We start from the raw sequence: 288,358 nt of genomic DNA on the forward strand, positions 1-288,358 counted from the left end.
TACTGAAAGCTGCTGCTTATTTATGCCTCCTAAATTAATTGCTTCATGGATTATTTAAATGCACTTAGGTGTGTCTTTGTTAGTCAACAAATGTATTATTTGTTGCATTAAGTTAGGGTTCAATGCCAGCCCCTTTTATCCCTATTCAGCACAGCAGAGCAAGAAGGCAGGACTTCAATCTTTCTATGATTCTCTGTACTAGTCTTTTTCTGCATAGCTTACCCAAGACTGCATTGCCGATTTCCAGTCGAAACCCTGTGAATTACTACAGTGCAAATCTCTGCTTGATTTTCTAAGTTATACACAGATAATAAGTTTATCGAATCCTAATACAACATTTATGTAATTATTTAACTTTATGAAAAATCCTGAAAATAGAATGGCCTCCAGCTGCAAAATATTTATCTTCCTCAACAGTAGAAGAATTTGAAGGTAGCAGCATATTCTATTTGTAGAGCCAAAGTCTAAAGATCAACTATGCCTCTACATTTGTCAGGCCACCGGCTTTTACTGAAGCTGGGAGAGTTTGGTGACTTTAGAGAGTAAAATGAAAAGCTAGGCTGGTCCTTTCATTTAGTTTGTAATAGAAGCAATTTCTGGAAGTATCCCCATTCAAAAAGTACAGAAGAAAAAGAGATGTCAAACTCAGTTGAACAAAATGAGATGTCTAAAGAAAGATAAATAATAGAAAATTAGTCAACAAAAAAGTTTGACATTTTTGTCAGCTCAATATCAAATGGTAGAATCACCTTTTGGGGGAAGGTAAAAATGGAATGTTATTTGACTGATATGTAAACATTTTGAAACAGCTACCGGTAGTTGTGTTAACCCACGGATGCCAAACTCCTGGATCCAGCCCGTAGGTTACTTAGATCTGGCCCATGGGACTGCCCTGGAAACAGTGAAGGACTGGCCCAGGGTGCCTCTGCCAGCGAAAATGGAGCTCGGGAGGGCCCCCTTGCGAGCTCCATTTTCACTGGCAAGGGTTCCAGAATGCTGTCCCAGCTGAAAACGGAGTTCGGTAGCCCATTTTCACTGGCAGAGCATTCAGGCCACCACAGGTACCCCCCCCCAACATGAGTGAGGTCATGCTGGCCATGCCTACCCCAGCCCTCTGAGGTCAAACACAACCCTGATGCGGCCCTCAATGAAATCGAGTTTGACACCCCCGTGTTAGCCTAATGCATAAAAAAGATATCCTGTGTTTCTTATGTGTGATATATCTATCTAGTGTGTCACCCATCCAATTGCCCTCATCCTACCCTGAATAATTAAGGGATTACAGGGTCATAAAAGAGGAGCCAAATTAATTGCCCCAACTGCATATTACAACTGGATCTAATTTTTTATTTATTTTTCCTCTTAAAATAAAGCAGCAGGGGAGGGAATAATAATACAGATATAGGATAGAAAGGAACTTGCTTATTCCATAATTTCTATATTCTTAATAAGATTTTCAAAAGTGGGGGACATCCAATGCTTTTGTTTCATCATTAATCGATCTTAAGAAGGTATTAGTGTTAGCTAAAATTGGAGATAAATCAAAATGCATGCTTGCTGTTAATCCCACATTTATTAGATATAACCAAATCTATATTCATAATGTCTATATGTTTTTCCTCCCTTTTTAATATGTACAGACAAATCTTTATTAGATTAACTAATAAAAATATTAGCTTCAAGCTTTCCAGTTTCATCCTTCACATTCAAACGGAAATTGCTGGATTCTAATGAAAAATACCAGTCAAAATTAGCCAGATATTAAAATAGAAGCAACTATAGATCCTCCAGATGGTTTAATCCACCAGAGTAGCTTTTCTAATAAAAAGTTGACAAATATATGCTGGCCATTTCCTGACATCAATTGAATTAGAAAAGCTTCAGGAATGTTTTATCGTCATCTGTGTGGCTAATTTTTAAGATAAGAACAATGTATTTTCCCGTTATAATTCTTTGTTTTATTCTGAGGTAATGTAAAGAACTTATGATACTGGGGGGGGGGGGGGTGGCAGCAAATGTGATTATTGAACCAATAGTTTAACAGGTTGGGGGGGGGCAGGAAAGAAGGATGGTGAAAGGCAAGAATATTTCAATATTAACAAGGCAATAATATTGTGCAGTATCTCCTATATAATTATATTTGTAGGTTTTCTGTATTAAATCTGGAAAGCACATGGCATATGTGAAATTGGAAAATCAGCTTAAATGAAAACAAGTATTTTCCCACAGAAGTACGGTAAATTAAGCAGTGATTTATATAATTCAGAATGATGAAAGCAAAAGAAAAAAAAATAGCACACTGGCTTGCCCTCGCTGCTATCTAGTTCCAAGATTTCCATGAATGACTGAAATGTTAAGCAGCAGTTTTTTACACTGCATTCTTTTATTGCCTGAATAAGCATGCCTAGTAATTATTATTATTATAATTATTACTATGACTTTTAGAGCTTCACTCTGGTGCCCAGCAGATTCATGTGGTGGACCCATCTGGAATTTTTAGAAAAATATCAATTCTTGAACAAAATATCAGTCAGGTCCTTTGCCCAGTCACAAGTAATGCATACCAGATACAGACCTGGGGATTGATATAGAGATGAAGGCCAGAGTATCACTATTCATATTCAATTATAGTGCAGTGCTGTAGTTTTTCCACATAGGTATCCAGGAAAGAAGAATTGAAAAGCATGGCCTTCATAGAAATGTAAAGTTAAACCAATAAAGCCACCCAGTATTTCCAGCTGTCATCTGATGAAAAAAAATAGTTTTCAACAGAATGAGATTTAGTAAATCAGAATTTTATGAACTCCCAAAAATAAGACTGGACTTGAAGGATTTGCCCCAAATCTCTACTTCCAAAGAAAGTAGGGAAATAGATGGTTTTATGGTAATTTACAGATAATTAAAGGTAAATAGCTCTGTTGATGTGATAAATGACAGAATACTATTGACATTCTCTTTTGAGCTGTTGTGCGGTCTTATAGTACTACATAACCACACAGTCCAGTTTTCATGATAATCTTCGAAATATCACCCATTCAGCCAATGATTAGAATGAAACTTGCTTACCTTTAAGATGGCAAAATAATTGCTCACTGATCTGCCCCGCTCTATTTTCCTCTCATTAGTTTTACTGCCGCTCTGCATATATGTGCTATAAATATGCACAGGTATGCATCTACACCCATAACATACCCCCACACACACCAGTATCCATCATTCCACCAATGTAAAGAGCCAGTTTGGTGGTGTAGTTAAGGTATCAGTCCAGAAACTGGGAGATCGTGAGTCTACTTTAGGCATGAAACCATCTGAGTGACCTTGGGCCATTCTCTCTTGGCATTAGGAAGGAAGCAATGGCAAACTACTTCCAAAAATATTTGCCAAAAAAAAAACCTGGCCAGGCACTTGTCAGGGATCAACACTGAGTCAAGTTTACCAAAAAAGAAATTCACCATATTTTATGCCATATTCTTCCCTCACAGAAATCCCTCTATGATCCCAAACTGAAGTTACAGTAAATTATAGCAATATAAAAGGGATTCTGCTGAAGCTCTCATCACCTTTTGCTAGGGGACCCTGAGTGCCTGAATTTGGAAACAAATCCATTGAGCAATGAAGGCAATTAAATTTTGTACTGTATGTTAGTAAGAGACTGAAGTGTTTTTGCAAGAAATTAATTTTGCAATTACTAAATGTTGGTTGGGTAGTCCAGAGAAGTGGTAATAGAACTTGATTAACTCAACATTTCCTATACAGTTGGGAAATGTTACTGTCTCTCTTTATAAAATAAAAGAGTTCTCTAATTGCAATAAATCACTGAGTCATGCAAACGCATGGAAGCAAGTTCCTTTTTTCCATCATTCTTTAAAATAGTATGCGAATGAATTTCAATTTTTAAAGAAGAGAGTGCTTTAGCTGCCATAACTTCAGAAAGCATCACAATATCTGGCTTAGTTTTTAATAAATGCCACTTTGCAGCCAAATTGTTATCATACAGATTACATGTAAAGTTCTGCGATAGCTATTTCAGTTTCACTTATTTTTTTATTTTTAATAATGCCTGACTGAGAGAGTCATCTTCAGAAGCTTGTGACTTTTTACAAACTGTTATTTTTAGTGCATAACCAGCTGAAAATACACTTTGGTTATCCATTTTAAAGTTGCTGTCGCTCCTACTAGATCACCAGATGATTAAAAATGAAGAGATGAATAACATCCTAATCTTGAAAAAAAAGTTCATTTCACTCAAACGTCAAAACTCAAAGCACAAGCTTCAACATTCATAACAACATGTGTTTGAGTGGCAATAGTAAAAAGGAACATATAACCCACAATCAAAAGCTGTCCTGTGTTAAGTCTGAAGAGGCAAGGTCAAAAGCTTTAGTGGGGAGGGTTGAGATGTACCCTTCCATGACACACTCTACATTAGCCATTCTCTACACAGTTAACTATGGCTTCACAAATTATGGTTTAGGGCCGTGATGGCGAACCTATGGCACGGGTGCAGAGCCATTTGTGTGGGCACGTGAGCCCCAGCCAAACTTACCTGCACTGCGCATGCGCGCACCTCACAGCTGATTTTCCGCCTGTTTGAGGCCATTTTCGCCCTCCCAGAGGCTCAAGGGAAGCCTCTGCAACCTCAGGAGGCTGAAAAACGGGCCTTCCAGAAGTGCCAAAACGGGCCCATTTTCAGCCTCCAGAGGCTTCCTTTGAGCCTCCGGGAGAGCGAAAACAGCCTCCAGGCTCCAGAGGCCCTCCAGAGACTGAAAACGGGGCACTTCCGGTATTTCCGGAAGGCTTGTTTTTCGGCCTCCCGAGGCTGCAGGGGCTTCCCTCAAGCCTCCGGGAGGGTAAAAATGGCCTCAAACGGGCCGAAAATCAGCTAGGAGGCACTTGCATGCACAGTGCAGGTAAGTGGGCAGGGTGGGGGTGTTGCATGCGCAGGGGGGGCAGGGCGCATTGCATTGTGGGTGCTGGCACCCACGTGCACGCTTTCGGCACACCACAACAAAAAGGTTTGCCGTCACTGGTTTAGGGCATGGTATGTTTGTGAACATAACTAGTACAGAAATACATTTTTGTCCCTAACATTTCTTCCCCAACATTGCCTTTCTCTTTTGGATCAGCTTTTGTTCTCTATACTCTGTTAATTAGACAGCACTGTACACAGCTTCTTGAATCCTTTTATGTTAAACTGACAACGTAGGAGGATGACCAGTTTTGTGGTTGACTCATTCTCCAGATGTTCTGGAGAATGAGTGTTTTTTTTAACCAAAGTAGTGTAAGATCTTAACAAAAGGAAAGTCCCAGAGAAACAACATTAAAGCAAGCTGTGTGTCTACCACCTGGTCAGGAAGGAATAAAAGGAACCATTTATACAAGTACATTTAACTCTGTAGCAAAATACTCTATACAGATGAAACTTAGCTTTACATAATTAATATTTTTCTCATTTATGTCTCTAGACCACATTGTCATTAATAAGTGCAAAACCAGAAGGTAGGTAAAATCAACTAGCCAAGCCCCAAGTACTAGCACAAAAATCAACATCATCTTTGTGAACAACTATGTGCAGGTCCATTGAAAAACACACCTTAATGGGGCTTAGTTCCAGAATTAGGTTTTAGCACTGGAGTTCAAAAATCATGATGCAATTATTACAGGGAAACTCAAAACAGGACAAAGAGATGTAAAACAAACAAATTTATTTTCTGAGTTTTTAAAGAAATATTTATCCTACATAAGAAAATAATTTACTGTTCAAATGAACCATCATTGAGAATATTGCATTGAAAGCAGATGTTTCCAATTGTCTATTTTAGGAAGTGGTATTCAAAAGGTACGGCATTGAGGATGCAAATTTAATAAATTAGAAGTAATAATAGCGGTAAATAATAATAAAATCATTTACTACCATTCACATTTAGCAAATATACAACAACTAACATTCTGTGGACTAAAATCTAGTGTTTTGATGGAAAAATATGTCAGAAAAAAAGGCTCTGAAAGAATTGTTCATTTGTTGGTAAGACTAATTGCTAGTAAAAGAGCAGAATTCCAGGGTTGTACTACCAATCTGGTTTAGAAGGAATGAATGAAAAATAGCTGGGGGAGCTAAAGACCACCAGGGCTAATAGAAGCAAAAGAGTTGGAAGAAATAAAAAACCAGGGGTGGGATTCAAATTTTTTAAAAACCAGTTCTGTGGGCGTGGCTTAGGTGGTGGGTGTGGCTTGGTGGTCATGTGACTGGGTGGGCGTGGCTTGGTGGTCATGTTATTGGCTGGGGGTGGCCAACTCAACATCACTCACATCGAGGCACACATCTCCTCGCCTGGCCTCTCATGACTGTGGGGATGCTGCAACAGTCATAAGTGTGAAAAATGGTCATAAGTCACTTTTTTCAGTGCCATTGTAACTTTGAATGGTCACTCAACACAAGCAAAGTACCAGCAAAGGAGGAAAAAACCCTCCAGAGAAGTTCCTGAGACAGGAAGTCTAGTCCTGCCAAGCATGTAATAAGGGTTAATGGAGAGGCAGTTTCTATAAGCAACACCAGAATGTTTCCTTCCTGCCTTCCTTACAGGATTAGGCCAATAATTTCTTCTAACAACCAGTTCTCAGAAATTGCTTAGAATGTTAACAACAGGTTCTAGCGAAAAAGTGCAAACCTGTAGAATCCCACCCCTGTAAAAAAAAACAAAAGGGTAAAGCAAATCCTAAGGAAGGAAAGGTTATTGAAATTACTGACTTAGGATGCAAGTCAGCAGATATTTACATCTGAGAATGGGTATTGTACACTCTGCAGAATGCAAAGTCAGAGTTCTTAGAAAGAGCAGTTTAGCAACTGTGAGATAAGAAAACAATTTTTGACCTGTGAAGAAATAATCTGCTGTTCTAGACTAAGTGAAGTGAATACAAATTCTCCAGAGTAAGTCTGGTAGAAAGTGCAATAAATTGTTTACCCTTGGGATTTTTTTTTTAAAAACTTCTCATTCTAACTTACAGCCCTGGAATTCCTGCTGGTCTTTTATCGAAGTATTTAACCCGGTCCCTCTCTTCTGAGCTTCCAAACCCAAACAATATTGCATCCAGAACACCAGCTGCAATCCTTCCTGAGTTAAGTCAGATCCCGACACAGTTATCAATACCTTCTTTAGATAATACCATGATTCTGCTAGTGCAATATGCTTACGTGTGTTTTTTCTTGAGTATTCAGAAATTTCAACTAATGTTGCGTGTAGGTATTATCCAGTAAACATAACAACCATACTATGCTGATGCTGAAAATCTGAAAAATTACCAGTTTTCCACCAATAACTGAAAAGGTTGGTCCAAACCTTTTGAAGCCATAAATGGTTACATTCATCATCACTGGAAATGAAAAGAATATTTAAAAGTACCTGTTCTACATAATACTTGATCATTAAAATGAGCTGATACACTGAGAATATTGTAATAAAGGTTTATTTCTAATCTTCAAATACTGACTACGAGTACAGAACATAGTTAAGGGAGCCTTCTGTATTATTCTCAAGCACAAAACATCTTAAGGGGTTGCATTTAGCACTTCTGCAGCCAAGTTCTTTGAATTATTTGAATGATGTTTTCAGAATTTACTTTAGTTGTTTTGTTTTTTATTTGATTTCTTTTTCTGCCTGTTTGCCTTTAGGGAAAGGAAAAGCAGATTAATTAATCAAATTTCCATTCAAAGTGACTGGGAATTGTGATGTTTCTGATCCAAACATGCCGAAGAATATCAAACTGAGGAAAATGGTGATGTAAGAAACGTACCCTATGATTAGAAGTATTGTTTCTCTTTTTGTAGCAAAGCTGGAGGTGACCGGTATTGAGATCTGAAGTAGGAAGAGGCTCTGATCTGTAGTGCATGTCCTTGCTATACTTCTTGTTCGCTCTTATTTTCCTGAAGCTGCATAGTGAGAAGGGAAAGGCTCAACCTCTTTAGGAAGCTACCAACAGTGAGCTTATCCATACTGGATCTGAAGTAACATTCCTATATTATCCAAATGCTGCGCAGAACCTTTTACAAATTTCAAAAGGCTGTTTTCAGTATAGGTCACAAGTAATTATGACCTGGTATCTACATCTACTGACATCACTCCACTGCACTCAGAGTGAGGTTTTCAGGCCAAGAGAATCTAGGCTTTTACCATCATCTTCAACTTCAGACAACCTTCAGACCCAGCTCAAAACATGAAGATGCAGTTTACAGAAAAGAACCACAACAGTTTTATGGTACAGGCCCTTAACAAACAAAGAAAGAACAAGGAATTTTGTGATGTGGCTCTCAGTGTGGACCAGACTGTCTTCCATGCCCACCTCAACGTCTTAGCAGCTATGTCTTCCCATATAAGGAGTTTGATATCCAGCAATGATATGAAAGCAGATGATGAACTCTATATTATCATTGATGCGAAATTCATGAGCCCGGCCTTAATGGAGGAATTGCTTGATTATTTCTATACTGGGAGGATTGTGATTTCAGAGAAAAATGTGGAGGAACTGCTGAAGGGAGCCAAGTACTTCAGTTCCCAAACTTTAAGAAGTCACTGCTCTGATTTCCTCCTCCGGTCCCTCAAAACGGAGAACTGCCTCCAGTACATTCTGGTAGCCACTACATATGACCTGAAGGACATAAGGAATGCTGCCTATGATGGGATACGAGACAATTTTCATTATTGGGTAGGGCCTCAGGGCATATCAGAATTTATGCAATGCCCTTATCACGTCCTCAGCAAATTGCTTAAAGAGGAGAATCTTCACGTGCAAAACGAAGATCAGATCTTTCTCGGTCTCCTTCAGTGGATAAAATATAAAAAGAATGAAAGGGAGAAGCATTTTAAAAAGTGCTTTGGCTATATACGTTTAACAGCAGTTTCTACCAAGACACTACTTGCAGCCTGTCGGGAAGTGTTGCTCTTTGCAGACCACACTGGACCTCTGTCCCGGATAGAAGCTGTGTTGAGTGAACGTAAACATGGAAGTCCTCAAAGTTTGATGCTTCAACAAAGGAAGGGGGCACTAGTGGACTCAGTAGTAATCTTAGGGGGACAAAAAGAACAGGGCAAATTCAACAATGAGGTGTTTGCATATGTAATAGGAGAGAATATCTGGATGAAACTCACAGAAATGCCTTACAGAGCAGCCGCACTCAGTGCAGCCTCACTGGGGAAATTCATTTATGTCTCTGGAGGAACCACTGAGCAGATCTCTGGGCTGAAGACTGCCTGGAAGTATGATATGGATACCAACACATGGATCAAACTTCCAGATCTGCCAGTTGGTCTTGTTTTCCATAGCATGGTGACTTGTGGAGGCGCAGTGTATTCTATAGGAGGTAGCACAGCCCCAAGAAGGTACATTTCCAGTATCTACAAGTACGATGAAGGCAAAGAGAAATGGACTCTTGCTGGGAAGATGAGTATACCTATGGACGCAACTGCACTGATCACCAAGGGAGACAAGACTATTTACATTGTGACAGGGAGATGTCTGGTAAATGGGCGCTTCTCACGAGTAGGTGTGCTGGACTGCTTTGACACCGAGACCCGGAATGTAGTCCAGTATATCACTTTTCCCATTCAGTTCAACCATAAGCCCTTGTTGTCTTTCCCACATGAGAACATTTTGAGTATACAGAGCCACAAAGAGAGCATGGAAATAAATCTGCAGAAGGTTAAAGTTAGCAAAACCTCAAGCCTTGTGCCTCTGCTGCCACATAACTATAGTTTGGATCTGTCACATGCAGTGTGTTCTATTGGGAATAACAAAGTGTTTGTATGTGGTGGACTTATTTGTCCAGGTGAAAAACGTCCAGAGGAGTATTCTATCAATCGGCAAGCATATATGTTAGACCAAAGCACTGGGGAATGGAGGACTTTAGCTGTGCCTCCAGAAGCTCTTGATTGTCCTGCTTGCTGCATGGCGAAGTTGCCATGCAGGGTCCTCCAAAAAACTGTAGTCAATTAATTTGGGAAACCAAAATGAAACAATCTGTAGCAATAAAGAATGGCTGAAATGCAGTTTACAGATACATAGATGGACACTTCCTTTTGTCCCTTTATCATGTACGTAATGTAATTAGGATGAGAATATTGGAGTGGGATATGGCACTTATCCAGGGTTAGAGGCAAAAGATAATCAGCTAGAGATCATATGCAATATTAATATAGAAGTTAACATGTTTCATTCTGTGATTTTTACGTTAAATATTGAAACCTATTTTAAAACAGTGGATAAAAACCTAGATACCAGGCTTCCCACTTGACCCACAGCTGCAGCCTAGCAAGTAAAGCACTGCATGATTCATCTAAAACCCTGACTATGTGAAATTGCATAGCAGTAACCCATGCAAATTTTTATGCCCTAACCTTTGGGAGTAATCTTAAGATTTTGGAATTGTTGCAGTGGCAACTTTAAAGTCCAGAAATATTCTTAACTATTTTATTACAGGTTCAAAGAGGAACAGCAATAATAGTTAACTTCTAAAGGTGTTGTGATTTAGATTTACATATTCTCAAGTGCTAAGACTCCTATGTTCTGTATGGAAATAAAAATGGCCATCGTCTCTTTTCTTAACAAGGTTTTAAAGAAGAATGTAATGTTAGGAGTTCTACTACCCAGTTAGCAGAGCTGTTCACAAAAATAATAAAAATTAACAACAGTGGGAAACTATCCAGATATTGTTGAGGGTACATACAATGAAACTTGAAAAATTAGAATATCGTGAAAAAATTCATTTATTTCTGTAATGCAACTTAAAAGATGAAACTAACATATGAGATAGACTCATTACATGCAAACAAGAGTTCAAGCCGTGATTTGTCATAATTGTGATGATGATGGCTTACAGCTCATGAAAACCCCAAATCCACAATCTCAGAAAATTACCGTGTTTCTCATATAATAAGGCCGGGTCTTATTTCTTTTTGAGCCCCGAAAAAATGGCTAGGCTGTCTTTTGAGGGTGACTTTGACGGTGATCTTCGGGCGGGCGGCGACGGCTTGGATGTTGACCTCAGCGTTGGTGGGGCACTTCGTATCAGGGTCAACGCAGGCAGCACCATGTCCAGGTGTGCAACAAAAGTACTTCCTAATGGCAAGCCCCCCACCATTCCCCCATTTTGCATGTTTTAATACAGGCCTTAATTTGGGGGGAGGGGCTTAATTTCATTTCATGCCTATAAAACATGCTGGGACTTCCTATTGGGGGAGGCCGTATTGTTGGAGAAACAGGGTAGAATATTATATGCAATCAATAAAACAAGGTTTGTACACAGAACAATATCAGACCTCTGAAAAGCAGAAGCATGCATATGTACTCAGAACTTAGTTTGGGCCCCTTTTGCAGCAATTACTGCCTCAATGTGGCGTGGCAAGGAAGCTATCAGCCTGTGGCACTGCTGAGGTGTTATGGAAGACCAGGATGCTTCAATAGCGGCCTTCAGCTCTTCTGCATTGTTCGGTCTCATGTCTTTCATCTTTCTCTTGGCAATGCCCCATAGATTCTCTATGTAGTTCAGGTCAGGTGAGTTTGCTGGCCAATCAAGCACAGTAATCCCACGGTCATTGAACCTGGTTTTGGTGCTTTTGGCAGTATGGGCAGGTGCCAAGTCCTGCTGGAAAATCAAGTCAGCATTCCCATAAAGCTTGTCTGTGGAAGGAAGCATGAAGTGCTCCAAAATCTCCTGGTAGACGGCTGCGTTGACCCTGGACTTAATGAAGCACAGTGGACCAACACCAGCAATGACATGGCTCCCCAAATCAACACAGACTGTAGAAACTTCACACTGGACTTCAAGCATCTTGCAGTGTGTGCCTCTCCATTCTTCCTCCAGACTCTGGGTCCTTGGTTTCCAAAGGAGATGCAAAAGTTGCTCATCAGAAAAGAGGACTTTGGACCACTCAGCAACAGACCAGTTTTGTTTTTCTTTAGCCCAGGTAAGATGCTTCTGACGTTGTTTGTTGATCAGGAGTGGCTTGACAAGAGGAATACGACATTTGAAGCCCATATCCAGGATCCGTGTGTGGTGGCTCTTGATGCACTGACTCCAGCCTCAGTCCACTCCTCGTGAAAGTCCCCAACACTTTTGAATGGCCTTTTCCTGACAATCCTCTCCAGGCTGCAGTCATCCCTGCTGCTTATGCACCTTTTTCTTCCACACTTTCCCCTTCCACATAACTTTCTATTAATGTGCTTTGATACAGCACTTTGGGAACATCCAACTTCTTTTGCAATTACCTTTTGAGGCTTTCCCTCCTTATGGAGGGTGTCAATGATGGTTTTCTGCACAACTGTCAGGTCAGCTGTCTTTCCCATGATTGTGATTCCTACTGAACCAGACTGAGAGACCATTTAAAGGCTCAGGAACCCTTTGCAGGTGTTATGGCTTAATTAGCTGATTAGATTGGGACACTTTGAGCCTAGAATATTGAACCTTTTCACAATATTCTAATTTTCTGAGATTGTGGAGTTGGGATTTTCATGAGCTGTAAGCCATGATCATCACAATTATGACAAATCACGGCTTGAACTATTTTGCTTTGCATGTAATGAGTCTATCTCATATATTAGGTTCACCTTTTAAGTTGCATTACTGAAATAAATGAACTTTTCCACGATATTCTACTTTTTCGAGTTTCACCTGTAGATTCCAGTGTCCCAACCAACATTGCCCCCAGTTAAGAAATCCTCGGAGCTGAATTGAACAGCATTTTAAAAGTTATTCATTTTTCATCCTCGGTTATGCCCTGCTCTCAATTCTATCTTTGTTACAAAATATATACAGTATTTTTAAACAACAGTAAAGCCTGAGGTCAATTTTCTTTATGTAGCAATCTCTTTTCCTTCACACATTGCCTTTGCAACCAAAGAAAGGAAAACAATTGATTCATAGCAATTGTCTTACAAAGAGGATTTGGAGAATAGAGCCATTTTTTTTCAAGAAGAGGCATTTTCAATTAAAGCTGTTGCTACTGTTGCAACAAAATAATTGTTGATAGTAGCATTTACATGGTCCTCAGGTAGTAGCAAAGTAGACAAGTTTGTAAATCTATAGATATATGTAAAGAATATAAATTATCTCTCACCAAATTCCTTGTGTAAAATTATGTAAGACAAATGATCCTTCCTTCCTTCCAAAATCATTCTTTTTTAAAAATGCAGCTTAGTGTGAAAGATCAAAGTAGAGAGAACTGCATTTTAATCTAGGCCAGGGTGAATGCTGTGTGTACACACATAGGTAGATAATCATACTAAGTTCTTTTTCACAATGGTGATGTTTAAATAACACTATTAATTGAACCATGGTTACTCACCTCATTTGGGGAGGGTTGTAATTCATACTGGACCATAAAGCTAAGTTGGTTAACTAGTTTATGGCTTGGTATGTTGAACAGTTCTAGCTTTGTGACTGTCCAAGAAAGCTAGCTATTGACCTCTGTGATCTTTAAAAAATAGCAAACCTCTGTCATTTGACTAATGATTGCTCAATGATTTCTAGATAATAATGTGGAGAACTGAAGCTATCTTTCTTTGAAGAAAGAGGAAATGAAAATTTGTTACAAGAATTTCTGAAGTTATTCTGAGCTGTAGTCCCAAAGGCTATTAATTTTCTAAGATTACACTACAAAAAGGATTGCCATTTTTTACTGTTTCTATGCTTTTAATACCTGGTATGCAATAATATAGAATGTTACTGTTTTATAACAGATAGGGGATATACTATAATGAAAGAAGATGCTAGGAAAGACTAGCCAGTGTGATATTCAGTGTAGGCATCTGCTGGGAGTGGGAGGCTAGAGTGATGGCAATATATATCAGCCTACCCCAGCTTGCCCATTAAATTATCCCCTATTTCCACATTTTGTTTCTGCCAAATCACAGCCAATCTGGAATGGCTGTAAAGAAAATCTGAAACATATGTTTATTTCAGATCCAAAATAAATGTTCTGCTTCACCCATAGTGGATACTACTCTTGCCATCTCCAAATGCATACATGTAGACACGGCCAGCCCATACTTCCTGTTTCTTCTCGGATTCATAATAATATTTAAAAGGAAGGTATAAAAATATTACTGAACAGAACTGTTTTCTCCCATATGTAGTCTGAAACAACCTGTCCTTACAGTACTAACTCCTGGTAACTCCTTGGGCATGTTTATATTTTGAGTGGGAACAATATAGATGCATTTGCTATTGTCTTTTTCTAGGATGTTTTTGACTTTCCAGCCTAGCCCTGGAATTCCCTCATAGTTTCCCGTTCAAAAACTAAATGTATCCAGTCATTTAGCTTCCAAGCTCAGAAAAGGCCAATCACGAACTATCACCTGCTTTGATATCCAACTAAAAAAGCAGGTATGTTTTGCTATACATAATTTTTAAAATTTATTTATTTTATTTTGTCAAGCGATTATTAGATAACAGGTATAAGTATAAACATGGTTATTAAAACATGAAATGGATACGAATAAGAAAAAAAAGAAACAATAGGACAGGGATGGTAGGCACATTGGTGCGCTTATGCACGCCCCCTATTTAAAATTTTTATTTGCACTAAAAGGGAAGATCTTCCTGCTCTATGAAGTCAATAAGTTATAACTTTAAAAACTATACAAGTGATTCCTGCAGTTACAAATGGTTTCAGAACAAATAAAGAGCTTTCAAAAGCAAAACAAGTGTGTTCAATATCTGAATACAAAGGTAACTTTCTAATATTCTGACATTACCAAGTTTTGAACTGTATTTCTGAGAACTAGAAAACAATTACCTCTATATGGACCTTTTCATTAGAATAAGCTTTACAAGGAACACCTCCACAGCTTTTGTAGTATTTGAAGTGCCTAACTTTTTTTGGAAAAAAAGTTACTTCTCATGAAAAACAAATTGGCCAACATCTTCAAAGAAAAACCAGAAAGTCCAGCTGCCTCTTGAAAAAGCACCTTTGCGACAACCATGACCTGGATGACTGAGAATCTCCATAGACATTTAGCGATAAACTGGCCAGAAGAACTGCCATTTATTATAGAACTGTGTGACTAAGTTACACAGAAACAAGTAGTAGGGATCCTCCAGACCCTTAATGGGCCAAGTTACTGCTACAGAGGTATTGTATGTGATTTTTGATATTTCAGTTGTAATTTTATATATTAACTGACTTTACATAAATTTTAAGACATCACCTTTTTGTAATTTTAATTGTAGTCACATCTGATATAAATTTAGATTCCATATAACCCATAGATTATTCCTTTCAGACTTCACAGCTTCTAGCCAGATTGTTTTATAGATGTATATTAAGTTTGTCTCAAATTTTCTTCACTGCCTCTGACGAGCAATTTAGAAGTATTCACAGAGAGCTCCTAGCGACCGGTTGTACTTGTCTGCAGTAAACTGACAGACTGGCCAGAGAGGATAAGAGACCTTCTCCTTGCAGTAGTACTCGTTCTTTCTGTAACGTCTGGCAAAGTGACAGCAAAGCCACAAGTGCTTAGTAATTTTAGTGCCAGTAAGTTATTAGGACGCACTTTCAGAGAAGGGCGCGTAAAAGGAGCGTTTCCTTTTCGAGCAAACTCTGGCGCTCCTCCTTTCGTTGCACCGCCGACCATTCACGTTATAAACCCGGTTTTTGCCTCAATACCTCCGCTTAATATGCCAGCCGGGAAGTCCGCATTAAGAGGAGGGATGGGGGAGGGAGAGAGAAAAAAAAAAACCCGTCCCGACCCCGAGCAGGTCCCTCCTCCTCCTCCCCCCCCCACCTCAGAGCTCACGGACGAAAAGAGTAAAGAGATCACGTGTGCAGAATCCCGCCTTCTGAGCACACTAATTGGCTTCTGCCTTTCTCTCCCCTCGGTTGGTTGGTGGATTTGGGCCATCACTCTAGGAGCTTTCCCGGGAAGGTGGGGGTGGAGGAAGGAAAGGAGAAAAAGGCTGCTGACTGCTGGACTGATTAGCTGGAGGAAGCCGGAAATAGTACTCGCTATCCGTTAAACGGTTGCCTCGGGCGGGTTTGTAGTTTTTTGGGTTTTTTTTTCTTTTTTGGCCGCTCGTCTCTTGGGGACCGTCGCTTCGGTTGACTCCTCCCCGATTCTTTTCGCTCAATGGCCGAGTTCGATCTCTTCGGCGCCTCTCAGCCAGTGGCGGGAAACGGGGCACTGGGGGTTGGCGAAGAAGACCCAGCCGCCGCCTTCCTGGCCCAGCAGGAGAATGAAATCGCGGGCATCGAGAACGACGAGGGCTACAGTATCCTGGAAAACGGCGAGGTGCCCGTCGGGATGCAAGGCCAAGACGCGCTGACCGCAGGTTAGGAGAAGGCCCGCCGAGGACACGGAGCGCGCGGGGAAGGGGTGGGGGGGTGGGAAGAAAGTGACACGTGCTGAGGGGGGGAGAGAGAAAGAGGGAGTCGGTCACGTGACAGCCGGCGCGCGCGTGAACGACCCGGCCTTGGGGGAGAAAAAGGGAGGAGAGAAATGGAAGCTTCTCAGTCGAGCCCCCTCCCGCGACCCTCTCTAGACGTTCTGTAGCAGGGGTCTTCCAACCTTGGCCCCTTTAAGCCTGCCTGGAGGACTTCAACTCCCAGAATTCAATTCCCAGCTTTGCTTTCTGGGGAATTCTGGGAGTTGAAGTCCTCCAGGCTTAAAGGGGCCAAGGTTGGAGACCCCTGTTCTATAGCTCGTGTGTGTGTGTGTGTGTGTGTGTGTGTGTGTAAAACTGCCTAATGGTTAGAGCTGCTTCCCCCCTCTCTCTGGCCGAGTTCCTTAAGGCTGACCCGAAGGAAATCTATGCCACAGCGATTGTATGAAGATCTTTGTTAATACTAGTAGCCCCCTCAAAAAATAGTGTGGAAAAAAAAATACCGCGCGTATTTCAGGCACAATACCTCCCCCCCAAATAAAAAATAAAACCACCACTCAAAACTCAGCCAGTTCATGTAACTTTTGAAGCCACTGCAGCCGTAGGCCTACAGGCTCCTTGTGGCTCTAGGCGCCTTCTCTTTCCTCACGAGAACCTGTATTGGAAAGTTCGATGCCTGAGGCAGGTTGCCTCGCCCCGCCTAATACGTGGCAGAGAGAATTCGGCGTCGAATGGCGAATAAAATGAGCCACGGTAAAGAAAACTGGCCTCAGAACTGAACTCAAACTTCCCTTTTTCATCTTTTAGTCATTTTTCTAGTCTGGCCATCTACGCCTGCGGTTCCTATTTTTCCACACCTCTTTTTCCTTGCCTCATAATTCACTTCGGAATATTGGGGTGCTCGTCCTCCCAATAACTGGTTCCTATCAGTGCCAATATTTGTATTTGTTTCCAGGTAACGTTCATGAGGCTGGCTGTTGCTTATAATTCCTCCTTAAGACCTAACTAATTATGGGCCGGCCTGCCTCCAACATCTCATCTTGTTTGAGTGGTCCATGAAGATTTGTTCTGGATTCCTCCCTCAACACTTCAGGCAAATGGACCTGAAACAGGCCCATCTGTATAGCTGCCTCTTTCCTTGTGGAATTTGCTGTCCCTGAAATCAATATGCTTGCTACAGTATAGTTCTTTTTTTCCATAAAACAACAGAGAGCTGGCCCTTTAAAAAAGCATAAGGCAATTAAGATCAGCAGTGCTGTGCCTAATCCTCATATGTTATATGGTTCCTTTTAAAACTATATAGCTATCTATATAGCTGTTGAATAATTTCTGTATTTTATTGATTTTTTTTAAAAAATAGTTGCATGGAGTCTGAACTGGGCAGAATATAATTGTTTAGTTGAACATAAAGTCCATTTAGGAAAATAACATGGAAGTAGGTCTTCTCAGTTTATATTCTAAGCTGCTTACGTGTCTTTTCACGCTACATACTTAGTAAGAAACTTAAGTATAGCACCTTCTCTCACCATTTCCTTCCTTTGGTGGTTCTTTAAACAACATAATAAATCTGAAATTTCTGTCAAACATTAAAGGGAAACCATCACAAAACCATTAACTTGGATGTTTTATATTAGATTTATTATAGACTATAGGTTTTGGACAAAAAGGAAAGAAATAAAGGGGAAAAAAGAAAAAGTTAAAGTGACTTCTGATCTTTATAGAAGTTACAAGCTTTTACCATTTTTCTCTTTAGATTTATATTATCATTCCCTTCTTCCCATGTTTAATATGTTTTATTCAAAAAATCTTGTTTCATTTTCAGCAAAAGTTTTTAATCTTTTATAAATTTATGTTTTGTCCCTAATCAAGAACAGGTCAATACTTGGGTACATTTCAGCTAAGCACTTCTGATTCTGATTCAAAGAAAAATTGTTTCCTTTTTTCCCTCCCTCTTAAACATGATTCTCATTCACCCTATTTTATATTTGATTAGCACAAAATGAATTATGGAAACGGATCTGTTCTGGATCTTTGTGATTCTAGCTTGAGAGCACAAGACTGCATTTTTGGCTATGGTTTGATCCCCTATTGCAGGGGTCCCCAACCACCGGTCCACGGACCGGTACCGGTCCGTGGAACAAATCCTACTGGGCCGCTGGTTTGCTGGGCGCCGCCATCTTGTTTTGATAAAAAAGTCTACCCGGAAAAGCTCACCGGAAGCACTTTTTCATCAAAACAAGATGGCGGCGCCCAGCTGATGCTGGTACCAGGCCGCGGCATAAAAAAGGTTGGGGACCACTGCCCTATTGTATTTCATTCCTAGACTGTGGAGAGTCATTTGATGGTTGTACAACATTATCTTCTGCCAATGTAGAGAAGTGTTAAGTGTCTTTGGAACTAAAGTATATTCAATGTTAGGAAAATGATGAAATGGCCAAATAAAACATCTGTTTTTAATCTCCACCCCTTTTCTGTTCAATTGTATCTGATTCTTGGAGACTGCCTGGACATGTCCCTGTAGTTTCCTGGGCATGGTTTTTCAGACGTGTGCCATTGCTTCCTTCCTATGGCTAAGAGGAAGTGAATGGCCCAAGCTAATCCAGTTGGCATTATGCCTAAGGCAGGACCAGAACTCATTTTCTCTCAATTTCTAGTCTGGCGCTTTACCCACCTAGTTCCTTTCTATTTCAAAATCTGCATCATAAAACTAAAACTCTTCCTATGAAGTCATTTAGACTTAATATGTGCAGCCTTGATGAAATTCCTTAGTGTAAAATCACTACAGGTGCTCCTCGCCTTATGGCCATAATTGAGCCATATGGTAGCTAAGCCGGTCACCACGTGGCCATACCTGATTTTATAACATTTTTTTGTGCTGGTCATTAAATGAATCCATTTTACCCAATATGCTTTTTCAACCAGAAACATTGGAAACCAGAAAAACTCAAAAATTGCAGTCACATGACCCTGGGATGCTATAGTCAGCCATAAGGATAAACCAGTTGTCAAGTGTCCAAAATGTGATGATGTAACCATGGGGAGGTTGGCTGTCAGAACTTCAAACTGAAATCCTAAGTAGCTGGGGGTGGGGCGGTGAAACTTCAAATGATTAGTAAGTGACCAGCTGTACATTGAGGACTATCTGTAATGTTAATTCTCTTTAAAACAGAGGTGTCAAACTCAAATTTCATTGAGGGCCGCATCATGGTTGTGTTTGACCTTGGGATGGGGTGGGCGTGGCCAGCTCAAGATTTGTGTTGGGCTGGTGGTAGCCTGAGTGCCAGCAAAAACAGACTCCTGTTTTCGGCTGTGACGGCCTCCTGCAACTCTGCCAGCAAAAACGGAGCTTGGGAGGCCTCCTGAGCTCCATTTTTGTTGGCGGAGACACCACGGGCCAGTTCTTCACTGTTTCAAGGGTAGCCCCATGGGCCAGATCTAAGCATCATGCAGGCCAAATCCAGTCCCCAGGCCTTGAGTTGACACCTCTGCTTCAAAAGATGGTTTTCTCACATTTGCAGAGGAAGGTAGAATATCTAGCTAAAAGAGACTTCTGATTGCAGTATGTTAAGTTGTCCCGATGGTTGCTATAAGAAGAATTAGAACAAAAAGTGTTAGTTAATGCCAAATTTGAACTTGCCATCAGAAGGGCTTTGATCTTGCTGTGTAGGTACAGTAAAAAAGGTAGTCGCTGCAGATTTTATTCCTCTAGTTGTTGCTTCGTATAGGGGACAGTGCTTGTCTCCATGTCAAGGCTTTTGAGCCAGCACTATAGGAAGACATTTCCACAGTTATGTGGCCACCTTGATGTCACGGAGCACTGTTACTTTCCCACGGAAGTGGTACCTATTTATCTACTCACATTTGCATACTTTGACTGTTAGATTGGCAGGAACTGGAGCGAAAATGGGAGCTCATTCCATAGTGTGGAGTTCAGGTCTTGAACCTGGGCTGCAGCTTTCCATCTAGCAAGCCTAGCAACTTAATGGCTGAACCATCATGCTATCCTTGTTGTAAGGAATGGGAGAAAAAGCAGAATCATTCAGTACATGTTGTCTTAAAACTCTTTAAGGATGGGTTTTATTTCCTCAACTGCTCTCATATCTGTTTTGCCCAACAGCAGTTTAAATTCACAAGAAAAATAAAGAGGAACAAGCGGACTTATGCAGAAAATAGAAAAAAAATGCAAGCTTGAACACAATTGGGTATTTGAATAAATTATAAATGGCTTGATCTTAATTTGGATTAGTAGAAAAGTATGGTCTACCTATACTTCATAAATTCAGTGTTTATTTGATATAAACTCTTGGTCAAATGGCCTTGCTGCTCATTTGTTTCTAATAAGAATAATGTAAATCAGCTTGAGTTTTTCTTTGCATTTGCTATATGTGACAGAATCCATTACCTATTTGTTAATAAATAGTAATTGTTCTAGAATGCTTGGCCAAAAGCTTTAGAAATAGGTTTAAATAGGTTTAAAAATACAGAGGTTTTTGTTTGTTTGTTTACATACACAAAGTCATTCTTAACATCTATAATATTTTTCCCACGTTCTTTGTTTGGAATGCTATAGGGCAGGGGTCTTCAAACTTGACAGCTTTAAGACTTGTGGTCTTCAGCTTCCAGAATTCCTCCTCCAGTCATGCTAGCTCAGGAATCCTGGGAGTTGAAGTCCACAAGTCTTAAACTTGCCAAGTTTGAAGACCCTTGCAATACAGGGTATTCCTGTATTGTAGTATCCTAGATGTTTCCTTGGTTAAATATTTAAAGCAAATAAAATAATGGATTAAAAATTAATAGAATTAAAAAATTAGAAACCATATAGATGATGGCTTCTGACATTTTTTTAACCATTAACCATGAGTCATGTAATCAGGGATAAGGAGAGCTCAGAATCTAGTTAGAAACATTTTAAGCCACTTTCTAAATAGCCCTCCTATAGGCATGCATTAGTGTGCTTTTTCTGGAATTTTTAACTTGGCTCCTCATTTTCAAACTCCATTTTTCTTTTATTAAATTCTTCCTTCTTACAAACATTGATTTATTCCATTTTATGGCATGCTGTCCTACTTATAGTCAGACTCAAATCCCTGCATACAATTTTTTTCCAACATTCCACTGGTTTGTAAAGAACAGAAGAGCAATGCAACCCAGTTCATACTTTTGAAAACTTGAGTGTCCCAACAGCCAAAACTTATAACTTGTTATTATTACCTGTGTTTTCCCGAAAATAAGACCCTGTCTTATATTTTTTTGCCACCAAAAAAAGGCACCAGGTCTTATTTTCGTGGGATGTCATCTACTGACTAACCTCACTTGTGCACTTTGCTCCTGGCCTCCTTTTCGCTTTCAGAGGCCTTCAGGAATTTCTTCTGCGTCAGGCAAGGCTTTCCCGAAGGTCTCTGTTATCAGCTACAGGGGCCTTCAGGCCTTGCCAGCCTTGCCAGTTGCAGAAGAAATGGGCCGGCAAAGCAGGTGTCGGGGTGTGCGGGGCCTGGCTGCAACTGTCCAAAGGTAGGTAGCTCCACTCCCCTATCCCCACCCTAGCTTAATTTTTACCCGTGCACTCTGGAGTGGGTGGGATCTTAATTAGGGCTTATTTGGGGGGTAGGGCTTATATTGGGCGCACATGTAAAAATCAAGCTAGGGTAGGTCGTATTTACTTTCAGGGTAAGTTGTATTTTTGGGAAAACAGTATTTGCTAGAGTGGCATTCTGTTTTTAAAGATAGTGGCTATATTTAGCAGCATTGATTAGATTTCCATACCTAATAGTTTATTTCACCACTTGGAACTAGATTGGTTTCCCCCTGGGATGTGATCCTCTTTAAGAAATACTTATCCTTTATTTCCCCACTTCCCTCAAGAGGCAAGAATGTGTATTTGGAATAAATGCTATTTTTAGGTATGATGTTTGGAGATAGGTACAGGTCTCTACTTCACCATGTAGATAAATTATAACTCTTTATCAGCTTTGTGCTGATTTCTTTTAATTGCAGATAGTGTTCCCCTTTTACTATTAAATTCATTCTTTGCTTCTGGGAATGTTTAATGGAATAGAATGTTTAATAGAATGCAAATGTTAAGTTTTGTTTACTGTCGGAGCTATTTTTAATGCATACAGTACATAAAGCTGCTTAGTATTATAAGAAACAATCTATGAGCATGGTAGTCACTATAAATCTATGAGCATGGTAGTCACTATAAATTATGAATAAACAGAAACAGAAAATAACCACAGTGAAGTGGTACAAATGTGTGCTCGATAATATGATATTCATTAGCACAATTTTGTTTGCTTCAGTACACTCATATCCCTGAGTCTACTTTGGTGTAGATTTAGAGATTATACATGGAAATAGCAGGCAAGGGGAATCTGAAGGCATGAAACAATGTCTGTTTGCATGTCATGGACCTGTCTGGTCCAAGCTTAATACTAAATGTATGCTGTAGTAAGCATAATTAAGAATAATGTCCGACCTAAATTGGAGTATATTAGGACTACAATCCTAAAAACTATTGACAAGTGAAAACTTTTTGTTTTCTGCAAAAATTAAACAAAGACTCTAAATTGTTCCAGATATAGTTCTGTTGAATTGAATTTATTTCATATAATAATAATCTAAATTATCCTTTCTGATAGTGGAGCTCAACTAAAGCTTGTCTTTAGATAATTGTAATTAAAAGTATTCCGTTAATCAACTGTTGACATTTGAATGTGAAATCTGTTTTCCTACCGTGCAACCTGGAAATGTAAAAATATGATGCAGTTTTGATGTTTTATATCTTTTCTTAATAAAGCAAATACACACACAAACTCTTTCTCTTACATGTTGCTGATTTCAGCATTCTATAGAAAAATCTGGGATGTGAGAACATGGTTTTGAATTGGTTTCAGAGCCTGATGTGCTCTGTTCCTGGTATCCACTATTTTCTGTTCAGGGATAACAGGAAGAAGTGTGTGACCACAGATATCTAATCTTCTGGCAAAGGATGGAATATGTAAGTGCAAACTTCCTGTTTCTAGCAAAATTCTAGTATACTGGATTTCCCCCCCCCCTCATCTCTTTAAATATTTAGCCTTTTGATTTATGTGACTCAAATCTCACAATATTAGTTAATGATTATGGATAAAATTTAAAAAAACAATTAAAATGAATAAAACAAAATCTAATAAAACATAAATTATAAACTGGATTCTTGTGAATTTTAGAAATATAAGGTAGTACAATTTTTAAAACAATGAGAAATTAAGTTGCTGTAATCTGACAGTAGAGAATGAATTTTCTTCATTCTAATTTTCTAATTTTCTTCTTGTCTTGGAAAATTAATTAATAGAATTGTAGAATACATAAAGACATAGAAAATAAAATGTAAAAGGAAATGATCTATGGTTTCCATAGGGCCTATCCTACATGAATTTAGCTAGTCTTCGTATTGGAGTTAATATATTTCCCTTCTCATTTAGTTCTTGGGAACACATTAAAATGCATCATTGCCATAACTCTTCTATATTTCAGTATTTTTATTTGGTCTAACAGTCTAGCTGTGCTGAAACTGATAGACCTGGCCACCTAAGTAAATCCCTTTTGGCGGATAAGACTGTACATCTTGCCCATTTATATTTAGAATTTTCTTAGCAAAGGTCTGAAATAATTCTTAATAGAAATAGGAGGCTTTGGATTTAGAGCTAAGTGTTCACAATTCTTGATTACTTGCGCAGTTACAAATTGATTTGAACTTTTCCACATAGTTTGTATCAAATAAATAGTTATTCTTGTTGCCCTTTTATTTCATTTGAGCTTGATAAATTCGAACTCATTTGGCACCATGAGATTATCTGATTGCTGTATTTATCTGAGAAATAATAGCGTATTTCCTCAATATAACATTAAAATAACAGAGATGTCTTGGATTTACAGAGAATATGATAATATAATATTGTGGGCATTTCTCCACCACCACCCCCAGCCCCCATCACACTGTTTTGGGTATGTGGGTATCTTTTAATTTGAGAATCCTTTTCCTTTGGAATAAATATAGTAATATACAGTGAATGTGGAAGTACCAAGGGATAAATCGCTATGATTTTGTCTAGGCTTGAACATTTGAAATGGCTGCACATTCTGAACTATTGGATTACAAATTGTTATCTCTTCAGTTCCAGCTAGCAAAAACAAACTAGACTCAATGGCTTGTTGCACTGATGATGGACTGTGTTAGGTTTGTTGTCTGGGCTTCATTTTGGCTTTACCCTCATAGCATAGAAAGCAGATTCAATCAGGATGAAGCAGACTGGGATCTGCCTCATTTTTTTCTCTAGAAACTTAGAGATTCTTGATAGGAACTGAATGTGAGATAATCACCCAACAGGATCTAGGAACTGATACTTCAGAACAACTGGCCCAGGCAGACGAATTTAGTATCTGGAATTAAGGTTCCAGAAGAAGCCATTTATACTATGATCTGAACTTCCTATTTCAGCAAGTTGATCTCAGGGGAAGGGAATCTTTTACAACCTTTGAACCTTAGAGCTCTTCTCAAGATAAAACATTTAGAGCAGGGGTGTCCAACCTTAGCAACTTTAAGACTTGTGGACTTCAACTCCCAGAATTCCTCAGCCAGCAAAGCTGGCTGAGGAATTCTGGGAGTTGAAGTCCACAAATCTTAAAGTTGCCAGGTTGGACACCCCTGATTTAGAGTATCAGTCTTCCTCCTGTATGTAAACAAAAATAACCATCAGAAACAACAATTTGTTCTTCTGGCAACTCTGATCACTGTTTATTCTTAGAAGACAGGTCTTTCAGTCAAATTTATATTTAAAACCCTCCTTCCTGGAAATAAATGGAATATTTCTGGGATAGCAGCATCTCTTTTCTGTATCAACCAGTATAGCTTAAAATCATAGTATTGTTGTCACTCAGACTTCTAATACTAAATCATTTATGCTATAAGCCTGTGCCATTGAAATATATACGATGCTAGACATTGTATTACAAACTACTCTGTATTAATTATATAATTCATAGTATAATGTATATTTGCATTGCCTAAACTATTTGAGGTATTAAATGAAAAGAATGTTTTGAGAATTTTTAAGTAGCACTTTCACTCACATAAGAGCCACTGAGGTATCATGGTTAAAGTATTGAACTAGTAGCAAGGAGTCTTGGTTCTCGCTTAGGCTCAGAAGCCAGCTGGGTGATTTTGGTCCTCTCAGCCCTATACTGAAAATAGCTATCAAGCAATGCATACTGGATCAGCATGATAGATAACACTCCATAATCTTCAGTGAAGCAGAATTGATTTTACTGGATTGATTCAAGCAGATTATATATACATTGACAGAATTGCTTTTCAGTGTCTTCTGGAAGGCCAATCTCACCTCAGGGACTAAACTCAGGCCAATGGCATCTGTAGCATGTCTCTCATGCAGATGATGGGATGGCTAGATGCAACTGGGAAGAGGCTGTCCTTCAAATAATCTTTTCATTATCTTTAAATATAACCAGTCTTATTAGTTCCTTGAGTCTCATTGGAAAATGGTAATTCTTGGCATTTCATTTTTAACCAGTGTCTGTGTTTATGATCTCTCCCAAAGTGAATGTAGCCCTTAATTTTTCTAATCTAATAGAATTTATGCTTTACTCTCTGGTTATAATCAACTTTTAATCATTGAAATTATTTTTCAGTGAATTGTTTATTTCTTGTGGAATGAGTACTATAGCATTTCATTTTGAAACTATTATAATAGTAGTGTTAACAGCTTGAAACTGGTATCTTACAAATATATTACAAAGGAAAGAGGTAGACTGAAAAACTACTTCTAGAAAAAAACTCAATAAAGCATTATAAAAAAAGAAAAACTATGGCTTTACCAAGTAAACAATTGAAAGATGAGCTTTCTGTAGTCTTTACTCTTAGTTTATATAGTCTCTCAATTTCCAGTTGAGAGGGTGAAGCTAGTTTAACTATAAATAAAGCCTCATTCTTTAGTTTACTTTCTTACATACTTTTAAATGCTACTTCTTTTAAAGAAATATTCTGTTGTCAAGAAAGTTAATGTAGACCATTTCTTCTTCCTCAGATGCAATTGATGGCGTGACGAATGGCGATATCTACCAGGTAAGTGAAATTCTACTGAACTCTTGACAATGAGTTTTGTCTCCTTTTCCGGCATTTCAATATTAAACCCACATAATGCTGGAGTTGTCAACTGATTTCTAAAATTTAAAAGATTGGCTAGTGAGTATTTTTAGAAAAACAGAAGATATTCTCTCAATTTTCTTTCATCTGCATCTCAGCAACTCACTCCCTGTTTGCTTTGAATCTTGGCATAGGTACAAGAGAAGTTATGTGAATGTAAAAATTCCTAAAAGCTTCCATTACTGTTTCCCTGGGATGCAAGGAATTATGCTAGGACTATGCTAAGGGGGGAAGGGGACAGATTAGGGTGGGGAAATGTTAAAAACCTGACAAGTCACATTGATATCTTTTTATTATTTGTCAGTTTGTAAATATGCACACATTCTGTATTGTGTATTCTGCACCAGCAAGAGCTTCTTGTGTATTTATGAACTTACCTTTCTTTTTGGGCTCTTCAGTATGTTTGTCTCAGAACTGATCATACATTAGTAAGCTGGCTTCACAGTATTCTACCAGAAAAGCTGTGTGCATCTAATACTTTGCTGAGCATGCAAATGTAGCTGAAGGTTTTTTTAATTAATCACAAACACAATCTGCATTAGAAAATAAGCTATTATATCAGCTATTTATTTTTTCTGTTATTGTTAGCATTCAAGAATTGTTGTTTTCACAAGTCCGAATGTTGTAAAACTGGTTCGCTGTAATGTTTGTAGGAAGGATAAATATTGGTCTTGGTGGAAACATCAGAAGCATTTCTGTGATTTTAAATGAAATTGGAACCAATCAAAATTGTGCAGTTAAAGTATAATATAAAAAGGTAATATATATATATTAAAAGTACAAATAATTGTGATAGTATTAAACACTAATAAAGTGCCTGTCATATGGCAAATGTGATTAGAAAACAGATCTGTATACATGTAGTCCTTGATTTACAACCATTCATTTAGCAACTGTTCAAAGTTACATGGGACTGAAAAAAAGTGACAATGACCATATCAGCCCCATGATCATGATTTGAGCGGTTGGCAACCAGCTCACATTTATTATGTTTGCAATATAGCGCAATCACAGGATTGCCATTTGCAATCCTCCCATCTGGCTTCTATTGAGCAAAATCAATAAGAAAACTGGCAGAAAAGTACACAAGTCATATAGTCACATCATGTCCTACTTAACAACTGCACCCCTTAACAATGAATTTTCTGGTCCCTATATTGTTAAGTAAGTTGAAGACTACCTGTAATTGAAAGAACCCTATGGTACGTACATACATATGGTGGTACGTACAGGTAGTCCCTGAGTTACAGCAGTTCACTTAGCAACTGTTAGAAGTTGTGACATAACTCCCCATCCCCAAGTACTTACGACATTGTCTCCAGAAGGGTATGAATGTTACAACACCACAGCAGTCGTTCATCCTTACGAACAACTACAGAGGCACTGCAGCATTTATCGTGCCTATTCCCTCCCCTCATACTGCCACATCGGGTCTCCGCAGGCAGGCCCGTAGAGACTCACTTACCTTTCGAAGCTCTAGCAAGCTGTCTCATCTCCAGCCTTTCTGTTTCTTTGCCTGCTCAAACACTTTTCACCTGGAGACTGGAAGCTTCTGGGGGGCCATTATACCGCGTGACTTCAGGCATCCACCTGCTTTTGCAGAGAATGGGTGCCTAAAGCCAGGCACCCAGAAGCTTCCAGTCTCCAGGGGGAAAGCGTTTGCATGCCAATGGGAGGTTTGAAGCAACACGATTTCACTGGCCTGTCGCCATGTGAATACTTTTCTTTAGCAAAATACTATTATTAGTGTTGCCCTTTTTCTATTTTTCCTAGCAAAAGATGAGGTTTTCTTTCTTTTTCATAATTTAAGCAGGCTTTTTTAAAAAAAGCAGGGTACTTTTTAAAAAAGGGCTGAAACCCAGAAACCCTGCTCTGATCTCCCATTTAATGCTTCATTTGCCACGGAGGTTATATATTACCAAATCTTTCCAAATAACTTGTCCTTGTTGATCCATTTGCCTCTTCTTACATTTTCCTAAGAAAGCTAACCATGCCTTAGAACTTCATTTTTATTCAATTATAAAAATAGCTGCCTCTTTGTCTGGATCAGGAGAGCAACGGACCTACAGACTGCTACGCTGCTATTTCTCAAGCTGATCGTCTGCAGACAGAACCAGAGAGCATTCGCAAATGGAGAGAAGAACAGCGAGAGCGTCTAGAAGAGCTAGGTAAGAATCTAATTTTCAGCATCACATAACTGTTAATGGGAACTTTATTTTCATCTAAGTAAGGGTTGTTGGAGCGGCAATATTGTCAGTTGTCCTTGTATTGCAAACCATAGGCAAGGCATGCTTCATTTGCCATGTCCCTTGAATGCATGTTGACTCCATTTTGACTATGTCTTCCTGTATTAGGTACAGAGAACAGTATTGTTCAGGCCCAGAAGATAGGGCAGATCTGTTGTTAAAGCACAGAAAATATAATCATTCTTGCCAAATAATCTCAAATTCTAGAAATAATTTATTTGTGTGGTTTTTCCCCCCAACATGTTTTTTTTGCTGATTAGTTTGCACAGCATTTATTATCTTATTTAATTTTTGAAAGAACTAGTCATTAATAGTTCAAAAATAGAACCAAATTTGTTTTAAAAAGTCTTAGGAAACTGGCATATGTGACCAACTATTTCATTGTTCTTGTAGATTTTCTTCAGGTCAAACTTCGTTGGTGTGGTAGATCTACTTTCATTTTTCGCTATATTTCAGAAAAAAATTAATATATTCATACTGCTAATTAATCTTGAAATTGATTCCAGCCTTTGTGCTTAACTGCCTATCTTCCACTGATTTTTATCCCCTAAAAACTGATTTTTATCTCCACAGTTTTAGTCGGTAATAGTTCAGAACCTTACCTTTATTTAATCCCAAAGGCTGGATATTTATGTATAAACCACATGTCTTTGTCTATTTTTTTTTAAAGATGCAAACTCTCGAAAGCAAGAAGCAGAATGGAAGGAAAAAGCAATAAAGGAATTGGAGGAGTGGTATGCAAGACAAGATGAGCAGCTACAGAAAACAAAAGCAAATAACAGGTAAATGATACAGTTAAAAATTGGTTACTAGATTTTGGCATCACTTTTTTATTATTATTTTTTGCTGATATGATAGTGGCTCTATGCTAATTATAACTGGCAAACAATAGCCTCAGAAATTTTTAGGAATCCATTACTCTTAGGATAACAATTTTCTCATTCCCAATTCCCCCCCCCCTTTTTTTGTATAGATGGAGTTATATGTAAAATAAGAATTACCATGACTTTGCTAGTACCATTGAACAACTGTTTTCAGTAATAGAGACAATCTCAACTCTTTCCCAAAGACTAAATGACTGTATGTGTGATTGTGTATATTATAGATGTATAATCTGTGCCTGAGAGAGAGAGAAAGAGACTGTTACAGTTATATAATATGTGTGTGTTTGTGTGTATGTATATATACAGACATAACCTGATCAGGTCTCCTCTTGCAGTAGTCTGGTATAAAAACTGAACAAGTTAGGATTTTTCATTGCAATCAATATTTGATATTTCTAAATGAAGCAGTTGAAATATGTTGCTGTATTTTGACAGTTTGCTTTACAGCCAATTCAATAAATAGGGTTGTTTTTCTTTAGCAGTAACTGTTTTTTTCAGTCAGGAAATCACAGTTCCTTCTTAGCTTTTTTCTACCATAGTTTCTGAACCTTGTGATTAAAAATGAATTGCAGAGATGACACATGGAATGTCGTCTTTACTATATAGCCACTTGCTGGTTCAAAGGTTTAGAAATGCTCGCTCTGTAGAGCAGATTTCCCCTTTCTTAGCATAAACCAAAGCACTTTTTAAAAAAGCTTTTCCAAGTTAAGTTGCCTTTGTTAGCTGTTGTTTATAACCTAGTTTACCAAGATATCCCCTAGTTTGAAATGTTATTATGCAAAACAATGCCTGAAGACCTACAGTGGATGTTTGATTGTCTGCAAGGGACTAACTTATTTTAATTGAGCTAAGTTGTTTCTTATCTGTTGTTTTATTTCTTAACACATATTTCTTAAATATTTTTTTCCTTCACTTACAATTTCCAAACATTTCTAGGGTCATTAATCTGCATGTTACTCACTTGAAATTTAATTCTACTTTGCTATGTTTCCTTTTGCTTATTCTTTTCTCTTTGTCTTCTGTCTGCTTGCCTCTTCTGTGGACTACTTGCCATCTAGGGTGGCAGATGAAGCTTTCTACAAACAACCCTTCGCTGACGTGATCGGTTATGTGTATGTTGCCTAACTACTGGTTATATTCTGATCCATCTGTTTTACTTAACATTTTTAATCTCTTGAGAGTTACTATGACCAAAGTACCTCGGAGAGACATACTGTGTTATAGAGCAAAATAGGAAGAAGATATCTGACTTTTGGGGGGAGGGCAGGAATGGACAATTTCTGATATTACACATAGTTAAAATAAACAACAATAATAGTATCCAAGGAATGTCAATTGACTTCTGGACACATAATCACTGAATAGTTTAGGTGCTTTTAATCAAAGAATGGTGGAAATTTCAAATAAAATTGTAAGGAAGAACAATTTTCCGATGTTAAGGGAAGAGATTGCATGGTTTTGTTGTCTCTTCTTGTTGGGTTTTGGATATAGTATTAAAAGTGTTATTACTATGTAGCAAATGCTGGAGACTTCAGGTAACTCAGGGTTTGGTTTGAGTTACATAGTAGAGAGTATGCCTGGAATAATGAATTGTGAAAATATTAAAATTAATAGATAATGCTGGAATTGTTGAAATAATAGCAGTTGAATAGTAAATTGACCTTTTTCAAATCAGTGTTTGTTGGTTTCATTAATTTTGTAATAAGCAAACCTGTCTTAAATTTCATTCTATAGAAAATTAAACTGCTTAGCATGCAGTTTTGTTGAATTTTGTTGAACTAAATATAGGTGATATTTAGTAACTGAAAACACTCAGTTTTCTGAAAGCTGAGTACTTTTCTCCTGTACTGTTTACATATTTGACCGTGATGTTTCCCAAGCATATAAAATAATAAAAGCTGCTTAAGCAGCTCCTTTGTAGCTATACTAATTTTAAAACTATTGCAGTGGTTAACAAGAAATGGAAACAAACAGGGAAAAAAAGGTTAGGTAGTTTGTACAATATAAAATGGGAGGATTCATTCAGTCATAAAATATTGCTACAAGATTTAGTTCTAATAATTGTAGGTAAAATTTAGCTATAGCACTTTCCTAGGTAAAACAACTCTTCTTTCAGAATAAGTGGGATAACTTTTTCTGTTTTTCTATTCATATTCCAGTTCTATACTCTGAAAAGTTTAAATAAAAAGGTGCTTCTTATCTAGTTCTGGATGTTTATAATTCAGAATCAAATGCCTTCTTTCCTCAATGCACATGCTGAAATTGTGATACTTATGTTCGCTGGTGCTAGTCCAGATGGACAAAACGGAATACTATAATAGATGTTTTGATAGAATAATTGTCCTTCTTCCTGCTTAAAAACCCAATAATGGCAAGTTCAGGAGGTGGGGAAGTCGCTGTTCCTCGTCTATACACAGTAAGTTTGTAGTTGAATGGAGTATGCCAGGAACTGAGGAAAAAGTAACAGTGATCAAATTGCTTTGGAGTTGGGGCCCTGTGTTCCTCACCATGATTTATATTTCCTTAATTAATTGCCTAGAATGTTTTCAGATTCGTTGTGTAATCCGGAAGAGTTGCATAGCAGTCCTTGAAAAGGCCGATGGGTATTTCATGCCTGTTTCTGTTCTGATTTAAGCACTGAAACTTTCCCCAGCGCATTAGAAGTTTGGCAGATGACTTAGGAAACCCCTTGATTTGTGAAATGCTGAACTTACAGGTGGTGTCTGCCTTTGATTTTTCCAGTTGAAGTTCAGGCAGAAAGGCTGTTTCCTGTAACTTGGTTGGGGATGAGAGAAGAATGCCTATAGCACAGTTGCCGTAAAAGAAATTTTGGAGGCACCTGTTCCTGAACGTTGATAGTGCTGCAAAGTGCATGTCTGGCCGGCTTTACTTGCCATCTGCATTATGCTCATTTTCATTTTTCTATATCTGACTTAAACTCTCGTTTTTGTTTCTCTTCACCTTTAAAGCACAAACATAAACCATCCTTGCTACAGCCTAGAACAGTTAAGTAAACTCTTCACTGCCCCTTAAGTGTCTTGTCCCATGAAATAGCAGTGTTGTAGTGACCCTTGTCATCAGTGGTGTTTGTAAAATACAACCATACTTGTGATCAGTGCTGAACTTCATAAGTTCATATCATTGCTTCCCCCTCCCCTCAATACTCTGTGGGAGTAGTTTTCTTCCTTTCCCCTTCCCCGTAAGTAGGTCTGCTTTATTGCATTTGCTTATGTTCAGAGCTCACAGTCTGCTTCGATTAGTTCCAGAAAATAATTTTCCTATTTGTGAGCAAGATAGCAGAATGCTAGTATTGAAGGGACAATACTTGTGGTGATGTCATTTAAGCACAAAACGTGCACGAGTGCAGATGAAACAAAGAAGCAGATTTCTCCTTGGCCTTTTCCCTTCAGTCTTCCTTGCTCCAGTCTTTAGGTCCGTAGCATTTTCAAGCATGAGGCTATAACATCTTTTCTTTCATGCTAATTTCTGCTCTCTCCACAGCATTGAAAATAGCATTCCAGTTTCATGTTATAGTTTGTAAAAATTGAAAGTAACTGTTAAGAAGGCATCTGAACACCAATCTTAGCATACCATGCCAACCTAATTACTTCTACTGGTGTCCATAGGATCATTGGCGATGGCCTTATATAGAATCAGATGATGATCCTTCAACTTAATGTCATCAGATCTGACTCCTAATAGCTCTCAGAGGTTTCAGATTGGACTTTTTTTTTTTTTGGCCCTATATGGAAATGCTCGGGATTGCACCTGGAACCGTCTGCATGGATTACACATGCTCTGCTGTTGTATTGTGGATCTTCTAATTTATATTGTATGCAAAACTCAGTGTGAGGGTAATGAGATTGTGTACTGATTGTCAAATTTGCACATTGCACAGACTCAGGTTTTGCATCAGTACAGTTGATTCTCGATAAACCCACTCTCCTCAGCTCGGTACACTAAATAAGGTTGAGATTACCCTTCTCTTGTTAAACCAAGCACACATATACTCCGATATTTGACTTAGCACCTCTCTGTTCAACTGGATCTTGATTATTGCCCTCTCCACAATTTGAAGGTCTAAAAAGAGATGATTGGAAATTTTACCCTACTTTGGATGGTGGTGATGATGATTTTACACACAATTAGGAAGCAACTCATGGGAAAACGGGTGGGAGACCTATTTCATTGAAATGAAACATGGTGTTACATTATTTCTAGGGCAGCTGAAGAAGTCTTTGTGAATGATGTTGAAGACTCATCTCCTGGCACCGAGTGGGAACGTGTGGCTCGGCTCTGTGACTTTAACCCCAAGTCGAGCAAGCAGGCAAAAGATGTGTCCCGCATGCGGTCAGTGCTGATTTCGCTCAAGCAGGCCCCGCTGGTTCGCTGAAAGGGAAAGCACACCCTACACTACAAATGCAATATCTAACTTTACTCAGAGAAGCTGTGTTTGCAGTGATTGGATTAATTATGTTTAAATGTTTTTTGTTGTTTGTTTTTGGACCAAACCTCACAATGTATTTAGAGTTTGATCATTGTTCTGTGATTGCATGTTTCTCCTCTGTGTCCTCCTGGTGTCCAAACTGGGCGAAAACTTCCAAAATTGTAGTCTCTATGCTCCTCTTATGCATTGAGATTTGACTTTCAAATGTACCAATATTAAAGTTCTGTTTAAATTGCACTGTTGTGTGGGAATATTAAAAAGCCGAAGAAACTTTGCTCATTTAGAAGGATTCTGTTGTACTAGCTACAAATAGTTGGGAATATAACGGCTGCAATTTTTATTTTCAAAAACAGATGCATTCAAAATTACTGTTTTCTTTTCCCAGTTATCCCTTGACATTACCTTGCACATTTTCAAACCCAGAATATTTAACTATTTATTCGCAAAATTTAAATGGCCACCTATTTCATGCACCATTCATTCATCAAATTTATATAGCTGCCCATGTCACAAAAAAAAAAAAAAAAAAAACAATTCTGGGCAGCATATAATAAAACAATGACACCTAAAAAACTATTATTTTAAAATTTTAAAAATTACGAAGACTACCAGATGTCAACCACCATGGAGCCATATATGCATATTTGTCACATTTTACCCAAAACACATAGGAAAAGTATCCTTTAGTATCCTTTTCCATAGGAAAAGTATCCTTTTCCTATACCAAAGGAAGCACTATTTTTTTGTTGTTGCTCCATTTTGGCCAAGCAGTTAACGTCATTCACAAAAGATGTAAACTGCTATGTCATAGCTAGAGCTTATTAATAACCTTGCTTTTCAGATTCCTTGAAGATCAACTGAGCCATTTCCAGCTAAATAAACTTTGTAAAATTAATCTTGATCTAAAATTCTATCAGGTGTCTTCTAATTTTGGCTTTAATTTCAGGAATTTTATAGTAGTGGGCTATGATAAAATAATGCAGATGTGATGTTTCTCAAACTAATAGCTGGATAAATAAATAAGATACTTAATGGAAATTTGATACATATTTTTTATTTTTATTTGAATCTTTGATATTTAGCTTGAAGTCACTTAGATCTATCAACATTTAGACAAAGAACAATGTACAGAACTAATCACTGTCTTAATAAAAAGGCAACAGAGAAAACCATATTTTTCATACCAACAAGAAATAGAAAAGTGCTCAATTTCAACATTTGATTTAATTTTTATACATGTAACATAGGCAGATGTAAATTCCTTTCTCAATTAAAAAAGTGATGCAGGAGCGATGCTGAGCTAAATAACAAATATTAAGATCAATATTCAATTAAAGACAGTTTTGCTTTTAAATAATGCTCTTGGCACACTAGAACATTTTATTTTTCACTGGTGCTTATCAAATTGTGATATACAGTTGAGCCAACATTTTTTTTCTAATTTAATAAAGCAGGCAAACAGCCTGTTAAAAATTCAGTACTAACATGAATGAAAACATTACTAATCACATAAAATGAATGCTACTTAACCACATAAATAAACACATCTGCACCATAATTTAGAGATGCAGCAATGCCCTTTGTCAGTGATAAAATTTATCTCTGCTAGATTAGCAATTAAAGATATGGTATCTTTCAGACGAGGCTAGTATGCTGGAGCATTCTGGGAATTAGACAATACAGGATGTTATCTTGGGATGGGTGCTTTAGGAATTTATGTCTTCCCAAAGATGATTGGCAGATCATTGCTCAGAGATCAGCCGCAATAAAAAAAAATTGCAAGTCTCACCAGAGGTAAACTGAAGCCACAGCAGCCCACCTGCACTATATCATTTAATGCTAAACTTGGATGTTCCCTTCATGGTTTAGAAGCCAAGTGAACACAGCACCACATTTCTTTTCCATTCCATCTAACACCAAGCTATTTTATAATCAAAAAGCCACCCCAAAAATGACAGCTTCACTATTTTGGGATAATTTGTTAGTATGCACAAAAATAAAGAACTTGTCTTCTCCAAAAGCACTGAATATTTAAGGAAGTTGAACATTATTTGGAGAAGAAACTGTCTCGATGAAACTCAACAGTTTACTAAGCGGATTAGGCTTCCAAGGAGGCATGGAAAGTCAAATCTGTTCCTATAAATGCCTTCTTCTGCATCCCTTGCCTAAATATCACAAATCTTGATCTAACTGCACATGCAACTTATTCGGGTAAGAAACTGGCATATTCTCCAGAACGGTTTTGACAGGATCCATGCATGGGAAGTACTCAGTTCCATTTGGCTCCAGACCGAATAGAAAAATTGAAGACACACCCCCTCCAGGGCACCGTCTCCAGTTCTATTCAGTCTTGGCGAAGACAGATGTGCTTAATCTTGCTCCTCTGTATTTTATTGATAGAGGGGTGTTTGTAGTATTTTTCTTATTTAAATTTGTTATTTTGGACTAACCACACAACAGTCCTTACGGGACTAATTGCACCATAGCCTTTTTCAATAGCCTGGGTGATTACCGTGATCATAAGCCTCTCTTTTTTGTCAGCCTTTGCAAATGAATATCTGGAATAGGGATTGGGGAGCGTCAGAGAGGCTTCGTTTCGCCGGCTGGGCAGCCTGCCCATATGAGGGAGCGCTAGACAGCCGAGCGCAAAAGGCACCTTTATTTGATTTTAATGCGGAATGGCTGGTTTCGTGCCAAACAGCGGGTGAAGAGACCGCTCTAAAGATCGATATCAGAGGGCCCCCGGAACGAAAGCCTGTAAGACAGCGTGCCCATATAAGGGAGCGCAGTCTAAGTAGAGCTCTTGTGCCTGCAACAACGAGGTTCCAGCAACGGAACTGTCTGAGCAAAGCTGTTGGGTCTGCTGCTACGAGGTTCCAGCAACAGTAAAATTAACATGGCGGCGGTTAATTTTGGCGGGAGCGCCATTTTGTAGAGGCGTCCATTTTCTGCCTAGTTACAAGTGCATTACAACCCGAACTTTACTCAATCTGATTATAGAGGCGTTTTTTTACTTGTCTTCAGTCCTCAGGGGCAAAGCCTCAAAAAAAAGAAAAATTTCTTTTTGTCTCCCTAAACCATTTATTATTAACTTATTAATAGTGACTTTTTAAAAGATTACTACAGACTAATTAATTGTACTTTTACCTTTATTTAATATAGTCACAGTACTAGTACAGGCATTTACAGACGTTATGAAGGAATCTTCCAACGCACTCTATCCACAGCAGATCGCTCCCACCCAGCAGAAAGATAGGGGTAAAAGAATCTGTAAGACCAAAGGATCAGCACAGGAGGCAGCTGACAAACTCAGAGCCAGGGCCAGAGCTAGCAGAAAAAGTAAAGCTGATGAGCTGGCTGAGCGTAGACTACACAATGCGTTGGTAAAGCAAGTAGAAAAAAAATTCAAAAGAACAAGTGAACATACTACAGTTAAGTCCTCCCAAAGGGGATCACACAAATCAGCCAATTTTTTTCCAAGTGGGATCAGACATGGGAACTTCGGCCCAAGCAGTTACAAACATGCAGGATTCTGAAGTGCCAGGGTGTTCTTACTGGAATAATCCTGTATCTATGGCTCATTCGTTGCCTAAACCTGTGCAAACGCAACACGCTGAACCAGGAGGACAATTAATGCCACTGGTGGTTCAGGAGTGGTTTACCCAAATGATCGGTCAGGAAATGATGGGGGACTTTCAGATGAACTATCCTATACAGGCAGAGTCAAGAGTAGGCCCCTCTCACCGTAGAAAACACTCCCACCCCCCTGGACATACTAGAACATGTTCTCCTGCTACATCAGAAGATGAACACTCCGATTATTCAGGTAGGATTGAGGTCGATGAACCAGTGCTAGCGTTAGCTTCTTCAACTACTCTCAATGATTATGATGTCCTGAAAGGAGAAGACAAAAAAGCTGATTCAATGTGATGAAAGACACACCAGGCAGCTGCGTGGGCGGTCAAGACCGCCACAGCGGCATCCGTTTTTACTAGGGCCGCTGTGGTACGGCTAAGACAAATGCAGCAGCAGGCACCAACAGACAATATAAGAGCCCATTTAGATTTCAACAAAATCATAGCTACATCAGAATATACGGCAGACGCAACCTTAAACTCTGTCAAATTTGCTTCTCAGGCCATGTCTTCGGCAGTTGCTGCACGCAGGTCACTCTGGCTCAGATATTGGCAGGCTGATGCCAAGAAGAAATGGAAGCTGGCATCCGCACCATAGGAAAGCTATTTGGGGCATCCCTAGATCCCGTTCTCATCGAATCACGGGATAAATGTAAGATAGTGCCATCAGTCTTAAAGAAAACAGACAACAAATTCTCACCCTATTACACACGATCTTTTTGTGCCCCTTTCTACAGATCAACCTGTCAAAGAGATCAACCAAACTTTGGCCAGAGACAACAATTTTAACAAGCTCAAGGCAACAACTACAAGGCAAGAGCTCAACCACAGACCAAGCGGTCATTCCGTGGTTCATCAAACAGACCGTTTCGAAAATACAAATAGCAGCTTGGATGTTCCTGTTGGTGGCAGATTGCAAGGTTTTGCAGACCAATGGGAGAAAACGACTTTCAGGGTGCAGATGTGATTTGAACAAACCTTAAATGTTAGCAATCTGTTCCAGTCTGAAAGCTGTAGGTGATGTAGGAATGGGATTTTCCAGTCATTCATTTTTCTTCAGATCATTATTGTTTTTATCCCCTTGCCTAACTGAACAAAACTGGCAACAAAAATACAACCTTGTGTTTTCTAATTTCACTCAGAAAAACTGAGATTTAGCACTCCTAAGAGAATTACCGAAAGCTTAAGTTGTGTGTTTTGCAAAATGTTCCTTTGAACTCCGAAGCTTTCTTCAAAGTAGCAGTTGTTTCAGGATGAAAATGGACCCTCTTCATTTAAATTTAACCCACTGCTACATTATTTATATTAATTGCTCAATTCTCTCGGTAGGCTTGCATTGCCTGGAACTCACTCCCATAGTTTAATGTAGCCAAGGTCTGGAAAATTCCCTTGTTTTATAATTCCAGGAAAATAATGGAAATGAAAAGTTTACTGAAAGTTTACTCAATGCTCAGAAGATTGATTGGCTTGGAGCAAATTTTAACAATATAAAATACACTGCATAATAATTTTCAAAATAGGATATATAGGGAAAGGTAAATATTCCTTTGGACTAGAAGAACATGTATGGCATTTGTTGAGGTAATTCCCCATTAGGAGAATGAGCGCATACAGGGAGACGTATTGAGATAAGTGTTGAATAATACACACACAGCACACAGATACACTGTACAGTAAATGTAGGTTTTTACTTCCAGAAAGTTTAAGCAAAGTTCAAAATAGGAAGTCCAAAGTCATTCACAGGTAAAATCAGTTTTCAATCCAGTGATAATCCAATAACAAAATCCAGTGTGAAAAACAGTTCAGTATCAGACTTACATCAAATCCATGAATATCAGTCAATTAGAAAAAATGGAGGAATGGCAATACTCTCCAACAGAAGGAAACAGAGAGACTCACTGAGACACACTCTCTTCTGAGACTAAGACTAAGACTAAGACTAAACAACCCAGGTTTCTGGCTCCATCTTATGGCCGTTTGAGAAACCACACCCAATTACACTTTTAGGATTCTCTCTTTTTTTTTTTAAACAAGCTTTATTGATTATAAAACTAAAATATCAAACAAACACATACACAACACACAGAAGAAGAAAAAGGAAAATGATTAAAAACTAACAATTCTACTATCGACAGTCTATGGTTCCTTGTTTGTTATCAATATTGGTGATATATTTACAAATACATCTTATTGCGAATATATAATTACTACCTCTTTTACATTTTATGTTGTTTACTAATATATTTTCTATTTTTGTTCTATCCAGTCATACCAGCATTCCCAGGTTCTATATTCTGATGTTTCTTTTTCCTTAAGTGCTAAGGTTAACTTATCCATCTCTGCACAGGCTGTTATTTTCTGAATAACAATTTCCTCTGTTGGAATATCTGCTTGTTTCCAACACTGTGCAAAGGTTATTCTGGCTGCAGTAAGAATATGCAGTATTATATATTTGACATTTTTAGGAATTTGTCTATTAAATATCCCCAATAGGAAGAATTCTGGTTTTAATTCAATTTGCTCCGCCGTTATTTCCTCTAACCATTTTTTTATTCTATGCCAGTATCTTTGGGCTTCAGTGCAGGACCGCCACATATGAAAGAATGTTCCCTGTTTCTTTTTACCTTTCCAACAATTCGGATTCATGTTAGAAGACATTTTCGCTATTCTCGAGGGCGAGAGATGCCATCTATAAAACATTTTATAGGCATTTTCTTTATATGCTTCTGATTTTGTAATTGTATTATTCCTTGTCCAAACCTTTTCCCATTCTAATAATGTAATGCTACATCCTATGTTTCTGCTCCAAGCTATCATGTTGCCTTTGACTACTTCCTCTTCTAATTCCATCTCTAGTAAGTAATTATAAAATTTAGTTATATTTTTTTATCTCTTAAAGAGACAGTATTAAAATGTCTATTCTGGTTTATATATTGTCCAACCCAAATAGCTGTTAGGTGACTTATATTCCTAACAGCATTTGACCTATTAGAGCCAGCAAAAAGAACCAAAAGTAGTTGTTGAATTTGGAGGAGCTCAAACTTTCATATAGAAATCTATCCTACTTTGTTGCACACGAATAATTTATCACAGTCTATATTTTCAAAATTAAATTCTTTACAATAATTCATTATTACACATGTTCAGGCAGTGGCTGTTTTCCTTATAGACTGAGGAGTCATAAAATCCTAGCACAAAATCATTTGTTAAATACATCTAATTTCTTTTTCCTTGAGCTATATCCAGTTGTGTGTGTCAGTTAAGGAACAAAATTCACTAGTATCACAGATTTTCTGCTACACATATTCCAAATTTGATTCAGTGGACTGAGATTCCTTTAGGGCCGATTTGAGGATGTGAAGCACAGAATCACAAAAGAACAAGGAGATACCTTCTTTACCCAGAAATCTCAATAACCCAAAGCATTGAAAGGAGGATTATTTTCCAAATCCCAGTTTACCCTCTAATGAAGAAGTTAGAAGAAGCAAAATTTTAAATATGAATTCTAATCAAGTATCTTTAATTGATCTTTAGATCCCAACCTGTTCGAATATAAGGATCAGACCCACTCTTACAATACTACAAATGAAAGCAGTTACTCTGGTAGATATAGATTCCTGAAGCAATTCTGTTATTACTGCTATCCTATCATGCTGTTTTTGTTTTAAAACATGCCTTTAAAATGGGGGGGGGGGACCCACAGTTTACAGCAAGAACCTCCAAATTCAAACATATATGGTTCCCAAGTACTACAACCTTGCACTATTTTCTATGATAACCACATAAAGAACCAAAAGTTGCCTCAAGCACACACAGGTTTGGCATTCGTAGCTTCCAGAATCTCTAATATATTCGCCTTCTATATATCTGGGTTTTGTAAGCACCAATCAAATCCCAGTAAGACCACAGATTTTTTTTAAAAAAGGACTTGGTGAACATGGTGAGGCTAACAAATATACATCAGATTTCTAAAAGCCAGTTTAAATATGGGTTTGATTCAAAAAGCAAATGTTTTCTCAAGCCCCAAGTCAACCAGACCTATCTCTTCAGCCAAATATCTAGAAATCTGGATCAATTAATGAAACCAGTGCGTCTTTTTTGACTCTGAGGGAATCTTGGATAATATTACTCCTGTGGAATGACTGGAAAATGTTAGTGTCCCTCCCAATGCTCACATTAATTCCCTCCCTATGACAAACGACAAGCAAGTAGATTATTTTCACCTATTGTCCTGGAATATTGCTGGCTGGAAAGCCAGAGCCATGGATGGTGACTTGGAGGATTTCTTGATAAACTTTGATCTTATAGCCCTTCAGGAGACCTGGCTGACCACGGATGAAGAACAGATCCATCTACCTGGCTTTGATTCGTGGTCTATTCCTGCAGTTAAATCTAAGACTAAAAGAAGGGCCTCTGGAGTCTTGTCAATTTTAGCCAAAGCAGAGATGGGCTGGCAAGCCCAGAAGCTCGACTTTGGTGATGCTTCTGCTTCTCATTTAATTGTCAAGTTCTTCTATGGTTCTTTCGGATTGATATATCCCTCCTCGCTCCTCCCCTTATCATACACCTAATATCTTGGCAAATTTGGAAGAGACAGTTATAAAATTAAATGTCCAACACCCTAACGTTACTTTAGTTTTGGCGGGAGACTTTAATGCCAGGGTAGGGGCATCTTTACATAACTTTGTTTATTCTGGTGTTATTCCTGAGGATTATGTACAAACTATTCCTCCCTGGCATTCCAGTGATTACAAAATAAATATTGCAGGTACACAATTGGTTTCTATGATTTATAACTGTAATCTCTATATTATAGGAGGTAAGGACTATGGTTTTATATATCCTTTTACTTATCACTCAAGTAACTCCAGTAGCGTTCTAGATTATATATGTGTTTCAAGAGATAAGCTTGAGAGGTTCGCAGATATACAAGTCCATGTGAGGGAAGGTAGTGATCAACAACCAATTTCAATTTTATTTCAAGGCAGTTCAGATACACGGAGAAACTCATCTTGTGGCAAAAGGTTTTTTGCAAACCTGGAAGTGAGACAGGATAGAAAACTCAAATGGGCCAAAGTTGATACTGTGGCATTATCTATTTTTTTGGATTCTGCACAACCTCAGATCTGGAGAAGCTTAATTTCTCATCCATCTTCAGGCTCAGATAATATTATGGTCCATTATGATGATCTATGTCATTCATTGAAGAAATTTCTTACTGTCAAACTTCCGATAAGAAACCGCGAACAAGTTGGAGTTAGCTGGTTTGATTCTGACTGTTCGCACAGTAGAAAATATTTGAGAACTGCAATGCGTAGGGTTCAGCGATGTCCCACCTCAAAAAAACTATAGCAACATGTTGAAAATTAGGCGTGATTATAATCAATTGATAGCATCTAAGAAGGCTTCCTTTAGAACTAAATTATGGTTGGACTTGGAAATTTGGGCAAAAGGGTCAAATTCAGCTTTCTTTTGGAATGCTGTCTCAGGTATATTGAAGGAATGTAAATTATTTTGATATCCCCATTCCTGCTTCAACCTGGGAGAATTTTTATTCTAATCTTCTTTTTAAATCCAATCAGGACTCTATGCATACCCAAAGCAATGATTTATTAACTTTAGAAAATCTCCCTATCTGGCCCCCTGTTTCTGTTTCAGAAATTAAATCCATTATTTGATCATTAATAAGGCACCTGGTGAAGATTTTTTGCCCCCGGAATTATTTAAGACTTATATGGACTGGTGGGCGCCTTTGTTAGCAGGGCTATTCACCTTTATAAACAATACTGGCCGCATACCTGTGGGTTGGGAAGTGGCCATTATTGTTCCCTTACATAAAAAATGAGATAGAGGCAATCCAATTAATTACAGACCAATAAGCCTGATTGGAATTGTTGCTAAAATGTATGCAAAACATTTGTTGAGCAAAATTGAAATCTGGGTTATGGAGAATAATCTTTTGCGGAGGAACAAGCAGGCTTTAGACCAGAGTGATCTACCACAGATAATTGTTTCACATTATATCACTTGGTACAAGGTATTTAAAAATGGGTAAGAAATTATTCACTGCATTTATTGATCTAAGTGCGGCTTTTGATTCGTTAAACAGAAATATCTTGTGGAGGAAACTGGCGGACCCGAACATGGAGCCCAGACTCCTTTTTCTGGTTAAGGCCCTTTACTCAAATACCCATGTGAAAATCTGTACTGGCGTAAATGGAGCCCTGTCTAAGAGCATACCTACCAATATTGTAAGGTCTTTAGTATATCCTGCGTGTTGTATAATCCAGAACCATGCTAGCGGCTCCAAGCAAGGCAGGATCACTCAGGTCTGAGACAACCACATTCACTGTCTGGACAGAAAATAATGCTCGCTGACGAATCACATCTCTGACAACGTTGACATAATGACTTGCCAAGACGCCAGAAAGTATAACCAGGGAAGGACTAATGGTGTGCAGAACATTAACAATTCCAAGGCCCAGGGCTGTTCCTGCTGTGAGGGAAAAAAGGAAACATGCGTCAGGGAGGACATAAGAACGAGAGTTACATAAGAAAGACACTTTACCGATAGAAGACAATATTTGCAGCTCAGGGTTGAACTGTGGGGTCCTTGGTATTCTCTGAGCTTGGTGCTTTTCTTGCAGATGTTTCATTACTAAACTAGGTAACATCGTCAGTGCTAGAGCATCTTTTCATTACCTACTTTGGTAATGAAATGTCTGCAAGAAAACTACCAAGCTCAGAGAGCACCAAGGACCCCACGAGTAACCTCTTATTATATATTAGCCTTTCCATCTGAATTCTTGCCAGATATTGGAACTAAAGCACCCATCTTGCTTTTGCCAATGCTGGCAAGGAATTCTTAGAAATGTAATCCCAACATGCTGGCATATGGCTACATTTTTTTCTCTCACTATCTTCTCTAATTGAACAGAATGTGCACAACTCTTAAATGGTAAGAGAACCATAAATTAGCAACTGCCTCTTTCACCCCTCTTATTCAACTGTCCAAAATAAAGCATATTATCTACATTATGTGACTACATTCTGAGTCACTAACAGCTTAACTAATCATGATAAAAACAATGTATCATGCAATATAATATAGTCCAAAACATTACAGATGTTTTGTATCTTTACAAATTCATTGACAATTTTTTTGAGAACTACCAACAATTAAAAAAGTAAATACAGTATGCTGAGATGAAAGGGAAAAAAATGGAGGAAAAAGTCCCAAGAACCACTGGGGAGTTTCAAAGTAAGTATGATTTCACTGATAAAAATTTGTTTCATGACAGTTAGATATATGCCAGTACAATCTAAATCCCTGTTTTCCATTGTCTGTTAAACCATCAAATATGGACAGTAGAGATAAGACATATATGTGTAAGACATATATGTGTGACTGAATCTTTCAGAGAGGCCTGAAGAAAAAGAAAAGTATAGGTTGGAGTAGTAATGACCACAGTAATCATAATGGTGTGGGGCCGGGTTGGGGTCGTGCAGTTAGTTTTGCCTCCTAAGAAATCCCTCCAATTTTTTGGCAACATTTTCAGATGTGGTCTGCCACAAGTCTCTTCCTAAGATGGTGAGAGGGATTGGCCTGAATTTATCAGCCAGCTTTGTGTTTAAGGCAGGACTAGAATACATGCCTCCCAATTACTATCCCAATGCCAATAATCATTGTATCAGTGGTTCTCAGTAGTATTAATAATGCTCTAACCTTTTTTTTAAAAAAACACTTTCTATTTATTCTTTGGATTAGATTATATAACTGTTCCTTTAAGCGCAAATATAATTTTCTTAAAATTGGATTGAGTCTATTTTCACAGGAGCTATCAAAAAAAGAAATATCAAACATGATTTCTACTACATTCAGGTTACATAAACAGGTTTCAGCAAAATCTCTTTTTAAGTTTTCAAGGATTAGATTGATTCTATGATAGCAAGTGTGCGCCAACAAAATTTAAATGAGGGCTTGTCCTCCAAAGAAACAGGAATTAAGACTGTCCTCCATTCATAAAAAGGCTCCCTTTCCTATTCTACTGATAGACCTCTTCCATTAGCAAGAGAATACTAGCTGAATACTTGCCAGGCAGCTTGGTTTTATGGTGTTGAGATGCTCTAAGTTGTAGAGGCAATGTGGTTATCTTGTTCTACCAAAGAAGCAACATGGGTGTTACCCAGGGGTGGGATTCAAATTCTTAACAACTGGTTCTGTGGGCATGGCCTAATTTGTGGGTGTGACTTGGTGTTCATGTGACTGGGTGGGCATGGCTTGCTGACTGGGCGTGGCTCTGTGTTCATGTGACTGGGTAGGCATGGCTTGTATATAAATATTGTAAATATTTATGTAAATATTGAATTTTTATAAAAAAGAGCAACCTTTACCCAAAATCAGGCAAAGCAGGCAAGCAGAGTGAGTTGCTCACAGAATCACAGATTCACTTAGAGATCTACCATTCTGCAATTTATTACATGAGTCTGCACTGAAAAATAGAAGCTTCAGTCCCAAGGAAAATTCAGCTCTGCTTTTAGATTAGCTAGAAAGCAAGGAATCCAATGATTTCCTGCTTTCTAGCTAATCTAAATCTCCCAGCAGAGCTGATAGTTGGAACAGCTGATGGTCAGAAAATAAAAGGAAAAATAGCAACTTAGGCTAACGCAGGCAAGTTTGATGGCGCACATACCAAGTAAGGAGTGAGTGGGAGGGGCAGGGCCAGGCAGTGGTGTGATTTGCCGGTTCTCTGAACTGGGTAGAATCATAACAACCGGTTCTATAGAATCCCACCCCTGGTGTTACCCCGAAGCCTCAACTGTCATCCCAAACTACTAGAAAAAGTTTTGTTCATCTGTTAAACAATTGCAACTGCTAGAACAAACTTTAGAAACAAGTGAAGCAAAACAGTCAATTTAGTTTCAAATGTAGAAGTGCAAGCAGGGCTACAAAGAGCAACTTTAACAGGGTGATTCTGAACCACTAGCACATTAAATAACCTATCAAAGCTTTGCACAATTGCATTTAAGGTGATTCTCTGCACTTCTAACTATATTTTTTTCACATCTATCCCTCCTTATCTTGCCTGGTCTATTTTTTCCTCTCTCTTTGCATTTCCAAAGGAAAGTTAAAATGATTATCAGGAGAAGGAGAAGGCCTATTTTTGGTATTGTTTTATAACAGAAGCAAACAAGGATGAGGCCACAGTAGCAATATTTACCACTAGCCAACATTCTAATGAAGATTTCAGTCTTAGGTTTGTATGTTTTACCTGTTCTAACAATATTGTCAGCTTTTGTGTTTCCTAGTTTAGCTGCCTGAATAAGGTGTGCAGCAGTTATTATCTCTTCTTTTTTCATAGACATATCTCCAATCAATAATGAATCATCTGTAGGGGGAAAAAAGGGGAAAACGCAGAATTAGTAATTAAGAGGCAAAATAGAGAATGCTGATTATTACATTTTACCAAACATTTTTTTAAAATTACAAGAATCTAATCTACCTATGTCATATTAATTAATTTTAGTGCAGCTTTTTCCATAAATGAAGTTTTATCTCTTTCTTCTGGCATAAAATCCCATTGGCTTCCTACAGATGTAAAATGATTCCACATAAATACAGGTATGTATCAGGAAACAGTGGAATAGACCTAATCTGTTTGGGGTTTTTTTTAAACCAGCAAACTGACCAAGCAATGCTAATGCAGATTTAACCCTTACTTTCCTGATGCTGGATTTTATCTCCATTAAGTCCTTAAAAAGTTCTTAAATTGCCAAGGAAATCCACTTTCTTTTCTCTTTTTTACATTTACAAATGTAACTTTTAATTCATGCAATTGCCTATAAATGCACATATCGTACTCATATCCACATATAATAATACATTTTATTATTTTTATTATAATAGTAAAATGTAATATAAATCAAACTTAAAGAATGAATAGAAAGGAGTAAACGGTGCAAAAACAAGAAAAGTAAGAATATAATAAAGAAAAATATATAATGAATTCACCTTCATTTCAGCAACTATAAACATATTTAGTGACTCTACTCCCTCTGAAGTTAAATTTATTTCTTTATCCCAGTCCCTATCTATTATCTATGAAAAATTCATAAAACATCATCTTTTCAAGCCTGGTATCAGCAGAAAGTACATGAAAGGTAGCTAGAAGTAAGAACATATTTTGTTCTAATTTTGATAAAATAAGCCAACTTTATATTACTTCCTTTTACTTTAATCTTTAGTTCATTCAAATACTGCCATGGGATTTGATTTCTCTTCATTTTTTTTCTTTGTCCCATCACCAAGAGTTCTTCAAGGCTTTAAGAAGCCTCTTAAAATCCTTCTCCAATAAAATCCTAAATCCAAAACACTCTCTTGGTCTGTAGTTTGCATTTCTCTGGTAAATTTTAAAATCTGAGACAATTTCTGTTGTAGATCCGGTAAAAGATTTTTTTTTTAATCTGTCAGTTGTAAATCCACTTTTGATACCATCTCCATCTTGCCAGATAAAGTTTGTTCTACATCTGACATTTCTTCAGTCTGTCCATAGAAGCAGACATCATTACTAACTTTGTTGATACTGTGGCTACTATTATCTAATTCCATCCTTCCAAAGTCTCCTTCAGGATTTTTATTGACAAAATGTTTTGCACCATCTATTGGCCTTTATATCTTTATCTAAAATCTTTAGTCCCCTCTAGTGTCCAGTTTTTGAAATCATGAAATTGTTCATCTATGTATACGTCTTATATAAACCAAGAGATCTATTTCCTGCAAGATATTTGTAGTTTATAATTAAATTTAAAATCCTAGTGTAAGGGTTTTGGTATTCCAATTTATCTGGACTCTTATTCCAATTATAACATTCTAAGAGCAAAATCTTATTTATGATTTTGCTCTTTATTTCAGATTCTTTACATTCTTAAGCTTATGAGGACGTTTCAAAGAAAAAAGAAAAAAATCAGAAAGTCCAGCTGCCTCTTGAAAAAGCACCTTTGGGACAACCATGACTTGGATGACTGAGAATCTCCATAAACTCTTTAAGCTTATGCTTAAATTTTTCTTTTGTTAAGGATTAAAGCAGACTCACTCACCTATGTTTGAAATCAGATTAGTTTGAATTATAGAAGAGCAGCCCAGATTGCAAGGCAACTAATATACAGTATATAAGTGAGTATTCATTAGCATGTGATGGATAAATTGCAATAAAGAAGGCTTTTCAGATCAGAGTTATATACAGGTAGTCCTCAACGTATGACCACAATTGTGCTCAAAATTTATGTTGCTAAGCAAGACATTTGTTCAATAAGTTTTGCTCCATTTTACGAGCTTTCTTGCCATAACTGTTAAGTGAATTGCTGAACTTATTAAGTTAGTAACATGGTTGTTAAGTGAATGTGGCTTTCCCATTGACTTGTCAGAAGATTGCAAAAGGTGAACCCATGACCTCAGGACCCTACAACTATCATAAATATGAGTCAGTTGCCAATTGTCTGAATTTGGTTCATGTGACCATGGGAATGCCACAATGGTCGTACATGTGAAACACAGTCACTTTGTTAACTTCGTGCTAAGTGAATGACTGTAACTCAAGGACTACCTGTATATGTTGATCAAGGTACCTAATGTAGTCAGTGTGGATACTGGCATGCTAGTAGATTTACTTTTCAGCTAAGCTTCTATTAATTAATTTGGCTTTGGGAAATAAAGTTAATACAAGTAGAAGTATGCATTTTGCTACCTAAATTAATAAATGGCAGCTATTAAGTGCCAAATATATTGAATATGATTTTTTTTTAAGTAGCCTACACTTATGCAAACCCTACTAGTAAACATGGGCATAAATAATAGGATGGAACCTTACTTACCATCATGTAATTTCTTAGCTTCTCTCTGCAAGGCTGTTCCAGAAGCATACGCTTCTATGCAGCCATGGTTCCCACACAGGCACTGTGGTCCATCCATTGCTACCACAATGTGCCCAAGCTCAGCAGCACAGAAAGAACTACCGTGAATTAATTCATTTTGATGAATGATTCCACCACCGATACCTGAAAGGAAAAACATCAGGACATTGTCGCTGAACTCTGGAGATCAGAAAATATATAGTACTTCCTTTATCATAGGCAAATATAAAATCAGACTTGACTGCCCAGACTTTATTTGAGTGATTCATTGCTTGATGGTGCTCGGTCCAGCCAATTTATTTTTCAATTTATACCCTTGCTCCCATCTTTTCTTGGTCCATTCCTTTGATATTCTTCAGTTGGTTTCTTTATCCAATGCTCCATTTATCCAGTTTTTCCTTTCCCCCACCTCTTCATACTCTTTAATATTTTGTTTAAAGACAGTAATTGTTCAACTTTACTTTTTAAAATTTTGTCTCCAGTGTTAACATTAATGCCTCCTGCAAAACATTTATATGTAAGAGTTTCTGTTCACCTGTTTCATGGTTTTTGTCTTTGAATGTCGCATTTATGCATGTATTATACTGACAGAGGTGTCAACATTAGCTAGTACTATGGGAGAGATGAAAGATGGATTTGAACAGTGTTGTAAAGTGTTGCTACTGTAAAAACAATGTAACTGGAAAACACCACCCAGTTTTACATTTCAAATGCTTACATTTCCTTAATAATGGATTAATTCTCCTGGAAATATAATTATTATATACATTGTTAACCTTTTAATCTTTGTATGCTATATAATGAGAAAGAGGAACTCCATTTTTTTCTAATTTACACTCTGGAATTGGGAATGTGTCATGAGAAACCATCCTCTGACTGACACAAGGTGCAGCGGAGGGGCTATTCCAAAGCCAAGGATTTAGCAGATCAGGTGGTCAATGACCGTAGTTTGCGTCAGTTTAAATCTAATAAAATAAGAGGAACCATGTGAGTAGTTTCCTATTATTTGCAGTAATCTCAATTCCCTGCCCAAATCTGACATTTCCTGTAGTTTAAGGGAATTTAATCATGTACCCAACATCTGGATAGAGATTACAGCCATTTGCACATGATCTATTACAATAAATGCAACATCTGAATATGAGACAAAATTATTACTTGATTCCAAGTAAGACTGAAAACTGCTTTAGGAACTTTGAGGAAATCGATACCTGTGCCAGTGATAACGGTTATAAAGTCTTCCACTCCTTTCCCATGTCCAAATTTTCTTTCTGCTAAAGCCGCACAATTGCCATCATTATCCACCCAGACTGGCAAATGCAGGGCGTCTGATATTGGTGTCCGCAAGTCAATAGCATTCCACTCCTGAATAAGTTTTGTGGAGTGAAGAACAACACCTTCTTGGGGATCTACTCTTCCACCTGTAGATATGCCTGAGACACACAGCGTATATCAAGTTCTATGAAGAACAGAACTCTATTAATTCTAGCATTTTTAAAAAAGAATCCAAAATAAAGCTTTGTTAAGTGTTGGCTTCCCATTCCGAAACAAAACTGAACAACTTCCTTCCTCAACGAAACAACTAAATCTAGCAGTTCTGTTTTACATTACTTTTAACTGTAAGAAGAATTCTTCAATAAACCCCCAAATAAGTAAAGAACTGTTACCATATGGTAACCCATGCCACAATTTTCTGTTTAAATTTGTATTATCTAATAAGATGCAGAGACACATTGTCTGAATTCCCATATATTGTTGATTGTACCTTAACCATATATAGTAACACACACAAAAAAATTACAAGACAGTATCATAAAAAAAAATGAAACAGGACAAAATCTTCAAAAATGTAGAAATTAACAGGAGCTGTCCTGCTTATTTCAATCTAACTCTTGATCAGTGCCTTTTCTGCCTATTATAATTTTGAGGGGGAAAGTATAATTGAAGACTATATGTACAATTTATAATTGTCTGCAGAAGTACAGCTTATTATGATATATATAAGGCATGGGACTTGAGAATTTTATTTATTTATTTAGTGCCTCTGGGTCAGGTTTTGGCTCCTGGAGACTGCCTGGAGAAGTCCCTGCAGTTTTCCTGGGAAGGTTTTTCAGAAGTATTTTGCCAATGCCTCCTTCCTAGAACTAAGACAGAGTGACTGAAATAAAGTCATCCAGCTGGCTTTATGCCTAAAGCAGGGCTAAAACTCTCACTCTCCCAGTTTCTAGCCTGGTGCCTTAACAACTGTACCAAACTGGCACTCTGAGAACTGTATACCAATTTTAATATATTAATCCATTTTGCAGTCCATCAACACCAAGATACCTGTTTGTAAATTTCAGCACATAGCAAACACTTCCTTTTATTATATTTGAAATGCACAACAACGTCTTGCCTTCATTGCATAAAACAAAAAAATATGATGCTTATTAAACTTACCTACGCCCAGAATTCTGCAATTCAGGTCTACTGCTTCTGAGGCAGCTTCTATACACATCTTAAGGATCAATTCTATTCTATCCTCATAAGTTTTAGGGTTCAGTTGTATGTATTTCTTAACAATTTCACCCTAAGAGAAAAGAAAAGCCCATCAAACTCTTATTTTTTTACTTTCTTCTGTCATAAAGTGCTGTTCCCACAGGTTATAAAATGCGGCACAGAGTGATAGACTATGTGCCATCAAGCCATTGTCAATTCTACTGACCAGTCAGAATAAAAATTGGAGATGAGACATGTATTCAGTACAATAAGCAAAAAAGTGCTGTATACCGGTAGTCCTCAACTTACGATCATCTGTATGGTGACCATTTGAAGTTACAGCGGCACTGGAAAAAGTGACTTATCACTGTTTTTCACACTTACAACCATTATAGCATCTCTATGGTCATATGATCACAATTCAAGCATTTGGCAACTAGCATGTATTTATGATGAAGATTGCAATGACCTGGGGCCCACCATTTGTAATCTTCCCAGTGGTTTCCAACAAGCAAAGTCAATGGAGGAAGTCAGATTCGCTTAAGGCTGTATGATTCACTTAACAACCTCAGTGATTTATTTAATAATTGTGGTAAAATGGGGAGAACTCACTTAACAACTATCTTACTCAATGAAGATTTTGGGGTCAATTGTAGTCGTAAGTTGAGGACTAACTGTATGAAAAGAGAAGTCTTTGTATGTGTGTCTGCACTTTCCGGGCCAGACAAACCACATGCCCAACCTCACTCTCAGCTTATTTGCTGGCCTGCAAAGGAGATGAAAATGGTGGAGTTAATGCCTTTTGCAACAGGAAAAGCACAATGTGTAAGACAATCCTGGTTTAAGATGTCTTTTAAAAATTAATTCAGTTAAATTAATCCTATGAGTTAAAAACAAACCAAGCAAGAGTTTTAAGGGGACAAACATCCTGTTCTTAGGAGGCCTAAACTTTATAGAAGGTGCTATTATAAAAGAGCTCCATTATACAGTGAAAGGAGAAACGGCTCCGCTAAACAATGCCCACCAACTGCAATTTTTACAATGCTTTTTTTTTTACAATGCTTATGCAATCCTAAGGCAGGTTTGTTATGACATGGGAGTCCAAGACCACATTGTGAGTAGCAGTGCAGAACAGAATTCATTTTTAGCAACTTTTTTTAAAAATTCTTTTTACTTTACATAGCTCACCCTGTGTTTCCTGAATCAGGATGTATCTACATATGATAGATCCTCATTTGGTTTTAAATCATTGTTTCACTTAAGCCAATTCATCTAATGTTTAGATTGCACTTTAATATAATGGATTGTTTGAAAATTGGAATTATTTAGTTGCATTTATATTCCACCTGTTATCCAGGACTTCACAACATGGGGTCTAGTCTCAATTTAACTCCACAGCAACAGGGGTAGGTTAGGTTGTAAGATAATGAATGAGCTTTAATCACTTTGCATACAGAACACCAAAGCATGTTTTATATATATATTTAAATGTTTTATTTTATAGAGAATTGATACCGATCAGTATTATTTTCTCTTTTCTTCCTCCATGTTTTCTTCTGATATCAGAGGTTTTTTTTTCCCTTTGAATATCTAATTTATTACCTTCTTAGAAGAAGCTGCCACATTTTAGTAAGACAGCATACAGGGATCATTTAAAATTTTTTATAATTATTATACTATTTAAAATTATAAGTGTGTTATTCTCAGCACGACACCCCCGGTGGATATAAACCATTCTGATTTATAATTACCTTCATGCTGACAATTGCTACTCGGAGATTTGTTCCACCCAGATCCACTGCCAGTGCACTCTGGGTTTCTAAGATATGATCAATATCTTGGGAAATGCTTTCTTTCACAGTAGGGAAGCAGAATTTCTTTTGAAGGGGTTCCTCAAGGTCAATAGATTTAAGGAACTTCAGAATTCTTGGAACAGCATTTCCATCGCCATATATTTTTGAACTGTAATATCAAATGAAAGAAATTATAATATTTCAAAACAGAAGGAAAGTATTCTACAAGCCAAACTTATAAATTCAGACTGTGAGTACACAAAGAGAGATGCCAGGAGGGATCAATTTTGAAAAAGTCATTTAAAAATGGTTCTTCAATATATTTACAACATTAAGCTAGGAATGCTTAGCATGGTGCTGGGATAATTAGTAAGACAGAAATTAATGTTTGCATTTATTTTCATTGGAGAGGAAGAGATGCATCCTCCTCTCCTTCCGCAAGTGCCTGAAGGCTTTTACTATGTTTAATAGAATCGATTTCAAAGTAAATATTCAGAGAATTGCCATCTTACTTTTTAATTTTAATATTAACAGAACCATGGTAGCATTAATAATCTGTGCACTTTTTATGCCAGCTAATCAGCTTGGTTTATATCTGATAATAATAATAATACATTTGTTTTTTTCCTTCTGCTTTGGTAGCCATCCTGCAAATTCTAAATTAAGCATCGATGCACAGATTAATGGCAACATATGTTAACCTGCTCTTATTTTAACTTGCTTATTCTTCCTACGCTAAGGTGTCCTCAAAGAGAAAGAACCCCAGTTCATCTGAAGGAAGTTTCAAGAAGCAAAGGAAATTGGAAAGAAATTTGTAAGCACAGTTGTGATCATGTGACTTTTTCACTTGGGACTATTTCATTTAATGACCAATTGCTGGTACCAATTGCTGGCATTAAGTGAGGACTACTTATAATTGTGAGCCTAAGTAGAAAAAGCTATCTACCGTAGGATGCCAAGTGCATGACATAAACTAGGTCAATAATTCTAAAATCACAGACACTTGATCAATCCTATTGTCAGATAGCAGTCACAAATTCCTGGGACTGTCTATTACCAACAAAAATTAAATCAAAGAAGTTCAGAAAGGTTCTGAACTATAGGACATATATATTGTTATGTAACACAAAGTTCTAACTTTTCTATTATAACCTTTTTAATTTGTTATGCTAATTACTTTACACTAAACTTTATTTTTATTACAAATAAATAATAATTAGTATCTGACTGTACAGAAACTGTAAGCTTGTCAATGCCAGATCATACCCATTCACTAATCAAGAATTAATACACCATAAAGCTACCTTAAGGGTGTTCATGAAAATAAATATACCACCATAAATACAAAGTCAGCAAAAAAGATTGGCAATCTGTAAAATGACTACTGGGGAAAAATTGCCCTTTCATAAAATGCTGCAGTGGCAGATATAACCAGTTACAAAGCCCAGATTTACCAAATACTTTTTGCTTCTTTTCCTGAACAATGTTTGTTATTACCTGGACAGGCAGATTCATTTCCATACAAAACGCAGCCATACATCATTTTTATTCTCTAAGGTAGCTCCTGGAACCCATCTGGGTTATAAGAGTTTTCTCAAACATCAAGAGGGTGCTAGAAACTAGTGTTCTGTAGGATGCCAGCTTAACTATTTTGATGAAAAAAACATCTAGCTGGGCAGGGAGTCCTGGGATTTGGCAAGGGCAGTATCTATGGACACAATCTTCTGTACACCCTTTATCTTTCAAGGTAAAAAACAGGCAAGCATATTTTTTTAATGTATGGTAGTAGTAAATCTGAAGCAAACAGATATACATCAGCGAAATGAATTATGCAAACTATCATTAACTCTGTAGGACAGCATTTTTAAATACAAAGATACTATTTAGTTTATCACACAACTGCTTTCCCAATGCCATGTATTAGCTTATTTGTAATAAGCTGATGCTTTGAAAAATTTGCAACACATAGTGATAGTTTCTCTTGGTACCTTAATTTTTCTTATACTCACCAAGGGTATTGTTTCCCAAACTGGATGTGCAAAGCTTGAAGTATCTTGTCTTGGGAATCAGCATCTCGCACGTGAAGGACATTCTCTCCTTAAAAAAAAAAAAAAAAACAAACCAAATACCCCCAGAATATTAAATATCATATTAGAAGAAACTGAATTTAAAATGAAACATACTTGCTTAATACAAAAGAACTAAATGCTGGACAAAAAAATAGTTTAATAATCCGACTTCTTTACTCTTGCATTGCAGCAAATAGCATAATTAATAATAATGCTATAATCATAATTAACATAATGCTGATGATACTCAGCTGTATGTCTCGGCCCGTGGTGAGTTAAGTGTTGCTGTGTCCTCCCTCTCGCAGTGCCTGGAGGTTGTTAGGGGCTGGATGGGGAGCAACGGTTTGAAACTAAACCCTTGCAAGACCGAGTGGCTCTGGGTCTGGGGTTCGTTGGTTCAGAGAGATTTACCACCTTTAGTCTTTGATGGGGTGGCACTACCCCAAACAGACCCTGTGTATAATCTAGGGGTTTTCCTGGACTCACGACTCCTGTTCGAAGAGCAGGTGGCGGTCGTGGCCAGGAGGGCCTTTGCGCAACTGCGAGTTGTGCACCAGTTATGCCCTTTCCTGGATCAACGGTCCCTACTCACAGTCACTCATGCCCTGGTCACTTCCCATCTTGATTATTGCAACGTGCTGTACATGGGGCTGCCCTTGAAGAGCATCCGGAAGCTCCAGTTGGTGCAAAATGCAGTGGCCTGCATTGTTTTATGAAGACCCCGGTATACACATGTATCACCTCTCCTGCAGGAGCTGCATTGGTTGCCAATTTGCTTCCGGGTGCAATTCAAGGTGCTGGTTGTCACCTTTAAAGTCCTTCATGGCTTGGGTCCAGGTTATCTGAGGAAACATCTCTTGCCAGTGACATCTACCCGACCCATTAGAGCGAGGAGGCAGGGAATGCTGCGGGTCCCACCCCTGAGGGAGATACACCTGGTGGGACCTAGAAGAAGGGCCTTCTCAGTGGTGGCGCTGTCTCTCTGGAACATCATCCCCCCAGAGATTAGAATGGCCCCCTCATTAATACTATTCTGAAAGGCACTGAAGACCTGGTTTTGGCAGCGGGCCTGGAGAACCCAGAGAGGGATGGAACCCATCAGATGGCTAGTGTGATCCGCTGTCGTTGGGGTGGGGGGTTGGGAGTTGGTTTTTGTTTTGTTTGTTTTGTTTTTTGTTTTCCCAAATTTTGTTCTATTGTACTTTACTAATTTATTTGATTCTTTTTGTTAGTTCTTATTGTTTTTATTTTTATTTTTTGTTTTAAATAGGATTTTACATTGTGTAAGCCACCTCGCGTCGCCATGGGCAAATAGGCGGCAATATAAAATCAAATAAATAAATAAAAATAAATAATTAAAACAATTAAATGACCTAAACATCCATTTCTTTTTCTGTATTTTAATTATTGTTAGTTGCCTTGATTTCTTGGTTGAAAAAATAATAAAACAAATTACATCCGGTTTCTGGTTTTCATATATGTTGACAAGATGCATATTTTAAAATATCATTTGCAGAGCTGAATTAATAAAAGGGTGTACTCATGAAAAGCACAGATGGATAAATGGTTGATGGACAAATAATGCATTTCATTATATAATCCACAAATCTTAACAGAAATTAAAATATAAGCCTGTTTATTTGGTCTCTTAACTGCATCGAGCAATTACCCAAAGAAGTGCACTCTGTTAAAGAAATCATACAAATAAGTAGGCTTCCTGTTTCACAGGAAGAGAAAAATAAACCCAGAAAATACATTTCCTCTAATTTTACCTCGCTTTTCTAGGCTTGTCTTCTTGATTAAAATTACAATTTTAATCAGCCCCCTGTTCAAGTCAGAAAATGTTTTGCTTCCATAGAGATACAGTGGTAATGACTGCCCAACCCTGCCCCTCAATTTCCATCAATAAATTGAGCAAGATGTGCTCCCTTCCAAGTTTCAAATTCTCCCTCTCCATTTCCCTTGCAGCTTTAATAGTTTGGGAAGAGGGGAGAATGACAACTGAATTCAGGAACTAAATTCTACTGGAAGTCTTCACTTAGGCCTTGTGTACTATCCAATCAACCATCTTTCTCTAGCCACCTGACAATTGGAGCTTCTATGCTACTTTCTGCTGCTAAGCCCTCCATCATAAAACCAGGAACATCTGCACCAGCATACATTTACTTGACAAACATGGAAATGCCGAGTTCTAAGAGACAGATTTAAGTGCAATGTGGAAATTAGCTTGGACATCAACAACATTTTGGCTCGCAGCTGAGAACTTTGTTTTGTCATATTCAGGAAGAAAGCCTCTTTTCCACACTGCCTAGGAAATGTGAACTACGAATAGTCATGGACTTACAACCATTCACTTAAGAGACCATTCAAGGTTACAGCGACACTGAAAAAAGGGACTTGCAATCAGTCCTCATACTTTGAATCACTGCAGCATCCCCATAGTCACGTGATCAAAATTTTGGAGCTTGTTAGTCGGCATGTATTTATAACGATTGCACTGTCCTGGGGGAATCATACGATCATCATTTGCCACCTTCCCAGTAGCTTCTGAAAAGCAATGTCAAAGGGGGAATCCAGATTTGCTTAACCATGTGATTCTCTTAATAGCTACAGTGATTTGCTTAAGAACTATGGCAAAAAAAAAGATTGTAAAATCAGCCACAATTCACTGAACAACTGTCATGGTTAGCAATGGAGATTCTGGTTTCAACTATGGTCGCACGTTGAGGACTATCTACAGTGTTTCAATTCTACATAAACAGTAACTTTCAGTTTGTCAGATAGTTCTCTCCACCCTTCAGATTTCAGGTTCTAGTTAAGAGCATGACCACAAGAATCTTATCTCTAGCATGAAAAATACATGTTTTTGTTTAGTCTCACTAAAGAATTTGACATGGCTACAGAAAGTTTTCAATTAAAACAAAGAAACCTAATGCTATACCATCATTGCTGTTTTAAATACCTGTTTCTCTCCCTATCTGACGGGTTCCAAGATTGATGACAGGGGTTCCAAATGCCCCAACTTCTCGTACACCACAGCTGCTGTTTCCAATCATGCAACCTGCATGAGCCAATAGCTGGATGAACTGATCAAAGGGAACATTTTTTACCGCACGGAAATTTGGGTGATGCTCAATCCCTTTCTTCCTCATTACCCGAACCATTTCTTTGCTCCCTAGGATAAAAAGACGATAAGACTTTTAATGTATTTTGAATAAGCGTAAGAGAACTGGGAAGGTATACAGAAATTATTACAAGCCACTTTGCTTAATGAAATCAGAAGATAATCTTAGCGCTGATCAATTATTGTAATTCCTTTTCAAGATAATCTTTATGTCAGGGTTCCAAGTAATACACCCATAATAGAACTCCGAGGCAGGTAGATTCCTCAAAGAATTGGTTTATTGGATATATCATATTGGTACACAGGCTGGTGAAAACCCACTCTGAATATTCCTGCGGTTTTACCTAATTAAAAGTAAAAGGTTTTCCCCCTTCCCCAAGCAATCAGTCACATGGTACAATCATGTCTTCCCATTGCCTGGTAACTTCACTCCTCCTCTCTCCTGTGGGAACGTCCTTTGTTCCCAAGACAAAGTATTTTGTTTTGGCTACAAACCCCATCTATCTCTATTGCCCCTCCCTATCCTTCAGCTCAAGTGTGGCAACACTGAAGCTTAGAAAATGGCCCCGCTCAGGCCAGCTTCAGGGCTGACACTTTATGTACCACATTCTGCATATTTGTGTAAGAAATGTCTAACTACTTGGGCAGAAAAAAAAAAAAAAGGCTTCTACTTAATTCATGAGTCTATTTTTAGCTTTCAAAAATGCATTCCAGTTTCTAAAAATCTCCAGTGTTAATATGAAGCAACCCAACAAATACAGAAAAGGAATCTACCATACCGACTTATTCCTGAATTAGTTACGAATAAAATATTCGACATCTGAATAAAAGTTAAAGAGGATGAATGTGACTCTTTCTTTTATGAGCAAAACAAATGTGGGCTTAAAGATGAATTAAACTTTAGATGGGGAACATGACACTTTATTTTACATAAGAGGATAGGAATCTGGGGAAGTTCTCTAAAGGTTCAGAGGACAGAAAAGAAGCTGAATGGTCTTGAATATTCATCAGAGACAGTTCTCGCTTAATCATCACTGGTTCAGCTACATTACGATGGTGCTGAATAAGCGGTACTTATGAACAGTCCTCAAAGCTCCAGCCACTGCAGCATCCCTGTGGCCATGTGATCACGATTTGGAGGCTTGGCCACCAACTCGCAATTATGACGTTGCAACATCTCACAATCACACGATTACCATTTGCAACCTTCACTGCTGGCTTCCACAAGCAAAGTCAATGGGGAAGCTCCCAGGATTTAACAACAGTGCAGGATTTGCTTAATAACATCAACTACAAGTCCCAGAACTGCTGTTGCTAAGCTCCACAATCATGTGACATTGCACTTTACCTTGGTAGGTAAAGTGTTTAGTGGTGGAATTTCCACTCCCAATTACACTTGTTAATCAAGGATACCTGTATTTCTGTCAAAGAAATGAAAGGATAATAATCATAGCACTATCACTTAAATTTTATGCATATATTTACATTTCTAATACAGTACATTAACATATTCATAACAGTCATATCACTCACCTGCATCAATATTTGGGAATAAAATCAAAGTCCTCTTGTTAAAAGAGATGAGGGCATCCAAAGTCAGTTCAAACATCTTTACAGAATGTTTAATGTCTGTGGTCACAGGATGCTGTAAAGCGATTATATACTCTTTTGGCTTCACGCCCTCACCTGTGAAAACAATGTAAATGTACAAACTTAAAAAGCAAAATTGAGTTACAAAAAAAAGCACAGAATTCATTAAAGACCATGGTGACAGTCAGAAAAAAAAGTTGTAATGTCAAATCTGGTCACATGATGCATCAATTTATGACCACAGTCATAATTCCGGGCTCAGTAAGTTGAGGACTACCTGTAACAAGATCCCTTTTTCACATTCTAATGTGAAAAGTATGCTGATAAGATTAATCTAGACTTCTGTTCCATGGTGCAGCTGTGGAATTTACAGATTATAAATTCTACTATATAATCCAAAGACAAACATCTTTGGTACATCAAATTGTAACTACCAACTATAAAGGCAAACCCCAACAGAGGCCAGATAATCCTCTTTTTGCTATGTACCTGGGATTATACAATAAGATTATGGGGCAATATGAATTTGATGGGTTGTACTCTGCTTCATGAAATTGTAGTCTTACATATACATACACAACTCATTTACCTAACCACATCCGAATAATGCTCATATAATCCTTATTTTTGGCGGACAGCAGCTTATCATACGAAGGGCATCCTGCTAGAAGGATGCGATCGTGGTCTTCACACATAGAGATCAAATGCTGTTCTGCACTTCTTGTGCAACACACATGGTAATGAGCCAGCTTGGTAATGGCATGCCTGATGGAGTCATCTATGGTCCCGCTGACTTCTCCACCTTCAATGTGAAGGATTCGAATGTTCATTAAGGCAGCAGAGGTAGCTAGTGCTAAAGCATCAAACCGATCTCCGTGGACTATCATTATGTCAGGTTTCAGGCGATTGAGCACATCGGGCAACTTGACTAAGGCAAGACCAACGGATTCCACCATAGCTGCTTCATCTTCTCCTCTTACTATTGTGTGTAATCTGGTGTGGATGTCAAAGTCATCTTGTTCAATCATACGGTAGGTATTCCTGGAAAGAGGGAAGAGGAAAAGTGCTTAAGACTGCAGTGACATACACTTTAACATCAAAATGATTCAGTATGCTAGTTACTGAAATTAATGGTAGAGTCAAAATATTTCTCTGACAACGATGGGTAATATGAACAATTTCGATCCCAAGAAATATAATAATAATAATAATAATAATAATAATAATAATAATAATAATAATAATAATAATAATAATAATAATAATACAAAAACAACTGGAGCACCACTTGAACACCATTGGCATTGACAAATTTGCCATCAGTCAATTGCAGAAGGCAGCTTTACTTGGAACTGCTTCCATCCTGCAACTATCCGTAACACTGTCAAACATCCAGATTTGCCTATCCCAGGTCCTTAGGAAGGACTTGATAGGTAGACAAAAATGCCAAACCCAGTCTGAACATCTGGCTGAGTGTGTGATGATCAATAAAAATAGTAATAATAGTGACTGTGGCAAAAGTAGTACCAATAGTAATAGGCGCCTTCAGTGCAATTCCAAAACAACTGGGGCACCACTTGAACACTATCAACAATGACAAAATCACCATCATCAATAGCAAAAGACATCTTTGCTCAGAATAGCTTTTATCTGTAACATCATTAAACATCCACATCTGCCTCTCCTAGATCCATGGGAAGGACTCAACCAGTGGATGAAAAATGTCCAATCTAATCTAAACCTCTGGCTGACTGTGGAATATAATAATAAATATCATCATCATAATAAATAAATAAATAAATAAATATCATCATAATAAAATATTATTAATAAAACCATTCTTTAAGGGCTGTACAGGTAAATCCTCAACTTACGGCCACAATTGAGCCCAAAATGTCCATTGCCAAGCAAGACAGTTAAAGTGAGTTTTACTCCCATTTTATGACCTTTCTTTCCACAGTTGTTAAATGAGTCACCTCAGTTGTTAAGTTAGTAACATGGTTATCAAGTGAATCTTGCTTGTCAGAAGGTTGTAAAAGGTGATCACACGACCCCTGGATATCACAACTATCGTAAATACATGCCAGTTACCAAGCACCTCAATTTTGATCACGTGACCATAGGGAAGCTGCAACAGTCATAAGTGTGAAAAACAGTCATAAGGTCACTTTTTTCAGTGCCATTGTAACTTTGAATGGTCTCTACACAAATGGCTATAAGTCCAAAACTATCTGTATCTGCAGTGCCCCTCCAAGATAGGTATAGCAAGTATCTGTAAGTCTGTTCCCAATTATTAAGAAATACTGACTTCAGAAATCATTAAAAAATGCATACATTTCAGCAAATGAAGAAACATCTCTTCAAAGGTATCTGTTGCAAAAATGAAGAACTGGGACAGATTATCACTGGTTTCTGTTGCTATTCTCAGAATCATTACAGCAGGAAATTGTATCATTGTTGAACCTAAAAAGATAGAGACCTAAAGTATGGATTCCTGGTCATTTTCATTTAAAGACCAGTCGCTTAACAAATGGTCAAAGTTAAGACAGATTTTTTAAAAAGTTACTTATGACTCTAAGAGTTACAACTGCTGCATGCTCACTTCACGTCCCACCCTATGATCACATGATTTGGAGTACTTGACAACCAACTCACATTTACAACTGGTTACAATGTACAGTGTACATTGTACTGGTCACATGACTATGATTTGTGACCTTTTTGCCTGTTTCTGACAAAAAATGCCATTCAGGAGGATCGGTTTGCTTAATAACCAGGTGGGTTGCTTAATGACAATTTCCCTAACAACCAATGACTTGCTTTACAAGCATCATAAAAACGGTTCTAAAGGTGGTGACCAAAACGACTTACAATCAAAATTCCCGCCCAGGTGGGGAGGCGGGGCTGGCATCGCGGCGGTACGACACACAATCTTGAAGCTCCAAGATCGCTGTCGATATCTTTGCTGCTGGACAGTCCTTTTGGACCTAAACTGTCCCGTAGAGACGGTGACAGAGAAGAGCACATCCTGTCGATCCAGGGGACACCGCAAAGTCCCTGGTAGATCCAAGAGAAGCTCTTTTTTCCAGCGGCAAAGAGGCGGCCATTGAAGCTGCTGAAGCTGGTGCAGCTCCGGACGGAAGAGAATAGAAGAGAAAGTGTGTTGGTTTGGTGAGATGATTTTCTTAAACTTTATTATTTGAGACAACACCCTAAGAAAGAAATTGTAAAAATTGAAGACAGAAGAGCCTAAGCGGCGATTTTAAACAGGAAGTCAAAATTAGTGGGTTTTTTATTATTCTATTGCTGGATTGTTTATGTATGCTTTTTAACTTTAAAACTGGACTGGGTTTTTTTCTTTTCCTTTTATCTTTTTTGCTTTTATAATATTTTATGTTAGGGATCCTTTTTTTACTTTTCCGTTAAGTTTCTAATTAATTTTTGCTTTTTAAAATACTTTTAAATCTTTTGTTTTGGATAAAGGTGGGGGGGAGTGAAAGTAGAGGAAAATAAGTAACACTGCCACCCAGAGGCTTGGAAACATTGTTTTCTTTCATTTTCTGAAGACTAGATAATGCTGAGAAAGAATTAAGGGTTTTCTTCAAGGACTTTGAGCCTGTTTGATAAGATAGAGGGAAGAGCATGGAAGAATGTTATTACAGGTGCTCTTCTGGATTACTATCAGTGGCTGGAGTCTGGTATTGAAAGAAAGTTTGGAATTGAAAGAAAGATTATAAGACTCTTGGGAAGAGAGTTATAAAATCTGTTTGGAACCTAACAAAAAAGCCTTGGACATTATACAGAAGCAGTGCGTTCTTCTTTTCTTTTCTTCTGATAGAAAGTTGGCTTTCTTGCTTTGTGTTTAGCCTCTACTTACACACACCCCCCCAAGCTACTTATTTTTGGTGGACTTCTGTAATTTTGGCTTTTTGGAAAGTTTCTTTTTTTATTTTTCCTTTTTCTTTTTATTATTATTATTATTTTCTTTTTAAGGGAATAGATTTTTTCCCTCTCTTTTTCCTTTTTTCATCTCCTTTTTTATATTGGATTTATTTGTGGCTCTTTTTCTTTTCTTTTTATATTTGGGAGATTGTTTATGGTATTGTCTGGCCCATTCCACTCCGATTAATTGGATTAAGGTGTAGAAAAACCTGAAGAATTTTCTTTTTTATTTTGTTTTTCCTTTTTTATCTTTACTTGGAATTACATTTGTTCAATATACAAGTGGATTAAGGCGTAGAAGAACCTGAAGATTTTGTATTGTTTGAAATCTTATAATTATTGTGAAATGAGTAGGAAAAGAACAGTGGCTGGCTCTTCAATATCAAGCTCTTCCGCTTCACCATCTGGAGGACAATCAATAAAGACGATGTTGCAACAAGAAAAAGAACAGGAAAAAGTGATGTTGAAGATGATTATGCAAGGAATTCAAAACATACAAGCAAGAACAGAGAATATTGAAAAGAGAACAGAGAATAGAGAAAAGAACAGAGAATATTGAACAAAGAACAAGGAAAACAGATGAAAAGGTTGAGAACATCCACCAAATGATGATGAAATATAAGGACAGATTCCAAAAAATTGAAGAAGATAAACAAAGAGACAAGAAGATTGCAGATATTGACTGTAGACTAAGCGTGGTTGAACAAGATAAAGAGTGGAATGTTGGGATGGGAGATCGACAGATCAGAATTTTATCTCAGATTTCAAAATATAGAGGGGGGGAAAAAGGGAAAACTTGGCAGAAATAATGACAGAAATTTTGGCTGAGGCATTGGAAATAAATAAAGAGAAGATGATGGATGGAATAGACAAGGTGTTTACAAGATATGCAATAAGAAATAAATTGCCAAGAGAAGTCCATATCAGATTTACGAAGAAAGCTACTAAAACGCAAATACTACAGACGGCAAGAGAGAAAACACTGAAACATAAAGACAAGGAGATTGTGGTCCTGAAACAATTACCCAGAAAAGTGAGAGAGATGAGAAAAGAGTATCAATTTTTGACAAAATACTACTTAAAAAGGCGTGAATTATAGATGGCTGATACCAGAAGGCCTCATGTTTACATGGCAAGATCAAAGACACAGAATTGATTGAATTGAGAAAGCAGAATTATTTTATGCAGGATATTTTAGAAGGAAAAAGGAGGAGACAGAAGGAGAAGTGTCATTAATTGAATTTCAGGAGGAATGTCAAGCAGCAACTGAAAAAGAAGAAGGTGCAGTAGGCGGAAATGTAGAAATTAGAGAACAACGAGAACCGAGATCTTACTAGGGCTGCAAAACCTACTTATAAAGTATAAACATGGAAGAGAAAAAATTGATTACAATCAACATAAATGGTCTCAATTCCGCTATTAAAAGAAGGAAAACATTTCATAAAACTAGAGAAATTAAAATATGACATAATCAGCCTACAAGAAGTACATATTAAAAAGCAACATGAACAAATATTGATACAGCCAAAGTTAGGGAAAATATTTACTACATTGACATGATGTAAGAAAAGAGGAGTGGTTTTATACATCAAAGATACAATTCCAGTGGAACTGATTTATACAGATGATGATGGAAGAATTTTGATGGTGGAAATAATGGACAATAATATGAAAATACTTTTGATAGCAATTTATGCTCCAAATGATAATCAAGAATTTTACATATGAAAATAATTGGACTATGTTAATATTTGCATGATGGGAGATTTCAATGGAATAGTAGATGATAAATTGGACTATAAAACACAGAAAACAATAAAGCAAAGTAGAAAAACTCTTCCAAAATCCTTTTTTAAAATGACAGATGAAATAAATTTAAAAGATGCATGGAGAGAAAGAAATGCTAAAACAAGACAATACACTTTTTATTCAAATAGACACTCATCATGGTCCAGAATAGATATGATATGGATGTCAACGGAATTGATTTCTAATGTACAGGAAAATGATATAGAAACAAGTACTTGGGCAGACCACAATCCAATGACAATCAAATGGAAAGGACAAAGAAGATCTAGATGGACTCTAAACAATACTATATTAAAAGAAAAAGACAGAAAGAATTGGCCTTTTTCTTCAAAGAAAACGAAAAAGAGGATACATCAATGCAGAATCTTTGGGACACAATGAAGGCTTATGCCAGAGGCCTGATAATAGACTACACAAGGAAAAGAAATATTATGAAAAGACAAGCCTCTAAAGCATTGGAGGATGATTACGAGAGACTTGAATAAGTTACAGAAACTGCCACAAAAAAAGGAATTAAATTAAAAATGGACACAATTAAACACAAAATGGGGCTAATGGAAAAGGAGGAACTAGCACAAAAAATTAGAGGTGCTAAACAGAACTATTTTGAAGATGCAAATAAACCAAGTAGATGGTTAGCATACAAATTGAGAAAGGAGAGAGAATCAAGAAAAATAATGCAATCAATAGATGATCAAGGGCAAGTTTGCTATGGAAATAAAGAGAAGAAAAAGATTATACAGGATTATTATGGAAAATTGTATGAACAAGAGAATATAGATGACGAGTTAAACAATACCTGCAGGAAGCGAATTTGCCCCAGATACCTAAAGAGACTAAAATGATGTTAGAAAACAATATAATGATGATGGAATTAACTAAAGCACTTAAAAAACAAAACAATGGAAAGGCACCAGGTCCGGATGGACTTCCAGCGGAATTTTACAAGACATTACATGAATCACTGAATCTTCCATTGTTAGAAGTTATGAATGAAGTCATGTTGAAGAAGAGAATACCAAAATCATGGTCAGAAGCATATATTACGCTTGTCCCAAAGGAGGACGCTGACCCACAGCAAATCAAGAACTATAGACCTATTTCCCTGCTAAATTCAGACTATAAAATCTTCACTTCAATATTGGCAGAAAGACTTAAAAGATATTTGAATAACTTTATTCACCCTGATCAAAATGGGTTTCTACCAAAGAGACAAATTAAAGATAACATGACAATAATTCTGGACACTTTGGAATACTATGAGGCACACCCTGAAAAACAAATGGCTTTGATATTTTTAGATGCACAGAAAGCCTTTGATAATGTGAATTGGCGATTTATGTTATTACAGCTGGAGCAAATGGGCTTTGGTAAGAAATTCATTCAAGCCATAGAAGCTATACATCATAAACCAACAGCAAAGGTAATGAAAGATGGGGAATTGACAGATTTTATTGACATAAGGAAAGGGACAAGAAAAGGTTGCCCACTGTCACCTCTGTTGTTTGTGTTAACTTTAGAAGTGTTAAATAGAAATACCAGAGAAGAAAAAGATATGAAAGAAATGAAAGTTAAAAAGGAAGAATTTAAACTGCAAGCATTTGCAGATGATCTGATTTTTATTTTAGAGGATCCATTAGAAACAGCACTTAAATTGATAGAAAAGATAGAGGAATATGGAAAAGTAGCTGGTTTGAAAATAAATAAAGATAAAATGAAGATTTTGACAAAGAATATGTTAGTAAGACAAAAGGAAGAATTGGCGGATGTTTTGAAGATCCAGATCCCAAATAAGATTAAGTATTTGGGGATATACTTGACAGCAAGATGTAGTATACTTAAAGAGAATAACTACCGTATTTATCGGCGTATAACACGCACAGGCGTATAACACGCATCTTCATTTTAAGAGGGAAATTTCACCCCCACTCCCACCCCACGCGCGCTTCAATCCACAGTGTCCCATTCTGCCTGCCTGCCTGCCTGCCTTAGTTTCTGGTTGTTTGGGAGCAGCTTGGCTGAGAATAATAACTATTCGCCTCTTTTACTCAGCGAAGCTGTTCCGATTCAACCATTAACGAAGGCAGGCAGGCAGGCAGAACGGAGCACTGCGGGCGGGCGGGCGGGCGGGCGGACGAGTGGGGAGAAAGGCGACAGGAAAAGCCCCCGCTTCTTTGAAGCAGTTTCTTCCTGTGCTGGTGGAGGAGCGAGAGAGCGACTGAGAGAGCTGACCCAGAGAGAAGGACAGGCTTGGTTGCTTCCTCCCTCCCCTTCTTTCATTTGTGTCCTTGATCCCGATCCCAGCAGCATTCACCAAAGGCTTCTTAACATTATATCGGCGTATAACACGCATACATCATTTGCCCCCTATTTTCAGGGGGAAAGTGCGTGTTATACGCCCGATAATCTGATATCTTAAACTCAAACAACAGATTTTGGCAAAATGGGAAAATCTTTAATAGGGAGAATATCAACAATTAAAATGAATATATTACCTAGAATTTTATATTTGTTCCCGACAATTACAATTAGATTAGGGAAATATTATTTTGAAGATTTAAATAAAATAGTGTTGAAGTATATTTGGCAAGGAAAGAAAATGAGAATAAAATCAAAACTGTTACAAGATGCTAGAAGAATAAGAGGAGGATTTGGCCTGCCTAATTGGGAGTTATATTATCAGGCAACAAATTTTTAGTGGGTTAAGGAATGGATAACATTAAGAAACACTAGATTATTGGCACTAGAAGGACATGATTTGTTGTTGGGATGGCACACCTTCTTATGCTACAAGGGAACTAAAACACAAGGGTATTTCAGAAGACGCTATATATGAGAGGCTTTGTTATTAAATTGGGAGAAGACTAAAAAGCAATACTATTTAAAAATTCCAGTCTGGTTATCAACTATTGAAGCATTTTCATACCCAATAACATAAAAAGGAACAAACAGATATGGTGAAATATTGAATGAAAAGGGTGAACTTAAATCTACGCAAGAACTAGAAGAACAAGGTATAAGGATGAATTGGTTTTCATATGTGCAAATACACTCTAGATATGACAAAGATTTTAAAACAGAAGGTTTCTGTGATAAATTGACTGATTTAGATAAAATTTTGACAGGTACTGATGAAAAAGTGATCAAAAAATTATACAGACATTTATTAGATTAAGCTAGAAGAAGAACAAGTTAAAGAAACAATGATTGCTTGGGGGGAAATTTTGGGCATAGGATTTATTTAGCGAAATGGCAAAAACTGTGGTCTCAAAATTATAAAATGACAATGTCAACAGCATATAAAGAAAATCTGTATAAGATGTTTTACAGGTGGCACTTACCCCTGACGAGAATAGCAAGAATGTTTAAGAATAAATCCGAAAAATGTTGAAAATATCATCAGATACCTGGTTCATATTACCATATGTGGTGGACATGTGCAGAAGCTAAAAGATATTGGACTAAAATCCACAAGTGGTTGGAAAAAATGACAAAGAAACATATAGACTTTAAACCAGATATATTTTTATTGGGGATTTTACCGGAAATATACAGTAGAGAATTGAAATATTTGATTGTAAATGTATTAACAGCGGCTAGGATTATATTTGCTAAAAATTGGAAAAATGAGAAAATACCAATGCAGGAGGAAGTTATTAAGAAAATAATGGAATGTGCTGAAATGAGTAAATTGACATTTGAAATTAGAGAACAAGAAGATAAACAATTTTATAAGATATGGGATTTATTTTATCAATGGTTAGAAAATAAAATATGGTAATGAAATATGTAGAATTTTATAATGTAAGGAGAATAGAATTTACAGAATATAATATAAAGTGTATTATTATTGGATGGATTTAGGATGATAATATGAATCATTATATTATAAACCAATTTAAAATTTTGAATAACTTGCATAACATGAAGGAATAATAGTTTAGTCAAATAAATGATTAACAATGATACTAATGTATACATATAGATTTGATTGATGAGAATCTATACAAACAATTGTAAGCAAGGATTATGGAGAAGATGCACAAAAAATTTGTAACCAACTGACACACTGTATTACGTAATTGGAAGATGGTTTTATGTTTTATGTTTTGTTGTGTATGTTTGTCCAAAAATAAAAAAACTTTTTTTTAAAAAAAAATCCTGGCCCAGTTGTGGCCATTAAGTGAGGACTACCTTTCATCCTGGAACAAAGAAAACAATCTTAAGAAAACCCATCCCCACCATTCCAGTTAAGCATGTTTGAAGAAATAAAGTATGCTTCTTACCCATAGTCATCAATCAGATGAGAGCCCAGAACCACAATATCCAGTTCAAAGAACTGTGCTTCTGCTTTAAGGCCAAACATGATTGGGGCCAATTTTGAATAATCAGCTCTGTTACACGTAGCAACACAAACCCGAAGTTTCCGGTTGTTTCCATTCTTCTCCATTACTTCCTTTTGTTTTTGCTTAGCAAGGGTCTTGAAATAAAGCTCCTGGAATATAATTGTACAGGGATTAGTACACTAGGAACATGTAGAGTATATTGAATACAGTAATGGATTTATAGCATGAAAAATTTAATTTTTCCTTCTATTTAGGCAAGAAATTAACTGGAAGAATTTGGGCCAGAAATAAATTTTATATCCAATGTAAGTCAAAGAATTGTAATGACACAGGAGTAGAGATTCTTCCCTAATAGATAATCAACTGGGACAGGCACCCTTTGGAACGACTGCAATCGAGAAGACTCTACATTCAGGATAATAGATATTCAAAGAAAAAATCATGACATAATGCATTTAGAGGTAAAACTTAGTTAAATGGAATTTCACTTTTGTTCACAACATACTATTTGTTATATAATTACATATGATTTTTCCCATACATAATTCTTGCACCAGTGATGTAGAAATACTTGCTCCATAATTCTCCACCACACTTTTAAAACTATGAGCCACTTGAATATAATTAGACCAACTGAAGCTAAATTATACAAGATATAGACTTAGAATTACTACTTTCAGTAACACTAATGGATGAATCATAACGAGCTGAGCTCAAATTCACTTTAAAACCTGTAGTCATTGAAATGTTAAAGTATGCTGCCTACAATATTTTTAAAGGTTTCCAAGTATTTCAAGTAATTGGTTCTAAGTACAGTAATGAATAGGGATTTTTCAGTAATCTGTCCATTGAAAGCAGAAGGGAAAAAAAGGAACTATTACTCTCTTATAAAACAATATACAATCAGTTGAAAAAGGAAATTTTGGAAAGAAAGTTAAATTACTCTCTAATTGGTTGACAGGATTATGTCATCAAGTCTTTTTCAGTTACTGCTATGAAAAACTACAGTATATTTTGTAAGGTGTTTTCTACTTTTAAAAAATACATGTTGTTAGAAATGTAATTCACCTAACAGTTGGGTTGGAAATATATAAACCAGGATAGACATTTTAATACTGTCTCTTTAAGGGAATGCTAAAATTGTAATTGGGTGTGGTTCCTCAAAAGGCCATAAGATGGAGCCAAAAACCTGGTTTCCCAGAGTGATGCTAGTTGCTAGATGTTCGCTGCTTTTGGTTCCTGCATTTCCCTATTGACTGTTGCTGATCATCGTTCTTCTTGGATTGATGTGAGTCTATTACTGAACTGTTTTTGATACTGGACTTTGTTATTGGATTATCCCTGGGCTGAATACTGACTGCTTTAACCGCGTATGACTTGGACTGCTTGTTGGACTTTGCTTAACCATTTACTGGAAGTAAAAACCTACATTTTACTATACAGTGTATCTGTGTGCTGGTTGTGTGTTATTCCTCACCACTCTCACTACGTCTCCTTGTGTGCGCTCATTCTCCTAACGGGGAATTACCTCAACACTGGTTATGGGCCCAGGCTCAGATAAATGAGAGTTAGTGTGAATACACAGTACCGTATACAGACAGCTGTTTACTGTTTAATTGTGGGTTACTATCCTGATAAAGATGGCACAAGACCCATCAACAAGTCTATCACTGATAAACCGGTTGGATGGAACACACTGTGTTTCCTGGTCTATGAAGTGCAGTCTACTTCTGCGTAGAGAAGGGTTATGGACTGTAGTTCAGGATCCACTGGATGTAAATGCTTGGGATCCAGATGATGAGGACGATGCCAAGAAGTTAACTGACTTTAAACGGAACAACGAACGAGCTCTTTTACACATAAACTGTTTAGAGCATGTCTTCTAAAAGGTGGAGATATGTTAGCTCATTTGAACTTCATGAAAAGATCTTTTCAAGAGCTACATGAAAAGGAACTGATATTTTCAGAGCTGCATCAAGTTTACATCATTCTTTCCTCATTCGACGAAAGTTATGATGATTACATATCTTCACTGGAAGTCCTGCCCAGAGATAAACTGACATTGACTGACATAACTAGAAGGTTGTTAGAAGAGGCGAGAAGACGGCTGGATAGGGACCAACTGAGGAAGAAACAACCACAAGAAGAGGATTTGTGTTCAACTGCCTATCTGTTAGGAAATGTTTTTCTTGTGGGGCTCGGGGACATATAGCTAGATTCTGTAAGAAGGGAAAATGACAGAATATTGGTCATCACCAGAAGACTAAGAAGAATGCTAATTTAGCTATGTCTAGCAATTCAACTGTAAACCATGATTTGTGGGTAGTTGATAGTGGAGCATCGCAGTGCATTACAAGAAATAGAGAGAGGTTTGTAACAATGTCCACGAGTAAGCAACATGTATCATTGGCAAATGGCTGCACAGGAGGAGGAGGAAGAACAGGTGCAGGAGGAGGTAGAAGAACAGGAGCAGGTGGAACAGGAGAGTCCACCAGTAAGCCCTGAGTTGCCTAGACGTTCAACCCGAGTAACACAACCACCTGATAAGATATCAGGCTAGTGTTGTATGCCAAATGAAATGAAAATAACTAGATAACAATTTTGGAAATCCAAAGATAATTTTTCCTATAATTCATACAACCCCTCCACAAGAGTACTTTAATTGTATAGCTAAATTATTGAGGTTTTATTCAAATAAAGAACATAAACATCAGAAATTTAGTATTTTTCAGGCTAATTCAGATCAGTTGTGTTCATAATTTTGTAACAGATTAATGTGACAATAAGCTACAAGAACTGATTATATGTTGTAATTAGAATGGTGTCTTTCCCCAGAACAGTAATTAAAAGTAAAGAAAAATTCCTTTTTAACATTCAAAAGAACAATTTTCTATTAACACTTAAGGCTGTCAAATTTGCTTCAATCATTTATTCCGCTTTAATACAAAGAAACCTTACTTACCTCTGCTTTATTGTGCAAGTAAAGATTAAATATTAGCATTCAGTGGTATCTGCCTCAGATTTAATCCATCTAAGTATCCAATGAGCAATTATTAACTCACAAATTACTGTTCTAGTATTATCTAGTTTTCTAATTAGATATATGCCAAATAATTAAATTAACCCTTTAAATAATAAAGAATGATAAAAAGTTTGGTCAATTTAAATGCTGAACAAGCAATGGAATGCATCCAGTACCTTAGTAGGAAATTAAATGCTATAAAATAGAAAAACAATGAAAATAAAATATTTATACTTTCTGAACCTGTTTTTCACCCTTCATTTCATTTGGGTTTCTTAAGCGTCAGACATAATGTCTCTGCAGAAGGAAAATAAGGAGCACAGGATAAACACATGCATCACTTAATCTACTCCCGAATGCAACCATCACAGATCATGCTTTTTTTCTGATTCAAATTGTTATTGATTTTTGTTAGATAACTTATCTATCATGTTCGGTTGCAATTTTTTTTTCGTTCGAGTTAGTGGAAAACAACTTTAGAAACTATTTAGAAACTGCAATCGGTGCACATTTTTTGGACTACAATATTTTACACCAGCCTTACATCAATTACACTGACTTCCAACTTGTTTAAAGGCTAATTCATAGGGATGAAGTTTACTGGTATTTTAGGGCCACTAATATTTGAAAGAATAACTCTTCCCTGCCTGCATCTGAAGCGAGGTTTTAAAAGTTTAATTATCATAAAAAAATTAAAAGGTCTTGATGGAAACCTTTGTTTTCCATGGCAGCACCTACATGTTTTCCATGCAGTACTATACACCCTAATCAAACCCCAAAATCTAGCTCATGGCTGCTCAACCTTTTGGCTTGCTTTGGCTGCATTGAATGAAGAGAAATGATCTTGGGCCACATATACAGGTAATCCTCAATTTATGACCACAATTGAGCCCAAAATTTATATTGCTAAGTGAGACATTTGTTATGTGAATTTTGCCCCATGTGTTGTGGTTAGCCAGCAACAGGTATGGACAGCTGAGGAGAGCGAGGACTCAGATGAGGGGCCAGGACCATTAGGGAGTGGATTGCTGCCTTCAGCAATTTTGGGTGCTGGCAGCAGAGATGAGGAGGTTCCCAAGGAGCCTGTGCCAAGTGCGCGTGCGCACAGGGTTGCTCACAGGAAAGAGCAGTTGCAGCAGCACGGGAGTAAGGCTGCAAGTTAATGGCCCCTCCTTCAAGAAGATAAAAGCCAGCTGTGAAGCAAACGTTCTTTGTAGGAAGCAAAGACATTTTGAAACTCAGCCTCATGGACACTGCAGTATCTTAAGTTGGTATTTGAAGACTCTTGTGTTGTGAAATATTTCTTATCTGTTATTCTTGGCAGCCTTGCACAGTTTTGGTGAAGCTTGTGTTTATCAAAGATAAGTAGTTTGCAGCAGCCTTTTAACCGGGGATTCGTAAGAATCATTAAAAGGTTTCTGTTCCCTTTGGTTCGTGTTTGTTTTATAGGAAAAGGGGTTGGATCAGAACACCATTTTATGACCTTTCTTGCCACATTTGTTAAGCGAATCACTCCCATTGTTAATTTAGTAACATGGCTGCAAAGTGAATCTGGGTTCCTCATTGACTTTGCTTGTCAAAAGGTCACAAAAGGGGATCACATGACCCCGGGATACTGCAAAGGTCATAAATGAGACAGTTGCCAAGCCCCTGAATTTTGATCACATGACCACAGGGATGGCGCAACGGTCAAAAACAGCCACAAGTCACTTTTTTTCAGTGCCACTGTAACTTTGAACAGTCTTAAATAAACTGTTGTAAGACAAATATATAATATAGTTAACGTATACGTATATAAATCACATGATAATGTTAAAAGTTTACCATCCTGTGAGGGCCACTTTACTAGTTGTCTAGGGTTGAATGTGGCCAATGGGCTGCTGGGTAGACATACTTGCTCTAAATAGTTCACAATAAAAATTCATAAAACAAACCCAGCAACTTCCTCCCAAAACTCAGAATCAGCCTTATACTGTAATACAACCCTTAAAAAAACTACATGAGCAACAGTAGAATCTAACTTAATCCACCATAACACAAAAAGGCATAATAATGTTGTCCAATAGTGACCAGCAGAACAGTATTTTAACACCGTCCTAAATGGGGTGGTGGTGTCAACTTAACTTTAGTGGTATTTGGAAGAAAAAGAGTTCTACTGAGCTGGGGCAGCCACTAAGGACAACTAATTCACTATTTCCCAAACCTTGGAGACAAGAAACTGAAAGCCTCTCCCACTAGTAGGAGTACGATGGGCAGACTTAAATCAAAACCATTAGACCACATTACAACTTACAGCTCTGTGAATCTACTTAGAAACCTACTGGTAACTGATGATCCACACACACTATTTGGATTACATTGCTCTCAGATGCAAGCAGATGGGTGCTGTACTGTGGACCATTTGCCATTTCCAAGTATTTTTCAAAAGCTGTGGTGGAATTCTTTCAGAAAGGCAGGCAGTGAAAACACTGGATGCCTTTGAATTGAAAGCAAAAATAACTGACTTGTTTTATTCCTCTCGTTTTACTCCACTGTACAATTTATGTTATACAGAAAAGCCCCTGGATTGGGGCTAAAAGGAGAAAATGGAAGCAGTATGCTCCGTCCCAATAACTAGGTAAACCGTCCCACTGGAGAACCATTGTACATTTTTAACATTTTTAAATAGACTTTCCAGTCTACTTAGAAGGTTCATGGGGATATCTGTGATTAAATAATTTGCCCAGTATCCTATATGAGCCCTAGACTCCATCCACCACAAATGGGTGGCTTCAGATTTTAAAACACTTCTAAAAAAATACAATAACCTGGTCAATATCTTCATTTTGACAAATTTACCCTTACCAAGAAAATTTAAGCATTTATGAGCTTCAAGTTAATACTTTTAAAAAATTATTATGTATTATGATAGATTTAGTCAGCCATATACTTTTGTTTTGCTTGTATTTAATGTTTTATTTTTATACATTTTTTTAAATTTAAACATTTGCTTTTTAAAACGTTTTTAACTTTGTGTATTTTATATTTTTTGCTTTTAAAATTGTTTATATCCCACCCTTCTGATACTAGTCTAGGACTGTAATAAAAATTTGATTTACTGATCTGTGAGTTGCATGTTCATGAAGGTTAATTATGCAGTTATATATGAATTATCCCTGGAAACAGCCTTTTAAGCTTAGAGCTTAAAAAAGCTAAAATAGACACTGAATGAAGGGCAGTGTTTTCAAATAGGCCTGGAAGAGAAGGAAGGGGGGGGACAGAAAGTATTTCCCACAATCTGCATCATAAGACTTCCAACAGCCTGAATCATCAGCTTTGCAGATCAAAAGCTTCACTTATGTTTAAATACTGAATATATTCTGCTCTTTATGCTTCTTGGATGAGGTGAAATGTCTTCAAAAACAAAAACCAGAAAATCCACTTGCCTCTTGAAAAAGCAGTTTTGGGACAACCATGACCTAGATGATCTCCACAGGTACTCTGGTCTTTATACATATATTTTATTTTATCCTGAGATGATCATAATTTTTTTGGCTATCTTCACCTAATTACCTTACATTACTTTTTCTTGTTGGCATATGATGAAGCACTATTACCACATTATTTGTAGACCCTACAGAATAGTCGTGTGCAGTTATTTGGCTCGATTCCTCCATCTTGAGTCTCCCCAAATTTTAAAACCTTCGCTAAGAGCATCTTGCAGGTAGCACGGCTGAATATGAAATGCCAGCAAACCCCACCACTACTTTGCTCCTAAAGTGGGCTTGGAGACCAATCCACTTTGCTATAAAAAAAAAAGGGCTGACTTCACATCTGTTTTAGGGGAGGACGTTCAATCTATCGCCCAATTAGATAACAGGTAATCAGAGTTGGAAGGGACCTTGTAGGTCATCTAGTCCACCCCCCACCCCCACCCAAGAGGGAGACACTACACCATTTCTGACAAATGGCAGTCCAGTCTCTTCTTAAAGTCCCACAACTTCTGAGGGCAAGCTGTTCCATTGATTGACTGTTCTGTCAGAAAGTTTCTCCTTATTTCCAGGTTAAATCTATCCTTGTTCAGTTTCCATCCATTATTCCTTGTCTGGCCTACAGGCACTTTAGAAAATAACCTGACCCCTTCCTCCCTGTGGCAGCCCCTCAAATATTGGAAGACCGCTATCATGTCTCGCCTGGTTCTTCTCTTCATTAGACTACCCAGGCCCAGTTCCTATTAATTATATAAATTAATCAATTAAATAAGGACTGAAATGAAATGCTCCAGGTTGACAGCATTGCTTCCAATGACATTCGGCATCAGATCGGGCTTTTTTTTTTTTTTTTTTTGCATGGAGGAGGAACACGGAGCGAACGGGGGGAAAAAAAAAGAGAGAGCTTCCAGCCTCCGACAGATGCTTGAAGCGGCCATCCTCGGTGCCTCTTATTTTTCGTCGGACAGCGTGGTGAGGAACAACAAACGGCCCCCGTCGCCTGGGCTGCTGCTCAGCAAGGCTCGGGCGTGAGGGGAAGTATAAAAAAAAAAAAGGCGGGCTCTGCCCTTGTCCCGCAGAGGTCCAGCAAGGCCTCGCCGAATCGCCACGTCTACTCAGGGATGCTTCTCTTCCCCCCACAACCCGCCTTCCCCGGGACTGCGTTAAGCGGCGGCTCATTCCCGCCCCGCTGCGCCAGCGTCACGGTAAGCAAATTAAAGGCGGCCCGCCTCTCTTCCCCCCACCTCCCCCCACACTCCGCTTCTTTTTTACCTTTCTTCAACGTACCCTGCTTCCCTCCCCAAACCTCGGCAAGCGGCCGTTTCCGTCCTCGCGGCCTGTGAAGGAAGAAGCCTCCGCGCCGCAAAGCGCCTCGAAGCGGCGGCAGGAGGGGAGGGGGGGAGAAAAAAAATTGCCTCGGCTTCTGAAGCCTCACGAGGGAGGGAGGCGGCGCTGTGAGGAGAGCCTGGCGATGGGAGTCCGGGTAACCACGCCGGCTGCGAAGCGATCGGCCCCTTTCCTTCCGCTGCCAGTGTCGCCGCCGCTGCCGCCTCTTCTTTCTCTGCTAACAGAAACCGGAGAGGAAAAAGCGGTTGCTTCGCCGGGCGTTTCTCACTCAGTGTTTCCATCCCAAAGTCAGCCGCAGCCATCTGCGGTTGGGAAGGCGACGCATGTGGCGTCCCTAGATTAGCCGCTTCGAGGCTCTAGGTGAGCCCAAGGTTTGGCTTCAGGGAAACAGAGCACGTTCAACCCTTTCTTGCTGTGTGTAGTTTGTCACCATGAATTACAAACAAGCACATAAACAAACAAATAAAATATATGCTTCCTCCAACAATGAAAGGGTTGGGTGAGTTGAAAAATAACGGGGGGGGGGGGCTGCTATTTTTGTTACTTGTGTTTTTACTGTTGATGTTAGCCACCCAGACTTCAAACATCATCATACCTCACAAAAGTAGATACAGAGAAACAGAATGTGGGAAATGTTGACAAGAAATATAAAAGGATTATGCTGCAGAGAAGCGTATGGAAATAGCACTTCTGCTAATGGGAAGTAGCAGAAAAGACACTTGGTAGAATAATGAAGTGACAGGTGCTGTGGTCGACAAAAAATAAAACTAAAATGGAAGAAAAAAAGACATAACGAAAGAGCTGAAGCCAGTGCCTTGAATTGCATCATTTGCAATGAATTTTATATCCCTCTCCAATAAATAAATAAACAAATAAATAAAACATTTCCTCCAACAATGAAAGGGGTGGGTAGGTTGGTAATGAAAGATTTCAATATCTTCATTTTCAAAAAAACTAGTTGTTATAGCTGTTGCAGAGGTGGTATTCAGCAGGTTCTGACCAGTTCTGGAGAACCGGTAGCGGAAATTTTGAGTAGTTCGGAGAACCAGCAAATCCCACCTCTGACTGGAGATTTTACAGTATCCTTCCCCTGCCATGCCCACCAAGCCATGCCCACAGAATCGGTAGTAAAAAAAATGAATCCCACCACTGGTGTTGCCATTAGTTTGGTCTTCTTTATATTTAATCTTAGTACCATTTTTCCACTGCTGCTTAAATGTAATTATTAGAACTTGCAAATGATTTACATTTTCAGCTATCCGAGCAGAATGGGGTTATCCACATAGCACAGGTTACTGGTGATCTGTCCTCCGATTTTAAAATTGTTCTCTCTTTACAATTTAGCTTCCTTCAATATATATTCAGCATGTAGGTTAAATACATATGGAGAGACTATGCAGTTTTATTTTATGTATTTGCCAATCTGGATCAAGTTTGTTCACTATGTTCCTCCAGACTATCCTATATACAAGTTGCCTTCAGCTTACAACAGTTTCAATGACCATTTGAAATTCCAATGGCAATGAAAACTGACTTGTGACCGTTTTTCACAGTTATGTTTGGTGCAGCATTCCTATGGTCATGTGATGAAAATTCAGATGCTTGGCAACTGACTCATTTATGATGGTTGCAGTGTCCCAAGCTCATGTGATCACCTTTTGAGGTTTTTTTGACAAGCAAAGTCAAAAGAGAAAACCAGATTCACTTAACAAATGTGTTACTAATTTAACAACTGCATTGATTCACTTAATAACTGTGACAAGAAAGTTGTAACATGGGGCAAAATCCATGTAACAGATATCTTACTTGGCAACATAAATGTTGGGCTCAGTTGTGATTGTATGTAGAGGACTATCTGTGTAGCTTTTGCATGAGGGGAATGAAATGAATGAAGCAAATTCCACAGCATTATGTAACTATTAGCTATTACACGTCAATCCTTGTATGTTCCAATTTGGTAATGATTGAACTGATTATCTAATTTTATCTTCTAGTAGTAGAATGAAGAGTATTTTCTCAGAAATCTTGGATGGTGACATCCCTACTGTTACAAAATTTCAGCATACTCCTATCTTCATTTTTTTAAATTACTTCCTCAAAACCATTGACATCTTTTAGGACTCTAATTCAAGATTGGAATCTCCTTTCCTTTGCAGGACTTGTCCCCCCCGCATTTCCCCATTTTTGATATTATTATAGAACTGCCCCTTATGATTTTAACATCTCTCAGAAGTTCTTAGTAAGTTCTTTCCTGAGATCATTGTCAGCTTTCCTTCTTGCCAATGTTCACCATTTGTTCTAATATCTAGGTAGCTTTCTTTTGTTTCTTAAACTTTGGCAGTCTATCTCTGCCAAATTACAAAAAAAAGTCAACTAATCAAGCAGTCTTTAAACTTAAAAAAAGATTTTAAAAAACACAAAAGAAGAAGAAAAATCTACTTTATATAGGTAATCCTTGATTTACAAATCGCTTTTTCCAAAACAGATCATATATTTATGAAAGTTATTTTTTAACATCTGGAATAATATTTTTTCAATTTCTCATTCTCTTTTAACATTAATTCTAAATAACCTGTCTATTATTTTTTTTGCTGTAATAACAGACCATTTATACCTTGTTGTGCCAGTATTATAGTAAAATTTATTTCTCTGTACTCCATCTAGCGATATCCATGCATGTAGACATTATTTTGTCCTTCTCAAACCTTGCTGTGCTCCTTTATGGTGGCAGGTTTCCCCTGGGAGAAGGAATGAGCAAAGAATGCACCAAGCATATATATTTCTAGAGATTCACCCAAGGCATTAAGAGAAATCAGGAACTGTTTGAGGCAGCAGCAATATAAGAAGATACTGCAAGCAGCTGATCATTTTAGTAACACTGGCAAAGGAATTACCGTATTTATCGGCGTATAACACGCACTTTTTCCCCCCTGAAAATAGGGGGCAAATGATGTATGCGTGTTATACGCCGATATAATGTTAAGAAGCCTTCGGTGAATGCTGCTGGGATCGGGGATCAAGGACACAAATGAAAGAAGGGGAGGGAGGAAGCAACCGAAGCCTGTCCTTCTCTCTGGGTCAGCTCTCTCAGTCGCTCTCTCGCTCCTCCACCAGCACAGGAAGAAACTGCTTCAAAGAAGCGGGGGGGCTTTTCCTGTCGCCGCAGCTTCCCTGAAGCGCCCGTTTCTCCCCACCCCGTCCGCCCGCCCGCAGTGCTCCGTTCTGCCTGCCTGCCTGCCTTCGTTAATGGTTGAATCGGAACAGCTTCGGCTGAGTAAAAGAGGCGAATAGTTATTATTCTCAGCGAAGCTGCTCCCAAACAACCAGAAACTAAGGCAGGCAGGCAGGCAGGCAGAATGGGACAGTGGATTGAAGCGCGCGTGGGGTGGGAGTGGGGGTGAAATTTCCCTCTTAAAATGAAGATGCGTGTTATACGCCTGTGCGTGTTATACGCCGATAAATACGGTATTTCATACTGCATTTTGGAAGACAATGATAAATTCTCCTTTATTTTACCAAAAGGAAGCCAGTTTGGTGTAGCAGTTAAGGCACCAGGCTAGAAATCCTGCACTGTGATTGTAATCCTGTCTTAAGCCAAAGCCAGTTGGATGACACCTAAGGCAAGGTGACATTCACCTTACTTAAGTCCCACTCTTTCAGGAGGCAGTGGCAAACCACTTCTGAAAAATCGTGCCAAGAAAACCACAGGGAATAATCCAAGGCAGTTGCCAGGACCAAAAAGTGACTTAAAGGCACAGGAGGGGGTTCACACACACACACACACACACACACACACACACACACACACAACCTTTTACCAAGAAACAAAGTGGCAAGATAAAGAAAGGTGTATTTAAAGAGAAAGGAAAGTTTTACTGATGAATTAGCAGTACAGCCTTATTGACATTCCAGATTCTTAAAAGAGAAAATTCCTAGTAAATATTAACTCAAGGTATGTATGCCCAGACAATTTGATTAGGGATGCAATGTACGCTTAGTCAAAAGGTCAGCCAGTGAATTAAAGTACATGTGCCCAAAGAGCAATCTAGATGCTACAGCAAATTGTAAAGTTACATTGACTTATTAGATTCCATTTCATGCTATATTTGGAGCAATTGAATCATTGCTTACAGTGCAAGCGTATTGCTGCGTATATACTGTAATTTTCACTTGCTAATTTCTCTATATAGGCCAGTTTGGTAGAATGGTTAAAAGTACCAGGCTAGAAACTGGGAGACTGTGAGTTCTAGTTCTGTCTTTAGCATAAAGCCAACTGGGCGACCTTGGGCCAGTCCTTCTCTCTCTTTAAGAAGGAGGCAAGAGCAAACCAATTCCAAAAATCTTTCCAAGGAAATTGCAGGTTCTAGTTTTGCCAGTCGCCGGGACTCCAAAATTGACTTGAAGGCACAAAAAGAACCTCGATAAACTTTTTGTCATCATTTTTTGAAGGCAGGTAAAATAATTAACTAAAATACTAGTGATTTCTATTGTCTTGGTACTTAGAGGTACCATATTCTTGTATAGGTTATGAATAGGGACGCTAGGAATTTTTCTACAATATTTGGAGGGCTACAGATTCCTTTACATAATCTAGATGTTAGTTAGAGAGCCTGGGAAAATACTAAAATAATAATAAACGGTGGAATTTATCCTTTTAAAAAAAGTTGACTTCATTATCATAATCTCTGTTAGGCCTCCAATCCCTCTGCTTTACTTACTCATACTTACTGGAGATAAGCAATAGTAGTATATATTACAGTAAATGTCAGCCATCTGAACTTGGTCAGTTAGTAAAGAAAGATTCCTGGCACATGTTTAGCCAGAAATATACCTTACTAGCGCCAAAGCAGTTACAGCATAAGCAAAGCTGGATCTGAAATTGAGAATTCTCACATTCTCAAAATTTCAAATAAGCATCTGAATTCAAAGTCCTTTCGAATTTGGAGACTTATTTCCAAGTAAGCAAATATAAAATTGTCTAAGAATAAAATCCCACCTGAAACTGACACATTGAATATCTATATGTTAGTAAAACTCTCGTGTCTCTAACCCTTAACTAGGTGACAGAATAGCATCATAGGGCAACCATTTTGGAACCAAAGCACCTAAAATGGTCTAGCCAATAGAATGTGTCCAAAATCTAGGATCCATGATACCCATGGGGTTGAAATTTGGCAAATCTGTGGTTGCTTCAGTGCTGCCAAACTGCTACATTGCCAACCAGAATTTCAATACACTAATCTCGCCCTGGTCTTCTGGAGGCCAGATAAACCAGCCTCACTTTTGGCCACTGGAGATCTGGTAGATCCCCTTTCTAGCTCTCTGGAGGCCAGGTAGACCAAGCGTGGGCAATTATTTTTCTTAAGGGGCCATATGAGAAACAAAAAACAGGGACTCTTGTAGAGGGTCTCTGCCACACCACTGACATTGCTATTGCCCCGTTTCTCTACCAATGCCTCACCCCCGCCACTGACACCCCACCCGCCACTGCCAATCCCCCCCTCCCCGCAATTGCTGAGTCTACCAATACTGCAGGATGGATTAAAATTGCCCATCGGCTGGATATGACCCACAGGCCATAAAATGCCCAGGGCTGAGGCAGATTACCCCATCATTGGCTACCAGAGGGCAGTCAGCTAGCGGGAAGTTGGAAGGCACTCCCACTTCCAATGTATTTTTTTTTCGTTGGTCATTCTTGTTCTCTGTTTAGGTAAGGAAATATTTCTGAAATGGGTTGTCTAGGAATCTTTAAAATCAGGCTAAGAAAAACATATTTTGCACAAAAACTAACTTCCAATATATCAAGAGATTTACATGTGATGTTCTGAAGGTTTTGTGCTTTCTATTAAATGCATGCATAGAAAGGAGATCATTGTTAGATGGAGGAAGAACTGTGTGCATGTTTGGAGAGGGAGATTTAATATTCTCCCTTACGTTTTCATGTTTCTACATTTCACGAAGAGGAAAATATGTAAAATGAGATTCATCATACAGAAAGAGGAAAGGCACCTGGCATCCTGAAACTTTTACTGATAATACAATTTCTTAAAATAAATGTAACACATGTATAAATTTGAATAACAGCTCAAATACAGAAAGCATGTCATGGTTTTTTCTATGATACTAAAACCAATTTATGTTTCTCTAGGTACATAGGTGGGTCTTGTACATTGAATAAACCATAATGTCAACTCAGTTATAATATTTCTCAATATTTTTAATCTGGTAAAAAAGGGAACCACAAAGAGAAAGTGAATGTAACTTTAATTAATATATATATATATATATATATATATATATATATATATATATATATATATATATATATATATATATATATATATTATAGTATGAAATGTATATTAAATATGAATATGTGCACAAGATATATGTACCCAGTTAACACACCTTTGAATTGAAAGATGGTCATTTTGTAAAAGAAAAACAAAACAAATTAATAATTAAAAAAAGGGAGCAAATGGGTGATTTCCCCCCCCACTTTTCCCCACACACTTTTTAAAATCAATCATAATGTAATGCCTCATGAGTTATAAAACACTTCTATTCCTAATGTTTTCTGCAGCTCTGGAATTGGTGCCTTATTTAATTCCCTTTTTGTGTATTTATACATTTATGAATTATATCAGTGCAATCTTCTTTGTAAAAGGCAAAAGAAGTCCCTTTGTGTGTTCTTCAATAGTACAAAGCTGTTCTATAATAGTCTCTTGGTATTGCAGTTTTGATGATGCTTCCTCTTATTCATCATATGATTTTACATCAAGAGCAAAAATTTTGCTATCCAAGCCTCATAGTGGTCAATCTTCAAACAGTGAATACTGATTTTGTCTCCACACACATTGCCAGCCCATCTCCCACTTCTGTTCAAAAAGTCACACCCCCCCCCACCCCCCCAAAAAAGCAGGCCAGGATTGATGGTGAAGGCAGCAAGTATTATGGCATTAGTGAATGGCACTTCAGTGAGGAAAGGCTTTCCATCTTTCCTTATTAGCCTGCTGAGATGGCAAGTGAGAAAGGCCTTGGAAGACTGGGCAGAGAGATGCTGCCAAGGTAACATGGCATAGCTAAGAGACGGCATAGCATAGTTACTCAGGCTGTAAAGCAGAGGGGGATTGAGAATTATACTTCGATATTTGCAAGATCGATACTGGCCTTGTGGTAGCAACAGAAAGGAACCACAACCAGATGAGCTATTTCTATGTTATTGTAAAACTACACTGGATATTTTCAGCCTTTGCAGCTACCGTAGGGAGAATGTCTTCTCTTTCCTCAAACACTATCTAGCTGCAGACTCTGCTGTTCTCTTGTTCAGCCATTATCTTAGCCACATCTCTTTGCTCAGGATCCTAAGGTTTTTTTCCCCCACATATAATTACACCTGCCATGTCTGAATATAAAAAATATACACAAAAAATAACACAAGGTTGTTCCTAATAACCTACTTCAGCAGAGGTGGTATTCAGCAGGTTCTGACCAGTTCTGGAGAACCGGTAGCGGAAATTTTGAGTAGTTCGGAGAACCAGCAAATCCCACCTCTGACTGGAGATTTTACAGTATCCTTCCCCTGCCACGCCCACCAAGCCACGCCCACAGAACCGGTAGGAAAAAAAATTGAATCCCACCATTGTACTTCAGCAAATATTCTACAACCTAGACTCTTCTATAATTTGGAGGGAATTATACAGCCATGTCGGCATATAACTATCTTCAACAGCTTTTTATGAGACCCTCTGTTAGGGTTTAATCAGTGCTGTTTATTACTCTCCTCCAAGGACAGGAGAGAGAAAAGTTGGCTTTATGTCTACATACACTTCCTTCTTGGGAAGAAAGTTGTATATGTATCAGAAAATACACATAGTATACTTCCACTGGAATGTTGCTGATATATAGCCAATATAACACCCCTAAGAGTAGATCTGATTTTTAACCAATTAAGAGCACAGAAGCCACCAGTATGCCTGTACCATCCCACTACAGTGTTGCAAATAGTGTTACAAATAATTTAAACAACAACAAATTTGTAGGACACAACATTTTGTTCGTATTGCCACATGTGATATAGTTGTCCTACAACAAGAATTGCCAATTTTCATTATAACTTTGCCTTTAGTTTGTATCTGTGTTAAAATACCCGAGGAAGAATTTGATACCTACAGCTGAAACAAAGACAGCTGTTGTTGAGCTTAATTTGGTCTCATTAGGAGCTCAATGAACTACATTAATTAAAGAAAAAAATTCTCAGTGTGTGCAGAATGCTTTGCATTCACAAGTGAGGAACTAAAGAAAACTTCTATGTATTGGGATTTTGGAAGTTAGTTATATTGCAGAGAAAATAAGATAAACTGGTTTTCCTTTATCTTCTTTCTCAAAAGTCATTCAAATTGTCATATTCTTCAAAATCTTAATCCTTAAAAATCTATGTTTGCAAATCTTTATTTATTGAGCCCAGTTCATACCACAGGCTAAGCCATCATTTATTAAATGAATCACAAATCACAGTGGCTGGTTTCAGATTAAACTCAAAGCAAAGTCAACATATTTTAGCTTCGCATGATATCTGTGCCTCAAAGATGTACATACGATTGTAACACTGACATTTCTACCATTCCACCTCTCACTTTCCTAGCTGGCAAGCATTAACCAAACACTCACACTTTTTATCCAAAGTATTTGCTGTAAATATCATTCACAACTCCCTAAACAATCTAAAGACTAATGGTAAAAGCAAAAACAATACGGATAGTCCTCGATTTACAACAGTTCATTTAGTGACCATTCAAAGTTACAACGGCACTGAAAATAGTGACTTATGACCATTTTTCACACTTATGACTGTTGCAGCATCTCCATGATCACATGATCAAATTTCAGATGCCTGGCAACTGACTCATATTGATGATGGTTGCAGAGTTCCAGGTCATGGGGTCACTTTTTGTAACCTTCTGATAAGCAAAGTCAATGGGGAAGCCAGATTCCCTTAACAACCTTGTTACTAATTGAACAACTGCAGTGACTCACTTAGCAAATGTGGCAAGAAAAGTCATAAAATGGGGCAAAACTCACTTAACAGATTTCTCACTTAGCAACAGAAATTCTGGGCACAATTGTGGCCGTAAGTCAAGGACTACCTGTACAATACTCTGTTGCTTGTAAAAATGCACCTGCTTATCAGAAAAAAAAACATTGGATCATAGTGAAGCCATTAATTGATTCTTAACTAGTATATAGAGTACATTTAGCGTTACTGATTTGCAGGCCATCTTTAGGTGTATATCTAAACATCTAATGCGCTTAATGGCCTGTAAGCAATCCAGCATGACAGCTTCAAGTAGTTAATGGACCTAAAGGATGGAAATTAAAAATTGCCAGTCAAAACAAAAGAAACTGGGGGGTTGAAGAGAGAAGGAACGGTGTTTTAATGCAAAGGTTTGACTGTTTATGATGTACGGTACAAAAGATTAGTCTGATTGCTGCGCTGAAATTTAATTCCAGTGATGACTGTTATTGGTGAAAGACTCTAGTGAAGAAGCAAAGATGGGAAATAATTACATTTTGTGGAACCAGCAGTGTCTGTGTCTCACCCTGCCCTCCTCTGTCTCCAAGGAGAAGCATGCCATCCTATTCAGAAATGAATCCCAGAATTTGGTTTCACTTAGAATTGTGCTGTAGGATTTATAAAGCATAGAAATAATTATTCATTATTTTTCAAGAGAGACATGACCATCCTATGTCTTCTACTTAGCAAATTCTCAAAGTAATCCATTTTTCTCCCTCTTTGTAGGCTTCAGGTCTTGGGCATGAAATTAGTTTTCTTCCTGGCCAGCTTAAATCCCTAAACAAATCAGCAGAGCTTCCTATAATTTATCCACAGGACTGAACTGTAACCGGTGAGCTATTCTCTTGAACACATATTAATATATGCCCACATTGTACAGCTCATTTGTCCTTGACCTCTACATCAGCCATATTATTTTTATTTATTTGTTTGTTTGTTTGTCAAACATGTACAAGATAACAAGTATAAGTATGAGCATAAACAAGAACAAAGGACGTAAACACAGATATAAATGGAGACAGTAAGACAGGGATAGTAGGCATACTGGTGCACTTATGCATGCCCCCTTTAAGGACTTCTTAAGAATGGGGTGAGGTCCACAGTGGACATTCTCATATCAATCCTCACTAGACTGATTGTTCCAACCATGTTCAGTAATTTCTGTTAAACTTCTTCCACACCAAGGAAGTAAAGATGAATGAATAGTTACTTTAACTTAACTAGATTAATCTGACTGCTGATATTCCATTCTCTCTAATCAGAAGTCCAGGGATTGTATGTGGCCCTCCAAAAATGTTTGTTGTTGCTTCCTAGCCATCATGCTACCAAGATTGTGCTGCCAAAATCTAGAAGCAAATTCCTAAGCAAATCCTCTCCTTCAAACATGTTAGGAAAATGTTAAAAACTCCTAGCTAAATACCTAACTAAGTAATTGTATCTCCAGGTTGTTGACTCCTGATGTATTCTGTTCATAGGGAAGCCTGGGTCCCACACAAACATTGTATAGTTATTCAATAGCAATAGCGACAGCACTTAGACTTATATACCGCTTCACAATGCTTTACAGCTCTCTCTAAGCGGTTTACAGAGTCAGCATATTTCCTCCAACAATCTGGGTCCTCCTTTTACTCAGAAGGATGGAAGGCTGAGTTAATCTTGAGCCGGTGAGAATCGAACTTCTGGCAGTCAGCAGAATTAACCTGCAATACTGCCTTCTAACTACTGCGCCATCATGGTTCTATGTCTTAATAACAGTTCATTCTAATTTTTTTTGTTCGTTTTAGTGAATCTTTTCTTCCTCTCCTTGTTTCTCTTCCTTTCTTTGATGATATCCTTTCCTGATTAAGAGAAGGAGGGACAGGATAGAATACCATCTTTTTTACAATGCTGTTTACATCAAAAAACCTAGCTTATTGAAACTATATATGTATAAATAATCATACATTTCTGATATGGTCCTCTGAGTCCAATTAAAGGATACTTCAGAGTAAAGTGAGCCTGGAATTTAATAAATGGTTTCCAGATTGTACTTCAGATATGGAACTGTAAGCAGCACTAATTAATCTCAGGAACACCAAATAGAATAGAATAGAATTCTTTATTGGCCAAGTGTGATTGGGCACACAAGGAATTTGTCTTGGTGCAAATGCTTTCAGTGTACATAAAAGAAAAGATACATTCGTGAAGAGTCAAGAATCATAAGGTATCATAGCCTATCCTGACTCTATGTCAATGCACTGTGGATATCTCTTAATTGATGAACACAGACAACATTATACTAGCTTGCATGGTAGATTCTAAGTTAGAGATCCTGGCTTACATAGATGAGCATAAAGCATGCATGGATAAAAGGGGGCTTTGATTCCATTTGAAGTACAATGATTGAAATGTAAAAAAAACAACCACATAGGTACATACAGTTCTTTTGCTGCAGAAAATCTGCAAGCAGAAAAAGATACATATAAGGCTGATAACTTGGTCTACTTTTTCCATTATCTTGCTAAACATTTGGATGTGAAAATCCAAATTCACCAAAGTCATGATGAATGATGGAAACAATTTGTAGAGGCTCATCTGTTAACAGCATAACATATGGAAGGATTACGATTTGAAATGTATATAGGAATAAATGGCAAAAAGTGTGACTTAATGACTGGAAAAAAATCAATTAAAATGGAAAAACTAAGAGAAAGGAGATGGAAGTAATAACTGAAGAAGATAGTCTGATCTATTGATTTATTTATTAAATATATATGCCACTCATTTCACTATTCAAAAGGGATTCTAGATGGCTAGTAGAAATGATACATAGATGATACAGGAAAATAAAGGTGTAGGTTTAATTATGAATGAAATAACTAAATATATGTTGAAAAATGACTTGATGTCATCTTGGGTATTGTGAATGCATATGAAAGTAGGGATTTATAAGTTGGTCACATGTGTCTGCATGTTGCATTACAAGGTTAACAAGAGGAAAAACAGGAATGAGTTGATTACAATTGCACAGAACGGAGCATAATAATTAGATTCAAGTGAAAATATAATTCTGGGGGTGACATGAATGGATGGCTGGAATGAGAACTGCATAGAAAAAGTGACTGATTACTCAGAGATCTAAGAATGAATTAGAAAAATATTTATTTAGTTTGTATCTCTTTAAAAAATATTTTGAATATATACATCTGTACATTCATGTATGCATATGAAAAAGGAATGAATCAAGTATAATTGATGAGGTTATTTTTGATAAAATATTGAGAGAATCAACAAAAGGTGATTATGATAACTACTACAACAATATGCTTTTGTGATGTGTGTGTGTGTGTGTGTGTATGCTTTTGTGATGTGTGTGTGTGTGTGTATGCTTTCGTGATGTGTGTGTGTGTATGCTTTTGTGATGTGTGTGTGTCCCTTCCCTTCCCTCCCTCCCTTCCCTCCCTTCCTTCCTCACATTAGAGAGCACCGTCAATCTTTCCAGTTCAGCCCTAGACATGAGAGAGATGGACGGGAGAGGAGGCTGGGATCGCCAAGGAAAAATAGCGGAGCTGTAGCGACACCGGAGTAAAAGCACGTGGGGACAAGCGCCTGGCTGGAAGTCGCGGGGATCCGGAGATAAGCAGCACCCTTGAACTTTTATCAGGCAACTGCCAGAGCTTGCCTTCCCTTAGCGTTCAACCCTGCCCGCCTCCCTGCCCTTCACCCCTGCCCCCCCGCCCATCCAAGATGCAAAGGCTGCTGATCAGATCCAGAAAGCAATTTCTCTCTCTCTCTCTCTCTCTCTCTCTTTTTCCCCTGTGGGTGGGTGGGAATCCCGTCAGAGGAGCCGCCTCGCCTAAGGATGGGGACGAGCTTCCTCCTTCCAGCTTTGCATTTCTCCAAAGCAAGACACCGGCTGGCTGAGGAGCGACGCCGCTCCTTCGCTCCCGGGCATCCCATTGCTCCCTTCCCTGGTTTGTGCGGAAGGAAAACTGACCTCTGTGGGTTTTGGGTTTTGCACTCCAGGCAATTCGGAGCTAAAAAGGAGAGCTCCCCCCCTCCCCGTATTCCTTAACTGGATCGGGGTGGGTAGATGGGGTTAAGGACCCGTGGTTCCCCCACCCCCGTAGCGGAGGGACTAGAGACGAGCAAGCCACCCCGCGCAACGACAGCCCATCCGTGGCGACGCCTGCCTGCCTGCCTGCCTGCCTGCCTTCTCCCGGTTGCCTTCGCTAGGCTCTCGTTCAGCCCAACCACCCGCCCGCAGTTTCCGAGACAAAAGGCTCTCCCTCCGGAGATCTGCCTTACGTGGGGACCGCGAGGGCTTTGAGGCGTCCGCCGGTGCTGCTCGTGGCTTTCCATGGCGCGGAGCTGGGCTTTTCCTTCTCCTGCTGGCTGAAGGAACCGGCCAACTCTTGGCTCTCTCTCTCTCTCTTGGCACCTGAATTCCATGCCCCACATTTTAAGCCCGGCCCCCTTGGAAAAATCACCGAGGGGGAAAAAAAAACTCTGAATCATTTGCCGGTCCTTTTGGGCAGCAACAGGATGTCAGCCGAGGCTGTGTATATTTCAGATGGAGACGCAAAGAGCTGGGGGAAAGCGCTTTTTAAGCCTTGACACTGACCGCTGACGTGACGGTTTCCTCCAAGCCAGGTTCTTGGCACTTGAAGTAAGAAAAGACCATTTGCAGACCCCCTGGTGCTTTCGAGAATATAAAGCCCAAATCAGAGGTTGTGACCAGTTCTGGAGAACCGGTAGAGGAAATTTTGAGTAGTTCAGAGAACTGGCAAATACCACCTCTGACTGGCCCTGCCCCCATCTCTTCTCTGCCTCCCGAGTCCCAGCTGATCGGCTGGGTCTTCTTTTGTCGCCCTGCACGGGAGAAAGGAGCTGGAAAGCAGGTTAGTGGGGTGGGGAGGGAATGGGATTTTGCAGTAACTTTCCCCTGCTGCGCCCACCAAACTACGTCTACCAAGCCACTGCCCACAGAACCGTAGTAAAAATTTTTTGAATCCCACCACTGGCCCAAATGCTTCCAGCCTGGGACCAGGTCAATAAAAATATCTGATGCTTACATCAAAAAGACTAGGAGCGGATTTTACATGCACAGATAGTCCTTGGGCTTAACAACCTCCATTGGAGCCCAACATTTCTGCACCATTCACATTTCTTGAGTGAGTTTTTGGTCCCATTTTCTGGTCCCTTTCTGGCCACGGTTATTAAGTGAATCATTGCAGTCCAGTGATGGGATTCAAATTTTTTTACTACCGGTTCTGTGGGCATGGCTTGGTGGGCGTGGCAGGGGAAGGATACTGTAAAATCTCCATTCAGAGGTGATATTTGCTGGTTCTCCGAATTACTCAAAATTTCCACTACCGATTTTCCAGAACTGGTCAGAACCTGCTGAATACCCACCTCTGTTGCAGTTGGTACGTTAGTTAACATAGTTGTTAGGTGAATCTGGCTTCCCTGGTGACTTTGTTTGTCAGAAGGTCGCAAAAGGGGATCCCGTGATCTTGGGACACAGTAAAAGGTCATAAGTCGGAACCAGTGGCCAAGCGTCTGAATTTGGATCACAGGGTCAGAGGGATGCTACAAAGGTTGTAAGTTTGAAAAATGATCCGTAAGTCACTTTTTTTTCCAGTGCCGTTGTAACTTTGAACGGTCAGTAAATGAACCATTGTAAGTCGAGGACTACCTAAACCTGTTCTTAGGAAAGAAGAGGCAGCCTCAAAGCCTGAATGTTAGTACAGCTGGTCCTGAACTTACAATCACAATTGAGCCCAAAATTTCTGCTGCTAAGCGAGTCAGTTGTTAAGTGAATTTTTGCCCCATCTTACAACTTTTCTTGCTATGGTTGCTAAGTGAACCACTGCAGTTGATAAGTTAGGAACCCAATTGTTAAGTGAATGTGGCTTCCCCATTGACTTTGCTTGTCAGAAGGTCACAAAAGGGGATCACATGACTCCCTCAGGACATTGCAACCATCATAAATATGAACTAGTTACGCACAACTCAGTTCTGACCAGATGGCCATGGGGATGCTGCTGTGGTTGTGTGAAAAACTGTCATAAGCCAGTGCCTTTGTAACTTCAAACGATCACTAAAGGAAGAGTTGTAAGTTGAGGACTACCTGTGTTTAGTATTTGAAGCCTGTGATGACCTGGGGTGTGGCACAAAAGCAACCAAGTCACAAAAATAGATAAAGTCCCTTTAATTCCTCCAACTTGGCCTCCAATGTCTAATTATCATCCACTGGAGAAAAACTCTCCCAAGAACAGTTTTTAAAAGAAAGAAATTCCGTCCAAACTCAAAGTACATATAAATTAAAAAGAAAAACCAACACAAACCAAACTGCAGCAATTAATGAGACAGGGCAGGATAAAGGATTGAAGTCGTCAAAAGATAATGAAATACACACACTTGGGAGGATGCCAGTACTCAGACTTGACAAACCAGAATAATTTCACGCTTTGCTTCCAGCAATTTTGCCATGCACAGTTTGCCCTTTTAAACAGTCTTCCCAACTGCAACCCAAGAAGGGGATCGGGGCCCTTTCCTCCCCTGTAAACCATGTTGCTCCCTTATCCATTCCTCCCTATGTGCCCTAGGATGAAGAGGGGGTGGACCTGGGTCTTCCTCTGAATGCCCAGCCAGCCTGTGCCCTTCCCCAGTTTCCTCCACAGCCACCCAAGCTACACTCCCACTCCCTGTCAGCTGTTCCACCTCTCCCTCGGAATCAGATTCCAACTGGGGCATGACAAAGCCCCTTTAGGATTATGGAAAGTACTTCTGAGAATGGACAGATAAAATGATCTTAAGTGTTGAAATAGTCCCAGTAGTGTGTTTTAGGGAAATGCCCTCATTTAAATTCTCTTTTTAAAAAAAACAATTTTTATTAATTTTAAAGACAAACAAACCATCATTAACCATTAATACATGAACCTCTTTCCATTATAAATTTTACAAGTCAAATAAAACATTATTTTATACAATATAATTCTGTTTTAAACCATTTCCATATGAGCATACAAATATCTCTTATCCAATTTCTCTTTATTACTCTTTACTCTTATCCAATTTCACTATTATTATTTTTCTCTATATTTATCCAATTTATAATTATCATCTATTTCTCTCTGACTTGGTTACCATTATTCTCATTCTATATTCCTGCAAGGTTTTATTAATTCTCCCACATACATAAACACACAAAACACAAAAATATAAAAGATCTTTTAGGAAAGTAACTTGGCCCCAGAAACCTCTCTCTACATGGACTTCAATTATATACATGCTCATCTTACATGCCATTACCTATTTTATTTACCATTCTATATCTTCTAAATTAGCTTCTCCACACATTTCACTCTTCTTAATTCTATCTTATTTAATTCATTTTAATTTAAGTCATTATATTTGTATCTTTTGTCCATTCTTTATTATCCATTTGTCTCATTCCCTATAGTAAAAAGTAAAAAGAGTTTCTCCTGAAATCACTAATCAGAGTATGATGCCTTTCTATCATCCCCCTAAATTAACATTTAAAATAACACCTAATACCCAATCTGATTCTGCTTGGTACATTCTATCTACTAATTTTTTAAAAAGAAAGATAATAAATCCAAAATGATTAAATACATTACTAAACATTTCAATATTTTAATCTCTTATTAACTCTTAAACCATTCTAATTTTCTATTTCTAATACAAATGCTACAGTACTATCTTATGTACCTTGCAGAATCTTTTTTTTAAAACAAATTATACATTACCCTTTGTCCCTAAAAAAAATTCCTCTTTTCCCATCTGGTTTCAAAACTTTGTGGCTTTTCTCCACCTTTTCCCTTTCTTTCTTCTCCCACCAGGCCTTTCTACCCCCCCTTCTCCTAGCCTCTGCCTTGTTAGCTTCCCTTCTCTGTTGTGTTCCTTTTTTCTTTTGTTTTCTAGCATTATATTGATTTTGCATCTTATTTTTCTCTTTCTTGGGTGTTTTTTTAAATCTTAAGTCCTTCATTTTCCTTCCTCTCTTTCTCCTCTCTTTCTTAATTAAATTTTGAGATTCATTAAAGATGGCTTCTTCTTCTTCTTCTTCTTCTTCTTCTTCTTCTTCTTCTTCTTCTTCTTCTTCTTCTTCTTCTTCTTCTTCTTCTTCTTCTTCTTCTTCTTCTTCTTCTTCTTCTTCCTCCTCCTCCTCCTCCTCCTCCTCCTCCTCCTCCTCCTCCTCCTCCTCCTCCATCTGTTGTTGTGTTTGTTGATAAATAGCAAGCGCCATTTCTAAAAAGAGAAAAGCTTCCTTTACAGCGTCTTTGCCCTCTCTTTTTGTTTGCTCATATTCTTTTCTCAGTTCCTCAACGGAAAAAGCCATTATAAATCTTTTCTTTTCTTTTTTCCTCTTCTTCTTACAACAACCAAGATGTTTCAAAAGTTAGAACAGTCCCAAAATCCCAAAGTCACCACTCAGTCCAAGCCAAAACAAAGTTCTCACTTTCTCTTCCTGGGGTAATATCAATCAAAAAAAGCGACCAAATCTGTATTTTAAAGCCTTATTACAATAAATTTCAGTCTTCAAATCCTTAAGGCATCTCCTCCAACAAGATCTTAATATATCTATATCTATATCTATATCTATATCTATATCTATATCCATATATATATATATATATATATATATATATATATATATATATATAGTCTATCTATATCATATCTATACTATCTATATCTATATCTATCCATATATATATATATATATATATATACTATATCTATATCTATATCTATATCTATCCTATCTACTATAATATATATATATATATATATATATATATATATATATATATATATATATATATATATATTCCTCCCTTCCACTTATCACAGAAGGCAAGTTTTAACTTTCTATAAAAAGACAAATTTCTCAATATCCATTTGTTGATTCCATAAGGAAGGAGAGTAAACTTTCCTTTCAGCACCTCAAAATTGCCGCTTATATTCTCTTCTGGAAAGTATCATTCAGAAAGCCATAATTTTCAGGATGTTAAATATGTCTTAAAGTCCTGGGTCAGCCAAGAAAAACTTTCACTTTAAAAAACTTTCTCCTCTTCCTCCTGCACATTCTTACCCAGCTGCCGGCTTCTTTGTGGCAGCCATTATGGACCGCCGCTGCACTGTCTTGAGAAAGGGGTTTTGCCGGCCGGGGAGGGGTCTGCAACACCCCAAACCCCTCTCCATATCCCCCTGTCTTCAGCCGCCCCTGCAGGGCAGCCTTAGCCTCCAAACCCGTCTGGATCGGAGGCACCAAAATGGCTAGCGCCGCAGGGATCGTGCGGTATCGCGAATCCCTGCCGCTAGCGAAGCCGACAAACCGGAAGTCCCGCCCTCATTTAAATTCTCAATGCATGTTATTTGGCAGGGAAAGTGTTTAGAATTGCAACATCTATCAATTCAAGTCAGCTTGATTAGATTAAAACACTTCCTTATCAACAGTTCTTAATAATTTTATAATATATTTTGAGAATATATTCCATCATCTGCAACATATACCTTTCTTATAAGAATATGAGGTGAAATGCATCATCTCTGAACAAAGAAAAAAAAAACTATTTGTGTTTGTTTTAATTTTATGACACTTTTAAAGACCAAGTTTGCCAGGTGGCCTGCAATACAGTAATCAGATAAAGTAAAGAGTAAACACGGTGCCTCAGATGCATTATCCTAAATTGGTAAAATAATAGATGGAAGAAGAATAATGAAATTCCCACAGTGGAATAATGGATTGTGAAAATGTCACAAATTTCAGAAACGTCAAAACCAACTTGCATGATTTGGTCAGAGAACAAACAAGACATACTGTCTTTAAAAGCCTTATACACTATACAGGCTTTTTGCTGAAGGAAGAAAAAAATGAATTGATTTATGGATTTGAAGACTAAGAAAGATGAGGACTCAATGAAGGGGTACTTAAGAGGGAGGAGGCAATAAGAATGCAATTATCTGTTAAAAAGAAGCTTGGAAAACATCTATATGCCTCTTTGGTTTTATTTTTCTTTTCTTGCACTTTTTGTCCCCCCCTTCCCTTTTTTCCCTTTGGTTTGTTTACATGAGATTTTTCAATAAATATACTTTTTTTAAAAAATGTTAAAATAATGGAACGATAATCGCAGCAGCATCTCAAGGAACTAAAATGGTAAAATAATAGAACAAGAACGGCAGCAGCATTTCAAGCAGCTAGGAAATTTCAAAGTAGCAAATAACATTTGGAAGAATAGCAAGAACATCTAAAACCTAGCCAGTGAAAATATGTGGAAGTATAAAAATGCGTTCTTCTGCTGGATATGTAACAAAGTTGGTGCGGACAGTGCTTACTGCCGCAAAGTTGGGATGTGTGTTCAACCGTGGTATGCACACTTTAAAGCAGGAGGATACTTGGTTCAGAGCTTCTGAAAATGACTTTCAGGTAACAGGTAAATTCCTATTACCTGAAAGTCATTTTCAAATGTGTGCATATTTAATCCATTAAAGCCACAGTCATTAAGTCTAGTGGTATCTTTAAGTTGCCTTTGCAAGTTCTCTTTTCATGTTCTCTGGGTGTCTTCTGATGGCGCCACCATTCTTTACTAGAATAGAATAGAATTCTTTATTGGCCAAGTGTGATTGGACACACAAGGAATTTGTCTTTGGTGCATAAATTCTCAGTGTACATAAAAGAAAAGATACATTCATCACGAATCATAAGGTACAACACTTAATGATACTCATAGGGTACAATCAGCAGTCAAATCATACTAGGAAACAGTCAATATAAATCGTAAGGATACAAGTGACAAAGGTACAGTCATATAGTCACAAGTGGGAGGGGATGGGTGATAAGGAGTGATAAGATTAATAGTAATAGTGCAGACTTTGTAAATAGGTGAACAGTGTTGAGGGAAATTATTAATTATAGCAACTGTTCTAATCATACCATTTTAGAATGAACCACATCTGCATTTCAACCTAGTAAAGTTTTTATAATAGAGATGAATGAGAACTAATTTGGAGTGGAGGGGAAAGGTCTTAAGCTACCTGGGTGACCTTGAGTCGGTCCCTCTTCTCAACCCTAGGAAGAAGGGAAGGGCAAACCACTTCCAAAAATCTTGCCAATAAAACTGGAAGAATTTGTCTTAAGTAGTTGCCAGGAGTCCAAACAGAAATAAAAATAAACAAAATGGAGAGGAACTTTTCCATAAGAATTTAAGAGCCCTGCCTATTCATTTCAGGATGGCCCTTACATCAGAGCCATCTTGTAAGATGAGGACCTAAGAGAAATATTGACACCTGTGAAGACTAACTTCTGTGAATCAGGGATCACCTGGTCTGATCAGGGATTAAAGAGTCTTATTAATACAGTGGTCTGAGTCTTCCTTCCAGACTAGAGCAGGGGTGTCAAACTCGCAACGGCACGTTGTCGTCACGTGACATATCACAACTTTTCTCTCCTTCGCTAAAATGGGTGGGTGTGGCCAGCACGTGACGCATCTGGCCCTCAGGCTGCAAATTTGACACTCCTGGACTAGAGGACATTATGGTGGCTCAGAGGTGGTCTTCAGCAGATTCTGACCAGTTCTGGAGAACCGGTAGTGGAAACTTTGAGAAGTTTGGAGAGCTGGCAAATCCCACCTCTGACTGGCCTCGCCCCCATCTATTCTCTGCCTCTCAAGTCTCAGCTGTTCGGCTGGGTCTTCTTTGGTTGCCCTGCATAGGAAAACAGAGCTGGAAAGCAGGTTAGCGGAGTGCGGAGAGAATGGGGATTTTACAGTATCCTTCCCCTGGAATGGAGTGGAAATGGAGATTTTGCAGTATTTCCCCCCTGATGTGGGGTGGGAATGGAGATTTTAGGGCATCCTTCCCCTGCCACACCTACCAAGCCACACCACACCCACCAAGCCCCGCTCACAGAACCGGTAGTAAAAAAAATTGAATCCCAAAACTCTGGTGGGAGCACAGAAAATGTATACAGGTGCCAAAGGAATGTTTTCCTCAAAATAACAGCAAGAGAATGCTATTCTGATGCTCAGGGTTTTAAAAAAAAAATCTGCCTTTATTATTTTTAAATAACTCAAGGTGGTGAACATACATAATATTCCTCTTCTTATTTTCCCTTCAATGACATCAACCCTGTAAATGGGTTTGGCTGAGAAAAGTCACAGGCCCAAGGTCACCCAGCCAGCTGTCATGCCTAAGGTATGGGACTAGAACTCACAGTCTCCTGGTTTCTAGGCCAGCACCCTAACCACCACACCAAACCAGCTCTTCCTTAGTATTAAGGGAGTCCCGAAGAAATCCTGAAACTGAGAGAGCTAGTTCTTAGAGGAGAAAGGGTCTTGAAATGGAAAATTCATGCCTTAAACAGCTTCTGAGGGTCACTGAAGTCTTTAATACTTCCTTGTACTTATGCTTAGGTGCAGCACAATCATCAAAAGCAGGTGGTAGAATTGGATCAGTTCCAAGACCAAATTGCTGATTTAAGAGACTGTCCCTCCCTGATATATTATATGCATCAGCTGCACAATTAATATGTCATTAGTTGCCTGCAAACTGCTCTAGGTAGATTCAGGTTGATGATCTTCAGATAATATTTCATGTACAAATTTATTCTTGCCCCTCCTTAACCATAGTGTAATAGTGATAAATAAGGGTTCCTGAAACTGAGATCTCCAGAGCAAATGCTACAAGGGAAAAAAAATGCATACAATACAAACTACCTTCCAACTTTGACTTGGAGTAGTCAGGCCGTTTGTCATTAAGAGATCATAAAGTTCATTTAACTGTTCTAATGAGATGTCTGTTTCAGGCAAATAATTCTTGATAACTCAGAAAGCCAACTCAGAAAGGTCAAACTGCCCAAGGAGCTGCTGACACAGTTCTACAGAGGAATTTTTGAGGCTGTCATCTGCACCTCTATAACTGTCTGGTTTGGTTCTGCAATCCGACAGGACAGACACAGATTTTAATGGATAATTAGGACTGCAGAAAAAACAATTACTACCAACCTGCCTTCCACTGAGGACCTGTATATTGCACGAGTCAAAAAGAGGGCTGTGAAAATATTTACAGACCCCTCACATCCTGGACATAAACTGTTTCAACTCCTTCTCTCAAAACGACGCTATAGAGCACTGCACACCACAACAACTAGACACAAGGACAGTTTTTTCCCAAACGCCATCACTCTGCTAAACAAATAATTCCCTCAAAACTGTCCAACTATTTACAAAGTCTGCACTATTACTATTAATCTTCTCATCACTCCTTATCACCCATTGCCTCCCATTTGTGACTGTATGACTGTAACTTTGTCACTTGTATCCTTACGATTTATATTGACTGTTTCCTAGTATAATTTGATTGCTTATTGTACCCTATGACTATCATTAAGTGTTGTACCTTATGATTCTTGACTCTTGACAAATGTATCTTTTCTTTTATGTATACTGAGCGCATTTGCACCAAGACAAATTTCTTGTGTGTCCAAACACACTTGTCCAATAAAGAATTCTATTCTAAAGAATTCTATTCTATTCTATTGATAGAAATTCATTCATCTGCCATTGCTGCTTAGTTTTATGTTCTAGGACTAACATTTAGGACAGGCAGAAAAGTTGCACAATGTAATGTGAAACATAAGCCATAGAATCTTAGTTTTCTTTATAAACTGCAGTCAAAACAACTAACCCATGTGATGTACAAACATTTCTGGAAAATCCTATTAAATTTTCAGAGACTATGAAAGTTGCTGGATGAGTGGAGAGCATCTCAATGGCTTGCATACATTCTTCACTTCCAATTAGTACAATCACAGGACCCAAAAGCAGACTAACAGATCTACTTATAAAACAGACATTATGCAGATCATACTTAGCATAAACACTGTAATTTGCCTTCAGCTTTTCTTATTGGATATGTGAGGTTTCCTTAGTAATTTTTTTTGGATTTTTTAATAACTCATTAAACTCAATAATGTTGGTAATGAAGCAAATAACAGAAACCACTTATTAGTAAGTATCTTAACCTATCGCATTTATTCATATAGAACCAATTCACATGCAGACCCCGAGTGGCTTAAAACTAACCAAGGGAATGGTCTACATGCATTTGGTAGCATATTCCGTTCAGAGCCCATATTGCTAAACAAGCCTTACCATAAATACTAGCTCACTTTTAGCAAGCATATCAGAATGCAGATTAAAAAGAATCGAGGCATCAATTGTGCTGCAATGGCCACCATCTTGACTTTTTTTGACCTCCCTTGCAGACACACCCAGTTTTCAATTAAAAAAGAAATCCTCAAATTGCACTGCTAATTCAGAGGGAATCCTGATAACTTTCCCTCGCTTACCTAAGAAAAATGCTCTCACTACTTACTGATGCTTGCGAATACTGATTACAAGCAGGTGCACGTTCTCTCAATTCATAAACTCCAACAGCCACAGATTGAGCCAAAATCCAGAAGCAAAATCCCCGTACAAGCAACTTCTCTATTCTAGGGGGAATCTCTCTCCCATTCTCTCTCAAATTGCTTGCGGGGTTAAGGGAGTTAGAATTCAACATAATCAGAGAGCGCTACTGTGTGGAAACCATTGTGCTATTTCTTTGGGGATTGCAAAATGCTTTAGCTGGTACTTGCTCAGAAGCTAGGCTTTTGCACCAAGTGTAGTAGCATACTCCAAGCTAGGATAGGATAGGATAACAGAATTGGTAGGGACCTTGGAGGTCTTCTACACCAACCCCGTGTTTAGGCAGAAAACCTATACCATTTTATACCGTATTATACCTATAACCAGACAAATGGTTGTCCAATCTCTTCTTTAAAACTTCCAGTGTTGGCTCATTCACAATTTCTGGAGGCATGTTGTTCCACTGATGAATTGTTCTAACTATCAGGACATTTCTCCTTAAACTCACAACTGCCTGGAGCAGGTTAAAAATGAGCATGAACTTGAATTTGTGTCTGTACGAAGAGATGTAACCCGGGATCAAGCTGCTTTCAAAAAAGATGTTTTATGTTTTCATGTTTTGTGTTTTGTTTGTTTATGTTTGTTTTTTTAAAAAAATCAATAGAATTTTTGGAAAAAAATAACAACTGCCTGGAGCAGGGAGGAAAGAGTAATTTTTTTAAAAAAAGAGAAAGTTTCACCTCGGTATTTCCTGATTACTCACCCTTCCCCTCCCACTTCCTCCCTAAGAGGTAATCTTGCGATTCCCCAGGCCGGAGAGAAGGAGGAAGCAAGCAAGCAAACAAACTCAGAAGTTTTTGAAAACTTTCTCCTCGTTAATCATTGGGATCTCTTGGCCAGGGAGAAGAGAGGGAAAGCTGGCCGCTTGGGTAACTTGGCATTAGAAGCACGTTTGGAATGGATCGCTTAGCCTAAACTGGGTGCGCCAGTTTTCCTAGAGACATATATTATTTGCGTTGCCTGTCGCTTCTTGGATGTGGTCTGCCTGTTTTAACCCACTGAAGCCTATCAAGTTCTGTACCTGTCAACAGTGGTGTCCCCCAGGGCATTGTTCTAGGACCAACTCTCTTCATACTCTACGTAAATGACCTCTGTGATCATATTAAGAGCAACTGCATTCTCTTCGCTGATGATGTAAAGCTATTCAACACCACAGACAATACTACTACTACCCTTCAAAAAGACCTTGACTATGTATCAGAATGGTCAAACAAATGGTCAAGCAACTTCAAATCTCAACAAATAAATGCTCTGTCCTACATATTGGCAAAAAAAATCAGAAAATAAAATACAAGCTGAATAGTCAAGATCTTGTTGATGATCCAAGCTCTGTAAAGGACCTTGGAGTACTCATCTCTAATGATCTAAGTGCTAGAGCCCACTGTAACTACATAGCCAAAAAGGCATTAAGAGTTGTTAACCTAATCCTACGTAGCTTTTTCTCTGGTAATATCATACTACTAATGAGAGCATACAAAACATTTGTTAGACCTATACTTGAATACAGCTCAACAGTCTGGAACCCGCATTACGTACCTAATATTAACACAGTTGAGAAAGTCCAGAAATATTTCACAAGAAGAGTTCTCCACTCCTCTACTCGTTGCAGAATACCTTATGCCACCAGACTTGAAATTCTAGACCTAGAAAACCTAGAACTACGCTGCTTTCGGTCCAACCTAAGTATAGTATATAAAATTATACATTGCAATGTTCTACCTGTCAATGAATACTTCAGCTTCAACCATAACAATACAAGAGCACACAATAGATACAAACTCAAGGTAAACCGCACCAAACTTGATTGCAGGAAATACGACTTCAGCAACAGAGTGATCTATGTCTGGAATACTCTACCTGACTCTGTGGTTTCCTCCCCAAACCCCAAAAACTTTAACCTTAGATGGTCTACTATTGACCTCACCCCTTTCCTAAGAGGTCTGTAGGGGGCGTGCATAAGCGCACCAACGTGCCTACTGTCCCTGTCCTATTGTTTCTTTTTTATTTTTTCTTATATGTATCCATTTCATGTATCCATAACTATATTTATACTTATACCTGTTATCTTATAATTGCTTGACAAATAAATAAACAAACAAACAAACAAATAAATAAATAAAACCTCAGCGCTGCTACCGTATCAAGGCACAGCTCGAGGTCAGGAGATGCGAAGGCAGGGGAAGGCCCAGTCATCGTTACATTATCTGTGACTTTCTTTTCATTGTTTCTCAGATCATCAATTCTCTTCTTTTCTTTGGTTCACTCACCTGATGGCAAACTATTTCTGAAGGGAAACACACATGCGCGCGCGCACACACACATACACACACACACGTACGCACACCTGAGTTCTGAACCATGTTCCCACCCTACTTTGTATACAGTGTGTGCCTTCAAGTCAGTGTTTGATTCTTGAGTGACTGGACAAGTCCTTGCAGTTTTCTTGGCAAGTTTTTTTTCCCCTCCAAAAGTGATTTGCCATTGCTTCTTTCCAAGAACTGAGAAGAAGTGACTTTTCTTAAGACAGGGGTCTCCAAACTTGGCAACTTTAAGACTTGTGGATTTCAACTCCCAGCTCTCTGAAGTCCCAGTAACAATAAGATTTGATTTCACAAGCTATGATGGCTGGAGAATTGTGGAGTTGAAGTCCACAAGTCTTAATGTTGCCAAGTTTGGAGACCTCTGGCCTAAGAAGTCAGGCAGCTGTCCTTGTGGCTAAAGCAAGACTCATGGTCTGTGGGGTTTTAGTGTGGTTCCTTATCCACTACACTAAACCATCTCTCACCCTGTGTGATTGCAGTCTTATTTGGGGAAGCCTGTTCTGGTTAAATAGAACCCTTGGGGATCATTTTTTGCTCTTGCAGTAAAGAAGTAATTCTTTTTAGCATTGCCAAGGTATACCTACCTGCTCTCATAGGATGGCACTGGTCCATGCCCTTGTCTACATGCTACCTTCCATGTAGAGCGGGACACTTTTAAAAATAGAACAACATCCCTCCTTAGAAAGGTGCTATTAAAAAACCAATTGGGAAAACATTTGAATCATCTTAGTTTGCTCTTCTCCCAGACCGCAAGATGATCATTGGTATTCATTATTATTGATTTTTTTGTTTTAAAAAAACCAATATCAATACAGCTCTTCTCATGAGGATAAGGTGGGGGAGAAGAGATTAACAAGAAGGATTCCAATGTAAAAGAAAGTTTTACGCAATTTAGACGTTCAGTGGTATTGGGCAATGCTGAAGGAAGGTAAGGGATGAATATGAGTGGGTCAGTGGTGGGATTCAAATATTTTTACCACTGGTTTCAGTGGGTGTGGCTTGGTGGGCGCACTTGGTGCGCGTGCACACACTTTGCGTGTGTGTGCCAAATGCGCCCTTTGCGCAGGTGCAGAGGTATTCTAACTCACCTCCTGTGAGCCTGCACTCTCCCGGTCACTTCAGCAGCTGCCGCGCAGCACTCAGCTGTGCCGCGCAAAGCAGCTGCACTTCAAATTCAGAGGATAAAAGTGAGTATGGGAGCCCAGGCGGGTGGGTGGGCCTAACAGCAGAGTGGCGGAGAGAAGCGGTTTGGTCTCCACTGCTTATCACCGCTACCGGCTCAGCAGAACCAGGCCGAACCGGTAGAATACTACCACTGGAGTGAGTGCTTCTTCATTGGAAGTTTTCAAGAAGAGTTTGGACAATCATTTGTTCGGAATGTACTTAGGGCAAGAGTGTCAAACTCGTGTTGTCACAGCCTTGTCATGTGACGTATCGGGACTTTTTGCCCTTTTGCCAAACTGGGCATGGGTGTGGCCAGCATGTGACTCATCCGGCCTGCGAGCCGTGAGTTTGACACCCCTGGTATAGGGTCTCCTGCTTAAGTAGGGGGTTGACTAGAATGGAGTCCCCAACTCCCAGACCACAGACCACTACCAGGCCGTGGCTTATTTGGAATTGGGCCACGTGAATGGATCAAGAGCAGTGGATCAGTGGGCACTCACAACAGGCGCGTTGGCCCGCCGCTTGTGAAAGTTGATGTGCATGTATGTGCACATTTGTGCCGTCCCACCATTCACGTGGCCCAGTTCCCTTCTTGCCCAGCCAGCGAGGCCACCAAGTCACAAAGGTTGGAGACCACTGGGCCAGAAGACTTGTTATTCTGTGTTCTGTGCTACTTGCTCTTCAACGGAGTACTGTCTGAGATATACTTGCCTAAAGTTTTGTGAATGGCCATTGGCAAGATAAATGTCTATTGCATTGGCTGTTGTTTCACTTATCTTTGATTTAACTATCATAATCCCAGATCTGCGCTAACTTAGGTCCCCCTTCCTTGTATTATTATTTCAAGAACTCATATGCATCTGATATCCTCAAAAACATTCATATTATATTAAATATTTACCAGTGCTATAAGACCTCTGAATACATCAAACAACCGTATGCTAAACATTTTTTTCCCTAAAGCATGGGACTAAAAGCTACTTCTTCCATTCCTATGGTCCAAAATATTGCAGTCCAAGAACTTGTTTTTCTAACCTTCTCATCTTCTGTAATAGGCAGTGTTATTTATAGATTGTCAATACCATTTAATCAGCCATGCCTGTACTTTATATTTATGACATGGATAATTCACATCAAAAGACCTATCCTTGTTCTTAGTCATGCTTTCCCCCCCTATTTATATTCATGCTGCCTTCCTCTTCTGGCCCAAGAGCAATTCAAGTTATATTTCAATACCAAAGGCTATGTTTGAGAAGGAAAGAAAAACAAGCAAATACTCAAACATCATAAAACGGTTTCTCTGTGCTATTTCTAGATAAGTAATACTATATCTGGCTAGGACGTTCTATGATAACTTTTTCCTCCTATCTACTATGGCTTTTTTTCCCTCATAGTAAATTATGCCTCCTTTTATGCATTCTTCTTGTGGGATTGAAGAAAAACTTCTGTTACTCTACAACTGTTGATTTTAGTCATTATTAATGAATGGAACTCCAATTTTATTGGTACACTAAAAGCTAGATTAGGAAATGTTTTTGAAAGCTGAAATGTGTTATTTAAGGCTCGTTTGTAGTAGCTTACACGTAGGCATTTGAGAGCCAGTTTGGTGTTCAGATTAGAAACGGAGGGATCATGAGTTCTAGTCCCGCCTTAGGCACAAAGCCAGCTGAGTGACCTTGAGCCAGTCACTTTCTTTCATCCCTAGGAAGGAAGGAATAACAAACCACTACTTTAAACAACAACAGCAAAAAAGGTAGGGTCTTGTCCAGTCAATTGTTGAGAATTAGACACAATTGAATGGAAGAAACAACAAAAAGAACAAGTGTGTATGCCTCCCATGTTATGCAAATGCTCATTAGAATCCGTTGATCAAATTCAGGATACAAACTATAGATTACCAACGAAAGGGCTGATAATACCTGCTTAATTAATTTGAAACAAAACCCCTTAGGCAATTGTTTCATACTTGAAGATCCCTAGCAGAATGGGATCTACAATGATTTAACTCACCAATGGTTAGCATTCAAGGTGAACTGTGCTAGTACACTTCCCAAGATGGCTGGGACTAGAAATAATTGATCTATAAAGAACCAAATTCCTCAAGCCAACTACTGTTAGACTGTTCTTGGGCTGATTGATCAGAGAATAAGTTTTAAGTCTTGATGTGGCACCTGATGCCTAGAAACATATCCTAGCAAGCCATCCAGGAAAAGAGTATCTTTATCTAAATCATTAAGGCCTATTTAGTTTATCTAATGAGGTCTCAATGAGCTGCTTGGCCACTTAGATACGACTGGTCTTTGGAATCTCATTGATTTCTGTATCAGCAACATTTCAAGAAAGTACCTTTGAAATACGCTTCCCATTTGCTGGGTGCAGCACTTGAAGCACATTTTAATCAGTGAAACTGAAAGTTTATGACACCCTACTTTTCTAAGCCTGTTTTGATTCTGAATTTGTTTTGTTACACGGATATGTAGCAGAGAACAAACAAGCCAACCCTGAATGTAGTTCCATGCATAATAGGTTTAATTTTAAGGGGAACTTCTATCATTGTGTAAATACCATTTTCTATTTTCTCCTACTATGCAACATTTTGCCCCTTCAAATCTTGTCTGCCTCTAACCTTTTAGGATGGATCTGGGGGTGGGGGGAGATGCAGGCTTAGGGGGAGGAGGAGGATTTGTCACTTCTTGAAGTAGTTGAATAAAAGTGGCCCCTTGAACTCGGAGATGGTCTGTGCTTGAAGCAGGGGGAGGATGTGCAATTCCGTTGATTCCCTCCCACTCTGAACTTGTACAAAAGCATAGGGAATGGCCTTGAAGTTCTCTTACCAGCAAGGAGGTTTATTACCAAGAAAACAATCAGACAAGTGTAGCTTAAGTCCATTCCAAGACACAAACTTGAGAAAATGCTTCCAACACTCCCTCCACACCCTATTTCAGATAAAGTGAGGGAGGAGGAAAACACATTCAGATTTGCAAAAGTTTCTGTTAACTCTAATCAATCTAATAAAATAAAGTTTAGATGTTTATGGCTTTGGCTTCTTAGTCTGGGACTGACAGAACTACTCACTTGTTTTGGCTAGCCATTAGCCAGCTTCCTTAGTATTAGAGTTCTGAGATGATCCTTAGAGCAATTATCTACAGGTAGTCCTCAACTTATGACCACAGTTGATCCCAAAGTTTCTGTTGCTGAACAAGGCTGCCTTCCCTTGTTAAGTGAGTTTTGCTCCATTTTACAACCTTCCAAACCACAATTGTTAAGTGAATCACTGCAGTTGTTAAGTTAGCAACACGGTTGTTAAGGGAATGTGGATTCCCCATTGACTCACTGAACAAGTGGTTGTAAGTCAAGGACTATCTGCATAGTGAGGTGGTTATGGCAGCTGATTGGGCATTCACTCCCAACATTCCCCATGGAGCAATGTTTGCACCAGGACTAATAGCAGAGGTTTCCAAACTTGGCAACTTTAAGACTTGTGGACTTCAACTCCCAGAATTCTCCAGCCAGCTATGCTGGCTGGAGAATTCTGGGAGTTAAAATCCACAAGTCTTAAAGTTGCTAAGTTTGGGGACTCTTGCTAATAGAACCACCCCCCAAAAAAATGTTCTGGGAGAGGCATACTTTAAGTACAATGAAGGGATTATTTTGAGTGGCAGAACAGAAAGGCAGTGGATGATGTATGTGGGGAAGGTGTGTTTAGTTTCAATTCATTGGCAATCCAGTCCAGTATCCAAACCAGCTGCTTTATTTTACCAAACGGAAGAGGCGGACCTGCATTCACTCTTCCCGTCCTAATATTCTAACTACTGAAAGATAGGATTTGATTTCACCCTTTAAAAAAAATAAAGCTTTGACTTTGGTCCAATGAAAGTAGATCGATTAAGTCCCAGTTGTTGTTGTTTTTGTTTGTTTATTATTTATTTTATTTTATCAAGCATGTATTAGATAACACGTATAAATATAAACATGATTAGGATTACATGAAATGGATACGAATAAAAGGGGACATTAGGACAGGAACAGTAGGCAGGTTGGTGCACTTATGCACGCCCCCTTACAGACCTCTTAGGAATGGGGTGAGGTCAACAGTAGACAGTCTGAGGTTAAAGTGTTTGGGATTAGTGGAGGAAACCACAGAGTCAGGTAGTGTATTCCAGACACAACCTGACTCTGAGTTTATAGCATTGCCTTTTACTCACTCCCATCTGGCTGCAAAAGCAGCAGATTGTCTTTAGCTGCTTCAGTTTTAATGTAATGTTTTCCCTCCTTCTCTGGACCCAGTTTTTGGTCATGGACATTCCCTATAGAATGTGTACATCAACAATGTGGTTTCTGATGCAGTCAAGGGCTGGAATCTGGCCAGGTATAGTTGGGCATTTTAAGACTGCCTTGCCTGTTTATTTTATTCTTCACATTTTGGCTTAGATAGCAGGATAGATAGCTAACACCTGGCTTCCACAGAAGCAACTGTCCATGTTATGCCTGGCCATTGTTTCCTGAAGTGCTTGTCATATCTTTCACAGTCTCCTCATATACATGGGTTTAGTGCGTTTTTGAAAGAGCACCAGACTGGCATTAAAAAACAAACACATAACTGGCATTTTGTACGGTGATGTTGATGCTTTGAATGCTCTCTTGATGCTATGAATAGCAATAGCATTTAGACTTATATACTACTTCACAGTGCTTTACAGCCCTCTCTAAGCATTTACAGAGTCACTATATTGCCCCCAACAATCTGGGTCCTCATTTTACCCACCTCGGAAGGATGGATGGCTGTGTCAACCTTGAGCCTGGTGGGATTTGAACTGCCAAATTGCAGGCAGCCGGAGTCAGCAGAAGTAGCCTGCAGTACTGCGTTCTAACCACTGCAGCATCGTGGCTCATACTAACTAGAACCATAGTCAAGAATAAGCCAGTTGACAAGGTCCAAGTATGGAATACTTCTGGCTTGTAACCTGTTACCCAGGCAACTTGAGAGATGGCCAAATCTGTCACTAAAAGCTCCTTCTGCACATAACAGAATAAAAGAGTTGAAAGGGACCTTGGAGGTCTTCTAGTCCACCCCCCTGCTCAAGCAGGAGACCCATGCCATTTCAGGCAATAGTTGCCCAATCTCTTTTTAAAAACCTCCAGTATTCGAGCCACAACCCACAACAAACCACCACATTGTCAGACCTTTTCATGTATCACAACTAGATACCTTATACTATTATCTTGTAACTGGCAAATCAATCACAATTGATCAAGTGGAGAAACCATATGTTGTTTTTCCTGCTTCAGGTGATACTCAGTGGGAAATAAAATGAAGGCAGGGAGATGTACCATTCATATTCCTATAAGGGCTGCACCTTGTAAGACAGGCCTTGTTAATGCAGCAGAATAATGCTTGACAATCACGACAGCAAATCATACGGTAGTGCGCTTTTCTTCCCTGACTGTAGGACTGGCGGATTGCACTGGAATGTGGCATCTGGTTGTGCCCTTGAACTATGGAATTCCTGGCACACTGAACATACCAACAGTTGCAACACTGTACAAATTTTCAAATCAAATCAAGTATTACAAAGACCAGCATAATAGGGAAGGTGGTAAACAAAGAATTAAAAAGGATAAAACACACACACACACAGACACACACACACACACACTTTTTTAAAATCTAAAAATTAAAAAAAAATATCTAAAAAGAGGTAAGAGTAGTAAATAGGTATAGGGGAGTATGGCAAATTAGACTGAGCACTGTGGAATGACAAACTAAGTGCTTGTTAAAACTGGTTTCTGGCACGGATCATCTGTGATGCATTTTAATTGCTGCTGTGCAGAACCTGGCAACCCTGTATGGTGTAGCAGGGCTGGTATCTGAAAGCAGCAGAGGGATATAAAGTTGTCCTGTGCGCCCTGGATATTTATGGAATAATAGTGACATGAAGCTAATAAGGATGTCTCTGTAATTACAGGAAATGGAGAAGTAAGTATATGTTCTATTATTTCAGTGTGTCCAGAATAACAAGGACAATGTCTCATTGGGTTGAGGAAATCTTCCTGTATCATCCTTCAAGGACAGCTCAGTCTGTTCTTCTCTGTTTTCTCTTATAGCCAAAGTCTGCCCAAAGGAAACCACTTCTTTAAACTACCCCTATTTCTCCTGCCAGCCTTTTGTCGAAAGCCAGTTTGTAATACCAGAGTTAAACCAACTATAGCTTAAACGGTAAATGAGCCTTGTCTCTTAATTGGTGCATCCATTCATGGTTCTGAATTCTGGCAACTGATCATTTTCTTCAATACCGGTGCTGGCCATTTAATTGCTTTTTATTTTTATTTTTTTGAGAATAACTGGTAATTGAGCTAAGGCTGAAAATACATCTTGGTTTAGAATACCAAAAGAAATAAATGCCAGACATAACTACCCAAGGAACAAAGAGTATCACATTGTTCTTTCTTTATTTTCCTTTCTTTGTTCAATGTTAGTCTTGCCCAAAATCACATTTACTATTTAATTAAATATTCACTTTTCGTTTCTATAGCAACCTTAAACACAGCACAGGGTCTTTCACAGTGTTTTAATATTGTGTGACTCAGAAGAACAAACTTGTGAAATCTCAATGGTGTTTAGAAAACTGGCTGTTTACAGGGCATGACAGGCAGAATAAAGGGGACAAAAAGGTCCCAGATGAACTTGTGATTTAGGAGGGGCCCAGAGGTGGGTATTCAGCAGGTTCTGACCAGTTCTGGAGAACCAGTAGCGGAAATTTTGAGTAGTTCAGAGAATCGGCAAATACCACCTCTGACTGGCTTCACCCCCATCTATTCTCTGCCTCTGATCAGCTGGGACTTCTTTTGTTGCCCTGCACAGGAGAATGGAGCTGGAAAGCAGGTTAGTGGGGTGGGGAGGGAATGGAGATATATAATTCGATACTATGCTATTGTTGATCCTGATTTTTTGAATGGCAGATGGAATTTGAGCCCTAGCTTTAAGAGGCTGCAGTTGTTGTGGAAAGGAGGTTAGTTAGTTGTAAGTAGAAGCAGCAGAAATGGTACTGAAACCCGAATGGCTACAAAAGTTGAAAATGTAGCAAAAAAGGAAATTCAAAGTCATAATTCAAGCCGATACATTTTCTTCTCAAAAATATTGCTCCTTTGGATAGAGTTAGGTCAAAACTTGGCAGGTCAAGGGTCCCTAGGAAAATCTATCAGGTGAAAGACATTACTTTGTAATCATAGAAAGCAGTGGGTTAACTGTTCAGGCCAGTTTGGGAAACTCATATGTTTGGACTCCACAAACTCATATTTACTTAGCTTTTAACTGTTGTTAGGTTTCTCTAATACAGGGCTGTCAAACTCCCGGCCTGTAGGCTGGATGCACCATGTGCTGGCCATGCCCATGCCTGGTTTAGCGAAGGGGGGAAAAGTCCCAATACTTCACGTGATGCAGCTGTGACTATGTGAGTTTGACACCCCTGCTCTAATAGGATTACTCCAGTTTAGCCATTGCTAAACTGGTGTCCTTTGAAAGTTTAAACTGGGTCTTAGAATTAGCCAGCTTTCCTGAGAATTCTGAGAATTGTAGTCCTAGAGCAGGGGTCCCCAAACTTGGCAACTTTAAGACTTGTGGACTTCAACTCCCAGAATTCTAGTCCACAAGTCTTAAAGTTGCCAAGTTTGGAGACCTCTGTCCTGGAGATTCGAGGCCAACGGATTGGAAAAAGCTGTTGCAAAGCTGTTGCGAAGGAAAACATAGTGTAATTAATTGACCACTAAATTTATGTAAACCCAGTGTGATTCATGGTTCAGTGTGCAGTGCAAACAACTGCCGTTGTAAAATAAAAATAACTGCTACCTTCCATCTGTCCTAATTTCCATTCATGTCTTTCTTGTACAGCTCCCAAATGCTCTTCTGAAGTCAACAGTTCAGGTGACATTGCAGCTTTAATATTGTTCATTCTTAAACAGTGACTGTGGGAACAGTTCAGAAATCCCATACTGCCCATCAAAAAATTAAATGAATTTATATCTTGGATCAGCAATTAGTTTTGCAGGAAAATGATCCTGAAAACAGCGGGGATTGGTGGGCAAAAGGGCCACTTTTATTTCCCCAAAGGCTCTGTTGCCAAATCCTATTGCAGAAGACAGAGTAAAGCAGTTAGTTTTCAATTTGAGGTGCAGTAGCTTCACAGCTTCTTCCCTCTTTTGACAGCAGTATGTATTCATTTAAAATGAGGCAAGCTGGTTTTGTTATGTTGGAAAATTTTGCTGAGTACAGTAAGTAAGTAAATCTAAGCTCCTACCCTAACAAATAATTCTACTGTAGTCTTGGTGGTAATTTGTTGATAGTTGTGAAATCGTGTCCAACTCATTGTGACCCCATGGACAATGTTCCTGCAGACCTTTACCTCTACCATCCTCCGGAGTCCATTTAAGCTCACGCCTACTACTCACGCCATCCAGCCACCTCATTCTCTGTCATTTCCTTCTATTGCCCTCAATTGTTCCCAGCATTAGGCTCTTCTCCAGTGAGTCTTTCCTTCACATTAGGTGGCCAAAGTATTTGAATTTCATCTTCGGGATCTGGCCTTCTAAAGAGCAGTCAGGGTTGATCTCCTCTAGGACTGACCGGTTTGATTGCCTTGCAGTCCAAGGGACTCACAGGAGCCTTCTCCAGCACTATAGTTCAAAGGCCTCAATTCTTTGGCGCTCAGCCTTTCTTATGGTCCAACTTTCACAGCCATACATTGCAACTGGGAAAACCATAGCCTTGACTATACACACTTTTGTTGGCAGCGTGGTGTCTCTGCTTTTTAGTATGCTGTCTCAATTTGCCATAGCTTTCCTCCCCAAGAGTAAGTGTCTTAATTTCTTGGCTGCAGTCCCCATCTGCAGTGATCTTGGAGCCCAGGAAAATGAAATCTGTCACTACCTCCATTTCTTCCCCATCTATTTGCCGGGAGGCAGAGAATAGATAGGGGCGGGGCCAGTCAGAGGTGGTATTTGCTGGTTCTCCGAACTACTCAAAATTTCCACTACCGGTTCTCCAGAACTGGTCAGAACCTGGTGAATAGCACCTCTGGACAAAACTTACAAACAAATGTCTCACTTAACATCAGAAATTGTGGTCTCAATTGTGGTTGTAAATTGAGGACTACCTGTAATTTACGCATCAACTTTACTGCTGGACATCTACTTCTTCTCTTTCTTAGCATTTTCCCAGCATAATGGACTTTTCAAGAGAGCTAATCTTTGCATCCTGTATCCAAAATATAATAATTTGAGTTTGACCATTTGTGTCTCAAATGAGAACTGTGGATTGGTTCATTTTTAAACCCATTTATCTATTTTCTATGGTATCTATTTTCTCAGCATCTATGGTAATCTCAGGCATCTTCTGGAATACCAACATTCTCAAGCAGCAATATTCTTTCTATCCTCTTTTTTCAAAGTCCAACTTTCACTTTCACGGAGTGTCACAGGAAAAATCATTGTTTGAGTGATTCTGAACTTTGCAGGAGGACCTGCTTTTAGGAAGGAACTCAGTAAAGAAAACGCCGATTCCAATTTGGCGCACAAAATATTTCAAAGATCTTCTTGTTCGAAGAATCTTAACATCCGGTGTTAGATTCTCATGGACAAAGTCTGTGCAGACAAATTTTAAATGACCTGATGGCACATAACCATCAGTGAAATTCAAAGACCAAGGGATTGACGATTACAGCTGCCAAGCCATTGAACGTCATATGATGAGGAATAGTTTCAAGGAGCACAATATAACTCTTTCTCTGTAGTTGCACAGAATCTTTGACTTCACTAATTTCAGGTCGCAAACAATGGGCTAATACAGGATTCAGGATTTATTCTGAGCCTTGGTTTTTTTTTTTTCAGTGCACGGGCTGTGTCTTGGAATGTACTCTTTGTAAGACTGGGGATTAGACAAGATATAATGAATGGTCTCAGATGACGGCTTAAAACTAGTCAAACCTGCTGGACTGCAGGTCTCCCCAGGCACTTTTGTTTTTGAAGGTCAGCTATATGTGACAAGTGACACTAGGGGGAAAAAAAGAGAGTTCGGTTTCTAAGTTCTACGCCAGTTTAAGCTTTGCTTTGGAACGATGCCAAGAAGAGAGTGTGCACACCAGTTTTGCCTTTGTTGTTTTTCCCAGGTGACCCCTTGCATTTAGTCCAAAAGGAACAGGAGAGGTGGGAAGGAACCAGGGGTGCCCAACCACTTATATAGAAAGGCTTTTTAGGGAACCCCTAAAAACATTAGATTAAATATCTATAGCAAGCCTCTGTGTGATCAGGAACTGGTCTTATCAGGGTTCTAAATCAGGAGAGACTTTAATCAACTCATCTAGTTGAAGACATTTACAAAAAAAAGCCCTGCAGGAGATTGTGCTCTTTGGGGTAGAAAGATCTATAAGGTCACGTAGAGGTGCATGATGTTAGTTCTGTCAGATTCTTTCAATCCATTATAGACAGCATTCTTGGCCGTGTCAGGTTCCTGTTACAGGAGGTTCCAAATATATATATAAAAAAAACTAACGTTGGGCAGTTTTGATTCGGACCGAGAGAAAGACCTTCCAAATGCTGATTAAATGTTGTAAGGTTTGAGCTTAAAGTGCTGATGATAGAACAGTGAACTTTGCAGTGCGCAAATTTGAGTTTTCATGCTTCTCTGTAAATAAAATAAACGCAAATATTACACAAGGGTGAGTAAGGTTCCAATGATCTTTTGTTAAAACCTAGGTCTGGAAAGATCTCCTAAAAAGGTCTTGTCAATCGGAGCAATTATAATGACTGTAGTAATAATGATGGATACATTTTCCTTTATCTCTTTGACATATAGAAATGGAAGAATCGAGCTTGGCATAAAATCAAACACATAAATCAGGGGGTGTCAAACTCGATTTCATTGAGGGCCACATCAGGGCTGTGTTTGACTTCATGGGGCTGGGTGGGCAGGCATGGCCAGCTCAACGTCACTCATGTTGCGGGCGCCTGTGGTGGGCTGGGGGGGATCCATTGTCTCCAGTGGAGGAAGACGAGACTAGGTAGACTGGCAAATCTTTGTCCTCCAGAGGAGCCTCCCCGTCTGTTGAGGTTAGCCGGCAGCAGGTGCAGATGGCTGAGGAGAGCGATGACTCTGATGAGGGGCCAGGACCATCAGGGAGTGGACTGCTGCCTTCAGGGATTGTGGGGGCTGGCAGCAGTGACAAGGAGGTTCCCGAGGAGCCTGTGCCAAGTACGCATGAGCACAGGATGATTCGTAGAAGAGAATAGCTGGAGCTGCACAGGCAACTCGGGAGTAAGGATGCAATGTAATGGTCCCTCCCTCCAGGGAATATAAGCCTGGTTTCAAAAGGATTTTGCTTTTGCAGAAAGCAAAAACGTTCTAAGGACTCAGCATTGTGTGTGGAGACTCCGGCTTATCTGAATAATTCTGTCAAGGCTTTTCTGGTTGGATTAATTGGCTGCAAGCCATCTTTTATCTATAAAAAAGTTATTTGTAGATTAAAGCTGAGAAGGTTTGAGTTGCTGCGTTTGTTTGAGATTTTCTTGCTGGTAACAGGGTTGGGTCAGAACACCGTCCCTCTAAGTGGTGCAAATGGATCTAGGGATTGCTTCTCCTGGGTCTGCTCTTTCTGGAGAGCTTAAATGACCTCTCTGCTAAAGGGTTTCACTTTATGAGCAAGAGTTGGCTGCTGATAGTTATCATTGCATTTTAACTATTTTAATTCCTCAAGGTGCTCTGGCATCCTGCCTGATTTGTAACTCCAGCTTGCAGGTCTTTTTAATCTAATGACTGGTTTTTAGAACAGCTTTTTGCAAGCAAAGAAGCTTTTTGTATTTTTGTACAGGTAATCCTTGACTTGCAACGGTTCATTTAGTGACCATTCAAAGTTACAGTGGCACTGAAAAAAAGTGACTTATGACCGTTTTTCACACTAACGGCCGTTGCAGCATCCCCACAGTCACGAGAAGCCAGGTGAGGAGAAGCGCCCCTTGACGTGGAGTGATGTCGAGTTGCCCACGCCCACCCAGTCACGTAGACATACCCACCCAGTCACTTGATCAATAAGCCATGCCCACCAAGCCACACCCACAGAACCGGTTGTTAAAAAATTTGAATCCCACCCCTGCTTCTAGTCCAACTTCCTACTCAGGCAGCAAACCCTATACCATTTCAGAGAAATGACTGTCCAATCTCTTCTTAAAAACCGCCAGTAATGGAGCACCCACAGCTTCTGGAGGCAAGTTGTTCCTCTGATTAATTGTTCTAACTGTCGGGAAATTTCTTCTTAGTTCTCGGTTGCTTCTCTCCTTGACTACTTCCCACCCATTGCTTCTTGTCCTACCTTCAGGTGTTTTGGAGTAGCCCCTGAGATACTGGAACCCTGCAATCAATCATCCCCAGTCCTTCTTTTCATTAAACTAGACATGCCCAATTCCTACAACTGCTCTTTGTATGTTTTAGCCTCCAGTCCAGTGGTGGGATTCAATATTTTTTACTACCGGTTCTGTGGGCGTGGCTTGGTGGGCGTGGCAGGGGAAGGATACTGTAAAATCTCCAGTCAGAGGTGGTATTTGCCGGTTCTCTGAACTACTCAAAATTTCCATGACCCGTTCTCCAGAACTGGTCAGAACCTGCTGAATATCACCTCTGCTCCAGTCCCCTAACCATCTTGGCACCCTTTCTGGAATCTCAATATGTTTTTTACATAGTGGCAACCAAAACTGGATGCAAAATTCCAAGTGTGGTCTTAACAAGCCTTTATAAAATGGCACTAACACTTCATATGATCTTGATTATATCCATCTGTTAATGCATCCTAGGATAGCATTGTCTTTTTTGATGGAAGCAGCACACTGCTGGCTCATATTTAAGTGATTGTCCACTAGGACTCCAAGATTCCCCTTGCAGTTACTACTATTGAGCCAGGTACTACCTATAATATACCTGTGCATTTGATTTTTCTTGCCTAAATGTAGAACCTAGCCTTTTTCACCACTGAATTTCATTTTTGTTAAATAGGCCCCAATGTTCATGTCTGCCAAAATCCTTCTGTATCTTGAGCCTATCTTCAGGACCGTTGGTTCTTCCTACCAGTTTGCTGTTGTCTGCAAATTTGGTGAATTCACCTTCTACCCCCTCAATCTAAATCAAAATTGATGAAAATATTGAAGAGGACTGGCCCTAAATCAGTGCCTTGGAGTACCCATTGCACACTTCCCTCCGTATAGACACAGTTCCATTAAGGACTACATGTGGAGCTTGGTTGCTCAGCCAGTTATGAATCCATCTGGTGATGATACACTCTCTAACCCACATTTTTCAATCTTATCAAATAGTAAGTCATGATCTACTTTATCAACTGCCTCCTGAAGTTAGTACTACAATACCTACTCACAGCATGGAAACAGAGCAAACAAGCAAATAAACAAAACAACTCCCCCTAAAAAAACACAGAGCAACCAGACCAAAGTGGCCGTTTTCACCCTCCTGGAGGCTCCAAGAAAGCCTCTGGAGCCCAGGGAGGGGAAAAATGCCACCCTCACCCCCACCGTGGTGCAGTAGGCCGACTAGGCCCTGCCCACCATGGCCATGCCCACCCAGCAACTGGGTAGAGAACCCTTTGCTAAAATTTTTGAAGCCCACCCCTGGGTATACCATGGATGTGTTAATTTGCACAGAGGCCCATGAAAAGAACCTGCCTTTACTTCAGAGGAAAAGCGGCGATGGCTGGTTATTTCTGTATCACTCTGTATCCTGGATTAGTGTGCTGGACATTAAGGTGACCAACCGTCTCTCCTTTAGGGAGGACAGTCCTCCTTTTGTAAGCTCTGTCCTCTCTCGAAAAGTGTCCTCCTACATGTCCTCCTTTTTGATATTTGAAGACTAATCTATAAGTCTCCGTATTGGATCGATGCCGATCCGATCCGTTGTGTGTGTGATGTGACGTATTTGTATTTGACGTGACGATTCGTCAAGGCTCGGTACAGTGTGGCAAGACGCGATTATGAGACGCATGTGCTCCACACAGGAGAATTGTTTTGAGAGAGTGCGCCGCACACAAGAGCGCACCATGCACAAGAGTGAGCCGTGCGCAAGTGGCTTCGTTTTTTTCCCTCCCATTTATTTGTGTCCTCCTTCTCATTGTAAAAAAGTTGGTCACCTTATGGACATGCCTTCTTTGAGGAGAGACGATTTCTGTGGTGTCTCCATGCTAGGAGTGATTGGGTGATGTAATCCCATGGATGGGGATGAGGTGGCAGAAGCAGATTGAAAGAGAGGCACCTGGAGCACCGACTGATTCCAGACGAACAGTAGGCACCTCTCAGCTAGTTCCACCACCTGTCAGCACACTTAAATGATTTCATTTATTTCTCTCCTAATGCATCCCACTACAGGAAAGCTGCACTGGACTGTCTCGATACCCAGTGCATGCTGTCTCTACTCTCCCCAACCCCCCCCCACCATTCCTTCTCCTCCTCATTTCTGACTGACTGTTATTTTGATTGCATGCTTTTTTAAAAAAAATCTGTTCTTCAGCGAGGCTCTCAGGACATACTGTGCAAATTCATCCAGCCTTCATTGAAAAGCATTGCTAACTTCAGCCCTTCTCACCCCAGTTCCAAAACTTCACTTGCAGTAGCAAGTGGTAAGCTTGCAGATGGTGAGATGTAACTGTTTTTCTCCAGAATTTTTGGGAACCAGGAAGAGGATCTGAAAGTGCTCTTGGCTGACGTCAAGAAAAGGAAATTGAATCCAGCACATTCTTTTTTTTTTTTTAAACAAACTTTATTAATTTTTTTAACACACACAAACAAAACATAGGATGTAGTAAAATAAAATATCTTTTCTAGAAGAAACAAATAAACCATCTTATTTGAAAAGAAGATAATTCCAAATTATCACACTTCTATATATATATTTATCTTATCTAATCAACTTCATATCTTTTCAAAACTTTTCTTTATTACTCCCTTTCCTTCTATTTAATCATATTTCTTCTGCCTTAAAAATATATACTCATTGAATATATTTTCATTAGTATTCTTCCACATCCTGTCAGACTTAAACAAACATTACACAAAACATAAATACACAAAACTTCTTTTTGGAAGGTGGCTTACCCTGAGTTAACTCTTTTTATACAGACATCAATCAAAATTTATACTCACTTAATATACTATCTCATATCTTATTTAGCATTCTCTAATTTTCCATATATTTTCTCTCTCCTACTCATTCTTTTAATTCTGTTTTAGTTATTCCATCTCAATTAAATAATTATATTTGCATCTTTGGTCCGTTTTCTTTCAGTCACCTACTTATCCTTTCTATCTAATACAATATGTCTCCTGTAAACCCAAATTGAAGTATGACAACTTTTTATCTTCCCCCTAAATAACACTTAAAATAAAGCATATTTTCCGTGCTGTTGAATCCAGCTCATTCTTATCTTTAAGTAATAGGGCTTGGCCCAAGAATCTGGCTCTTGCCAGCCCCTCCTTTGGGGAGAAACGGTGTGTATGTGTGTCTGCACAAACTGAATAGATTGACTATGTACGCTGTGTCTTTGCAACCCAATATTGACAGAGAGCTGCAAAAGGATTTGGGTTCAACCACATCTTGTCTCTACTGACAAGTGAGCTGCCTATAAACAGGGAAAGAGCTTGAAAACAATCATGCCTTGAATAAGGGTGGGGGGGCTCTTTAAATTGTTTCCACGTTTTAAAAATGAAGAAAAGCAGGAAGTGCCTGATACTCTTGCCGTGTTTGACCTGGGAGGGTCAAGATTGCCTTGAGCACAGCCTGAACAGGACCTTTATTATGCAATGGTTCCAGCCCCAGGATGAATGCATCAATGAGTACGTGGCATTTAAGGTGTGATGGGAAGCGGAGCTCAGGTTTTCAAATCTGGCCTTTTAAAGCCAGATGGCCAATTGATGGTGCCACAGTTAGAGGGTTTTGTGTGTGTGTGTGTGTGTGTGTATTTCTGCTGTCACCTAGTGGGTGAGTGGATTATGCAGCCCAGAGGGAATAGCCCTAAACTGGGCAATTCCACTAGCCTATTTTTATTTTTATTTTAAACCTTCCATCACTGCTTGAATAATATATTTCATTTTAAACACACATACTTTGTTTTTTCCCCATCCCCGTCTCTTTCCTCCTCTTCTGTTTTCTCTTAAGTTGGGAGGCAGAAATGGTCATTTTTTCCCCCTTTCACACGGGATAGATAGGTTGTTCTGAGAGGTTTTGGACTACATAGAAGGATAAAAATACTTCAGATAAATAAAAAAGAAACCATCAGGGGATCATTTTCTAATCCAAAATGGTCTACCCACCATACTATTTTTTTTTATTTATTAAAAATGTTAAATGTTACAAAGGGAGTGGGGGTGGATCAGCATTCCCTGCCATGCTTATGGGAATATTTTTAGGCATGCTTTAGATCAGGGGTGTGTGAAAAACCCAATTTCATTGAGGGCAGCATCAGGGTTGTGTTTGACCTTGGAGGGCTGGAGGTTGGGCATGGCCAGGGGTTGGCATGGCCAGCTTGAAATCACTTGTGTTGGGAGCACCTGTGATGGCCAAGTGCTAAGGCAGGACTTCCCTGAGAGCCTCCCTCTCCCTCATTATAATCCCCCTCCTTCCCTCCCTCCCCCCTTCCTTCCTTCCTTCCTTCCTTCCTTCCTTCCTTCCTTCCTTCCTTCCTTCCTTCCTTCCTTTTTTCTTTTTCCTTCCCTTTTCCTTCTCCATTCTTCTTCCTTCCCCTTTCCTTATTTTTTCTTCCTTACTTTCTTCCCATCTTCCCTTCTTTTTCTTTCCTCTTTCCCTTTCTCTTTTCGCGTGTCCCTTCTTGGATGCTCAAATGCAAGAGGGGAAACATTTCTCCTTTGGTTTCTTTTTAGTTTGTTTAGATAGTCCTCTACCAGTGAAAACGGAGCCTGGGGTGGCCATGTACAACCCCCCCTGCATCCCGTTTTTGGCGACAATGGCCTCCTGCAGTCCTCTGCCAGCAAAAACCGAGCCCATATGCCCCCCTGCCCCCCGAGCTCCATTTTCACCAGCAGAGGCACCACGGGCTGCTCCTTTGCTGTTTCCAGACTGGCCCTGAGGGCCAGATCAAAGCACTCCATGGACCGGATCTGGCCCACAGGCACCCCTGCTGTAGTTCCATCATGGAAGATGATCACCAGTAAGGTTGATGGACTTAGTTATGGTGGTGGTGGAAGCAGTATTGAAAATACTGAAGAACCAGGTTAAGGGACAATTCACCATGGAGAAAATCTATATGGACACTGAAAACCAACAATGACTTGATGACATTGCTTATGACAAAAATAAATCACCTATCATGACATGTTTTAGCTGTGGAACTACAGCTCGTCTAGCACTTTAATCAACTCCATTCAAACCTCTCCTTTTGTTAAATAATCATATCTCATCTGCCTGCACCACTTTCTGACTAAATGTTGGTCAAAGCTGAAGTTGATAACTCTGCTGATGAAACATCTTACAGGTCCCCAAATCGACAACAAAATCTATTTGTTTTAGATTTTGTTTAAATCCTGCAAGAGTAATGAAAAAGAAATGAAACATTGAACGATCAATTTCAGCCTAGATCTTAATTCCACATGAAGGCAACTCTTGGATAAATTGCCCATTGTTTTTCTTTTTCTTTTTCTCCATGCCACTTTGGCGGATGGATGAGTGCATACAATTTGTGCACCGCTTTCAAAGCAATAGAAAATAATTCTTTTAATTGCATGTTCATTTAGCAAAGTGCTGCCTTTCCCTAGGCTTTGTCAGAGCCAAACCCTGTTTCACAAATGCCATGAAAAAATGAAAAAGAGGACCACTTGACTGCTACAGTACAAGTTTCAGGCAGCCTTACCTGCCAAAATTTTCGCAATGTTTGAGACTTTTCCACTGTTATCTCCATTTGTATTTCCTGAATCGGTCATCTGGGTTTTGCATAGGAAATTTTGTGGGCCTTCATCTTTGCCTTTCTTTGGCTGGCGAATAGTCCTGCAACACACAGTATCTTTCTAAACACTGTGAACTCAACATCTCAACATCTTAAAAACAAACAACAACAGCAACACAACGCCACCACCATACCATTCCTTAGAGCAGTATATCCCAATCTTGCCAACTTCCAGAATTCCCCAAGCTATATGGCCAACGTTAAAAATGGCTGTTGGGAGTTAAGCCTTCTCTTCTGGAAGTTGCCCAAGACTTCTCCAGATAGGTCATTGTGTGAACGTGGACCTACATCAAAGCAAGTAAATCCTTGTGTGTAAGAGGTCCACAGATGCAAATCTGGAATACGTGCCCTTTGCTATGTTTGAGGCTGCTTGGTGCATGATTTGTTCATTACCAACATGCAACCTTCACTGCATAATAAGACCTGGATCCATGTCTTATTGCTAAGAGCAGGGTTTCTCAACCTTAGCAACTTTAAGATGAATGGACATCAACTCTCAGAATTTATGCTAATGGAGGGAGTTGAAATCCATCTGTCTTAAAAGTTGCTAAGGTTGAGATACCCTGCTCTTAGCAATAAGACATGGATCCAGTTCTTGTTAGGCAGTGAAGGCTGCATGTTGGTAATGGCTCCTGGACAAATGATGCACCAAGGACACTCAAGCAGTTCGAAGGGTTCAGATTCCAGATTTGCATCTGTGATCCTAGTTTACTCCAGTTCGTTTAGTTGTCAAAGTTCTAAAGCTGCCTGACTCTATAATGGCTTTGAGTGGCAATACAATATTAAAAGCATCCTGGCCAGTTTAAAAAAAAAAAAAAAAGGTAGACATCTGGAGAAAGCAATAGAAACAAACCAACATAACTTCCAACCTCCATATTTTTCCAAAAAGGCCTACCGCTCTCCTTGCCTAAGGTTTAGGGAATAAGCCACGCCTTCGAGGCTTCCTTAAACAGGGTCAATGTTGGAGCCACTCAAATCTCTGGGGGATGCTGTTTAAGAGGGTAGGCACTGTGGCAGGGAAGACTATTGCAATAAATAGATTATTGTAGTAAGGGCAATCTTTAGCCTGTAACTATTCCAGGCAGAAAGAAACAGGATGCTAGTCTCAATGTTTCCCCTCCTTGTTCTTCCCCTGCCTTTTAGTAAACGTTTTCTTTATTTGCAGTGTTAGATCCATTACAGCAGTGGCTAGTTATAAAGAGTGGTGCTGACACCAAGTGGTGTGTATAGGATCTTTTGCAGGGAGCCATTGTTCCAGGAATCCTGCAGAAGAAAACTCCAGCTGGATCTTTCTTGGATGTTAATTTGATTCGGATCTTGGGAATTCCAGGGAAACATTTCAGAGAGTTTTCCAGGAAGCAGAGATGCAGTGGTTCTTTCTCGGCTAAAACTGGCAACCTAGGAACAAATTAAATATGATGATGTTCAATATGCCATTTGGAATGCCATTTTCTTTATTCTTTAAGTGATAAAAATCATACATAACTGGAAATCCATGTAGGTTAGGAAAAAGTCACTGTGAACAAGGAGGAGAGATATTACAAACTCTATAATACGTACATTTGAATATAAACAAGAACACAGGATATTGCAATGTAACCAGTTCATTGATCCATCCAACATATTATATTAATACTCATTGACAGCAGCATCCCATAGTGTTATAACTAGAGTTTCACTGATGCCGTTGTTGAGATTGAGGATGACACTTCTTGTCATTCAGTGTTAGGGAACACACAAAAACCATGTGAATAAAATGTTTAGGAGTTGTCCTTAAATTTTAACATCTACATTGTTAAGAAATGGACTGTATATGTGTTGATGTTATTTATTTATTTAAATGCATTGTGCTGGTGCGTGTGTGTGTTTAATAAAACATACACATACATACACCCACCACACATTGCACATTGTTCCCCGCATTTCCTATATTTGTAGATGAACATATTGAAAAAAGACCCTACAATTAAAGGTCTAGGTAAACGCTTTAAATCCTTTGGACCCCTCAAAGTTGCTCCAATCTTTCCATAAACATCTCGGCATTGGAGATCCTTCAGAATTATTTCAGAGAATCAGATACCACTAAGCTATAACATAACAGCTGGAGGTACCTGTTCTGTGACTTCATTTGGGTTATACACACTGCCCTTCACACACAGTTTCAGTCCATCAACTGAGTACGACACACAAAATACTTTAAGTTGATATGGGCACTGACTCACAGGCTCTGTCAGCCTGTTGAAGTAGGCTGCATTCGGATATCAATTGCACAAATTTGTTTGTTTATAACATGTATATGATGGTCTTATTTATGTATGCTTATAGTTACAGACTCTTAAAAGCCTGACTGTGTTTTCTCTTCTCTCCCCCTTATGAGTCAAGGTAAAGCCAAACTAAACTTGTTTCTAATGTTTTCTATGCCTCCCAAACTTAAACCATGTTTTTATTTTTACAACCATTGTCTCACAGCTTTTCCAATATCATCTCCATGGCTTTCTACTTTCATGCAAGAATTTTTGTCCTACATACAGACTCTTCTTTATCATCAAGTACTAACCTACATATCCAAATTATCAACGAGTAACTTTAATAACTGTTATCAACTGTCAGGGCTAATTAATTAATTGTTCTGGCTTTAGGGTAAGGAACATTTTGAAAAAAATGCTTGCATTTTCTTCTTGTTGCATTTTCTCAATTGATGTAATCACTACTAAGTACAAAAGACCCAACAGTAATATAATTAATTAAATATAATGTAAAGACAAATTATGCTGTTAGATCATGCTCTAGCATTTTCTTGTACGGCATAGATCTACTGAAATGTCTGACTATTACTAGGTATTAATTTGTTTCTTTTCCACTTATTTTTGGATGTAGTCCTGGTATGGTCTGGATGGATATTGAAGATGGCTCTTTTGTCACTTATAGCTTTAAGATTAATATTATACCAAATATACCATGCATGGATTGGGATCTCCTGCTGAGGATAGCTAATATTTTAAGAAAAGCTCTCCCCCCCCCCCTGCAGAAGTCTCACGTTATTCCAAAGGCAGTTTTTATAAAAAGAATGGATGGGAGAAATGTATGTTAAACATGCAAGGAATGTTGAAATGTTAACAATAGATTTTCAAAGCAGAAAGTGGCTGAAGAAATAGCAGATGGAGAAAGTTGTTAATTGATTTTAAAAAAAAAAATCATATCATAGCACCAATTCATCCAAATTCTATTCTAGGCAAGGACATGGAACACAATTTTCAGCACATAAGTTGTAATTAACTGATGACAAAGATGGATTCAGCTTTCCACACTTTCAATTTTATCACTGGGTATTTATCAAATCCATCGTTATTTATCTGAAAAAGGAACGCCTGTGTGGGCTTAACTCAGAGACAGAGATTATCTATCCCCGATGAAATCCTGAATTTAAACTTCCTGGGATAGTTATCTTTTTTGTATCCTTCAAAGAGGTTTGCTCAGAAGTAGAAGTCTGTACTGAATAGATTAAGCAGTGTTTTTAAAGGTACAGTACATCCCTAAGTGCCCCCCTCCCCACAAGTCCTGTTATGCTGCCTCATTGTGGGGTGTTCCTTGGAAAACTATAGGAGATGACCAGGCTGAGCCCAAGGTGTGGGCCTTCAGGTGCTTTGGAGAAAAGATTGACCCACTCTTCTTTGTGGCAGCTCCTTAGGTATTGGAACACTGCCATCATGTCACCCCTAGTCCTTCTTTTTCACTAAACTAGACATACCCAATTCCTGCAACCATTCTTCATTTTTTTAGCCTTCAGCCCTCTAATTGCCTCTGTTTCTCTTTTTTGCACTCTTTCCAGAGTCTTGACATCTTTTTTTTTATAATAAAGTGATCAAAACTGGATGCATATTCCAAGTGTGGTCTTACTAAGGCTTTATAAAGCAGTACTAACAGTTCAGTGGTGGGATTCAAAGACTTTTACTACCAGTTCTGTGGGAGTGGCTTGGTTTGCGTGGTGTGGCTTTGTGGGCGTGGCTTTGTGGGTGTGGCAGGAGAAGGATATTGTTCTGTCCAGGTAGTTTTATAGTTAATTAGGAATTGGGAGCTGTCCCCTTAAGGGAATGCACCATGGTAAATGTACTTAAGGTATCCTGGGAAATGTAGTCCATGTCATGTGATCACATCTGTAATTCTGATTGGTCACCGAATTGACCCTTGGTGGGTTGGGGGAGGTTTCTTCACTCTTGCTTGGACCCCAGCAACGCGCTGGTGCCCACCCGCTTGATCCTTCATTATGGGGATGAAGAGAACACTCTCCTTTTACACTATGAATTCAGCTATGCCAAGATTTGAACATTGAGATGAATCTCGATGTAACCGTGAGTTATATATGAGGATACCTGATGAACCAATAAAGAAACTTTGTATGGATGCTTTGTAGAGTTATCTGTCTGCCTTATATTCAGCTAGTAATTAAGGGGCAGAACAGATATTGTAAAATCTCCATTCCCTCCCCACCCCACTAATCTGCTTTCCAGCTCCATTCTCCTGTGCAGAGCAACAAAAGAAGACCCAGCCGACCACCTGGGCAGGCAGCTGGGCAGGCAGAGAATAGATGGGGACGGGGCCAGTCAGAGGTGATATTTGCTGGTTCTCTGAACTACTCAAAATTTCTGCTACCGGTTATCCAGAACTGACCACAACCTGCTGAATACCACCTCTGTAACAGTTCATGTGAGCTTGATTCCAAATGCTCAAAATTAGCTGCATGGTTTCCTGACATTTTGAGATGGTGGGATATTAGAATTCTATTGTACACCTGACTCCAATAGACTTAGACCAAAGGATTAAATTAATTGGCTTTGGAAAATCAGATTTCTTTTTCTTGGAAAGGCCAATTCAAGACCCAATAGGGGAGTTATGAGTAACTTGAAATGCTTCATGTCAGAGTTTTAAAGTCTGCCTGGAAAGCGGGTAGCTCTTGCATTTAGTTTAATGATTAGGCTAATGCAAGCTTTGGTTTATGAGCATCTGGGGGGCCACTAACTGGCAAGTTTATCATCTTGATGGTCCAATGGAGAGCTCATCCAAGTCTTTATGGATTTTATAAACTGAATGTCAGACATAACTATTGCAAGTCATTTAATACACTTATGATAATCCAAAAAATATATTGTGCATCTGAATGTTAGTTTAGCTCTATTTATTTGAGCCTAGTTTGCCTGTCATTCTCATTAAAAAAAATACCCTGTATTATTTGCTGATTCCTAATTCGAGTTTCTTGTGCAACAGTTATGGCAAATGAGTTAATAATGCATGGATTTTGTACCATGCTATTTGCAACCAAAGGGCACTCTGTTATTTATAAAACTATGAAGAAACTTGAACAGCGTAGGCTGTGGTGGCAATCATACCCAAAAATAATTTACTGCCTTTAATTACAGCTATATCCCATAAGTGAAGGGAACTCCAACCTACTTGAGACTTCAGTTTTTAGAAAGGTCAGCTAGTCTCTGCTTGCATGGAAAGAATAGATCTTTTGCTGTTTAATCCTAAATTCTGCCGTACTTTGTCGCTTAGGACCATTTCCATCTCTCAGTATTGCCTTAGAGTGACCTTGAAAACGTCATGCCTGGATGTTGCTCTTCAAGAATTGGAAGGAAATGGAGCCATATGGCCCACAAGTCAGAGAAATCCTCATGCATTTTTCCTACCCATCTATTTTCAATTTAATGAAAGAGAATTTTATTTTGAAATTTTTAGAAAGGTGACAAGAACTGTGGAGAAATTCCATAGGTGAAGACCGATGTTCCCGTTTTTACAAATGACAGGGGCTCTATACAGATATTCTTTGGCCTGTGTGGACTTCATGTCATTCATTGTACCATCATTTCACATTCTTCTGACAGAAGACCCCTTTGATGGATAAGGCGCTTGAAATAAAATTTGCAACTTTGTTATTATATATGTTGATAGGGGTGAGACTCTTACATGCACAAAGATGGAAAGACACATTAATTCTCACAATGGAAGAATGGATGGTAAAAGTGATGGAGCTGCCAGAGATGGCAAAATTGACTCTTCTAATTAAAAGGAAGAAATTATCCAGTTTTCTATCCATTTGGAAATCACTTTTTGATTTTGTACGCAAGGAGTTGATCCTCCATTCTTTGTGGCAACTCCTTAGACATTGGAACACAGTTTTAGGGATGCTTCTCACTTGCACTCAGGATCCACACTGGATTATAAACTAACTAAATTTCCACTATTCTACAACCAACCAATATGTATCTCACTATATCAAATCACCCCATTCCTTCATCACCCACTCAACTCAGCTAGCTGGTGGTGAGCCATCTAAAGCAGTGATCCCCAACCTTTTTTACACCGCGGCCCGGTACCGGCATCAGCTGGGCGCCGCGGCCCGGTACCGGCATTAGCTGGGCGCCGCCATCTTTTTTTGATGAAAAAAAAAAACCCGGAAAAGCTCACCGGAAGCACTTTTTCATCAAAAAAAGATGGCGGTGCCCAGGGACCCCTGATCTAAAGGGTAAGAATAACCTATAGAGTAAGTACTCTCTTCCATTTCTTAGCTCTCACCCAGACAAAAATAACTAGTGTAACCCCAGTTAGCACCCACCTACCAAAAGCTTTCCAGACCAAAGATCAAAAGTCCAATGTCTCATAATCACCAATTATTCAGATAGAAAGCCATGATCTCTTCTTTTTGACAACCCTACCATCTCCAAATTTATAAGATGCTCCAATTTGACTGACTCACAACCATAAATAACCCCCGTCCCCAAATCTATAGCTTGGGTTAAAAGCAAAAGAAGATAGATGCAACTTCATCAACAACATAATGCCCATATACAGAAAGATTTATGGGCCTTAGTGCTTTTCTGGGAACATATCTGGAGTGGACTATGGAATCCATTCTCTGAAATATGAAAAAAGGAGTATTAAGTCATTCTACTCTCTGCCAAAACTCTTTTATGGACTTAATGACTTTCATAGTTGAAGTGATCTCATATAACTAGCCAAACTATAATATTAGACGAGTGAAAATATTCTTGGAGGTTCGTCACTAAACTTGGACATCATCATATCATCAACTAATGGTTGCTATCTTCATCTTTCTTTCTCTTTTTGCCTGTCCAAGCTTGTGACAAAAATGGCCCCTAGAGCTAGAGTTCATATGTAGTCATAAAGCTGGCCACACAGCTTGAGGCTTATCTTTCATAATGACATACTGCCTATCCTGTTAAGACTTCCATGATCAAACTGTGGTCTGCCCCTTGCTATCATTAATCAAGATGACATGAAAGACCAACACAAGGGTTTAAAACATAGAGCTGCTGGTTTATATGGTCGAGCCTGTCATTTTTAATTAACCTGATAACTTTGGTCTCTATTCCTAAAGGGGAAAGGAGAAACTAGATACATTTTTTTTTTGAAAGAAGCAAATGTAAGAGACAGAGTGTCCATCAAGGAAAAAAGCCAGCTGGAGGAATTGAATAGATGGCTGTTGGCTGCAAAAACATCTGGGTACAAAAATAAACTGATATAAAATTGCTTTAAGAATAAAATCAAGCAGAATGTTTATTACATGTGTGAAAGATTACTAAACTTAGCAGAGTGTTTACCAAAAATGGTAATATGAAAGAGACAAGGAGAAAAATAGTGGAAAGTATGCAAACTTCTCTGAGGAAGCTCAAGTGATGTGAAAGCCTCAAAACATTCACATAAAACATGTGCAATATGAGCAGCATTGTGCTTACAGAGGAATGAATGCCTATGGAGTTTCATATTTTTTCCTGTGCAAGGGAAAGTGTAATTCATCTTTTTGATAATCAGAGAGTTCAAGAGTTGAAATGTGCCAGATAGATCCTAGGGAGGGAATTTATTTGTTTCGAGACAGTAGTATTAGTGGTGTTTGAAACTGCTGTGATGAATTCATCCCCATCTTCAAAAAGGGAGACCCAAGCCTAGTTGAAAACTACAGGCCAATCTCCTTATGCTGCGTCACCTGTAAAGTCATGGAATCAATTATTAACCAATCCATCATCCTTCACTTAGAGACAAATAACCTACTCTCAATAAACAATTTGGTTTCAGGAAAAACTATCCTGTAATCTGCAACTCTTACACTGCAAAAACATATGGACGACACAACTCGACCAGGGCAAAACAATAGACGCAATCTACATAGACTTCTGTAAAGCCTTTGATTCAGTGGTACACGACAAACTACTCCTAAAAATAAAATCCTATGGTATCTCTGGACAACTGAATAACTGGATAGAAGCATTCCTGTCAAACAGACAACAAATGGTCAAAATCGGGAGCGTCCTATCAAATCCAGTACCTGTCAATAGTGGTGTTCCCCAAGGCAGTGTTCTAGGACCAACTCTCTTCATACTCTACATAAACGACCTCTGTGATCATATTAAGAGCAATTGCGTTCTCTTCGCTGATGATGTAAAGCTGTTCAATACCACAGACAATACTGCTACCCTACAAAAGATCTTGACTATGTATCCGAATGGTCAAACAAATGGCAACTTCAAATCTCAACAAATAAATGCTCTGTCTTACATATTGGCAAAAAAAATCAGAAAATAAAATACAAGCTGAATAGTCAAGATCTTGTTGATGACCCAAGCTCTGTAAAGGACCTTGGAATACTCACCTCTAATGATCTAAGTGCTAGAGCACACTGCAACTACATAGCCAAAAAGGCATTAAGAGTTGTTAACCTAATCCTACGTAGCTTTTTCTCTGGTAATATCACACTACTAACCAGAGCATACAAAACATTTGCTAGACCAATACTCGAATACAGTTCATCAGTCTGGAATCCACACTACGTATCTGATATTAGCACAATTGAGAAAGTCCAGAAATATTTCACAAGAAGAGTTCTCCACTCCTCTACTCGCTGTAGAATACCTTATGCCACCAGACTTGAAATTCTAGAACTAGAAAACCTTGAATTACGCCGTCTTCGGTCTGACTTAAGCATGGTATACAAAATCATACATTGCAATGTCCTACCTGTCAATGAATACTTCAGCTTCAACCATAACAACACAAGAGCACACAATAGATATAAACTCAAAGTAAACCGCACCAAACTTGATTGCAGGAAATACGACTTCAGCAATAGAGTGGTCAATGTCTGGAATACTCTACCCGACTCTGTAGTTTCTTCCCCAAACCCCAAAAACTTTAACCTTAGACTGTCTACTATTGACCTCACCCCTTTCCTAAGAGGTCTGTAGGGGCGTGCATAAGCGCACCAACGTGCCTACCGTCCCTGTCCTATTGTTTCTCTTATTCTTTTATTTTTCTTATATGTAACCATTTCATGTATTCACAACTATGTATACATTTATACTTATTATCTTGTAAACAATTGGCAAATCAAAATAAATAAATAAATAAATAAAAATTTGATATGAGGAGATAGGAGATATGATATCATATGATAACCTGCCCAGAGTCATTGAGAGTTGGGTGGTTGGATGACCGTACCTCCTTCTTCCTCCAATTTTCTCCACCACAACAACCCTGTGAGAAGTGACCTTGGTTGAAAGAGGGTGACTGGCCCAAAGTTACCCAGGTGACTTTTCATGCCAAAGGCAGGACTAGAACTCACAGTCTCCCTCACCACTAAACCAAACTGGCTCTCTTGTATTGCTTTTATAACAGCCACAAGGAATAAGAAAGGTTACCGTGATGCCGAGCGGCAAGAAAATGTTCAATTAAAAGAACTGGATTTCTTAATCGACCCTTGCTCTTTAAGAAACGCCTTAAGGGGAGCATCGGAATGGGAAAAGATTCATTTTCAATACATAGCGATGGAAATGAGTGTTGTTCATATAACTCTTAGTGCTTAGCCTGGGGATTCAAAACATACTCAGGAAGCTCACTGGAGCATTAGATGAAAGATCAGAATGCATCTCTTTTGTGGATATAAGATCTTCAGAACGATGGAGAAATAGCTCTGAGATGAAGCCTAGGCTGGCAATGTTGATAATGATGTGGTAGTTTTCCCTGATCTCAAAGTCAGCTGTCTAGAACAGCTACTGGTGCATGGCCAACATTTTTCTTCCTAAAGCACTACAAATATGTCATATTTTATATTCAAGGTGGTCTAAAAGTCTTAGTGCAGTACTTATATATTCTCTCTCTCTCTCTCTCTCTCTCTCTCTCTCTCTCTCTCTCTCTCTCTCTCTCTCTCTCTCTCTCTCTTAAATTAGTTGAATGATTCACCCAATCAAAGGTGTACAAATGGTAAGAATGCGTTCCAGGGGCATTTTAAAATAATAATGTTTAAATCATAATTTAAAATAATAATTGGAAGGAGACATGCCTGCATTGATAGTCTATGCTCTGGAATGTATACTCAGATTTCCTGAAAGTTTTCCAGGAAAAAAGAAAATAAACCCACCTCTGTTTTCTGGCTCAATATCTAAATGCTTCAAGTTTCTTTTGGTGTAGGGGTTTTAGCTTGCATGATTATTGCAAGTTGTGGAGGTTTCCTCTAATGTGTGTGTTCGTGTGTGCATGTTGCACCAGACTGCTTCTGCTTCCCAGTCTGGAAATCCTCCCTGGAAGAAGTTCCTTTCTGATGTCTTTACTCTTGGGAATTAATTGAGGTGTAAGATGATAGGAAGGTTGCAGCCTGCTAGAGAGAAAATTGTACAATGAAAGACAAAACATTTGCATACACACCGTACAGGCACAGAGTGCAATTCCATACGCCATGCATGCAGATTGCATCAAAATATTATATTCCTTTGACAAGAAAATGTAGCAGTATTTCTTCTCAAAACCAGAAAAAAATGTGCTAATCCTTACTGTTCAGCAAGACAAAAGTTATGCGTCTTTTCCTATTTCACGTAATCACAGCAGAAACATGTCCGTCATCCTCTCTTTTTTTTTTCCTGCTGTATCATCATTTATGTTGCCTCCCAACTCATACCTGAAGCAGCTTAAACTAGTGCTTTCCTATATACCTATTAAGCAGCTATCAATCTGCAGCATTTTTTATTGTGGACATAGTCTGACATGTTTCAGTGAACATTCTGTTCAAATGACCTTTGGAGATGTGCTCAGCCTGATACTTATTGGCTACTTGAGTCTGATGTGGTAATTTTCCTCCACTCCAGTCTCTTACCCATTGACCTCAAGGTATAGTTTGCACTGAGCGGGAAGTGGGAATGAGTCTGGTTCATTGAACCCAGGTTCTCCTTCCACACCTGTCAAGTCTTCAAGTTGGTTCCTGGCTTGGAGAACCTGAGAAGCCAGAATAGCAACGTCAACAATGGCATTATAATATAGAATTAGATAGCTGACAAAAACTCTGGGAAAGAAATTATAAATGGATGATGGCAACCACTTATAAAGAAAACTTGTATAAAATGTTTTATAGGTGGCACCTACCACTGGCAAGGTTAACAAAAAGGTTTAAAAATATGTCTACCAAATGTTGGAAATGTAATAAAAAATGGGGCACATATTATCACCTGTGGTGGACGTGCCCAAAAGCAAAACAGTTTTGGACCAAAATGCATACTTGGTTAGAAAAAATGTTAAGATAGCCTGTAGATTTTAAGCCAGAACTATTTTTGTTAGGCATTATATCAGAAAAATATGATAAGGGAATGTATATTTGATATTGCATGCTTTAACAGCAGCAAGAATTGTATTTGCACAACATTGGAAAAGTGAGGAAACACCTACGGAAGAAGATATGATTAAAAAAAATATTGGACTGTGCACAAATGAACAGATTAACACTGAAGATAAAAGAAAAAGAAGACACAGAATATTTTTGAACTTGGGACTTGTTTTATCAATGGTTGAATAAAAGGGATAGAAATTAGGAACTTAAGAAATATTATGTAAACCAGGGGTGTCAAATTTGATTTCATTGAAGGCCATATCAAGGTTGTGTTTGACCTTAGGAGGGCTGGAATAGGTGTGGTCATGGTGGGTGTGGCCACTAGATGTCACTCATGTGGCGGGCCCATGTGGTGGCCTGAGTACTTTGCCATTTCCAGACCAGCTTCGCGGGCCAGATCTAAGCACTCTGTGGTCCATATATATTATTTAATATTTAATCAATCAATCACAAAACAATGGCATTGAGGGAAGGGAGGTGATGAAATGGGAAAGAGTAAACTGTCCCTCTCTGCAACTTCCTAGGGTCAGCCTTCTATCTTGTTTTGTCTGCTTCTGGCTATGGCTTTCTTGCATTTCTAGAAGAATGCAAAACCTGCACTCAAAAACTAGCCCGAACACAGGAGACAAAGCTAGAGAGCATTGTGGGAGCCAACTGTTTGATCCTCTTAATGTACATCTCACCCAGCAGTCAGCGGTTACCTATTTTTACACATATTTAATAATGGCACAATTGATGGCTGATATGGGAAGTTCTTGACTTGCAACCATTCACTTAGTGGACTATTTGACATTAAGCGGCACTGAAAAAAGTCACTTACAGCCGGTTCCTGCATTTACAACCGTGACTGTATGCCTACAGTCACATGATCAAAATTTGGGTGCTTAGCAACCAGCATGTATTCATGTGGTTGCGTCATCCCAGTGATTCCCCTTTGCGGCCTTTCTTGCCAGCGTCCCGCATGCAAAATCCATGGGAGAAGCCCAGTTTGCTTAATGACTTGCATGATTGACTTAACCATTGCAGTGATTCTCTTAGCAATGGCCAAAAAAAAAAAAAAAAAAGGTGTGATATTGGGCGAGGTTCACTTAGCCATCACCTTGCTTAGCAACATGAATTCTGGTCCCCATTGTGACTGTGAGTTGAGGACTACCTGTAGGTTCTTTAGAAGGGGCAGTCTGGTGAAACAGGGGAGAACTCTTATCTCATCATGTGTCAATTATTTAGCTGGCTCATCCCCTCCCCTCCCTTGTACAAGGGTCACCTTCTGGCATGGCAGAGGGGATAGTTAAAGGTGGAACCAGTTCTTTCAAAGCCACCAGTTGCCTCCTTCTATGGAGCATCCACTCTGAGACATCAGAGACCTGATGGATCAAGTGTTCCTCTCCCCTTTCACTTTTCACCTTTCCTAACCATGGCTGCCAGTCCTTAGGTTGGGGGAAAGGACAGAGGAAGAGAATACATTCTAAGAAATGGCTAAATCCATGTTTTTCCAGACAGATGATGAGCAGTTTAAACTGCATGCTCGCCTGCACACCATTGCTGTGATCGATAGATTTCCCCCCACCTCCACCTAATTGTGATGAGATGCAGGGAGAGGTCAGACAGGAACATGGAAGTGTAAATTCTATCCTTAAGTCTGAGGCCAGAGGGCCAGAGGGACTGGCGGTGGGGAATAACAAAACCCCCATAGGCTGACTTTTCTGCTGGTTCATAGGCAGATAAATAGCACCCTGGTTGGAAAGTTCTGGGAGCTGAAGTCCTCCCCACCCCACATCTTAATGTTGCCAAGTTTTAATAAAAATACTGATTTAAATAAATTTAAAAGGACAAAGGAGTTATTATGACAATGTATAACATGCTATTAGAAGGAAAGTACAAGTGTACTTGCTCAAACAATGCTGTAAAATCTACATATATATATATATATTTAATTTTACAAACGTTGCATAAATATATTTAATAAAAATAAATACATTATGGGGGAATTGCTCTGTCTAGATTCCGGCAGTGAATACTAAAGCAGAGTGTTAACATCCTTTCCAAATTCTTCAGTGACTCTGTAGGGCAGGGCTTTCAAACACGATTTCAATGGGGGCCACAACAGGGTTGTGTTTGACCTGGGGGGGGGGCATCACTTGTGTCAGGAGTACCTGTAGCAGCCCTAGTGCTCTGCCAGCGAAAACGGGCTTCCGAGCTCTGTTTTCAGCCGCGACAATCTCCTGCAACCCTCGGCCAGCGAAAATGGAGCTCGGGAGGGCCACACACGGTCCTCCCGAGCTCCTTTTCACTGGCAGAAGAACCACGGGGCCAGTCTACTGTTTCCAGGGTGGCCCATGAGCCAGATGTAAGTACCCTGTGGGCTGGATCTGGCCCATGGGCCTGGAGTTTGACACGCCTGCTGTAGGGAATCCCAGGGAAAAGCCCCCAGTGATTTCCAAAAAAGACAGGCTTCCCCTTCATGGTGACGCTGCTAACTCCTTAACATGCCCAGTCGCTGTCACTTCTAGCGACTATTCGGAAAGCAACGTGAGGACAGGACAGCTGAGACTCACAATGGCTTGGCATTCCCCCCCACTCTCCCAAAAGCAGGAGGGGGAGATTGTCCTGAGCTCAAGATGGCTATGTGACAGAGGATGTCAAATCTGCAGTCTAATTAAGCTTTCAATCTTAATGAAGCTTTCTGGCTGCTCTTAAGAATTCAGCCCTGCTTTCGACTAGTTAGCAATGACGTTTTATTAGCAGACCTTTCTCTTGAATCCTTTTCTTCTGGGTGAAAGGATTCCTCAAATGGCTATCTCAGCTGTCCCGCTGCTGGGTAAAGACAGACAAAGGGACAGATAGCACAAATATTTGCAGGGCTCCTGAATATTTCTGCAGAATGTAACCACTAGATGGGGAAAGAATCATTGTACTGATTGATACTGCAGGTGAACACAAGTGCACGACACATCTGTAACGTATGGATAGCTAGCAAACAACACCTCTGACAAATGCAATTGTTCACTTTTCTGTTAGGTGGTGTGTAAGGGCAACGCTGAAATTTCTTTAGTTTTAACATTTCAGGACACAAAGTCTCTATTCCAGAAATGTTGTGTACATATTTATTTACTCAACCATGAGGTCTTCACAATTATTTCTCTGACTTGATACTAGACATAGATCTCATTTAGCAACTGCCTTGTATGGTGACCGCTTGAAATTACGATAATGTAGAAGCTTTTTGATCAATTCTCCAGCTTTTTGATCAATTCTCACACTTACAAATGTTGCAGTGTCCTGCAGTCACGCAATTGCCATTTGTGGGCTTTGCAACTAGCTTGTGACAAGCACAGTTAATGGACAATGCAGATGCAAAATTGTAAGTCATGGATGTTTGTCTTAACGATCCCAATGATTCACTTAATGACCAAAGTGGAAGTGAGGCCCATATGTATGTTGTGATCACATGACTTTCTGCTTAGGGGCCGTGTTTCTTAGGGATGGAGTTGCTAGTCCTGGTTGTATTTAAGCAAGGACTATTTTTATTCTTTGTATTTTGCCATTGTAGTTGTTTCTTTTCTTTTCTTTCTGGTTCATTGCACAGGCAGTCCCAACCAATCACAGATTTCATAGTGAATGGGAAGCCTGGTGATGTTCCTAACCTTTTTTTCTTAAGGGACCATCTGCGCTTTCAGACAGGAAAAAGCTGTTGGCCCATCTGGAGATTTTAACAACACTGTTTCCCCAAACTTATTTACCTCTGAGGAAATAATTGGAGCAATTTTAAGGCAGATCTCCCACAGGGAAAAAAGGAGCCATGCTTCAAACATACCAAACATACTTTCTAGAAGCAAAGAGGACGACTAGCTCTTCTTCAGTAGTGGATTTTTTTTTTCCTCCTGGCACTTTTAAAATGGTTTTTTTTTTTTTTTGGTATGCAAATGAAGAATTCCTGAGGCAGACTGCAAGCTCCCTACCCCTTCTTCTAAGCGGTTCTTCAAAAGATGACACAGATGTGAAGAAAATTCACTTTGCACCTTGTGTGCATTTCAAAGAACTCCCTCATCCATCAAGTAGAAAAAAAAAACAGTCTGCAGAGACTGCCTTGGAGATGATGCTACCTGTGATCTTCAAAAATGGAGAAGAAAACAAGACGTCGGCACCTTGCAATGCCTTCAATCCAAGGGTCTGAATGTTCAATAGGATGACACCCTAAAAGTGATAATTCAATTTGTGTGGCCCCTTCCATGAATGGTAGTAGTACTGTAAAGATTTCACTGGGTTGAGTTGGGCAAGATATACTGTAAACATACCATTTACACGAATTCATTACATATGTACATGTGTGATAACACTTTATGAATTAAAACAGTTTCTTTGGAACAACTAGTTATATTTAAATCCATACTTTTAACGAGAAGAATGAACTTGTTTATTTTTGTCCTGCAGCCAGCGGAGAAAATAATGTTTCTATAGATACTGTATAGAGTTATCACATTTTTAAATTGGAAAACAAATGAAGACGCTATTGTGCTGCTACTGCTGATTGTTATTAGTATATGGGAGAGGGGGGAAAAAACAAAGACAGGCAATGACTGCTATGTGGATTATTGGGTGGGTTGGAGATGGGAAAATATGACTTTTTAATTGTCTTTCTCCATTCTTTATTGTGTACAATTATTTCAATCAATCAATCAATCAGAATAGAGTTGGAAGGGACGTTTTACCCATCAAAGCCAGGAAAACAAAAACAAAAACGCTTCTATGCCTTAAATATTACAAGTTCTGGATAGATTACAACATTGTTCCTTGCCTCAAATGATGTTTTCTTAAACTGCTCTTAAAATCCTGCAGCTTGCAAAGCACAGGCATACTCATTCTCCTAGCACAGCCATTTGGAATCGCCATCTCTTCCAGGCTGATGCTTGGAACTGGTAAACCCTTCCTTCATTCAATAATTCTCTTCTCACTGCAACTTCTCCCTTTCTCTCCATCAAGATGCCTCCACAGAGGGAGTATCGCATCAAAGGGTCAAAGACTTGTACCGTCCTGGTAGGTTTATTCACGTTCTGATCACAAACACCATGATTTAAAAGCAAAAAGAATATTAAGGTTTATTAGAGGGCTCTGGAACTATCAGATTGCTTTGGCTTCAGCTTGCTTTTCGGGGGATGGTTAGCTCTGATTGAGAGGACTTGTAAGAAAAATATTTTCTCCTATTCCATCCATCCATCCATCCATCCATCCATCCATCCATCCATCCATCCATCTTAAACTGCATCCAGTTTTGGTTGTCACGATGTAAAAAAGATATTGAGAGTGCAGAGAAGAGCAACAAAAATGATTAGGGGACTGGAGGCTAAAACATATAAAGAATAGTTGCTGGAATTGGGTATGTCTAGCCTGATGAAAAGAAGGACTGGGGGGAGACATGATAGCAGTGTTCCAATTTCTCAGGGGTTGACACAAAGAATAGAGTGTCAATTTATTCTCCAAAGCACCTGAAGGCAGGACAAGAAGCAATGGATGGAAACTAATCAAGGAGAGAAGCAACCTAGAACTAAGAAGAAATTTATTGACAGTTAGAACAATTAATCATTGAACAACTTGCTTCCAGAAGTTGTCAATGCTCCAACGCTGGAAGTTTTCAGAAGAAATAGACAACCATTTGTTTGAAATGGTAAAAGGTTTTCTTGCCTGAGCAGGTTGGAGTAGAAGACCTCCAACATCTCTTCCAAGTCTGTTATTCTATATCCCGCATTTGGGAGGGGGAGTGTTTCAACCTACATTTTGAGAAACGTTTCCAAGCCTTGAAGGAATAATATTCAGAATCTTATTGAGACACGGATAAAAGATGAGTAGTTCACACCACATAAACTATTTGGACTCCCAACACTTTCAGGGGCTCAGCACAATTTGCATCCAGCTGGTGAGTCATCTTGCTGAGCTGTTCACTGATCTCTTGCACAACTGTAGGGCCACCTAGTTGACGAGATATGGAGTTGCCTTGAAGTGCCAAATTCCTATACCAGTTCTTGAGCTAAAGACTGGAGCAATCAATGATGCTCAATAGCAATTTCCCCAAACCTAAAGCCATTTGGAGATGGGAAGCTACAACTCTCATTGTCAGTGCTGGCTGGAAATGAGGAGAACTGTGGGGAAGGTCAATGGACACATATATGGAAGCTTGTCTTAAGTAGGAATCTGATTGCTCATGCTTCGCTGCTAATAGGGGTGGCCTGAATATTATTTTTCTTAAGATAGTCCTTACTGCATGAAGCAAACTTTCAATTTGTTGTATAAAGCCTCCAAACTTTGGATAGATCACTTATGAGTTGTGAGAGCCTATTGAATTGATGAGTCATCTCCTCTACTTGCATGTTGGCATGAATGCTTATCTACTCAATATTGTCCTAGTTTCATTCCCCCCCCCCCCTTATGACCTTCCTTCTTATATCTGAGCTGCCAATCTTGACACGCAAATGTGCCCAATCCTCTCTCACAAGCTGTAGCATCTTGGAACTTATGTGCTGTTATAGTGAACTGTCATATGGGGAAAAAACAAGACAAAACCCTGAAACATTTTCTATAGAAAAAAAACTGAACTGAACTGAACTGAATTCTTTATTGGCCAAGTGTGACAAGGAATTTGTCTTGGTGTAAATGCTCTCAGTGTACATAAAAGAAAAAAATACATTAGTTAAGAATCAAGAATCATAAGGTACAACACTTAATAATAGTCACAGGGCAGGTACAATAAGCAATTGTACAAAAAAACCCTTTTCTATTCTATTTCAGCTCCTGATAGTTCATGCCAACAAATCCATAGTAAGGGGAATGTGTATGTTGTGCGATCACCAGGCTTTGTGTGCTTTTTGAGATATTTTTTCATAGTAGCTGCATCTACTCTAACAGGAAAAGGTTCAAATCCATTTTGGGATGGAATGTACATGTGTGACAAATCAATACCTATTTCCAGCCACAAAATAATAGTTTAAAAAACGGAGTAGCAAGATAATGACTTAATCTTTCTTGTTGCCCTAATGCACATTAAATTGCTGGCTAAAACGGCAAAGGCTTTTATATCAACATGTATTTTCCTTTGACTCCTCTCTACAGAAGTGAAATGATTGTAGGGGAACAAGAGTGAATCACAGGATGTTTAAAATTCACCTCTGTTTAAAACTGAGAGGCAAAAAGCTGTGCTGTTCACATGGGGCTATACATGAAAAATGCTCCTAGGGAACAGATAGGGAAGGAAAAGGACATGGACAGATAGGCAAGGAAAAGGACATGGACACTCAGAGAGATGAATCTAAACAGATGTTTAGTATGAATTCTGCTGGAGGTGAATTTGGATTTCCTGATTCTACCAGATTTCACGATAAGGCAACTACTACTATAATACAAACTCTGACAGCATTGGCCTCCAGAAGAGTTGTCCAAAAAGGGAAGATGGTGGCCATGCCTGTTTGATTGAAGGACAGCTACTTTTTTGAGTTTTTGAGATCTCTCTGCAGATCCCGCTGACTTCCCTACTGTTTGTACTTCCCCAATTAAATATTGATCCAAAATATGTCTAGAAAAAGAATATGCTTCAAGTATTTGGAAGGAAACTGTGTCTGCATCCCATTGTGTTCTGAGAAAAAAAAAAGATGACAATTGCTCATGTTGTAAACTCACATGACTTGTGAAATTTTACCTCCACAGGTATATAAATGGAACAACAATTATAGGTAGCCACTGTATGTACCTGTAAAAAAATCAAAGTTATTCTTTAATTGTGCTTCTCAGCTTGGAGAAGAAGTCTTAATCTGGAGAAAAACCTGGACTTTGGACCGACAAAAATGGAAAATAAATTGGAGATGGGTTCTGATGTTCGGTTTCAGGAATGGAGGTGGTGGGGTCCTGATAAAGGGACATTGGGCTCGGAGCAGGAATGAAATATTGGCAGAGGCCCTGCTTACCTGCTGTAAAGATAGATGAGGAAGGGGTTCTAGGAAAAGGTAGTGAAAATTGAAAAGCAGGAACTGGAAAGTTTCTGGCAATGCTTATTGAAAGGATGCCTGTTTTTTTAGGCTTGATCAAAAATATCCAAGCTCAAAAGTCAAGCAAATATATGAGGGCCCCTTGGTGCTCTCTGAGCTTGCTTGTTTTCTTGCAGATATTTCATTACTCTAACTAGATAACATCATCAGTGCTAGTCAGGAGTGCTTCTTTGCTGTCAGTTTATATTCTAGTGACTTGCCCTGTCAATGTTGGTGGGGGTGATTTTGGAGAGTCTTTGGTTGGGCTGTTTGCTGTTGGCTTTACTGATGGTTTACTGACCTACTACAAGGTCCCTTCCAACTTTAAATCTGTTTTCTTCAAGATCCCTCTTAATGACTCACTCCTTCCTTCCCCATTCTCAAGGCCAGGTTTCTTCCTATCCAGACACCTCAGGAGACACGATAAGCCTCCTGGTGTTCTTCCAAATTTGAAAAAATATTTTGAACCCTTTTTTATAAAAAAAAAATTTTAAAAATTTAAAAAAATATTATATAAAAAAAAAAAATTATAAAAAATAAAAAAAAAATATATTTTTTTTTAAAAATCAAATTTTAAAAATAAAAAAAAAAATTTTTTTTTTTTTATAATTAATTTTATTTCTTGAAGGTGGAAATATGAAAGGTTCAGAAGTAAAAGAGACTCAATGTATCCGCTTACCAGAAGAAAGAGCAATGGAAGAGAAGCAGGTCAGAGATGCTTTGTGTGAAGATACAGCATCTCCTTGGAAGAAGAGGGAGACCGCCTCTCTTTGCCCTGTCAGCAATGTTACAGATCTGAGCTGGTTTATTTCTGGCTCAGCTGCAACATAATAGGAAGGACTACAAAGCTTCCTCTTTTTAAAAAAATGGGAGAATGCTGGGACTTCATTATTCTATTTGTGGGGTCAACTTGTCTCACTTCTGCTATTTCCAGAATTTTAGATCTTGTTAGGTCCTGATTGGACGACAACCTTTTAATGTCAGGCAGTTTGTTCTTCTCTTCTCTTCTCTTCTCTTCTCTTCTCTTCTCTTCTCTTCTCTTCTCTTCTCTTCTCTTCTCTCCTCTCCTCTCCTCTCCTCTCCTCTCCCCTCCCCTCCCCTCCCCTCCTCTCCCCTCCTCTTCTCTTCTCTTCTCTCCTCTCCTCCTCCCTTCCCCTTCCCTCTTCTCCCCTCCCCTTCCCTTCCTTCTCCCCTCCCCACCCCTCTCCTCTCTTCTTGTCTGTCTCATTAATGTGATGTGGAATTGATAGGTTGTGTTGCTGTTGGGTTTTGGGGCAGGACAATGCCTTTTCTTTCATGTTCTCAGCATTTCAAGTTGACCGAAGGGAAGACGTTTGGAGGATTGCACAGACTTCAAGGATCCAGAGGATCACTAGATGGCAGGAAAGAGATACCACAAGCAATTGCTTTCTGCCATCCTGTGTGGGTCATCAAAGCTTGTGCAGTCTAGAAATGCTCATCCTAGCCAGTCACTAGACATCTTCACCTGGTTCTGGGGATTTGGGGAGGAGGTGTCAAGAGGGCATTATATTATAGCCAGATGATGGACAATACATGATATATTCTAGAACAGGGATCCCCAACCTTTTCGACGCTGCGGCCCGGTTCCGGCGTCAGCTGGGTGCCGCGGCCCGGTTCCGGCGTCAGCTGGCGCCGCCATTTTTTTTCGAAAAATCACTTCCGGTGATGTCACCGGAGCGATTTTCATCAAAAATGGCGGCGCATGCTCGTGAGCTTTTCGGGTAGAAATGGCTTTCTACCGGAAAAGCTCATGAGCGGCGCCGCCATCTTTTTGATGAAAAATTGCTTTTTACCAAAAAGATGGCGGCGCCCAGCAACCAGTGGCCCGGTAAGGCTTGTTCCGCAGCCGTACCGGTCCGCGGACCGGCAGTTGGGGACCCCTGTTCTAGAATCATGTTTGGTACCTTTTGTATATGCTTAAAAGTTCAGCCAGGTGGTAGGCAAGAAGAAATGAAAAGTCTGAATGCAATTTGCATCTGGAATGAGCTATAATTGGGTCTGTCTGGTTTAATGAAAAGAAGGGCTAGGGGTGATATGATAGCAGTGTTCCAATATCTCAGGGGCTGCCATAAAGAAGAGGGAGTCAAGCTATTCTCCAAAGCACCTGAAAACAAAACAAGAAGCAATGGATGGAAACTAATCAAGGAGAGAAGCAACCTAGAAGTAAGCAGAAATTTCCTGGCAGTTAGAACAATTAATCAGTGGAACAACTTGCCTCCAGAAGTTGTTAATGCTCCAACACTGGAAGCTTTTAAAAAGACGTTGAACAACCATTTGTCTGAAGTGGTGTAGGGTTTCCTGCCTAAGCAGGGGTTGAACTAGAAGACCTCCAAGGTCCCTTCCAACTCTTGTTATTCTCAATTCTAAATTCATTCTTTAAAGATGCTTCACCTTTAGTGCAGATGTGGAGATTATCTGGCCTGTGGGAATTGCCATCTGGCTTGGCCAAGCTCTCCCAAAGACCCAGCTCTCCCAAACCTTACCAATTTCCCCTGCTCTGTCGCAGGGAGAGATGAGAAAGATTTGTTTCTGATCTGCAGCAGATGAAAGATAAGCTTTCTCATCCTTCAGTGTGGAGATCAGGAGCGTTGCCAGAGCTGCAGCAAGGAAGGAATTATCTCTAGTATGGCTGGCGGGAGAAGGCAATTTCCTTTTTCCTTTGCAGAAGGTGATAACCAATTGCTCCCTGGCAATTCTCAATGCCTGGTCTCAGCCCAGCTTTTTTGCTTTGCAACATCATTGAGTTGGAAGGAAGTTCAAGGGTCATCTAATTCAACCTTACGGCCAACCTTCAGGGGCCATTTATGTTTCTGCACTAGATTTTGTTTCTAACATTAGAATATAAACTTCTCACTATGGAGAAAATAAAATGGCCATTTTCTGGCACATGACACTGCTGCTTTTTATGCCAAATAAGTCCTTCATGAGTTTGCAGCATAAAGGTCAGTTTTGAAGGTTTTTCATAAAACACACTGATCTGCTCTAGGAAGTACCACAGCCTTTCTCTGCCATCATATATATGATACAAGGCTATCTGTTCTGTATTAACATACTTGAAACCCTTAAATCTGATTGGCCCTCATGGGCCGCAACCGGATTGGTCAACTAAACAGTCGTGATTGGCGCGCTTAGAATCTACCGCGATTGGTCTAGCCGATCGCGGGAGATTCAAAGCGCTGTCATTGGCCGCCGCGCCACGGACAGCTCCTTATGAAGGGCAGCCGTGAGCGCAGGTCCCGAACTGGACTGTATACTCAATAAAGAGCTGAATGTCACTTCTGAGTCTCGCGTCTCTGTCCGAACCGATCTACCTGGGACCGATCACCCAGACTTAACACTATCTTAGGCTACCAGCTGAATTGCTTTTCAGGCTTTGTCAGAAGACCTCCAAGCAGAAACAGAAAAGCTGCATTGCACGAGGTCTTCCTGAAAGCTCCCCACAAATAGAGCTTTTGTATAACAGAAGAAAGGCTGTAGAGATTCTCAGCCATCCAGGTCATGGTTGTCCCAAAAGTGCTTTTTCAGGAGGGCAACTAGACTTTCTTGTTTTTTTTTTCTTTTTCTTTTGAAGACATTTCACTTCTTATCCAAGAAGCTTCTTCAGCTCTGGATGAGAACTGAAACGTCTTCAAAATAAAAATAATAATAAGAAAAAGCACCTTTGGGATAACAGAAGAAAGCAATCCAGCATTCTGTTTCTACAGCTGACTAAATTCAGCTCTATTCATAAAAGCTCCTCATTCCTCCCCCCCCCCCAAAAAAAAATAAAAAAAAAATCTGGAAATATGAAGCTACCATCTGTCTTCAAATTCAGTTTCTGGGAGCTAAGTGGTACGTCTTAGATGTAGATCTAAATGCATTTTAGATTATTTCCTTCTCTTGCCTGCTTGCCTGGAAGTTCCCGCATCTGCCTCCAGGGATTGCCTTCCCTTGTCAATTTGGGCTGCTTTCATTTGCTCATTTTCCCAACTTTGTTTCAGTGTATTTTCCACCTTGATTTGTGCACATTTTTCAGCCCATGCACAGGTTGCTTTTATTTCTCTTGATGTGGTTTCCTGGCTCCCTTTTCATGATAACGTAGACAGTTTGTTATGAGCCAACTTCTTCTAACAGGTCTTGTGTACAGTTTTCTCTTATTTATATATTTATTTTGCAAAGTACTCCTGATTTCAGAAAAAGTGCGCATTTCGGCATAAAATTGCACTGCAGTTCAACGATGCCTTCAAGAGTGTGCAAACGGTTATGAGATAATAGATTAACTTGCATTTAATATGAATGTCTATTAAAATGGACATCAAAGGAAGTTCTCTGTCATTTCTACCTTCAGAACATCAGGGCAAAGGATAACAGCATCCTATTCTTGGGATATTCAGAATTTGAGTCACAAATATTACAGTCTGAAATTGGGAACAAACACTATGTATACATGCCCTTAGCAAGGGGCAAAGGAAATTAGAAAGATCCTCATGCTGTTGTTTTTTTAATTGATAGCAATAGCACTTAGATTTATATGCTCCTCCCTAGTGCTTTACAAACCTCTCTAAGCAGTTTACAGAATTAGCATATCTGTGTCCATTTTACCGACCACGGAAGGATGGAAGGTTGAGTCAATCTGGAGCCAGTCAGGATTGAACTCCTGGCAGTCAGCAGAATTAGCTGATCTCTCATAGGATCAGAGTGTCAGACTGATAACCTTATAAGATTCGGGTAGTTCTTTCCCCTTTGGGGGGGTGTACATGTGGACCCCCATTATTCCTCAAAGAGACTGGGTCTCCAATCATTGGATAAGGCTACTAGTTTGGTTACTTCATTTTTGACCTCTCATACCAGTGGGTTCTCCAAATTCAAGGATATCAATTTAGCACACACCCTTTGCAGATTTGGTACCTGGTCTGTTTTCAAAATGGATGGTTACTGCTATTGATGGAAGCGCTAGCAAATTTTCATTTGTTTACTGGCTGCCTTCCTGGATCCCAGTCATTCCCCTGTCCCAGTCAACTGTGGCAGCTCACAATTTTGGACGACTTCATAATTATTACCTTTATTGTCAGAGTACAACATGTGTACAATGAGATTGGCTGAGCCTTCCTTCATGCACCCCCCACCCCAACACAACTCACAGTGAGGACAGAAGTCCCTAACCCAGTCCCAATCTTATTACACCATGTGACCTTGTTGCACAATGCGCTGGCCCCGCAAGTCTATGATACTATGTTGACCTGAAGTTATTTTCTGTTCAGGAGTCTGACAGCCCATGGGTAGAAACTGTTCTTTAGCCTGTTGGTGCGGCTGGCTAGGCTTCTATATCTCCTACTCGACGGTAGGAGAGTGAAGAAATGCTGACCGGCATGTGAGACATCCCTCAGAATTTTCCTCACTCTTCTAAGGCAGCAAGCCCTAGCGATGTCATCTAGTGGTGTTAGGGAACAGCCCACGATGTTTTGTGCTGTGCTCACCACCCTCTGTAATGTCTTTCTATCCGCGGCTGTCAATACCATACCGTAATGCAATATGTGAGGACACTTTCTATTGTGGACTGGTAAAAGAAGGTCACCAGTCATTGTTCCACTTTATTCTTTCGCAAGACCCTAAGGAAATGGAGTCTCCATTGGGCCTTTCTGGCCACCTGGGTTGTGTTGATTTTTCAGGTAAAATCTTCACTGAGGTAGACTCCCAGGAATTTAAAGGAGGAAACTCTCTCCCCATAGTCCCCCTTGATGTAAAGTGGAGCAGGTTCCTCCCTCTTCTGGAAGTCTAACACCATCTCCTTTGTCTTGCTGATGTTTAGGTGAAGGTTGTTTTCTAGGCACCATGAGGATAATTTTTGAACCTCCCCCTGTACGCTGTTTCGTCTCCACCTGTAATGAGACCCAATAGGGTAGTATCATCTGATCACAGTGGATGGGTCAGACGATACACAATCATGTGTGTACAGTGAGTACAGTTAGGGACTGAGCACCCAGCCCTGTGGGGAGCCAGTGCTAAGCTTCAGGGAGGTGGATGTGACAGACTCAGCCCTCACTGTTTGTGGACAGTCCCTCAGAAAGTCTTTGATCCAATCGCAGATGGGAGAGGAAAAATCCAAATCAGTCAGCTTTTCGATAAGGATGCTCGGCAGGATAGTATTGAAGGCTGAGCTGCAGTCAATGAAAAGCATCTTGACATAGTTTCCGGATCATTTTTAGATGCCCACATTTTCAGTGTATCCTCCCAATACACTGTAAAGGAGGCTAGAAAGCTATTACAACTTTCCCAACATCTTGCTTTTGATTTCCCCCAGAGGGATTTTTTTTTCTGTCTCTTAATCCATTACTATGGATAGATGCAAGAGGGCAAGACTTTCCCATCTGCTTCTGTCAAGTTTTCACCTCCTTGCTATAGAGCCAAAGGGAAGCAGAAATCAAAATAATTACAGAGACTAACTGCCTAGAGAGGCCCTATTTCGATTGCAGATTTCTGAAGAGTGAATTAAGGGGGTTCTTGTGCAGAGCCTGGATTCCAGAGAGATGTTTTGGAATATAGAAGCTCAAGCACAGCATTTGCCTATAAGTTATTAAAACAGCCAGTTCTCCTCCCGATATCATACTGCTGGTTTAATGAGCTGCAGAAAGGCCCTGCTTCCATGCTTCTGCGAGTTTTGAGGATCTGAGTGGAATCTGCACAGTTGTGTCAGTTAAATTACTGATAAGCCACTGGCTTGATTCCAAGGGAGCTGGTTGAATCCTATGCTAGGTTAGGACTATTTGGGGAATTGGGCTTCTCATAGAATGGTTCTCTCCCCATGGGCTCTTTGAAGCATATCATGGCAACAGCATAATTATTTTACAAGGGTCCTGAGAGTTTTATTAGTTTTACAAACAGAGCCCCTTTCAGGCATTAGCTTCCCTTCAGTCCAACATAAAAGAGGAAGTCAGCAGTATTGGCCTTCTAGTTATGCTCAAGATATCACTGATGAAAAAGTCTCCATGCTTTTGGGATGGCTGTCATTCCCCATGACAGTGGAGACTTCCATCTTGAATGGAAGCCACCACTCCAAATATTTGTGTTGGAACTGTGCAAGCGGTTTTTGAGACATGACAGATGTGACTGGGAATGGGGAATTGGACATCGGAAGGTAATCCCTGCATAAGGCTGCTAATGAATGGGTTTCTCTATTTCCACACAAGCATAAAAAAAAAAAAGACTTTGCTCATGTATTTGTTAATAGATGAATGCAGTAGCAATTAGGAGACGATGCTTTCCCTAGAGAAAAATATTTACTTGTGGAATTTCTGAACGGTTACCTCATTTCTGGGTGATCAATGTTGGTGCAAATTTTTTTTGTAGCACTTAAAAAGGTACAGAATGTACAAAAATATTCCCCTCTATTCAGCATATCTGCTATGTAACTAAGTGAATGTTTTAAGCAAGCACAGTTCCAGTTTAATTTGTGTAAGCTTCCCACTGCTAACCAAAGCCTGAAATTAACTACCAATAAAGCTTCCTAGTGATTTATGCTCTTTCCTCAATTCTTCGGTGCTGAGAGCTTCAGGGGAGCCCCCATTTTGCTCAGGGTTTAATTTCTGTTGTATGGGCGTCTTATGGTATTGTTAAACCATCAAGGACTCCATGCACGAATACCCCAACAGCTATAGCTCCCTAATTTTGGCTTCTAGGATGACTGCCAACACCATAGGACTTCTACAGAAAGCCACTCAGCTCTTGGAGGTTTTTGAAAACATTATGATTTGATCTCCCTTTTCAATAAAGCTTTGAGAATTAAACACATTACTTCGGAAAGGGAGGAAGGAGAATTGCATGAGGATTTCTGGATAACACATGTTTTCCTTATATATTTTCTAGCCCTGAAGCATCAATTAGGAGCCTTTGCCCTATCATAACGGTGAGCAACCCGATTACACTTGCTTCATCAGTTTTGACCTTTCAGAAAATGCAGAACTGAAGTGAGATCGTAAAAGTTCCGTGAAGGATTGTGAAGTTTGGAACAACAAAAAAAGGTAAAGGTATTCTCAAATCTCATTTAACACCTGGTAGCTGCATCCACCAAGGCACACATTTCTTGGCAATGTTGCAGAAATAGGTTTACCATGTTTTTCTGACTTTCTGCTAACCAAGAGCAAACTTGCTTAGAGATCAGCCAGTGTTGTCACCTTCCAGAGCATTGTCCCAAAGGTGCTTTTTCAAGAGGCAACTGAACTTTCCGTTTTTTCTTTGAAGATGTTTTGCTTCTCATCCAAGGAGCTTCTTCAGCTCTGACTAGATGGTGGGGCTGAGAGTTTCTTGGATGAGAAATGAAATGTCTTCAAAGAAAAACCAGAAAGTCCAGTTGCTTCTTGAAAAAGCACTTTTGGGACAACCATGACCTGGATGACTGAGAATCCCCATGGACATTTAGCGATGCATTTCCAGAGCATTATTAAAGTTTATATAACAAACAGGATTGGTTTTTAGAAGGGGAAGGGACCACTGATAACACCATTATTTTTAGTTGGAAACTGGTACTTTCCCTTCAAAGAACAATATGAACAGTTGTAAGTGGTCAAAATATGATTTAGAAGAAAGCTTCAACAGTCTACATTTACATGGAACTCAATCCACCAAATTCCAAGTGAGCACAAAGTTGTCTTCAGCATTATCCTCCAAATAAATAGCAATATTGCTCAGATGTTACTGGGGGTAATTCAAGACATTTCAAAGATGCCACACACCATAATCCCTTTCAAATACCACCATCAGAGGTGGTATTCAGCAGGTTCTGACCAGTTTTGGAGAACCGGTAGTGGAAATTTTGAGTAGTTCAGAGAACAGGAAAATACCACCTCTTGACTGGCCCTGCCCCCATCTCTTCTCTGCCTCCTGAGTCCCAGCTGATTGGCTGGGTCTTCTTTTGTTGCCCTGCACAGGAGAACGGAGCTGGAAAGCAGATTAGTGGGGTGGGGAGGGAATGGGGATTTTGCAGTAACCTTCCCCTGCCATGCCTACCAAGCCACACCCACCAAGTCATGCCCACAGAACCAGTAGTAAAAAAAAATTGAATCCCACCACTGACCGCCATGTGGGAGAACCCGTCATTGTTATAGTTATGGTTACTAAGGGACCGCAATAATCTCTCAAGCAGATGCCCGTGGGCTGCTGAGAAACCTATACAATGCCATTTTCTCTTAGAGAATAAAAGAGGATAAAGGATTGAAGTCTACAGAAGAGGCAGCAGAGTGGAACTGCCTTGTGCTTCTTTGCCACCTGTAGAGTTTGTCAAGCATGGCTGGCAAATCTAGATTATACAGCTACATGATTCATCCTTAGACTAAGGAAAGGGTTGGGTTACCAGCAATCATTAGTCTGCCAATGAAATATTTGTCACAGCCATTAGCTGTCTTGGTACCGCTGTGAGGTATTGACTGCCCTAACTATTTCATTCTCAATAGCACTATTATTGGCAGAAATGTTGAGGCTAATTTTGATTTCATAAATAACTGTAGAGGGAATTGCTTGTTGCCTAGGGTTTATATTGAGGAAAAATGTAAATAAAATGGAACTAAAAAAATTCAGCAGGAGAAATCTTGGACCACATGGCAATCAAACTCATAATAATTGGCAACAGACTTGAATTGTTGACTTCAATAGCCTGTAGATTATTGTACACAGAGGGGATGATCTACATATTGGGATGGTTCACAGGTTGCAGAAAGTCATAATGTAAGTTAATGAGGGTGTGATACGTGAATTCATCTGGTTCTGGTTTATTCAGTAAGCTATGACTAAGCAAATTATAGCATGATGTATCAATCCAGCCAATTAAACACATAGCAGGTAGCTGCCCCACTAAACACTACTTACTCTAGAGCAGAGTTTCTCAACCTCAACATCTTTAAATTGTGTGGGACTTCAAGTTCCAGAATTCCCCAGTCAGTGTTCCCCAGCATGCTGGCTAGGGAATTCTGGGAATTAATGTCCACGTATCTTAAAGTTGCTGAGATTGAAAAAAAAAAACCACTCTAGGAAGACAACATCAAAACCAAATTCAGTCATAAAGCAAGAGAGGGAGAAAAAGTGCTTAATTTTTGCCTCATGTTTTTGAATAAACATTTATTTTGAAATAAACATCGGAACCATTTTGATAGGTTAGGGAAATAGACTGAACTGAGTAGAATGAAATTGTATAGAGAGAAGTGCAAAGTTCTTCACTGAACATATCGAAATCAAATGCGCAGATATAAAATGGGAGAAACCCGATTTATTGATGATAAAAATGTTAGAATAATCATTGACTGCAAACAGAATGCAAGTCAGTAGTGTGGCGTGGCTGGAAAAAATGAAGCAAATATAATGTTAAATTGCATCAACAAAAAAGCAGTTTCTAAATTCAACTTATTTGGTTGGCTCACACCTATCGTGTTTAGATTTGTGTGGATATGTGCCTCCGAGTCAGTTTTTCATTCCTGGTGACTGCCTGGATTGGTAATCCGTGGAGTCTTATTGACAAGGTTTTTCTGAAGTGGTTTGCTACTGCCTCCTTCCTAAGGCTGAGAGAGAGGGACTGACCCAAAGTCAGCCACTCAGCTGGCTTCGTGCCTAAAGCAGGACTAGTACTCACAGTCTCCCAGTTTCTAGCCTGATGACTTAACCATTACATTAAACCAGCTTTTGGTATTGATTAGATTTTTTTTATCTTGCCTATTTTTGGTGAACTCAAGGTGGCTCCTTATCTTATTTTGCCACAACAATGATTCTTAAGGTGGGTTGCGGTGAGAAATGCTAACTCTTAGCCCAAGGTGGTCCAGTTGGCTTTCAAACCTAAGAAATGACTTATAGTCTCCCAGTTTCAAGCTCAAAACTTCAGTCACTAGATTAGGGGTTCTCAACCTTGGCAATTTTAAGATGCGTGGACTTCAATCCCCACAATTCCCCAGCCAGCATTCTGAAATGAAATCTGAAGTCCACACATCTTAAAGTTGCCAAGGTTGAGTATCTCTCTGCACTAGACCAAATTATCTTTCTCTCTCTATCTAGCTGACAGCATCACCCTCTCAGAAGGATTCAGAGGAAAGTGGAGCAAGTTCAGCAAAGGGCGGCAAGGATGATCAGGAGATTGAAAAATGACATCTTGTGAAAAGAAACTGAAACCGCTGGGCGTGTTTCACTTTGAAACCGTAAGACTGAGGATGAGGGAGGATAAGATAGTATTCTTCAGATACTCCAAAGGATGTCAGATAGAAGGTCAAATTCTATTTTCCGTCATTCCAGCGTGTATGACATGAAACAGTGGATTGAAATTACAGGGAGGCTGATTCTACCTAAATGCTAGCAAAAATGTCTTAAGAGTCAGGCCAATTTGGCAGTGAAACCAATTATCCAGAAAATAGACGATCCCTTTTCCCTTGTTCAAACAGAGGCTAGATAGCCATCTATCTGGGATTCCTTCAATGAGTCTCTGTGGCCTTAATGAGTCTATGAAATGTATCTTAACTCATCTCCAATGAAACTACTAGGGACCAGTAGTCCATAAGGTTTCTGGTTTCACACAACACAAAAATGACTTAATTAATGACTATCATGTATTCGATTATTAGAGTGACCCTTTTCCCGACCTTTAATTGACTGGAGTGCTAATTCATGGGATATGCTGAATCTAAAAATGACCCAAATTGATCTGTTACAGAAACCCAGACAATGATTACTGTTAATGCTTAATTAGTTTGTGCCATAGGGTACCTAGGAGCTGATATTGGTATGAATGCTTTTTTTAAGCTCACATTTTCATCCCCTATGGTTATTCTATGAGGTTATTCTCACTGCTTGTCATACTCAAGTCACAATGTTTCCTGTTTATAGAAAAAGTAATCTCATCATTTTTAAGGAATTTGGTACTACGTCTCAAGCTTAGCTCAGTTTTAGGAAATTCAATCTTGCATCTCTCTCTGTATGTAAACAGATGGAGGATTTTTTTTTAAAAAAATGAAAAGACAAAAGAACTCAATTAATTAATCAATTAATTTCATCTTTTCTAATGGAAAACTAGGAACCACACATTTTGGTCTATATTAGACAGGAAATCAGGAACTGAATAATTCAACTGCCTAATTTTATAATTCTCATTTATTCTCATAGAATAAAAATAACGATTTTTTTTAGCTTTTCACAGCTTCCCTTTCTCTACTGGATTTAAGAGTAGTGTATATATAGAAATATATATTTAACAGTAGTTCTTAGATTAAGATAATAAAGAAAGATGTTTAACATCTTTTATATTTTTATTTATATTTTTAACAGATTTAAAAATCTTATTAAAAATCAGCTTATTTAAATTGCAAAGGACATGAGAGTTTCACCTGGAAAATTTACATGTTAACAAGGTTTAGAGGGGGATTGTCTCAGTGGTTTTTTTTCTAAAAAAAAAAAAAAAGAATTACTCCAGTAAATAGAAAAAAAGAAGGTGAGGAAGAAAGAGAAAGAAACAAAAAATCCTTCTACCTCTCTATTTTCAGCCATTATTATCTTCCCAGTATGCCTCTTTCATGAGGGAATAAAATATGAAATGTTCTTAATTTCCAGGAGTGACAGAGAACAGTGCATTTATTTCAGAATACTTGCTGTAGTCTTTTTTTTTTCTTTGTTTGGTCAACGATGTCTTTTCATATCCACATTGATCAACTAGAGAAAGGACGGCCGCTGAGGAACTCAGGCACACCAAATAAAGACAGTGGAAATCATTTCCGAATCTGCAGCGGTGAGCATATTTCTTGATGAGATTGCTTGATTAAAAACAAAACAACAACAACCAACAAAGATATCCATCGTACAAATTTCTCCAAAAATGAAGTAGCAATATTTAAGGGAGTTCTGGTGGGTTGACTGGGAGCTTGATTTACATTCCAAGAGTTTTTGTTCTCAAAGTGAGAATGTGTGATCAAGCCAAAATTACCCCGTGAATGCCTCTGGACTTGAAGGAGGGACTTGAATCTGTACCTTCCCATTAAAAGTCCAACAGCTTAACCAACCACTGTAGCACACAGGCTGTCTCTGTCTGTTGTGTATACTTCTGCATGGTCTTGTCTCCTTGGTGGGCATGTAATTAAGCTGTACCCCTCTCCTTGAATGCCTATCTAATGGAGGATCGGAGAGAAGCAAAACCACACAATAAATCATGCAGAACAACAACCAGCAGTGAGAGCTTCCAGTGATTTGCTTTAGCCCCCTGGTAGTTGTCACAGGTCATACAATGCGCACAGGACACAGTTTGGAATGAAAGCTGCTTCACAATTTTATTTGAAGTCTCACTTGTCATACAGCATGAATACCTGGACTTCATTTAAATGCGTACATACAGTTTGGGGTTGTCAGCTTGTTAATAACGATTGATTAATCCATTCAAGATGAATAATTAACTAATCGCATGTAAATAAGTTTGCCTGTGATGAGATCTCTCAGAGATGAGCTTTGGAGATACGAAGAGACTCTAAACTGATCCCTAGCTTTACTCAGCCAAGCGGCTTGGTTGCCCAAAGATAGGGGTGCCCTTTTAGAGTTTGTTCTGTTAGACCAATAGATAACAATAACAATAGCACTTAGACTTATATACTGCTTCATAGTACTTTATAGCATGGTCTGAATCAGGGGTGTCAAACTCAAGGCCTGTGCTGGATCTGGCCTGCATCCTGGAAACAGTGAAGGTGCCTCTGCCAGCAAAAATGGAGCTTGGCCCTCCCGAGCTCCGTTTTAACTGGCAGAGGATTGCAGGAAGCCGTCACAGCCAAAAATGGAGCTCGTGTGCCCGTTTTCACTGGCAGTGTTAGGGCCACCACAGGTGCCCACGACACGAGTGACGTCGAGCTGGCTATGTCCATCCTGGCTGTGCCCCCCCTGCCCCTCCGAGGTCAAACACAACCCTGAGGTGGCCCTCAATGAAATCAAACTTGACACCCCTGCTCTAAATGGTTTACAAATGTCAGCATATTGCCCCCAACAATCTGGGTCCTCATTTTACCAACCCCAGAAGGATGGAAGGCTGAGTCCCATCAGGATGTGGGCTGAGTTTGCTGCCAATACTGCATTCTAACCGCTGTGCCACCAGGGCTCCTCAGATTGAAAAAAGCCTCCCTTTCATTTGCAGCCCTTAAAGTGGCCTTGCAGACTTTTCCACTTACCTCAAGTCACCTTTTTGCCCTGGGCAAAGCACTGATCGTCTAAATGTTTTGCAGAGCAGAGTGAAACCCAGACATTATATCATCTGCTGGAAGACAGAAGGCTGCTGTTAATCTCCTGACATCTAACTACAACCTTATTTATTCATGTGGAAATAAAGACTTAAGATGATGGCGTTTCAAGGTCTGGATGAGTAAAGGAGTGGCAGGGAAGAAAGAATTATATTGATTTTGAACTGTGTAATGCTTGCCCAACCCAAAGCCCTGAGGAAGGGCTAACACAGAGACAGAAACACAGACATATTGTATTGAAATATATGCAACGAGACAGACAGAACTCCAAGGTCATTATTCTTTCTTTTCCCATAATTATTTCCACTATTGCAAGAAAGAAATCAGCTCAATTCTAAACAAACAATTATCTCTTACCAGCCTGAGGTTTAGCAGTGCATGTCCATGTAATACCCATTTTTTTTTTTTTTTGAGCTTTAGAATCAAAACAACTTCAGGGACTGTCTACTAGAAGGTCATGAAATGAGGATAATTAGATTGACTTATAATTTAGGTCACAGCAGATGTTGGCAGCTTGTTAACCTTGGCTGTTCTTGAAAAAAGATAAAACAGGTCAGACTTGGTTAATATGTGGATGAGGGACTATCAATAAATCCCAGGATTATAGGCTGGGCTGGGCAGTGAAAAAGAAATGTCAAGAAGGCAATGACAATGGCACACTATTACTTCTTATTGGTGTGGAGCCAAGGTCTCAAAACTTGGCAACTTTAAGACTTGTGGACTTCAGTTCCCAGAATTCTCCAGCCAGCATATTGAAGTCTACAAGTCTTAAAGTTGCCAAGTTTGGGGACCCTTGGTGTGGAGGAACCGTCAGGGTGCTCAACTCGAAGGAAACTTTATTTACTTATTCATTGATTGCAACTTACAGCCTGCATAAATTGAAAGAGTAGTTCTTAGTGTTGGCAGCTTTAAGATGTGTAGACCTTCAACTCTCAGGATTCTCATGCCTGGGGAATTCTGCGATGCTGGTTGGGGAATTCTGGGAGTTGGTCCACACATCTTAAAGCTGTCAAGATTGAGAGACTCTAATTAAAGCATTCATGAAATCAATAAAACATTAGCACCTTTTAAAAAAAGTCCTTGAAGTTGTCTATAAAATGTAATTCTTTGGTGGTTTAACCTTCTTCCTCAGGATAAAATGGTGAGTCAGCTTCAGTTGAGAATGGATTTATCTGGCTGTTGACCCTGGATCTTCTAGGGCAGGGGTCTTCAAACTTGACAGCTTTAAGATTTGTGGACTTCAACTCCCAGAATTCCTCCTCCAGTCATGTTAGCTCAGGAATTCTGGGAGTTGAAGTCCACAAGTCTTAAACTTGCCAAGTTTGAAGACCCTTGTTCTAGGGTTAGATTATACATGACAGGGCAATTTTACCAGTATCTGAATCCTGGTTAACTTTAGCCTTGCTTGTTTTATGGCTTAGTTGAGTTCTGGGAACCCATCTCAACTTAGTTGAGTTCTGGGAATTCATTCATCTCTGGGTTAGTGTATGGTCCAAGAGATTGTGCAAACTGAGAAAATCAGTTAATTCTGATTTGAATGCAGTTACTACTTTGTGGGGGATTTGTATGTAATTTGAATGCAGTTACTGTTTTGTGGGGCAAGTACATGACTGCATCTTATATAGATTACAGATTATGTTTACTTCTATATTTTTTGCAGGGATATAATGTATTTTTTTAAAAAAAAATGGGGGGAATGATGTTCCAGAGAGAGGGAGCCACTATGGAGAAGGCCCTTCTTCTGGGTCCCACCAAGTATATCTCCCTCAGGGATGGGATCCGTAGCATTCCCTGCCTCCCTGCTCTAATGGGCCGGGTAGATGTGACCGGAAAGAAACATTGCCTCAGATAGCCTAGTCCCAAGTCATGAAGGGCTTTAAAGGTGACAACTAGCACCTTGAATTGCACCTGGAAGCAAATCGGCAACCAATGCAACTCCCGCAGGAGAGGTGAAACATGTGCATACAAAACATACAAAACATGCAGACTGCTGCATTTTGCACCAACTGGAGCTTCCGGATGCTCTTCAAGGGCAGCCCCATGTAGAGAGTGTGTTAGGAATTGATAGTCACCTAACAGTTGGGTTGGAAATATATAAACCAGGATAGACCAGGATAATACTGTCTCTTTAAGGGAATGCTAAAATTATAATTGGGTGTGTTTCCTCAAACAGCCATAAGATGGAGCCAGAAACCTGGGTTGTTAGTTCTGTTGTTAGCTGCTAGTTGCTAGATGTTCTGATGGTCAATGTTCTTGGTTCCTGCATTTTTCCCTGTTGACTGTTGCTGATCGTCGTTCTTCTTGGATTGCTGTGAATCTATTTACTAAACTGTTTATGACACTGGACTTTGTTATTTGGATTATCCCTGGACTGAAATGCTGACTGCTTTAACCGTGTATGACTTGGACTGCTTGTTGGACTTTGCTTAACCATTTACTGGAAGTAAATCCTACATTTTACTATTCAGTGCATCTGTGTGCTGGTCATGTGTTACTCAACATCACTCTCACTACGTCTCCCTGTGTGCACTCATTCTCCTAATGGGAAATTACCTCAACAGTGTGCTGCAATAATCAAGACAGGAAGTGACTACGGCATGAGTGACTGTGAGTAGGGACCATTGGTCCAGGAAAAAACATTCTTATTATGGAAGAGAGAAAGAGTTTGCATTAACTTAACCTCAATTCACCCATTTTTCAAAGTTTTGCAAAATCGCATCTTAAAGTTCCAGGAGCCCATTGTGTTAAGCTTCCTTCCTTTTTCCTTTCCCTCCCAACAAATCAAAGTTAATACTAACCAAATTTAGGAAATATTTCTGTTATCACCGTTACTTAATCTGGTAAAGTACTTTGTGTAAACATAGCCTTAACTAGCTATGATGTTAACTGTATCTTTTAACCTAAGTGATTGAGGGTCTTCTTTGAATACAATCTAGCAAAGTTTTAGTCTTCCCAAATATGAATAAGAACTGCATCCTAGGGATGGGGTTCAATTTTTTTGCACTATATCTTTTTTCTTCACTTAAAACCTTTGCCATGAAGCAACCATTTAGCCTTCAATCAAGGCTTTCTTTGGTTTTTATTCCTGCTATGTAAGCCAGTTTGTGGAAACCTCTGGGCCCAAAATGCAAGTTCACATTAAAACACAAACACACCTTCCTTCCTTCCTTCCTTCCTTCGAACAATAATCAATTTTCCCCATCCCATAGGGGAAATAAACAGATGAAAAGCCCACCCAATCATGCTAATACATGAGAGAAGAACTGATGCTTTTTAAAAAGGCTGGTAAGATGGGAGCCATACATATATTTAGGTGTCATGACAGAGAAAGTCCTCCTGCTGCTAGAAGACCTTACTTAAATTCACAGGACCAAGAGTGAGTCAATTCTGCCAGATCTTACAGAACTGGCAGAAGCCAGAGGAGGAGGGGGTGGTCACTCAAATAAAGATAATAACCAGCAATTTGAACAGCATCCAGAGAGACCTTTCAGAATTCTGCCTTCAAACTTGTTCCTTTCAAATCAAATGGAGACATTTGTGACCAATTTCGCTTTACCTTTCAATCCTCCCTTGTTTCAAGATTATGATTCTATACAGATGCCATGCACATGAGCCACATTGTAACTATAGGACAATGTTTTTGCCATGAGATGGGTCATATTGAACAAGCAATCTATTTCCCACCAACTAGAATTTACCATGGCTCCACATACACTATTTAATTGGGCATGTGTGTGTTTTGAGGCTGAAATGGCATCTTGCTACTGTTATCAGAATAACTACAGTAGTCCAACTGGCTACGGCTTCCAAATATTTGGATCAAGAAGGCTCAACTGATTGGGAATGTTTAATATTTACATACCATTACATTAATACGGGAGGCTCAGAGCAAATTCTGAATCCAGAAAAATAATTGGATGGGCAGGTTTTGGTTAAGAAGCTTTCAGCTGTATTTGTATTGAAATTTGGAACACTTTTGCAGTCTTGCTTCTGTAATTGGGATTCCTAAGTTGATGTAATAGTCCCCACGGCAGTAGTATGATTTGCTATCCGATTCTTATCGTTTTCCAGATGATGCCTTTGCTGATCTAATGAATTTTCGGAGACAAATACTCTGGCTTGCAGAGTTGTTTAATTCATTTCTCTTAGTGGGTCGTGGCTCTTTTGTAAAGATTGCTGTATTCCCAATAGGCACCGAAGACATTTTTGGAGAAAAGAAAAAAGAAAAAAAGGATAGAGTTACCTGGGCTCAAAAATCTTATCTTACAAACAATGACTTAATTGAAAATAAGATATAGCAATAGTTAGCAGTGTGGTGCCAACCATTCTCTAAAGGGCACCTGCTCCCTTTCCAAATGAAATGAAGTAAAATAAACAAATGTTGTGTAAAGTAATAAATGATGAAGTTTGTTGAGAAAGGAGATGCTGATTTATGGAAACACCTGCTTAGTATTCCTAGAAATAACATGTTATTTGCTTTTTTTAACTTTCAAACTGAGCCTGTTTAACCCTGCGGGGATTTTCTATTGGTTTCCATTGAAGTATAAACCTTGTACTTGTTTAATTTTTCTCAGTTCATCCAAAGTTAGCTAGGTATTGCTACTTACTGTGATTTCATGAGATTTAGGTGAACTCACACTAAATGTTATATCATAATGAAAAGTACTGAGCAAGAATGTTGAAACCTTAGGCTTTTTCATTTGAGATCTGTTGGGTTTTCATTACAATCTACAATTAGACTGCAGGTTTTGCAAGATTTGGGGGAAATTCTTAGGTGGAATACTTAACTCCTTGCATGAGATCACACGATTCATGTTCAAGACACTTCATGTCCCAAGATAAACTTTCCCAATCTGATTGTCTTTTAGATGCGTTGGACTGCAACTCCTTGGCTAACATGACTGTATTGAATGGGAATTCTGGAATTCGTAGTCGAACACATCTGGAGACATCTGTTGATGAAGGCTGATTCAGAGTAACATCACTCAAGAGGTGATTCTGAAAATGGACCAAAAGTTTAATAGGGAGGCATTAAGGAAAATAATTTATATAACCAATATTTTTTGTTATAGAATGCTTCCCCTCCAGTCAGTTAGAACTGAGGAAGCTTCTTGGATGAGAAGTGGAATGTTCTCAAAGAAAAAAAACCACGAAAGTCCAGGTGCCTCTTGAAAAAACAAAAACTCTGGGACACCATGACCTGGATAACTGAGAATCTCCATAGACCTTTGGGGGAAAATGTACAATTTTATTTTGTATTGTATTTGTGAATAAAGAGACAGTTTATTTTTCATCTACACAAAACCCCTTGTCATTTTCTAAGTAGAATAGCTACTGGAAAGGTTAGAAAACGACGGGAAATTAATATGGGAGAATAAAAACATGAACTTCCCAAAATGAGCAACTCATTTTTTTAGTGGTTGGTAAGAGTTTGTTGCAGGTTATAATTAACAAAGACCAGAAAAGGTCCTTATCAAAAAATATACCTCCATGGCTGAAATCTTGTCTTTGTAAAGGGCTGAGAAAACAGAAAGATGTATAGAAAAACACCAGAACAATTATGCAAAGGGATAGTTAGTAGTAGTAGCAGAATTCTTTACTGGACACACAAGGAATTTGTCTCTGGTGCATAAGCTCTCAGTGTACTGTACATACAAGCAACAGGTGATAAATCATGATCATAATCATAATGCAATCATCATAAATCATAACATACAACACTCAGTGATAGTCATAAGATACTAAATAAGAGCAATCAACATAAATCATGAGATACAAACAACAAAGCTATAGTCATAAGATGCTAAACAAATAGGTAATAGGAAAGATGAGAAGGATAATAATAATACAGCCCTACTACATGGTTTGATATCCTAGGTCATAAGACAATGTGGGAAATAGTTTTTTAATAGAGGAAGCCTGTCTAATCTATATGGTGTTTTGTTTTGTTTTTTGCTAAAAATCAGAATGGGTAAGCAAGACAGAAGCACATGTACATTAGCCATAGATAAACCCTTACTCAGAACAAGTACCAGCTGCTGAGGAATTGTATTAGAATTATTGCTTGCTGTATGGGGCTACTTTTAAAGGACAAAACATGGCTTAACCCAGGGGTTAATAGGAGCCAGATTACACCAATCCTGCTTCCCTTGCATTACTTGCCAGCTTATTTCTGGCTTCCCTAGAGTGTGATGGATTTGACCTTTTAAAACACGAAACATTTTGGCATCAGGTTATTTGAACAGCATCCAAAAATGGTATCAAAGCCCATTGCTTGAAGGTCATCTTCAGAGGTTTGGAGCTGCAGTTTGCTAAGACAGTTCAAGCTAGGCAGCGTTTGATATAATACCGAGCTATGAGATTTCCAACTCAGAAATCTCGGTTCTTTGACTGTCTTTAAATATTTGCTTGGGTTCAGCATCCCAGATTTTTCTTCTTTATGGATAACTTCATTAACTATGTTTAGAACTATGTTTGGATAACTATATGTTTAGGGGCTTAGTCCATTGCTGTGCTTAGAAGTCACCTTCTAAAAAAGGCTTTCTGAATGTTAATGTTCAGAGCAATTCATAAAACGTAAGTTTTGTTTACAAAAAGGTAGGAAGTCATTGCCAAGTTTGACTTGGCAATGAAAATGGGCATTTCTTTTGCTTGGAAGGAAAACTGCATTATGCATCCAGCTAAAAACATGGCTTGTTACTGGCTGGAGACTTCTGCAAGCAAAGCCATAAAACCTGGTTTTCACATCGTGCTGGCCCAATGATTTGAAACGCAAATTTTTTATTTATTTATTTTATTTATTTTGTCAAGCGATTATAAGATTACAGGTATAAGCATAGACCTAGCTATGAAATGGATACATATAAGAAAAAGAAACAATAGGACAGGGATGGTAGGCACGTTGGTGCACCTTTTCGGAAAGGGGTGAGGTCAATAGTAGACAGTCTAAGGTTAAAGTTTTGGGGGTTTGGGGAAGAAACCACAGAGTCAAGTAGAGTATTCCAGAGATTGACCACTCTGTTAAATAAATAAAACCTGGTTTTCACATCGCGCTGGCCATAAAAAAAGCAAAATAAATAAATAAATCAGCAAACAAACAAATCAACAAATAAATATTAAAACTGATGTTCAATGCAATCTCCCACCAGGCGGCTTTCAGAGGCAGTCACTCTGGCATCAAGGTTAATAGCCACTGATCTCTTTGACTTCCAGGAACTGGTCCGATCTTTTTTGTCTTAAGACAGCCATGGTGATAGCCAGCGCCAAGTACAGAGCTTGGAATTGGTCATTACAGACTGCTTAAGGTCTCTCCACCTTACCTTAAATAAACTTCATTTGGGGATTCCCCCCTCCCTTTCTTTATCTGGTGCTCTTAATAGCCACATAGCAGTGCATTTAACTAATTAGGAATTTAAACCACTGTTTTTTTCCTTCACAGAATTCGTTGGGTTTCTACATCACTGTTAGGTTTTGTCACATTAATTGGAGGTTCAGGATAGGTTGACAGATTTAGACCTGGGCCATCTTCACCCAGATGAGAACTGCATAATTCTAATACATCTCATCCAGTTTTTGGGATAAGTGGAACTTGATACATTTCCGTGGCAATCTCTTTTTAGATCCCAATCCCCACCTATTACCATAATTGCTGGAAATAATTAGAAGGGGAAAACTTACATAAAGACAGCAACGCTGGCAAAGCAGACATTTCAGTTCAAATGGTGCACAGACTCTGGAAACGGTTGCAAATGGAACAGAATAATTAAGTGTTCTGGCAACATAAAGTAGACAGGCAGTGGGTTTTTTTCCCCAAAGAGAAAAAGTTTGCAAAGTATTTCAAGCAAAAATGTTGAGATTAAATGACAAATCTATATAAATGTTTACCTTTAATAATAATAAAAAAAAGATAACTCCAAAACAGTGGTGGGTTTCAATTTTTTTTTACTACTGATTCTGTGCTCATGGCTTGGTAGGCATGGCGTGGCTTGGTGGGTGTGGCTTGGTGGGCATGGCAGGGGAAGGATACTGTAAAATCTCTGTTCTAACCCCACTCCAGGGGGAAGGTTACTGTAAAATCCCAATTCCCTCCCCACCCCACTAACCTGCTTTCCAGCTCCGTTCTCCTGTGCAGGGCAACAAAAGAAGACCCAGCCAATCAGCTGGGACTCAGGAGGCAGAGAATAGATTGGGGCAGGGCCAATTACAGGTGGTATTTGTTGGTTCTCCAAACTTCTCAAAATTTCCACTACCGGTTCTTCCGAACTGATCAGAACCTGCTGAATACCACCTCTGCTCCAAAAGGTACCATTTGGGTGGTTGTATTGAGTATTAAATCTTAAAATGTACCTTACTTGCATTTCCTGATTATCTATACTGGACCTCTTATCATTATCCCAGCTGATATGCCAACCATGTTAGATTAAGATAAAGATCCTTTTATAACTCACGATCCATGATGACTGGATTATAAATGAACATCTATCAAATTATGTGAAATTTCTTTGTTTCTCAAATTTATGTAGCTGTCCATCTCATAACAGGTGACTCTGGGCAGCATACAACAAAGCTAAAAACAGGTGGTTAATAAATACTAAATACTTAACATTGTAGCGGATGCCACTCAGAGTAACCAATTGTGAGAGGGACAGCCATATAAATTTGTAAATATATTTACTATGTTTTATCAATGGGAATAAAGTGCAAAACAGAAAAAAAACATACATCCAGCAGTAACAACAACAACAAAATTGTGTACAAAAAAAGAAAAGAAAAGAAAAAACCTGACCCAAATATCCAACATTAAATATATATTAAAAAATCCATCCTGCTGGATGCTGAAAAAAAAAACCTGATAAATTCTTCTCCCCTTTCATAGTAAGTCTGCAAATAGTTATAAAATTTCTCATTCTTATTTAATAAAAAAAATTATATAGATAAATATTTCAGATGAGGAGTTCTCTATCTAATAATCAAAATGACCTAACATCTAATATACATCAAAAGTGAAAGAAAAAAAATATTTTTATGGATGGCCATATAAATATGATAAATAAGTAAGTAAGTAAATAAATAAATAAATATTACAATCATTATGAGCCACGGTGGTACAGTGGTTAGAATGTAGTACTGCAGGCTACTTCTGCTGACTGACTGCAATTTGGCAGCTCGAGTCTCACCAGGCTCAAGGTTAACTCAACGTTCCATCCTTCAGAGGTTGGTAAAATGAGAACCCAGATTGTTGGGGGCAATATGCTGACCCTGTAAACTGCTACAGAGGGCTGTAAAGCACTGTGAAGCAGTATATACTTCTAAGTGCTATTCTATAGCTATTAAAAAACTACAAAGAACCCCAAAAGACGAGGGGTATTATTAAGTGAAGGAATGCTAATAATGTATGTAGCCACCTTACTAATTTACCAGTCTCCTGGGTTCCTCCTTGTGAGACTTTCAGAAAGTCTACAGTGATGAAACCAACCTCACTTTGAGAGGAAGGCTATTTCATAAAATGGCCGCCACAGCAGAAATGGCCCTCTTCACTTAAGGAACCAAAAATCAGGAACCAGCTCTTTTCTCTGCCTGGGCAACAATCAAAGTCAAGATCATGCAGTTTAGAAGGTGAGGGACTGATCAAGGTAAATTCAGCTGGTGCTGACCTCTCCCTCAAGCTTCTTTTCCAGCCCTCTGTACCTGACTATATGTTTAAAAAGCGTACAGAGTCTGGAAATGTTCAGATGCTGTGGTTTGCTAAAAAAAAAGAAGTTGGGAGTTTTCCTTTTGCCACCCAACAACTCTTGGGAGAGGTGATCTGCTTCTGGCAAGTTAAAAAGCATCGGTCCATTTGCAAACTTCATTAGAGCGGGTTTCCCAGTTAAAGAGTCCAAATTCTGACATGCTGATCTGATCTGCTACCTGTCCCCCCACAGGCTGAAGTGGGAGGCCCAGACACAATGCCAGACGGGTTTTCTTTTTTGTGGTTTTCTCTTCGCTCCAAACAATACTTACTCCTTACTGGCAAAACATAAACGGCACCGTTTCAGCCATCTGAAAGCTAGAAAAGCCTCAAGCTGAAGATAGATGTGGATAACAGCCAGGCGTTAAGAAGAAACAAATATAGAGCAAGCTAAAAAAAAAAATCTGCACCAGCTAGAATTAACTTTATCAGCTAGATTTTCAACAGGAAATGTCCCGTTTTTTCATTCCTGGAAGAATAAAGAAGAGCAGAATATAGATCTGCTGTATCTGGGTGGCAGAAATCCAAAGGACCTCTAGATGGCAACTAAGAAATAACGAGGAAAAAAATCAACCTTTTGCTTCCAACTAGACACCGCCCCAAATCTGCTGTGCATAACAAAATGGACCTGCATGAAGAGTGTGACATATTTAACTATGTCAATTTAGTTTCCTGCTGACTGTACTTCCAATGCTCATATGATTATTGAAGCTGTTTTTAAAAAAAACAAAACAAAGCAAAGAGCCGGTATTGAAAGACCTCTGAACCTAAATGCAATTGATATCCAGTTGTCTAACCCAATGTGCAAATAAAGAACAGTGCATTTTCTAAAAAACCTCAGGACAAATAGAGCAAGAAGAAAGGATTTGTATTTCTTCCTGAAATCTCACTGGGTGGGATGGGGAAATGGAGGGATTGCTTTCCATAAGAATAAAGGCTGCAAAATGCATAGCTTTTTGCTATGTACATGAATACTGAATTCAAATCTACACATAGTTTTGTATAAGCAAGGTTGTAGTCAAGTATGCATATTAGTGATCCCTGTGTAAAGATCGACTGCAGTTATTGACCCTCCTCCTCAATCATTTTTTATCCTCTGGATCCTTCTAGATCAGGGGTGGGCAAACTACGGCCCGCGGGCCACATCCGGCCCGTTGGTCTGTCCAATGCGGCCCGCCCTGAAAAAAAATCGCTGCCATTGGTCTGTCCAATCCGGCCCGCCCCTGAAAAAAAATAGCTGGGCGTGGCGTAATTGCCCTGTGCCGCGTGCCCCCCAAAGCTGCAAAACAGTGCGGAGCGATCTAGGGGTAGGAAAGAAAAGAAATTTGCAAAGGCCTCGGCTGGGAGTTCAAAATCACCTTCGAGTGCGACCTCTCCGAAGGTGAGTCCCGCCGATCCCCTTTTTTTCCGGGGCTTCCAGGCTTAAACTTTGCAAAGGCAAAGCTTGCAGGCTGGAGCGTCTTCCCGCCGAGGAGCGGGAAGGGTTCCACCCGGCGGGCGGGCGGGCTGCTTGGAGCCACCTAAAGCTAGGCCGCTGCTGGTGGAGCTTTGCCCTGCCTTGGTGCCCGTTTCGGCTCGGCGGTCCTGCTCGGGCGGCACTTTAAAAGCCTGCTCCAGCACCCGAGCAACTTCCCAGCAACTTTCGGATTCCTTTTAACTTGCGGGCGCTTGCGCCTGGCCCCAAGCCGCGTGGCGGAAGGGAAGCCCGGCAGGCGGGTGGGCAGGCTGCTTGGAGGAGGCTCCGGGCTTTCCCCTCCGCCAGGCGCGAGCGCCCGCGACCAAAAAGCGGTTAAAGTTGCTGGGAAGTTGCTCCGTTTCCAGGGCTTTGCAAAGGCAAAGTTTGCAGGCTGGAGCGTCTTCCCGCCGAGGAGCGGGGCGGGCTGCTTAAACTTTGCTCGGGCGGCACTTTAAAAGCCTGCTCCCAGCACCCGAGCAACTTCCCAGCAACTTTCGGATTCCTTTTAACTTGCGGGCGCTTGCCTGGCCCCGAGCCGCGTGGCGGAAGGGAAGCCCGGCGGGCGGGCGGGCAGGATGCTTGGAGGAGGCTCCGGGCTTTCCCTTCCGCCAGGCGCGGCGCCCACGAGTTAAAACAAAGCCGAAAGTTGCTGGGAAGTTGCTCGGTTTTCCAGGGCTTTGCAAAGGCAAAGTTTGCAGGCTGGAGCGTCTTCCCACCGAGGAGCGGGAAGGGTTCCGCCCGGCAGGCGGGGTGGGCTGCTTGGAGCGGGCTGCTGTGCGGCTCGGGGCGGCGCGAGCGCCGCGAGTTAAAGCGAAGCCGAAAGTTGCTGGGAAGTTGCTTGGGTGCTGGGAGCAGGCTTTAAAGTGCCGCCCGAGCAAAGTTTAAGCAGCCCGCCCCGCCCGCCGGGTGGAACCCTTCCCGCTCCTCGGCGGGAAGACGCTCCAGCCTGCAAACTTTGCCTTTGCAAAGCCCTCAAACGGAGCAACTTCCCAGCAACTTTCGGCTTTGTTTTAACTCGCGGGCGTCGCGCCTGGCGGAGGAAGCCGGAGCCTCCTCCAAGCAGCCTGCCCGCCCACCCGCGGGCTTCCCTTCCGCCACGTGGCTTGGGGCCAGGCGTGAGCGCCCGCGAGTTAAAAGGAAGCCGAAAGTTGCTGGGAAGTTGCTCGGATTTCGGGCTTCCAGGCTTAAACTTTGCTCGGGCGGCACTTTAAAAGCCTGCTCCCAGCACCCGAGCAACTTCCCAGCAACTTTCGGCTTCCTTTTAACTCGCGGGTGCTTGCGCCTGGCCCCGAGCCGCGCGGGCAGAGGGAAGCCCGGTGGGCGGGCAGGCTGCTTGGTGGAGGCGACCTGGCGGTGCTCCGGCAGCAGCAAGAGGCAGTTTCGCCCGGGCTCTGCTCAGGTGTCCGGCTGGGGCTGTCAGGAGTTGCTACCGCCGGCGCAGCTCCATGCGGCTCCAGTCCCGCGTTGCCTTGGGAAGGAAAAGACAAAACCAGGAGCCGCTGAGCCTGAGCCTCCGGTGCCGCTGCTCCGTTGCAAAGCACCGCGCGGCTCTTCCTTTTTGCCTTTCCCTTCCCAAGGCAACGCTGGGACTGGAGCCGCGCAGAGTCGCGCCAGCAGTAGCAACTCCTGATTCAGAGGGCCTCCGAGGGGAGGGAGCCTCCGAAGTGAGGGGAAGGAGGAGAAGAGGGGGGAAAGGGGGGGAAAGGGGGGGGTCAATTCCCAAAAAATCTTGTGCTGACCCGGCCTGTCTGTCAAATTTTAAAAGTCAATGCGGCCCCCGAGCCAAAAAGTTTGCCCACCCCTGTTCTAGATCCTCCCTTTGTCCAAAGTGTCGGAATCCTGAACGGAGGCCCACAAATATCACATCTTTGAGCACTGTCCTCTTTGGCTGCGGCCGAGGGTGGCATTAGTGGTTTCTGGCTGCAGGCTTTCACTTTTGGACTATGGCACATTGCAAGCTAGACATGTCTTAAGTGGCACAAGGAAAGCTTATTCCAAAGTGGTAAGAATTGACAGCTTGTCCAGACACAAGTTCTTGTACTTCCAGTTAAACAATGTCACGAAATTCATTTTCACCTTCTTGCTCACTTCCAGAATAATCAAAGCTTGGCAATCAATATTCAACAAAAATTGTGAAATGAAGTAGGAAAAAAGTCCTCACTGCTTTTGAGAGTTTTTAATCGCCAGGCTATGCTACTTCAGGCTTGTAAAAATGGCCGCCACAGCAGAAATGGCCCTCTTCACTTAAGGAACCAAAAATCAGGAACCAGCTCTTTTCTCTGCCTGGGCAACAATCAAAGTCAAGATCAGGCAGTTTAGAAGGTGAGGGACTGATCAAGGTAATTCAGCTGGTGCTGACCTCTCCCTCAAGCTTCTTTTCCAGCCCTCTGTACCTGACTATATGTTTAAAAAGCGTACAGAGTCTGGAAATGTTCAGATGCTGCGGTTTGCTGAAAAAAAAGAAGTTGGGAGTTTTCCTTTTGCCACCCAACAACTCTTGGGAGAGGGGATCTGCTTCTGGCAAGTTAAAAAGCATCGGTTCATTTGCAAACTTCATTAGAGTGGGTTTCCCAGCTAAAGAGTCCAAATTCTGACATGCTGATCTGATCTGCTACCTGTCCCCCATGCTTTGCTTTACAGGCTGAAGTGGGAGGCCCAGGCACAATGCCAGATGGGTTTTCTTTTTTGTGGTTTTCTCTTCGCTCCAAACAATACTTACTCCTTACTGGCAAAACATAAACGGCACCGTTTCAGCCATCTGAAAGCTAGAAAAGCCTCAAGCTGAAGATAGATGTGGATAACAGCCAGGCGTTAAGAAGAAACAAATATAGAGCAGGCTAAGAAAAAAAATCTGCACCAGCTAGAATTAACTTTATCAGCTAGATTTTCAACAGGAAATGTCCCGTTTTTTTTCATTCCTGGAAGAATAAAGAAGAGCAGAATATAGATCTGCTGTATCTGGGCGGCAGAAATCCAAAGGACCTCTAGATGGCAACTAAGAAATAACGAGGAAAAAAATCAACCTTTTGCTTCCAACTAGACACAGCCCCAAATCTGCTGTGCATAACAAAATGGACCTGCATGAAGAGTGTGACATATTTAACTATGTCAATTTAGTTTCCTGCTGACTGTACTTCCAATGCTGCTATGATTATTGAAGCTGTTTTAAAAAAAAAAAAAAACAAAGCAAAGAGCCAGTATTGAAAGACCTCTGAACCTAAATGCAATTGATATCCAGTTGTCTAACCCAATGTGCAAATAAAGAACAGTGCATTTTCTTAAAAACCTCAGGACAAATAGAGCAAGAAGAAAGGATTTGTATTTCTTCCTGAAATCTCACTGGGTGGGATGGGGAAATGGAGGGATTGCTTTCCATAAGAATAAAGGCTGCAAAATGCATAGCTTTTTGCTATGTACATGAATACTGAATCAGAAAATGCAATTCAAATCTACACATAGTTTTGTATAAGCAAGGTTGTAGTCAAGTATGCATATTAGTGATCCCTGTGTAAAGATCGACTGCAGTTATTGACCCTCCTCCTCAATCATTTTTTATCCTTCTGGATCCTTCTAGATCCTCCCTTTGTCCAAAATGTCGGAATCCTGAACGGAGGCCCACAAATATCACATCTTTGAGCACTGTCCTCTTTGGCTGCGGCCGAGGGTGGCATTAGTGGTTTGTGGCTGCAGGCTTTCACTTTTGGACTATGGCACATTGCAAGCTAGACATGTCTTAAGTGGCACAAGGAAAGCTTATTCCAAAGTGGTAAGAATTGACAGCTTGTCCAGACACAAGTTCTTGTACTTCCAGTTAAACAATGTCACGAAATTCATTTTCACCTTCTTGCTCACTTCCAGAATAATCAAAGCTTGGCAATCAATATTCAACAAAAATTGTGAAATGAAGTAGGAAAAATTAGTCCTGCTTCTGCTTTCCCACAAGTTTTTAATCGCCAGTTTGCTTTGCCACAGTTTGCTACTTCAGGCTTTTAACATTGGGTCTACTCATCTCCACTCTTCACCAACTAGAAGTATTCTTCTGTTTGTTAGAGTCCTTAAAGTGTTTTTTCCCCTGTCTTTCTTCTTTGGATCCAATAATGCAAGACAATAAAAACACACTGTAAGAAATCTAACATATAGGAAGGTATAGAAACTTTGGCAGAATTGTCCCAGAAATGCTTTTTCCAAGAGAAACTGGACTTTGTTTTTTCTTGAAGATGTTTTGCTTCTCATCCAAGAAGTTCCTTCAACTCGGACTGAATGGTGGAGGACGGAAGGATTTATATTTCTTGCACTCATTTGCTCGATAGCATTCTTTCTGAGACCACGTAAAGGTTTGTCTATGTCCTTCAAATTGCCTCAATGAATCTCAGAAAGAATGCCAACAAACAGATGAGTGCAAGGTATATAAATCCTTCCTCTACGGTTCATTCAGAGCTGAGAAACCTTCTAGGACGAGAAACAAAATGTCTTCAAAGCCCAGTTGCATTTTGGGGGGGGAAAAAAAAAACACTTTTGGGACAACCATAACCTGGATGATCGAGAATCTATCAACATTTGACAAAATTCTTCTACTTGGTGAAGAAGAGTTTGGAGAAGAAAGCCAAAGCAGCACGCAAGAAAAAGAAATACTACAATAATCAAAACGAGGACGATGAATATATGTTGCAACAGTGCCAATTTGGATATAGACAGTGGATGGATAGTCATAGAAAGTCTAACATTTCTCCAATGCTCTTTTTCAGTGCCAACTGTTCATCTTTTTGAAAACCTAGTAGAGATATGGCAAGTATATGAGATGGCAAGCTTTTCCACAGGAAGGGTGATATCAAGCTATGCTCTGTAGCCCCTGTGGGTGGAATCCCATTGAAGATGGACCTCAACAGCACCTCTCCCAGATCTCAACAGGACCTCTCCCAGACGTCATAGCATGGGCAGATTCACTTGGAGCAGGAGGTCATGGAGCTGGATAGGCTCTAAGCTATTTTGAGTTTGTGATGCTATTTTAAAGGTCAGCCTCTAAGCAATGGATGTGGAACCAGCAATGCATTTTACACTTTGGAAACAGGGATCTTGTAGGACCAATTCTGTATAATCACCTGAGGTCAAAGGGCAGGTCTGCTAAATGGTAATAAGCATTACTTCCCATGCTTTAGTTATTCTTAGGAAAGAGCTATGAGATTGTAATGTATATTGCACTTCAAAATGCATTGAGCCTGATCTGTTCTATTTGAGGGCCTCGCTTATTTATTCTGCTATGAGAATCTGAACCTCTGCACTAAGTTCCTTCTCAAATGGCACTGTTGTTTTTTTTCCCCACTTGAGATCTACATTTTCTTGATAGTAACATGCTGAGATATGGCTTCAAGCCACTATTGGATTTAGATGAGTGCTAGCGGTAGCTAGAGACAGAATCAGAAATGGGCTGATGGAACTGTGTTTCTCTGCATAATGAAATTTTCTGTAAAGATTTTAAAATGAAAGTACTCTGATTTTTGGAGCTCTTAGTGAATAATGTATGAATCAAAAAGAAAGGAGAGGGAGAAATGAATAGTTACTTCTTAACAGCAATCAGTATCGCAGTGTGGAGTAGTGGTGTAGTGGTCAAGGTAAATGAGCTAGAAACCTCCCATCTGGGTGTCTCTGAGCCAGTTACTAGCTACTACTACTTGAGAAAAAGGCACTGGCAAACCACTTCTGAAAAACCCTGCCAAGACAATAACAGAGACTTGCCTCGGCCTCCTGACCAGGAGGCAACAGTAACTCGAGAGTATGGTGAAAACCTCCCTTTTTACAACCTTGTAATCCCTTAATTCGGGGTAGAATCAGGGCAACTGGATGGAGCTGAGCATTTACTGGCCGGATGCCCTTCCTGACACCTACGTGGAGTTCGCAGCAGATATTTTTTCTAAGTTGAAGGGTGGGAGAGAGAGAAGGAGGACAAGACAGGACAAGACAATGCCAGGCCAGACCTGATTGGACTAAACTCAGACCAGATAAGATGTCCACCTTTCTGGATAAACCAGTCAGCAAACATAACTACAGGAGCTAAATCTACTTTATGGTAAAGCTGTATAACAGATTCCTGCAAGCCGGAAGGTACAAACTCTATTTTTAACTTTTTGCTCCATTAGAGTGGGTCCTTTCTTAGTTTTTTCTTCTTCTCTCGGATTGTTCAGTGGCTGCGAACTCCAGACACTCTTATCTGATCCCTTCTCTAGGCAGCATCCCTTCCCACCTTTCTTCAAGGTCATCCATGTATTCCATCACACAAGACACCATATGCACCGATTGCAAAGTTGCTGATGATACTAGCCCACACACTCACACTGGCAACTCCAGTTTCAGGAGGGTCCCTTACAAAACAGTGATGCCACCCCCCCCCCTCAACATTAGCAGCTGGTAGCAGCAACTCCGAGGAGGAGCAACCCTCAGTAACCTGCAAGAGAAAGCAATGAGTTGCCACGGTTTCAAATTTCCCTGGGCGTCCCAACACATCCCTTTCCTCAGCATGAGAGGAGCTATAACCATGACACCTACTCACAACCAGCTACTACTAGCGAAACTAAATCGAGAAGAAGGTGAGCCCTATTCAGAGTGAACAGTTGCATCTGAGAGTTTTCTCAGGGAATTTGGGTCCCAGCAGCCAGTCTGTCTTATTAACATGCTACCCTGCAGTCTTTGAACTGTCAGGGAAGTCTATCAGCATAAAATGTGCTGGCCTAAATGCCAAGTGCTATCATACTGGAATAAAAGATTGACAACAGCCTCGAGGGTTAGACAGCTTGCAAAAGTTAATATGCCTTGTTTTGAATTCACTGGTTGGGGAGTGCAGGGAGGGGGGTCAGAAGAAGGGCTGGAAAATCAGGTTGTGAATCATATTTATTAGCAAAAGAACAGAGTGAGACCCCCTGGGAGATGAGGCAATGACTGCAATGGGAAATTGGTATTGTCAGACATTTCTGCAAAATCTACCCTTTCCTGATCACCAATCAGGCTACAGACGGGGACCTTGTTTTTCTATTCAAAGAAGAAGGAAGATGCATGACAGGAAAAGAACAGTCTTGGGTGTTGCCGAACACCAAAAGCACGTTATGTTGAATACCTGCACTTTTGGGTAAAGTTGCACAGGATATTCATTCATTTTAATTGCTACACTTGAATTAGCATCCTGTGGTAGCTGATGGTTCCTTCCTTTATTTATATAAAATACGTCACTCTCCATGGAATATTTATGATAAAGACAGTCCTCAACTGACAACAGTTTAGCAATAGCACTGAGATTTATATACCGCTTCACAGTGCCTTCTCTAAGCGGTTCACAGCGTCAGCCTATTGTCCCCAACAATCTGGCTCCTCATTTTACCCACCTTGGAAGGATGGAAGGCTGAGTCTGGTGAGATTCCAACTGCCAAATTGCAGTCAGCCGGCAGTCAGCAGAAGCAGCCTGCAGTACTGCACTCTAACCACTGTGCCGTCGTAGCTCACTTGGTTTAGTTTAGTGACCATTCCAAGTTAGAATGCCACTGAAAAAAAGTGATTTATGACCGTTTTTTTGCAGTTATGGCCTTTGCAGCATCTCATGATCATGTGATCAAAATTCAGATGCTTGGCAACTGACTCATATTTATGACCTTTGCTGTGTCCCGAGGTTATGAGAATCATCTTTTGTGACCTTCTGACAAGCAAGGTCAATGGGGAAGCCAGATTCACTTAACCAACCAGGTTACTAATTTATCAGCTGCAGTGATTCACTTAACCATTGTGGCAAGAAAGGTCATAAAATGGGGCCAAACTCACTTAACAACAGAAATTTTGGGCTCAGTTGTGGTTGAAGACGACCTGTATTGTTTATTGCCCTGGGAGGAATAACCCTGTGCTTTTTCCTCCTCCCATTGCCCTCACCATCTTTCAATATATTGTTCCTCCTTATTGCTTGATCTGATTGGCCACAGCAAGCCATCCAGCCCTTACTTAAGTGGCCATTGCCAATGCAGTTTATTGAGTCTCGGTAGCAGATTGTGAACTTGGTTAGACTCAAGATGGTTCCATTCAATGTTTTAAACCCAAAAGGGATGCTTATTAATTTTGGATTTATTTCGCCCCCCACACACTATATAGACCTTTCCCCCAAAGTAATGCAGTTTTAATCAGGATCATCTGTTCCTCATGACTCACAGCTGCCTAGGATTTTGGTTTTGGTTGTGAAATTCTGCAGCAGGATTCTTTTCAACTATTGGTTTAGCATTTAAAGGGTTGAACAAAGTTTTCAGGGACGAACTTGGGATAGCTGCTAGGCAGAACCGATCTGTTTGTGGTTTCACTGGAAAATCTAGTCATTAACTTTGAGATTAACTGGTTCTTTTTTCCTGGCTTTGAAGATGACTGGTGATAAGTTCAGAATCTTTGCTATAGCCTGCTGGAGATAGAAGCAGAAGGGAGCGAGGCTTCTACATTCATAGCGGAAGGCAGTAAAAGGCTGTTTGTGGAATTCAGCTACAGTTAAAAGCTTTGGGGGAAAAAGAGGAGAGCTACCTTGGAGGCTTATTGGCTAATTCTTTTCAGTCTGATAGAGGTTCAATATATCACAGAACCTCAGAATTTATACCAGCTTTTTCCCGATGTGGCATGCTCCAAATACAATTGGGATGCAGGTCTTAAAAGCCCCAATCAGCTTGTTTGTTGGGGATTTTAAGTGCTCTAGTAACAACAAAAGTAGGAAGGTTTTTAATTAGTTAAATAGGCATCCTCTGTTAGGATCTCATGGTGGCTTACACAAGAGTCTATTGTAATTTCATCAGTTTGATAACAACCCTTAGGTTGAATAGAGAGGGAGAGAGGAAGGGAGGGAGAGGGAGAGAAGGAGAGCGCGAGGGAGGGAGTGGGGAGGGAGAGAGGGAGGGAGAGAGGGACAGAGAGAGGGAGGGAGGGAGGGGAGGGAGAGAGGGAGGGAGAGGGAAGAGGAGAGAGGGAGGGAGAGGAGAGAGGGAGGGAGGGAGGGGGAGGGAGAGAGGGAGAGAGGGAGGGAGGGAGAGGAAGAGAGGGAGGGAGAGGGAGAGAGGGAGTGGGGGAGGGAGAGGGAAAGAGGAAGAGAGGGAGGGAGAGGGGAGAGGGAGGGAGGGAGTGGGGGAGGGGAGAGGAGGGAGAGAGGGAAGAGAGAGGGAGGGAGGGAGTGGGGGAGGGAGAGGAGAGGGAGAGGAAGAGAGGGAGGGAGAGGGGAGAGGGAGGGAGGGAGGGGGGAGGGGAGAGGAGAGAGGGGGGGAGGGAGAGGAGAGAGGGAGGGAGAGGGAGAGAGGGAGAGGGGGGAGGGAGAGGGAGGAGAGGGAGAGAGGGAGAGAGGGAGGGAGGGAGTGGGGAGGGAGAGAGGGAGGGAGGGAGAGGGAGAGGGAGGGAGAGGGGAGAGGGAGGGAGGGGGAGGGAGGGAATGGAGAGGGAGAGAGGGAGGGAGTGGGGGAGGGGAGTGGGGGAGGGAGAGGGAGAGGGAGAAAGGGACAGAGTGAGGGATGGAGGGAGTGGGGGAGGAAGAGAGGGAGAGATTGAGGGAGGGAGAGGGGGAGAGAGAGAGAAAGAGAGAGAGAGAGAGCGCAAATAGACCCAAGTCAGCCAATGAGTTTCCATGGCTGAAGACAGACCGGAATTTGGGTCTCCTCAATCCAAACTAACATCTTAACTGGCTCAGAATCATAGGGCTGGGACTGGAATGGACCTTGGAGGTCTTCTAGTCCAAGCCCCTCCGCAAGAATGTGCACAAGGAAGCCAGCACGTGTAGGAGAATTGGATATGTAGGTGTAGTCACATGTTTGCTGAAACACCTGAATGTTATGCTATATAGATCCAGACATGCCCTGTGATGAAAAGTGCCTCCATTAGTTCTTCTCTAACTTGTTATTGTTTTACTGTATTTGAGTCACAGTTCCTAGGCAACCCGGGAAAAGACAAGTAGGGAGCAACAATGTTTTGCCTTTTGCTCGCCTAACCAGGATTACCTATCAAGATAAGATTATGAGCTCTAGTGAGTATGATTTGTGTGTGCCAGATCACACTTAATCCACCTTGGTGCCACTGGACTAGATTCACTGTAACTGAACTTGCTGGTGCTGGCATCCAGATACAACCAGATAAGAGGTGTGATCTCTTGTCAGGAAAACTTCAACTATTTAGCTGAGGGGTTCACAAGACTCTCTAGGGCAGGGGTCTCAAACTCATGGCCTCACATCATCATGTGACGTATCATGACCTTTTTCCTCTTTGCTAAACAGGGGTGGGTGTAGCCAGCGTATGATGCATTATGAAGTCTGCACTACTATTACTATTAACCTTCTCATCGCTCCTTATCACCCCGCCCCTCCCACTTGTGACTGTATGACTGTAACTTTGTCGCTTGTGTCCTTACAATTTTTTTTTTTTGGTAAGTTTTATTGGTTTTTACAAACAAACAAAAACAAACAAAACATAAAAACATCAAACTTTCTTCCATAAGTATACATGCAGTGTGCCGGTTGGTTTACAAATTTGTTTTGTGCATCCATTTCGTAGTCTTCAGTTACAGTTACATTGCATAATAGCTCATATTATCCATCAAAAATTGAATACCTTAGTATCATTATTAATCAATCATTTGACTATAGTTTTATTCATTCATATTTTACGAGATAAGCATAATTTACTTAGTTTATTTTATAACAATTCATATTATCCTCCCAAATCTATCCTAAAAACATTTTGTAGGTATAATAAAAAAGAAGTACATCTTTATATATTTATTATTTTCTAAAAATCTACATATTTCATTATTGTATTTTATTATCTAACCATTGATAGAAAAGGTCCCAAATTTTATAAAATTGTTTATCCTCTTGTTCTCTAATTTCAAATGTCAATCTACTCATTTCAGCACATTCCAATATTTTCTTAATGATTTCCTCCTGTGATGGTATTTTCTCATTTTTCCAATTTTTAGCAAATACAATCCTAGCCGCTGTTAATACATTTACAATCAGGTATTTCAAATCTTTGCTATATGTACCGTATTTGCCGGCGTATAAGACGACTGGGCGTATAAGACGACCCCCCAACATTTCCACTCAAAATATAGAGTTTGTTATATACTCGCCGTATAAGACTACCCCCTCTTCCACACACCTTCCACTTTTGCACTTTTTTTTTTTTTGACGCACTTTTCTGCTTTGGACAATTTTGAAATGAGCTAATCCAATTTTGAACCAAGAATATGCAAATAGCTATGGAGTTTAGAAATGAGTTTTAAAAATATTTTTCATTGCTTACCATTAAGCGTAAAATATGTTGTAAATAAAATGAGAACACAGGAAACGTTCTCTTCTCAATACAGCTGATCTCTCTCTCTCTCTCTCTCTCTCTCACACACACACACACACACACACACACCAAAAACCCGGACACTGAAAAGGCTGCCAAGGAACAGTATATTCAATGCCTTCTCTTTAATCAAGAAACAAGGAATTCCTTAGAATCTTTTTTTTTCCCCAAGTGGCCCTCTTAAAAAAAAAAAATGGAGGTAACACTTTCATTCAAAAAGTCTTCCAGTATCTGGAGTCGCTCAGACATATTGAAGTGAGGCAGGAGAGTAAGTGAAATTTGAAATGATCCAGCTACCGTTTTCTTCCCTCCCGCCCGAAGGCCATTATCTCCACGTCAAAACGAACGAGGGGAGGCAAAGAAGCCAAACACGCTAAAAGGATCTCTTTATTTTCCTACACAAGGTCACACCTACTTTTCCGCATTCAAAGGACAACCTCTCACCACCACCACACACACACACACACACACACCAATACCCGCAAACAATGTTCTGGGCATTAATCACCATTGCTACATTAACCTGGTAAATTTATACCCTGCCTCCCCCAGTGTTGCTTTGACGGCAGGATTTCACACAGCGGGCGCTCGCTCGCTCTCTTCTCCGCTCTCCCACCGTTCGCACATGTTGGAAGCACCGTAAAACCTGATAACCCACCCGGGGCTCCCCATCCTTAACCTACAGCCGCCCGCATGCAAAACCTGCGTGCAAAAAGAAAAAAAGAAAAAGAAAAGTACGCCGCACGTGAGGATCTTCGAATCCTCTCCTCCCCACACCGCTAAGGAAGGAAGAGGGGAAAGGTTGCGCAGCGCGTGGCGAGTGACACCCGCCACACACACACACACACACACACACACACACACACACACACACACACCCCGCTCCCCCAGCCTCCTCCCGGCTGCAACTCAAGCTCGAAGTGGGAGTCGGAGTCCTCCCGGCGTATAAGACGACCCCCCCACTTGGAGGCATGTTTTTCAGGGCAAAAAAGTCGTCTTATACGCCGGCAAATACGGTATCTGGTAAAATTCCCAATAAAAATATCTCTGGTTTCAAATCTATATGTTTTTTTGTCATTTTTTCCAGCCACATGTGTATTTTAGTCCAGTATTTTCTAGCGTCCGCACAAGTCCACCACATATGGTAATAGTATCCTTACAATTTATATTGACTGTTTCCTAGTATGATTCGATTGCTTATTGTACCCTATGACTATTATTAAGTGTTGTACCTTATGATTCTTGACTCTCGACAAATGTATCTTTTCTTTTATGTATACAGAGAGCATTTGCACCAAGACAAATTCCTATTTGTGTATCCAATCACACTTGGCCAATAAAAGAATTCTAATAATCTAATCTGGCCTGCGGGCCCCAAGTTTGACACGGGCCCCAAGTTTGACACCCCTGCTCTAGGGAATGGCTATCATGTAGAGTTTTCCAGAAGAAAGAACAAGAAAATGATATGGAAGCTGATAGACTTAGGCATCATGGACAGACTATCTCACAAAGATAAAAGGTAAAGGAGTCACTCTCTTAGTTATAGCCAACATTAAAGAGCAGTGTTCATCTCCATTTCTTTAAGTCATTGAGACACCACTGTCCGAAGATGTTTCTAGGGACATGTGGCCTGCATGACATCATGCCTCAGTACAATGTGTACTGCGAAACAGGGAATGCTGTTACATTCCCACCAAAGTGGTACCTATTTATCTACATGCTTTCAAACTGCTAGATTGAGGCAAGTGACAAGAGCTCACTCTGTCACATGATGGTAGGGCTTGAACCGCTGGAGTATAGACCTTCTCTGATGTCTTTTAAACTACTGACACATCACACCTCATCATCATTGCATAGGAGGTGTTTAACTAGGTGATTGGCCATCTCTTGTAATATGGTAGTGGTGGATTGCTGGATGTGCAGTGGAGCAACGGGTTTGGCTTAAATCAGTAGTGGTATTCAAACTTTTTTACTACCGGTTCTGTGGGTTGTGGCTTGGTGGGTGTGGCTTGGTGGAGGTGGCTGGGGAAAGATACTGTAAAATCCCCATTCCCTCCCCACCCCACTAACCTGCTTTCCAGCTCCATTCTCCTGTGTAGGGTAACAAAAGAAGACCCAACCAACCAGCTGGGACTCAGGAGGCAGCAAATAGATGGGGGCAGGGCCAACCGAAGATGGTATTTACTGGTTCTCTGAACTACTCAAAATTTCTGCTACCGGTTCTCCAGAACCTTTCAGAACTGGCTGAATACCACCCTGGCTTAAATCTAATCCTTTCATTCTGTGATGCCCTTCAGTTTCCCTACTTTCTCTATTTTGGGAATTGATAGGAAGGGTAGATATGGAAGACAAACATGCTGAAGTAAACTTTTGGTGATAGATGACACAGGCCCAGATTGAAAAACCTAATTTTTGTGACTTTCAGGAAATTGAGCTTTTGAGCCAAATGCACGCACACACCCACTGCTTGCAGGTGGCCACATGGGGTGGGTGGGGTCTCCCACATCTAACAATCTGATGCAGTTTTCTATATGTATTATAGTTCTGCATTGCAGCTATACAGAACGTAAAATGTGGGTCGCTTTGTCCCGGAGGAGATTTCATCATATTTCTTTGGATGAATAAAATGTAGAAATGACATGTGACTTGTGACAGATTTGAAAGCTTTTTTTGCCCAGACACCAGACAGAGGTTACAGAGAGAGTCAATATTTCTGTCTGCTTTCTCTGTTATCAGTGCCTTCTCGGAAGGATGGATCTTGCCCTTTGCCTTCCCCAGTGAGTTGGCAGGGCTCAGAATGATGGCAAAAAAAGATTGAAAACATGCACCCACCCACGGAGGGACACACACACACACACGGACACACACACACACACACACACACACACACACACACAGAGAGAGAGAGAGAGAGAGAGAGAAGCTTCTTAGGCTGGAATTCTTCCACGTACATAGCTGCAATGAAAACTACGTATAACGCTTTTGTTTTCCCTCTGTTATTGTGGAATATTTGATTTGTAATTTCAATAGCCATGCTGTCTAAGAATGATGGGACCTGTGGCTTAACACCTATTTTAAAGGACAACACATTAAAGAAAGCTGACTAATCTGTTAATGGCATCATAATGGAGCCCCGTGTCTCAACAGTCTATTTTTAGGCTCAAATCTCTTAGATAATTTGTCCTGTCTCCTACCTGTTCTAGAAAGAGAAGGTTGTTAGAAGGTAGTGGAACCTTGGGTCACGACCATAATCCCTTCCAGGAATTTAGTCATGAGCAGAAGTGAGACTGACTGTGCATGCACCTACAATTCTGTGCATGCGCGGAAGGGAAAATTGCCGCAGCTGTACCGATCGGCACCCGAGGATCTGTTTGGGACCAGAAACAACAATTTTCCCAAATTTTTGGTCGTCACCCGAGTTGGTCATGAACAGAAGCGTTTGTGACCCAAAGTTCCACTGTACTAACTGCTGAGAATCCTGGAAGAAGTGGATTATCTAGATGCATTTCAGTGAGGTTTTGGGTTTTAGTACAGAGACAAACTTGGTTGTGCTTGTTGGTTACATATGGCATAGAGGTGGTGATCTATCCTCATGCTCCTTGATCTCTCAGTAGCCTTCGACATTGTCAAAACCATGGTATGACTCTGAGAATTTGGATTTGAGGGTATCATTCTATGGTGTTCCCTTCTTCCCTTCAGGTTAATTCCAGTCAATGTGGATTGGGGAAGACTAGCCACACCCAATCCTCTTCCTTTGTGGGGAACATTTCTCTTGTTCTATTCACCATATTCTTGAAACTAATGGGTGAGATCATCTACCAGTCTGAGGTTCTATATCATCAGTATACTGAGGATGTCCAATTATCTGTTAATACCTGGTTGGTGAAGTGAAGCTGTTGAAATCTTGTCCTAGTTCCTGGAGGTTGTTTGGGTATGGATGGAAAGGAACCATCTCCAGTTCAATCCTTTTGAATGTTATGACCAACTAGATCTGGGGAGTGTCAATCTTTAATTTTCACAGAGGTTACAATTCCCAATTCAAACGTGGTACAAATCTTACTGGACTCACAGCTTCTACTTGGTTTTATACAACTTTATCTGATGTGCCAGTTATTTCCTTTCCAGGACAAGGGGAGCTTTCAGAGAGTAACTCACGCTCTTGTCACCTCACAGATCAGTTACTGCAACATGGTCCTGCCCTTGAAGACCACTCAGAAGTTTCAACTGGTCTATCATACCTCAGTATGTCCATGTGACACCCTTGGCTCTGCAAACTGCACTAGCTGCCAGTTTGCTTCTGGGCTGGTTAGGATCTATAAAGCCCTTAATGGAGTGGTGCCTGGTTATCTGAGGGGCTACTTATCTCCTCTGGTGTTTGCCTGGTGATATGAACTAACAGGGTTGGCATCCTCCTATATCATATCTTCTGTTAGGACATGGGAAGCATGCCTTCTCAGTCATAATGCCTGCTCTTTGCAATGAATCCCCCCTGAGATCTAGATGGTTTCCACCCTGGTGGCATTCTGGAAGGTCATTAAGAGCCTCACAAAGTAGACCATACAGGAAATATGACCAGATGAACTAATTCTACCTTGTTGTAAAGCTACATTAACAGGATCTCGTAAGTCTGAAAGTGCTATACATCTCTCCCACCGTTTCCTTTACAGCCCAAGAAAATAGGCAGGGTCATTTCTTAGCCTCTTGTCCTGCTGACATTCCTGCTGCAAGTTCAGCTGCCTTTTGCCTGATCCTCTCTTGATTGCCTCTCTTTGTTCTGTCTCCCAAGGTCATTCCCACATACCATCACAGTCTTAAAGACCGGGCTGTACTTTGCAAGCCCTGGACTAAGATGCCTAAAAGCTCAGGGGTGGGATTCAAATTTCTTAAAGTTCTGTGGGTGTGGCCTAATTTGTCAGTGTGGCTTGGTGGTCATGTGACTGGGTGGGTGTGGCTTGCTGACTGGGTGTGGCTTGGTATGTAAGTTTTGTAAATATTTATGTAAATATTGAATATTTACATATATAAAAAGAGCAACTTTTACCCAAAATCAGGCAAAGCAGGCAGGCAGATTGAGTTGCTTGCAGAATCACAAATTCATTTAGAGATCTACCTTTCTGTAATCTGCTGCCTGAGTCTGCACTGAAAAATAGAAGCTTCAATCCTAAGGAAGTTTCAGCTTTGTTCTCAAGCCACTTCTCCCCCCACACCAACCTTCTGAATACCACCCCTGACTGGGCCTCAGGGAAGCTTCCTGGGTGAAGGCAAAGCAGTACAACAGTGATTTAGATTAGCTAGAAAGCAAGAAATCCAACAATTTTCTGCTTTCTAGCAAACTTAAATCTTCCAGCACAGCTGATAGTCAGGTCAGCTGATCTTCGGGGGGGGGGGGGAGAAAAAAATGGAAAAATAGCAACTTACCAAAAATTAGGTGAAGGCACAATGCAGGCAAGTTGGATGGTGCGCATGCCAGGTAAGGAGTGACTGGGCGGGGTGGGGTGGGGCCAACCAGTGGTGTGATTTTCTGGTTCTCCGAACTGCACAGAATAGTAACAACCGGTTCTATAGAACCAGTCCGACCAGGTAGAATTCCACCCCTGCTAGAGATCCTTATGTTCATATCTGTGTTCTGTCTTGGCTAGTTTCTGTACCTTGTTTTCTATTTTTATTTGTCCTTTATTTATCTTGTTTTTCTCCTTTATTCATGTATTTTATTCTGTCTGTTAAGTGGTGATGCCTTGTCATTTATGGCTATGGACTCTGACCTACCATACTTGTCCAGTGACTTTTAAAAAATTTCCCTGTCTACGGCTAAAACTTGATTGGCCCAAAGTTACCTTGCCAGTTTTCCCAACTAAAGGAGGACTAGAACCTGGACGTCTGATTTTTAGTTCAGTATCTTAACCACTACACCATGGTGGTTTTCATTTATTATAAATACAAATAACATATATAGATAGAAATCTTGTTGATATTTGATAGTATTTGGTCTTTTTGCTAGAAACCAAAAGAAATGTTGCATGCATTTTGGGTTTTGATAATTAGAAATGTTTATGATTATGAACTATTGAATATTATTGAAAATTAGATCAAAAGGTTTGTGTATTTTATATCTGTAACTGTATTAAAAAAATTGGAAGCTAATTTTTCTTTTATTTCTTTTTTATTCCTTTGTGTCTTTTCTTCACTATCTTTTTTCTTAATTTTTTTGGTTCTTTTTATATTTTTTCTTTTGGAGTAATTTAAGAAAGTATATATTAAAAAGGAAGATGAATGCAGCACAATTGGGTAATTAAGAAGTGTATGTATGTATGTATGTATGTATGTATGTATGTATGTATGTATGTATGTATGTATGTATTAAAACTAGAAAAGAGAAGATCAAGAATAGATGGAGACTGAATGAATATGGACTGAATACAAAGGAAGTGACCAGTATAAAAGAAATACATTGGGCTGATTTGGTTATAGACAGGGTGAATTTTGGTGCGCTTATGCATGCCCCCTACAGACCTCTTAGGAAAGGGGTGAGGTCAATAGTAGAAGGTTTAAGGTTAAAGTTTTTGGGGTTTGGGGAAGAAACCACAGAGTCAGGTAGAGTATTCCAGGCATTGACCACTCTGTTGCTGAAGTCGTATTTACTGCAATCAAGTTTGGTGCGATTAACCTTGAGTTTGTATCTATTGTTTGCTCTTGTGTTGTTATGGTTGAAGCTGAAGTATTCATTGACAGGTAGGATATTGCAATGTATGATTTTATATACTATACTTAGATCGGACCGAAGGCGGCGTAGTTCTAGATTGTCTAGGTCTAGAATTTCTAGTCTGGTGGCATAAGGTATTCTGCAACGAGTAGAGGAGTGCAGAACTCTTCTTGTGAAATATTTCTGGATTTTTTCAACTGTGTTAATATCAGATACATAATGTGGGTTCCAGACTGATGAGCTTTATTCAAGCATTGTTCTAGCAAATGTTTTGTATGCTCGTGTTCAGCGGTCGGCAACCGGTGGACTGCGGCCCACTGGTGGGCCTTGAGAAAATTTTGGTGGGCCGCAGAGAAATCTCACCCCCAGAGCACCCCCCCCAAAAGCAATTAATCCAGGCAGCGCAGAAACACAAGGCTGCACCGTCCACATGGCCCGCAGGAACGCTACCTGCCCACTCACTCCTTACCCAGCAAACTTGCCTGCTAAAATTGCTGTTTTTCCTTTTTCCAACCATCATCTGTTCTGCTGTGCAAGGAGATTTAGATTAGCTAGGAAGCAGGAAATGGTTGGATTTCTTGCTTTCTAGCTAATCTTTAGATCTTCGGCTCTGCCAAACCTCCCTTAGGACTGAAGGTTTGCTTGCAAGCAAATTTAGTGCAGACTGACTGCAAGCAAATTTAAGAGACTGAGCTAGCCGAAGGCAGATAGATAGATCACTGAATGATTCTGTGAGCAACTCAATCTGCCTGCTTTGCCTGATTTTGGGTAAAAGTTGCTCTTTTTTAAATATAAAAACCAATAATGAATCTGTGATTCTGTGAGCAACTCAATCTGCCTGCCTGCCTTACCTGATTTTGGGTAAAAGTTGCTCTTTTTTATAAAAATCAATATTTATATAAATATTTATAATATTTACATACAAGTCATGGCCAGCCAGTCACATGACCACCAAGCCACACCCACAAATTAGGCCACACCCACAGAACCGGTTAGTGGTCCCTGGGATCAAAAATTATGAGTTTGGTGGTCCCTGAGATCCAAAAGGTTGGCGACCCCTGCTCTAGTTAGTACTGTAATATTACCAGAGAAAAAGCTACATAAGATTAGGTTAACAACTCTTAATGCCTTTTTGGCGATGTAGTTACAGTAGGCTCTAGCACTTAGATAATTAAAGATGAGTACTCCAAGATCCTTGACAGAGTTTGGATCATCAACAAGGTCTTGACTATTCAGCCTGTATTTTATTTTCTGATTTTTTTTGCCAATATGTAAAACAGAGCATTTATTTGTTGAGATTTGAAGTTGCCATTTGTTTGACCATTCTGATACATAGTCGAGGTCTTTTTGAAGAATAGCAGTATTGTCTGTGGTGTTGAATAGCTTTACATCGTCAGCGAAGAGAACACAGTTGCTCTTAATATGATCACAGAGGTCATTTATGTAGAGTTTGAAGAGAGTTGGTCCTAGAACACTGCCTTGGGGGACACCACTGTTGACAGGTCTGCCTGGCCTTGCCTGATTTTGGGTAAAAGTTGATAGGACACTCCCAATTTTGACCATTTGTTGTCTGTTTGACAGGAATGCTTCTGTCCAGTTAGGCAGGTGTCCAGAGATACCATAAGATTTTAGTTTTAGGAGTAGTTTGTCGTGTACCACCTGAATCAAAGGCTTTACAGAAGTCTGTGTAGATTGTGTCTATTGCTTTGCCCTGATTGAGTTGCGTAGTCCATATGTTTTTGCAGTGTAAGAGTTGCAGATTGCAGGATAGTTTTTTTCTGAAACCAAATTGTTTATTAGAGAGTAGGTTGTTTATCTCTAAGTGGAGGATAATGGATTGGTTAATAATTGATTCCATGACTTTACAGGTGACGCAGCATAAAGAGATTGGTCTGTAATTTTCAACTAGGCTGGGGTCTTCCTTTTTGAAGATGGGGATGATTGTGGCTTGTGACCATAGTTTTGGCAAGGAGCTGGTCCTGAAAGATATAGTTAGTTTATCCTTGCATCTGTGCCTCCTCTGTACCCGCCTCTGAAATGACTCTCTCCTGTGTAATGGCTTTCTTCTGTAATGACTTGCTTCTGAGAATATTTGCTTCTATGTTCCTGATTTTGTATGCTGGCCTCTGCTGTTTGGTATTGTATATAAATAAGTTTTTTATGTAAATGAATCCTGCAGAATTATTTACTTGTGTGCTGGTCGGATGTGTTGCAAAAACTCTGACAGTAATTAAACAGGGAGTTAGTGCTTTTAAAACAAAGCATACCTCCCCATGAAGATGCCTACACATTGCTGGAACATAAATTTACACTTAAAAATTTAATGCTGCACACCTAAATGTGAATGGTGAAACTGAAGCCCAGAATGCATTTCAAATATTAAATGCTTAAGTTTAAGCCCTAAGAGGAAAGTGACATCTACTTGTTATAAAGTTTCATATTGGGTCTTTGGTCTCTACAGCATTTGCTTTGGGTTTCTTTTCCGTAAAACCAAATATGAAAAAAAAATCACACTGAGGGCTCCAAGGAAGTACAAACAGAACAGCTAAAATAAATATGTGCCTTTAAAAAAAATGTGGTTATATCATTTTATGCCTCTGTGCCATCAATAGAAAGTGACAAGACACAGAGAGAAAAAAGCCCAAATCAGGGATCACTAGATCCACCACCAGGAATACTTGAAGCCAAGTTGTAGTCCAACACAAAGAGGAGGGCTGCTTTTACCAAATCATATCTGCCAATGCAAACATTTTCATGGAAACAAACCAAAGAAAAAGAAACAATACAATGGACTTCTTGCAATATGTCTGTCTGTCTGTCTGTCTCAGCAACTGTCCAGAGTTTCTGGGAATCAGGCAGCATATAAATATAATAATTCTTCTTCTTCCTCTTCTTCTTCCCCTTCCCCTTGCTCTTCCTCTTCCTCCTCCTCCTCCTCTTCTTCTTCTTCCTTCTTCTTCTTCTTCCTCCTCCTTCTTCTTTCACCTCCTCCTCTACTTCCTTCTCTTCCTCTTCTCATTCTCCTTCTCCTTCTTCCTTCTCCTTCTTCCTTCTTCTTCTTCTTCTTCTTCTTCTTCTTCTTCTTCTTCTTCTTCTTCTTCTTCTTCTTCTTCTTCTTCTTCTTCTTCTTCCTCCTCCTCCTCCTCCTCCTCCTCCTCCTCCTCCTCCTCCTCCTCCTCCTCCTCCTCCTCTCCTCTTCTTCTTCTTCTTCTTCTTCTTCTTCTTCTTCTTCTTCTTCTTCTTCTTCTTCTTCTTCTTCCTCCTCCTCCTCCTCCTCCGCCCCTCTTCTTCTTCCTCCTCCTCCTTCTCCTCCTCCTCTTCTTCCTTCATTCTTCTTCCTCCTCCTCCTCTTCTTCTTTTCCTCCTCCTCCTCCTCCTCCTCCTCCTCCTCCTCCTCCTCCTCCTCCTCCTCCTCCTCCTCCTCCTCTTCTTCTTCTTCTTCTTCTTCTTCTTCTTCTTCTTCTTCTTCTTCTTCTTCTTCTTCTTCTTCTTCTTCTTCTTCCTCCTCCTCCTCCTCCTCCTCCGCCTCTTCTTCTTCCTCCTCCTCCTTCTCCTCCTCCTCTTCTTCCTTCATTCTTCTTCCTCCTCCTCCTCTTCTTCTTTTTCCTCCTCCTCCTCCCCCCCCCTCTCCTCCTCCTCCTCCTCCTCCTCCTCCCTCTTCTTCTTCTTCTTCTTCTTCTTCTTCTTCTTCTTCTTCTTCTTCTTCTTCTTCTTCTTCTTCTTCTTCTTCTTCTTTTTTTCTTCTTCTTCTTCCTTCCTCCTCCTCCTTCTTCTTCCTTCTTCTTCTTCCTCCTCCTCCTCCTCCTCCCCTCCTCCTCCTCCTCCTCCTCCTCCTCCTCCTCCTCCTCTTCTTCTTCTTCTTCTTCTTCTTCTTCTTCTTCTTCTTCTTCTTCTTCTTCTTCTTCATCTTCTTCTTCTTCTTCTTCCTCCTCCTCCTCCTCCTCCTCCTCTTCTTCTTCTTCTTCTTCCTCCTCCTCCTCCTCCTCTTCTTCTTCTTCTTCTTCTTCTTTCTTCTTCTTCTTCTTCTTCTTCTTCTTCTTCTTCTTCTTCTTCTCTCCTCCTCCTCCTCCTCCTCCTCCTCTCCTCCTCCTCCTCCTCCTCCTCCTCCTCCTCCTCCTCCTCCTCCTCCTCTTCTTCCTTCTTTCTTTCTTCCTCCTCCTCCTCCTCTTCTTCCTTTCCTCCTCCTCCTCCTCCTCCTCCTCCTCCTCCTCCTCCTCCTCCTCCTCCTCCTCCTCCTCCTCCTCCTCCTCCTCCTCCTCCTCCTCCTCCTCCTCCTCCTCCTCCTCCTCCTCCTCCTTTAGAAAAATGCAAGCCATACAGCATTAGTACAGGAAGAAATGATCATGTGTCCTCTCCTCAAGTGATTTTTACCTTTCGATATAATTAGAATGTGGTAAGAATGTTGGAATGACAAGATGACAGCGTTGGGCCCTCCTAAGTGGCTTTCTTAAGGCATTTCCTTTCCTATATGTGACTGTAAATGCAGAACCTGTTTTTAATTCAAAGTTTAAAGCTGCCTATCTTGCTACCAGGTGACTCTGAGTGTCTTACAACATCCATAAAAAATATTTCCAAGATGGAAACATTAAAACATTAAGTATGTGGATGAGATAATGAGATAATGAGACGATCAACTTCCAGTAGTCCTTAACTCTGATAGGTTTTTCTGGGAATTGTTTAAATGTCCAAGTGCCCAAGGAATGAAACTAAATGGTGTTATTTATGAAGCATCCCTTTGCCACAGAAACCTCAGTTGTCCATAAGCCACAGGAACAGGGTCATGGAATTAGGGCCATCTGAGGCCCTCTAGGGATCAAAATCAAGATTATTGACCTTGCTAGATGGCAATAGTGCAACAAAATATGACATATTGCATTGTTCATTTAGAAGTCCCCTGTGATGACCCAGGGCATGGCACAAAAGCAACAAAGTCACAAAAGTAGGTAAAGTCCCTTTAGTACCTCCAACTTGGCCCCAATGTCCAGTTATCATCGGCTGGAGAAAAAAAACTCTCCCAAGACCAGTTTTTAAAGGGAAGAAATTCAGTCCAAACCCGAAGTAAATATAGATTATAAATAAAAACCAACACAAACCACGCTGCAGCAATTAACGAGACAGGGCAAAATAAGGAATTGCAGACTTCCAAAAGATAACAAAACACACACAGTTAGGAGGACACCAGAACCCAGATAAGCCTTGAGAGATAATGCACGCCTTGCTTCCAGCAACTTTGCTGTGCATAGTTTGCCTTTTAAAACAGTTTTCCCAGCTGCAGCTAATGAAGGGGTGTGGGAATTATTATTTGTTCTTTGTGTACGTGCAAGGACAACGGGCCTTCTGGTAGTTGACTGCAACACGAAGCAAGGAACAAGGTCAAAATGTTGCCATTTCTTACCCAGAACTGTAGCAAACTTAGACTTTGCAGCTTTGTATGCTTATGCGAATAATCAGTGCATTTTGTGTGATGTAATGCGTTTGTGACAAGACACTAACAAAATTGTTATAAGGATTGCTTCTAATAAAAGAGGGTGTCAGAGTATGTTTTGTGCTCTCATCCCGATCTTGCTTCAAGACGTCGTCTCAGTGTTTTCATTCATGAGAGACCACCACAAAGGGGATCACGGCCTTTCCTCTCACATAAATCACGTAACTCACGTTGTTCCCTTCTCCATTTCTCCCTGCATGCCCTAGGATGAAGAGGAGGTGGCCCTGGGTCTTCCTCTGAATGCCCAGCCGGACTGTGCCCTTCCCCAGTTTCTTCCACAGCCACCAGTGCCACACTCCCACTCCCTGTCAGTTGCTCGACTCCCCCTCAGAATCAGATTCCAATAGGGGCATGACATCCCCATTGAATTTTGGATGAAGACTTTTAGGAATTTTAAAATGGAAAACTTATAGCTGTCTGATATTAGGATACAGTGGAGGAAAGAGCTAATTTGAAGGCTGAATCGGAGTGGTCCTTCTAGGGTATTTTGGCCCTTGGCAATTGCTTAAAGATTTCGGTTGCTACCACTGATATCTACTGGTATCTTTTGCCTATATTTAAATCACAGAGCGTATTCCCAAGAAAGTTGATATTTCTGTTTGTCTGGCTCTGTCTATGTGGTTGGCATCAAAACCTAGGGACAGATGACTGTAAATGCAAAGCCTGTTTTTAATTAAGCATATATTTATTTTCTCATCAAGGTTTCATGAAGACAGCTCTTAGTTTTGCCAGCTATGGCTGCTTGGAAGTTGCACTCATTGCCAATGTAGTGGGACCTGTTGACAATCAAGAGAGTGACAAAATTGCTAATGTGAACAAACTGACATTCACAGGTTGTCACACGCACAGTTGCACAAATGCAGAAGGGTACAATGCTGAAGCTGCATACAATATTTTAATCTCCCCCTTCATTGTATTGTGTATGATAAATAACTGATGACAGCAGTAGTTTTTGTTTAATCATTACTCGTTCAGCAACCATTCAAACTTGCAAGGTCACAGAACAAGGAACACTTATGATTGGTCCTCAAAGTTGACTGCAGCCCTTGTAATCATGTGATCATGATCTAGGAGTTTGGCCACTGGCCTGGATTTCTGATTATCACAATGTCCTGTAGTCACATGATCATGATTTGTAACTTTCAGTGACAGCCTCCCACAAAAAAAAAGTCATTGGGGAAGCTGGCAGGAAGTCAGAAGCACAATCACATAAAGTCTTTGCTTAATTATCTGCATGGGATATTACTTGATGATAGTAACTGGGGGGACAACAGGAATTATTGTTGCTAAGCCCTGCAGTCATATGACATTGCATTTTATGACCACATCACTTAGTGATGGAAAGTCCAGTCTCATTTACTGTTAAGCGAGGATTACTTGTAATTGAAGGCATAGCTCATTTAAAAGAACTCTTTTCTTATTTTTCTTCTTTTTCTTAGTATTTATAAATGATAACATAGTGGATATTTTGGCATTAAGCTCAAAGATTTATATTTCTTCATAGCATAAAAACAATTCAGTATAATTTGCTTGCTATGTTTTATCTTTTATTAATGTTATATTGAGCATTAATTGTATCACTTCAGTAATTTTAATTGTCCATTTACTGATTTATAGCTTTTTGGAATCATATCTTTCTTTTAATTAAAAAAAATGGATACTAGAAAACAGAATTATTCTAATATTTAAATAATTTAAGCCATGCTCTTCCAGTGATTTATACAGTAATCCCAATAAGGAAATGTGTCACCAATGAATAAATGAAAGAGGATATAAATTTACATAATGTACCCTACTTTTTTTTTTGCATAGTCAGAAAGAATGAAAAAAAAAAATCATTATAATCCAAATAACAATACAATAAATATCAACTAGCCAAAGCTGGAATTAGGTAATTTTGAGTTCACACAATTTATTCTCAAGGTAATAATTGTGAAAAGAAACCTTCCAGGCTGCCTCTTCACTTTGTTTTTTCATAAGAAGTTGTCTTTTTTAAAAAAAAGTTGAACCAGGCAGCCTCTCAAGCAGAGGACGATACCATCAAATGGAGGCACCATGTCTCTTAATCTACAGAAGACACAGTTATCCTCATGGATCCTCCTAAGGCAGGTTTAAATTATCATCTCCTTGCATTGTATGAATTAGTCTGCCTTAATGCTATGACTCCAGTTAATATTATACCTTAATACTATGACTCCAGTTGCACTCTGTTGCATCCTCCTCTTTCTCTCTTGGAGGTGATGAATAGAAAAGAAGAAAAGCAGGGAGGACTTGAGATTAATACATTCTGCATTATCTTCTTTCAGGCCAAGCCCTTTTTGTATACCAATACTATACATACTCTACTCTACTCTACTCTACTCTACTCTACTCTACTCTACTCTACTCTACTCTACTCTACTCTACTCTACCATACCATACCATACCATACCATACCATACCATACCATACCATACCATACCATACCATACCATACCATACCATACCATAAGTTCCTGTTCCTGCCCGAGTTCCTGCCCACTTAGCAGTTTTAAAGCATGCAATTATTATTTTTTTTTGGGGGGGTGTCTTTTAATGTCCTGTAATCCCTTGCATCAGGGTAGAGTCAGAGCAACTGTTGTAGTTAGGCGGCAGCAGGTATGGATGGGTGAGGAGAGCAAGGACTCAGATGAAGGGCCAGGATCATTAGGGAGAGGACTGCTGACTTCAGAGATTGTGGGGGCTGGCAGCAGCGATGAGGAGGTTCCCGAGGAGCCTGTGCCAAGTGCGTGTGCGCGCAGGGTTGCTCACAGGAAAGAGCAGTTGCAGCAGCACGGGTGACTCGGGAGTAAGGCTGCAAGGTAATGGCCTCTCCTTCAAGAAGATAAAAGCCAGCTGTGAAGTTAACGTTCTTTGTAGGAAGCAAAGACGTTTTGAAACTCAGCCTCGTGGACCTTACAGTATCTTAAGTTGGTATTTGAAGACTCTTGTGTTGTGAAATATTTCTTATCTATTATTCTGGGCAGACTTGCATAGTTTTGGAGAAGCTTGTGCTTATCAAAGTTAATTAGTTTGCAGCAGCCTTTTAACTGGGGAGTCGTAAGAATCATTAAAAGGTTTCTGTTCCCTTTGGTTCGTGTTTGTTTTATTGGAAAACGGTTTGGGTCAGAACAACAACTGAATGGAGCTGAGTGTTTACTGGTCGGATGCCCTTCCTGTCACCAATGCAGAGTTAATATTTACTCATTGTACCCAGAGAGAGAAATATCTACTGCTAACTAGGATTGAACGCACAGTCTCCTGATTGCGAGGTGAGAGCTCCACCTCTAGGTCACTGTACCACTCTTTGACAGCATGCAAATGTGAGTAGATAAATAGGTACTGCTTCAATGGGAAAGTAACAGCATTCTGTGTACATTTCGTGTATAGCCATTCTGGCCACATGACCATGGAAATATCTTCCGATAACATTGGCTTCCTTGACCAAGAAATGGAGATGAGCATCACGCTCTAGAGTTGGATATGACTGGACAGGAAAATCTTTACCTTTATCCTGATAAGCTAAGGGAAACCCTGGAAAGAACAGCAGGAATTATATAGCAAAGCTGGGCATTTTTATCACGGATAGTTTGAACCTAGGTGGTCGAGAAGGAACCATTAGGGCAAGCTTTTAAGATAAGAGAGGCAGAGCTTGCTTTAACGGATTACAAGTTAGGCTGGTTGGAATGAGTAAAAACCTGTCAGCTTTTCTGTTGTGTATTGGCAGCCTCGCTTTTTTCCTAGACATATTTCACTTTTGTTAAACTGAAAACATGCTTGTTTTTGATGGGTACAGTGAGAACTATCCAGTTTGTACATTGTACTCTGAAGACATATTGTTTCAAACTCCCAGAAACTTATAATCAGGTAAAGGCTAATATTTTCTATACAGTGTTGAAAGTTCTCTTGGACACAAACAATTTGTCAGCCAGGAATGAAGGAGGACTTCCTCCCCCTCTGAGTATAGTGCTGGTGGTTACTACTGATGAGATTCAGAGCTAAAATAAGATATTTTATTACCTGACAGTTTGGAATCCAAACTTGCTGACACACAAGGGTTGTAGTCAGCTTGGCTTGGGATAATGTTGACTTGGTAATCAGATTTCTGGAGGCCATGCCTCAAGCAATTAACTGATGTGTAAATGGCATATTTTGGATAAGAACTGCTACCCTAATGTTTCATGAAATCAGAGGTAAAAATAGAGAGTGCTGTTCATGTAAAATAGCACCATAACATAGACAATAACTAGATAATTATTAGAATAGCTTCTTTAGGGCAAATTTCTCACTGCCACCAAATTGTATAACTTCTTTTGGAAGCTATGTGGAGCTGATTCACATATTGAATATAAATAATAATAATAATAATAATAATAATAATAATAATAATAATAAGTCCAATTCTTGTTATCACAATACAAAAAAGGCGCCAAGGCCCTAGAAAGAGTGCAGAGAAAAGCAAAAAAGATGATAAGGGGTCTGAAGACTATATCACACGATGTCCCAAAGGCATTTTTTTCAAGAGGCAACTGGACTTTCTTTTTCTTTGAAGATGTTTCACTTCTCTCTCTCTCTTTTTTTAAAAAAATTCTTTATTGAAATTCAAAATATTACAAAGTTTACAAAAATTCAAAATATTAAAAAGTTTACAAAATTTTCTATAATAGAAGATGTGTCAATACCTTTCAACATTGTTTTCTTGACAGTACAATAAATACAGTACATACAATTAATACTTGACAGTTGTTTATAGTATTAGTAATACTAATTTACAGGGCCTTAATAATATTAATAAAAAGTGATTCATATATATAGGTCGATGGTTCAGAATAGAAAAAGAATATCATATTAACACTAAGTACATATATATATATATATATATATATATATATATATATATATATATATATATATATATATATATATATATATATATATATAAAAGGATCAGAGATAAATCTATATAATTATAGTCTATGTACTGTGTATATTCCATAGCCATAAGAGGAGATAAGTTATACATTTTTAAGTATACAATATAAGTATAACTATATAAATACTATAAATTAAATATGAAAATTTATGTAAATCTCCATTTTCTGGCAGTTTCTCAATTTCAACGGCTTCTCATTGGTCCTACCTAGGTATATACCATACGCCAATTTTATTTCCTCTTTTGACCTATATTTATCATGTTTTACTGTCTACCCATTGATACCAAATGTTCAAGATTGAATAATATTCTGAGTTTTCTTTATCACTTAATTTCATCATGAGTCTATCCATCTCTGCACATCCAAGAAGCTTCTTCATGCTCTGACTTACTAAGTTGAAGAAGCTTTTTGGATGAGAAGTCTAAAATATATATATAATGTTAAATTAAATAACATAGAATAGGAATCAGGAATGATATGTACTACCTTTGGAAGACATAGGAAGTTCTTCCTAGACTCTGTGATGTCTGGATCAGAAGTGGTATTCAGCAGGTTCTGACCAGTTCTGAAGAACTGGTAGCGGAAATTTTGAGTAGTTCGGAGAACCAGCAAATCCCGCCTCTGACTGGAGATTTTACAGTATCCTTTCCCTGTCACGCCCACCAAGCCACGCCCACAGAACCAGTAGTAAAAAATTTGAATCCCACCACTGGTCTGGATTACAGTTGAATTAGCATCAGAGTCAAATAGAGGGAACAGAATAGAATGTAGCCAAAGGAAACTAATTCTAGGGAGGAAGCAAAAAGCAAAGTTAAAAGCATGCACAAGACTTAACTTTGGGTGTATCAAGGCAGAAAAATGAAAGTGAAAACAACAAAAGGAGGCATGTTTGGAACCGCTAGAATGGCATGAGCCCTCTTCACTTATATAAAGATTGATTTTGAGCAAGAGATAAAGGAGAAGACATCAGGCTTTGTAATAGCAATAGCACTTAGACTTTACAGTGCTTTACAGCCAGGGGAGGGATTCAAAATTTTAAACAATCGGTTATGTGGGTGTGGCTTAGGTGGTGGGTGTGGGTTAGGTGGTGGGCGTGACTGGGTGGAAATGGCTTGGTGGTGGTCATATTATTGGCTGGGTGTGGCCAACTCAATATCACTCACATCGAGGCATGCATCTCCTCGCCTGGCCCCTCATGACTGTGGGGATGCTGCAACAGTCGTAAGTGTGAAAAATGGTCATAAGTCACTTTTTTCAGTGCCATTGTAACTTTGAATGGTCACTCCACACAAGCAAAGTACCAGCAAAGGAGGGGGAAAAAACTCTAGAGACGTTCCTTAGACAGGAAGTCTAGTCCTGCCAAGAATATAATAAGGGTTAACGGAGAGGCAGTTTCTGTAAACAACACCAGAATGTTTCTTTCCTACCTTCCTTACAGGATTAGGCCAGTAGTTTCTTCTAACAACCGGTTCTCCGAACTGCTTAGAATGTTAACAACCGATTCTAGCAAATAGGTGCAAACTGGTAGAATCCCACCCCTGTTTACAGCTCTCTTACAGAGTCAGTCTATTGCCCCTAGCAACAATCTGGGTCCTCATTTTACCTACCTCAGAAGGATGGAAGCCTGAGTCAACCTTGAGCCTGGTGGGATTTGATCTCCCAAATTGCAGGCAGCTGGCAGTCAGCAGAAGTAGCCTGCAGTACTGCACTCTAACCACTGCGCCACTTGTAAGCATCAGTTGACAGTTTACTTCATCACTTCAAGGTGATAAGTTGCAAGTTGCATTTTTTGGAGGAGGTTGCTGGGGGTAAGTCATGTTTGGTAGGACCCTGAGGAGGAAAAACTGAGATAAGCAGATTGGAGGTCCAGCCAGCCAGGAAGAAGGAAGCCTGAAAGACAACGAGAATAAAACTACTATGTAAGACTCTGTGCCAAAACAAACCATAGCTAGCATATTAGAAAATCTAATTGGTTTGGTTTAGTATGTGCTGGACTTTCAAAATATGTTACATCTGTAAGAGAGTGTTCATTTCTAATTTGTTCTTTTCTTAAACATGGGGTGACTTTGGTAAACCTGATGACTTTTCATTTTCACTACAGCTAGTTCTCAACTTATAACAGGTCATTTAGTGACCGTTCAAAGTTACAACAGGATTGAAAAAAGTGTCCAATGACCGTTTTTCACATTTACAACCATTGCAGCATCCCTGTAGTCATGTGATTAAAACTCAGACACTTGGAAACTGACTCATATTGAGGACGGTTTCAGATGGGTTTCACCTTCTGGCAAGCAAAGTCAATGGGGACGGGCAGATTCACTTAACAATAGTGTTACTAAATTAACGATTTCAGTGATCCGCTTAACAACTGTGGCAAAGAAAAGTCGTAAAATGGGGACAAATTCCCTTAAATGTTTTGCTTGGCAACAGAAAGTTTGGGCTCACTTGTGGTCATAATAAACTTTCCTACATGCAGAATTGCTCTGGTTTAATGCCCAGTTTTTGATACAAGTCCAGCATGCTCATATTTACCTAATCACCATTGCAGGTTGTGTTTTTCCATATTGCACCATGTTTTTCTAGCTAGATCCAACACACAATTGGGCAATAAGCTGGAAGGAATGGACAAAGGCTGGAAGATGAAAGAGTTATTCACTTTTGCATTGGCAGGGCTATTTTTCTTCACACAGATTGTACTCCTTGCATTTTAGGAGGGAAGAAATCAATTTTTCACCACAGCCAGCAAAGTTCCATGCAGTTGTTTTAAATCTCAGTGGTGGACAGTTGCCTGCATCTTCATTCATTCGACTTAATGAGTCATCCGGTTGCCAGAGCATCATAAGGAATATTTCATTCAATTTGGCTCTCCTCTCTGTGCACCTGTGTTCCCACTCACCTCCACAGAAGAGGAAGGCATATTTTCTGGGGCAGTTATTTGTAAATAATGAGATATAAAGAAGCCAACAATGTCCAGTGAAGCTCATCTTCACTCTTGGATGCAGTAGATGATGATTATAAGCTGCGGTTTAGCAACATGTGTAAAAATAATAAATCATTCTTTTAAGCTTTATTGTCTGGACTTCAACTCCCAGAATTCCCCAGCATGGCTGGCTGGGGAATTCTGGGAATTGAAGTCCAGACATCTTCAAGTTGCCAAGATGGAGAAACACTGGCCTAAACTAATAAAAATATATTAGTTTCTTAAAAGTATTTTAAAAGCATTCCATCTCTCTAGGGAAATGCCTTCTGAAAACATGCTCTGAACCTGTGATGACCCAGAGATTAACACAAACGAACAAAATCCAAAACATAAATAAATGTTCTTTAATGCCTCCAACTTGGCCCCACTGTTCAATAATTCTCAGTTGGAGATAAAACTTACTCAAAAATAGTCTTCAAAAGAAAGCAATACAGTCCGAACTTAATGAACATAGACAGAGGTGAAATAAAAAACCAAACTACAATGAAGAAATTTCCACAATGGACCAGGATAATTCAAGGAGATAACAAGGCACGGTATGTTGGAAGGATGCCAACCAAGATAACTTAAGCCCAAAATAAAACACGCTTTGCTTCTGGCAACACTGTGTTGTAACTACCGTGATTTGCCGGCGTATAAGACGACTTTTTGCCCTGAAAACATGCCTCCAAGTGGGGGGTCGCCTTATACGGCGAGTATATAACAAAGGTCGCCTTATACGCCGGCAATACGTTGTTGTCACTCGGGTGCAAGAGCGACGGGGCGGAGCTCCGCAACTCTGCGAAGCCCCTTCAAGCCCAGCCGGAGTCTCTTCCTCCTCCTCCCCCACCCACCCACCCACCCACTCCGCCGTGCGAGCAGACAGGCAGGCTCCAGGCTTTGCCCCCATCCCTCACCTCCTTCCATCCCCCCTCCACCCCCTCCAGTGGCAGAAACTTCGCCGCACGTGGGGATGAGTGGGAGGGGTGGGAGAGCAGCGACGCAGCTCAAAGCTGAGAAAGCGCCATCCTTGCTTTTGTGCTTCGGGAAGAGTTCGTGTTTTTGTTTTTTTGTTTTTCTCCCAGGAATGGGATGCTGCTCGTGCATTTTCTTTGGGAATTTTTCTCTTCCGGTTTCAGCCTTTTGCTCGAATCCTCCCCCCATTCACTTCTGGAAAGGATGCTTGTGTAACTCTTTTCCTAAGCGTTGCTGGGGTGGAGGGGGGCAGTGTGCAGCGTGAGTGAGAGGCTCTTTTCCTTTCTCCCTGAGCGCAAAACCGTCTGCCTTCTTCTTCTCTTGGACGGACCAAACAAGGCTAATAAGATAATAATAAGATAATAAGATAAGATCCTAAGCGCGTTGTGGAAACAGATCTGGATCTCATTGGAGAAAGGTAGCAATGAATGAACTGGACTTTTGGCAAGTCTCGGTGGGAACTCGACGCTTTCTGGAAAGTTAGTGAGCAGGAAAATAGACATCCTTTCCGCTTTCTCCCAGCGTGGGTATTTCATTATCCCTCCCTGTAAGAAGTAACAACCACAAAGCCAAGGAAAAACGATGCGCAGGAAAAAGCCACAGTAGGAAGCAAAGATTTCTCCCCCCCACCCTCTCTCTCTGAAATAATTAATGTCGCAATCAGTGTGGTGCACCCTTGGAGACAAATTGGTTGGGGAGGTGGAAAGATATTAAGAAACAACTCGACTGTTTTTCGTCCAGTTTTATTTTTATTTATTTATTTTCCCTGAAAAAGCAGATCGCTCAACGGTGTCACAAAGAAAGGGAGAGGAATTGAGTGCCAGCCTGAGAAAGGCGAAGCTGCCTCTCTAAAGCATTTTGGTGGCTTTGTAAGTTTGGGGAAAGGGGCGGGGGTGTCAATCAAGAATTATATCCAGAATACCCCAAGTGTTACAACTTACCGTATTTGCCGGCGTATGAGATGACTTTTTTGCCCTGAAAACATGCCTCCAAGTGGGGGGTCGCCTTATACGGCGAGTATATAACAAACTCTATATTTTGAGTGGAAATGTTGGGGGCTCGCCTTATACGCCCAGTCGCCTTATACGCCGGCAAAAACGGTATCTCTCTTATATTCTATTCTCCCCAGCTACAACTAATGAGGGGGATCATGACCGCTTCCTCTCTTGTAAGCCAAGCTGTTTCCTTCTCCGTTCCTCCCTGCGTGTCCTAGGATGAAGAGGAGATGGGCCTGGTTCTTCCTCTGACTGCCCAGCGGACTCTGCCCTTCCCCAGCCTCCTCCACAACCTCCGGAGCCACACCTCCACTCCCTGTCAGCTGTTACTCCTCTCGCTCAGAGTCCGACTCTACCAAGGGCATGACGGAACCCTTTAAAAAAAGCAGGAATAGAAACATGAAAGAAAAGAACTATGCCTTATATTGTCATGTGTACCTGTACTACTGCGCATTTGATGGACCTCTGAATTAGTTCCAAGAGTTGGCTTTGTGTTTCGTAGTGACATCTATTTCTGACTAGGGGGGATTTATGTCTATTGATTCATTTTGCATGACTTGTAGTCACCCAGGGATAAACATTTTTTGAATGAAGAACAAAATATCATTGGTGTGTATGTGTCTATACGTATGTGTATATACAGGTAGTCCTTGACTTACAACAGTTCATTTAGTGGCTGTTCAAAGTTACAACGGCACTGAAAAAAGTGACTTTTGACCGTTTTCACAGTGACAACCTTTTCAGCACCCACATGGTCATGTGATCAAAATTCAGATACTTGGCAACTGACTCATACTTGTGACCATTGCAACATCCCAGGGTCACTTTTTGCAACCTTCTGACAAGCGAGGTCAATGGGGAAGCCAGATTCACTGAACAACCTTATCAACTGCAGTGATTCACTGTGGCAAGAAATGTCATAAAATGGGACAAAACTCACTTAACAAACATCACACTAGATAATTTTGGCCGTAAGTCAAGGACTACCTGTGTCTTTCTCTGTGTGTGGGTGGGGGATTGGGAAGTTACCACCAGGCCTGTCTGAATCAGGGAGAAACTCATTCATTTGGAAGATCAGTCCAATCTGATTCAACAACTAGTACTGATCCAGAATGAGGATCTGATTAGGCTTGATGTTTTGAATTGAATCATCAATCTGATCTACTTGATTCAAAGTTCCACACTGATTTAAGGAGCCATGTCTGGAGCATTTGACTCATGGGAATCATGTGGAGGCATTTGATTCAGTTTCACACTTTGGCTTGACTTCCCACTGATATAGCTGTTTTGGAGATTCAGTTGCATTTCCAATCAACCTTCAGAAGCAATTTCTGCATAGTTCTGGTTAGAATTGCTACCAAGGAATATTTATGATTATTTTCAGCCTAGGTTACTCCCAGGACTCTAGAAACAAATTTATTTATGCCTTGGTAGCAGCATAATTCTTGTTTGTGTTTAAAATAGAATTGAAGGGCAATTATTTAAAGTGATAAATTGTGACTGACAATGTTAGCATAGAAGAGACTATAATAATAGAGTAGGAGAACAGTGGAAGCTATAGTCTAAGACTATACTAAGAATGTCCAGAATGGTCCAAAAAAGTCAAGATGATGGCCATGCCATGATGATGCATTTGAAGATTTGCTCATTGTTTATGTGCATTGCTCATGCAATAGATAATAAAAATAAGTGGAGTTTTAATCACATTGCTTTGGTTGTCATCTTGACTTTTGGAACCATTGCAGGGGCCTTCTGCATACAATTTGGGAGGAGAGAGAGAGAGAGAGAAAGAAAAGAGAGAGGACAGAGAAAGAGGGAGAAAGAGACAGAGGAGAGAGAGAAAGAGAGAGGAGAGAGAGAGAGAAAGAGAGAGAGAGAGAGAGAGAGAGAGAGAGAGAGAGAAAGAAAGAGAGAGTGAGTTTTCGTCTCTTTATATTAGAGGTCACTTGTTGCCATTTTTTCAACCTAAGTTGTGATAGTTGTAAAGAAAGGTGGCATTTTCCCAAATTCTAGAATACCCTAATGTGAGGAACAGTCTAAATTATGAACAAAACCTTTCTGCTGGAGTCTTTTGTGTATATCTCAAAGCCACCCAGCTTTCTTGTCATTTCAGGTGGCCTCCAAACATTCCCTGTTTCAAACCAAGCTACTATTTCTTTTGCTTTGCTTTGTTAAATGCTCCCCCATCAGACCAGGAACAGAATGCAGTTAGAGTATGGGAAGTATGCGAGTGTGCTCACAGACCTCCTTCAATCCTTATTCATCAACCTTTTTTCCTTCCTATGCAAATTTGGATAATGTGAGTATTTAATGCCCAAAGAGGAAATGGTACCATTTTACACTATATTTTGTACCCATCACCTGGTCTGATTAACGCTTGGGACAATGGTTTAATGGTGGCCTGAATCAAAGTGGTATAAGAACCATCTCCCTCTCTTACTGGAAACCCATTTCTGCTGAAATGTTGACTCAATGCTTTCCTGTAAAGCTGAAATGAAACACATTGTGCAGATGGCGTATCCACGGCACTTGCACACTACAGCTGTTTCTTCTTGGCATAATGAGCCTTGTCCGTACGCATTTGGCCCTAAGCATATCTGCTCACCCTCCTCCCTTGCAAACCAGTAAAGGCCTCTTCCTGCCAGCCATTTCCAAGCTTGCCTTTCTCCAGCCTCAGTTTGACTTGTTTTGTGGCTGGGAACTGAACAAGAAAGCTGGCACGTTCTTTGTCACGACAGTTCAACTGAGGTAACTGTGTTTCTGTGAAAGAAAGTGTCATTATGCCACTTCAAAATTGCACGTAGGGGAATGTGTTTCCAAATATTCACGCAAATAAGAGAAGTCGGTTAGACTATTTATTCAGGATAGTTTTAGATTACTAAGCAAAGGTTGTACTTTGGTATCCACCATCACTAAGTGAAAAACAGCGTTTCAGAAATACAGTTCCTCAGCACACTTGAATTGGTATGGTCCAAAAATCCAGTCCCTGCTGCCTTTATGTTTGATGTTCAGCTATGAGGACCACTGCAACTGCTGAATGCTGATCGTCATTTGTTGAGTGATTTTTTTGGGAGGAGAATTAAAAACATGTATTAGAGGAGAAAAAAATATTTCTGTATAAGGCATCATTTTGACCTCATTCTTATACCTTCTTTTTACAGAAATTGCAGTTTCTGTCAGCCCCAGCATATACACTCAATGGTCTGTGATGGGGGAGGGAGGAAGATGAAAATTAGGCTATGTCTAACATGGGAGACAATGACAGCTTGGCATTGATATCCAGGGTTTTTTTATTTCTTCATTGGTTTCCTATCTAATGCTACAATTTCCATCTGAGCACCTTTTTCAGTGAGATAAGTGGTTACAAGATAAGAAGTAAGGTTTTTTTCTTCTTCTTCTTTAAATAGGAATGGTTCGTTTCTTGGCCAGCCTTCTCCTATGTAACAGACATAGACCTCATCTATATTTAGGAAACTAAATAGGCAGTGGTTATTGTTTTTCTGCTCTTTTTGCTGGTTTTTGTGTGTCTGCATGTGCTTGTGTGAATGATAAACCAAGCACATTATTCCCTTTTGAGATAAGCAGTATCTTATGCAAAATGTTAGCCCCATGACAGTAGGTTTTGGTAACAAAAACTACTTTTATGAAAATTCTGAGTTTATAATAAGAACAGAAACTTGCAAGTTTGCTTGTGCTGTCCCTCTTTCTCCTCCTCCTTGTAGTTCAAAGAAGTTTCAACCTTCTAGGCCAGGGATCTCCAACCATGGCAACTTCAAGCCTGGAGGACTTCAACTCCCAGAATTCCCCAGCCAGCTTTGCTAGCTGGGGAATTGGCTGGCTGGGGAATTATGGGAATTGAAGTCCTCCAGGCTTAAAGTTGCCAAGGTTGGGGACCCCTGTTCTAGGCTGTGTAACATGCATATCTTCAGCAAGGTCATCTTCCTAAACCTCACCATCAGTGTTTCTCAACCTTGGCAACTTTAAGATGTGTGAACTTGAACTCCCAGCAAAAAGTCCACAATTCTTAAAGCTGCCAAGATTGAGAAAAAAAAACACCCAAAAGCACAAAATGGGAATAAAAAAAATAAGAAGCTAAAGAAGTTAAAACCAAAGTAAATGTCTCTAATTCAGTCTTCTTTCATATATTTGTTTTAATCTATTTATACGACTAATATATCTCACAATACCTCCTTCATTCTGATCATTTACTTTTATATTCAGTCTACATTCATTGTGTTCAATACATACATTGGGTATGTCTAGTCTAGTTAAAAAAAGGACTGGGGGTTTGGGACATGATAGCAGTATTCCAATAGTTGTGGGGCTGCCACAAAGAAGAGGGGGTTAACCTATTTTCCAAAGCACCAGAAGGCAAGACAAGAAGCAATGGATGGAAACCAATCAAGGAGAGAAGCAACCTGGAATTAAGGAGAAACTTCTTGACAATGAGAACAATTAACCAGTGGAACAACTTTCCTTCAGAAGTTGTGGGTGCTCCATCATTGGAGGCTTTTAAGAAGAAACTGGACAGCCATTCAACTGGAATGTTATAGGGTCTCCTGTTTTGAGTAGGGGATTGGAGACAGGGGCCTCCAACCTTGGCAACTTTAAGACTTGTGGACTTCAGCTCCCAGAATTAGTCAGCCAACTTTGCTGGACTAGAAGACCTCCAAGACACCTTCCAACTATATTAGTCCATTAATCTTCCAAATGTTAACTCTGGGATGATTTTTTTTTTCCCACTGATGATTCGGTGCAGGTGTGAAACCTTTATCTACAATCTCCTCACTTGCCAGCTTCACACTGCATTCCTACTATTGGCAATGCTTATTCAGGATATATTTTGCATTCAGATTATTACACTCTAGAACCATGAATGCCCAAGGCGCTACTTGATACCCGAACCCAAGTGCAATAAATCTTTGGGGGAAAAAAGAACTAGCCATCAGATCACCACAAACCAGCTTATTATTTCCTATTTCCCCCAAGTTTTGATTCCTAGGAACTAAACTATTAGTCATTTCTGGCTTAAGAAATCCCTTCCAGGGGCTGTGACTCACCATTCCCACCACATCCATTCATACAGGCATTTCATTCAAAGACCAGTAAACATCTCTTTACTTATAAATACCTTAGTGCAGTTAAGTTCTTTATTTATGGTTTTTTTCCATATACTGTTAAGTGTATTTTACCTAATTTTGCAGAGGCTACTCAGTATGCATAAGAGGCCAAGAAACAGAGATGAATAGGTAGAGGAACATAATATACCTAAGATGCAGATATAAACTGGATTACTACCAGTGGTGGGATTCAATTTTTTTTTACTACCGGTTCTGTGGGCATGGCTTGGTGGGCATGGCATGGCTTGGTGGGCATGGCATGGCTTGGGTGGGCATGGCTTGGTGGGAATGGCAGGGGAAGGATACTGCAAAATCTCCATTCCCTCCCAACTCCAGGGGAAGGATGCTGTAAAATCGCCATTCCCTCCCCACCCCACTAACCTGCTTTCCAGCTCCATTCTCCTGTGCAGGGCAACAAAAGAAGACCCAGCTAATCATCTGGGACTCGGGAGGCAGAGAATAGATGGGGGCCGGGGCCAGTCAGAGAGGGTATTTGCCGGTTCTCTGAACTACTCAAAATTTCCACTGCTGGTTCTCCAGAACTGGTCAGAACCTGCTGAATACCACCTCTGATTACCACCTACACTCTATGTAAAGATTTGTAGCTTTGTATGAAAGATCTTTAAGTTCAATGCCACCTGCAAAGAGAAAAGAGCTAAAGTCCGCTGAGAGGGCAAACAAATGTCACAAAACGAGCCAATGCATTTTCTTTTGCCAAGCTGGTAAATATACAAGTAATCCTTGACTAACAACAGTTCCTTTAGCGATAGTTCAAAGTTATAATACCGTGTTTCTCCAACAATATGGCCTCCACCAATAGGAAGCCCCACCATGTTTTATTGGCATAAAATCAAATTCACTTTCCCAGCTTTGCCCAGCCCTTACGGCTCTGGCGCAGCCCTGGCAGGATGAGCGGAGGATCCGGGGAGGCGCCGCTGCCCGCCAGGGCTGCACCAGAGCCGTAAGGGCTGGGCAAAGCTGGGAAAGTGAGCCGCGGGTGTGTGCGTGCCTCCTCCTGCCCCTCGTTCCCAAATCTCGCCCGGCTGGCGGGCGCTAACCTCGCTCGTTCTCCCCGCGCCGGGCTAAGGGTGGTGGCTGTTTCGCTGCGAGCGGCTCAGACCCGCTGCTGCTGCCCGCAGCCGCCCGCCTGGCCTTTCTTTGAGGTAGAAGAGCTCGCTGGGCTGAAGGGAGCGGCGGGTCAGAGGCGCGCAGCGTAGGAGGTCGGGAGGAACGGAAGAGGCTCCCGGAAATTAGCCTCCCACATGGGGTTGGGCTGCCCTCTTGGGCAGGGGAGGCTTTGTAAAATAATTCGCTTTACCTTCGAAAGCAAAGGGAAGACGGGAGCGCCTGAAGCCAAGTGTCTCCTCAGGGCTCCGGTTGCAGGGAGAGCCCTGACTGGCCGCACGCTGGCTGATTATGTGAGAAACATGGTAGTACTAGGAAAAAGTGACTTATTACCATGTTTCACACTTATGACCATTGCAGCTGCCCCATGGTGCCTTGATCAAAGTTTAGATATTTGGTAACTGACTTATATTTATAACAGCTGAAGTGTCTTGGAGTCATGTGATCACCTTTTGCAACCTTTTAACAAGCAAGGTCAATGGGGAAGCCAGATTCACTTAACAAACGTGACACTAAGTTAACAACTGCAGTGATTCGCTTAACAAACGTAGCAAGAAAGTTCGTATAATGAAGTAAAATTCACTTGACTGTCTTTCTTAGCAACAGAAATTTTAGGCTCAATTGTGGTTGTAATTCAAGGACTACCTGTATTTCCATTTCCCTCAAGCATTGAGTGTCTGCAATCTCACTGACCTCATTGGCTTTAAAATCAAAGATAAATACCTTCCTTTGTGACGGGATGACATGCCTCAGATCTGAACCAAATGGTTGCATCCGTGAAATCATATGTTATTAATATTTCCTCTGGAAATATTGAATTGCTAACTAGAGCATACAAAACTTTTGCTAGACCAATACTTGAATACAGCTCATCAGTCTGGAATCTGCACTGTATATCGGACATCAATATAATTGAGCGAGTCCAGAAGTATTTCATGAGAAGAGTACTATACTCTTCTGCTTGCAACATACCTACACCACCAGGCTTGAGATTTTGGGCTTAGAACTTTGCTGCCTATGGTTGGACTTAAGTATAGTACACAAAATTATCTGCTACAATGTCCTACTGGTCAATGACTACTTCAGCTTCAACTGCAATAATACACAGGCAAACAACAGATACAAACTCAATGTAAACCGCTCTAAACGTGATTGCAGAAAGTACGACTTCAGCAACAGATTGGTCAATGCCTGGAATGCGCTGCCTGACTCTGTTGTTACATCCTCTAACCCCCACTCCTTTAACCTCAAACTATCCACTATTGACCTCACCCCATTCCTAAAAGGTCTGTAAGGGGCGTGCATAAGTGCACCATCGTGCCTCCTGCCCCTGTCCTATTGTCCCCATTTATTCGTACCTATTTCCTGCATTCTTACTCATGTTTATACTTATACCTATTATCTTGCAAGCGATTGACAAATCAAATCAAATTTTAAAAAATGTATGTGTTAATCTGCCCAGAGAAGAATCGTTACATTTGGATGCTTGACAACTGATTCATATTTATGACAATTACAATATCCCGGCATCACAGGATCCCCTTTTGTGACCTTCTGACAAACAAAGTCGACGGGGAAGCCAGATTCACTTAACAACCATGTTACTAACTTAACAATGGCAATGATTCACTTAACAACTTTGGGAAGAAAAGTTGTAAAATGGGACAAAACTCACTTAACAAATTTCTCACATAAAGTCTGCGTTCAATTGTCAGTCAAGGACTACCTGTATATCATTTATTTCCTCAACGTCCTAGTTGCTTCAGAAACACCAGCCCCTGATTTTCACAGGGTCTGTTTCTCCCCTTTAGATCTCTGGCAGTGATGGATTTTTTTAGGACAAGCTTCCAACTTTGTGTTCACCGAGATTGGTAGAGGAAGTGTTATAACTTTTTAACACATAGTTCAAAGACAAAAAAAAAACAAAAGATTGTGAAAGCCTATATACCAATCTCAGCTCTAAAAATCATTGCTCCATATAACATCTTGTTGACACCATTTCTTAGTGCTGGAGTTGTAGCATTCTACCATGTTTAGTTCACCAGACGTAGCAAAAGCTCGAAGAATATAAATGTAAGTACAGAAATGTGAATAGAGTTTGTCCCTTTGTCTAATAATGAAAGTGTGTGTGTGTGTGTGTGTGTGTGTGTGTGTGTGAGAGAGAGAGAGAGAGAGAGAGAGAGAGAGAGAGAGCAGAAAGGAGGGAGCAGAGAGGATGGAGAGAGAGAGGGAGAGAGAGAGAGGAGAGGGAGTGGGAAGGAGGGAGAGAGGGAGAGGGAAGGAGAGGGAAGGGAGAGGGAGAGGGAGAGAGGGAGGGAGAGAAGAAGAAGGAGTGGGAAGGAGGGAGAGAGGGGGAGGGAGGGAGAGAGGGAGAGGGAGAGAGGGAGAGGGAGAGGGAGAGAGGGAGGGAGGGAGAGAGAGAGGAAGAGGGAGTGGGAAGGAGGGAGAGAGGGAGAGGGAGGGAGGGAGGGAGGGAGAGAGAGAGAAAGAGAAAAAGAGAAAGAGAGGTTTTACATGGCTGGACATGTTTTGGAAAATGTATTTTTTAAGGGCATTTCTGAACTACCTATGAACTAACTCAGTAGTTCTCTCAGTTTTCTTCATGACAGACTCCTTTTAAATATCTTTTGTGGCCACGGACCATGGGCATGGACCACGAAGATTTAACCCAAGATTTAAATCATAACGTTTCTTCAAGCGTTCATGGACCTCCTGTGACGATATTGTGCCCCCCCCTCCTCCCAGGTTCCGTAGACCTGAGGCTGAGAACCACTGAACTAACTGACTGGCAGGATCTGATCTGCAGTTGAAATGGGCCTTTGCTTGGGAATATTGCAGACTATGAATATAAATACAACAGAAACCAATTGTTTAGACCAAGAGCACCCACTTTGGCTACCTTAACTTTTGCATAGGAGAAAGTTACAGAATCACTTTTGCTGAGAGGGCGGATTACACGAATTTGATCAATGAAACAAATGAATCAATAAAAATAAGCAATGCTACTAGCTTCTGTGGATACAGTCATTTGCAGCGATGGCAGATCTGACAACAATTATTCAACAATCTCTGTCAATCAATGTTACATATTGGTATTAAGTAAAGCAACTAGAAGGCAAAACATGCAGATGTAAGTATTTTTTAAAGCACATCTAAAAGCAATCTGGAATCTCCACAAAACACCCATTCGTTCTTCCCATTACACTCAACTTACTTTCATGTTTCTACTGACATACTCAAGTCTCATTTCTCTGTTTAAACAATGGGTAGAAATATGCTATTATATAGTGCCATTTTCACGATGAACAGTCATTCCTTGCAATGACTCACACATTATCCATTTCTGCCATTACATTTCTCTGGCCATTTCCCTATCTTTAGCAAATATTCCATCAAGTACACAAATTTATCTACCTGGTCTAGCTTTTCAACATTTATGAATAATTTTTAGTCATCCATTCCATTTTTCTTGTCAAACACAAATACCTTGGTCTTTGACACCTTAATTTTAAGATTCTTATTGCTTGTTGCATCATATTATTTAACATTAGCAATAAAATATTTCTGTTCTCAACCAAAAACACAGCTTCATCTGCATACTTTTTTGTCCTAAAGCGACACTCGACCAGTATCACTACAAGTATTCTTTATACAGGTGTCTGTTCATTAATTAAACAGCCAAGAATACATCATATATCCTTGTCTTTCTCTCTGCTCAATGTTCATCCAGCTACTAATAAGCATTCCATCATAAATTCCCTCATTGTATTCAGTGACCTATCTTTAATTCTATACTTGTACAAGCCAACTGATTCAAGCTAACTCACTTTTTTGTATTCCCTCTTTAAATTCACAGACACTCAATAAATTTTCTTTCTCAATTCATGCAGCTCTCACTGACTTGCCAAATAACCAGAACCTGGGTTCTAAAGATGCTTAACACTTTCCACGTTTTACTTGCAGGCACTCCTTGACTCCTTGACTTATAACCACAACTGGGACCAGAACTTCTGCAGTAAGCAAAGCAGTCATTAAGTGAGTTGCACCTAATTTTGCATCCTTTTTCTGCCACGGTTGTTAAGCCAACTATTGTTTTGTTAAGCAAATCACATGATTGTTAGGCAAATCCCGCTTCCCCATTGACTTTGCTTATCAGATGACCAATGATTATGTTGCAAATACCAACAGCACATAGACTTATATACAGCCCTCTCTAAGCAGTTTAAAGAGTTTGCTTATTGCCCCCCAACATTCTGGGTCCCTGTTTTACCGAGCTTGGAAGGATGGAAGGCCGAGTCAACCTTGAGCTGGTCAGGATCGAACTTCTGGCAGTCGGCAGAATTACCTTGCAATATTGCATTCTAACCTGTGCCACTAGGGCTCAATAGTGATCACAGGACCCTGGAATGCTGCAACAATCCTAAATACATGCCAGTTGCTAAAACATGAATTTTGATGACCGTGAGGATGCTGTGAAAATTGTAGGTGCAAGGATTGGTCATCAGTCACTTGTTCGGCACCGTCATAACTTCGGATAGTTGTTAAATGAATGTTCATAAATGAAGGACTACCTTTATTGTTATATGCCCTACAAAATGCATCCCCAAGGACACCTAACGTTTGCTTTTGCATCTGTTCTTGCTGCCTTGCATTCTGCACAGCAGGAAGATAACAACATTTTTTAAACTGCCCATACAAGTTGCAATCTTCACACCCTTGAAACAAGCTGCATAGACACTCCATAAGCAATTCATGCCCTCATGTTAACATTTCCTCAATTATACCATCTACACCTGTTGCCTCACCATTTTTTCAACATTCCTGTAGCATTTCTGATTGCCATTCCATCATTTCCTTTCTTGGACACTAAACTCCACAACATCCATTTCATTTCCATTTCATTGACTTATCCCTACCATCAGAGGTGCTATTCAGCAGGTTCTGACCAGTTCTGGAGAACCGGTAGCAGAAATTTTGAGTAGTTTGGAGAACCAGCAAATACCACCTGTGATTGGCCCCGCCCCAATCTATTCTCTGCCTCCTTAGTCTCAGCTGATTGGCTGGGTCTTCTTTTGTTGCCCTGCACAGGAGAATGGAGCTGGAAAGCAGGCTAGTGGGAAGGGAATGGGGATTTTGCAGTATCCTTTCCCTGCCATGCCCACCAAGCCACACCATGCCCACCAAGCCACGTCCACAAAACTGGTAGTAAAATTTTTTGAATCCCACCACTGACTACCATATCATTTCAATGCAAATCTCTGAAACACTGCTCCTGGAATACATTCCCTTCAATTTCATCTCAAATCATTTTATCGCTTTTAACCTTAACTTAGTTCACTCTCTTGGAAGCTCCTCTTCACTCACTTCCTGAATTTTTTTTTTCTTTCCATCAGAATTGGTCTGTATTTTCCTTCCCTCTTTTAATTTTAATGGCTATGTGTCCTTTCTAACTACATCTTTACTCTTTACTTTTTTCTTTTTCATTAATTTTTTTTACAAAGTTAAAAGATAAATATGAAACAAAAAAGTAAAAATGAATTATGTTCAAGAAAAAGTGTTGAGAATAACAGAAAGTGAGGAAAAAGGAGAAAATACTTAAATAAGTGACTTTCAATCTTTATAATAATTATAAATAAGTTAGTACTTTCTCTTCAGATTGTATACCATAGTTCTCTTCTTCTCATATACCTTTTTGAATTGGTAAATCTAGAAATCGTCAGACTGATTTTATTTTTTTTCAGCAAAAATTCCATTAGACTTTTTAAAAATAAAAATGGCTGATCTTTGTTATTTTACATAGATAACACTTGGGTTTCAGAGCAACTTTTATGCACATTTTTCTCATTCATAGCCTCTTACACTTCATCATTTCATCAAATATCCTTTTCCATACTTTGCATAATTCACAGATTAACAGTTGAAAAGGACCTTGTAGGTCATCTAGCCCAACCCCCTGCTCAAGCAGGAGACCCTACACCATTTCTGACAGATGGCAGGCCAGTCTCTACTTGAAAACCTTCTAAAGGCAAGCTGTTCCATTGGTTGATTGTTCTCACTGTCAGAAAGTTTTTCCTCGTCTCGAGGTTGAATCTCTCCTTGACCAGTTTCCATCCATTGTTCCTTGTCTGGCCTTCAGGAAAACAAGTTGATCCCCTCTTCTCTGTGACAGGCACCCTCTCAAATATTGGAAAACTGCTATCATGTCTCCCCTGGTCCTTCTCTCCACGAGACTAGCCATGCCCAATTCTTGCAACCATTCTTCATATGTTTTAACCCCCAGTCCCGTAATCATCTTTGTTGCTCTTCTCTGCACTCTTTTCTAGAGTCTCAAAACCTTTTTCATAGTTTTTATAGTTATATAGTTCTGCATGCTTCTGTAGAATCACAATCTCATAACCAAACCATACCTGTGTTTATACAATATAATGTCTGTGATATAGAATAAATATAGTTTCACTGAGAAATATTGCTTTGGAAATTGAGGTTAGTTACATATACCACTACAGCAGTGGTGGGATTCTTTTTTTTTTTTTACTACTACCGGTTCTGTGGGCTTGGCTTGGTGGGCTTGACAGGGGAAGGATGCTGTAAAATCTCCAGTCAGAGGTGGTATTTGCCAGTTCTCCGAACTACTCAAAATGTCCGCTACCGGTTCTGCAGAACTGAACAGAACATGCTGAATAGCACCTCTGCACTACAGTTATCACTTAGAAAATCATGTTTGTATGACTTAATCCAGAATCTCTGCAATTCTCTGGGACAATATGAGAACATGTTTGTTTTGTAGTAGAATAAGAAGTCTGTTTCTCAAATAACTGCCTTTATGGTTGCAGCCAAATTCCATCGTCTCCATATAACACAAAAAGTTTCCTGTAGAGCCATGGAGGATTATTTTTATGTATGATTATTGCTGGGAAATTATTATATGCAAAAAATGGAAAGCCTCTGAAATATTCATAATGGTGGAATGGTTGGCAAAGATGACAGAGATGGCAAAATTAATTTGTTTTATTAAACAACTATATTTATTAGAGACTGGAAAGCCTTTATAGGCTTCTTCCAAAAAAAGAGAAAAATGAACTTGTGATTTATAGATTAGAAAAGGTAGCTTATGAAAAAAAGCAACTATAGAGAGGATAAATGTATAAATGTATCTATAACTGCTGTCAAGAAGATAAAAAGCTGTTTCTTTATCATTTTTCTGTTTCTGTTTCTGTTTCTTTTTTCTCTTTTTTCTGTTTTTCTCCAATACATTTGTTAAAAATTTTCTTAGATAAAAATGATATATAAAAAAGAGTTTCATCTAGGGATAGCGTTTCCCATCCCTGAGAACTTCCATATATGTGGACTTCAGCTCCCAGAATTCTTCAGACTGCATAGCCAAACCAAATAACTATAGGATTTGAAGTGGAACAACTGTCCCTTGAGTTACAGCACTAAGACAGCCAAGGAATGCAACTGTCAGATACGTAAGATGTCTGCAAACAGACTGAAACATAAAACTATTGAAACATCCTATAAATTACAGCAGGGGTGTCCAACTCGATTTCATTGAGGGCCACGTCAGGGTTGTGTTTGACCTTGGGAGGCTGGGGTGGGTGTGGCCAGGTGGGTATGTCCAGCTCAACATCACTCGTGTGGGAAGCATCTGTGGTGGTTCGAGCAGTCTGTCACTCTGCTCCCGAGCTCCGTTTTGGCTGCAATGGCCTCCTGCAACCCTCTGCCAGTGAAAACAGAGCTCAGGAGTACTGCATGCAGCTCTTCCGAGCTCCATTTTTGCTGGAAGAGGCACTGTGGGCCATTCCTTCGCTGTTTCCAGGGTGGCCCTGTGGGCCAAATCTAAGCATCCTGCTGTCTGGATCCAGCCCTCGGTCCTTGAGTTTGACACCCCTGAACTACAGAGATCAGCAACCAACTTGAGCTCTCCTGAAAGTGCCCATTCAGACTTTACTCAAGTTTACTCAAGTCACGACAACCTCCTATGGTTTTACTATGGAAGCATGAAGGAAACTTTTAGATTAAAAGAGACATACAAATTCACATTGCTAATAATATCTGCTCATTATATTCTAAAGTGTGCCATAAATTCCTCTAGATGTTCACAGAAGCAGACAAAGAGAGTCACTAGCTAAAGTTGTGCAATTACCCAATTAGGATTGTATCTTTCTGGTGTTTTTTTTTAAAGCAGCTTTCATTTGCTCTCAGTGTTGACCATCTTCATAATTGAAGATGGACTGAACAGCTAATTAACAACTTCTCATCTGGCTTTGGACCATGAGAAAATGGTCTGACAATATGCTTCAAGATGGATACTAAATTTCTTTTTTTAATCATTATGTGTCTTCTCCAACTTTTTGTGTGCAGAAAGAAAAATTTGATAAAATAGTTTCCCCATCTGACGCCTTTCAGCTGTGATTGGGAAGGTAATTCCTTCCTTCCTTCCTTCCTTCCTTCCTTCCTTCCTTCCTTCCTTCCTTCCTTCCTTCCTTCCCTTCCTTCCTTTCCTTCCTCCCTCCCTCCTTCCCTTCCTTCCTTTCCTTCTTTCCATCCTTCCTTCCTTCCTTCCTTCCTTCCTTCCTCCCTCCCTCCTTCCCTTCCCTTCCCTTCCTTTCCCTTCCTTCCTCCCTCCCTCCCTTTCCTTCCTTCCTTCCCTTCCTTCCTTCCTTCCTTCTTCTTCCTTCCTTCCTTCCTTCCTTCCTTCCTTCCTTCCTTCCATATAATCCATTTGGAGAGTTTTCTTAAGCCAGATGGAGCCAGAAGAAGGCTCTTGCAATAAGAGCATTGTAGAGTTCAGAGAGGACCAAACCACTTGCACCTCTATTTTCTTTGCAAGATGTTAAGTTGTGGGAGGCTCTGAATTATCCACAAAGGGGGGAAATAATTATTCTGGGTGAAACCTGAATTTTTAAGATTGCTATAGCAACCTAACAATTTCTTGCCAAGGAGGAAAGATCAAACACAGACATTGCCAAAAACCCCTTTTCTTTTCATTTCCATCATTCTAAATCCATAGAGCTGCTTCTAATAGAGCCCAAAATAGATTGCATTTGGTTGGGGTGCCAGCAAAGCTGCCTTTGCTCTTTGCTTAGCTGCTGCAATTGCTCAACAACTCAGAAATTCAACACCGATGAAGGAGTTCAGAGAACTCTTTACTCCTCTGCATTTGTTCCTTTGTAATGGCGTTCCAGATGGCCAGTTGATGAAGTGCGGTTGCTTTATAGAACAGAGAGATCCTGCATTCATTAAGGCTTCTGGGGGCAAAACATTGTTGCCACTCAGAAAAAACCATTGTTCATATATCACAGAATTATACACAAATTATACTCAAAGAAATAACCAAAAAACAAAAACAAAAACCCCAAAGGTACAAGTACAAATTAATCCCAAGGGTGCTTTTTCAAGAGGCAACTGGACTTTCTGGTTTTTCTTTTTCTTCTTTTTTTAAAATTTATTTTTAATTTTAATTAAAAATAGAATACAACACAATACATCCAACTTATCCTTGTTATACACACATATATATTCTACTTCATCATTTATAATCTCCTTATTTAAAATATTAATTACTAAATAATCTAATCATAACTACTAATATTTCAAACTTGTCTTCTACTTTGTAACCATTGATAAAATTTATTCCATGTTCTATAATATTTAGACTCTCCTTTGTCTTTTATTTCTAATGTTAACCTATCTGATTCTGCCCATGCCATAATTCTTATTATTTCTGTTTCTGAAGGTATGATTTCATTTTTCCAATATTGTGCATATAATATTCTACATGTACTATTAGATACGTTATTTCCTTCTTAAATTTTTCTGATATTATACCATGAAGAAAAAAAATCCAGTTTAAATGGAATACATTCTCCCACCATTTGTTCTATCCATGTTTGAATCAGTTTCCAATATTTTTTTTTGCAGCATTGCAAGTCCACCACATGTGGAAAAATGTGCCTGGTACATCTTTACACTTCCAAGAAGCTTCTTCAGCTTCTTCACCTCTTGAAAAAGCACCTTTGGGACAACCTAGATGACCGAGAATCTCCATAGACAGGTACAGATTAGGTGAAACCTGGTTTAAAAAAGGTAATTGCCAGAGGGACTTTGGAGTCCTAGTGGATGATCCCATAAACATGAGGCAGCAGCCAAAAAAAGCGAATACAATCCTTGGTTGTATAAACAGAGGCACAGAATCAAAACCATGTGAGATATTGGTACTGCTTTATAAATCCTTAGTAAGACCACACCTGGAATACTGCACCCAGTTTTGGTGACCACATTACAAAAAGGATGTTGAGACTTAAGAAAAAGTGCAAAGAACAGCAACTAAGATAATTAAGGGCCTGAAGACAAAAAACATAGGAATTGGGTATGGCCAGTCTAGAGAAAAGAAGGATTAGGGGTGACATGATAGCAGTATTCCAGTATTTGAGGGGCTGCCATTAAGAAGAGGGGGTCAATTTATTTTCCAAAGCATCAGAGGCAAAACAAGAAACAATGGATGGAAACTAACCTAGGAAAGAAGCAACCTGGAATTAAGGAGAAACCTCCGAACAGTGAGAACAATTAACCAATGGAACAGCTTGCCTTCAGAAGTTGTGGGTGGAGGTTTTTAAGAAGAGACTGGACAGCCACCCATCTGAAATGGTATGTAGTGTTCTATTTGGACTAGAAGCCCTCCAAGGTCGCTTCCAGCTCTATTCTGGTTGATTGATTAGCCTGACCACCATGCAAGATGCAAAATTTAGCAAATTCCAAGAGGATTTTTAAAAAGGAGCATACGTTCGATTCCCAGAAAAATCAAGCAAGTGAGCAAGCAAGCATGCATGCATACATTGTTTTCATTTTAGCAAAACCATCACCCAGTTCAGTGAAGCAATGAACCATATTTGCCGATTATAGCTTGCATAGGATTCAGAGATCAAAGGGGATGCAATAGTTTTAATATACCAGCAGCCCCTTTCTGTATTTTGTTTTTAGAACATTGAATAAGTTGATTTCACCTTAAAAGAATGCATCTCTCTGTAGTCCTCAAATTACAACCACAACTGGGAACGGAATTTCTGTTTGCTAAGCAAGGTAAGTGAATCACATCTGATTTTATTACCTTTTTTGCCACCGCTTTTAAATGACTTGTGGCAGGTCTTAAGTGATTCACTGCAGCTGTACTAAGTGAATCATGAAATTGTGAATTTGGCTTCCCCTATTGACTTTACTTGTTGGAAGCTTGCAAAGATTGCAAATGGCAGCGCCATGGTGGTGCAGTAGTTAGAGTGCGGTACTGCAGGCTGCTTCTGCTGCCTGCCGACTGCCTGCAATTTGGCACTTCAAATCTCACCAGACTCAAGGTTGACTCAGCCTTCTATCCTTCCAAGTTGGGTAAAATGAGGAATCAAACTCTTGGGGAAAAGACAGCTCTGTAAACTGCTTAGAGAGGGGCTGTAATGCACTGTGAAGCAGTATGTAAGTCTAAGTGCTATTGCTATTGCTGAATGACCCTGGGATGCTGCTACAATTGTGACAACACGTTGGTTCCTGAACACCTGAATTTTGATCATGTGACTGTGGGGATGGCGTGATGGCCATAAATATGCAGATCAGTTGTAAGCCACTTTTTTCAGTGCCATTGTAATTTTGAACAGTTGCTAAATGAATGGTTGTAACTTAAGGACTACCTGTACTTTAATATAGTACTGTCAAACCCTGGGAAGTTTCAAGTCCTAGAATTCACAGCAACGGCTACGCTTCCTGGGGAATTCTGGGGGTTGAAGTCCACACATCTGGAAGTCACTGAGTTTGAAAAATGCTGATGTGGGGTAAAGGCACAGCTATGTTGCAGGCAGTTGTTGCTTTGTGCTCCTGCCAATGTGAATCTGAAGCAGGAGTGGTATTCAGCAGGTTCTGACCAGTTCTGGAGAACCGGTAGCGGAAATTTTGAGTAGTTTGGAGAACCAGCAAATACCACCTCTGACTGGCCCCACCCCCATCTATTCTCTGCCTCCCGAGTCCCAGCTGATCGGCTGGGTCTTATTTTGTTGCCCTGCACAGGAGAAGGGAGCTGGAAAGCAGGTTACTGGGGTGGGGAGAGAATGGAGATTTGACAGTATCCTTCACCTGCCACGCCCATCAAGTCACACCATGCCCACCAAGCCACGCCCACAGAACCAATACTAAAAAAAATTGAATCCCACCACTGATCTGAAGCACATCAGATTGGGTGATTGGGCTTTCTGTAAATCTATAGCTGGAAGTCCTTTGTGGCCTGACATGAAAGTTTAGTCCAGCGTTAAGAATGAAATAAATAACATGCTCTTTGTCTCTTCTGTTTTTTTGTTTTGGTTCTGCACCCATACAGGACTCTATCCACGCTTGCATTGCATCCTCTTCCCTTTTGCACTGAATAGGAAGCACCACAGCCACATCTGGATCTCTGGCTCCCTCTCCCCAAGTGATTGGTGATGGTCTCACTTAGAGGGACAAAATGGTAAAAGTGTCCCTTTTCCAGTCGTGTCCGACTCATCTCCGTTTCTTAGCCGAGGGAGCTGCTGTTGTCTGAAGATGCTTCTGTGGTCATCTGGCCAGCATGACTACACACCGAGGTGCTCGGAAAACTGTTACCTTCCCACTGAGGTGGTACCTATTTGTCTACTCTTATTCACAGGCTTTTGAAATGCTAGGTGGGCAGGAGCTGGAGCCAGTAACAGGAGCTCACCCTATCGTGCAGCACTCGGGTCTCAAACCCCAACTCTCAGCTTTCCAGCTGACAAGCTCGGCATCTTTAATCACTAAGCCATCATGCTCCCCTCAGAGGGACATAGTCAGCTGGTTTTTCCTGAAACACAGCCATAGCCACCTAACTCACTGTTGCCAGAATGGAGCAATTCTGCCATTTCTGTCTATTCCCCCCCCCCTCAGCTCTTCTTCATACTCTAATGCTAAGGCTTGAACACAAGAGCTTCAGTGTGATAGCGTGTGCCACACAGTCACTTGCAATTGTAATCCTCTCCGCACGTAGATGCCTTTGTCTACCTGCTCCTTTGACTCCAGAAGCATGCTCTTTTGACTGACACGCGTATGGGGTGGAGATAGAGGCACAAAGAGAAACAGCTGGCCCCATCATATTTCAACAAGTGTTACACTGATCAAATATTTCTTCATCTTTGCTGTTCACTGTAGTGATGGACTGGAACAATGCTGAGCAGAGCTCAGAAAGGACGTTCAGCTGGGTTGATATAACACTTCTCTCAGTCGTGAGCAAAGCTGACAACTCTTTGAAGTTTTTTGTTTTGGCTCAGATTAAACATCTGACTGAAGAGGAATTTCAGCCTCCTCCTGCTCCTTCCTTTGTGTCTGTCATCCAACCTTACTATCTGCATCCTCATCCCTTCTCTGCTTTATCTTGTCTTTCCCACCAGGAGAAAAAAAACACCCTACATGTGACACATCTACACAAATCTACTTTATACATTTAATAGCCAGGTTCCTGAAAATTATAATTCTATCGTGGGGGTTAAGGAACACTTTCACAAGTCTCCCCTCAATTTCTCACTGTTTTTGGAGAAATTCATGATGTTTACACTAAAAGGCAGTAAGGTAGCAGTCAATCAATCAGAATAACACTGGAAGGGACCTTAAAGATCTTGTAGTCCAACCCCCTGTTCAAACCGGAGACCCCATACCATTTCAGACAGGTGGCTGTCCAGTCTTTCCTTAAAAACCTCCAGTGATGAAGCACCTACAACCTTTGAAGGCAAGCAGTTCCACTGGTTAATTGTTCTCACTATTAGGAAGTTTCTCCTTAATTCCAGGTTGCTTCTCTCCTTGATTAGTTTCCATCTATTGTTTCTTGCCTGGTGCTTTGAAAAATTAGTTCACCCTTCCTCTTTGTGGCAGGCCCTCAAATACTGGAATACGGCTATCATGTCCCCCCCACAGTTCTTCTTTTCATTAGACTAGCCAAGTTCAAATCCTGCAACCGTTCACTTTAAAACGAGAAGCATACATTCATATTGTTAAGCCTGGATTCCCCAACGGGTGTTAAGGAAAACAAACTAAACAGAACGTGCAGCGAAGTCAGATAGGAAGACAGGTAAATGTGTGAGATAAGTTTTCTAGTTAACACGCAGTAAAAATACAGATACGCTTGTGCTATCAAAAATATAGTTTATTCCATTTAAGAATTATAGCATAGTCAAATAAACGGTCCATTAGGGGTTTCGGTTTGTCGGCTTCGCGAGCGGTAGGGATTCGCGAAGCTGCGCGATCCCCTGCGCGCTAGTTGCGTTTTGGGGCTCCGACCCGGACGGGTGCGGAGCAAGGCTGCCCTGTAGGGGTAGCTGAAGGTAAGGGGATCCGGAGGAAGGGTTTGGGGTGTTGCAGACCCCCCCCTGGCCGGCAGAACCCCTGTTACCAGGACGGTGCAGCGGCGGTCCGTAATGGCCGCCACAAAGAAGTTGACAGCCGGGCAAGTATGCGCAGGAGGAAGAAGAGAAAGTTATTGAAAGTGAAAGTTCTTCTTGGTTGACCCAGGGCTTTGAGATTTATCTAATTTAATTCCTGGAAAAGATGGTTTTTTGATGATTTTTTCCACAAGAGAAAAAAAAAGCGGCTATTTTGAGGTGCTGAAGGGAAAGTTTACTCTCCCTCCCGACGGAATTAAGCCGGAAGGGAGAGGATAAAGAAAATATATAAATTTGGATCTTGTTGGAGGAGATGCCTTGAAGACTTGAGGACAGAAATATAATCTTAATAAGGCTTTAAAATATAGATTTGGACTCTTTTTTTTATTTGTTTGATACCACCCCTGGAAGAGGAAGGGGGAATTTTGGCTTGCTTGGATTTATTGAGGATTGTGGATTTTGGGATTGTTTTGCCTTTCTCTCGGAATATTTGGTCGGTGTAAGAAGGAAGAGGAATAAAGAAAAGAAAAGATTTATTTATAATGGCTTTCCTTTTGAAGACCTGAGGGATGAATATGAGCAAACAAAAGCAGCCTGCAAAGATGGCATGGAAAAAGCTTTTCTATTTCTAGAAATGGCGCTGGTCAATTACCAACAGACAATGGAACAGATGGAAACGGAAGAAGAACAACAAGGAAGAGACGAAGACGCCATCTTCATTGAATCCCAAAACTTATCTAAGGAAGAAGGAAGGAAGAGAGTAAGGAAAATGAAGGACTTAAGATTTAAAAAAACATTTGAGAAAGAGAAAAATATGATGCAAAATAAATATAATGATAATAAACAAGAGAAAAAGGGAACAAAACAGAGAAGGGATCCCAGCAAGGCAGAGGTTAGAAGAAGAAGGGGGGTAGGAAGATTTGGTGGGGAAGAAAGAAAGGGGAAAGGCGGAGAAAAGCCTCAAAGCTTTAAAATTGGATGGGAGAAAAGGGATTTTTTTAGAGACAAAGGATGAAATATAAATTTCTGTAAGAAAGATTCTGCTAAGGTACAGAAGATGGTATTGTAACATTTATATTTGAAATAGTAAATTAGAATGGCTTAAGATTTAATAAGAAATTAAAATGTTGAAGTTTAAAATTGAAATGTTGAAGTTTTTAATAATGATTGATTTAATAATGATTGATTTTAGAAATGTAATAAAATATCGAAGGAAAGGAGGATACAATGTATTTAAACATTTTTGGTGGATAGAATGTACCAAGCAGAACTAAATTTGTTATGTTGAATGTTAATTTTACTAACTTAGGGGAGGATAGAAAGGCATCATACTCTGATTAGTGATTTCAGGAGAAATTCTTTTTATTATAAGAAGAGATAGAGGGATAATGAATGGGCAAAAGATACAAATTTAATGATTTAATTAAGATGGATTAAATAAGATAGAATTGTGAAGAGTGATATGCGCTATTATTTTAGCCCATGCAAAGAGAGGTAACTGGGGCCAAGGTACTTTACTAAAAGATTTTTTATGTTTGTTTGTGTTTGTTTGTGTTTTATGAGAATATTGGGGAAATTATTGTAGAAAGACAGGGAAAGATTTAATATGTAATGATTTGTTTGTTGTTGAAACTTTTAATAAAACTTGTTTTAAAAATAAAAAATAAATAAACGGTCCATTAGTCATATATCAATTTCAGTCAAGTCCTGTCGGGATACTCTATTTGCAAAGTCCGTGTTGAATAGCCAATGTCAGTTCACTTACAATAAATCAGTCCAATATTTATTTTCTCTCCGTTGAGAAATATCAACACTCCTTCTTCTCTCCCCTTTCCAGCAAGAACGCAGTCATCAATCCATTCAGTAATTAGGGATCAGTAAGCCAGAGAGAGCGAGCTGGAATTGCCTCGCTTCTTATATAGTGCTTATACAACCACACCCTTAATTACATTCTTGCAGTTAAAGTTACACACACTTTAACTAACAAACCATGATACCATATTTATTATTTTTACCCAAAACAGTTAGGGTAAACAATGTTATCCCTAACACATATACTCAAAGAGGGCTAGATCCTTGCAATCACAGTGGCTCCAACTATTACATTGGTGGGATTTAGCATGTCTAACATGGTCTCCCCTTCTTTCAGGTTTAGATCTGAGTAGGGTTTCATGTTTTCATTTTGCCTAGCAGCAGGGGTGGGATTCTACAGGTTCGCACCTATTCGCTAGAACCGGTTGTTAACATTCTAAGCAGTTCGGAGAACCGGTTGTTAGAAGAAATTCCTGGCCTAATCCTGTAAGGAAGGCAGGAAGGAAACATTCTGGTGTTGCTTACAGAAACTGCCTCTCCGTTAACCCTTATTACATTTTTGGCAGGACTAGACTTCCTGTCTCAGGAACATCTCTGGAGTTTTTTTCCCCTCCTTTGCTGGTACTTTGCTTGTGTGGAGTGACCGTTCAAAGTTACAATGGCACTGAAAAAAGTGACTTATAACCATTTTTCACACTTATGACATCCCCATAGTCATGAGAGGCCAGGCGAGGAGATGTATGCCTCGATGTGAGTGATGTTGAGTTGGCCACGCCCAGCCAGTCACATTATCACCAAGCCATGCCCACCAACTAAGCCAAGCCCACAGAACTGGTTGTTAAAAAAATTGAATCCCACCCCTGCCTAGCAGCATTTCAAAAACAGAACTTTTTGGAATAACTTCCCAAAATAATTGTTATTTGTGAATAGATCTTTAAAGGGCGCACTTGCCCTTGCTCGCGTTTCCTGATTTGAACTCTGAAATATCCTTCCAAGAATAAAGTGTTGTGAAAACTGTGATTATAAGGGGCAGAGGTGTTCTGGAGATGCAGAGGTATTTGCTACGAGATGCTGTAAAGGAGCATGGCTAATTGTTGCTTCACGAGAGAGGTAGACAAAAATACTTTGAAGATGCTGCAAATTAAGAAGCAGATTCTCTACCTCGCCCACGGGGTTACTATGTGGGGGCTATGCAAGGCATAATCATTAAGACCACAAGGAGAAATCTATGTGTAGTTAAAGAAAATCTAGGACCAATTTCAGCTCTGGGCATGCTCAGATCAGTGGTGGGATTCAAAATTTTTTATGACCGGTTCTGTGGGTGTGCTTGGTGGGCATGGCATAACTTGGTGGACGTGACTTGGTGGGCATTGCAGGGGAAGGATACTGCAAAATCCCCATTCCATCCCCACCCCACTAACCTGCTTTCCAGCTTCGTTCTCCTGTGCAGGCAACAAAAGAAGACCCAGCCGATCAGCTGGGACTCGGGAGGCAGAGAATAGATGGGGGCAGGGCCAGTCAGAGGTGGTATTTGCTGGTTCTCTGAACTACTCAAAATTTCCGCTACCGGTTCTCCAGAACTGGTCAGAACCTGTTGAATACCACCACTGGCTCAGGTGTAGCTCAGTATCTTGGGGAAAGTCTGTGCTGAATAGTGTCCCAGGATGCCTTTATCTTTTAATTTTTTTAAACGCCTTCCCTTTCCTTCTTCCATGCATGAGTAGCTTGTACCATCTGGGTTTTCTTAATCTCCAAAAAATCCAAGCACTGCTGCTAAATGTTTTTGTGGGAAACAAACAGCAGCCTTATTTTTACTAGTGGTGGTTTCCCCAGCACCAGAGGTGGTATTCTGCAGGTTCTGACCAGTTCTGGAGAACCGGTAGCAGGAATTTTGAGTACTTCAGAGAACCAGCAAATACCACCTCTGACTGGAGATTTTACAGTATCCTTCTCCAAGCCATGCCCACAGAACCAGTAGTAAAAATTTTTGAACTCCACCACTGCCCAGCACCCATATTCCAGCATTACAGGTAGTCCTGGACTTAACAACAGTTTTTTTAATGACTGTTCAACGTTACAATGGCACTGAAAAAAAGTGAGTTATGTCTGTTTTTCACACTTACGGCCATTGTGGCATCCCTATGGTCACATGATCATAATTCAGATGCTTGGCAACTGACTCATATTTATAATGGTTGCAGTGTCCTGGGATCGTGTGATCACCTTTTGCGACCTTCTGACAAGCAAAGCCAGATTTACTTAACAGCCCTGTGACTAACTTAACCACTGTGGCAAGAAAGGCCATAAAATATCTCTGGTTTCAAATTTATATGCTGTTTTGTCATTTTTTCAAGCCATGTATGAATTTTAGATCAGTATCTCTTGGCTTCCACACACGTCCACCACATATGATCCAGGTATCTGATGACACTTCCAACAATTCTCCGATTTATTCTTGAACATCCTTGCTATTCGTGCTGGGGGTAAGTGCCACCTGTAAAACATCTTATACAAGTTCTCTTTATACATTATCAACATTGTTAATTTATAATTTCGAGACCATACTTTTTGCCATTTATCTAAATCTATCCCATATCCAAAATTTCTCCCCGAGGCAATCATTGTTTCTTGAACTTGCTCTTCCTCCAATTTAATTCCAAGTAAATAATCATAAAACTTTTTCATCATTTTCTCATCAGTACCTGTTAGAATTTCATCCGTGAGTTCATTATAAAATCCCTCTGTTTTACAATCTTTATCATACCTAGAATGTATTTGCATATATGTATACCAATTCATCTTAATCTCTTGCTCCTCTAATTTTTGTATAGATTTGAGTTCACCCTTTTCATTTAAAATTTGGATTTAATTTCTAATAGTAAAAATGGAGGGTTGGCAAACAGCAGTTTGGGGGAATGTTCTCAAAAGAGATCCCTTAAGTACTGTTGAGAACCATCTGAAAAGGAATGTTTCAATCCCTCCATTGAAGAACTAAGTAACTTTATTCATGTTACTTCTTCCTCAGTTATATTCATTTTCTTCTCCATTTATTCATTCTGATATGTTTGATGATGCCAAGGAGCAAATAATAGCCCCAATTAACATTTGGGCACCACCCATGGAGTGTTTACCATATTTTTCACATGTATTTACATGTACAATGTGAGTGTTCTTAGGCCAGCTCTGATGAGGAAGATTATTCCGGATTTCATCAAGCCTAGACTTGCTCATCCAACAAAATAAATCCCATCTAGACTAGCGTTTATAAGCTATATTTGAACAATTTTGTTTTATGAATAGCTCTCTCAAGGGAAGAATATCTGTTCTCTGTATATCAATGAGTCAGTACTTAAGAAATATTAATATACAAAGTAAATTAAGGAATGAGGCAAATAAAAGGAAACATATTTAAATCTAGTTTATCACACAAACCTGTTATTATACTTCTACCTGCATAGGCAAAATTGTTCTGGCTTTAGAAACATCTTACCAGGATTTAACCTACTTGCTTTAGTTCAATGTTTTTTAAATGTGGCAACTTTAAGATGTTTGGATTTCAACTCCCAGAATCCCCTTGCTAGCTTGTTGAAGTCTAGATATCTTAAAGTTGTCAAGACTGAAAACTAGTGCTGTAGTTTTTCAGTACTTATGTATGATTTTTAATATGCACCAAGAAAAATTCCTTGTGTGTCTAATCACACTTGGCAATAAAGAATTCGTTAATTCATTCATTGTTTACTTCCTTTCCCTAATCAGACACATCTACCCTGATCTGCAATACACTACATGTATCTGCCTTGAATGAGGTTCTACTTAATCCATTATACTGAATTCCCAACTGAGCGGAAAAGAAGTTTAAACCCTCTGACACTATCAAAGCAAAATAATTATATAAAGGCCAAGATTTGGCCAGATTATTTGAGATCCCACAATAAGCTTAAATTTCCATCCTTCTACATTTCTTTGCTAAGTGTATCTTTTTATCCTTTCCTATTCCAACTGTAGGATTTACTATCCCTCTCCTTTCCTTCTCCTCTTACCATTTTACCAGTCCCTTAGCTTAGTCCTTCTTTCCAAAATTCTTTTCCACTTCCATTAGCCTGTAAATATCTTCAACTTTTGCTTTCTCCTCTTTTTCTTTCTCATTTCCTTCCTTCCCTCCTCCCTCCCTCCCTCCTTTATTTGTGTTCTCATATACTCTGAGTTTAGATAAGAATAACCAATTCTGGGTTACTATCTAATTCCAATTCTATCAGAGATTTAGAATCTCTTGTCTCATAATCCCCTAGCACAGAAATGAGAAATATTTCGCTAAAGGCCACCTAATCTGCAGAAACCCAGATGCGACTAATACTTCTAAGTACTTTGCTGGATGCTCATAGCATCCAGCTTTCCTATTCCTTTCCTTGAGCCTTGTATATCAGTTTCCATTATGATCATACAGCTAACGGTAGGCTCAACTTGAGTTTCAAATAGCTATCCTACAACTTTTTCTTTCTTTCTTTTTTACTGCTGGTTTCCTTTCCTTGCTGAAAAGACAGCATAAAATTGGTGGCTCAGAGGCCAATTTTTGGCCTATTGCTCTCGTTCAGTGGCCTGCTTCAGAGAATCTTACCAAAGCTTAGCTGGGCAACTCAGCAAGCATTTGCTGAGTGACAAAGTTCCCGTGTCAATCAACCTGCTTGAAAATAGAACACTTTGGGTGCCCTACAATGCATGTAATTACAGCAATTATGGAAAGTTCTGCAATCTCAATAATTACAGGTGGCACTTTTTGAGGCGTTATTACAGGCTCACATAGAAAGAACTGAATTACTTGCATAAGAGAGCAGCAGCAAAAAAAAAAAAAAAAAAAAAAAAAAAAACCACAAACCACTACATTGGAATTATCCATCTGTCTGCATGGAACACAATAGGAAAAGGGGGAAAAACAGGGTAAAAGGAAAAAAAAAATCAAAAGTTTCTGAAAAAAATATCACAGAAGAGCAAATGCATTTTAGCAGTAAGTGCTGCGCCCAGAGGAATTAATTATGCCATAGATCATAATGCGTGCTCTGCGAGAATGCAATATTTAGATGTTTTATGATTACCAGGGGTTTTTTTAAACTATGATTTTTCTTTCAGTGAATATTTCACAAAGATCACACCATCTTTATTTACTGATATATTTATATTTATTTAGCACTTCCCCAAATAAATTGCTTTAAGTGTGGTGCCAGATTTGTTAAAATCACCATCGACCCAATTTGAAAAATCGAACTCAGCACCGAAAAAAAAAAGAAGAAGGTCAGAACAGTAAAAGATAGAAGTATAAATTTTAAGAGCTAAAAAAGAGTTTGCAAATGTTGATGCTAAAAAACATGAATAAAATCACAGGGATGAACATTTTAAATATTTAAAGAACTGGGGAGAGCTGGAAAGCCTTAGACAAGCACTGAAAGAATGATGAAATCGATGCCATGTAAAGTTCTTCTGAGAGAATTTTAAATCCAAGGAAGGGTCACTCAAAAGATCCCCTGGCCTTGTAATAGACACAAACATGAGTTTGTGTTGGACACAGGGGAGAAATCAGGGACATATCTTTAAATTTTGATTTATTTCTTGTTTCATCCTCTATGCACCTTTTCGCTGGACACATCAATTTCTCCTTAAAAAGGTTCCCCTCACATATAGTCATTTCCGGCTCTAGGGGAGGTGCTCATCTCCGTTATAAAGCCGAAGAGCCAGTGCTGTCCGAAGACATCTCTGTGGTCATGTGGCCGGCATGACTAAACGCCAAAGGCGCACAGAGCACTGTTACCTTCCCACCAAAGTGGTCCCTATTTTTCTACTTGCATTTTTACATGCTTTCGAACTGCTAGGTTGGCAGAAGCTGGGACAAGTAACAGGAGCTATGTTATGCGGCGCTAGGGATTCGAACTGCCAAACTGCCGACCTTTCTGATTGACCAGCTCAGCATCTTAGCCACTGAGCCACCGCATCCCTTTTCAGTTTCTCCTTAAGAGGAAAAATTTGAGGTAGCGCATATGATTTTTCCTGGCAAGTTAGATACACTGTCTTCAGTAATCCCGGATGATGGATCAGCCCTTGATTAACCATTAAGCAAAATAAGCACCATCTTAAGTCACCAAGGGAAGAGACACTATCGTTATTTCGCCTAGCCATCATGTCCTTAACCTTTTCACTGCCACACTTGACTTTAGCCAAATTATCTGCCATTGTCCTAATTTGCCATGCTCTGACTTTAATCTGTGTTCTTAAAATAATATTTTTTTGCACGGTGAGTAACAAAAGATTCGAGCTTGGTTTGAAGGTATTGTCAGATGCAATGTTTGTTTCTGTGTCATGGTGTGAGGCTTTCGCTTCTATCAAAGGGCACAATTACTGGTACTGTGCTTAGAGCCTCACTTAGCCTTAATCTGGCCCTGTGACAAGTATTAAAATTAAGATCCTGTACTATGAAGCTTCGGTCTATGTGACTGCCACTCACACTATAATATTGTAAATTTTTATACAACATAGAATAATAAATTTAGAAGGGACCTCAGAGGTCTGTACTAGATGACCTACAAGGTACCTTCCAACTCCGTTAATCTGTTAGTATTTCAGCAGTACTAATAGAGTAGGTTGTAGAGGCTATTAGAGTGCCTAGTAAGCACTGGCTTGGGTGAAGAGACATTCTTTGTTTTGCAAAGTAGTTAATTACCTGAAAAGTCTTTCCCCCAAACAAAGAGGAGCATTCAAGACAACTGTAACATGAAGCAATATATTTTGGAGTAAAGCAGGAAAAATGCATCTCAAATTCACTTTAATGGTGAGTAAAAAAAATTATTAGAACGCAATATCAGCCATTTTTACCTCCCAGAAATAATTGGCTCCCATTCTGATGATAGGATGACAAGGTAGCACGGATATTGTGTTTTCTTAAACCCAGACAATTTGATTAGATTATGATTGAGCCTATTGAGCGAGTCCTAAACATATTTTAATCCCTTAAGAACACTTAAACATACTGTGTGGATCTAACCAATAAGTAAACAGTACAGAAAGAAGCATGTTAATAGCCCCTATAAGAGTTCCTGACTTTTATTCATTTCTGCATATGAACAAAAAAAAAAAAACTTCACAGGATTAAGTTACTAAGTGGCCCAAATAACTGCATCTTATTCTTTGTAATCATGGGGAAAGATTGTAACCACACACTTAAGAGAGCAACTATTTTTTTTAATTAGGTGTCCACTGCTCTGCATAATAGAGTAAGCATTTCTGAAAAACTTAATTAAGCTTTGTTTAATATTCAAGCTGAGAACCATTTTCATTCATAGTTAAGAAGGGAAGCCATTTACAAAAATTAGAGCCACGTATTTAATTTTGACATTAGGCTAGCAGTAACAAATATTATTTGAGTGACTTTAAAGTTACAAACGTGCCAGTGTCTTAAAGATTGGAGGGCCAGAAAAATCCCAGTGAAAAGTAAACTCGTTTGATTTCTTGGTGAACTGCATTAAGATTAAGGTCATCAAATTTGAAGGGACATAAACCAGAAATAGCACTGTTATTTCTGAACAGTTGAATGTTTCTATTATTTTCTTTTTAATTGCACTTAAATCCTACCTATTCTTGGACAAAAAAAAAAGGCTCCCTAATTTTATCCATACAATACCATGACAATCTTAACAAACTTGAAAGGCAAAGAAAAAAAGCCCAATGAATAGAAGGAAGGAGCCAAATAATTAATGATCCTTTTAAACCCCCCTTGAAATCTTCAAGGTATAATACAAAATATGTATTCAGTCAACTCCTTTTATCAAAGAATAAATATGCAAAGTGATTGTAGCAAAGCCGGAGGCAGCTGGGAAAGCAAAATTTCTGCAATGAAGTCAATTAAAGCACATACCCAAAAAGAGAACTAATCCTTTGCCTCCTGCTAATGCGAGGCAATAATTAATGTTAATGTCATCTGATTAAATATGCATATGAAGAGCAGAGCAAAAAGAAAAGAAGGGAAACAATGCCTAAAACCATTCTGCTTTGAACCACAGGAGCTGATCTATGCTTGCAATATTACTTCTTTTAATAATTGATTTTACATGAAGTACACCGTAAACTTTTGCAAAGATTTCAAGCCTTTGGGAAATTTCACCAAGCGTGTTCTTGAAAACACTGGGAGAAGACATAAGGAAAAAACAGTGAAGGCTCTTAATTATGAATCAGTGTCTATTGGTGGTTGGGGGGGGGGGAGGAAAGGAGATAGATGCAAATTTTAAAAGCCTGTGAAATAGCTTGCTGAGATGTAACTCCAGTTTGCCCTGAACTTTACAGTTTTAAAGCCAGAAGCAGGGGTGGGATTCAATTTTTTTAACAACCAGTTCTGTGGGCATGGCTTAGTTGGTGGGCGTGGCTTTGTGGTAATGTGACTGGCTGGGCGTGGCCAACTCAACATCACTCACATCGAGGCACGCATCTCCTCGCCTGGCCTCTCATTACTATGGAGATGCTGCAACAGTCGTAAGTGTGAAAAACGATCATAAGTCACTTTTTTTCAGTGCCATTGTAACTTTGAATGGTCACTCCATACAAGCAAAGGAGGGGGGAAAAACTCCAGAGAAGTTCCTGAGACAGGAAGTCTAGTCCTGCCAAGAATGTAGTAAGGGTTAACGGAGAGGCAGTTTCTGTAAGCAACACCAGAATGTTTCCTTCCTGCCTTCCTTACAGGATTAGGCCAGTAATTTCTTCTAACAACCGGTTCTCCGAACTGCTTAACAACTGGTTCTAGCGAATAGGTGCAAACCTGTAGAATCCCACCCCTGGCCAGAAGGTATTAATCGGGATCTCTGAGCTTGTTCATTTATTTGAAAGGGTAAATATTCCCTTAAACTGAACTTCTGGTAAATACAGGGAGCGATCTAAATCCTTTCCTTTGGCAACCGTGCAGAGGTGAGAGTTTTACCCATTACAGAGAATCAAATGCAGCTTTCTGATTAGTCTACAAGTCTTAAAGTTGCCAAGTTTGGGTACCCCTGATTTAGTCACTTTGTCAAAGAAGTCAATAAGGTTTATCTAGCATGATCTGTTTTTGACCAATACATGTCTCTAGTAATCATCTTGCTCATTTCTAGGTGCTCACAAATGTACTCCATGATTATCTTTTTCATGACCCCCCCCCCAAGTTATTGATGTCAGAATGATTGGTCTGTAATTTCCTAGATCCACTTTCCCCCTTTTTTGTAGACTGGAAGTATATCAGCCTCTTTTCCAGTCCTCTGGCAGTTTCCCTGTGCTCCAGGAGCTTTGAAAGATTCTGTTCAGTGGTTCTGAGGTCATGTCTGCCAGCTCCTTCAGAACCATCTGATCCTTGTAATTTGAACTCATCTAGAGCGGGTACCATATTTTTTGCCTATTTTGACTTGCCTTCCTATTCTGTCTCCTGTGGTGCTTCTATCTCCTCCTAGGCTTTGGATAGGTTGGACTATCCCCCACCCCGCCTTGGCATGACAACAGATGCAAAGAAGAACAAATTAAGCAGTACTGCTTTTTCCCTGCTACCAATCACCTCCTTGCAATCTTTTCCCATTAGTAGACTGATCATTTCCTTGACTTTTTTTTTCTTGTTTCTTACATGTTGAAACCAACTTTTTAAAAATTATTTTTAGGGCTTGTGGCAAGTCTTAATCAAACAACAGAGTAAGCACAGGCATATGGGGGTCTGAAAAAGCCATCACTCAGTCCTTAAGCCAGCTACTATGCAGTGAAAGACAACTGATTCTCTGTGCTTTTATTTTGTTGTAATCTGTCTAGAGTTTGGATTGCATATAAGTTTGATAAGGAGAGCAACAATTAAATTGGGAGCTTGCTCACTTCAGCTTTAGAAAGATCTTTAGACTGAGAAAAGAGATACCTCCATACTATGCCCTTATAATGTACACATAAAATTCTTTGAATTACCAATACATCATAATTAAAAACTTCCTGCATCTAGATAGCTGGGTTATGCTGGAAGACAAGAGTAGCAAGCCAAGGATCTGTCTTGCCATGCCTTTACCAATGATATTTTTAAATTTTATTTTATTTATTTATTTGTCAAACATGTACAAGATAACAAGTAGAAGCATGAACATAAACAAGAACAAAGGAAGTAAACACAGATAAATGAGGATAGTAAGACAGGGAGGGTAGACATGCTGGTGCGCTTATGCACACCCCCTTTAAGGACCTCTTAAGAATGGGGTGAGGTCCATGGTAGACAGTTTGACATTGAAGCTGTGAGGGGTTGAGGCTATAACAATGGAGTCTGGTAGGGCATTTCAGGCATTGACCACTCTGTTGCTAAAGTCGTATTTTCTGCAATCTAGTTTGGAGAAGTTTACCTTGAGTTTGTACTCAATATCATCATGCAAACTTCTGAGTTTGAGGAAGTGTGCCACTAAATGCCATTGTTCCCATGACCTGTCTGGATTTTCTGAAAACAGATAGCTAGCCACTATGGAAAACAGAATGATCTATTAATGGACTTAGTTTGCCCCGGGAGGTCTTGTATTATGCTCATTCAAACTACAGAGCTGCTACCATAGAAATTCTTCAATCATAAGTCTTGGGACAATATTTGATATGACTTGGACCTAATTTGACTTGCTTTCTTTAAGAATGTGAAGTTCTTTCTTACAATAAATCAAAGTGCAAATCAATTTTAAAAAATAGAGAACCAAATGCTAGCCATGGCTCATTTATTTATCCACAGCAATTTGTAAAGATGTCAGAGCCTTATCTATCTGAGTCATTTGAGGATAGATTGGTCTTCTAATAAATATTGGTTGATCATTATACTCTTTGGATATTTCTTTCGGAATCACACATGTAGATGCTGGAGAATGGGGAATGGGTACATTTTCCAGATATTGTAGAGAATACCCAAGTGTATGTATTCTTCCCTATCAGAATAGGGAATTGTGTATATTTTGCAAATCGTTTGCCAAGTCAAGCCATGTGAAATAAATTGTTGGAAATTCTGAGATATTATAAATGCAAACTCCTTGGAGAGAACATTTCTAGTAACTTGGCAACATTGCCAACAGTGCTATTTTCCCAGCATCACTGGAAGATGATGGTCATTATTCAAAGAATATCCTAAATCAGCTCCTCCATTTATTCGCACATACAGTAACTTCCTATAAAATACTGCAATGAAAACATTTCTTCATACTGTATATTTTAATGACATTATAAGAATTAAGAAATGTTCAGAGCTTATGTTGTCCATTCAGAGTATGCAATTATGGCTCCTGAATACTAAGGTTTACAAATCATGTTTTCCCCTTGCTTTGATCAGTGAACTCCCTGGGTACTTTCTCAACGTACTATTGGAACAAGATGAATGTGAACTAGGAAACATTGTGCCATCCCTTGAAGCCACTTTATTAAGAGGAGCAGCTAATTTTCATTCATTTCAATTAAGTCATCTGCTCCAGCATGCAAGGAATTTATTATTTTTCTCCTAGGACACAATTAGCAAACATTAGACAAAAGAGGCATAATTTCTCTGTGCTTGGGGAATGACATGAAATTCTGGCTATTGTGAACATTTGTCTTCTTTTTCACTCTCATTGGCTGCTGACCTATCCATGTATAAATCAAATAAATTTGACATCAGTGGGGACTTGTTTTGTACTGATTGTCTAGAATTTACCCTTTCAAGACCAGCTGGCACCTGAGCCTGAAACAGATAACCAACCAATTGTTTCCCTTGAGGGCAACCTTTCTGTGAAAGCTATATTTTATCCATCTCCTATATAATCTTTAAAACCTGAAATGCAGCTGATTTAGTGCATGAAGTCTCCTTGATGTATAGGAGTAGATTTTTGTTGATACATAATTTAATATCAATCTATTAAGTTTGCACTGTCCTTTTTCTTATCATTCCAGAATGAATCCCCATCACTGATTCTGAGAATTCAACAGTAGCTTGGCCAGCAGGTCCAAGGTGGAGTGTAGCTACCACAAAGCAATGCTTGGTGAATAACCCAGTCTTCTCATTTCTTAGGTTTGATCAGAAGGTGGAGACACATTCTATGCGTGCTTTGTATCCTACTTCAGACAAGCTCCAAGAAAAAGCAGAGTTACTGTGGGCTCTCTAAAAGCCTAACTGGGCCCATTAGTGGTCCAATGTGGCTTCAATAATTTTAATTTTCCTAGAATGCATGACAGTCTTCTTACCTTCAAATTCTTTTTAACCTGCTCCAGCAACTCCACTTCCTGACCTTAGAGCCTGGTAGTTCTATAGATCCAGTTCAATGCTCCTGGATATTTACTAACTAGATTCATATTGTGCTGCATGTCTCCCATTTTAGTTCAGAGAAAACACCCATGGCTTTCCAGAATACCTCTTGGTTTCCTACTGCTTTTCTCTTCCCTTCTCTGCCAAGTTGTTTAATTTTGGATCTAAACCAAATTGAACCAACATTATTTTAGCAGTGCCTGGTTTGATATTGTTTATCTAAACCACAGTTCTGAACTTGGTGAAGTTGGATACCCAGTTCTAATTGACGTTTGTTGAAAAACATCAAGGCAGTCAAACAAATGTTTCTACAGTAAAAAGCAAATCTCCAGCCCTCAAAGATTGTACCCCACATCTTACTTAAAAACCCCTGATTTCTTTCCAACAGATTTCAGTGACAGACAGCCTGTTTCTTTCTCTTTTCACCACCACTCCAAGACCTGATCTGAGCTCTGATAAAAGACCCAACATGTAGTCGATTGCCCATTCAGAAAACATCCCCAGTCATTAAAGGAACATTAAGATTCTTTCATCAAATCCCTGGCTTCTTGTCAGCAACAATTTATGCAAAACTATCATAACCCAAGAGCCCTACTTCTGTGTTATGTCAGCTACAATGAAAGCAAGCTTAAAGAGAATGCATAGGGATCTAATTTAGCTGACATAAATGTCAATATATTATAAAGTACAGGAAAAGCTTGCATTGTCAGCAGGTTTCAAACAACTTTTTGTAAAACCCCTTACTGTGCCATAATCTCTGTTCTCATATTATATCAAATGTCATTAAGAACTGGAGAAAATATGCAAGAAGGTTTTTTTTTGGTTTTAGAAATACACAGCTTGTATCCAAGGGGTCACATTTCATCCACCCAAATCTTTGGGCATGACCCTTACAGCACTGTCCAAAAGCGGACTCTATGGTTTGTATTTCTTGTGTACATCAAGAAAAAAAAGAGAGAAGAAAAATATGTTGGAAATATTGAATGCATTTATAATACTTAATAGCTGCATTTGAATTTTAATGAATTTCAAGTTCAAATGAAATAATCCACATTTATTGATATCCCGACCTAGCTAATATTTGGGTCAGGATATTCTAATAACCAAAGACTTCAGCCTGAAATTGGAACATGAACACCAATTAATATTTGATGTTCCATGTTCCAACTTCAGGATGAAGTCTTTGGTTACTAAAAGCCAGTGGTCTTTTTAAAAATGAAGTCTGTTTGGAAAATATATTTTATCCATATCCTAGAAGAGCATATTACCTTTAAAAACTGAAAGGTAGCTGATTTAATGCATGAAGTCTCCTTGATATATAGGACTAGATTTTTGTTGTTACATAATTTAATGTTGATCAATTAAATTTGCATCAGATCTCCTAAAGAAACCCCACCCCCAAATATTTTCCTAAACATTATTTTGCATTTCTGTATAATAAACTTATCTGTATTGGTTTTATGAAGTAGATGAATTGTAATATTGTTCTCAAACATACTGGCTTTTGGGGGCTACAGATTGTAATAAAGCTTGCCTTAACTGTTCATATCATTTAAAATTCCAGTTAGGTAGATATTAATTTGCACACCTGTAATTTTATTTTGTAAATTTGGGGTCAAATTTTGGGCTGGGTGAGAGGGGGAAGTTATTATGGCCTTGGAGTCCAGCAATGGCTTGAACATGAATGCAAGGACCCAGTAATGCCAGTGGTGTATCACTGCAAAAGTGGAGGTCTCTTGAGTTCAACCAGAAATTCTATAGATTCTTCATAGACAAGCTTTACTCCAAAATTAAGAGCCAGCACCTCCACCTTCAAGAGCAGCACAATCTACACATGTTGTGGATTCTCAACACAGGCTATCTCAAAACCCTAGGCAGAAATTGGAAGAGGAAGAGTCGAAATGAAGGTTTGGGTGTCAAGATGATGATGATGACGGTGATGATAATGATTGATTGGTGTTGTTACATTAGCCAGGAGACCACAATGCTATTGCAGAGTAATAGATTGGCTGCCAATTTACCAGCTCTGTTGAAGGACATGGTCTTGCACTTCCAAAGATGCGCCATAGAAGAGTAAGCTGGCTTCACACCAGAAAGAAAGACGAGCAGCTCATCCTGCAGCAGCATCCAAAGCTACTTCCCTTCCTGGAGCTGCCTCTCGAATGGGTATCCCAGCCAGGAAGATTCAGAACTGGCAGGTATCTGACAGCCTGCACGGAGCCCCAACTTGTCTCCCCACCAAAGTGGTACCTACTTATCTACTTGCATAGAAAATACTTTCAAATTGTTAGGTAGACAGAAGCTGATGCAAGTGATAGGAGCTTACCCCGACACACAATGCCAGGACTTATTTTATTATTTTTCTTTTTATTCTTTTAAAATTTTTATATAGTGTTTTTATATCCTTGTAAACCACCTTGAGTTACCCAGTGTGAATATAGGTAGCAATATAAATTTTCTAATTAAGTAAATAAGTAGCTGGAGTAAAGACCATCTCCAGTGCCATTAAGCCACTGAGCCACCGTATCTCTGGTGTCAAGATATAAAAGTGTTGATCTATTTATGATTCTTGTTACATAAAGTAGAGCAAGTGGCTTGTTTGGAGCTATCCATGGTGTTGCCATCCCTTGGCTACCTTATTTTCCTGTGAGCTTCATAAATTCAGAACTTGATATTTTCATATTGTTTAAGTGATTTGGCATGTAATGACAGAATTATTAGATAATAGGTGGAAGCCACCCATATTTTCCCCTCTCCATTTATAGGTTTCCCAGGTCTTTATTCAAGTTATTCAACCAGCTACAAGACTCCCTGAAACTACTATTTTAACATGATGAATGGAAAAAAATATTCCCAAAACTAATATAAAAGATACAGAAGTACATCAGATACACAGATGTCTTTAGCTTTTGGCAGAAAAACAGTTAAGATATTAATTCATACACTGCTGTCAATTATAGGTCAATTTGGTTTTGATTTAGCATTATGTGAGAATGAGGTCACTGAGTATAGCTTGTTTTAGTATCATTTGGTACAATTTTTGGTGGCCTGATTCAGGGTGAATGGATCTGTATAATCTGTAAGGAATGTTCAATGCTTGAATCCAAAAGCCAAAGTGTGTGCATGCACTTCTCTGCAACTCTTTAACCCAAATGAAAATTTGTTTAGATGATGAGATCCCAGCAAAGGATGTATCTGTTTTAAGGAGTTCTACATCACTGTCCCTTTACCTTTGAAGTAATTTTTGCCCTTGTATTTTGCTAGTTCCCTGGCTTATTCCTGGATTGATTTAATACTCCAGACCATCCTCTAGCAAATTCACAGAATGAAAGGGCAGTTCAACTAAAAAGGAAAAACAAGCCCTTCAGGATTTGAACAGGAAATTACAAACAAGCAATGGGAATTTATCAGATTAATTTATTTATTTCTGATTTATTCAACAAACCACAATTAAAACAAAGTATTGTGCAAGGATTTCATTTTTTAAAAGAAAACCAGTAGCTCTTTTAGATGATGAAGAAGGTGATATGTAAAGAAGGTGATGCCATAAGGCAGGGGTGTCAAATTCATGGCCCATGGGCCAGATGTGTCACGTGCTGGCCACGCCCACACCCACTTTAGCAAAGAGGGAAAAAGTCCTGATACATCACGTGACACTGCCGTGATGACGTGAGTTTGGCGCCCCTGCCATAAGGGATCAGGAGAATCACAGAAATAAATAAGAATGGAAAATGGATAATTATGATTAGAGATATATTCTTGATCCATCACTGAATCTATTTAGGTATCTCTTAAGGCAGGGGTAATCCACTTACGACCTGCCAAATGTTGCTAATTTGCAACTTCCTGAATCTATGGGAAGCATGATTGTTGGTGAGTAATGTTGAACTTTGTATTTTGGCAATATCTGGAGTGTCACAAGTTGTGTATATCTTTCCTAATACTAAATATAAGATTTCTCTGCCTACCTGTAAATTCAGTGTGGATTTGTGAGGTGGGAAGTGAGACTGTGCTGCTTGATTCCTCTCCTATATTTCTTTGAGAGTAACATATTGGGGAAGCTCGTACTGCTGACAGGACTATAGCAAAAACAAAACAAAAAAGCAGGATTTTAGCCCTTCCTTCCTTTCCTCCTCCTCCTCCTCCTCCTCCTCCTCCTCCTCCTCCTCCTCCTCCTCCTCCTCCTCCTCCTCCTCCTCCTCCTCCTTCCTATCTCATTTCTTTCCCATTCTTGGGATTTCCAGGGTGTTAAACTGATTAGGGAGGGCTTTTGACTTTTGATCAAGAACTGCCTGCAGTTCATCTATGGTATAACTAACTAAAGATGTGCAAACATTCATGATTGGCTCAAGGTTGCATAGAAGAGACTGTATGTAGTAGCAACATGACTTGAAAATGAGAACAAGCTAAATTGCTGTTTTATATATGAGAATTACTTCTGTTTCATGTCTTTCATCAAAAGTGGGGGAGGTCATAACTATAATTAACATATACAACATAAAACTGAACACAAATGAAGCAGGTTAAGGGTTTTGGATTACAAAGTACATGATCAGTGCTCTTTGCCTTAGCCAATAGAATATCATATTGTTGTTGTATTGGACGGCAGGGATGCCTCTTTTCCTCTCACATGCTCAATCTTACTCTTTATATTCCGGTACTTGCTATTTGATGCAAGTGATCTGGAAAATTGTTTCCTTTTCTTAACGTGTCTTAGATTTCAAGTATCATCAACCACATCACATTCCTGCTAAATGGCTACGTAGTGGTTCGTTTTCATTTTGGGTTTCCAAAATTTTATTCATGGGAAAACTTTCTGCAGACACCTGGGGAAGCTGCATCCATGACATATTGCAACATTTTTTTTAAGGCTGCAATGTATTTAAAAAAAACCCCACACAAATCATTCTGTTATTATTCTTAGAAGTCGCATTAGACTGGAACAATGAAATAACTAATCATATGGCATTTAGCCTTTTAAGAAGTAATATTGAAATTGGGTCAGAGGTTGACAAAGAATCAGAATAATAAAAACAGCCAAAGCAATTACTAATATGCATTTCTGACTTATCAGAAGCATCCTCTCCTTAATACCATGGTCAGTCAGATTAAAAACTAGTATCCTAAAATCTGAAACAAACTTCAGAGTACAATCCTATAACTTTGTTTACAATATTTTAGGATGATGGGGTTCTTCAGATCGCCTCTTATGAGACTGGAAGGGAAACCTCTGACAATGGATCCTCCTTCCTATAATTCCATCATTTTTGCGGCTGGTTTTTCTGGAAATTGGGAAATCTGGATCTTGAAAGAAATCTTAAAATGTTGAACAAAGGCAGGATGGGTGATGTATAGGATCTAAACAGCTCTCTGGCCTCTCTACACACCTCTAACCTGAGAAAATATTTAGACCAGTTCAATGTTCTTCAACCTTTCAAGAGAACTTTGAAACAGAACAGATAGAATGCAAGAAGATGTCTACGGAGATTCTTGATCATATGCTGCTGGATCTATAGATGACTTTTTTTGTTTTCTTCTAAAATCTACATTACAGTTTGCTATTTTAAAATCCCGTTGCTTTACAGTATACAAAAAGCTTTTTTTTTTTTTTGCTTGTGGCCTCATTGTAAACTACCGTGATAAAGATAGCTGAGATAACAGGCATACAAATGAAAGGTTCTTACTGTAGGATAGGCAGCTTCAAGGGATTTATTTGCTCTCTTAAGGTTCTTAAAGTTTCCACTAAATTTATACTGGTTAGGTAAAATTAAAATAGGGTGGGCAAACTTTCACCAGCTGGGTTTCTATTTATTTATTTATACAGTTTATATGGCCACCTGTCCATTGGCAGTGACTCAGGGAGGTACACAAAAATAAACAGCAATTAAAATAATTGTCAACAATTGTCTAAGACAACAACAAGCAATGTTAACATAACTCATTTTATCTCCTGGTCCACAAGATTGGGGAAATAGTCAGCTTTTAATTTTACAGAATGGGATGAAAGCCACACTAGGCCGAACGAGGAAGTCAGCTGGGTGGGACTGATAGTTTTCTTTTTCTTTTCTTTTCTCTTTTCTTTTTTCTTCTCTTCCCTTCTCTGATTAAAGGACCAATTCAGGAACAGATTAGTTTTCAATGGCAGCAAGACTGCTTTAGAGATTAAGTGACTCTTTTGTGAGGGTCTTGATTCAGAATGATGAGAATTGATTGAAAGTTTGGTGATCATGACTGAAGAAAGTTCTGTAGGTGGAATAAAACTTAAAAATGCTCAGTTGATAAGCTGCCTGTCCTTTAACTAGAGATTTGCAAGAGAAGTTATTCCTTAATCAGTTCTTCCAATACTCTGCTAGTGTCTGTCTGTCTGTCTGTCTGTCTGTCTGTCTATCTATCTATCTATCTATCTATCTATCTATCTATCTATCTATCTGTCTGTCTATCAAATTTCTATACCACCCATTAATGACTTAGATGAGGGAATAGAAGGAGAACTTATCAAATTTGCAGATGATTCTAAGCTGGCAGGAATAGCTAACACCCAAGAAGATAGGCTCAAGATCCAGATGATTCTTGACAGACTAGAACACTGGGCCGTAACTAACAAAATGAAATTCAGTGTAGAGAAAAGTAAAGTCCTACACGTAGGCAAGAAAAACCAAAAGTACACATATAGACTGGGTGAAACCAGGCTCAATAGCAGTAACTGTGAGAGGGATCTGGGAGTCTTAGTGGACAACCAGCTAATATGAACCAGCAGCATGCAGCAGCAGCCAAAAAAGCTAATGCAATCCTAAATTGCATTAACAGAGGAATACAATCGAGATCAAGTGAGGTACTAATACCACTCAATAAAGCCTTCGTAAGACCATACCTAGAGTACTTCATCCAGTTTTGGTCACCACATTATAAAAAAGATGTTGAGACTCTAGAAAAAGTACAGAGAAGAGCAACCAGGATGATTAGGGGACTGGAGACTAAAACATATGGAGAATGGTTACAGGAACTGGGCATGGCTAGTCTAGTGAAGAGAAGGACCAGGGGAGACATGATAGCAGTCTTCCAATATTTGATGGGCTGCCATAGAGAGGAGGGGGAAAAGCTACTTTCTAAAGCATCTGTAGGCCAGACAAGGAATAATGGATGGAAACTGAACAAGGAGAGACTTAACCTGGAAATAAGGAGAAACTTTCTGACAGTGAGAACAATCAGCCAATGGAACAGCCTGCCCTTGGAAGTTGTGTGAGTATCATCACTTGAGACTTTCAAGAAGAGATTGGACTGCCATTTGTCAGAAATGGAGTAGGGTCTCCTGCTTGGGCGGGTGGTTGGACTAGATGACCTACAAGGTCCCTTCCAACTCTGATTATCTGTAATCTGTAACCTCACTTAAGTGACTCTAACCACTAACTTGATATATTTAAGGTCCAAATTTTAAGAACTGAACCTATGCTCAGTAACCATGATCTTTTATTAAAACCAGGATGAAATGGAGAAATAAAACAAAAACTAACCCCCAAATAGAACAAAATTATTCCCTTGGGAGTAAAAGAAGATTTTGCTTTGAGTTTTCAGTAGGTGATAAACCAGTTCTGTTCCACATGGCTTGGACATAAGGAAATTCCACCTCCTGTCTTTGATTCTGCTCATATTACTTTGAGGAGTTTAGGACAGGACACTGGTCACCTTTTCCATTTTTTTAAAAAAATGTCTATTTTGGGGCTGGCTATACTTACCAAGGCAGCCATTTTGTGTGTGAAAGAGAAAAATCTCCCAGGAGAGCTGTTTGGTGAGACATCTTGAAGTTCTCATGTGCCTACCAGCTAAACACCAGGTTGGTTATTTATTTATTTATTTGTTTATTTGATTTGTCAATCACTTACAAGATAATAGGTATAAGTATATACATAGTTATGAATAGATGAAATGGGTACGTATAAGAAAAATAAAAGAAACAATAGGACAGGGACGGTAGGCATGCTGGTGCGCTTATGCACCCCCCCCCGCCACAGACATCTTAGGAAAGGGGTAAGGTCAATAGTAGACTGTCTAAGGTTAAAGTTTTTGGGATTTGGGGAAGAAACCACAGAGTCAGGTAGAGCATTCCAGACATTGACCACTCTGTTGCTGAAGTCGTATTTCCTACAATCAAGTTTGGTGCGGTTAACCTTGAGTTTGTATCTATTGTGTGCTCTTGTGTTGTTATGATTGAAGCTGAAATATTCATTGACAGGTAAGTCATTGCAATGTATGATTTTATATACCATACTTAGATCAGACCGAAGACGGCCTGATCTCTGATATCTCTGATATCCTGACCTCTGGGCTCCTTGCAGAGATGTTATTCAGCAGGTTCTGACCAGTTCTGGAGAACCGGTAGTGGAAATTTTGAGTAGTTCAGAGAATGGGGGGTAACCTTCCCCGTGGAGTGGGATGGGAGTGGAGATTTTGCAGTATCTTTCTCCTGCCATGGCCACCACCAAGCCACACCCACAGAACCAGTGGTAAATTTTTTGGAATCCCATCATTGGCTTCTTGTAAGAACTAAGGATGTGCTGCATGATGAGGCAAGGAAATCATTTCCTAACTAATCAGACCAGTGGCATCCACAAAGTAGAGTTTTTAAATAGCCAGGCTAGCTTCAGAGAGCAATCAGTCCTCACAATGCCTTTCTCAGGGATGTGGCTGCTGGAGTTTCTCAGTTTGCATAATCCCACTAAGAAACAGCTCTAGTAGAGAAATGCAGGTTAGGGAAACATATTTTCAGTCTCCCCCTTTCTCTCCTCCTCCCTTTCATGATATCATTAGAAAATGCTTTATTGAAAGGGATATTTTTGTCCAATGGTAAAACCCCCAAGATTTCTGAATGGAACAAATGGAAATAATTGGCAATGTAGAGAAAAGTCATTCAAATAACTGCAGGACATTGCTTTTCCAGGGAGCACTCTTGCTTTTCATTGCTCAAATTTGTCTCTTCCACTAATCATCCCCAACTTGCCACCATGGGAGAGCATGTCCATTGGGGCTGGCCTTTCTGCTAAGTGGAAACAGACTGAAATAGTTGGGTAGGAGGGACTGCACAAAAATATCAGTCTCTGTGATTTGTACTTTTTTTTTAGACTAAGCTGGACCTCGTTCTCTCCTGGTGTTTTGATTACATTTTCCTACCAATTCTTGCCATGTTAAGATTGATGAGAGTTGGTCCGAAGCCTCCGGTGGGTATCCAAAGGGTTGCCATGATGGCTCAGTATTGCAGGCTGATTCTGCCTACTGCCAGGAGTTCGATCCTGATCGGCTTACGATTGACTCAGCTTTCCATGCTTCAGAGGTTGGTAAAATGAGGACCTAGATTATTGGGGGCAATATGCTGACATTTGTAAAGCATTCTGAGAGTGTTGTAAAGCAGTGATCCCCAACCTTTTTGCGCGCGGCCCGGTACCGCATCAGCTGGGTGCCGCGGCCCGGTACCGGCATCAGCTGGGCGCCGCCATCTTTTTTGATGAAAAAGTGCTTCCGGTGACCCCACCGGAAGCACTTTTTCATCAAAAGATAAGCGGCATGCCTTTCGGTGAGCTTTTCTGGGTAGAAATGGCTTTCTACCTGGAAAAGCTCACCGAGCGCATGGCGCCACCATCTTTTTGATGAAAATGTGCTTCCGGTGAGCTTTCTACCGGAAAAGCTCACCGGAGCGCTGGCGCCGCCATCTTTTTTTTGATGCGTGCTTCCGGTGAGCTTTCTACCCGGAAAAGTTCACGGAAGCACTTTTCATCAAAAAAGATGGTGGCGCCAACAAGCCAGCGACCCGGTAGGATTTGTTCCGCTGCCCGGTGGTTGGGGACCCCTGTTGTAAAGTATTGGTGCGGTATATAAGTCTAAATGCTATTGCTATTGCTATCAACTGTCCTATCCCTGCTGCAGTTATTCTATTTCAGGATAAAGACTATTCCAGTTTGGAATTTTTGGAAGCCATAGTCCAGCATTCATCAGGTTTGAGAAGGTTGACCTAGATAATTAGAATGAAGATTGAGGAATGGAAGGGGAAGGTTAGCGCTCTGCAGACATAATTTGGTATAACAGTCTCACTTTTCATTCTTTCCATTTACCTCCTCCAGAATTAACATAAATGAATGAACATTTGAGTGAAGCAGATGATGGCATTCTACCGGTTATTTTTTTTTTTTTTAAAAAAAAGTTGTCCAGGTATATGTTTCTGAGCAGGAAAAAAGAATAACAAACAGGGACTAGATTCACCCATTCTGCTAAAAACAAACAAGCCCCTTGTGGAAATGTATACTATGTGTGATGCTTATGCAACACTTCACTTTTAAAAATAATGACTAATGTATGACCCCCAATGAGTGAAAAGGGGCAAGTAAAATGGAAAAAAGATAAAAAATAAACATAGTACAAATAAAAATGGATTTCATCATAAGGAAGGACTCATGTCTGATAAGAGCAGAAGGACATTGTTTCATTATTTGAAAGGGTTATTTATTTCAGTTTGCATCCCCATTTAACCACGAGACGTATGCGATTAACTCTTATATAAATATGGAGGATGATATTATGGAACAGAATCTGTGTATGCTACCTTGAACTACTGCAGACTAGGATTGATAAAGAAATGGTAACTTGTCCCAAAGGTGCTTTTTCAAAAGGCAACTGGACTTCCTTATTCCTTGAATAGGTTTCGCTTCTCATCCAAGAAGCTTCTTCAGTTCTTTGTACTTATTGTGACTGATGTTATGATTTGTGCTTCCATTTCAGAGATTTATACATTTGCACAAATACATGTGTACAATCACACACACACACATTTTCCATGTTGCCAATATGCCTCAGTCTAAAAAAGGCCCCTTGGAGGAGTTCTCATATCTTCCCTTTTGGATTTAATTGAAGCATAAAAAGTCAGAGAGCTTGTAGGCCTCCGGAAAAATAGATTCAACATAAAAAGACAGGATAGTCGCTCATATCAGTGGGGCAGAGGTGATATTCAGCAGGTTCTCACCAGTTCTGTAGAACCAGTAGTGGAAATATAAAATACAGGCTGAATAGTCAAGACCTTGTTGAGGATCCAAACTCTGTCAAGGATCTTGGAGTAGTCGTCTCTAATGACCTAAGTGCTAGAGCTCACTGTAACTACATAGCCAAAAAGGCGTTAAGAGTTGTTAACCTAATCTTACATAGCTTTTTCTCTGGTAATATTACACTACTAACTAGAGCATACAAAACATTTGCTAGACCAATACTCGAATACAGCTCATCAGTCTGGAACCCACATTATGTATCCGATATTAACACAGTTGAGAAACTCCAGAAATATTTCACAAGAAGAGTTCTCCACTCCTCTACTCGTTGCAGAATACCTTATGCCACCAGACTTGAAATTCTAGACCTAGACAACCTAGAACTATGCCACCTTTGGTCCGATCTAAGTATAGTATATAAAATCATACATTGCAATGTCCTACCTGTCAATGAGTACTTCAGCTTCAACCATAACAATACAATAGATACAAACTCAAGGTAAACCGCACCAAACTTGATTGCAGAAAATATGACTTCAGCAACAGAGTGATCAATGTCTGGAATACTCTACCTGACTCTGTGATTTCTTCCCCAAACACTTTAACCTTAAACTTTCTATTATTGACTTCACACCTTTCCTAAGAGGTCTGTAGGGGGCGTGCATAAATGCACCAATGTGCCTACTGTCCCTGTCCTATTGTTTCTTTTATTTTTCTTATATGTATCCATGTATTCATAACTATATTTTTACTTATACCTATTATCTTGTAAGCAATTGACAAACCAAATTAAAAAAAAATTGGGTAGTTCGGAGAACCGGTAAATTCCACCTCTGACTGGAGATTTTACAGTATCCTTCCCCTGCCACACCCACCAAGCCACACACAAAGAACCAGTAGTAAAAAAAATATTGAATCCCACCACTGCAGTGGTGGAATTCTACCAGTTCGACATGGTTCTACCAAGCTGGTAGCGGCGATGAGCAGCGGAGACGAAACCAGTTCTCTTTGCTGCTCAGCTGTTGGGCCCACCTGCCCACCTGGCCTCCCATACTCACCTTTATCCTCTGCTTTTGAAGCACAACTGCTTTGCGCAGCACAGCAGAGTACCGCATGGCAGCTGCTGAAGTGACCAGGAGAGTGCAGGCTTGCAGGAGATGAGTTGGAACACCTCTGAGACTGTGCAAACACCTCAGTGCCTGTGCAAAGTGCATATTTGATGTGTACACACATGCAAAATGTGTGCACACGTTCAAAGCATGCCCACCAAGCCACACCCAATGAACCGGTGGTAAAACTTTTTGAATCCCGCTACTGACTCATATCCCTTATTTTCCCCAAAACTAAATAACTTTGCCATCCCATCCCATTCTACCCATAAGAATTTGACTGAAATGCTTCTCTCTTGTGTCACACTGAACAGGGATTGACCACACACAAGACATGTCCCCCCTCCACATGTATTATGAAGAAAAATCACGTTTGCTTCCAATTCACTGATTCTATCTTCTTCTTCAAGGGTACCATGAATATTACATTATTGCATGCTACCTATATATATTGAGATATACCCGAGAAACCAAGAATGAAACCAGAATTTGTTCTCTGAATGACTTAACTGAACATTTAATTTCTCCTGAAGAGGTGCTTCTTGAGAGCAGAGGGTTTGGTTATAACTTTTTGTAATAGTTCAGGAATGGTTTCTTTTTCTATCCCCACTAGCTGTACATTGTATGAAATACATTTTTCTAATTTTCATGATCAAAGAGAAGCTGAAGGATAGGTTTGAACAAAACCGTCTCTTTTATCTTTGACCATCTTGTCCCATTGCTTCCATTGTTCGTAACAGTCATTGTTGCTTTGAAAACACTCCAATTGAAATGATTTTTCAAAAAGCACTCTGGATAGAAATTGCCAGCTGCTGTCATACAACAAAAAGTACTGAAGGACATTCAAAACCTAAGTCACAAGTCTATAGGATCTTTAATTGGCTTTCTCCCCAACCCCCAATGCGGTGTTCTTATTCCATTTGAAGAATAACAAATATTCGTCCGCATTCTCTCTCTCTCCCTCTCTCTCTCTCTCCCCCCCACATCCCACACAGATTCTTAGAAATTTGAAAATGTCCTATTGAATCCAGTGACTTCGCTTCCAAGATTAATGCATCAAAGGCCAGAACATAGCTCATTAAATGGCATTTAAGCCATCATTGGGAGAAAAGCTGGTTTAAGAATGTATTTCTTAACGTATTTATGGAAGTAACTGAGCCGTTCATTGTCCAATGCTGTGTGTGGATCCATTATTTTTTTTAAATGGAATCAGGATTGGAAGGTGCCATTTGCTCCCTGCTTGGTCTGGGAGCCCAAATTAAGACATCCTTGACAGGTGGCTGTGCAGCTTCTAACACATTTAGTGAAAAGAATTTCTCGTCAGTGTGGAATTGGTTCTACTGTCAAACTCTTCTTATCTATAGGAAGTTTTCCTGATGTCCAACCACCATTGGTCTTTCTGTAACATAAACCATTATTCCATGTCCTGTGCTTGGGAAGGACAGAAAATTGACTTACAACAGTTCACTTAGTGACCATTCAAAGTTACAACAGCACGAAAAAAAGGGAGTTAGGACTGTTTTTCACCCTTATGACCATTGCCGCATCCCCCGCGGTCATGTAATTTACATTTGGATGCTTGTCATCTGACACCCAGTTATGACGGTTTCTGTGTCCTGGAGTCACGTGGTCCTCTTTTGTGACCTTCTGACAAGCAAAGTCAATGGGGAAACTAGATTCACTTAACAACTGTGTTACTCATTTAAGAACAGCAGTGCTTCACTTAACAAACATGGTGAGAAAAGTCATAGAATGGGGCAAAACTCACTGAACAAATTTCTCGCTTAGCATCATAAATGTTGGGCTCAGTTGTGGTCACAAATTGAGGACTACCTGTATAAATCTTGACCTGCTTCTGTGTGGTATCAATCACATCCCTGTTCAATCTTCTCTTTTCAAGATAAAGCCTCTCTTCTTCTTGCTCATCCCCTATCAAAGCACTGATTGTGTATTCACATACCTATTGTCATTCTCTGAATGTGATCCCATGTGTTTTATTTATTTATATAAAACATTTATATATCTATTATCCCGGTCAGCCAGAACTTTCACTTTTTCAGCTTCCTCCTGCACATTCTTATCCAGATGCAAGCTTCTTTGTGGTGGCCATTGCTGACCGCCGCTCCACCACCTTCGGAAAAGGGAGTTAAGCCAGCTGAGGAGGGGGGTTGCGATTCCCCCGGACCCCTGCTGGTTCTCCCCTATCTTCAGTTACCTCTATGGGGTAACTATTAGCCCCCAAATCCGGCTCGATCGGGGGCACTCCAGCGGCGAGCGCAGCAGAAACCGCGCACGATCGCGGATTCCTACCATCGCCGAAGCCTTACAAACCGGAAGTCCTGGAATAGGCTAGAATAGTGCAGAGAATAGCAACCAGGATGATTAGGAGACTGGAGACTAAGGCATATGAAGAACGGTTGCAGGAACTGGGCTTGGCTAGTCTGGTGAAGAGAAGGACCAGGGAGACATGATAGCAGTCTTCCAATATTTGAGGGGCTGCCACAGAGAGGAAGGGGTCAAGAATAATGGATGGAAACTGAATAAGGAGAGATTTAACCTGGAAATAAGGATAAACTTTCTGACAGTGAGAAAATCAACCAATGGAACTGCTTGCCCTCGGACGTTGTAGGAGCGCCATCACTTGAGACCTTCATTTTTCAGAAATGCTGTAATGTCTCCCACTTGTGCGTGGGATTGGACTAGATGACCTATAAGGTCCCTTCCAACTCTGATTATCTGTTATAACATCTGAGAAAGGAAATCAAATGATGAAATAGGTAAACTCTACCCATTTTGCATTTGTGTCATGAGATTGCATAAAAAATATACAAGAAGCAGAAATCATGATACACGTTTCATCATTTTGGTATCCTTGTGGCTCTCATGGGTACTTTTGAACAGAACTATGAATTCCTGTCACTTGGAAGTCATTACTGCTGATGAAGATGAATATTGCATTTGCATTTTTTTTTGCAGTTTTGGGACAAAATTCCATTTGTGATCAGCTATGATGCCAAGTTTCTTTTAAAACATAGTTTAGTCAAGCTAGATAGCCTGTATACTCTCTGTGCATTTGAATAAACTTCATGCTATATCTGTGCATTTGAATAAATTTCAAAGTATAACCCTTCATCACATTTCCCTAACCTATCAAGAACATTTTGAATTTTATTTCTGTCTTTGCCAGTCTCAATTATCCATCCCAATTTTAGGTCTTCTGAAAATTTGATGAGCTTTACCTCTACCTTTCTATCCAAGTCATTAATAAAAACGTTGAAGAGTACTGAGCCCAGGAATGAATTCTGGGTTGTCTCATTTGGTACCACCCACTGGCTTGATGATGAATGATTGCCTTGCTAATAATAATTCCGTAGGCTCTGTTGTTAAATGTACTTCAATAGTTATCCATCACAATTATCTATATTTTAGTTCCAGGAATGTTTCCTGCAGTTCTCCAGTGGATCAATTCCGTTCTCCAAATTCCACCAGACATAGGAAGGAAGTTAATATTCTGACTGAAAGGAACGACTTGATGGCAGAGGTACCAGTATGGTAAAGGGAGAATGTAATTTATTTAACATTGAATAAAAATACTCCCAATTTACACTTCGCAAATCCAAATGAGATTCTATACAATTCTATGTATTCATATTTATATTGAGGAAAGTCAATCATGTCTTAGTGACATATTACTTTGATTGGTTAATAAAATAAATAAATGAACAAGGGAAGTATGTAGTTAGGGAAATTGTGCTATTCTTCTCCTCCTAACATATTACATAAAGGTAAACACGTCCCCTATCTCGTCATATCTAACTCGAGGGGGGGATGCTTATTTCTGTTTCTTAGCCAAGGGAGCTAGTGTTGTCCAAAGACATTTTCTATGATCATGTGGCCAGCATGGCTATATGCCAAGGCACACAGAACATGGTTAACTTCCCACCAAAGTGGTCCCTATTTATCTACTCACATTTGCAAGTTTTCAAACTGTTAGGCAGGTGGGAGCTGGGACAAGAACAGGAGCTCACCCTGTTGTTCAGCGCTCGGGTTTCGAACCTGGACTGTTAGCTTTCTAACTGAGAAGCTCAGCTTCTTAACCACTGAGCTATCACGCTCCAACATATTACACATCTAGATCTATATTAGTAATAGTTCTATTATGAAGACACATATATTAAGTAAAATTGCATATGAGAATGAATGTGGATCAAGGTGTCAAATGTGCAGCACCACGTTCGCAATGTTTTCCCCATTTGTGGAGCTGGGGTGGGCGTGGTCTGCACATGATGCATTTGGGCCACGGCCCGCCAGTTTGACACCCCTGATGTATAGATTATCCTTGATATTTAGGGAAAAACTCGAGAGAGACACAGAGAAGGAAAGAGAGAGAGAGAGAGACAGAGAAAAAGAGAGAGAGACAGAGAGAGGCACACAGAGAGAGAGACATACACAGAGAGACAGTGAGAGATAGAGACAGAGACAGAGACACACACCGGGAGAAAGAGAGAGACACACACACACACAGAGAGACAGAGAGAGAGAGAGACAGAGAGACAGAAAGACAGGCACACACACACACACACAGAGAGAGACATACACACAGGAGAGACACACACAGAGACACACACACAGAGAGACACACACACACACAGAGAGAGAGAGAGAGAGAGAGAGAGAGAGAGAGAGAGAGAGAGAGAGAGTGCTTTGAAGTCAGTGTTAACTCCTGGAGATTGCCTGGACAAGTCCCTGCAGTTTTCTTAGCAAGATTTTTAAAGTGGCTTGCTACTGCTTTCTTTTTTTCTTTTTTTCTTTTTTCTTTCTTTATTTTGATTTGTCAATCACTTACAAGATAATAGGTATAAATATATACATAGTTATGAATGCATGAAATGGGTACATATAAGAAAAATAAAAGAAACAATAGGACAGGGCCGGTAGGCATGCTGGTGAGGTCAATAGTAGACAGTCTAAGGTTAAAGTTTTGGGGGTTTGGGGAAGAAACCACAGAGTCAGGTAGAGTATTCCAGACATTGACCACTCTGTTGCTGAAGTCGTATTTCCTACAATCAAGTTTGGTGCGGTTAACCTTGAGTTTGTATCTATTGTGTGCTCTTGTGTTGTTATGATTGAAGCTGAAGTATTCATTGACAGGTAAGACATTGCAATGTATGATTGTATATACTATATTTAGATCAGACTGAAGACGGCGTAATTCAAGGTTTTCTAGGTCTAGAATTTCAAGTCTGGTGGCATAAGGTATTCTACAACAAATAGATGTTTTGTATGCTCTAGTTAGTAGTGTAATATTACCAGAGAAAAAGCTACGTAGGATTAGGTTAACAACTCTTAATGCCTTTTTAGCTATGTAGTCACAGTGGGCTCTAGCCTTAGGTCATTAGAGATGAATATTCCAAGGTCCTTTACAGAGCTTGGATCATCAACAAGGTCTTGACTATTCAGCCTGTATTTTATTTTCTGATTTTTTTTGCCAATATGTAAGACAGAGCATTTATTTGTTGAGATTTGAAGTTGCCATTTGTTTGACAATTCTGATACATAGTCAAGATCTTTTTGAAGGGTAGAAGAATTGTCTGGTATTGAGCTTTGCATCATCAGTGAAGAGAACGCAGTTGTTCTTAATGTGATCACAGAGGTCATTTATGTAGAGTATGAAGAGAGTTGGTCCTGGAACACTGCCTTGGGGGACACCACTATTGATAGGTACAGAATTTGATAGGACGCTCCCAATTTTGACCATTTGTTGTCTGTTTGACAGGAATGCTTCTATCCAGTTATGCAGGTGTCCAGAGATACCATAAGATTTTAGTTTTAGGAGTCGTTTGTCATGTACCACTGAATCAAAGGCTTTACAGAAGTCTATGTAGATTGCGTCTATTGCTTTGCCCTGATTGAGTTGTGTAGTCCAAGTTTTCGGGTGATTACGGATGTTTTTTCGAACCATTGTTTATAGAGGAGGTTTTGTCCAAGGGAATGGATTGGTTATCCATGCTTTACAGGGAGGCATGGAGATTGGTCTGTTTTTAACTAGGCGGGGCCTTTTTGAGACAGGCCGATGCCGGTACAGGACGGCCTGAAAGTTTTCGATTGCTTAGAGGCAATATGGGCAGAAGCTTTTTGAAGAGGACCGCCAGCCAAGAAGAGAGGTTTTAGATTGTGGCTTTTTCACTGTCTTCTGTAAAATTGAGGTTGACATTTTGTTTTCTGTGGTTTGGCTAGGAAACGCAGCCACGCTGTTTACAAACGGCCAAAGAGAGGGGCTTTAATGGTGTCGTTGCAGTCTTTACCATTAGGTCCTATCAGTGGTGGGGTGGACCTTGAGTCTTTTAGTTTGTTGTTTACAAAATTGTAAAAAGTGCAGGTGGAATTGGTGCAAGAAGGTTTTCCTCTTGTTTAATGTGATAATTGGTGCATTCAGTCTTTATCTGGTGGCATAAATTTTTGTATCGGCTTTTGAAGTTGGCAACATGACCAGATTTGTTTTTCCACCAGAGTGATCTCTTTTTGGATTGAAATTTCCTTATTGTTGTGGGTAATCTGTTTTTTGTTTTGTTTTGGGAGTTGTTATTGGTACATATAATTTGATGACTCTTTTGACTTCAAGTAAATAGAGATTGTGAATAGAGATTGCCAATCAAGGGATGAGAGATCGTTGTCTATAAGATCATAGTTGCATTTTTTGAAGTTATAATTGGGGATTTTGTCATTGTGATGACTTTTGTGTGGGCGTATGTTGAGACAAAAGTCAATCATGCTGTGGTCACTGTTGAAAAAGGGTTCTTTAGTTTGTATTCCGTAAATTAAATTCAAACTATTGCAGAAGATGTGATCAAGGCAGTTGTTAAGTCTAGTATTGTTGGTTACTAGTTGTTCCAGTCCCAGATTTGTAACAGCATTGTAGAAGGTTGCATGTATGGGTTCAGTTGTACATTCGTTTAGGATCCAGTTAATATGAGGTAGATTGAAGTCACCAAGAAAAATAAAAGCGTGTGGGCAGGATATTGCCCATGTTAGTAGTGAATTTAGCTTGTTTACATGTTCAATGTCATAATCAGGGGCTCTGTAGCATAGTAAGAATCGAAATGTGATATTTAAGGATAGTTCACAGATGATGGTCTCAGGAAGAGCAAGCTCCTGGGTAACTTGGATGTTTTTTAGATGTAAGGACTTTTTATAGAAGATAGCAACACCACCTACTCTACGAATTTCACGATCTGATCGGTAAACATGATAGTCTCTTACTGTGGTAATGGAGTCAGGGAGAGATGTGTTGAGCCATGTTTCACAGACAAATATAATGTTGAATTTAGCCATATTTAGTAAGAGGAGAAATTCAAGTATTCACAAGGCTTCTTGCGTTGAGTAGCTTGCATTTAAGGCCAGCTGTAGTTGGAATTGAGGTAGTTAGGCGAAGTGCATGCCTAGTCTTGGGTGATGGTGGATTGGTTGAAGTCGGGTTTTGGTTGAAGGTTCTTCCCATTGGTGAGAGATAAGAACAAGCCCAGAGTCACCCAGCTGGATTCGTGGCTAAGGTAGTACAAGAAGTCATGGTCTCCTAGTTTCTAGCCTGATTCCTTTAACCATTACACCAAACTGTCCCCCCAAATATTAACAGAATGGAATATACATGAAACCTGTGCTACTATCTGCATATTCCTAGAACTGGAGCTCAGAGAGTCACATAATATTCACCACCAAAATTGATCATCAAAATTGTCTTTGGTCTATTTTGAAGATGAGGAAGCTTTCATCTCAAGAAAGAAAGTCATTCATTATATAGTAAGGCAAGCTAAGACATTTAGCAAATGGCTTCTGAAGAAAAGAAAGTTTGAAAAACAACTGAAAAAAAATGCTTAAATAGATGTAAACAGCTCCAAAACTTTGAAGCTAAGTATAAATTAGTTATAGCAATTAGTAGCTGGGGGAATTAGTAATTAGTAGCTGGAGGAAAAATAAAAAGAAAGCACCACTGAATATTTTCATAATGTATTTTGAATATAATGCATCTTAAGTTTGTATCACTAAGTTTGATCTTTTACTTTTGTACAATATTTAAGCAATAATAAAAATAATTAAAGCTTTTAAAAAATGAGCAACTTTTTTCTGAAATACTGGGATACTGACAATATTGGGATATAGCTTTAAGGCTATATGCAACCTCCAGTAACAACTCCAAAAATTGCTGTCAAAATGTAAATATTAAATTAGCCTTTGTCTTAGTTCTATAGCCACATTTGAAGGTATAGTTCCAGTACATATTTCAAATAACAAATGTGGCCCTCAACCTAGAAAATGTACACAATTTTTTCCTCTACTTTGCACTTTACTCCAAATGGTAACTTAATGCTCTCCCCTATAACCTTCTATAAATTACTTTAAATAGTTGAAGTGTCAACCTTGGGTGACAACTCACTTTTAGACCAGCTGAATCAGCTACACCTGTGCCCTGGGAAATTTCTAGCAATTATTTAGTTCAGTGTGGGCAATGAAACACACTGTAACTCTGTCAAGACAAAGGTGTACACCAGGCCACAGAATCTCCAAGGGAAGTGATAGTTCTCTCACTAAAAACTAAAGGGGATAAATTAAAACTAAAATGGATAAATAAACTGAAAATGGATCGATTCAAACCCTCTTTTGCTAGAAAGATATCAACTCCAAGATATACAAGTTTTTTTGCCCTTTCTTTTTTTTTAAAATAAAGTTTATTAAATTTTCACCTTTAAAAAAACAAGTTGTATATACATTTTTTGCAGTTATTTGTGACATTAGTTATACCATTCTCCTACACATACACATATATACACTATTTACAATTTCATTTTAATACTTCTACTTTTGCATTACATTTTCTTTCTATTTTCTGACCAGACATACCATTTTTCCCAGGCCATACAGAATTCTTTATCTTCCCTCTCCTGCAATTCCATTGTGAATTTGTTCATTTCTGCACAATCCATTACTTTTTTTATAATCATGTCATCTGTGGGTGTACTATCTAATTTCCAATTTGAGCCTATAGTATCCTAGCTGCTGTTATTCTGATCAGAACAGTCCAATTTCTGATTTTTTTTTCTTCTTAGAAAAAGAGAGAACATTTGACACTGAGATATGGAAAGCTGTTGGCATTTCCTCCATGGAGTTGCAAGTAGCAAATTTCACGAAATTGTTTATGGCTGGACTTATTCCAAAGACTTATTAAACAGGTTGTCTTCAACTCAACCAATTTATCAGGAAGTAATCTTTTTAAAATTAACTCTGCCTCAGGGGCTCATGTCAATCCCCTTATGCAAAGTCATTGGAATTCCGCCCCCTCCCAAAATCAGTTTATCCAGTACATTTTCCCCGTGTGATTCCTTAGGTCTGGAACTATTAAAGCTGTAGCTAATGGGCTACATTTCCTGTCACATCCTCTATCTGTAGATGTTTCTCCATGTTTTTAATACTTTGATGTTATTTTGAACAAGTAGACTTCTCAGCCTTTTAGTTAAGATCAAAAGCACATGTTGGATGTAGTACGTGCCCTTGATTTTAACTAAAAGGCTGAGAAACCTACTTCATTCTGTCTTTGGTGGCACTATCTTTTTTGCCTGCTAGCCTATTGCTGAATGATGGTTTAATGTTGATAGAACTTATACACAGAGTTGGAAGGAACCTTGGAGGGCTTTTAGTCCAACTCCGTGCTCAAGCAGGAGACCATTCTATACCATTCCAGACAAGTGGTTGATCAGTCTCTTCTTAAAACTTCCAGAGATGGGGCACCCACAACTTCTGAAGGCAAGCCATTCCACTGGTTGATTGTTCTCACCACTAGGAAATTTCTCCTTGGTCAATATTTAGAAACTGCCCTAAGGACAGGTCATAGGCAGAGGTGGTATTCAGCAAGTTCTGACCAGTTCTGAAGAACTGGTAGTGGAAATTTTGAGTAGTTCGGAGAACCAGCAAATACCACCTCTGACTGGCTTCACCCCCATCTATTCTCTGCCTCCCAAGTCCCAGCTGATCGGCTGGGTCTTCTTTTGTTGCCCTGCACAGGAGAACGGAGCTGGAAAGCAGGTTAGTGGGGTGGGGAGGGAATGGAGATTTTGCAGTATCCTTCCCCTGCCACACCCACCAAGCCATGCCATGCCCATCAACCACACCCACAGAACCAGTAGTAAAAATTTTTGAATTCCACCACTGGTCATAGGTGTGCAGGGCAGGTTGTGCTAAGAAATAACATTGGAGTGATCTTTTCTAGGTCATCCTGATGATCTCCTTGCACAATTTGACAAACCTGTTTTTCTATCTGTCTACCTGTCCCCACCCAATCCAATCTTGCTTCAACTCTGGAACAGTGGCTGATGCTAATTTTCCCATTGGCTTAGGGGTTATGAATATTTTAGCTCTGAGCTACCACAGACTTCCATTATGGAAAGGCAAAACACCTATTCTTCTCTTAATCAGTAGTGACATGTAAAATTTACTAATACAAGAAAGTATATGTTTTTCTTTCATCAATACCAAAAAAACCTCTACAAATTTTGACTAAAGGATCCAAAGGTTTTGGTTCAATGTCAAAAAAAAAAAAAATCTTCTTAGAATGTAACAAGAGTTATTATGACTGAAACACTTTAAACACAATATTTAATTCAGAGAATATAAAGGGAGAATATAAATTTTCCCATGTTTAAATATAATCACTGAAACACACATACAATATAGTTTTGCAATTCTTACAGAAATAATAGCTTGACAGCTGTTTGGGATGGATGGAAGCTTGCTAATTTTCTTCTTTTTTCTTTTACTGTCAACACTGAAATTTAAGAATAATCTCAGCCACAGATTTTCCCTACATGAGCTTTGGATGTTAGAATTGGATTCTTTGACAACATAGAATGCCATCCTTAAGTCAAGTATAGGAAAATATATTTTTTACGCTAGCCAAAGTGTAAAATACAAAACCAAATAATACACTTTTCTGAAGTATGAGTGGTATCTTTAGGAAATGATTAACAATATTAACATGAGTATTTAGTCTGGCCTAGTTTATAGCATGTTTTCACAAATTAACCATAGACTGGTACAATATCTTTCTATATTTAATACCAATAACAATTGTTATGAGGATTTTACTACTGTATACCAAGTTCAGAGCAATACAATGCCAAGACTACTTCTAGATTGGAGACATCTGAATTTTTCTGTAGAGTAAAAACTAATAAACCCACATTCTAAAAAAAAAGTAAGGTTAGCATGGCAGAAATTAGAATTGTCCTTGATGTCCTACTTTACAGTTGCAAAAAGGAATTTTGGTTTTAAAGGAAAGTGATTCAGATGTGGTTTCTTTCTCCTTAGATCTCTACCATTTGCTATGTTTATTTATTTATCCAATTTATTTGTCACCTATCTTGCAGTTTGAGGTGACTTTGCAAGGGTTACAGCAGGAAAACACACACAAATATTCAACAATTATAAATATAAAAGCAGAGCTACAAAAATTAAAACGAACTAAAAAACAAGGATTTGGAAGAGAGATTTGGGAGTGTCTTCTCTATTAGTGTGCCAACCATCTCCAGCCAATAGCTTCTCCTTCAAGACCCCAGGCCAGTTGGCATAGCCAGGTTGCCCCATCCCGAAGGCTAAAAGGGATGGGACAGATCTTACCTCCTGTGGCAAGATGTTCCAAAGGAGCCATGGCAGAAAAGGCTCTTCTCTCGGAACCCAGCAACCAAAATTCCTTGGTTGATGGGGTTTCCAGTAGGTCTCTTCTGCAGCATGAGTGTGATGGACCAATCCCATTGGGGAGATGGTTCTGCTGTATATTTTGGACCTATGCAAAGTCATGTCCCTACTAGTCATCACAGAAGCTAAACAGAAATCCATAGCACAGATTATTTTCCCTACATATTTTTGATTTGCTTTTCAGATTGCATTTGTGGTGGCTGACCAGATTCTCCTCCCACTCACAATAGCCTCACAACAATCCTAGTGGATTGGTTAAAATTTGGGGAAAAAAAGAATTGTCCACCCAAATTTATTTGGCAAGCTTCTTTCAACCCGAGATTGTATTCATACATTGTCTATTGAAGGTATTTGCAAGATATTTGCATTTCCAAGTATGCCTACTCCCTTCACAAATTAGAAGAGGGAGTCAAGCTTTTTCCCAAAGCACCTGAGGGCAGGACAAGAAGCAATGGATGAAAACTAATCAAGGAGAGAAGCAATCTAGCACTAAGGAGAAATTTCCTGACAGAACAATTAATCAGCAACAGTTAGAACAATTAATTCCACTGATTAATTGTTGCCTCCAGAAGTTATGAATACTGCAACACTTGCAGTTTTTAAGAAGAGAGTGGATAACCATTTGTCTGAAATGGTATAGGGTTTCCTGCCTAAGCAGGGGGTTGGACTAGAAGACCTCCAAGGTCCCTTCCAACTCTGTTATTCTATTCTATTCTATTCTATTCTATTCTATTCTATTCTATTCTATTCTATTCTATTCTATTCTATTCTATTCTATTCTATTCTACTCCATTCCATTCCATTCTCTACTCTACTCTACTCTACTCTACTCTACTCTACTCTACTCTACTCTACACTCTACTCTACTCTACTCTACTCTACTCTACTCTACTCTACTCTACTCCATTCCATTCCATTCCATTCTCTATTCTATTCTATTCTATTCTATTCTGTTCTGTTCTGTTCTGTTCTGTTCTGTTCTGTTCTGTTCTGTTCTGTTCTGTTTCTATTCTGTTTCTATTCTATTCTATTCTATTCTATTCTATTCTATTCTATTCTATTCTATTCTATTCTATTCTATTCTATTCTATTCTATTCTATTCTATTCTAAATGGTTGTGTATCTAAACATCTAATGCATCCTTGAAATGATGGCATTTGGATGCTTTTTCTTCTATTCCCTAACATGAAATTGGTGTATGAAAATGTCACCAAACAGCAGCAACAAGAAACACCAATTCCTTATGAAAGAGAGTAAAAATAACACTTCCATACTTACCATGCCATTATGCAAACACATCGATGTACTTCCATTTGGAATACTAAATACCATTCTGGTTGCTGCAATTTCTTACAGAAGATATTATAAAGTTAAAAGAAAGAGCAGCTGAAATGTTTGAGAGCTGAAACAACTCCCCCATAATGAGAGGTTATATTTGCAGCTTTTTAGCTTCGAATGGCTCAGCTATGGCTGTATAAAAATATGAATGGCACTGAGTATATAGAGGAGGCTTTCTCCTTCTCTCACAATACTAGAATTTAAGCGCATATCCAATTAAACAGTGAGAGAGTCTAGTTAGACAAAAGGAAACCCTCCTTCAAGCAGTCCATAGTTTAAACTATGGGGTTCATTTTCTCAAGGTTTCGTGATAGTCTCAATTATCATATTTCAGCCACAAAGGCCTTGCTCTCCAGAGGAGGCTCAGGAAAGGAGGAAGGGACAACAAGAAGAGGATGAACAGCAGCAAGTTATAGTGGTGTTAGAAGACAAGAAGGACAGATTAAGGACAGATTAGTGTTCTTTCAGAACCACATTGGTCCATGTGGTTCTAAAAATAGACAACAATGTGATGGCACATAATCATTGTCCCAGTCACATGATTTAAAGAGGGGATGGGAGTTGCTATGGAAGATGAAATCTATCAATGTTTGCCAGTAATTACAATGATACACCAAATCACAATGATACACCACAATGATATGCTAATAAAGAATTCATTCATTCATTCATTCATTCATTCATATCAACAGTTTGGTCCAAACTGTTAGAAGTTAGCCAGGAGAAATAAGGAAATGTAAGCTTGGGTGGTAAAGACATGTGTACGTAACAAAAAGTTACAGCAGGGATGTAGTGATAGCATTAGGAGAAAGCAATGAGGTGATGTTGAAGTAAAAGAAAGGGTAACTGCTTTAGATGATTTGGATCAGGGAAGGGAATCAGAGGTAGGGACTCATGGAACAAGGGAGAAACTGAGAAGCTGAGAAACTCAGAAGAGATAAGAAAGTGATAAATGTAAGAAACTGGGTGCAAGAGAGACACTAATGGTGGAAGAGTGAAATAGAAGAACCTGAGTTCAGACTAATGGCTACGAAAAAGAATAAAAGGTGAAGTTTAAGCAAGAGAGGGACAGCCTAAAGAAACAAGAGAGACAAAAATACTTATGAGTAAAGAAGAACAGAGCAGCCCTTGCCATCCCTCCCCTAATCTAATCTAAGACTTTAAAAAAGCAAATTCAGAATCTAATTAAGCAAACATTTTACTCTTTAGTTGTTTCTTTTCTTTTCTTTTCTTTTAATGGAGCAGACTATTTTCTCAGCCTGATTAGAGAAACAGTAACATTTGGGAGTAATGAAATAGCTTGTGTTTTGAGTGGGAGACAGCATGGATGCCAATTGTACACAAAGGCTTCTTATTTGCACGCAAATATTACTCTTTCTGCACATCAATAGAAGTATTCAGAGTTTCCAAGAGCATTTTACTTTAATGAGCAAAACCACCCACTCAAAGTAAACCTACAAAGCCATGCCAGTCCATACCCAGGAACTGGCACACAACATGAAGTTGAGCAAAGACCTTCCTTGCCATGACTAGGCCCAAAACCACCAATAACAGGTGGCAAATCTTCCAAGTTCAGTTCTTTATTATTTAACCCCCTATAGGCAGAATCTGAGGTCTCTACTATCTGGATCTACAATATACTCTGTGAACTACTAGGGAGAGGCTGTCTTCACCCATTTTCTCCTACCTATACTACCTGGATTGAGTTGCCTCTTACTTATCTGGATTGCACCCGTCCCTCTGGGAATTCACCTCCTCACTACATTCCATCACATCTGCCACCTCCTCTTCAAACAGGAGTTTTGGGTCCAAGACAACCTGGCCCATTCCACCAGCTCCATCAGCTGGTCAATCTGTCGCTCTGTTGTTCCTCAGGCTGGTTACTCCATTGCTCCTCTGGCCCATTGCTTAGCTGTTCCTTGGGCTGGCTGCTCAACTTTTCTTCAAGGCCAACCACTCAGCTGTTCTTCAGACTGACCACATAGTTACCCCTCTTCTCAGCCACTACTCAATTGAGTTGTTCCTTGGTGAATAAAACAACTCGCTGTAGCTATCATCCTATGTAGTAATGCTTTCATCCTATGTAGCTTGGTTTTCTGAGAGTTTCTGGCTGGCTATTGCTGAAAAGTAGATATTGGATGTATTGGTGGAACATTTCCCAACTGAGAAGTGAAGGCTAAGCTCTTCCAAATCCCAGACTGTATACAAGGACATTGTTAGCTCACCATGTGCAGACTATGGGTCATGATGTGCTTTGTGCAACCTGCCTCATGAGAATGGCTGATTGCGATGACTCTTACAAACACGAGACTTAGGGAGCCCGTTTTCTTCCATTTCCAAGGGAAGAGGCTCCATTCTTCTAAACCCTTTGTTTGCAGCAATTCCCTGCAGCCGTGGAAAGCTTTCTTGCCTTTTGCCTTTCAAGACTGGCTCCTGCTTGTTGCAAGTGCACTTGCAATGGATTTAAAGACATTGTTCTATTCTCAGCAAGGTTTTAGAAAGATACGCTATTACACAAATGCACTGCAATAAAAAGCTTTCAGATAAAATGCACAAAAAGCAACTGGTTACATTAGTGGGATATTTCAACTGAGCTGCTAAACCCAGATTACTTTTATACAATCTAGAAAAAAACAGCATTGGGTGAGCCCAAGAAACACATAATATTTTAATACTTGAAGAAGATTGGAAGAATTATTTCAATTACAGGGTTTCTCTAATACAAGCAAGATCTAAACTACTACATTTTGTTGAAACTGGATAATTCTCTGTCTTTGTCTCTCTGTCTTTCTGTCTGTCTCTCCCTCCCCCCCCCTCTCTCTGCCACCCACCTATCCACCCACCCATCAGTTAATATAATTGGCAGGTGGATGTGTGAATGGTCTCCAAGGAACATTGTTACAATTGTGACAGCACCAGATGCTATGGAATTTTTCAATCTGGTTTTAATCTTCTGATACCTCATGTGCTGTATGGATAGTTAACAACTTATGGTGGAAAAAATCCAATTATTAGTGGATTCATTCTCCAAGCCATTGTTCTTCCTAAACTATCATTTTGCTTCACTTGGCTTTATGCAGGTTTTTTTAAATTTTAAATTTAAATGCTCATTGCTTGGATTTGCAGAGGATTAAGTAACTAGAATAACATGAAGAGATGGGAAGGATTACCTTTTAAGCTAGTAAAAATCTTGTTAGATTCTTGCTTATTGTTTTTAAATGAAATATTTTGGAAATATTAAACACTTTATATTTAGAGCTTTATATCAGATTTTCAAAGGAATTTTTAAAAAACTGATAGCTCATCCATAAATTGTCTCTTCATCTTTCCAAATCCGACTTACCAACCTTCTCTTGTGTTCTGACCCAAGCCTCATTCAAAACAAACACCAAACAGAGATAAAAGGAAAACCTTTTTAATGCTTCTCTGTTGAATTCCGTTCATTCACAGTAAAACGCTATTAAAAATTAATTGTCCCAAATAAGAACAAGCCTTGCCAAGGTTATGCAAGGCTGCCAAGAACACTAGATTAAATTGCAAGGAAATAATGAAAACCAAAAGTCTCCAAACACAAACCAGGATAGTCCGAACTTCCACAAGACTTGAAGTACAAGAGCTTCTTTGCTTCCTGCAAAGAATCCCACCTCTGAAGGCTGGCTTTTATCCCTTAAGGGAGGGGCCATCGCCTTGCAGCCTTACTCCCAAGTCTCCCGTGCTGCTGCTGGTCCTCTGCTGGTCCTCTCCACAAGCTCCGAAGGCAGCACTCCACTCTCTGATAGTCCTGGCCCCATTCCTACATCACATGCAGGCCCCTCATCCGAGTCCTCACTCTCCGAGACCTCAGCCGTCCACACCTACTGCTGGTGAACCACAACATCTTGTTTGGCTTCAGTATTTTTGAATATGTTCTCACTGATTTTTATGGAAATGAAAACAAAAAGGTACAATCATTATAAAACCAAGTCATAAATGCCAGACATCAAAGAAAAAAATATATATGTAGGGTTGGAGCTGTAGTTCAGCAAATATTTAGGCATTTCATCTCTGGTTTAAAAGGAAAAAAGGGAAAAAAATTGATCAATCTTGATTATGGCCACGGAACAGTACCACAAACCAAAAGCATTAAAAGCAACAACAATAATAGTACAATCAAAAACAAAAGGCAGACAGAATAATATATTGTGGTTGGTGGTGGATTATCAGTGAGCCATTCAAGTTTGCCTAAAGAAGGACCGTAAATACGGTGTCTCAATTATAACCTGAAACCAAAATAATTGCTTGTGGGAATTTGCAGTTCCATTTATTTTAACCAGTAGTTCTCGCCTGAGGTAAGAAAGGAAAGCAGAGGCTTTAAATTGAAGCCATAGCCACATTTAGAAGTTACTTCTCCTCTTCCATGGGACAATTAAAAGCTTGGTTTATTCAAGACAAGATCCTTAAAATTCCTGCTTTTAAAACAGTTGATTCTTGTTTTACCATCCTCAGATTTCTCCTCCCCTCCCCACTCAATATTGCTTTCCAGCCAAAGTTTTACTTGAAGTTAAATGGATACCTTCGCACACATTCCTTTTTGAGTGCCTTCTGCCAATTTTCACCATTGAATTAGTTCTGTTCATCCAAAGACATTTTACAAATACTAACCGAGCAGAAGGAAGCATATACTTTCCGGTTATAAAGTGATTTGAAAACAGTATTTTAAATTCCACTACAAGTCTTTTAGGAGTGAAAGTGACACTGCATGCTAGGGGGAAAGAAAATAACTATGACTGCCTTTCCTGAAATAACCTATAGGTCAATTTATCATTAGCAGAGGCATTTATAGCCCCATTTTAATAAGTCTCCTGTGACAGCTATTAGCTGTTTTTTTTAAAAAAGAGAAAACGGTTTTAAAAGCTACTTTGTGTTATTTGTTGCAGTGCAGATCCCTCTGGAAAACTCATTCCATTAATACATTAATTTGGGAGGTAGTCCTCAACTTATAACAATTCATTTAGTGACTGTGTGAAGTTACAACAGCACTGAAATAAGTTACTTATGACCATTTTTCACACTTATGACCGTTATGACATCCCCACAGTCATCTGACCAAAACTCAGATGTTTGGCAACCTGATTCATATTCACGACTGTTCTGACCCAGTTGAAGTCCCAGAGCAAAAACAAAGATAAACTCAAAAACTGAAACATTCATGGCTTTATTCCACAAATACCTCTTTGTAGTTACCAGATGGCTTGCAGCCAAGTAATCCAATTAGAAAAAACTTCAAATAAATCAAAGTCTGTTATCATCACACTTAACCCTTCGAACGCTTTTTGCCTTCCGCAAAGGCAAAATCCGTTTGCAACCAAGCTTATATTCCCTAGAGGGAGGGGCCATTACATTGCTTCCTTACTCCCGAGTCGCCTATGCAGCTTCAGCTGTTCCCTCCTACAAAGCATCCTGCACTCACGTGGACTGAGCACAGGCTCCTCGGGAACCTCCTCATCACTGCTGCCAGCTCCCACGATCTCCGAAGGCAACAGTCCACTCCCTGATGCTCCTGGCCCTTCCTCTGAATCCTCGATCTCCTCCACCATCTGCATCTGCTGCCGGCTAACCACAACAATGACGGTTGCGGTGTCCCAGGGTTATGTGTTCCCCTTTTGTGACCTTCTGACAAGCAATGGGGAAGCCAGATTTGCTTAACAACTGTGTTCCTAACTTAACAGTGATTCACTTAACAACTGTGGCAAAGAAAGGTCATGAAAGAGGGCAAACCTCACTTAGCAATTGCCTTGCTTAGCAACAAAAATTTCTGTGCTCAGTTGTGGTTGTAAGTCGAGGACTGCCTGTATGGATCCAGGGAATCACTTGGCATTGCAGCCGTAATAATTTCTTCCACATCCCTAGCATGGCGTGTTATTCTTTATAAAAACCTGTTTGATTTTTCTAAAACAGCAGTCAGTTCCTATCTCCCAAGGCAACATGCTGTGTGTCACAGGAGGCTCCTGCTAGGAAAGCAGGAGAGAGAAATTCAGCATGTGGTGGCTTTCCCTCTTTTGCCCCCCTCCCTTTCACAAATTCCCTCCCTCTTCATATCTGTGCCATCTCCAAGTTGGGGAAATTGTCAGTGAAAAAGAAATTAGAGCCATAACAAGTCAGCCAATGGGAACTGTTTGGTGACTAAGAAACAACACCTGTTGTGAGCCATGTCAGATGGCTTGGAGCCTGGGTAACTGACAGTGGTGAGATTCATTTTTTTTTTACTGTGGGCGTGGCGTGCAGAGGTGGGTATTCAGCAGGTTCTGACCAGTTCTGGAGAACCGGTAGCAGAAATTTTGAGTAGTTTGGAGAACTGGCAAATACCACCTCTGCCTGGAGATTTTACAGTATCCTTCCCCTGCCATGACCACAGAACCAGTACCACTGGTTTGGTGGGCATGGCAGGGGAAATCCCCATTCCCTCCCCACTCCTGAGGGAAGGTTCCTGCAAAATCCCCATTCCCTCCCCACCCCTCTAACCTGCTTTCCAGCTCTGTTTTCCTGTGCAGGGCAACAACAGAAGAACCAGCCAATCAGCAGGGACTCAAGAGGCAGAGAATAGATGGGGGCGGGGCCAGTCAGAGGTGGTATTTGCCGGTTCTCTGAACTACTCAAAATTTCCGCTACTGGTTCTCCAGAAATGGTCAGAACCTGCTGAATACCACCTCTGGTAACTAGGCTGTATATATAAGAGCTGGTGTGTGATTCTGTGAATACAGCTTCTGTGATATATTGATTCTGATTTCTGGATTCTGCTTCTTGTACTTGCTACCACGTTGCAAGAACTGCGTGGGTATTGTATACATGCATCATGTTTTATATTATTGTATATAAACAAGTTTCTTCTATAAATGAATCCTGCTGAATTATTTACTTGTGTGCTGGTTGGATTGCTGCAAACTCTAACAAAAATAGTTTTTTTTTTGGAACCAGCAGGGTGGACAATTCCTCCAGCACAGATTCAAGATCAACCCTTGCTAGACGTTTCCTAACGTTGGAAAAAAGTGGCTTTGGAGACTTGTGGCAAGAAAAGGTTTCTGATTTCAGATTCCACTTCTTTCTCTCCCTACTCCAAAATACAGCTAATCTTTGATTTACAACAGTTACAGCGTCACTAAAAAAAAATGACTTATGACCATTTTTCACACTTACAGCATTCGTGTGATCAAACTTAAGATGCTTACATTCAGATTCACTTAACCACTGCGTTACTACTTTAAGTTTATTTATTCACTTAACAACTGTGGCAAGAAAGGTCGTAAAATGGGGCAAAACTCACTTAATAAACGTCTCCCTTAGCAAAAGAAATGTTAAGTTCAATTATGTTCGTAAGTCTATAATATAATATAATAATAAAAAGCTAATACAATCCTTGATTGTAGAAACAGAGGCATAGGATCAAAATCATGTGAAGTGTTAGTACCACTTTATAAAGCCTTGGAAAGACGTCACCTGGGATACTGCATCCAGTTTTGGTCACCACATTACAAAAAAAGATGTTGAGACTTTGGAAAAAGTGCCAAGAAGAGCAACTCAGGTGATTAAAGCCCTGGAGACAAAAACAATATGAAGAACAGTTGGAGGATTTGAGTTTGGCTAGTCTAAAGAAAAGAAAGACTAGTGGGGACATGGTCAGTATTTGAGAGGCTGCCACAAAGAAGAGTGGGTCAATTTATTTTCCAAAGCAACAAGAAACAACAGATGGAAACTAATCAAGGAGAGAATTAAGGAGAAACTTCCTAATAGTGAGAACAATTAACCAGTGGAACCGCTTGCCTTCAGACATTGTGGGTCCTTCATCACTAGAGGTTTTTAAAAAGAGAGTGGACAGTCACTTGTCTGAAATGGTATAGGATCTCCTGCTTGAGCAGGGATCTGGACTAGAAGACCTGCAAGGTTTCTTCCAGCTCTATTCTGATTCTGATTGACTATCTGTAGAACCATAGAGCTGGAAGAGGGAACCATAGAGTTACTTCATCCAAACGTTGCTCAGGATAGGTTCCACTATTGACTAACTGTTGAGTCTCCTACCCTGTTTGGAGATCTATAATGAAGGAAAACTCTTTCTACAAATCCTTGCTCATCTCTTCGTTTCTGCTGCAAAATAAATCATTTAGAAAATTGCTTATGATTGTACAATGTAATTACATTTTAGTGCCTTAACAAGTCATACAATGGCTTTATGGGTTTAATGAAAAACTCCAACCATTATAAAAACATTTGTTCAGAAATTTTCAGTAAGAATGACATAAAGTCAATTCCAGGTCTAAAGTGGCATTATTTAGAGTGCTAAATCACTGCTAAAGTATTTGTAGCAACTCTTGTTTGATATCCAATTAGTCTCACATAGTTCTTTTGTCCCCTTAGAACTGTGATGGTGAACCTATGGCATGCGTGCCACAGATGGCACACAGAGCCATTTGTGTGGGCACGCGAGCCCCAGCCAAACTTATCTGCACTGCCTCCCAGCTGAATTCTGGCCTGTTTGAGGCCATTTTCCCCTCCTGGAGGCTCAAGGGAAGCCTCAGCAGCCTCGGGAGGCCTTCCGGAAATACCGGAAGTGCCGAAATGGGCCCGTTTTCAGCCTCCAGAGGCTCCAGAGGCTTCCCTCGAGCCTCTGGGAGGCAAAAACCGCCTCTCCGGAGGTTGGTATTTCCGGAAGTGCCTGTTTTCAGCCTCCTGAGGCTGCAGAGGCTTCCCTCGAACCTCCAGGAGGGGAAAATGGCCTCAAACGGGCCGAAAATCAGCTGGGAGGCATGCACACGCACAGTGCAGATAAGGGGTGGGGGTGTTGCACATACATGTGTGGAGGGGGGGGCAGGTGGGGCGCATTGCATTGTGAGTGCCGGCATATGTGTGTGCATACTTTTGACACATCAGAACAAAAGTTTCGCCATCACTGCCTTAGAGAAAATACAATGTACATTTTCTAGGGGTTGTTTGCTAAGTGGTATGAAGTCTATCTAACATGATCCTTCATCATGTTACCATTACTGTGGCTGAGTGGAAACTAGCCTATGGCTATCTGTGTTATTTGGATTGAAATTACTTTTTTTCACCCTATGGGCCTAGGTTCTTTGACTCTGGCTGATAACTTGGAGCTGAGTTGTCTTGGAGAAGATGAATTTATCAGAAGTTGCAGAGTCATGGCTTTTCCTGGCACATATTACTGATGATGAGTTATAAGCAGACAGGGCCAACCCTTAAATTTTGCGTTAAATGGCAGCGGGACCATCATTATGAGACAACCCAGGAAAGAAGCACAGCACACAGAGCTTAGACCAGGGCTCTCACCTTAGAACTTTGTGAGGATTAAATTCTCAGCCAGCAAAGCTGGCTGGGGAATTCTGGGAGTTGAAGTCTACCAGGCTTAAAGTTGTCAAGGTTGGAGACCCCTGACTTAGACATTTAACACTGGTTTATATACAACAGTTATATACAGAAAAAAAATATGTGGTAATCAAAATACCTTACAAGCAATCTTCTTCTCTACACGGAGAACTCTGCAATGAATACCAGACACAAGGAGAGAGGACACAGCCTCTAATGGCTGCCTTTATATAAACACCTCTTAAAGTTTTAAAGAGAAATACCCATGCTATGCTGATTCGTTCCTATTGCATCAGCCACATCTGGTCAGCTTGACTGCTGGTCAACTCTTAAATCCCAAGACCTTAACATAAATATTTAGAGAGAGCTGTAAAGCACTGTGAAGCAATATATAAGTCTAAGTGCTATTGCTTTCGCTATGGCTAAACACATTTGCAACAGCCACCCATGAATGAAAGTTCAGGAAACTTAAATTTCCCTGACTGCAAATTTTTTTTTAAGATGCTGTCTTTGTGGGGAATGGCTCAGAGATTTTACATTCCCTAGTTTCCTTAGCTGCTTGAAGATTATCAAAATATCGGGGTGCAACAGGTTGTTCATTACAGGAGAAGCATGGTTATGATGTATAGACGGGGTGGGATTCTACAGGTTCACACCTATTCGCTAGAACCGGTTGCTAACATTCTAAGCAGTTCAGAGAACCGGTTGTTAGAAGAAATTACTGGCCTAATCCTGTAAAGAAGGCAGGAAGGAAACATTCTGGTGTTGCTTACAGAAACTGCCTCTCCGTTAACCCTTATTACATTCTTGGCAGGACTAGACTTCCTGTCTCAGGAACATCTCTGGAGTTTTCCCCCCTCCTTTGCTGGTACTTTGCTTGTGTGGAGTGACCATTCAAAGTTACAATGGCACTGAAAAAAGTGACTTATGACCATTTTTCACACTTACGACTGTTGCAGCATCCCCACAGTCATGAGAGGCCAGGCGAGGAGATGCGTGCCTCGATGTGAGTGATGTTGAGTTGGCCACGCCCAGCCAGTCACATGACCTCCAAGCCACGCCTGCCAACTAAGCCACGCCCACAGAACCGATTGTTAAAAAAATTGAATCCCATCCCTGTGTATAGATTTAAAAGGAGGAAACTTGAACTGGTTCAAATCTCTTGAACTCAGGGAATAAAATAGGAGGCATTAAAAATGCAGTGCAATAGAAGCATGGTTCATTATGTCACTTCTCCTTCTTTTACCATTTAAATTGAACTCTTTTCTTTTTTTAAAAAAATCCACAATATAGCTCATGAACACCTGCCAGCAAATGAAAAATATTGTTAGACTATATTATAAAAGAGCAAACCGAAATGCAGGCACAAAAACTAAATAAGATAAGGAAATATTTAAGCTATGCAAAAAAAGAAAAAAGAAAAATCAGTGTGATTCCTATATTAAAGCAAATAATAGCATTTTATAAGTGGATTGTGTTGCAGTGATTCTTCCAAAGCCTCCCCCCAAAGGAGGCATTTAATAGTAACACAGTAAATCACGCGTCTAGGATGCAGGCTTTTGAGAAACTAATCTTAACACATAGGGTACTTGATAAGCTTCGGAAAACAAGCTCATTGATGTTTCCTATTAGAAACCGCATAGCAGTGCTCCTAGCTTTTAACGTACAAATCTCTTACCAGTTTCTTTTTCATATATTTTATTTTAAAAATATTATTTATTGTTTTTATCATAAAAAGCAAAATGCAAAACAGAAAAACAAACAAAACAAAAGCGTACATTTAAGCCTAACAACAACAAAAAAGAATAAAAATAGTGTACAGAAAAAGTGATAAAATAAGTTTAACGTTTAACATGTAGGATCCATTCCAGCTGGGTGCTGAAAACAGGAAAAGGAAAAGCAGTAAATTCTCCTCCCCTTTTACAAATATACACACACACACAGAGAAAGAAGAAAAAGCAGTCAACAGGTTAAGCTAAATTAATCCTTTTCATATATTTTAGAAGAGCTGGCCATTCTATATTAAATATTTATCCCATTCAACAGAGATCAGTGTCCTATAGAAGCAGCAATGTAAGTTAACATGATCATTGCCCTACACTGCATGCTAATTTCACTCAAATAATTACATACTAATCAGATTTATATAATTACAAGTGGCCCTTGGGTTACAACCGTGCATTCAGTGACTGTTCCAACTTGCAATGGTACTGAACAATAGCAATAGCACTTAGACTTATATACTGCTTTACAGTACTTTACAGCCCTCTCTAAGTGATTTGCAGAGTCAGCATATTGCCCCCAACAATCTGGGTCCCCATTTTACCCACCTCGGAAGGATGGAAGGCTGAGTCAACCTTGAGCCTGATGAGATTCGAACTGCCAAATTACTGGCAGCTTACAGAAGTAGCTTGCAGTATTGCATTCTAACCACTGCACCACCACGGCTCTTAAGTCCAAGAAGGACTTATGATGGATCCTTAGAAATCTGGCCATTGCAGTGTCTCCATGATCACATGATTGCAGTATGACTGCTTGGTGTTCAGCTTGCAAGTGAGATGTTGCAATGAGGTGCAGTCACATGATTGTGATGTCTGATGCAAGCTTTCCGTAAGCAAAGTCAACAGAGAAGCCAGCAGGAAGTCAGAAGTCATGATCATGTAAGGTCCTCACTTAATGACCTGTGCAGTCCTTATTTAATAATGGCAAACCGAACCGCTGCCATTTGTAAGTGATGTAATCACATGATGTTATACTTTACAATTGTGTTGGTTATTTCAGTTTCAGTCCCAATTGCTCTCATAACTGAAGGATTACCCATTTATCCATGAATCTTCTAGTGTAGTTCATAAAAAGATCCATCTGTAAGCATCTTAAAGGTAATGTAGTAATTATCAAAAATTAGTATACATTTGTAAAGAAAAAACTCATCATACTAACTTACCTCATGTACAATGCAATTATATTTTACTGTCCTAGCAAATAATAAGATGGCTCCATTGGTTTAATTAAAAACTCCAATTACTATTAAAGATCCATAATATTTTTAGTAGATTGAGGAACCACTATAGATGTGATATATCTTGATTTAAGCAAATCAGAATGAATTGCCTGACATTCTAATTGGCAAGTTGGTTGTGTGTAGGCTGGATGGCATGAATCAGTAGATTTATAACTGGCTCAAAAATCATACTAAAAATGGTTATCAATGATGCCTCATTAAACTGCAGAGATATATTGAGTGGGGTCCAAAAAAATTACGTTTTCTACCTGTATTCTTCAGCTTGCAGGGGAAAAAGAGAAATCCTACACAAGCCTTCACACACACACACACAAAAAAAATGGATCCCACACAATCCTTCCTTTGAGCGTGGCAATGCGGTAAGTGCACTCAGCATTTCTCTGCAATAGGGCAAGCAGCCTAGGCTGTAGCTGGAACTTTTGATCGAACACTCCATAATTCAATAACTCCCTTTTAAAAACATGTATCTGATCTTCTTTAATGATTTTCCCTTACAGAGCATGCCTGCAAGAGGAGAAAAATACAAATCACTGACATGAAACTAAGAAGATCACAGCAAATGAGAGCAAAGACATTTTGTAGGGAGGTGGGGATGATTAACACCAGGTCAGTTCTACGATGAGAGAAATAAACAAAGAAATCCTGTTTAACAGAGTGCCAGAGATTCAGTTAAAGGCACCACAGATTCTGGATTTCAGGATGCACGTGAAGGGGCAGTGGAGAGACAGAGAGTGTGAAAGAGTAAAGGAGTTGGTAGAATCTGGCTGAAATAAATATCTAGGATTTATTTAGAAGCCACTCAGATCTTAATGAATATATTTGTATCACTGGAATCTGGGTCACCTGGAACCTATTTATTACCCTTCCTTAAAAAAATGGAACCAACATAACAGGTGGGATCAAAAATGATTCAATTCCATTGCCTTTTTCAATAGAAGGAAAGCTGAGTTATGAGCAGGAACACAGTTGTTGTCATTAATAATGAGGAAATGAAAATAAGCTTCAATAATCTTTAATTACCCATGTAGTAGGCTCTATTGATATTAACCTTCTCATCTTTCTCATATCTTCTCATCTTTGTCTTCTTCTCATCTTTCCTACTACCTTCTCCTATTTGTCTCTATGATTTTATCACTTTGTTGTTGTATTTTATGATGAATGGTTGTAATTATGATCTATGATATATTACCGATCACTTTGTTGTTTGCATGCACACTGACAGCTTATGTACTGGAGACAAATTACTTGCCAATCACACTTGGCCAATAAAGAGTTCTATTCTATTCTTTTGATGGACTGAAAGAGCTTTCAACACCTATGACGGGACCAAACTGGTCAATGCGACTGTGAACAAGGAAAGTCATATATTATTCTGGCCCATGGAAAGGCTTTCAAAATTCTACTACTGTGAAAAATAATCTTGCTATGCTCGTTTCATGACCTGGCCTGCTTTGAAAGGCTGATAGTCCCACATTACTATGTATGTCACCTGATGGGAACTGGTAGAGGGTCACACATCCGAGGAAGTGACCAAACTCCAAGGACTTCATGCACGAGCCTTCTCAGTGATGGCTCTCTCCTTTTGGATCACCTAGCCCCAATATTTGATCTATCCCCTCCCTTATATTTTTGAAGAGTTGTGAAAGGATGGCTTTTCAGAAAGGCATTAAGGAAACTAAAGATCACACTGCGTCTGAACAGTGGAGTAGCGGAGTTGTACAGGTAGTCCTTGACTTACAACAGTTCATTTAGTGACTGTTTGAAATTACAACGGCACTGAAAAAAAGTGACTGTTTTTTCAGATTTACAAATGTTGCAGCATCTCCATGACCATGTAATCAAGATTCAGCCACTTAGCAACTGCTGTTTATAAGCTGCTCAGCATCATCTGAAATGGAGTGAAACCAAAGCAATGAATTAATACTTTTTTTCTATAAAAAAAAAGCACCTCTGCAGAGAAAATATATTCCAAATGATCTTACTCAATACAGATCTCCTTGATGGTGATTCCTCCCCAATTGTATAAAATATGAATAAATAATACTACTGATGGGAAACGTGCTTATAACAAAATAATTGCATCACAAGATGCACATAAGAGGAGCTGAAGTTCTTCCAATTTCCCCAAAGGTTGATAATCAGATGCACCCGTGGCACACTAATTGGCTTTATTGAAGCAGCATATTGCACGACAAATTGTATTTTCAAGGGACTAAAAGAGGATGAAATTAGAAATGCTGTCAACTAGTGATCACACACAACTCCTGGTCTCAACTTCAGAACAGCCATTGGCCACTTATTGCTTTAATCTCATGTGGAAAGTTGAGTACGCATGAAAAGAGTTCCCTTTTGATAGCATTCAGAGAAATAGGAAAAGGCCGACCTTGAAAATCAGAGGTATATAAAGGTTAATGAAGGGAGGATTGCTAATTGGCCCCATTTGGGAGTATGAGGACAGCATCTCCTTTGGAGGCTTTTGCTTGGAACTTCCAAATGGTGTTGCAAAGGCCTCTATAAATTCAGCTTTGAGGGTGCGGGGAACATCTGATGGAAGAGTAGATCAGACGTTTCTGCAGGCCATTCAGATCCACCTACCTCTCACTCTGTGTATAGAGAGGCCTCTAAGAAAAAAAATGTTGTTTAAAAGTTAAATAGAGTTGAAAGACACTTGTTGGGTTCCTCATGCATTTTGAAAAAGAAGTGCAAGTTTCCCATTTCTTGAAGTCCCTTCCCTTAAAATTTTACAAGCCAACATTTCAGAGCTGATTGAGATAAGTAGAAAAAGAAAGGAGTTGTGAAAGAGATGGAGCAGCAGAAGAGATATAGGGACAACTGTTTTGGCATGGAGAAACAAACTCTGTATTGAGTAAAACAGAGTGGTCAAAACTCATCAGGGCTGACCTTACTGGTAGGTAGAATGGGGCAGGTGCCCTGGGCTATAATGCCAAGAAAGTGTAAAGCACTGGCAAGGTTTTGGAACACAGAGCTATGTACCACCACCCTACTCTTCAACAGACATTTGGTTGGGAACACGAAAAGTTTCCAACTTGTTCTTTATCCTACTATCTAGCCCAGGGGTGTCAAACTTGATCTCATTGCATGCTGTATAGAATTTTGTTTGCTCTTGGGGGGGTTGGGAATGGGTGGAGCCAGGGTGGCATGGGATGGTCCCTCACCATCTCTGGGATGGCCCCACAGGACAACTCTGGGCCTATCGCAGGCTGAATGTGGGCCACATGTTTGACACCCCTGATTTAGTCTATGTGTTCTATCCTCACTACACTGTGTGCAGCTCGACATGCAGCTAAACCCATCTATTCTTCAATAAAATAGACCATGTGGGTAGATCTGGATGCTTTACTGAAAGAACAGGATATGGTGAAATTTGGGAAAATAGGAATACATACAATGAGAGTCTAATACAAGATCAGCAGTATTGAGTTACTGCTGAACATAACAATTTAAATACAAGCCATTTAAATACAAGCCATTTAAATCTCACTAGCAATGCTCTGTGTGTAGGATGTGGGTTTGTCCTTGGATGACCATGTGCCACAGATTAAGATGGATTCTTCTTTGTGCTTCTGCTTTCTCTAAATGCTAAAGGAAATGGAGTCTGTCTTCCCAGCGTGCACTTATTTTGAGAGGCAATGCAGGCTGATGGGTAAAGAAGTGGAGTCAGCTTCAAACAATATACTTGGTATTTGTCTCTCTGGACACTAGATGGGGCTAGAGAGCAACAACAGTGTATAAAGATTACATGCTGGGGCATGATACTATGTCTATTCCAATTTCCTGTTATCGCCTCCAGTTTATGGTTACCAGTTGCTCTATGCTTCAGAGTTCAAAATGGCAAACTGTATGGATTTTTTCATATAGGTTTAGGATCTTTCCCCCTTTAGATAGGACCTTCAAAAGCATGCTACCTTGCAACAGAGCAGTCATCTATCTCCAGCAGCAGAAACTGTGTGGAAGATGAAATGGACAGAGGTCCTCATGTGATCTGTGTTTTACTCCCAAAGGAAGCTACTGCTCTCAAGTTCAATGGATAGTTTCAATTAGGATTGCACTAACATGAATTGGATGGTTTCAGTCAGTGTTGCAGTAAGAAGCAATGTACTAGGATACAGTGCCAATTTGCCTGATTTGAGAGAGTGAGGATGAGGAGAATGTACGCAGCATTCTCTTGGATCAGCCTAGATGATACATCATTAGTTCTGACCAATATCCTCCTTGGTTGCCAAATGCCTTTTGCTTTTTTTATTGGCTGCTTAATTCTGAATGGAAAGTTGCCATTTGTGAACTGAGAACACTTCTTCCTCTGCCAATAGCTTTGTCCTCCCAGGTTTCCATCTGCTTATCTTCAACCAACTCGAGCATTTAAAAAAAAAACATGTACATGCATCCCTGCATACTGCCATCCCTGTGTACATAGGTAGCTTATCTAGAAAAGCTTCATAGGAGAGAAATAACATCTGCAAATGATGCTGAGTGATAGAAAGACTTCTTGGTGTTCAAAGAAATGCAGGTGCAAGGCAAAATAATGAGATATACTGCAAACCAAGGGAAAATATTGTGACATAATCTAAATCAAGGGTCTTCAAACTTGGCAAGTTTAAGACTTGTGGGCTTCAACTCCCAGAATTCCTGAGCTAACATGACTGGAGGAGGAATTCTGGGAGTTGTCCACACGTCTTAAAGCTGTCAAGTTTGAAAAGCACTGATCTAAATACTTAGAAAGTCATATTTCTGCTATCATTGAGAAAGCAATAATAAACCACCCCTGTATTTTATCAAACCAATAGAATTAGTAAGTATAATTCCTCCATCTTGCCAAGCTAGGCTAGGCTAGGCTACCTTATTGTGGGAGGAATGAATGAATTGTACCATAGCAGTAACTAACCTCATCAAAATCACTCAAAGCATTTAGGTCATTTCAGCTGCCTAGCTAAAGCGAGCAGGCATTGATATTAGGCACCAGAAATAGAAGATGCTGAAGATACATGATCACTTTAGTGATAATTGCCAAGACATCATTTCATACGGCTTGGGAAAAATATTTTATTGACTGACCATATAGTGGACCTTTCAGATTGAACGGCGCTCAACATGTTACTGAGGAAGAGCTGAGGAATTTTTTGGAGTAAGTAATGAAATGACTACTCAAAGCTTTCCCAGGCATCTAGTGACTCATGCTGCCGTGCAGAGAAAGAAAAGCTGAAGCGTGAAAGACAGCATTGCAGTGAGGATATGGAAGCATGGAGGAGGAAGAAATATTATGTATATTTGCTGCCTTGTATTATTTATAAAAAATAATAAAGGCAGGATAAGAGCCGTGGTGGCACAGCTGTTAGAAGGCAGCACTGAAGGCTTACTAACTGCTGACTCCAGGAGTTTGATTCTGAACGGCTTAAGATTGACTCAGCCTTCCATCCTTCTAAGGTCAATAGAATAAGGAACCAAATTGTTGGGGGCTATATGCTGACTCTGTAAACTGCTTAGAGAGGGCTGTAAAGCACTGTGAAGCGATATATAAGCCTAGATGCTATTGCTATAAAAAATTTTTTTTAAAGCTATCAATTTAATATCAAATGGTTTAGTCAATTTAATATCAAGTGATTCAGCGAGTTGTCCCGTTCATCCAGCATTTCCTGAAGCAAATCTGGTGTAATTCCTTTCTCTGCAGGTTGCTCTAACAATCTTCTACTTTGCTTTTTTTTTTAACCACTTTTTTGGTGGTCCATCATAATATTAAAATTCAAAAATGAAAGTGTCACAAGCAAGGGAAAGAGAAAAGGCTAGCTTCCCCTTTTCTCCCTATTTTGTCGTGCCCTTAATACTTTGATCGCTAATGGCACCTTACAGTCGTAGTCACAGCATCTTCATTATTATACTCAGCACCATAGTCTGGCTCATATTATCTTTATTTATTTATTTTGTAAAATCCACCAATTGTCTGTGTCCTTTAATAGTACACAAAAAAGTCCAGTTCATTTGTCTATTTTAATTCCAATTTGTTCAGAGGCACTTTCACCAAACAATAATATTTCAAACTGACTACCTTCTTTTCAATAGTGGGATTCAATTTTTTTTTTTTTACTACCGGCTCTATGGGAGTGGCTTGGTGGGCATGGCAGGGGCAGGATATTGTAAAATCTCCATTCCCACCCCACTCCAGAGGAAGGATACTTTAAAATCCCATTCCCTCCCCACCCCACTAACCTGCTTTCCAGCTCTGTTCTCCTGTGCAGGGCAACAAAAGAAGACCCAGCCAATCAGCTCGGGAAGCAGAGAATAGATGGGGCGGGGCCAGTCAGAGGTAGTATACCAAACTACTCAAAATTTCCACTAATTCGGGGCAGGCAGGAATCCGTGACTGTATGCGGTTTCTGCCTGAGCTCACTGCCCGAGTGCCCCGAGCCACCCGGCTTCGGGGCTAAGCCACCTCCGTAGAAGGTGGCGAAGACAGGAGGGATCTGGCAGGGTCGAGAGACATCGCACCTCTCTTCCCTAGCTGGCAAAACCCCCTTTTCCGAAGGCAGCTGAGCGGCGGTCAGCAATGGCCGCCACATAGAAGAGCTCAGCCGGAAAAAGAAAGTGCAGGAGGAGTCGCGAAGAAGTGAAAGTGGTTTTTGCTGACTGGGATAAAGTAAGAGAAAGTACCCTGGAACTTGAAATTTGCAAAAGATAATTTGTTTCCCGAGAGAGTTACAAACGGCGAATGGAATTTTAAAAGGAAAAGTTTTTTTCTTTCTTTTCAATCTCCTTCCTAACGTGACAGCGGATGGAACCATAAGAGAAATCTGAAAACCCGCATTGGAGGTAATTAAAAGCTGAAGGGATAAGGATTTCTGAACTTTTTTTTTTTTTTTAACAAAAAGTTTTATTGATTTTAACAACAAACAAAAGCACATAAAACATAAAACATAAAAGCATCATCCTCCTTCATAAATTTACAGACAGTGTATCGGTTGGTTTACCACTTTTTTTTGTGCATCCATTTCTTAGTCTCCATTGTAATTATATTAAATAATAATTCATATCATCAATCAACAATTATATAGCCTGATATCATTATTAAACAATCATTTGACTATAATTTTATTAATTCATACTTTAACGAGATAACTATAATTTACTTAATTTATTTTATAACAAGTTATAAAGTCATACCAAGTCTATCTTAATATAATTTTATAAAAATAGTATCAAAGAAAGAAAAAAAAAAGAAGAAGTATATATTCATTATTTCCTAAGTTTCTAAATATTCTATTGTTATATTTTATTATCTAGCCATTGATAGAAAAGGTCCCAAACTTCATAAAATTGTTTATCTTCTTGTTCTCTAATTTCAAATGTCAATCTACTCATTTCAGCACATTCCAATATTTTCTTAATAATTTCTAATGGTATTTTCTCACTCTTCCAATTTTTAGCAAATACAATCCTAGCCGCTGTTAATACATTTACAATCAAATATTTCAAATTTTTATTATATGTATCAGGTAAGATTCCCAATAAAAAGATCTCTGGTTTCAAATCTATATGTTTCTTTGTCATTTTTTCCAACCATATGCGAATTCTAGTCCAATATTTTCTAGCGTCCTCACAAGTCCACCACATATGGTAATATGAGCCAGGTATCTGATGACATTTCCAACACTTTTCAGATTTATTCTTGAACATTCTTGCTATTCTTGTCGGGGAAAATGCCACCTGTAAAACATCTTATACAAATTTTCTTTATATGCTGTTGACATTGTCATTTTATAATTTTGAGACCACAATTTTTGCCATTTCTCTAGATCAATCCCATATCCAAAATTCTTCCCCCAAGCAATCATCGTTTCTTTAACTTGATCTTCCTCTAATTTAATTTCCAGCAAATAACTATATAATTTTTTAATCACTTTTTCATCAGTACCTGTCAAAATCCTATCTAGGTCAGTCAATTTATCATAAAATCCCTCTGTTTTAGAATCTTTAAGATACCTTGAGTGTATTTGCGCATATGAAAACCAATTCATCTTTGTACCTTGTTCTTCTAGATTTTGCATCATTTTAAGTTCACCCTTTTCATCCAATATTTCCCTATATCTAACTGTTTGTTCCTTCTTATATGTTATAGGATAAGAAAAAGCTTCAATAGTTGATAACCAAACTGGGATTTTCAAATAACATTGTCTCTTAATTTTCTCCCAGTTCAACCATAAAGACTCCCGTATATAATGCCTTCTAAAATAGCCCTGCGATTTTGTTCCCTTATACCACAAAAAGCATGCCAGTCCAGTAATAGATCATGTCCTTCTAATGTCAACAATCTAGTCTTTCTTAATGTTATCCATTCTTTGGCCCACATTAAATTTGCAGCTTGGTAGTACAACTCCCAATTAGGAAGGCCAAATCCTCCTCTAGTTCTAGCATCTTGTAAAAGTTTTAATTTTATTCTCGCTTTCTTACCTTGCCATATATACTTCAACACAATTTTATTTAATTCTTCAAAATAATCTTTACCAAGCCTAATTGGTATTGTTTGAAACAAATATAAAATTCTGGGTAAAATATTCATCTTGATTGTTGAAATTCTACCTATCAATGACAGTTGTAGGTTTTCCCATTTCTTCAGATCAGATGCTATCTGTTGTTTAAGTTTAATATAGTTATTCTCTTTCAATGTAATACATCTTGGCATCAAATGTATCCTCAAATATTTAACCTTGTTCGTAACTTGAATTTTCAATAGATCTGCCAGTTCTTCTCTTTGTCTTAATAACATGTTCTTTGTCAAAATCTTTGTTTTATCTTTATTTATTTTCAAACCAGCCATCTCACTGTACGTCTCTATCTTTTCCAATAGTTTTAAAGCGGTCTCTAGAGCAGGGGTCCCCAACCGCCGGTCCGCGGACGGTACCGGGCCGCGGAACAAGTCTTACCGGGCCGCTGGTTGCTGGGCGCCGCCATCTTTTTGGTAAAAGTGCTTCTGGTGAGCTTTTCGGTAGAAAGCTCACGGAAGCACTTTTTCATCAAAAAGATGGCAGCGCCAGTGCTTCGGTGAGCTTTTCCGGGTAGAAAGCGATTTCTACCGAAAAAGCTCACGGAAGCGCTGCGCCGCCATCTTTTTGATAAAAAGTGCTTCCGGTGAGGTCACCGGAAGCACTTTTTCGTCAAAAAGATGGCGGCGCCAGTTGATGCCGGTACCGGGCGCGGCGCCCAGCTGATGCCGGTACCGGGCCGCTGCATCAAAAAGGTTGGGGATCACTGCTCTAGAGGATCTTCCAGAATGAAAACCAGGTCATCCGCAAAAGCTTGCAGTTTAAATTCCTCCTTTTTGACTTTCATTCCTTTTATATTTTGGTCCTCTCTAATATTTCTATTCAACACTTCCAAAGTCAGTACAAATAGCAAAGGTGATAATGGGCATCCTTGTCTTGTGCCTTTTCTTATGTTAATAGATTCTGTAAATTCTCCCTCTATCATTACTTTTGCCGTTTGCTTATAGTATATGGCTTCTATTGCTTGAATAAATTTTCTGGCAAAGCCCATCTGTTCCAATAATAGTAACATAAATCTCCAGTTCACATTATCAAATGCCTTTTGGGCATCTAAGAATATCAAAGCCATTTGTTTTTCAGGATGCGCCTCATAATATTCCAAAGTGTCCAGAATTACCCTCATGTTGTCTTTAATTTGTCTCTTTGGTAAAAATCCATTCTGATCGGGGTGAATAAAATTATTTAAGTATTTTTTAAGCCTTTCTGCCAAAATTGTGGTGAAAATTTTATAGTCTGCATTCAGTAAAGAAATAGGTCTAGAGTTCTTAATTTGTAATGGATCAGCCCCTTCTTTTGGGATAAGTGTAATATAAGCTTCTGACCATGTTTTAGGTATTTTCTTATTTAACATGACTTCGTTCATGACTTCTAGCAGTGGGATGCTCAACGATTCTTGTAGTGTTTTATAAAATTCTGCCGGGAGCCCATCTGGACCTGGTGCTTTTCCATTATTCTGTCTGTTGAATGCTTCAGTTAGTTCCATCATTGTTATAGTACTTTCTAACATTTTTTCAGTCTCTTCAGGTATCTTAGGTAGGTTAGCATTTTGTAAATACTGTTTAATTTTTTCCTCATCAAGATCTTCCTGTTTATATAATTGTCCATAAAAGTCTCGGATAATTGCCTTTTTCTCCTTATTACCATAGCACATTTGGCCTTGATCATCTATTAACTGTGATATTTTCCTTGATTCTTTCTCCTTTCTCAGTTTATATGCTAACCATCTACCTGGCCTATTTGCATCTTCAAAATAGTTCTGTTTAGCACTTCTAATTTTTTGTGCCAGTTCTTCTTTCTCTACCTGGCCCATTTTATGTTTAATTATGTCCATTTTAAGTGGGGGAGAAGGCGGAGCTACGTCACTGCGATACAGCTGCAATCTCGGGGCTCCGAGATCGCAGCTGATATCTTCGCCCTGGTCGGTCCCAACGGACCTAAACCATCCCGTAGAGATGGTGATAGCAAGGGGTGCATTCTGTTGATCCCAGGGACATCGCAAAGTCCCTGATTGATCCAGGAGAAGCCTTTTACCATCGGCGGAGAGGCAGCCATTAAGCTGCTGAAGCTGGGACAGCTCCGGAAGAAAGAGACAGAAAGAGAAAGTGTATCGGTTGGTGAGGATTCTTTTTTATTATTATTATTTGGGACTTAAGGACACTCTAGATTGAGAAGAAATCTGTAAGATTTTTGGCAAAACTTGACAAAATTGACTTAGCGGTGATTTTCTAAAGAGAAATGTCAAAGTGAGGCTTGGCTTTTTACTTTTACTTTTTTTTCTTTACTGAACTTCTATTGCGATCTAGTAATTGTAACTAGACTGTTTTTTTCTCTTATATTTACCTATTCTTTTTCTCCTTTTTGACTGTTTATATTTTTTAGAATAGAGGCTCCTTTAGTAATTTATATATATATATATGTATGTATGTATGTATGTATGTATGTATGTATGTATGTATATGTATATGTATATGTATATGTATATGTATATGTATATGTATATGTATATGTATATGTATATGTATATGTATATGTATATATATTTTTTCTACTAGGCTTTTTATGGGAAAGAAGGGGGAGTGGATTAAAGAAACTTTGTAACACTGCCAACTAGAGGCTTGAAAATACTTTATTTGAAGCTGAGAGGATTGTGAAAAATTCTTTTTCAAGGACACTGGAATTTGATAAGATAGAGGGAAGAATACTGGAGAATGTTTTTACAGGTGTCCTTTGGGACTTCTACTATCAATTGAACATTTGAAGCTTGGCTTTGAAATTTGTGGAGAAGCCAAAATAAGAGCCTTGGATAATTAAATGAAACGCAGTGTGCTTCTTTTTTTTTTTTATTTTCTCTTAGCTGTCTTATCCCTCCTCTGTAATCCCACAATATCTTGTAATATTTGTATATTTATTTTTTATTTTATTTTATTTCTTTTTTCTTTTTTAAAGGGAAAGCCTTAGAATATTTTTTTCTTTTTCTCATTGGGACTTTTGCCTTTTCCATTTCTATTTTTGACTTACTTTTATGGCTATTTTTATTTTTTGAGACCTTTCAACTGGATTAAGGTGTGAAGAACCTGAAGAATTCTTTTCTTTTTTTTCTTATTACTTTTTAATATTATTGGGTTTTATTCTTTTTCTCTTTATTTTTAATTTTTATTTTTGAATTATAACTGACTATTCCACAACAGGATTAAGGTCTAGAAGAACCTGAAGAACCTTTTCCTTTTCCTTTTTAATTTTCTTTTTTTTTAATTTTGGGCTTTTAATTTTTACTGGCTTTTTTTATGTTTTCCTTTTTCCTAACTGGATTATAATTGGCCACTCTACTAACTGGATTAAAAGAGCTTGACGACCCTGAGCTACCCAAATGAGTAAGAAAATTTTACCTTCTGGTATTTCAACTTCTGCTCCTGCCTCCCCATCAACTGGAGGATGACTTTTAACAATGGCGAAGCAAGATAAAGCACAAGTGGATTTAACGATGGTTATGCAAGGAATTCAAGAACTTAAAAGAGTATTGAACAAAGAATGGAGAGTATTGAACAAAGAATTGGGAAGACTGATGAAAAAATTGAAAATATTCAACAAATGATGGTGAAATATGATGAGAGACTCCAAAAAATTGAAGAGAAAGATAAACAAAGAGACGAGACAATTGGAAATATTGATAGCAGATTAACAATGGTGGAACAAGACAAAAGTGGGATGTTGAAGTGGAAGATGGACAGGTCAGAATTTTATCTCAGATTCCAAAATATAGAGGAAGAAAAAGGACAAAATTTGGCTGCAGTAATGATAGAAATTTTGGCTGGAGCTTTGGAAATAACAGAGGAAAAGATGATGGATGGAGTAGATGAGATATACCGAGTCTTCACAAGATATGTGATGAGGAACAATCTACCAAGAGAGGTCCATGTCAGATTTACAAAAAAACTATTAAAACACAAATACTACAAGCGGCAAGAGAGAAGGCGTTGAAATATAAAGACAAAGAGATTGTGGTCTTAAAACAAATACCCAGAAAAGTGAGAGAGATGAGAAGAGAATATCGATTCCTGACTAAAATGTTATTGAAAAAAGAGGTGAATGACAGATGGCTGATTCCAGAAGGATTAATGTTTACATGGCAAGAACAGAGACACAGAATTGACTCAATTGAGAAAGCAGAAACATTCCACAATGAATTTTTGAAAGAAGAGAAATAGAGACAGAAAAAGAGATAATCTCAACCGAACCTCAAGAGGATCAAATGGGAATGGGAAAAGAAGAAGGTGCAGTAGGTGGACAAGGACAAAGAGCAACGTGAAGTAAGATCTACGAGCTGTTAGACCTAAATATAAAATATAATCATGGAGGAAAAAAAATTGATTTCTATGAATATAAATGGACTGAATTCAGCTACCAAAAGAAGAAATTTTTTTCATAAATTAGAGAAGTCAAAATTTGATATAATTTGCTTACAAGAAGTACATATTAAAAAACAACATCAACAATTATTGGGACGACCAAAATTAGGGAAAATTTTTACTTCTCTGACTCATTGTAAGAAAAGAGGAGTGGTCTTGTACATTAAAGAAACTATTCCAGCAAAACTGATTTATACTGATGAAGAAGGAAGAGTATTAATGGTTGAAATAGTGGATAACAATACAAAAACACTCCTGGTTGCAATCTATGCCCGACGATAAACAAGAAGAATTTTTAAAAAATTACATATGAGAACAATGGGACTGGACTATATTAACATAGTTATGATGGGAGATTTTAATGGAATTGTAGATAATAAACTGGACTATACAGCGACAGCATCAAGACAAAATAGAAAGACTCTCCCTAAATCCTTTTCAAGATGATAGATGAATTAAATTTAAAAGATATATGGAGAGAAAGAAATGTTAAAACTCAACAATATACTTTTTATTCAAATAGACATTTATCATGGTCCAGAATAGATATGATTTGGATCTCAACAGAACTAATATCTAATACTCAAGAAATAAATATTGAAACAAGTACATGGGCAGATCATAATCCAATGACAATTAAATGGAAAGGACAAAAAGAAGATCTAGATGGACATTAAATAATACTATTTTAAAGGAAAAAGACTTCACACAATGGATGGAAAAAGAATTGGCCTTCTTCTTTAGTGAAAATAAAAAGAAGATACTTCAATACAGAATGTCTGGGATACAATGAAGGCATATGCGAGAGGATTAATAATAGACTATACAAAGAAAAAGAACATTAGGAAGAGACAAACCATCAAAGCTCTAGAAGATG

The 288,358-nt window shown here is 39.6% G+C and overlaps 3 protein-coding genes and 1 long non-coding RNA gene across 15 annotated transcripts; 3 read left to right on the forward strand and 1 right to left on the reverse strand.

The window, feature by feature from the left end:
* The first annotated feature begins 8,211 nt into the window (after positions 1 to 8,211).
* CCIN (calicin) lies at positions 8,212 to 9,987 on the forward strand. Its single transcript, XM_026672847.2, has one exon. It carries the CDS (start codon positions 8,212 to 8,214, stop codon positions 9,985 to 9,987), a length of 1,776 nt encoding a protein of 591 aa, XP_026528632.2.
* Positions 9,988 to 15,898: 5,911 nt separating this feature from the next.
* CLTA (clathrin light chain A) lies at positions 15,899 to 34,384 on the forward strand. 6 transcript variants are annotated; one of them, XM_087957431.1, is made up of 7 exons: positions 15,899 to 16,318; positions 26,452 to 26,489; positions 28,600 to 28,738; positions 29,487 to 29,598; positions 30,759 to 30,812; positions 32,670 to 32,705; positions 33,922 to 34,384. In XM_087957431.1, exons 1-7 carry the CDS (start codon positions 16,117 to 16,119, stop codon positions 34,091 to 34,093), a joined length of 753 nt encoding a protein of 250 aa, XP_087813557.1. In that variant the 5' UTR covers positions 15,899 to 16,116; the 3' UTR covers positions 34,094 to 34,384. The 6 variants fall into 6 exon arrangements, with proteins under 6 accessions (XP_087813557.1, XP_087813558.1, XP_087813559.1 ...); XM_087957432.1 differs by having other exon boundaries at positions 28,621 to 28,738; XM_087957433.1 differs by lacking the exon at positions 32,670 to 32,705.
* An 801-nt stretch (positions 34,385 to 35,185) lies between these two features.
* Positions 35,186 to 104,479, reverse strand: GNE (glucosamine (UDP-N-acetyl)-2-epimerase/N-acetylmannosamine kinase). 6 transcript variants are annotated; one of them, XM_087957417.1, is made up of 12 exons: positions 104,369 to 104,479; positions 70,784 to 70,992; positions 61,336 to 61,787; positions 60,690 to 60,842; positions 58,995 to 59,207; positions 55,973 to 56,060; positions 53,922 to 54,132; positions 52,132 to 52,261; positions 50,904 to 51,125; positions 49,654 to 49,836; positions 47,055 to 47,171; positions 35,186 to 44,278 (listed from the first exon to the last, which is right to left on the reverse strand). In XM_087957417.1, the coding sequence occupies exons 1-12, from the start codon at positions 104,423 to 104,425 to the stop codon at positions 44,043 to 44,045; spliced, it is 2,271 nt and encodes a 756-aa protein (XP_087813543.1). In that variant the 5' UTR covers positions 104,426 to 104,479; the 3' UTR covers positions 35,186 to 44,042. The 6 variants fall into 6 exon arrangements, with proteins under 6 accessions (XP_087813543.1, XP_087813542.1, XP_087813544.1 ...); XM_087957416.1 differs by lacking the exon at positions 104,369 to 104,479 and adding an exon at positions 92,043 to 92,169; XM_087957418.1 differs by lacking the exon at positions 104,369 to 104,479 and adding an exon at positions 78,608 to 79,062.
* On the forward strand, positions 78,400 to 163,008 carry LOC148132414 (uncharacterized). Of its 2 annotated transcripts, XR_015747970.1 has the most exons (5): positions 78,417 to 78,540; positions 151,248 to 151,408; positions 156,063 to 156,132; positions 157,604 to 157,730; positions 162,487 to 162,966. It is a non-coding gene; the product is annotated as an uncharacterized LOC148132414 (long non-coding RNA). The 2 variants fall into 2 exon arrangements; XR_015747971.1 differs by lacking the exons at positions 156,063 to 156,132; positions 157,604 to 157,730 and having other exon boundaries at positions 78,400 to 78,540; positions 151,248 to 151,402; positions 162,487 to 163,008.
* The last annotated feature ends 125,350 nt before the right edge of the window (positions 163,009 to 288,358 follow it).

This window comes from Notechis scutatus, chromosome 2 (assembly GCF_049901735.1).
Source record: "Notechis scutatus isolate UNSWTSFEM ecotype Mainland chromosome 2, rNotScu1.2, whole genome shotgun sequence".
Lineage (NCBI taxonomy): Eukaryota > Metazoa > Chordata > Lepidosauria > Squamata > Elapidae > Notechis > Notechis scutatus.

What these genes read in the sequence shown, in the direction of transcription:
- CCIN (XM_026672847.2), top strand. Translation starts at nt 8,212, where the DNA reads ATGAAGATGCAGTTTACAGAAAAGAACCACAACAGTTTTATGGTACAG.
- CLTA (XM_087957431.1), top strand. Translation starts at nt 16,117, where the DNA reads ATGGCCGAGTTCGATCTCTTCGGCGCCTCTCAGCCAGTGGCGGGAAAC. An exon ending in AGAGCGTCTAGAAGAGCTAG is followed by an intron (nt 28,739 to 29,486) that starts GTAAGAATCTAA and finishes TTTTTTTTAAAG; the next exon opens with ATGCAAACTCTCGAAAGCAA. An exon ending in CCTTGCTACAGCCTAGAACA is followed by an intron (nt 32,706 to 33,921) that starts GTTAAGTAAACT and finishes CATTATTTCTAG; the next exon opens with GGCAGCTGAAGAAGTCTTTG.
- GNE (XM_087957417.1), bottom strand. Translation starts at nt 104,425, where the DNA reads ATGACTGGGCCTTCCCCTGCCTTCGCATCTCCTGACCTCGAGCTGTGC. An exon ending in TTGCAGAATTCTGGGCGTAG is followed by an intron (nt 51,126 to 52,131) that starts GTAAGTTTAATA and finishes TGTGTGTCTCAG; the next exon opens with GCATATCTACAGGTGGAAGA. An exon ending in TGACAATATTGTTAGAACAG is followed by an intron (nt 44,279 to 47,054) that starts GTAAAACATACA and finishes TTTCCCTCACAG; the next exon opens with CAGGAACAGCCCTGGGCCTT.